At 30.1% G+C, this 244,547-nt stretch overlaps 5 protein-coding genes across 7 annotated transcripts; 1 reads left to right on the forward strand and 4 right to left on the reverse strand.

Annotated features, from left to right (window-relative positions):
• Positions 1-4,059: 4,059 nt before the first annotated feature.
• sip1 (septin interacting protein 1) lies at positions 4,060-7,810 on the reverse strand. The gene is made up of 5 exons (XM_065501121.1): positions 7,630-7,810; positions 6,975-7,573; positions 6,732-6,913; positions 4,834-5,921; positions 4,060-4,769 (listed from the first exon to the last, which is right to left on the reverse strand). The coding sequence occupies exons 1-5, from the start codon at positions 7,736-7,738 to the stop codon at positions 4,156-4,158; spliced, it is 2,592 nt and encodes an 863-aa protein (XP_065357193.1). The 5' UTR covers positions 7,739-7,810; the 3' UTR covers positions 4,060-4,155.
• Positions 7,811-13,365: 5,555 nt separating this feature from the next.
• LOC135950918 (neuroguidin) lies at positions 13,366-208,395 on the forward strand. Of its 2 annotated transcripts, none has more exons than XM_065500443.1 (5): positions 13,366-13,514; positions 206,381-206,782; positions 206,852-207,108; positions 207,170-207,357; positions 207,498-208,395. In XM_065500443.1, the coding sequence occupies exons 1-5, from the start codon at positions 13,506-13,508 to the stop codon at positions 207,638-207,640; spliced, it is 999 nt and encodes a 332-aa protein (XP_065356515.1). In that variant the 5' UTR covers positions 13,366-13,505; the 3' UTR covers positions 207,641-208,395. The 2 variants fall into 2 exon arrangements, with proteins under 2 accessions (XP_065356515.1, XP_065356514.1); XM_065500442.1 differs by lacking the exon at positions 13,366-13,514 and adding an exon at positions 110,116-110,276.
• On the reverse strand, positions 68,014-109,721 carry LOC135951903 (ABC transporter G family member 20). Its single transcript, XM_065501650.1, has 12 exons — positions 109,614-109,721; positions 75,077-75,640; positions 74,751-74,910; positions 74,423-74,685; positions 74,137-74,230; positions 73,675-74,066; positions 73,383-73,617; positions 73,141-73,318; positions 69,521-69,707; positions 69,181-69,446; positions 68,997-69,083; positions 68,014-68,931 (listed from the first exon to the last, which is right to left on the reverse strand). Exons 2-12 carry the CDS (start codon positions 75,181-75,183, stop codon positions 68,720-68,722), a joined length of 2,181 nt encoding a protein of 726 aa, XP_065357722.1. The 5' UTR covers positions 75,184-75,640; positions 109,614-109,721; the 3' UTR covers positions 68,014-68,719.
• On the reverse strand, positions 133,901-135,217 carry LOC135952635 (phospholipase B1, membrane-associated). The gene has a single exon (XM_065502648.1). The coding sequence runs from the start codon at positions 135,215-135,217 to the stop codon at positions 133,901-133,903; it is 1,317 nt and encodes a 438-aa protein (XP_065358720.1).
• A 15,720-nt stretch (positions 208,396-224,115) lies between the features above and the next one.
• obst-E (obstructor-E) lies at positions 224,116-234,098 on the reverse strand. Of its 2 annotated transcripts, none has more exons than XM_065501100.1 (2): positions 233,878-234,098; positions 224,116-224,891 (listed from the first exon to the last, which is right to left on the reverse strand). In XM_065501100.1, exons 1-2 carry the CDS (start codon positions 233,930-233,932, stop codon positions 224,239-224,241), a joined length of 708 nt encoding a protein of 235 aa, XP_065357172.1. In that variant the 5' UTR covers positions 233,933-234,098; the 3' UTR covers positions 224,116-224,238. The 2 variants fall into 2 exon arrangements, with proteins under 2 accessions (XP_065357172.1, XP_065357171.1); XM_065501099.1 differs by lacking the exon at positions 224,116-224,891 and adding an exon at positions 225,058-225,946.
• Positions 234,099-244,547: the final 10,449 nt, after the last annotated feature.

The raw sequence follows: 244,547 nt of genomic DNA on the forward strand, positions 1-244,547 counted from the left end.
AATTTGGTGAAGGGTATATAAGATTCGGCACAGCCGAATAGAGCTCTCTTACTTGTTTTTTTATTAGTTTTTTCCATTTTTTTTAAAAATGTTTATAATTTTTTTTTTGTAAAAAGAATTTATGACCAAAAAAATTTTTTGATGAAATATTCTTCCCGATTTTGACCTATTGTAGGTCCAACTTACTATAACCATATATACATTGTTGCAATGGACTTTGAAATATCTATCATTAGATATCCATATTGTCTAAATTAATGAGTTAGTAATCCAGATATATGTAGATCAAAAATAGGCCAAAAATCTAGGTTGTTCTGGTTTTTTCCTTATATCTCAGCTATTTGTGGGCCGATTTTCCCGGCAACCGTGCCGGGCACCTTAATGAACCAATTCATTGCAAAAGCTAATAGTTTTTGCAGACAAAAATAAAGCTTGGAAGCAGAAAATTGTGGGTTTTAACCGACAAACCCGATTTTTATCAATATCTCGACTTGAGCGACCTCTAAACATCTTCCGAAAAACTTAAAAAAAAAATCTCAAAAATACTTTAACCTATAAGCTTTGAAATTAAGTCATAATATATTTCTGATTTTATGATGATTATTATGTTTTTGAAGAATTTCTCTCCAAAAAAACCAACATCGAAAGCCCATCTTTTTATTGACTAATTAACATCCATATTCATATAAAATCAACATTTCCATACAATATTTGTTTTATAAATACATACATATTTGATAAATTTAAAAACTGTTTACGAATATAAGGGTAAATATTTGAACTTATTAGTTAAATATTCTAAAAAAAATTTAGTTTGACACGGATTAGTTTTAAGATTAAATTAGCATAATGTTAAGAATGTCAATACATAATACATATGTATGTATAATAGGGTGGCACTTATTTTGAACTTTTGGTTTTTCGATACTCACAAGAACTAAACTGGTTCTTTGTCATTTGTGCCGAATCTTGTATAAAACCATCAACATGTGAAAATATAGGGGTTATGTTTTTTCATCACGATTTAGGAAAAAAAAAATCCCACAATTCGAAAAAATTTAACAAACAAAATTTTCACCTTTTTTCATGTTCTCCAAAATCTTACCAAAATTAGTTTTTTTACTAAATTATTTTTTCACCAAAATTCGTTTTATACTAAATTATTTTTTTCACCAAAAATTTATTTCATCACGATTTATTAAAAAAAAATATGCAAGAATTTAAAAAAAAATATTAATTTTGTTATTTTTGTGAATTTTATCCATAAAATCCACATTCGGACTGGTAAAAAAAAGAATAATATGGTTGATTTCACAGGAGAAACAATTTTCTAGACGGTTTAATTTCAAATATTTATCAGATATTCAACTAGTTTTAATCATGATGTAATAAGTAAGGTGAGATCGTTTCGACAACAAACACAATATTTCTTGCTGACAAGTGCATAGGTTTTGTCAAATAAAAAATAAACGAATTTTATTCTGGCATCTTTCAGATTTTTTTAATGGGATGTTTATTTTTTAAGTTCAATTTTATTGATACTCACCTGATTATTTTGTATCTTTTATTTATTATTTTTATTAACGTTGATTTTAGCAAAATTTTGCTTCAAAATGTTGCTTTTCAGAATTAAAGAGATTTTAATTTTTGTTAGAATTTTTTAATTTATTATTTTTTATGTCAACACACAATGTAAATAATCTTTAACAAAACCAATGTAAACACAAAGCTTTTGTTATTTTTGGCATATTAACTACAAAACGGTCGTTAAATTTAAATTATATTTGAAAAAGAACAACGGTTTAATAGTGCTTTATCCAAATTTCATTATATGAAATCTTTTTATTCACATTTTCATTCATGTTTTTTGATTTAAACATTTTTTTCTTTGAAAATAAAATTTATTTATTTTTCAAAATAAATTCAGTTTGACAAAACTCAAGCACTTTCAATAAAGATAAATAAAAATCAGCTGTGTTGTTGATTTCACCTTACTTAATGTATCCTGAGTTTTAATAATTTCGTAATGGAATCAACTAAATTTTCTACTAAAATTTGAATATTGAATTTGATAATTCAAAGTATATTTATAAATATACTTTGATATAATTGACAAAACGACAGTGAGGCTTACTGTAGATTTACTTACAAAATCAATTCAAATTTCAATCAATTCAAATGAGTTGGAAATGAATTCAATTCAAATGAATTGCTAATTCTTTTTTTTAATTCATTTGAATTAATTCAAAATCAATTCAATTCTATTCAAATGAATTGGAAACGAATTGCAATTCATTTTTACCAAATTCATTTGAATTGATTCAAATTTCATTCAATTAATTTTTTTGTGTGAATAATTCGCGAATTAATTCAAAAATGAATGATTCATTTACAGCTCTGTTGAATGTACAATTTTCGTTATTGGTTAATCTTTAATAAACATTACGAAAACTGTATTTTCAATAACTTTTTTACGAAACTGTCGTTGTCGTAAAACGACTAATAATATGTAATAAATATTTAAATTGCAACATTTTAGGAAATAGTTTTTTCTGTGAACGGAAGAAATTTCAATGAAATAGGCATAAATTGTATCTGATATTTTTTTGAAAAGTCCGAGTTGGTAAAATTTTGTAATTTGATTTGATCTTCAAAATATTAGCAAATTTTTACTAATTTAATATTTATTATCTCGAGATCACCTCATGGTCTCACTCTGAATTTGAGAATACCAATTTTTATACAGTAATTTTGCACAATCAACTTTGCACGATATTTTGTGCAGGTAAGTTAAAAATGCAGTTAACCTCAATGCACTTACCTGCTCATTGATGCTGGTAAGTGCATTTATAGTTTACTGCCCAAAAAAGCAGCTAACGGCAAATAATTTACATGAAGCCTTGTGATTTTTCCGTCTAAAAATAATGTCAAATTGATATTTTAGCTACTTTTAGAATTATTAAGAAGTGTACAACATATTTTTTCATTCAAAATCGTATTTTTCTTATTTGTTTTGATTTAATTTTGTATTAGGCAGCTAAATTAAATTTTCATGAAAACCAGTTGTAGCTTCCAAAAGTATTATGCACTTATCTTAAATGTGCAGGTATGAACAATGCACTTAAATTAACGAATTTATATGGAGTTTGGTAAATAAATATACAAAACACAAGTTTTGTGCACTTATATGCAAAATACTCTTAAGTGAAAGGCAGGTAAGTCAAAACTACTGTATAAAATTTGAACTTTGAACCTCTATAAAAGACAAACCAAAACGTTTGGAAAATGTTTGAACAATTTCAAATTTTACATTTTTGTTTCCTCCCATATACAAATATGACTAATCAATTTAATCACTTGCACAAACATTATGGCGAAATTTACATAATTCTGCAGTATGTTGTAAAAAACAATTAACAGAATGATAAACAAAACTAAAAGTAATTCTAAAATTGTGACCTAAACCTGAGCATTTAAGAACAACTAGAAAAATCACAAAAACTTTACAACGCAAGGTTGTTAAAAAAGACCTTTAAATGGTTAATTTGTCAGCAAACTTCAACATAATTATGATTTATGAGGAAAACTATTGATTTATGACTAGCAATATTAATAATGCAGCTGAAAAATATTTGATTATTATGAAGATTTTTGCTGTTTGCATAATCTGTAAGTTAAAGGTATTTATATTTTGCAAATTAATCCTAAAAAGTTTAAGTTGGGGTCACATAAATCATTAAAATTTAGGATCTGCTGCTTGACCTACCTAATTTTGAGAAGTTAAATGACGTTACTGACTGGATGATTTATCATCGCACAGCATTTGATATCGAGTAAAATTGATCGTAATTTTCTTATTACGATTATTATAGATAGAAATTTAGTACGTTTCATCATAATTTCGATATCGGAAGCCTTTTCTCATTCGATCACGAATGCGGTAATTTGGCCCCTGAAGTTATAGTCATTAAATTAGGACTGTAGCTCCAAATTTGGAAATTCGAACCTTAGTGGTATTAAAATTTTGCTACCAATCAATTATTCAAATTGCAATAAATCTTTTGGTAATTGTTTCTTTAAGAAATATTAATTTATTATTCAATTTTTATTAACATAATGCATTTTCGTCGATTAATCCTTTTGCTTTTAACCCGCTTAATTTAAAATTCCAGTTATAGCTCTCTCTATCATTGGCTGCAACGGTGTGGGTACCCAATTCTTAAACGTTCCATCACTTAACATGCAAACATTGCGATCAATGTAACAATACAATTTGCCCACGCGATAGATTTGTTTGCCCAGCTCTCGCCGCCCGGGTAGAGGAGCAAACAGCACACCTCTGTCGGCACATTTACGTGAGACCAACTCTTTGAATTCCATTTGAGTGGGAGCTGGTACTTGTAGATCCATAAGCGAGGGAGGAGGTGGTGGTGGCTGAGGCGGTGGTGGCACAGGTGTAGCCTTTATGTGAGCTCCTATACTGCTGGCACTTGTTAGTGTGGGTGTAGATGCTAGCTGATCCGTAGCACGATGCATAATCTCTAGAGCTCTGCGTAAGTGTTCTTTTATGTTGGGCTCTCTTAAAATCTCCTCAGAGAACATACTCTTCCAGCCGGAATACCAACGTGAAATTTCGCCATAGTCTGGCGATTGATTGAGCCACAGAACCAGTACTTGCATCCATTTGGGAAAGAAATATTTATCTAAAATTTGAGCCATTTGTATGGAGGGTATTAGTTCATGCCATTCCCAAACTTGATTCCAGGGTTCTGTAAAATAAATAGACAATTTTTTTTTATAATTCACAATTTCCCCCTAAAACAATTCACTTACCCAAATCCTGTTGCAAAGGATTGATAACAAATTCCGTCAAAACCATTTGCAGTTTTGGTATAATATGCTGCAACAAGAAAACCTGCATTTCACTGTTATCAAAGGCTCCTTTCCAAGGTGTTAACATGGCACGGGCCGAACGATCCTGTGGCATCCAGGCTTGTAAAGCATTGCCCAATTTCTCACGTATAGTGGGGAATATAAATTCCTCCATTTTATGACCCAATATAGTATTCCAGGGTAAAATCCATATATGTATGGGCACGGTATCGGTGAGAGGATCCCAATTACGCACCGCTGTACTCAAACGCGGCAATATTAATTGTTCTAGCACCGAATCTAGAATCCATGTGGGAAATAGGGGAGCCCAACAGTCCAGCAAAGCAGCCATAGACTGATACTGTTTAGGATCCCAAAATTCAGCACAAGAACGGAAACTGGGTATTACTCCAGCCCACACCAGCGAAGAATAGGGATCAAAGATATTGGAACGTGTCTCTGTTTGTATATCGTTTTGATTTTCCAATATAGAACGCCATTTCTTAATTAACTCCACATACATGGTGGGATTCTCCAGAGGTTTCCAATCGCACAGATGATTTTTCAGCAAGGGAGCTATAATGCCCGCTGCCAAATCTCCCAAACCAAATTGTTTATACTCGGACGCGTAATCATGCTGCAATTGCAGAAATATTTTTTCTGCCCGCTCTAAATCCACATCTGATTCATTGCTGGTCAACTCATCTACCAGACAGAAGACTTTATCCAAAGTACTAATGTGATTACTTTCTAAACTGACAATTTCTTGCAGTTGCTTCTTTTCCTGTTCGAGCGACAGTTGTCTTTCACAGGCAGCATTTTGCGCTGAATCCAACGATATAATGTCCTGTTCACACATGTTTACTATTAGTGTGAGATTGTGCATGAGTTCGGGTAGAGCAAATGAGGTAGCCGACTTTTTCGGCTGTTCATTGAGGTCATATAAATCTTCGTCGGTAACTTTCGATTGGGCAATGGCATGATAGCCACTTAGGACACGTTTTTCAGGGCCGGTCATATCAATGACGGGGACATTGCCGAGTTTTTTACTACAATTGGGAATAATTGAAAGGTGAAATTAATTGCTAAAATAGGTACAAAGTAGAAAATTTCTGGATTCGCTTTTACAATTTACAAGTATGTGATGAAAATCGTCAAATTCAAAATTAACGATTTGGAAAGGTGTGTTGAAGAAATGGCTCATTGAAAGTAACATAAAAGGATTCATTAAATTTGTTTGATCAAATTAATTAAAAGGTGTCTAAATAAAAGTTTAAATAATTTACAAAACGAAAGCAACTTCAGCTCATTAATTTTCGTATTCAAATCGTTTCGAAATTAAGCCTATGAAGTAATTCATAATGAATTCATTAACGGAATGGTTAAGAGATAATCAGGCCTGTCACAGAATTTCATTCCGATCGAAAGTGGAATTAATTCCGTATTTTGCTTCTTCAGAAAAAGTAAAACGAAAATTTCTTTCAGTTTTCAAAGTGGAATTGATATTTGATTGTAATTATTTGGTTTTCTAAAATTTTTAATCAATTTCTGTACCAAAACCTTCACATTTCTTTTAATATGAAAAACGCTGTCAAATTAAAATCAGAAATACAGAATTATGAAATATAAAAACTACGGAATTGAAACCATTCCGAACAAAATGTGTGACAGGCCTAAATATTTAATTTGATTTCGAAATTTGAATTAAGAATCATGGTACAATCATGATTATGAATTAATTTGTTCAAAACTTTTGTTTCATTTTATAAATACATATTCTAGCTTTTGCTAAATTAGCACTAAATTGTGCTTGAGACACATGAAATTTATTGAGCACAAGAATTGCCTTACTCACCCACCTTATTTTATCGCTGATAATATAATTGGAATTTTTGCCTTTTTCCAACACCTCCTCTACGGATTTGTAATAATAACGCTTTGAAGCTTTTTCCTGCTTAGGATCACCTGCTTTTTTCCATTTGTTTAGCTTTTCCTTAAACTCCTTAGCCTCGCGAACATCTTCGTCTATTTTAGGTGTATGCTAAAATAAAATCAATTCAAAATTTAAATTCCAGACAATATCAAAGCATATAACAACTTACCCCTTTACCACCCACACTAGCAGCCGTCTCCGGGCCATATGCTCCAATGGCACCTCTACCCTTACGTACATGAGCCTCTACAGGCTGCGAAATACCCTGCAAATCTTTACCCAACCCCATGCCTGGCTTATATCCCATCTGCAACAGCAATTTAGCTCCTATGCCACGAGTGTGTTGTTCCCAGGCCCCTACATTAGAATTGCCTGACTGGTTATGCTTAAAATATGAAGGTTTCTGTTGAGCTGGTGGAGGTTTTCTAGTCTCTGGTTCTTCCTCTGACTCTTCACTTGTGTGAGCGGAATCAACATCCATTAGAGTAGGCCTGCCGCCCGTACCAAAACCGGGACGAGGATTTATTTCATCTTCTTCATCTGTTATCGGATTTTCGTCATCATCTTCTTCATTGCTGGCATCATCTTCCTTCTTTTTATCCTTTTTCTTGCCCGACTGTTGTATGCCACCGGCCACAAAACTAACCGGAGCCGTGTAATCTTTACTGCGACTGCCGGAGGAACCTAAGCCCATGCGGCCTTTGCGTCCTCCACGACGACGTCCGGAAGATTCTTCTTCTTCATTTTCGCTATCATCAGCCCAAATACCTTTAAAAATATTGGATATTTATTAAAAAAATACAAAAATTTACATTTTGACTCACCATATATTTGCTGCTGTTTGGTATGTTTTTTCCTGGTCCTATTCGGATTGAATTCATTTTCCAAATCATAGTCGGTTATTTCAAAACGTTCATATTCATTATCGGACATATCTTTAATAGGTTTTTAATCAATTTTATTAATATTTTCTATAAATTTGCTATATTTTTGCGATTTTATTGAGACCGGTGTAAACAAAACGTTTGACAGTTGCTAAAAACAGTTGACAGAAGCAGTAATCCTCAAACTGTAAGATTCTCTAACTATATTTGAGGGGGTTGCCATATGAGCAGTATGCCATTCGCCATGAGGTGAATTAATTTGTTATATTTGTGTTATTATTAAAATTACAAAACCGTTAAATTTAAAATAATTTAACCAGGTTTAATATAATAATATATTTAATTAATGTTATACTGTTCTAGTGGTTTTATTTGTCAACTTTCTGTCAAGACACGCCATATTTGTGTATATTATGTGGACTTCGCACTTGCCGGAGATTTTTCCAGAAAAAACATGATTTGTGAAAATTTAGAAACCAAAATAAACGATTTTAAAGCTGGATTGGAACCAAAAACTATCTGAGAAAAATATTTGATTAATAAATCATCAGTTTTAAAAAATACAAACAACTTTTGTGAGACAGGTACTGCAAAAATTCGTATATAGGTCATTTTAAACGATGTATCCATGCGTTGAGGAAAATATGCCTCTAGTTTTCTGATTCCAGCTCGACAATGACTCCCAACTCACTTCTAGGCTTGTTGTAACGGAGAGTTTACAATCCAATGCGTAAATACTTTTGAAATGGCCTGCCAAATTGCCAGATCTCAATATCATGGAAAATTGTAGATAACAAAATACGGACTCAAGATTATACTCAGAAGGAAGCTTTATCAGATGCGGTTATAAGGGAATGAAAAATATTTCAAAGAAACAATTGAACCTTTAATTTGTTAATTGGTTCAATGTATCGACGCTGAGAAGCAGTAATAAAAAAACATAAAATTTTTTTAAAAATTAAAATCCGGAAGAATTCCGGAGATATTGATGTATGAAACGTATATGTAAGTTATTTGGGGACTTCGGAAAATTGATTGATACCATTAGAATAAAAGTACCATGAAGTATCCCTTTGAATTTTCACTCACATTGCAATGTGAGTGAAAATTGGACCATGCATTGGACCATATACGCTTAATTTTATTTTCTATTTCCATTATTACAGAAAATTAAAATAACACCATTAGAATATAGAAAAAGTACCAAAAAGCCGCTATTTGTGGTTTACCATTCACTCGGGTCCGTTTATCCTTTATGTTCCTAGGTTCAAAAAGACTCCCCCTAGAATTCTCACTCACTTAGGACCATTTTTGCTTAATTTCATGTTTTTAAGTCCATTGTCATATAAAATTCAAAAAGTACCATTAAATGAATAAAAAAGTACCTATAGTTCAGTTCTTACATTTTGGTACCTAAATATTATACCCTATTCCTAAAACGAACTTCACTCAGATACATATCAGCTAACTTTAATGTCGATAAGTGAAATAATTTAAAATATTAAAAAAGTACCATTAGAAGAAAAGTACCAATTTCCCTTTTCCTCCTTGAACACCCCAAAGCTTGAAATTTAAAAATACTCCATTTTGCCAAAATTGTTTATGCTAAAGACATGTTTCAAACGATTAAAATCTGTGTTAAATAACCCAAGAAAAATTGTGTTTTAAAAAAGTACCAAACTGTTTACCCGGATTTGGCCCAATATTCACCTGTGCACTCGAGTTCCAAAAAACAACATGTTAGTTAATTTTTGTATGAATCCAGGAACCAATGTTAAAAAGTTTATCAAAATTGGCTTAATAATAAAATGTATTGAAATAAAATGTATTTTCCCGTTTTTACCCCTATTTTGGTACTTTTTTTTATCCCCATTGCGGTGGTATAATTTTATTCAAATAAATTTCTGTATCGTGGGGGGAACTCATAATGAAATATTCGTATGTCTATGTCAAATTATAGAAAACCATATTTTATGAAAAAAGTACCAAAAATAAACACAATTTTTATCCCTTAACTGTTCGAATTTCCAAAAAGTACCAAATTTATAATTTTTTATTTTTCCGATTGGTTTAAAAATACATGGGGTGCCAAAAAAGTACCAAAATATAGTTTTTACCCGTTTTCTCCACTAATGTAAATGGAGTAACATGCAACTTTAAGTTTTTTTTGTATCTTTATTAGCCTTTAACTTCATTTTTTTAAAGTTTTATCAAAAAGGCTTTCGAAATAAAGTGCCTGGATTTTTGTTTCAAATAAAATTTTGCTTTCTTTTTTTAATTTTTTTAAATTAAAATTGTTGTATCTTATTTTTAAAAAGCAAATATTAAAGAAAAAGTGTATTTTAAAGTAAAATTGTTTGCAAAAATTACAAGGTGTAAAATTTACACCACATCTGTGACTATGGCAAAAATTTTCACGTCATAAGTTAAAGGTTAGCTTTAAAGATATAAGGTTACCGAATTTACCCGTTTTTACCCTTTTTTACCCCATAAACGTTCGAATTTCCAAAAATCCAGGATAGTCTTGGGGAGGGAGGAACCCACGGTCATTTTCATTCTAGCTTCACCCGTTTGGGCTGTGCGATGATGAATCAGTCAGTCAGTAACATTACTCTTTTATATGAATATGGGGGATTTTACGTCTCGCATCCCACTAAAAGACCAAAAAGCTTTTAAAGGAATGGACCTAAGCTGTCTTTTGAGGAAAAAAATTTAAAAAAAGGGCCCATTTTAAAAAAAGTTAGATTTTGCAAAAAAAGTCAAAAATTGTATGTTTTGAGTTACAAAACATTCCACTAAGCAACTAAATAGGTCTTCAAGGAAAATATCTGGGCATTCTGTTGAGCAAAAAAAATTAAAAAGAGAACCCATTTCCAAAAAAAAATCAACAAAGTTTTTGATTTTGCAAAAAAAAGTAAAAAATTGCATGTCTTTAGTTACAAAAACATTTTTTTTGATATATAGCGAACTCGCATCCCACTAAGCGACCAAATAGGTCCTCAAGAAAAATATCTAAGCTTTATTTTAAGAAAAAAGGTCCCATTTTGAAAAAAGTCAAAAAAGTTTTTGATTGATTTCGGAAAAAATATTTAAAAAAATTTTTATTTTTTTTTTAAATATTTTTTTTCGAATAGGTAATAAGTCACATGTTTGCCCAAAATGTCAAATTTTGACCCCCAGAGAGTTCTGGACCGATCTTGTTGAAAATTGTGTCTGAATTTCTATCCAATAGGTCTAACCTTGGTGCAAATTTCATCCCGATCGGAAGACATCGATTTTAAAAGTTGGTTCACTTGACGTGAAATCCCCCATATGTATATAGGGTATGAGTTTTATTTCGTACTTGAACCATTTTCTTATATAAACAACCTATATTGAGGTAAAACGATAGCCATGTGTATATAGGTATGAGTTTTATATCGTACTTGAACCATTTTCTTATATAAACAACCTATATTTGAGGTAAAACGATAGCATTTGGGTAAGATTTATTGTTTTATCATAAAAACGCTTAAATTCACATTTTATATTCCTAACAAACGGAAAACATCGATTTTAAAAGTTGGTTCACTTGACGTGAAATCCCCATATGTATATAGGTATGAGTTTTATTTCGTACTTGAACCATTTTCTTATATAAACAACCTATATTGAGGTAAAACGATAGCCATGTGTATATAGGTATGAGTTTTATATCGTACTTGAACCATTTTCTTATATAAACAACATATATTTGAGGTAAAACGATAGCTTTTGGGTAAGTTTTATTGTTTTACCATAAAAACGCTTAAATTCACATTTTATATTCCTAACAAACGGAAAACATCGATTTTAAAAGTTGGTTCACTTGACGTGAAATCCCCATATGTATATAGGTATGAGTTTTATTTCGTACTTGAACCATTTTCTTATATAAACAACCTATATTGAGGTAAAACGATAGCCATGTGTATATAGGTATGAGTTTTATTTCGTACTTGAACCATTTTCTTATATAAACAACCTATATTAAGGTAAAACGATAGCCATATGTATTACGTATGAGTTTTATTTCGTACTTCAACCATTTTCTTATATAAACAACCGATATTGAGGTAAAACGATAGCCATATGTATATAGATATGAGTTTTATTTCGTACTTGAACCATTTTCTTATATAAACAACCTTTATTGAGGTAAAACGATAGCTTTTGGGTGTTTTATTGTTTTACCATAAAAACGCCTAAATTCACATTTTATATTCCTAACAAACGGAAAACATCGATTTTAAAAGTTGGTTCACTTGACGTGAAATCCCCCGTATATAGGTATGATTTTTATTTCGTACTTGAACCATTTCCTTATATAAACAACCGATATTGAGGTAAAACGATAGCTTTTGGGTAAGTTTTATTGTTTTACCATAAAAACGCCTAAATTCACATTTTATATTCCTAACAAACGGATGACATCGATTTTAAAAATTGGTTCACTTGACGTGCAATCCCCCATATGTATATATGTATGTATGAGTTTTATTTCTTATTGAACCATTTTATTATAAACAACCTATATTGAGGTAAAACGATAGCCATATGTATTAGGTATGAGTTTTATTTGGTACTTCAACAATTTTCTTATATAAACAACCGATATTGAGGTAAAACGATAGCTTTTGGCTAAGTTTTATTGTTTTACCATAAAAACGCTTAAATTCACATTTATATTCCTAACAAACCATCTGGCCACCTATTTTTACAATCTGGCAACAGTGTGTGTACTTTTCTGACATTATCTTTTGCCCCCTATTCGTACAGAGTTGTATTTTGTATTTGTTTTTCACACTTTCCACGACTGCGCTGCTAGCGCAGCAAAATCATGTTTGTCAGTCCGACCCTTCAAACATCCCCATCTAATTTACATGGCGTGTTTGTCAGTCATGGTGAAGCAGGGAAAAGTCAAACTGTCAGTCAGGTAAGGTTTACATGTGTTCGTGTGAGGTGACTGTTTGAAGAGGTTTTCTGTCGCAGAATTTGTTTTTGTGGAAATCAAAGACAGAGCAGAATTTTACATTTTCTCCATTTTTGTGGAATTATTTTTAGTTCTTAAAAGTACGTCGAAGGAAGAAGTGCGAATTTTAGACGTGCGTTGTTAATGTTGTGCGATTAATATTTTATGAATACAAAAATAACATTGTATTCTAATAAAAACGAAGCAAATATAACAAAACTACAATCACTTAAAATTAATACAAAACAAAAAATAATCTATGTAAATATTAAAAATACAACAAACCTAAGCAAATAATTAGAAAAATAGTGAAGAAAAAATTAGCACGTGTTTTTTAAGAACAATTTTTGTTTTGCAACAATAATAATAAAGAAGTTTATTTTTTTCCGTTTACTCTTTGTGCTTCGCATTCTTTACAAAAACAAACAACCACAACTAAATAATAAAAGATTAAGAAGAAAACGTAAATAATAAGAAAAGAATATTTTGTAAATACAAGTGAATTTTTGATTTATAAAATTTTGTAAAATAAACAAGTCTTCTACTACATATTAATAAAAAGTGTAAAATTTATGATATTAATAAAGATTTGTGTATAATTGTATAGAATTGAAGAAATTTTTAAGATAAATTTCTTACAAATTGTGATTTTGTGGCTCTTGAAGAATTATTATTGTATTATTGAGCAACATTTGTTTAGATACAAATTCTTGTGATTGTTTATAAACATAGCACGTGTGTGTGTGAAGAAAAGGTTTTCATCTCAGCAGTTTTTCATTAACATTTATAAATTTTTGCAGAATTTTATTAAAAATTAAATAACAAAATGGTGCAGGTAAGTGCAGAAATGTTTAATTTTAAAAAGATATTAAAGATTTTATTAAAAGCTTAAACATCTTCGTTTTAATGTTATAGACTACAAATTAATTTGGAATTTCGAATTTCCAGCCACCCCTCATATTTTTAATACATTTTTAAATTTATTAAAGATTTACAATTGGAATTTTCATACAAAATTAGTCTTAAGAAATTTAGAATTGATTATAAAACCTAAGTTTTTGATAAGAAATTGGTCTTACAAAACTTTTTTTCAGGTACCACCCACCAACCTGTTTTTTTTAAATTTTTGAATTTTTATTTAGACTTATTTTTATATAAAAAAAAATTTAAAATGAAATCTTTCTAGGTAAACTAAATTTAAAATCATATAAAAACTTTAAATCCACCGAAATTGAGGCCACTCTAACCGAAAGTAATAAAATTAATAATAACACTATGAGACAAAAAGAACTAAAGTAGATATACCTGGAAAGTAATACTATTTTTCTGATAGGTTTTATCGAGTACAATAAGAATATGATCTTGAAATTTGCAAAACATCTTCAAAATCTTCAGTTACGGGTAAAAAACCGGGTTTTCATACCTTTAAGCACTTATAAGCCATTAACTAAATAGATTCTCAATAGATTTTAATTTTTTAAACGGATTTAAAAAGAAGAAACTCTGGCCTTTCCAATGGTTTTATATATTATTTAAGCATTTTGACAAAATTTGTGTGCATTTCTTCAGCAAACATATTTTTGTTTTTATTTTTTCACCATTTTCAAACTTTGAAGAAGATTTTACATAGTATTTTATATTTATGCATTGATTTAAGAAATAAGTTTATTTTTGCGAAAAACGCAATATTGCTTTAAAAAATCCATTGGAAATTGACAAAGTTATTAAAGATTGTACTAAAACAAAATTTTTTAAAAAATATAATTTCTAGGCATTTTACTTAGAAATGTTTGCTTAACCGCATTCTTTTTAACGCGTTAATTAAAATTTAAAAATTAGACCTATTTTTTTAAAAATTATTGAAATAAAATCTTTCTAGGTAAACTAAATTAAAAATCATATAAAAAACTTTAAATCCACCGAAATTGAGGGTACTCTAAGCAAAAGTAATAAAATTAATAATAATTCAAAAGTATTGTTTTCAAATCATTTTGAAATTAAATATAACCTAAATTATAAATCATATAAAAACTTTAAATCCACCGAAATTGAGGCTACACTAAGCAAAAGTAATAAAATTAATAATAATTCTAAAGTATTGTTTTCAAATCATTTTCTATCTTATCCGATTTTAATTAAACTCCATTGATGCAAAAAATATTTATGTAATTGAATATTCATTGTAATTTTGAGGACTATGAAATAGAGTAAAATGTGTCCTAATCTCCCGGACTTTTTCCTTTCCCGGGAGGGAACTTTTGATTTCCGGGAATTCCCGGTAAATTTTTAAAACTAAATCAAACCAAAAACCCGTAATTTTTTTTAAATACATAAATTGTCTTATAATTTCACCAGATCTTTAAATGAAATATAAAATTACTGTATTTGGTTGCAAAATGTTAGTCCAACCTTTTAAATGGTTTCTGATTTTATAGTTGCATTTAATCGGTATTATAATTTCACCAGAGTTTTAAATGAAGTATAAAATTACTGTATTTGGTTGCAAAATGTTGGTACTACGTTTTTAATGGTTTCTAATTTTATAGTTGCATTTAATCGGTATTGTTACACTCGTAATTTGAATAAATTCTATTGTTACATTTAAAAAAATTTAGAATTTCGACTATGTTAAATCTGTAAAATATGCGCAATATAAATTTTTCAAATCAGACTGTAGATAAACAAATTTAGACCACTATTATTGCTATTATTTTCTCTAGATATGAATATCCTAAAAAGTTGTAATATTAAAGTATCTAATTCCTTTAAGAATATAAAATTTAAATTTAATTCACTCTTAAAAACCGAATTTTGTACTGTGGCTTGAGTTGAGTGAAAAGAATTCGGTTATTTAAACCGTAATGTTTCTTTGCCAACTGACTATTTGTAGAACCGAAAAAATTAATGGATATTAGAGTGACAATCAGTTGTATGGAAAAAATGCTTGTTAAATTTTTGAATAGTGCCGGCCGGTTGGAATGAAACTTGAGGAAAATATTCTTTGGGGTCTAACATTTACAGCAACAGTGCAAAAATGGATTTTAACCCTTAAGAACACAGTTCTGCTAAGGGTTAATTTACATTTTTGTGCTGTTATTTTAAATTCTGGACCATTTTCCTCAAGTTTCATTTAAATCGGCTCAAAATATATCACATTTCGCTATCTTTTCATTAGAAATTCCAAATATTGAAAAATTTGACCTTTGACCTTCGTGATTTAAAGGTTAACGTTTTCCGATTTTAGTAAAACTTTCAGAATATATTTAAAATTACCCGGACTATAATATTATGAATAGGTTTTACTTAAAATTTATAACAGTAAGGAAATTGGGTTCTTTCGCCGAAATATGGACAAAAAATTATTTTTTCTTGAAAATCACAAAATTTAAATCGCAGGTACAGGAAAAAATGTAAGAGGTATTGACATAATTTTTTCATATTTTTATTCCCTATTATGTTGTCAATAAATACTAGGGTATTCAATCGATTAACCGTTAATCGGTTAACCGATTAATTTTGGACGGTTAACTGTTCGAATAATTTGAAATTGCCGATTTTCAAATAACAAATAAACCGATTAATTTGTGTCGATTAACCGATTAACCGAAATTCCTTTTTTTTGCACTTTAAATTTTTTTTTGTATTTATTTTCCAATTTCAATTCAAATACAAATTTCAAATTAAAATTAGATATTTTTTGAACATCTAATTTAGTGAGTATGTATAACAACTGACATATTTAATTTACATGTATTTGAAACTTTGTATTTACATGTATTGACGAAACTTTTTTTTTGAAATGAGTCTTTTATCATAACTGAACGAAACTATTAAATTAATCAATATCTAAAACAATCCAAAAAGGAATATTCTTGATTTCTCCAAAATATACAATCAGCGAGAGAGTTTTTTCCAAGAAAAGTTTTATTAAATCTAAAGAAAAAAATCGTTTAAATTATATTCTTTTTATAAAAGATTATTTCAGAAGATCTCACTAAAACTATAAAAAACTCACACATCGCTCATTTGCTGCAACAACGTCATAATTCAAAAAAAGTAGTTTCGAGAAAAATATCTTTGAATATTTTATGACATTTTACTATTTCTTAAATAAATTTTCAACAAGTCATGCGATTTCAGAAATTTAAATAGGAGATTTTAATATCTTTCTAACCTGTATTTAACCCAAATTTTTACTTATCGAATATACGAGAAAACATGAATTTTTACAATGTTTACAACAAAAAAACAACACAAAAAATAATTTATTTTTTTGAAAACTGATAAAACTATATGAAAGATTATAGAACAGCGCATATTTTGTATTACTCAGTTCAATAAACACGGATTTTGAGTAATGATGTTGTTGCAGCAAATAGGTGATATGTTTACAAAAATGATCTCAAATACCTTATTTGCCATTTTTTATGTTTTTCTATACAAAATTCGTTGTTGTATTTTCAATTTGAAATGAAAATATAAATTATTCGGTTAATCGAATAATTTTAAATTAACCGATTATTAACCGATTAAATCTAAACCTCGATTAATTATTTGCTCGATTAACCGATTAAACCAGAAACCCGATTAATTGAATACCCTAATAAATACGCATGTGATGATCAAAAAATTCTGAAATTTGTTTAACAAAATTTTTAAAATTTTGAAAATGGAGTTTTGAAACTGCCGTTTAATAAAATATTTTGTTTTGGTTAAACCTGCGAATAGGTTAACGGTATCCTATGTAGACAAAAACTCATACAAAAGTAAATAGGGATATATTTTAAATAAATTTAATATAAATTTTTCTCGAAAAATTTAATTTTTTCTCCTAAATTTCGTTAATTTATATTTTTATCCAAATTTTGTCATTTATTTCTCGTTATAATGATAATTACGTACACATTTCGATTCTTTTAAATTAAATTGCAAAAGTTATTAATTAATGGCAAATATTAAAAAAAACAAAAAAATGCATTTTTCCCCTTGTAAATGCACCTTAAAACTAAATTGAAAGTCGGCACGGGTTGCCCTTCCTAGAACAAGCTAAAAAATGTTTTGGTGGTATTTTAGGTCATTACGAAAGTTCTCAGCCCAGTCCCTCGATATAATATTTACTAGATTTTAAGGAAATAGTTTGGAATAATGCCGTCTTAAATCAATGTTTAGATATTTTGAAATAATTTTGCGATGGTATCATTATTCTCAACTTATTTACATGGACCCAAGTGAGCTGCAATGTAAATAAAATGAATATACTACATAAATATATCATAAATTCTACCGAAGAATACAGAAAAAATACAAGTTTATGAGATTTAGAAAATTTTGACCATATTCACTAACACATACACTTTGGAGTCCTTCAAACATTTCCATTTTTAATATTCTTAATTTGGAAAAAAATCGCGATATAATTCATGATTTTTTTTTTAAATCAAGAAAATTGACATGTGTTCTAATATTAAATACTCTTAATTTTTGATCATGATATCGGATTTTATTGATTTAAGATCTATTTCAAAAATAAGTATGTCGCTTTTAGACTGCATAATTAAAGAAAATAATTATTTTAACAAAGCATTCATGATTCATAATTCAATTTTCTGATTTAATTTTGGAAATGCTCTCCCTTTAAAATTTAATTTTCTTTTCGAATAATCTTAAAAGGTGTTGAATTGACTAAACTAAACCAAATTAAAAATTGTATTTTTTTATATTTAACCCCAATATTTTTTTCAAATTTTCTTTTGTATGTTTTTGTACAATTTTAAATATATGTATGTATTAGCAATTACCAATGTAAATTTCTGAAATACAAATACATAGAACATTTTTAAATATAAATAGAACTTTCTCAAATTTAATTGGAATTTTCTTGTTTATTATTTATTTACAAAACCTTATTAAGGTATGCACTTTAAAATAAGTATGTAACTCAAAAATCAATATTTTATTAAAAATGTACTAATAATACAATTGCATTTTTAAATGCATTTTTATTAAATTTCTCTTTAAGGAAATCATAAGATTTATTATATTATTAGAATTTGTAATTTTTTCTAATTAATTCAATATAATATTTTTTGTGACATTAACATTAGCAGAAAAGTGTTGGTGTTGAATATAAAGAAATACTAAAAATAGCAGGACTTCTTGTCACAAAAAATTTTTATTTAGCTGTTGAAAAAATTTTATATTTTACGCGGAGAAGATTTTCAAAATAGCATTTGAAAATTGCATTATGAATGTATATTTTGAAAGTAAATATATTTTTATACGCTCCACCATGAGCGTTCTGGGAATTCGGCAAAATTTTCTATCCCGAAATCCCAGAAATTTGTGCGAGAATTCTCGGGAATTATTTTCCTTAGTTTTATGTGATGTTTTTTGAAATTGGCTCTTTCTCTAAAAGATGTTTAAAGCACCAAAACAAATGCAGAAGAATCTTGCAAGAAAAAAGATTTAACTCAAATAGACCAATAACAGGTTCATTATTCAAATTACTCCAGAAGCTTTTAAATGTTCAGGACTATCACAGAATTCTATTCCAATCGAAATTGGAATTGTTTCTTTTTGGAATAAAACCACCATCCGTAGAATTGAATTTTGTTTAATATTATTATGTTTTCTTTCAGTTTTAATTAATATCTTAATTTATGATTTAATAAGCAAAATATTGCCATTTCAAAATTAAAAAAAAAATAAAATATTTATGTTTTGCTGAATCTAACAAAGGAAGAACAAAATCTAATGGAAATTGAAGACATTCCTATACAAATGTCAAATGCATATAACCAAAATTAGAAATCGAGTCAGTTTATCTCTTTATATTAATTTTTTTGGGAATTTTTTTATTTGTAGCCAATTAGATTTTAAAACCAAACATTTTTTTAGCTTTTTAACGAACGAAGTCTACATTCTTAAATTTGAATAATTTTTTCTAGGCGGGAATTACCGGGATTCCGGGAAATTTCAAAATTAATCATGATTGCCCGGGAAATGAAAAAGTGCGGGAAAAGAACAACTCTAGAGGGTTTATATAAGTTTGTCATTCCGTGTTTAACATTGCGAAATATTCATTTGAGATACAAGAAATTATATTATGTTATTGATGCTTATGAAATTTGAAGTCCATTGAATTTCGATCCATTTTGAAAATAATAAAGACTTTCATAAAAAAACATATATAAACTTTGAAATAATTCTATATTAACTTAGAAATGATAAACATAGCGTTATATGCGACTAGAAGAGCCCTTTCAAATACAAAAAATGTTTACTATTTTGAAAGATGCTGTTTCTTAAATGCAATTTATTGCAGCTTTATTTATAACTTCACCATGAGTTGCAAGGTGAATGAAAAATGTAGACATTTTTCACAATGTATATATATTCTGGATCATTATAGATAGCGTAGCCCCCAAATAACTTACATATGTATATGATTCATACATCAATATATCCGCCATAGCCCCGGTTCGGCCCACAAATGGTTGAGATATAAGGAATAAAACCAAGACAATCTATTGGCCTTTTTATACCCTTCACCATGAGTTGCAAGGGTATAGTTTGTCATTCCGTTTCTAATTTCTACATTTTTCATTTGCGACCCCACAAAGTATATATATTCTGAATCGTTATAGATAGCGGAGTCGATATAGCCATGTCCATTTGCCCGTCTGTCCGTCTGTGTGTGAAATCAACTTTCTGAAGCCGCCAAATAACTTACATACATGAATGATACATCAATATCTCCGAAATTCTTCCGGCTCGGTAGCTATTTAAAATCGAGAAAATCGGTCCACAAATGGCTGAGATATAAGGAAAAAAACCAGGACAACCTCGATTTTTGACCTATTTTTGACCCATATCTGGATTACTAAATCATTAATATAGACAATATGGATATCTAATGATAGATATTTCAAAGACCTGTGCAACGACGTATATAAGACCATAGTAAGTTGGACCTACAATGGGTCAAAATCGGAAAAAATATTTTTTAACCCGAATTTTTTCACCAACATTTTTTTTCACTAAATTAAAAAAAAAAAAATTTAAAAATTAAAAACAAAAAAATATTAAATTTAAAAAAAAAATTATAAAACAATTTCGAAAAAACAACTGGAAAAAAAATTAAATTTTGTTTACCTAAAAATATTTAAAATTTTTATTTTAAAGTATATTTTGGTGAAGGGTATATAAAATTCGACACAGCCGAATATAGCTCTCTTACTTGTTTATCTATATCTGGTCATAAATTTTTTATTAAAAAAAATGTTTACAAAATTTTAAAAAATTAATTTTTTAAAAATATAATTTTGGAAAAAAAATTAAAATTTTCTTTTCTGAGGGGGGTGGAATAGAAATTCAGAGGGGGTGAAATAGGAAATAAGAAATCAAAGAAAAATTTAGAACAAATTTAAATTTTCAAATCGTTGACCTGGATCCTCGCCTGGCTCATGATGAATATACAAGATAGAATTGAGAAAAAGTTCTGTATGTAAAGCAGGTGATGTGGGCCCACCCTAATGTATATATAGATAGAATAAAACATAATATAAACATTTTTACTATAGAATAAAAGCTATGCTATTTTTTATTATGGAAAAAATTATTTTATTTGTTTCAAAAATTTCCTTTTTTCAAAGTTTAATTTTTCCACACCAACTCTCTCTTTACGAAATGACTACACATACATTATACTACTCCTATTAGTCCATTTGTTTAATTAGTTTCCAAAACCAAAAAGCAATAACAAACAACTTTCTGCCTTTATCAACACCTAATTAAAGTGAGGAGGAAAAGAGACAAAAAATAATCACAACGAAATATGAAAATTAAAAACTCCATTTTGTTAATACAATAAAGAGTTAAAATAAAACAAACAGCAACAACGAAAAATCAAATATGTACAACAACATTTTAATGTTCATTTTCTAAATTATTTAATACCAAAAACAACAACAACAACAAAATGCATATTGTATAAAATTACCGTTTTTATTTTCAATTATTGGGCCTGATCAGGCTGTTGTCAATTTCCATAATGTTGAAAAGTTGTTGGGTGGCGATGAGGATGGTGGGGAACTAAACGTTAGGATGGCATCATGATGAGGTCGGTGGTTATGTGGTGGTTTTATTCGCTGATAATTAGATAAAAGGTATTGCAAGACCACACCTAAAAATTGTTTTTCACGCACTCAACAAAAAATGCAATTTAGTTAATTTTTGCATAAAATATATGCGGCGTATAGAATAATGTGCTGTGCTGCATTCAATAATGCGACACATTTTAAAGGAGTTGTTTTTTTTTTCTCCCCTTTTTTGGACAGCAAGGTGGAGAGACAGTTTAATATTGAATTTTTATGGGTGCTATTTTGGATGTGGGAAATATCAAATATGTATAGAAAAAAGTTTTAAGAGAAAATTTTTTTTAGATTGTTAGAAATTTTCTATAGATTAAGATAAATTTTCTTTAAAAAAGTTTGAGAAATTTTTCTATAGAAAAAAGTTTCTCTCAAATTGACACAAAATTTTTCTATAGAAAAAAGTTTTTTCTCAAATTGAGACAAATTTTTCTATAGAAAAAAGTTTTTCTCAAAAGTTGAGACAAATTTTTCTATAGAAAAAAGTTTTTCTCAAATTGAGACAAATTTTTCTATAAAAAAAAGTTTTTCTCAAAAGTTGAGACAAATTTTTCTATAGAAAAAACTCTCTCAAATTGAGACAAATTTTTCTATAGAAAAAACTCTCTCAAATTGAGACAAATTTTTCTATAGAAAAAACTCTCTCAAATTGAGACAAATTTTTCTATAGAAAAAACTCTCTAAAATTGAGACAAATTTTTCTATAGAAAAAACTCTCTCAAATTGAGACAAATTTTTCTATAGAAAAAACTCTCTCAAATTGAGACAAATTTTTCTATAGAAAAAACTCTCTCAAATTGAGACAAATTTTTCTATAGAAAAAACTCTCTCAAATTGAGACAAATTTTTCTATAGAAAAAACTCTCTCAAATTGAGACAAATCTTTCTATAGAAAAAACTCTCTCAAATTGAGACAAATTTTTCTATAGAAAAAACTCTCTCAAATTGAGACAAATTTTTCTATAGAAAATAGCTTCTCTCAAATAAATACAAATTTTCTATAGAAAAAAGCTTCTCCCTATAGAAAAATTTATCTCTTTGAAAAAGTTTCTTTCAGAAATTTTCTACAGAAAAAGATCTCTCAGATTGTGAGAATTTCCCCATAGACAAAATTTCTTTAACCTTACAAGAAATTTCTCTATAGAAAAATTATATCAGAATGAGAAAAAAATTATCTCTCAAATTGAGAGAAAATTTCTATAGAGAAATGTTTCTCCGAGATTGAGAAACTATTTTGAGTAGTAGAAAGATTCTCTCAAATTGACAGAAATTTTTCTACAGAAAAAGATTTCTCTTAGACTGATAAACTTTTTATAGAAACATTTTTTACTCTTTAGGCAAAGTAATATTTTTACTACTATTTAAAAAAATTAAGGAACAAAAAGTAGTAGATTTAATATTTTTTTAAATTGTTTCAAATTCATCAAATATCCACATCAAATAAGAAAAATATGTTGAATTAACGAAAAATATATAAATTTAATAATTTTAGGCATATTATGAAAAAGTAGTATATTTACTACTATTTTAATATATAATGAATATACGAAATTATTACCAAAAATTTGTATGACAAGCTTGAATTAACTATAAATATGAATATTGGCTGTTTTTATAAGACTTTAAAAAAGTAGTAGATTTACTACTATTTTAAAAATTAATGGCTATGTTAAATTATTACCAAAAATTACTAGTATAAGCTTAAATAAACTATAAATACAAGTTTTTGACATTTTGCATACATTTTTAAAAAAGTAGTAGATTTACTACTTTTTAAAATATTAAAAAATATATAAAATTATAGTTAAAATATAGCATTAGGAGCATGAATTGACTTAAAATATATAAGTTTGCAGTTTTCCTATCATTTTAAAATAAGTAGTAGATTTACTACTATTTTAAAAATTAATAACTATGTTAAATTATTACCAAAAAATACTAGTACAAACTTAAATTAACTATAAATACAAATTTTTGACATTTTGCTTACATTTTTAAAAAAGTAGTAGATTTACTACTTTTTAAAATATTAAAAAATACATATAATTATAGCTAAAATATAACATTATGAGCAAGAATTAACAAAATATATATAAATTTGCAGTTTCCCTATTATTTTGAAAAAGTAGTAGATTTACTACTTATTTACAAAATAATAACTATGTAAAATTATTACCAAAAAATACTAGTACTAACCTAAATTAACTATAAGTACAAGTTTTTAACATTTTACTTACATTTTTAAAAAAGTAGTAGATTTACTACTTTTTAAAATATTAAAAAATATATAAAATTACAGCCAAAATATAGCATTATTAGCAAGTATTAACTAAAAATATATAAATTTTCAGTTTCCCTATCATTTTGAAAAAGTAGTAGATTTACTACTATTTTAAAAATGAATGACTATATTAAATTATTACCAAAAAATACTAGTACAAACATAAATTAACTATAAATACAAGTTTTTGACATTTTGTTTACATTTTTAAAAAAGTAGTAGATTTACTCCTTTTTTACAAATTAATAACTATGTAAAATTATTACCACAAAATACTAGTACAAGTAGTAGATTTAATACTTTTTAAAATATTAAAAAATATATAAAATTATAGCCAATAAATTGCAATAAGAGCATGAATTAACTAAAAATATATAAATTTGCAGTTTCCCTATCATTTTGAAAAAGTAGTAGATTTACTACTATTTTAAAAATTAATGACTATGTTAAATTATTACCAAAAAATACTAGACAAACTCAAATTAATTATAAATACAAGTTTTTGACATTTTGCTTACATTTTTAAAAAAGTAGTAGATTTACTACTTTTTCAAATATTAAAAGATATATAAAGTTATAGCCAAAAATGCTATATTCTGAGCAAGATTAACTAAAAATAAATAAATTTGCAGTATTCCTATCATTTTGAAAAAAAGTAGTAGATTTACTACTATTTTAATAAATATGGAATATATAAAATTATGGGCAGAAATTGTTATTATAAGCTTGAGTTACTATTAATTCAAATTCATTTTACTTACGTTTTAAAAAAGTAGTAGATTTACTACTTTTAAAAAATGATGGATAATATAAAATTATAGTCAAAGAATAGCATTATTTGCATGAATTAACTAAAAATATATAAATTTGGAGTTTTCCAATCATTTTGAAAAAGTAGTAGATCTACTACTATTTTAATAAATATGGAATATATAAAATTATGGGCAGAAATTGTTATTACAAGCTTGATTTACTATTAATTTAAATTTGGTTAATTCTACTAACATTTTAAAAAAGTAGTAGATTTAATACTTTTTTAAAAATTATGGAAAATATAAAATTATAGCCAAGGAATTTATATAAGCTTAAAAACACTTTAGAAAATCCAGTTCTGATTTCTTACATTTTAGTCTTTTGGTCCTAGATTCTAAAAACATTTTGCTTTTATATGATTCAATTTAGTTTCATTTTTATTATTAAATTTTAAAATAAAGAATCCAAATTTAAATCTTTGTTTTACCTTATTCCACAACAATGACCACCTTTGACTTTGTCTGTTTATTTATTGTAAGCAATCCGCTTAAACCACCACCTTTAAATTCGAATACAATCATAAATATTGAAAATAAAAGTTAAAACCTACCCCAACCATACGAAACAAGGACGTTCATATGCATATAAGGAGTGAGATCGAAAAATTCTTAACACACGTTTTTCATTACATTTTTTAACCCAAGTATTATTTGAATTTTTTTTTGATCAAGTTACCTTTGAAAAACATGTCAGTTATTATGTGTAATGTCAATTATATTAATTTTTTTGTTAATCTGATTAAAATGAGTGACCAGAAAAAAGTGCGTACTGAAATTATTAAATATTTTCAACAAAACCCAACTTGGTCTTACAAAAAGTTGGCCAAGCATACAAAGGTCTGCCGTCAAACTGTTTCCAATGTTATTAAACAGTACCGGGAGAACTTGTCAGTTGATAGAAAACCTGGTTCAGGTAGAAGGAATGGTCCACATGATGTTTCTAAAGCCAAAAAAATAGAACGCATTTTCAAAAGAGCTCCCAACACATCCGGTAGGAAAGCAGCCCGGTTAGCTCAGTGCTCGGACTATTTGGTACGAAAAGTTAAAGCTAATGCAGGTTTAAAAACATACAAGGCTCAAAAAGTTCCTGACAGGAACGCTACTAAAAATTTAGAGGCCAAAAACAGAGCACGGAAATTGAAGTCAAGTTTTATAAAAAAATATTCTTGCTGCATAATGGATGACGAAACGTATGTTCTGGCAGATTTTTCGCAACTTCCAGGTCAAAAATTTTATGTTGCTGATGCTCGAGGGAATGTTGAAGAAAAGTTTAGGACCCAAAAGCAGACAAAATTTCCCAGAAAGTTCTTGGTATGGCAAGCAATATGCAGTTGCGGCAAAAGAAGCCACTCATTTGTTACAACGGGCTCTATAAATACCGAAATTTACATCAAGGAATGTTTACAAAAAAGGCTGCTTCCATTCATAAGACTTCATAATGTGTCCACTTATTTTTGGCCTGACTTGGCATCCTGTCACTATGGCAAACAAGCCCTTGAGTGGTACATGAACAATAATGTGGTATTTGTACCAAGAGAGGCAAATCCTCCAAACTGCCCGGAGCTAAGGCCAGTGGAGAGATATTGGGCTCTTGTTAAAAGAGAATTGAAGAGTACAAAAAAGGTGTCCAAAAGTGTGGTAGATTTTAAACGGAGATGGACTACATGTTCGAGCAAAGTGACAGAAAGCACTATAAAAACGTTAATGGAAGGGTTTCCGAAAAAGGTTCAAAATTTCATCACTAGTGATTAAAACTATAAAAATAATTTTTTTTGTAAATTGTAATAATAATTTCAATCAAATAAAAAAAAAATTAAAGCTGTAAGTTTAGTGGTTTCTTTTTTATAAACATATATGTATGTTAAGAATTTTTCGATCTCACTCCTTACATCCATATATACAAAATGAGTGTTTGCCAGTACGAGTCTATGACTCAATTGAATAATCACATAATCATTCATGGTTTAATGTCCCAAACTAGAATGTTTTTCTTATTCAATTTGTAGAATGCAACCCTCTACTGGGAATTAAGGACATGGACTTTGTGCTGTTGGGTTGGTTTGAGTCATTTCTTTTGTTTTGTGTGTATTTTCAAATGGGACTCTTTGGAAAACAAAACAAAAAAAAAATAGCTTTAACATTTTGATATCTATGAATAATAAATGGCTTGTTTATTTACTTTTTCCACTATATTTGTAAGTAAAACTATTTATCCTTTTTTTTTGAACAACATCCATCTAAAACAGAAAAGGGAAATGAAAACATAACTTGAAATAGGAAATGATTTTCCATTATAAATTTCTCAATATGTATTTTTTGCGTTGCAGTTGTGCTCGTTTGTACTTTACGCATTCCATCCCTCGCTAATGGTAGACACTCTCGTTGTTGTCGTCCTTGCTGCTGGTGATAGTGATGTTTGTGATGTGACTTTGTTTTTCCATTTTATGCCATTATTTGTTCATATGCCATGATGCCATACATGTTTTTAACTTCGATTTTCTTTTAGTTTGATGTTGTGTTGTGTTTTTTTTCCACTTAGAATCTAACCTAACATGCGTGTGTATCCTTTCTTTTTTTTGTTTGCCTTCCATATCCTTACGCATTTTCCTGTATTTATTTGCGTATGAGTGTACATTGCACTTTTTCAATGTTTTGCTTTTATTCCTTTTAGTTTAGTGTGTGCCTTGATTTCTAATTGAAAAAAAAGAAACGTACAAGAAACATTAGATGTCCATTTCAATATGGCCTTCGTTGTGTTTGATTATAACAAAAAAAAAAAACATGTATGTTGCCTTTTAGGTTTCTTTCTATTCGTTCATAATTTTTCTCTATTTCTCTCACATGCATTTCTAATTGCTATAACTGAATATTTCCCTTCATTCTATGACCTACCGTAAATTCTTAAAAAAAAAATACAAAACAATTATTAAAATTTTGAAAAAGAACTGTAAAAATATCAACTGAAAAGAAAAATAAAACAAATTAGCAAAAAAGCTAATATTTCAATTTCTTAAATATCAAATTAAGAAATATTTTTTTTCTAAAATTAAAGTGTCAGCTACGGATTTGTTTGCAACTATATAAATAACTATAAATGATATCGTATAATCTTAGAATAAAGTTTATTAACAGAGCTTTTTCCGTACTTTAGAAACAAAGTTCAGTAATTGAGCTTTTTCTAACGCTTTAGAAAAATCTTCAATAACTAAGCTTTTTTCTTTCTTTAGATAAAAAGTGTAGTAACTGAGCATTTTTTCTTCCTTAAAAAAAAACAGTTTTTTCTTTATATAAATAGAGCTTTTTCCTTACTTTAGAAACAAAGTTCACTAATTAAGCTTTTTTATTTTTTAGAAAAAAGTTCAGTAATTGTGCTGTTTTCTTAAATAGAAAAAACTTCAATAAAGGAGCTTTTTTCTTACTCCAGGGTAACTGTGCTTTTTTCTTACTTAAAAAAACTGTATTTTTCTTTATATAAATAGAGCTTTTTTAGCTTTCAAGACTGGACTTTTTTCTTATTTTAGAAAAATTTAAAGAAATTGAGCTTCTTCCCTTACTTAAAAAAGTTCAATACATGAGCTTTTTTCTTTAGTAAAAAGTTTATAGAGAGCTTTCTATAAAAAAAATTAAAGCTCTGTAAACCTTAAAAAAAATTAGTAGATCAACCATAATTTTAATGAGGAAAATTATCTCAACATGTTTAAAATGTTTTAATCTAATAGAATTTTAAATTTTTTAAAATTTTATTTAACTTTTAAAATGGTAGTAGATTAACTACTTTTTTTAAAATGTGTTAAATATCAAGAATCTTGGAAATAAATAAGAAAAAAGTCTTTAACGATATTCATACAATGAAGTAAATGAAATTATATCCAAAAATTATCAAAAATTTTGCAGTTTTGCTAATATGTAGTTTGAAAAAGTAGTAGATTAACTACTATTTTTAAATTATGCAGTATAAATTAGAAAATTTTTATTAAATAACTGAAATGAAAAAAAAAATGTTTTTTTTTAAAGTAACTACTTTTTTGAAATTTAAGAAATACATAAAATGTTTGATATTGATTTAATGAATAACTAACATTGATTTAACGAAAAATATACAAATTTAGCAAATTTTCATACATTTAGAAAAAGTAGTATTTTTACTACTATTTTAATTAATAAGAAATATAAAAATTATGGTCAAAAATTACACTTATAAGCATAAATTAACCATAATTAACAATTTTTGCAGTTTGGCTAAAATTTTTAAATAGTAGTAGATTAACTACTATTTTATAAAATGTGGTATAATTAAAATAAAATTGTCTCAATGGATTTAAAATAACTAAACTGTTTTTTTTGCATTATTTTTTTTAACTTTTAAACTTTTTCAAAAAAGGAGTAGATTAAATACTTTTTTAAAATGTTTGAAATTAGTCACATGTTAATTTTTCATAGCTTTAAAATAACTAAAATAAAAAAAATTGGTAGTTTTTTTTAACTTTATTTTTTTTGAAAAAAAAGTAGTAGTTTAACTACTTTTTTGAAATTTAAGAAATACATAAAACGTTTGTTTTAAATGTAGTAACTAATCTTGAGTAGACGAAAAATATAAAAATTTCATACATTTAGAAAAAGTAGTATTTTTACTACTATTTTCATTAATAAGGTATATAAAAAATTATGATCAAAAATTAATCTTAGAAGCATAAATTAACCATAATTAACAACTTTTGCAGTTTTGCTAAAATTTTAAAATAGTAGTAGATTAACTACTATTTTATAAACTGTGGAATATTTAAAATAAAATAGTCTCAATTAATTTAAAATAACTAAACGGTTATTTTGCATTACTTTTTTTTTTCTTTTTTTTTTAAATGTTTGAAATTTATCAAATTGTAATTTTTTCTTTCTTAAGAAAAAATTCAATAACTGAGCTTATTTTCTTAATTAAAGAAGTAATAAAACTTAGCTTTTTTTCCTATTTGAGAAAAAGTTACAAAATCTGAAAAAAAATTCTGTTGAAAAAGTAGTAGTTTAACTACTTTTTTGAAATTAAAGAAATACATAAAACGTTTGTTTTAAATGTAGTAACTAATCTTGAGTAGACGAAAAATATACAAATTTAGCAAATTTTCATACATTTAGAAAATGTAGTATTTTTACTACTATTTTAATAACTAAGGAATATAGAAAATATGGCCCAAAAATACTCGTTAAGCATAAATTAAACAATTTTTGAATTTTGGCTAACATTTTAAAATAGTAGTAGATTAACTACTATTTTATAAAATGTGGAATATTTCAAATTAAATAGTCTCAATGGACTTTAAATAACGAAACTGTTTTTTTTTGCATTATTTTTAACTTTTTTTAAGTTTTTTTTGTACTATAGACAAAAGTTAAGCAATTGAGCTTTTACTTACCAAAGAAAAAAACAAGCGAAATTATCTCCTATATCTATATTTGAAGTTCTTGTGAAATATTATTCATTATAAATGTTCACTTACATCCTGCATTTATCAATTGTTCTCCCCAAAAATGATGCATTAAAATTTTTTGGTTTTCAAAAAAAAAAAAACATCAGCAACGAAAAAAAAAGAATTTACATAAAAATTATATAGAAAACCTCATGAAAATTATACAACCTTTTACTGCAAAAAAAAAATACTAACCACATTTTACATTTCAAAATTATATTTGCATTCGTATGCACAACATCATCATCATCGGCAACCTATCCAGAAAAAAAAATCACTCAAGGAAAAAAAAAGTATAAATTTTCAACAAAAATTGAACACATTGATTATTTTTGTTGTTGCTGCTGCGTTTCATTTTCAGAATATCACGGATACGTTGCACAGATACACACCGCACACACACACAGAGAGATGAATATGAAAATAAAATGCGTAAAGGTAGCAATGAAATAAAGTGATGGGTTTTGGATTGGGTGGCTCTGGCTGGCTGTGTATCCATCCAACCCAGTTCATATAAATCCTGAGTACAGGAAAATGCGTGAGTATAAATGCAAACAAACAACATTTAACACAGGCCGCCGACAACAGCAACAACAACTGCAAACAACATGTTGGAAAGAGAGAAAAACGTCAACGACACACAAATGAATTGTATACTAAAAATCGTAAAAATAGAGGAAAAGCACAGGCAAAATGTCGAAGTTCTATGAGTAAGAACTCTATACCAGATACAAATGTACACAGGATACTTCTGTTGTAGTTTTTTTTCTGGTCTTTTTTGGTTTTGTTTCAGTTTTTTTTTTTATATATTGCAACATGATTATTGTGCAGGCATTCATAATACGAGCTACGTACCACAGTGAGACTATGGTGCTGCATGTGGTATGTAGGGGGGCGAGTAGGAAATATTTTTAGTTTTACTCCATTTGTTTCAGCTATTTTTTTTACTATAGAAAAAAGCTCATTCGAAAAAAGCTCTATGGCAGAGCTTTCTTTATACTAAGGAAAACAGATCTGTGCTAGAGCTTTATTTCTACTATAGATAAAAGCTCTGTGACAGATCATTCTTTCTACTATAAAAAGCTCTATGACAAAGCTTTATTTCTACTTTCTTTCTTGTATGGACACAGCTTTCTATCTAATATATTAAAAAGTATATATAAATATAGGTCTAAAATTGGCCGAGTAGGAAATATTTTCGTTTTACTCCATTTGTTTCAGCTATTTTCCTATAGAAAACAAGTCTGTGCCAGAGCTTTCTTTCTTCAATAGGAAAATGCTATGTGACAATGCAAGCATTATTTGAACTAAAGAAAAATGATATGTGCTTGAGCTTTATTTCTACTAAAGAAAAAAGCTCTGTGCTAGATCTTTCTTTCTACTATAAAAAGCTCTACGACATAGCTTTCTTTCTTCTATAGACAGAGCTTTCTTTCTATAATAGTAAAAAGCTCAGTTATTGAGCTACCCTTTACTACAAAAACAAGCTCAGTTCTTGAGCTTTCGTTCATTTCCCACTGACCTTTTATACCTACAGTCTAGGCTCTCAAAAATCCAAATGAAAATTCGATATATGATGGAAACATCAACTACAATACACTACACAATTCATGCACATTTATGTATGTACTATATATATGTATGTATATTAGGATGGCCCTTATTTTGCACTTCAATGCTCATGTGCTTCATGTGCTCTGCTGAAATTAGGGAACTTGTTCCCGAAACCCTTAGTTTTTTACGCAACACACGTTCTTCGGCAAGGGCATATTAATTCGTTGACGACTGGACAGTGGATCGCACAACACATTACAGGGAAAATTCTTTAATTGTTCGAACTGTCCGTATGAGGAATAATCTTCCTCCTGAAGTCTTTCCTGTCACTATCAATATATGAAAATTCAAATCAACTCTCCACAAACACTAAAAAATATCGCCCAGGCCAGTCAAAAAAGTTTAAAGACCAAGAATTGGAGGCATTACACCATGAAGATTGTTGTCAAACTCAACAAAAGCTTGCAAAATTATTGAAGCTACTCAAGCAGCAATTTCAAAACGTTTGCGAGCAGCAGGATTCATCCAAAAGCAGGGAAATTGGGTACCATACGAATTGATGGCGAGATACCTTGAAAGACGATTTTGCATGTGTGAAATGCTGCTTGAACGCTATAAAAGAAATTTTGTTTGTACCGGATCAATACCTGCGATGAAAAACGGATTCATTACAATAAACCGTAGCTCGAATCGACACCAACGCCAAATATAAATGGCAACAAGGCAATTTTCTGTATTTGATGGCACCAAAAGGGTCCTACTATGATCCATTATGAGCTGCTGAAATCTGACCAGACTATCACAGGGGACCTTTACCGAACACAACTAATTCCTTTGAAGCGAACAGACATGCTTTCGAGAAGTATCCTATTTAAAATCAGCAAAATCGGTCCACAAATGTCTGAGATATGAGGAAAAAACCAGGACAACCTTGATTTTTGACCTATATCTGGATTAATAAGTCATTAATATACAGCCCAACTATGAATAAAAAATTCCCGTGGAGTTTGTTCACCGGGAGTTTTTTCCCATTGAATTTGAATAGGAACAAGTAAGAGAGCTACATATATTCGGCTGTGCCGAATCTTATATACCCTTCACCAAATTATACTTTAAAATAAAAATTTTAAATATTTTTAGGTAAACAAAATTTAAATTTTTTTCCAGTTGTTTTTTAAATTTTTTTTTTTAATTTAAAAAATTTTTTTTTTTTAATTTTAAAAATTCTTTTTTTTATTTTTAATATTTAGTGAAAAAAAATTTTGGTGAAAAAAAAAAATTCGGGTTAATAAATATTTTTTCCGATTTGGACCCATTGTAGGTCCAAATTACTATGGTCTTATATACGTCGTTGCACAGGTCTTTGAAATATCTATCATTAGATCCAGATATGGGTCAAAAATAGAGGTTGTCCTGGTTTTTTCCTTATATCTCAGCCATTTGTGGACCGATTTTCTCGATTTTAAATAGCAACCGAGCCGGAAGAATTTCGGAGATATTGATGTATCATTCGTGTATGTAAGTTATTTGGGGGCTTCAGAAAGTTGATTTCAACACACAGACGGACAGACGGACATGGCTATATTGACTTCGCTATCTATAACGATCGGGAATATATATACTTTGTGGGGTCGCAAATGAAAAATGTAGAAATTACAAACGGAATGACAAACTTATATATACCCTTGCCACTCATGGTAAAGGGTATAAAAATGAGAAAAAGGAAAAAACTACCGGGGAATTTTTATTCATAATTGGGCTGATAGACAATATGGATATCTATCTAATGATAGATATTTCAAAGACCTTTGCAACGACGTATATAAGACCATACGTAGTAAGTTGGACCTAAAATAAGTCAAAATCGGAAAAAATATTTTTTTACTCGAATTTTTTTTCACCAAAAAAAAAAAAAAATTTAAAAACAAAAATATTTTTTATAATTTAAAAAAAAATTTTAAATTAAAAAAAAAATTTTAAAATATAAAAAATTAAAAAAAAAAATTTAAAATATAAAAAATTAAAAAAAATTTCCAAAAAATTTAAAAAATAACTGGAAAAAAATAAATTTTGTTTACCTAAAAATCTTTAAGAGAGCTCTCTTACTTGTTTTTATTATAAAATTTGACTTCAATTTCCGTGCTCTGTCTTTGGCTTCTAAATTTTGAGCAGATTTACTGTCGGGAACTTTTGAGTCTTGTATTTTTTTAAACCTGCATTGACTTTAATAACTTTTCGTACCAAATAGTCCGAGTACTGAGCTAACCGGACTGCTTTCCTACCGAATGTGTTGGGAGCTCTTTTGAAAATGATTTCTATTTATTGGCTTTAGAAACATCATATGGACCATTCCTTCTACCTAAAACAGGTTTTCTATCAAATATATGATCTTAATTAACATTAAACATAATAACTGACATAATTTTCAAACATGACATGGTCAAAAAAGAAAAAGTCAAATAATAATTGGGTTAAAAGTTTTAAGGAACAACGTGTGTTAAGGTTTTTTCGATCTTACTTCACCTTCGTGAGACGGGTATATATAAGTTTGTCATTCCGTTTGTAATTTCCACAATATAATTTTCCGATCCTATGAAGTATATATATTCTGGATCCTTATAGATAGCGGAGTCGATTAAGCCATGTCCGGCTGTCTGTGTTCAGACAGGAGGAAATAAAAAATCTGTTGAAATCAAAAATCGAGAAAATCGGTCCACAAATGGCTGAGATATACCAGGACAATCTCGATTTTTTACCTATATCTAGATTACTAAGTCATTAATATAGAAAATATGGATATCTAATGATAGATATTTCAAAGATCTTTGCATATAAGACCATAGTAAGTTGGACCTACAATGGGTCAAAATCGGAAAAAATATTTTTTAACCCAAATTTTTTTTTCACTAAATATTAAAAAAAAACCAAAAAAAAAATTTTAAATTTAAAAAAAAAAATTTTAATTTAAAAAAAAAAAAAATTAAAACAAAAACAATTCGAAAAAATTTTTTTTACAAAAAATTAAAACTTTGGAAAAAAAATTAATTTTGTTTATCTAAAAATATTTAAAATTTTTATTTTAAGGTATAATTTGGTGAAGGGTACATAAGATTCGGTACAGACGAATATAATTCTCTTAATTGTTTTTTTAAATTATTTCTAAAATGTGCAACCTCTAAACGTTTTCTAGTTTTGTAAAATGTTCAGCATTGCAGATTTAAACAGTGTTTAAAAAACTAGACTACAAGTAGCAGTAGCAACGAAAAAAAAGTAGTCTAGTTAAAAAATTAATAAAAACTCGGAGTCAATAATTACTACTACTACTGCTACCTTCACATTTTGGTAGCAGTAGTTGTAGTAGTACTAATAAAAGAAACATTTAAAAGTAGCAGAGTAATTTATTTTCTATTGCTACCTTAAAAAAGAAAAAGTTTTGATGTACCAGTTATTAGTTTTTTATTAATTCTGCTACTTTTAAAATTTAGTAGTAATAGAAGTAGCAGTTGAGGTAGTAGAAGAAGTAGCAGTTAAGTAGCAGTTGAAGTAGCAGCTAAGTAGCAGTTGAGGTAGCAATAAAATAAGTCAAAAATAAAAATCTTCAGCCAAAAAAGTATATTATGTGTTGTTGTTGTGAATGTATATTTGTGTAAGTTGGTCGTGTTGTAAACAAAAGTTCGGCTTTTTTGTTATACACACAGAAAACACGATCTTTCTGTTAGCAACACGAACATCTGAGACGAATAAAAATGAATAATTCTTTCAAACTCTCTCAAAACAAAAACAACACACAGTGTTTAATTCTGTCAATTTTAGTGTTATGACTGAAGATTTTCTTTTTTGACTACTTTTATTGCTACCTTAACTGCTACTTTACTGCTACCTTAAAAATTAAAACTCGATATAGAGCAGTAGCAATGATTTGTATTTTTATGCTACTACTCCATTTACAATTCATGTTTTATTACTACTGCTCTGTTAAGAGTTTTATATTTTGAAGGTAGCAGTAGTTTTAAAAAAACAAGAAAACGAAAAAAGACAAATGCTACTGCTACCGCTACATAATACACTTTTTTGAAGCAGTAGTTGTAGCAACAGTTAAAAATTTGTTAGTTATCGTAGCTTTTTAAACACTGGAACACTTTTAGACCTTAAGAACATTGAAAATCACTAAATCACAAAATAAGGGCCACCTTAATATACATCTCTTGTACTAAATATGGATGGATATGTATATGGCTGGATGTACATATGTATGTGTAACGACCCACTCAGCAGTATTGAACTCGATTTTTATGAATTGTACGTGTAACTACCAACTTTGCCATTGTATTTTGTTGTAGATGCTTAACAACAACAACATCTAACAGGCAATAGAGTAGGAGCTGTTGTGTATTAGAGAGGGGAGCTGAAAGGGGAGAGAGTAAATAATAAAATTGCATTTGTGAATGTATGTCCATGTGTATTTTAAAATGTGGGTGTTTGTAGCAGCCATTTGGGGGCAAAAAAGCGTTCATGTGTATGTGTTGCAAGTACAACTAACATGCATCATTCTATTTGTTGTTGCTGCTGTTGTTGTTTTGTTGCCTTCCATTTCTGCGAAAAATATCAACTTTTATTTATGCTGCCAGCGTTATTTTGCGTTATTTTTACGTTTTGCATAACCACTGTTTTTCAACATATATACACGTCGTACATACATACAAACATTCACATAAAATCCTATATGACTGTGTGTATGTGTGTGTGTACCCTGTAAATTATGCAACGATGCGCAACGATTTTTGTATTGAATTTTGAACGTTCGATTGGGTTTTTATATCATCATACCAACCAGGCCATGAAGAATTGAACAAACCAAAATGCAAAAACATGGAAAAAAAATATATAACGAACTCAATAACGACCCCACACACTCAACTTATACTTCAACCCATTCATACATACGGTGTCCACTGCCCACCAAAATGTTGTGGAAAAAAAGGAAGCTATAAAAAATAACATGGCGTATGTATGTGTTCTAGTGTTTCTCTCTATATGTGTTGGTTTTTAGTCCCATCGTTGGTTCGTACATTATTTCATTTTTATTTCTGGATTTTTGTTTTTTTTTTTCTTCAACTATTGGATCCACTCAAATAATGTTTTGGATTTTGGGTATTTTGTTGCCACTACAACTATGGCTACCACTACTACTTTTACAATAGTATTATTTAATATGTATTTTTCTTCTGCCTGTAGTGATCTCTATATGTATGTTTGAATATTCGCGTAAGTTTGTATTTTTTTTGTATATATTGTATGTGGTTGGTATATTTTTATATCCTTTAATGTTAAGTTTGATCGCGGTTTAGTAGAATTAGTTTGTTGTTTAATTTGTAACATTTAAACCAAACAAAATATTCAGCTTGTGTTTTAGAATTTTAAATAATCAGCTTCCCGGGAAGTAGTAAAGTAAGGTGATCTCTATTTGTTGCATAATTTTGTTTGGAATTTATAAATCAACTTGAAAATGTTCACAGGTCCTATCATTATTGTGCTTCTTTTATCACAAAACTAAATGGAATTTAAATTTTCTTAACTGAAAAATTTTCTTAACGAAAACAACGTTTAGGAAAACTTATAAGAATTTATATTTAATTTTTCCTTTAGGAAACGCAAAATATATATTTTATTAACAAAAGTACTTTTTTGATACTTTTTAAAAAATTATAACAAAAGTACTTTTTTGGTACTTTTTAAAAATTCTTAAAATAGTATATATTTTTTTTTTAAATTTTCTTAGGTGAATGGTGAAAGTGAGAACAGGAATAGCCCTGAATATGTATGAAGTACCAAAAGTTTTAATTTAATTTTCTTTCAAATACATTTATTTTAATATTTAGTATGACATAATAGTTTTGTCATACTAAAAATTAAAATTTTTAGTAATTTTTTTTACTTTTTAAAAAATTATTAGTACCATAACAAGATATAGTAAGAGTACATTTTCAATAACTTCTAAAAACACTATTTTGTTACTTTTTTGAAAAGTTTTATTTTCATTATATTTAAAAAAATAAAAATACTTAATATAATTTATGAATCTTTTTGATATTTTTTGACAAATATGACTTTTTGATAACTTAATAATTAGGAAATATTACAAATAGTAACTTTTTGGTACTTTTTTGAAAAGTTCTATTTTTTTTCTCGAATATAAAATCTGTCTAAAACAAGTAAGAGAGCTATATTCGGCTGTGCCGAATCTTATATACCCTTCATCAAATTATACTTCAAATTACAAATTTTAAATATTTTTAGGTAAACAAAATTATTTTTTTTAATTTTTTGGAAAAAAAAATTTTCGAATTGTTATTTTAAATTTAATATTTTTTTTTTTAAATTTTTTTTTTAAATTCAAAAACTTTTTTTAAATTTTAAAAAAAAATTTTGTTTTTTAAATGTTTTTTTTTTGGAGAAAAAAAATTCGGGGTAAAAATTTTTGTTTTTAGGTAAACAAAATTATTTTTTTTTCCAAAGTTGTTTTTTTTAATTTTTTGGAAAAATTATTTTTGGAATTAAAAAATTTTTGTTTTTAATATATTTTTTTTTCTGAGAAAAAAAATTCTGGTTAAAATTTTTTTCCGATTTTGACCGATTGTAGGTCCAACTTACTATGGTCTTATATACGTCGTTGCAAAGGTCTTTGAAATATCTATCATTGGATATCCATATTGTCTATATTAATGACTTAGTAATCCAGATATAGGTCAAAAATCGAGGTTGTCCTGGTTTTTCCTCATATCTCAGCCATTTGTGGACCGATTTTGCTGATTTTAAATAGGAAACTTCTCGAAAGCATGTCTGACAGAATTATTGAAGATTTGGATCTCGAAGATATCTGGAGTCTACCGAAAATTGTTTTCAACAGACAGACAGACGGACATGTCTTAATCGACTCCGCTATCTATAAGGATCCAGAATGACAAACTTTTATACATATACCCTTCTCACGAAGGTGAAGGGTATAATAATACTACTAAAATATTGATTACTTAACAAAAGACTTTATTTCAAGACAAATTTATACATTTATGAAATAATAATATTGATGAGTTTACTTTTTTTTTACGAAAAGTACTTTTCGTTGTTATAGTACCAAAAAAAAGTGCATTTTTGAAGTCATGAACAAATTTATTTTCTTTCATGAAAAAATCCATTAAAAAATATTGGTAAAATTTATTTTTTAAAAAAAGTTTATTTTTAGTACTTTTTAAAAAAATTGTGAAGTTGTTATAGTACTAAAAAAAGTAAATTTTTTAAGTCATGAACAAATTTATTTTCTTTCATGAAAAAACCTTTGAAGAAGAAAATATTGGTAAAATTTATTTTTTAACAAAAGTCCCTTTTTAGTACTTTTTTCAAAATTGTGAAATAAAAGTACTTTGACTTGTTATGGTACCAAACCATGCTATGCTCAATAAAAAAACAAAAGTCCCCTTTTAGTACTTTTTTCAAAATTGTGAAATAAAAGTAATTTTACTTGTTATAGTACTCAATAAAATTAAATAAAAGTACCATTTTAAAATTTATTTTCTTTCATGAAAAAAATCATTTAAGAACAAAATATTGGTAAAATTAATTTTTTAACAAAAGTCCCTTTTTAGTACTTTTTTTTATTGAATGTATTGAATAATCAATAATTTTGGAAATATTCTTAATATTTTTCTTAAAGAAAAGTACATTTTGGTAAAATATTACAATAAAACTTTGTTTTGGTACTTTTTTTGAAAAGTCATAAAAAGTTTTAACATAATTTTCTTTCAAGAAAAAAACTTTATAATGTTAAAATATGATCCTTATTTTTTTTTTTTGCAAACATCATGAAAAGTTGTAAAGAATTTTTTTAAGAAAAAATATATATTTTTTTGTTGTAATAATGTAGAAGCTTATTTTTTAACAAAAGTACCCTTATTGAAACTATTTGAAAAAGTTCCAAAATATGGAAATCTTAAAGAATCTTAAAGAAAAGTATATGTTTGAAACATTTTTAAAAAAGTGCAAAAATATGGAAATCTTAAAGAAAAGAAAATTTTTAGAGCTTTGTGAAAAAGTATATGGAAATCTGTAAGAATCTTAATGAAAAATAAATTTTTGGAACTTTTTGAAAAAGTGTCAAAATATTGAAATTTAAAAAAGTACATTTTTATAACTATTAGGAAAAGCCTCAAAAAGTTTTAAATTAATTTACTAAAAAATTTAAAAATAATTAAAAAATCGTAATGTTAAAATATGATTCTTTAACAAAAGTACCTATTTTGGTACGTTTTGAAAAATATTTAAAAAATACCAAAATAGGCAAGAGTCAATAATAATTGGTTAGTATTTTCAACGAGTTTCTTAAAGAAAAGTACTTTATGGTCAAATAGTACCAAAATACTTTTAGGTACTTTTTTGCAGAATCATGAAAAATTCTATCTAAATTTGATTTTAAGTAAAAATACCTTTATATCATAAAAATGATAATGAAAATGAATGAAAAGGTAACAAACTCATAATTGTATTCCAAAATCTAAAAACAATAGTCAAATATCGAGTTTTTAGTCAGGTATTTTTTAAGAAAAGTACTTTATGGGTAAATTGTACCAAAAACAGATTAATAATAAAAGTACATTTTTTAAAATGATGCCTTACAAAATAATAGAAAAGCTATAAAAAACATTTAATAAATAATAAAAGTACCTTTTTGTTTCTCTGTCGTAAAGTTTTAAATTAATTTTCTTATAAGAAAAAATACCTATCATAAATGATAATATTTAAAAAGGGTTTGATTTAAGAAAGTAAATTTTTGATACTTTTTGAAAGTTTATGAAAAAGTATCAAAAGAGTATGTTTTTGGTTCCTTTTAAAAAATATTAAAATAAATAGTACTAAAAACTTGTTTAAGTCAATCAAATTATATATATTTGGTACATTATGTATGAAAATTCGTGAAAATTCGTTAATTAAATTTATAAAATATTACTAAAAACTGGTATCTTAAAAAAAGTACTTTTTTTGGTACTTTTTGATAAATTATGAAAAAGTACCAAAACTGGTCATAGTCAATAATTTAACCAGCTTTCAATTGGTAATAACGTTCTTTTATTATTGACACTAAACATTTGACTGCTTCATCAAATCTTTTTTTACTAATTTTTTTGGCCAAATGTTTTTTACCAATTTTTTTTTTACAAAATGTATTTTAGAAAATAAATTTGACTTAACGAAATTGTAAGTTATAAAAGGAATTACTGTGTCGTTTAACATTACAACTTCTAATACCTTTTTTCGAACGTCCTGCAACATTGCAATAATCTTTGATAAAGTAGGATTTTCCAAAATGATCTAAATAGAAGTGTATTCGATATGAGTTTATCAATCATTTAAACTATTTTTCCTGAAACTAAAAGCCAGATCTCAGGAATACATTAACAACACATTTGTCATAGGTCGGACCTTTGTGTCCAACACTGGTTTTTTTAAAATATGTCACACATTTAGTGTCCTTACAAATCGTTGATGCCTGCATAGTTTTGGCTACAGATTTCCTTCATACGCTTCAAATGATTTTTTCGCCAATTTTGTTCATCATACATACAATTCATACATATGTATATAAAAAATATACATACATCTATATGTATTTATGTATAAATATGATTTTGTTTTTTTTTTGGGTGCTACAATTCATAACTATACAACAAGGACACTATGACAACCATCATAATATATCCTGCAGGTTTTGTTTATATATGAATTTAATACTTTGTTTTCATTTTTTTTTCATTGTTGTTTGTTACTCCCTTCTCTCCATATACATATATATTTTTGCATTTAATTCACATATTCCTACATACATATGGATTTATATGTATGAGTAAATGTGTTGTTTGGTCCTTGTTTGCAGCAGTATGTGTGATGCATGAGTCCTTTTTTTTATTATTACGTTGCTGTTGCAGTCTCTTGTTTATGTGTATAAATATTTAATTATAATTTGAATGTATTTTTTTTTCCGCGGAGGCATGGTTGGTTGGCGTATGATTGCAACACTGTACGCGAATATGCAAAATAGAAGAGAGAGAGAAGTAGCAAGAACAAAAAAAACATGTTGTGGTATTTGAAAGCGGCGGTTGGGGAATAATTGCAAATATAAGCGGTGGTTGGAATGGTTGAAAATGGTTTCGCGAAATTGGTTAAAGATTTTTTTTTGTACCAGCAAAAAATTTAAACCAGACTGAGATCGAAATAGTTGCACTAGAGGCATTATTTTGTATAGTCTGAAATGTTTTATTAATAAGTCAGAGGAAACTAAAGACAGTAGTTAGGTTATACATTTTACCAACACATTTGAGGTGAACATTTAGCCATAGAGAAAACTAAATCATTGAATCAGCAATTGGGGTTCTTTTAAACAAAATCGTGATTCTTTTATAAACAAAATTTAAGACTGTAATCGTGGTCTTTTATATAAAACAATACAGTCGGAAATCGTAGTTCTTTTGAACAGCAATGAACATTTAAGTCGGAAATCGTGGTTCATTTAAACACAGATCGTGGGTCGTTTATAAACAAAATTTAAGACAGATCGTGGGTCATTTATAAACAAAATTTAAGACAGATCGTGGGTCATTTATAAACAAAATTTAAGACAGATCGTGGGTCATTTATAAACAAAATTTAAGACTGTAATCGTGGTTCTTTTAGATACAGATAGTGGGTCATTTATAAACAAAATTTAAGACAGATCGTGGGTCATTTATAAACAAAATTTAAGACTGTAATCGTGGTTCTTTTAAACACAGATCGTGGGTCCTTTATAAACAAAATTTAAGACAGATCGTGGGTCATTTATAAACAAAATTTAAGACTGTAATCGTGGTTCTTTTAAACACAGATCGTGGGTCATTAATAAACAAAATTTAGGACTGTAATCGTGGTTATTTTATACACAGATCGTGGGTCATTTATGAACAAAATTTAAGACGGTAATCGTGGTTATTTTAAACACAGATCCTGGGGCATTTATAAAAAAATTCAAGACTTTAATCGTGGTTCTTTTAAGCACAGATCGTGGGGCATTTATAAAAAAATTCAAGACTTTAATCGTGGTTCTTTTAAGCACAGATCGTGGGGCATTTATAAACAAAATGTCAGACTTTTGAACAGTATTCATCGTCTTTTACGGCGAACATTTAAGTCCCAATTCGTAAATGTTTTCAACATCAATTCTGGGTCTTTCATAATGAAAATTTAAGCCGGAAATCGTGAATCTTGTGAACAGCAATCTATTTTATAAAGAACATTTATTAACACTTGCAAAAATTGTTTTAATTGCCACAAATTTTGTTAAGTAAAATTCTTCTACATTGCTTTTTAAAATCATCAAGAGAATACAATTAATTTGTATTCCTCTGAAATGTTATGCTTTTGTTTTTCCTACTGTTTTATTCAAATTTCTATGTTACTGACCCACTGCCTAAAAACTTCTTTCTCTGTTTTCTTTTGACAATATATTTGCCCATGACCACCAACAACTTACCCTCCATTTCTGTTGCACATCTTGCTTTTTGTTGATGCAACAAATTTTTTAGCACACACACACACTAGAGATTCTATGTCTGCCTTAAAATAGGCCTATATTTTCCATTAAGCTTTTGCTATTTAACAATTCTTCTTTCTTGTATTTCACTTTATTTCCTGTTTCTCTTTTAATGTTTTCTATTGTTTCTTGTTGATTTTTCTGTTATCCTTCTATCATTTCGTTATTCAAAATTTCTACATTTGTTTAGTGTTTGGACAATTTCCTATTTGCATACACACGTTCATCATCAACTTTGAAAAAAACAGAAAATTATCGAACAAATACGCACTTTTTTTTTGTTGCCGTCGTCGAAAGAAATGATAAAACAAAATGGAAAAAAAAATCCGGAATAAATGGAAACCTTGGTCTGTAGTTGTAGTCATCATAAACAACATGAAAAGTATTTGTATGTATCTCTAACAACGTACACAAATGCATGCACACGCATGTTTACAAATTCAAATAGTACGTTTGACTGTATGCGAGTTGAAATAGAGAACATTAAGGTTTAGATATGAGTCTGTAGTCAATATTCCTGGTACGTATACACATACAGACGGGGTAAAATAAATAGTAGCTAACATAAATAATAAATTATCCTACAACTATTCAAAATCGTATCCAATTCACAAAATAAATTTCCTAATTATCTATTACATTAAACCAGCAAACGTGGATCTTCTATACAAAATTTAAGACACTGATCGTGGTTCTTTTAAAACAAAAATTTAAGGAATGATTTTGATCGTGGCTCTTTTAACACAAAAATTTAAGAAATGACATTGATCGTGGTTCTTTTGTAAAGAAAATTTAAGGAATGACATTGATCGTGGTTCTTTTGTAAACGAAAATTTAAGAAACTGATCGTGGTTCTTTTAAAACGAATATTTAAGAAACTGATCGTGGTTCCTATTTAAGGCACTGATCGTGGTACTTTGAAACTGCAATCGTGGTTCTTTTATAAATACAATTTAAGGTACTGATCGTGGTTCTTTTAAAATGCAATCGTTGTTCTTTTATAAAGACAATTTAAGGCACTGATCGTGCTTCTTTTAAACTGCAATCGTGGTTCTTTTATAAAGACAATTTAAGGCACTGATCGTGGTTCTTTAAAACTGCAATCGTGGTTATTTTATAAAGACAATTTAAGGCACTGATCGTGGTTCTTTAAAACTGCAATCGTGGTTATTTTATAAAGACAATTTAAGGCACTGATCGTGGTTCTTTAAAACTGCAATCGTGGTTATTTTATAAAGACAATTTAAGGCACTGATCGTGGTTCTTTAAAACTGCAATCGTGGTTATTTTATAAAGACAATTTAAGGCACTGATCGTGCTTCTTTTAAACTGCAATCGTGGTTCTTTTATAAAGACAATTTAAGGCACTGATCGTGGTTCTTTAAAACTGCAATCGTGGTTATTTTATAAAGACAATTTAAGGCACTGATCGTGGTTCTTTAAAACTGCAATCGTGGTTATTTTATAAAGACAATTTAAGGCACTGATCGTGGTTCTTTAAAACTGCAATCGTGGTTATTTTATAAAGACAATTTAAGGCACTGATCGTGGTTCTTTAAAACTGCAATCGTGGTTCTTTTATAAAGACAATTTAAGGCATTGATCGTGGTTCTTTAAAACTGCAATCGTGGTTCTTTTATAAAGACAATTTAAGGCACTGATCGTGGTTCTTTAAAACTGCAATCGTGGTTCTTTTATAAAGACAATTTAACAAACTGATCGTGGTTCTTTTATAAAGACAATTTAACAAACTGATCGTGGTTCTTTTATAAAGACAATTTAACAAACTGATCGTGGTTCTTTTATAAAGACAATTTAACAAACTGATCGTGGTTCTTTTATAAAGACAATTTAACAAACTGATCGTGTTTCTTTTATAAGGAAAATTTCTTTTAAAAATAAAATATATGACACTGATTTTTTCTAAACAGCAATTGTGGTGCTTTTGCTTCTTTTCTTTTCTTAAACAGAAATTGTGGCTTTTATATAGAAAATTTAAGACACTGACCAAGGTTCTTTCAATATTTAGGACACTGATCGTAATTGTAATTGTTGTTATTTTATATAGAGAATTTAAGAAACTGATTTTCTTTTTTTAAAATCAATCGTGTAATTTGCTAGTTTTATAACATCTTATGTCCTGCAACATTTATTCATTCACATGTAAGTATGTATAGCTATAATTCGAACAAACTTAGGACTGATACAATGAAATTTTGTAGTACATTTCTGCCTCAGCTATCAGGCAGGATTCAAATGAGTGGGTAAAATGTAGATATGTATAGATAGATGCCTGTGTATGTAAAATACTAATGATATCACTTGCAGTTTTCCATTTATACTTACTTGCTTGCTTCATTTCAATTGTTCATATGCTGTGTATACGAAACGTAACGTTCGTTCGTTATTGTCATTGACCACTATTGACCACCACTAGCACCATCATCACCCTTCTTTTCTCTCTTGCTACCTTTTTGTTAGTTTCTCTAGATGCCAGCAACGTACACTGTATTCGCAAGACCCACAAAATATGGTTATGTTTAAAATTTTTTTCGGGGAGTTGGGGGTTTATCGTTTTTTTTTCAATTTTCCCTGTACATTTCATTGTTTAGTGTTTGTAGTGAACTCACGGTTTTTAGTTTAGCTTTTTTGGGGTATTGCTAACATTTAATGTCTAATTCATTTCAGTTCGTTTCTGTTTTGTTGCTCAACGTCATCATTGGGGACTATTTAATACAGTTTACCGAAAAATATTTCGTTTATTGTGTGTTACACAATTAAAAGAGGCCCTCAGCAAATTAGTGAAGGGTTTTTATTCGGGATGAGAGTGAGAGAGGGTGCCTTGTAGCTTTCAAATTATGATGTTTGATATTTTGTCAATAATCATTTTATAAGATGCCTGCCACATCATATGTTTGTTCTTGTATCCCACAATCTCTCAATATATATTGAGAGAGAGAGAATCAATGATTGGGGTTGTAATTCCTTGGGATTTGGGACGAAGGAGAAATTGTTTAGGTAGTTTTTGTAAGTGGCAATAAAAATGAAATTTGTTTTCAATTGTAAGTGTTTAAGAATTAAACATTTTTGGGTTGTAATATAATTTGCACTAAAATAAAAGGAATTTTCTTTTTATGTATGGCAATATTCAAATACTCAAATATTTCTCTACTAACCAATAGTTAATTTTTAAAAATTGTCTAAAAACTCTTTGACACATTAAACCTATAATATATAAACAGCTTCTGCTGTTACATGATCTTGTAAAATAATACACCTCGCTTTTTAATATAGGGAATATTTTATACTCTTTCCAGTATCCTTAATGTTTGTAACTTTTTCCCTTAATTTATTTTTCATATTTTCATGTAAAAATTGTGGCTTTATAGCTACATCACCACAAATATTGCAAACATGTTTAATTTAAATAGCTTTAACACATTTTTTAACTTGTATATGACGTTTTATTTTACCCCCCATAAATTGAAAAATAATAATAAAAAAAAACTTGCAAAAATCCGCTAAAAATTAATGCAAACAAAAAAGCACAGGAAGCCGTGCGAAAAAACCAATACCAAAGGGAAACATGGCGTATAAAAATGCAAAAAAAAAAACGAGTAACCATATATGTTAACAATTTCATTAACAACATGGGAGTAAAACAGGAGGACCCAAAAGAATTAAAACAAAATTTGAAAAGGAAAACAATTTGAAAAGACATACAGTAAAGTAAAACTGGAAGGTCAGCTTGAAAATGATTTGCTAAGGGAATGATTTAAAATCAGTATAAATCTTTTATAGACTACTTGAGACTTTAGAGGTCAAAGGTCATTTAGTCGTAGTTCTTTCTACACAGTACTTGTGGGTATTTTAGAACGAAACTTTAAGACTTTGATAGTGGATTTTTAAACTACAATCTTGTGTCATTTATAGAACAAACTTAAGACAGTAATCGAGGTTATTTTTAAGGATAATTAGGGGGTCTCTTATAAAAAAGGTTTAACCCTTAAATGCATGATTTTTACTTTTATTTTTCTATATAGTATCAAATATTAGTTGATTTTTATTTATTATATTTAATTTAGCTTTAGTTTGATTTAGAATTTCGTTAGCTGAAACTATTCGTACTCCATTTGATTTTTCTGAATAAGAATCTGAATTAGTATCAAGCTTATATTCGTCTAAAATTAAGTGGAACTGGAATGTAGACAATTGGCAACAATATGCATTAAAGGGTTAAGATGTTATTCGTGGTCCTTTTAAACTGCACAATTTTATGCACTGATCGCGTTTTGTGGTTCTTTGATCAACAAAATTTAAGAAACTGATTCTTTTAAACTACAATCGTGGTTATTGTAACCTGGAATTTGTACTGATCGTGGTTCTTATAATCTACAATTGTGGTTCTTTTATAAAGAAAATTGATAGCACTGATCGTGGTTCTTGTAAACTGGAATTTTGGTTATTTTTTAAAGAAAATTTAGGAAGGCACTGATCGTGATTCTTGTAACGGCAATCGTAGTTCTTTTATTGAGAAAATTTAAGGCACTGATCGTGATTACTGTAACGGCAATTGTTGTTCTTTTGTTACGAAAATTTAAGGCACTGATCGCGATACTATTGAACTGGATCTTGGTTATTTTATAAATAATATCAAGGACAATGATCGTGATTCTTTTAACTGCGATTTGGTTTATTTTATAACTAATATTAAGGACACTGATCGTGGTACTTTTAAATTTGTATTGCGGTTACGTTATTTAAGTTACGAAAATTTAAGGCACTGATCGCAATACTATTGAACCGGATCTTGGTTATTTTATAAATAATATCAAGGACAATGATCGTGATTCTATTAACTGCGATTTTGTTTATTTTATAACTAATATTAAGGACACTGATCGTGGTTCTTTTAAAGTTGTATTGTGGTTCTTTTATTACAACAATTTAAGGATCTGATCGTGATTCTATTACACTGCTATCTTGTTTATTTTTTTAACTAATATTAAGGACACTGACCGTGTTTCTTTTAAAGTTGTATTGTGGTTCTTTTATTACAAAAATTTAAGGATCTGATCGTGATTCTATTACACTGCGATATTGGTTATTTTATAACTAATATTAAGGACACTGATCGTGGTTATTTTAAAGTTGTGTTTTGGTTCTGTTACTGATTTAGTTCTTATAAACTCCTATTGTGGTTCTTTTATCAAGATTATTTAAGGCACTTATTATGGTTGTGTGACACTGCAATCGAGATTCTTTTGTCAACAACATTTTAGGCACTGATCGTGGTTCTTTAAAACTTCTATTGTGATTCATTTAAGGCACTGATCATGATTCTTTGAAATTCCAATCGTGGATCATTTATCAATAACATGTAAGGCACTGATCCTTGATATTTTAAATTACTATCGTGGTTCGTTTATCAAGAACATTTAAGGCACTGATCGCTGTTTATATAAACTGTAATTCTGATTATTTTATAATGAATATTTAAAGCAGTGGTTCGTGGTTTTTGAAAAATGCAATTGATGTTCTTTTATTATGCTAATTTATGGCACTGATCGTGATTCTTGTAAACCGCATTTGTAGTTCTTTATCAAGAAAATTTAAGGCACTGATCGTAGATCATTTGAACTGCCATCGTATTTTTATTGTCAAGAAAATGTAAAGCACTGATTTCAGTCACTGACTGCGGTTTCTAAAAACTGTAATTTTGATTCTTTTATAATGAACATTTAAGGAAGTGATCGTGATTCTTGAAAAATGCAATTGAAGTTATTTTATCAAGCGAATTTAAGGCACTGATCGTAGATCTTTTGAACTACCATGGTATTTTTTATCAGGAAAATGTAAGACACTGATCTTGTTACTTTTATGCCGTTATCGTGGAGGTCTTAAACATCAAATTTGTAACTGTGATCGTGGATGTTTGAAGCAGCAATCATTGGTCTTTTATAAAGAAAATTTAAAGCACTGATCATGGAAAACTTAAGACTCTGGTCGTAGATCATTTGAACTGCCATCGTTTTTTTATTGTCAAGAAAATGTAAAGCACTGATTTAAGTCACTGATTGCGGTTTCTATAAACTGTAATTTTGATTCTTTTATAATGAACATTTAAGGTAATGATCGTGGTTCTTGAAAAATGAAATTGAAGTTATTTTATCAAGCTGATTTAAGGCACTAATCATGATGCTTGTAACCTGCAATTGTAGTTCTTTATCAAGCAAATTTATGGCACTGATCGTAGATATTTTGAATTATAATCGTATTTTTTATCAAGCAAGTTTAAGACACTGATCTTGTTACTTTTATGCTGTTATCGTGGTGGTCTTAATCAACAAATTTGTAACTGTGGTCGTGGTTCTTTTAAGCAGCAATCATTGGTATTTTACGAAGAAAATTTAAAGCACTGATCGTGGAAAGCTTAAGACACGGATTGTAATTTTTTTAAACTTCAATGAAGAGACAAGTTTTAGAAAATTTAAGAAAATAATTGGGGCTGTTACGCGAATGATATTCGGGCAATGTTAAAAATGTCAAGTCAGGTTACGTGGGCTGCAGGTTGTGAAACATCATCATAAGACGTCTAAACGAGTTCCTACTGAGATTCAAGAGAGTTCTGGTCTTCCACGATATCACTTATCGTTGGTTGACTTTTTCCTTTATTTTGTGCTCCATATGTTACAATTTTGGAATGTAACTACCTTTGTTTTACGATCATGCAGCGAAAAGAAGATTTTAGATGATCTTTAAAGTTATATTAACTTCAGAGCTTTAAAATATCAGACAGCGGACATGATTTTCAGAAAATTTCAAGGCGTTAATGACATTTTGGCCTTTAGTATCTAACTTTCAAAATCATTTTGGAAACTTGAGGATGACCGTGACCGTGACCTTTAATATCTAAAAACAGATCAAAGGCCGAATATCAACACCTTGCCTATACCAATTTTTTCTGGAATTTCAATCATTTCGACATGTCAAGATGTTGACATTGTCAACATCTTGACATTTGATCTTTAATGTCTCACTTTTGAAACTGAAAGGCAATTATGAACTTTTAATATTCAATATCTAAAACAGCTACCAGATTGCAGCTAAATTTAAACATCTAGCCTGGTCTAGTCAATTTCCTATCTACTTTCTTTTATTTCGAGATTATTTTAGTTAATTAAAAAATGATTCTCAAACAAATTTAAGTCTGAATTATTAACGTTCTCACTGTATTCAAAAAAATAAATATATTTTGTTTACTCTAGATGGGTGTCTGCATAAAAGTGGTCTGCTGCATAAGCTTTTGACACAGACAACCAGAAAATATAAACAAAAAAAATATATAACAAAAATAAACCTTAAAAAAATATTTATAGTTTTTCCGTTTTATATTTTATATTAAAAAAAAACAAAGGGGCGTTTTCCCACAAAAGCAACTGAAATGAACAATATTTGTTTGTTAAACTTAAACAAAAATTGTTTTTCTTTATTAAAGACACTTGCCTCAAATGGCTTTTAAAAAAATATACAATATTTGCGATATTTGTATTTTAGATTTTAACATAAAACCTCATTTTCTCTTTGCTAAAGTCATCTTACTTTTCCTCATACTCCAACAGAAAATTCTCCTATTGTACATAAAAGTTCATTAGTTTCTCCTTACTCTTTTCAGCAAGTACTTGCCTTCCTGCCTGCCTGTCTTTTAAAATGCTTTACTATTTGTGTTTTGCAAAACTCTTAAACTCCCTGATTCTGTTTCCTGTTTCTTTCAATTTGTTAGTTTTTTTTTCGTTGTTCTTCTTCGTCTATATATTGTTGCTGTTGCTATTTAGGCCCACCATGTTAATCCATTTAACTCAATCTTTCCTCAAATAGTCCTGTATACCTCCGTCCGTCCTCTACTTGTTACATTGTAAAGTATTTTTTTTTTCTGCCTATTTTGTAGTTTGTTTCCTTCTCCTCGCTCAGTTTCTTCTTCTGGTGCATTTGGCTGGCATTTGTTACCACAAAGAAAATGATAATATGTTCCACTTGTACTCCGTATATATCCATCTATCTAACAAAGTAATGTTACAATTTGCTTTCAAAACAACAACTGCAAAAAAAAGTATATTTTTATCATTCATACGGTTACACGTCCCTACAAACTTTTGTATCTTGATATGAGTATGTGTGTGAATCTGTGTGTATGAATTTCAAATTGTGCAATTTTGTTTGAGAGTGTTTTTTTTTTGTTTCATATAGAGATGTTGCTGTTGTGGCTACAATGCCTTGGTTTTTAGTGATTTCTACTTATTGAGTCCTTTAAGTTTCCGGTTTCTTTTGCGAAATACGTGGGTTAGACAATGAGCGTTTTATTGACAATGCGATACATATTATATTTTTGGGGTGGTGCAAAATTTCATCTCCTTGTAGTTACAAATGTTGGAATATATTGTGGTTATTATAAATTCCGTTGCTCTTAGACCAACGTATGTTTAATTAGAAGGACTTTTCCTTAAGGTCCAAGTGAAGACATTCCAGAGAAAGATATATAGAAGTTCTAAGTAAATTTCTTTCCTAATGTATCTACGAGGTGGTCCAATACTTTTAACCCTATTGCAAGAGGCTATCACGTTTGTTTTAATGTTTCTAGTATACAGATACAATACACTATGTTAAACCATGGAACACTATAGTCCTGAAAAACGTACCGACGTGGCCCATTTTCTGATGACTCAAAGTCACTGACATGGGTAGAGTTTCTTTCTGGTAGGACATATGATTCCAACAGGATGGTCGAATTGCACAAACAACTCTCGCAACAATAGGCATTTTGAAGGATGCCTTTTCATATCGTCTATTTTTTCTTTTTGGCAATTTGCAGTGCTCCAAATATCGTTCTTCTGGACTACTGAGAATCAACGTATCGTTTTCGAAAAGCCATTAGATTAAAATCAGTCTCCATATGATTAGCCTAGATGTCATCTGACGTTATTTTTCGATAACAGAGTAAATCCTGCTGTGTAGGATGATCGATACAGAACCATTATCTACAAGTTTTTACTGACGGATATTGATAAACTGGAACTGTAAGACATTTGGTTCCAAAACGAATTTGCAACTACAAACATAACTAGTGTGACAATAGACATTTTGAAGGATGCATTTCTGAGTTGTTTAATGTTTTGTTTTGAAGATTTTAAGTGGTCAGTAAGATCATCTGATTTGCAAGCTCCAGACATATTACTTTTGGGTTTTAGGATAAAAGTTATCAAGTAGATGACCGCAAAGATTTTATAATTCGGGTTTCTGCATTGAGGTCAAGTCAAATTGTGATACTTCTAACGGTTTAGTCCACAAATCCTTTGGATGCAGGGAATATTCCCAGCCTAGGATGTTGAAAATAAGGGAGGAGGACTATCTAGGGGACCTTGATAAACGGCTGGTCAACAAGTAATGACTGTTGCTTCATTCCAAAGTCTAATGCATGAGAGAGACCTTCAAATAGGATATTCATGCGCTATCCTGTGGCTTCGGAATTGATGCCATGTTCGAGCAGATACAATTCGTTCTCGAACATATGAAGGTGTTTTCTGAAATATCTGAGGAGGGACTCCAACTGTTTAATGTTTTCAGAGGTTGTCAAAGATGATCCTGATACAATTCGTTTTCGAACGTGCGACAGGGTTTTCTGAAATGTCTGAGGAGAGACTCCAACATTTTAATATTTTCAGAGGTTGTCAAAAATTATCCTCAACATTTTCGAGTCGTTCAAAGTTCAGATTGTTAGTGTGTTGACGACATCTTCATTATGTCTTGTTCAAAGCTGTCATGTTCGAGCTGAGATGCAATGAAGCATCTTGCACATATCTCTTATAAGACACTCCAACTGTATAATGTTTTTGAAGTAGACTATTTCCGAGGGGTACATAGTCGGAATTTGGACTTCATTGATTACTACTCCTGGTAGTTAATTCTGTTGCAGTTTTTTTATGCATATCGTTCAAATCTCTCATGTTTGCGCTGTGATGCAATGGAGGACCCTGCGCTCATGGTCTTCTCGTACATATAAATATCTTTCTTGACATGTCTCAGTAAGACTTCAACTGTATAATGTCCCCAAAGGCTGACACATTTGCGGTTCATAGCCTGAATTTCGGCTACATGGAATTTTTATCTAAACTATGCCATGGAATTGTGTGTTTGTCTACATCTCTATGATTGTCATGCCAAATTCGAGGTTGAAGTAGGATCCTGCGCATATGTACTTATCGTACACACGAAGTATTTACTGACATATCTGACATATCCAACTGAATTTGGACTCCATCGATTACGATGCCAATAATCGCTTAAATGGTTTAATGTGTTTCCGAAATCTTTAGAAATGTCGTTTAAAGTTCTCAAGTTTGAGTGGTGATGCAATGAAGATCCTGCGCAAATGTTCTCCTCGTACATACGAAAGTCTCTCGTGAGTCATCAACTCGAGTGGTTAACAGTCGGAAATTCTACTTTATAACTACAATGCTACGATTCGTCCAGGTGGTTTAGAAAGTTGTCGACATCTCTATGAATATCATGCCCTATTCCAGCTGTGATACATATATTCTCCTCGTACATATGAAGGTCTTTCCTGACATGTCTTCGGATGTACTCCAACTGACAATTTACAGTTACAATTTGGACTTCATCTAATAATCATCGGAGACTGTCAAATTTTGATCCTACAATGTTGATTCTTACGAGTGTTTTGGGGGAGACTCCCAATGTATACAGTATACAGAGGCTGTCAAAGGTGACCACCAAATTTGGGGTGATCCTCAGTCGGAATTTGGTGGTTAAGTGTGTTGCAATCTATATAAATATCGTTCAAAAATGCGATGCAATGGATCATGCACATATGTTGTCCACGTTTTACGAAGGTGTTTCATGACATGTCAAAGATAGCCACTACAATTTTCGGATGATTCAAAGTCCGAATGTGGACTTCGGAAACTACAATGGTTTGCTTCGTGTTTGCATGTAGCGTGCTGTGAATATATTGTGTATTTCGTTGAGCTAACCATTCAACAGACCTCATAGGTTGCTATAATAGTGCCTGTCCAGTCATTCGAGTATAAAAAAAGATAAGACCTCACAATAAGGAACTTCTTAATTAAAGTTGGGTTTCCGCATACACCGTAATCGGCGCCGATAACGAAAACTGAAAAACGTTGGTGTTCGCCACCGTCTCGTTTCTGAATTGTTTTCGTTTCAGTTGGGTGCGTTGCGGCATAAAACAGAAACGAAATTATTTTTTAATTTTGAATGTCGCACATTAAATAGAATTTCATTATTTTTGACAAAAGCTATTATTTTTCCTCTACCAAAAAAGAAATTTTTTTTTTTTATTCATTTCGATTTTCTTTAAATTTGAAATAAAAAAATAATTAAAATAATTTCGTTCCTACAACACCGAAAACAATCTACTTGAAGTTGTTTTCGTTCCGCCCCCAAATGAAGGTATTTCGTTACTGATCGGTGCCGTTTCGTTCCCAATTTTCGTTGCCGATTTCTGAAACGAACTTTTTTTCGGTGTAAATGTATGGAATTTCGTTTTCGGTGCCGATTACGGTGTATGCGGAAACTTAGTTTAACTCTAACTCGAACGACTGGAAGCAACTCAGATAATTCAAGATCCATTACTTACCGTTGTTTGCCATAGTGGACTGTAGGATGTTCCGGAAGCGTAAAATGAGTCTGATAGTGTCGAAAAGTTCTTGTCTTTCAATTGTTTGGTGGTACTGTGTCACGCAAAAAAAAGCAGGAGATCACTCGAAGTTCTTTCTATGCGATTAGCTTTTGTGTGATTTGGTAGGTAAAGCAAGATCTTAATGTAGCCGATTGCATTTCAGTTGTATACCATCATGTAGATCCATGTCTCGTTGCTGGTCATGATGATAAAGCTCTTTAGAAGGCATATTTGATGTATTGACACCTCTGTTGCTATATTCCTCTAACAAGGAGTGCAAATTAGAATCAAAACGAATCTGTTATTAATTCAATTAGGACCTTTGCTGTTGGTAAAATAATTATTCCTTTGAACTATAAATAATTTAAAAACATTTGAATTTAAATACCAACTCTATTTTCAAATTATTACTTTTTACTCTCTCTCTCTATTGTATAACTAATCCTGTAAATAATAAATTTCCTTTTTAACTTTAAATATATAGCAAATGTCAGTAACTCTTTCTTACTTTTACTCTACATTATTTTATTCCAACTAAAACTAATTCTCACACACTCTAGAATTTCATGAATTTCAACAATTTCTAGGTCATCTAATAATATATTTTTTGTTTGTTTTTTTATGTTGTATAGTTGTGCAAATAATAAAGTTTTATAAATTATATTTAAACTTGACCTTCATTTATATATTTATGCACTTAGACACACACACACACAACATAAATATGGAAATAGAAAAACCAAACTCATACTCGTAGAACAGACAAAAGGTCTTCAACGTTCACCTAAAAAGAGCAAAATTTTTAGTACTAGACATTAAAGCAGACATAAACATTTGACTTTAGAATAATTTCTATAAAAACTCACACTCACTCATAGATGAAAGAGTTGATATACATATATATTTTTATAGGAATATGTGTAAATGTTTGTGTAGACAAGAACTTTTGAAAGTTGTACTTGGCCAGGACATATGAGATTTTATATATGCATATATAAGTATAAATATACAAGAGTTTAGAAACGTATGTATGTGAAGTACACTGAAAGAAAATTTTGGGAATATTTGTGGTTGATTGGAAGATTTTTGTCTCATTTAAAAAAAATTAATGACAAAAGCAGGGAAATTGGGGAGAGTCCTTGAAAGACAATTTTGCATGTCCGAAATGATGCTGGAACGCTATAAAAGAAAAGTATCATTTCTGTGATGAAAAATGGATCCATTACGATAACCCGAAGCGTACACAGAGAAAACAGATTCGAGTTGGCAACCGAATTTGTTGCCAATCGAATGATTCTATCTTCGTGACCGAATTTTACAGTTGTGACTATAAAATTTTAGAAGTGGTAACAAAAGTTTGGTTACTTCAACCGAAATTCTTCTTTATCAACTGACTTTCTGTTGATAGAATCGTAAAATTCTATGTGTGCAACCGAATCATTCGATTGGCAACAAATTCGGTTGCAATCACGAATCTGTTTTCTCTGTGTAAGAGCTCGTATGTGAAGCCCGACCAACCAGCCGATTCGACACCAAATCCAAAATATCCATGGCGTTAAGGTAATTTTCTGTATTTGGTAAGAGCAAAAGGGTCATATCAGCTGAAATCTGACCAGACCATCATAGGAAACCTGTACAGAACATAACTGATTAGTTTGAAGCGAGCATTGGCCGAAAAACGACGAGAATATGCGGCCAGACATGAATCCGTAATATTCCATCATGACAACGCTAGTCCACATGTTGCAATACCTCTTAAAAACTATTTAGAATTAAGTGGTTGGGAAGTTTTGCTTCACCCGCTTTATAGTCCAGACCGTGCACCGCCCGACTACTATTTGTATCGATCGATGCAGAACTCTCTCTCTGGGATACGTTTCACTTTGGAACAGAGTATCCAATATTAAGGCCTTTCCGATCAATTTCGCTCTGCTCGATGCCAACATTGGACTGCCACAAAGAACTTGCTCAAAAGGTCTTAGCTGCTCTGTTTTGTCCCAATTTGGTGGAATCTAAGACCAAAATATCCGGTAAATAATTCAGCAAAAATTCTAAAATCGTTTTTCCGAGCATAACAACTTTGGGGTTCTACGTTTGGCCCTCATGGCCAAATATCGTTAGTTATTTCTGGGTTAGTAAACCACGTTAGACTAGAAATTTGTGAACAAAGAAAACAGATTCGTGTACAGATGTGTGCTTCAGTTTGACAAGTCAGCAAACCATTTTATGAAAGTTTAACTACTCTATCATCATGGTTTTCGAGTGTTTTAAAAATTAACCCCCTTTAAACAATCCATACAAGAAGCGTCCTGACCTCCCCTCCTCCTGGAGAAAAGGATAACATCATGTTAAAGCTGAGGCAGCCCGCCACCAGCCCCTGGGAAAAAAGAAGGTAGGAATCAAAGATTAGCGAGGTTCCCCACCACTACACCAAATACACACAGTGCATTGTTTGTAGGCAACGACAGATGGCAGCCACATTATCATAGACCAGCTATAGCAGACCAATCATCTACTAAGCTGGAACAACAACCGATTAACGAAACTGATACAAAATAACAATAGACTGGATCTAATGGCAACATCGTACATGGATATCCACGACTAGGAGTGCAATCTTACATGGGGAATATGCGAGGGGTAATGGAGAAAAAAAATCCTTGAAAGAAACTGTTTGAAAGTTAATCCATAAAACAGGTTATGGATGTTTGGAAAGTGTTGAATATGGCCCGTTATGGTAAGCTGTTGGTCATCTTGCTTTATATAAATTGGATTAGAATCCAAATTGGATTGGATCCAAGTCAGATAAGCAGTTCTATTAGTTTTTAATGAAAATTTTATTGGATACAAGTCAGATCAACAGTTAAGATGTTCTTTTATTCATTAAACTTATGAAATTGTTTGAAAGTTCCTTTTTTAATCTTTAAAATTGGTTCTTATTCATTATATAATTTACTATCCAAATCAGATCAACGGAAGTACTTTAATTTTTTAAATCTTAAAACTCGGCCGATTGAAAACGGCACACAATTTGGATCAGGTCAGCAGTAAGGAAGTTCTTTATTTTTTTTTAATTTTTAAAGAGAAGCTGGATTAGAAGTTATTTTATTAACATTATAAGTATTTCATTTCTTTCACTGTATTTTATAAGCACAAAATCATTTGGTTTGTTTCTGGTAATTAAACCAAAAATTTACGTACAATAAAACCAACAAAAAATAAACTTTTGAACTAGATTTTATTCAAGGATTCTAAAATTTACACTTAAACTCTCACACACACACCCACACCACACACAGACATACACCTACTACTACTATTACAGCATTCAACAGAAAAGTTTAAACAAAAGTTTTATTAAGCATCACAAATACAGACACCCAAATATAGATTCATACATACACAATTTCAGTATCTCTGGCCCCAAAAGGTATAGAAAAATCTCTTCTGTTTGTATTTTAAAATGGGTGTCTGTCTATCTATGTGTGTTGAGAAATGGAAATTATACAAGGATGTTTTAAAACCTATGTGCTGGTGTTGGTATTGTTTTCAAAGTTTTGCAAAATGTACATGTATAAAGAGTGAGCAAGAGAGAGGAAGGAAGCAAGGGAAGCTCTTTCTTTGTTTTTTAGTAGAATTTTTGTTGCCTTTTTTATATTTAAAGCATTTCATGAAGGTGAAAGTCAGCAGCTGCAGCAACATTAGTTCTATTGGGTGAATGGACTTATTCCAACAGATTTAATAATATTGTCTACACATACAACTTACAATATACATATTAATATGTATATTATTTTAAATGTTCCCTAGCATTGTGGCTGGTTCTTTGAGGATGTGCTAAAGTTCAAAGACCTAAGAATACAAGTTAGTAATATGTGTGTGTCTTTGGAGAGAGACACAAAAGGGTCAAGGTTATTTAAATAATTTTATGGTGTTAAATGTGGTATTTAAATAGAAAAAGGTATTTGAAAGTTTAATGTTGAAAAGGAAATAAAATATGGAAAGTGTTTAGATATAAATAATCTTGCTAAGGGTCAGAGTTCATAGAACTGATTATGGCTACAAGTTCAAGGTTGTTTAGTGATTTCTTTATGTTTTTAACTGGCTGCGAATGCTTATAAAACAAAAAATTAAGGTGTCACTTAATCGAAGTAGTAATGATAAAATTTGAATATATATAGAGCAGTATTTAAGCCTTGAAAATATTTTGTATATAAGAAATTTAAACACAAAAGTGAACTACTTTCAGGAGCTAGCTTATCTTATAAATTTCAATCGCTTCAATTTTGTTACACAAAAAACTATCGTACTAAAACTTGATCATTAAAAAGTGCTTCTTTTTATAATACAATTAATATTTGTTCTCAATAAAAAAAGCAATAGATTATAAAAAATGGAGCCATTACGATAACGTAAGAGATCGTATGTGAAAGCGGTCAAGCAGCCCAATCGACACCAAAGCCAAATATCCATGGCGCTAACGTAATGCTCTGTATTTGGTGAGACAAAAGGGTTCCTATCTATTGTGAGCTGCTGAAGTCTGACCAGACCATCACCTGTACCGAACGCAACTGATTCGTTTGAAGCGTCCATACATGAAACCGTAATATTCCATCATGACAAAACTCGTCACATGTTGTAATCCTATTAAAAAGTATTTAGAAGGAACTGGTTGGGAAGTTTTGCCTCACCCGCTTTATAGTCCAGACCGTGCACCTTCCGACTACTATTTGTTTCGATCGATGCAGAACGCTCTCTCTGGGATACGCTTCACTGTGGAACAGAATATACGATATTGGCTTGATTCGTTCTTGGCCTCAAAAGATAAGCAGTCCTTTCGGCTCGGAATCCATATGTTGCCAGATATATAGGAAAAGGTCATAGCTAACAATGGCCAATACTTTGAATAAGTTTATATTGTACAAATATCACAAAATCCTGCATTTTTAACCGGTGATATTCCAAAGTTTATAAACTTGGAGCATTATAAACACTAATGAGACGATCACCTGAAAACTTTTAAAAGACAATTTCTGAAATTTCTGTTAAACAATTAAGTTTTGTTCTCAATATTTAATTCCAGGAAAATATCGTGTAACATTAATTCTAATCTGAGTTAGGTTAGGTTACGTGGGTTTCTCGCAAATTAGCGAGTTCACTCGAAGGCTTTGTGGCCCATTGTGGTACCCTATGAATAGTTTCCCTTCCAAATTTCGTTGGATATGTGATTCCTGTGGTCCCCGTGAGAACCAACCGGCACTTCTAATAAATCTGATCATACTAGTGACACATCTCTGAGACAGTCCAGATAATTATACCCATAGGAAGCCTAATCGAATTCCTACCAAGAGATAAAAGAGTCCCGGTCCTATCCTCTGTCAGAGTGGGCCAGAGCATTCTGGATATTCTACAAGTCATGATATTTGACCGCCAGAGTTTCGTCTCTCAAAGCCCAAGAGTTACGTCCTGGGGCGAACGGTTGGTTGCGCATTCATCAGCTAATTAATTTTCTCATGACCTGGAACCCCTATCAACTCGACGTAATGTTGTGTCAGTTGTGCCATTGAGTGGATAGAATTTCGACGTAATAACATTGGAGTTAAGAGCCTTGATTGATGCAAGGCTGTCCAAGTAGATATGTATAGTCGAATTTTCGAGATTCTTCTCGCGGCTGTGTCGATGGCATAGATCATGTAGATCCATGTCTCGTTGCTGGTCATGATGATAAAGCTCTTTAGAAGGCATATTTGATGTATTGACACCTCTGTTGCTATATTCCTCTAACAAGGAGTGCAAATTAGAATCAAAACGAATCTGTTATTAATTCAATTAGGACCTTTGCTGTTGGTAAAATAATTATTCCTTTGAACTATAAATAATTTAAAAACATTTGAATTTAAATACCAACTCTATTTTCAAATTATTACTTTTTACTCTCTCTCTCTATTGTATAACTAATCCTGTAAATAATAAATTTCCTTTTTAACTTTAAATATATAGCAAATGTCAGTAACTCTTTCTTACTTTTACTCTACATTATTTTATTCCAACTAAAACTAATTCTCACACACTCTAGAATTTCATGAATTTCAACAATTTCTAGGTCATCTAATAATATATTTTTTGTTTGTTTTTTTATGTTGTATAGTTGTGCAAATAATAAAGTTTTATAAATTATATTTAAACTTGACCTTCATTTATATATTTATGCACTTAGACACACACACACACAACATAAATATGGAAATAGAAAAACCAAACTCATACTCGTAGAACAGACAAAAGGTCTTCAACGTTCACCTAAAAAGAGCAAAATTTTTAGTACTAGACATTAAAGCAGACATAAACATTTGACTTTAGAATAATTTCTATAAAAACTCACACTCACTCATAGATGAAAGAGTTGATATACATATATATTTTTATAGGAATATGTGTAAATGTTTGTGTAGACAAGAACTTTTGAAAGTTGTACTTGGCCAGGACATATGAGATTTTATATATGCATATATAAGTATAAATATACAAGAGTTTAGAAACGTATGTATGTGAAGTACACTGAAAGAAAATTTTGGGAATATTTGTGGTTGATTGGAAGATTTTTGTCTCATTTAAAAAAAATTAATGACAAAAGCAGGGAAATTGGGGAGAGTCCTTGAAAGACAATTTTGCATGTCCGAAATGATGCTGGAACGCTATAAAAGAAAAGTATCATTTCTGTGATGAAAAATGGATCCATTACGATAACCCGAAGCGTACACAGAGAAAACAGATTCGAGTTGGCAACCGAATTTGTTGCCAATCGAATGATTCTATCTTCGTGACCGAATTTTACAGTTGTGACTATAAAATTTTAGAAGTGGTAACAAAAGTTTGGTTACTTCAACCGAAATTCTTCTTTATCAACTGACTTTCTGTTGATAGAATCGTAAAATTCTATGTGTGCAACCGAATCATTCGATTGGCAACAAATTCGGTTGCAATCACGAATCTGTTTTCTCTGTGTAAGAGCTCGTATGTGAAGCCCGACCAACCAGCCGATTCGACACCAAATCCAAAATATCCATGGCGTTAAGGTAATTTTCTGTATTTGGTAAGAGCAAAAGGGTCATATCAGCTGAAATCTGACCAGACCATCATAGGAAACCTGTACAGAACATAACTGATTAGTTTGAAGCGAGCATTGGCCGAAAAACGACGAGAATATGCGGCCAGACATGAATCCGTAATATTCCATCATGACAACGCTAGTCCACATGTTGCAATACCTCTTAAAAACTATTTAGAATTAAGTGGTTGGGAAGTTTTGCTTCACCCGCTTTATAGTCCAGACCGTGCACCGCCCGACTACTATTTGTATCGATCGATGCAGAACTCTCTCTCTGGGATACGTTTCACTTTGGAACAGAGTATCCAATATTAAGGCCTTTCCGATCAATTTCGCTCTGCTCGATGCCAACATTGGACTGCCACAAAGAACTTGCTCAAAAGGTCTTAGCTGCTCTGTTTTGTCCCAATTTGGTGGAATCTAAGACCAAAATATCCGGTAAATAATTCAGCAAAAATTCTAAAATCGTTTTTCCGAGCATAACAACTTTGGGGTTCTACGTTTGGCCCTCATGGCCAAATATCGTTAGTTATTTCTGGGTTAGTAAACCACGTTAGACTAGAAATTTGTGAACAAAGAAAACAGATTCGTGTACAGATGTGTGCTTCAGTTTGACAAGTCAGCAAACCATTTTATGAAAGTTTAACTACTCTATCATCATGGTTTTCGAGTGTTTTAAAAATTAACCCCCTTTAAACAATCCATACAAGAAGCGTCCTGACCTCCCCTCCTCCTGGAGAAAAGGATAACATCATGTTAAAGCTGAGGCAGCCCGCCACCAGCCCCTGGGAAAAAAGAAGGTAGGAATCAAAGATTAGCGAGGTTCCCCACCACTACACCAAATACACACAGTGCATTGTTTGTAGGCAACGACAGATGGCAGCCACATTATCATAGACCAGCTATAGCAGACCAATCATCTACTAAGCTGGAACAACAACCGATTAACGAAACTGATACAAAATAACAATAGACTGGATCTAATGGCAACATCGTACATGGATATCCACGACTAGGAGTGCAATCTTACATGGGGAATATGCGAGGGGTAATGGAGAAAAAAAATCCTTGAAAGAAACTGTTTGAAAGTTAATCCATAAAACAGGTTATGGATGTTTGGAAAGTGTTGAATATGGCCCGTTATGGTAAGCTGTTGGTCATCTTGCTTTATATAAATTGGATTAGAATCCAAATTGGATTGGATCCAAGTCAGATAAGCAGTTCTATTAGTTTTTAATGAAAATTTTATTGGATACAAGTCAGATCAACAGTTAAGATGTTCTTTTATTCATTAAACTTATGAAATTGTTTGAAAGTTCCTTTTTTAATCTTTAAAATTGGTTCTTATTCATTATATAATTTACTATCCAAATCAGATCAACGGAAGTACTTTAATTTTTTAAATCTTAAAACTCGGCCGATTGAAAACGGCACACAATTTGGATCAGGTCAGCAGTAAGGAAGTTCTTTATTTTTTTTTAATTTTTAAAGAGAAGCTGGATTAGAAGTTATTTTATTAACATTATAAGTATTTCATTTCTTTCACTGTATTTTATAAGCACAAAATCATTTGGTTTGTTTCTGGTAATTAAACCAAAAATTTACGTACAATAAAACCAACAAAAAATAAACTTTTGAACTAGATTTTATTCAAGGATTCTAAAATTTACACTTAAACTCTCACACACACACCCACACCACACACAGACATACACCTACTACTACTATTACAGCATTCAACAGAAAAGTTTAAACAAAAGTTTTATTAAGCATCACAAATACAGACACCCAAATATAGATTCATACATACACAATTTCAGTATCTCTGGCCCCAAAAGGTATAGAAAAATCTCTTCTGTTTGTATTTTAAAATGGGTGTCTGTCTATCTATGTGTGTTGAGAAATGGAAATTATACAAGGATGTTTTAAAACCTATGTGCTGGTGTTGGTATTGTTTTCAAAGTTTTGCAAAATGTACATGTATAAAGAGTGAGCAAGAGAGAGGAAGGAAGCAAGGGAAGCTCTTTCTTTGTTTTTTAGTAGAATTTTTGTTGCCTTTTTTATATTTAAAGCATTTCATGAAGGTGAAAGTCAGCAGCTGCAGCAACATTAGTTCTATTGGGTGAATGGACTTATTCCAACAGATTTAATAATATTGTCTACACATACAACTTACAATATACATATTAATATGTATATTATTTTAAATGTTCCCTAGCATTGTGGCTGGTTCTTTGAGGATGTGCTAAAGTTCAAAGACCTAAGAATACAAGTTAGTAATATGTGTGTGTCTTTGGAGAGAGACACAAAAGGGTCAAGGTTATTTAAATAATTTTATGGTGTTAAATGTGGTATTTAAATAGAAAAAGGTATTTGAAAGTTTAATGTTGAAAAGGAAATAAAATATGGAAAGTGTTTAGATATAAATAATCTTGCTAAGGGTCAGAGTTCATAGAACTGATTATGGCTACAAGTTCAAGGTTGTTTAGTGATTTCTTTATGTTTTTAACTGGCTGCGAATGCTTATAAAACAAAAAATTAAGGTGTCACTTAATCGAAGTAGTAATGATAAAATTTGAATATATATAGAGCAGTATTTAAGCCTTGAAAATATTTTGTATATAAGAAATTTAAACACAAAAGTGAACTACTTTCAGGAGCTAGCTTATCTTATAAATTTCAATCGCTTCAATTTTGTTACACAAAAAACTATCGTACTAAAACTTGATCATTAAAAAGTGCTTCTTTTTATAATACAATTAATATTTGTTCTCAATAAAAAAAGCAATAGATTATAAAAAATGGAGCCATTACGATAACGTAAGAGATCGTATGTGAAAGCGGTCAAGCAGCCCAATCGACACCAAAGCCAAATATCCATGGCGCTAACGTAATGCTCTGTATTTGGTGAGACAAAAGGGTTCCTATCTATTGTGAGCTGCTGAAGTCTGACCAGACCATCACCTGTACCGAACGCAACTGATTCGTTTGAAGCGTCCATACATGAAACCGTAATATTCCATCATGACAAAACTCGTCACATGTTGTAATCCTATTAAAAAGTATTTAGAAGGAACTGGTTGGGAAGTTTTGCCTCACCCGCTTTATAGTCCAGACCGTGCACCTTCCGACTACTATTTGTTTCGATCGATGCAGAACGCTCTCTCTGGGATACGCTTCACTGTGGAACAGAATATACGATATTGGCTTGATTCGTTCTTGGCCTCAAAAGATAAGCAGTCCTTTCGGCTCGGAATCCATATGTTGCCAGATATATAGGAAAAGGTCATAGCTAACAATGGCCAATACTTTGAATAAGTTTATATTGTACAAATATCACAAAATCCTGCATTTTTAACCGGTGATATTCCAAAGTTTATAAACTTGGAGCATTATAAACACTAATGAGACGATCACCTGAAAACTTTTAAAAGACAATTTCTGAAATTTCTGTTAAACAATTAAGTTTTGTTCTCAATATTTAATTCCAGGAAAATATCGTGTAACATTAATTCTAATCTGAGTTAGGTTAGGTTACGTGGGTTTCTCGCAAATTAGCGAGTTCACTCGAAGGCTTTGTGGCCCATTGTGGTACCCTATGAATAGTTTCCCTTCCAAATTTCGTTGGATATGTGATTCCTGTGGTCCCCGTGAGAACCAACCGGCACTTCTAATAAATCTGATCATACTAGTGACACATCTCTGAGACAGTCCAGATAATTATACCCATAGGAAGCCTAATCGAATTCCTACCAAGAGATAAAAGAGTCCCGGTCCTATCCTCTGTCAGAGTGGGCCAGAGCATTCTGGATATTCTACAAGTCATGATATTTGACCGCCAGAGTTTCGTCTCTCAAAGCCCAAGAGTTACGTCCTGGGGCGAACGGTTGGTTGCGCATTCATCAGCTAATTAATTTTCTCATGACCTGGAACCCCTATCAACTCGACGTAATGTTGTGTCAGTTGTGCCATTGAGTGGATAGAATTTCGACGTAATAACATTGGAGTTAAGAGCCTTGATTGATGCAAGGCTGTCCAAGTAGATATGTATAGTCGAATTTTCGAGATTCTTCTCGCGGCTGTGTCGATGGCATAGATCACTGCCTGGAGAACCGTGCAGGTATCGGGCAATCGAAGAGATACCAAGAGGTCCAGTTCATCGGAGAAAATTCCCGAGCCTCTTTCTGTCTTTGAATCATCAGTTTAGAGATTGGGCTGAATTCTGAAAAAAAAAGATTTAAGATAATGATTTTTATGATTTAAAAAAAAATCCAAAAATTCACTAGTTTTTACTTACTTTTGAGGCGTACATATATTCATCATCCTTGGTAGGCGTTCATATTGTTCAGGTTACGATGATTTTCGTCAAACAACCCGAATGTTTTTGTTCACATTCGGGCGTAATAGAGCGTAAAAATACACACAATTCATTCAGTTTCTTGATGTTGTTGTTGTTTTTTACCCAAAAGATCACACAAATTAAATGCCTCTTTGGTAGGCACCAATGTTCATCATCGTCTCTAGACTGGCCTGAAGGGTGGAATTCATAGAGCCAGTAATTACAAGACATGTTAGTCTTTGTACCTTGTTTAGAATAAAAAGGTGAGTTTTAATGTCCACCGCTCTCCACCAAACAAGAGCACCATAGATCAAAATAGGTCTTATGACCGCGGTGCTCATCCAGTATACAATATATGGTTTAAGACTTCATCTCTTCCCGAAGGTTTTGTTACATATATAGAAGACACATTATGGCTTCTTCATTCGAATCTCAGCATTACGTTTCCACGCCAGCTTAGACTCCAAAATTACGCCAAGATATTTGTCTTCATTCGAAATCTTCAGAAAAGTAACATTCTGTCGTGGAGGCCTGAATTCTGGAATTTTATATCTTCTCGTAAAAAGAACCAATTCGGTTTTAACAGGGTTGAGAGGAATTTGGTAGCCGCCCTAACTAAGGAAACAGACTCTACCAAGTTGGGGTCGTGATCGCTAGTCGACCGAAAAAGGTCATTTAACCCACAGTCGCTCATAACATAGAGAACAGACGCTTTGAGGTATGTGAGTGGTTAGTTCTTAGATCACATCCTTAGGATGCTTTAGCACCTGCATCATGTCTGAAGACTCAAAGTGGCTAACCGCAGCAGGGGAATTTCTCCAAAGGCTAATTAGACTGGAAGTTCATAAAATCGGATCAGAAAATCTTTAATGCTGAATACTTTAGGAATAAGGATTATATTGCAATTAAAAACAATGTAAAATCGCATCAGATATTAATTGCGTCAGTTATAAAGCAGATTTATAAATCAATTAAACTTTGTTCTCAATAAAAAATTCTAAAAAAAAATGAAATTTTAAACTGGATTATTCCAAAGTTAATTGAAAAGATTTTAATATAGGATGATGAGAAAAAATAAACTTCCAATACTGCTAATGTTTAAAATAAATACTTGTTGTTTTATTTTATTCCATAATTCTAGTAAATAAATCACAAGTAAAGCATTTTGTACTTTTCTGTAGCAAATTGCATCAAAAAATACCCTCACTTATCATCCCTGATTCATAGTACCCCAGTTTCAATACTGCTAATTTCTGTTGCCTACTTTTAGGCTTAAATAAATATTATCATCTGTTTTTCATATAGATTTATTAGCAAAAAATTTATTTTATAAGATTTTTTTTGGCTTTCGCATTATACACTTGATTTGTTTACTAAAGCTACACTACTACGCTACTACTTAACTACAATTACCTTTTTTTTACTTTATAAAATACAAATAATGTTTTTGTTGTTGTTTGTATACATGTTTTACATATTAAATTATAAATAATATAATAAAATTATACATAATATATATATAAAAAAAACTGTTCAATATACACTTTAATACATAAATACAATTAAATTATACTTGTTACCTTTTTTGTTGTTGAGTTTGGATTTGTTGGGGAAAAAAATGAAATTTTTTTTTCGTATAAAAAAATATATGTGTGTTTAAAAATGATATTGAAGACAAATTGTTTGTTATAAATGATTTTAAATTGTACATACATAATTTATAAACTTATTTATGATAATTTGTGGAAAATTTGTTTTTTTTAACATAAATAATTTATTTGATTTTTGATTTTTTCAATATGATTGTGGGAATTTTTTGAAGTTTTTATGCAAATTTTTAAATAGAGAGGAATTGATGTAAATGTTTAAATGAATGAATAACTATGCGAGAATTGGTATAAAAAATACTTTAAATTAATTTAATAAAATAATAAGAATAAAAAAAGAATAATTAGAAAAAAAACTACTTAATAATTCTCTATCATAGGGGAAAAAGCAACTATGTTTTTCTTTTGAGACCGATCATACATAATGTAAAGAATATAACAATCCAGGCGGACATAACTAGGAAACCATTGTACACCTTAACATTGGTAATGCTCCAACCTTTCTCCAAAATATTACGAGCCGATATAGAAGGCAAAGTAAAGGGGAAATAAACCACTATGTCTTGTAAGAATTTCGGCATGCCCTCCAAGGGCCATAAAAGACCTTTTAATTAAAAAACAAAATGAATTTTTAATAATTATTTTATAAAATTCTAAAGAAAAACTTACCACACAATATGATCATGGGATAAAATGCTCCAGTGGCCACAAAATTCGCCTCCGTATGAGATTTACAATACACCGAGATGAGTAAACCTTTAATTATATTTATTTAAATTAACATTATTATTCATTCATAATTTAGTTTGTTTATTTATTTATTTTTCTTATTTATAATGATTATTAAACTTACCAAATAACATGCCACAAAATGAGGTCAATGTCAGTAGAAATATTAATGTAGCTGTATCGCCTCTATTATAAGTGTTAAACACTATGCCAATATACATAATTACTTCGAAACTTTGTATAACCATGATAATAAATTGTGTCAAAAGATGAGCCCACAGCATTTGCATGGCCGAAACACCAGCTACTAAAGTACGATCCCATACCCCATCCATGCGTTCTTCAATGAAAACCGCAGCTGTCATTAAGGTGGCCAAAAAGAATACCATTCTAACAAATTTATAATAATAATAATAATTATGTTATTAAATGATAATAATGAGATGAATAAATATTTTACTTACGTCATTACTACACCGGGCGCTACATATTGTTGAAATTCCATATCTTCTGAGCCATAAATGGGTTCTTGCATATTTACTGGTATGGATGCCAATGATTGGGGTAAATTACAATCCGTTAAGATGTCCTTAATGAAGGTGTGATAATGTTCACGTAGTTTTCTTTCCACGAAATAAGCAATTTGACGATCTTGAAAAAAGAAAGATATATATTTTTATGTTTACGTGTCAATCAAATTTTGTTCTCAATATATAATTTTGAAACCAGATTAAAGTTAAAGACTATCAGTAATTGATTTATCATTTAACGAGCACTCATGTTGGACATTGCAGCGGCAATAACAACTTTAGTTTTAGTTTAGGTTAAGATTTGAATACTTATTGTAAATTTCTAAAAAGAAAGATTCAATAAAGATAAAAAGATAAAAAAAAATAATTGATTTTTAAATTCCCGATTTTTTTATACAAAGGAATTAATATTTGTTTTAAATTTAAATATTTCAACAGTAATCTAATCAATGTAGAGTTAATTCAAAACCAGACTTCAAAAAAAGTATTTTAAAAGAACAATGACGATAAGGAATTTTCCAATTTCAATATGCAATTTTAGTCACTCTGGTCAGATTTCAGCAGATCATAATTGCTCCCACCAAATGGATGTTTGGCTTTGGGATATTGAACGGATCAAGTCAATTTCGAATATTCTCTTCTGATGTGAAGCGTATCCCAGAGATCGAAACAAATAGTAGTCGGAGGGGGCAAGGTCTAGACTATGCTGATGCAAAACTTCCCAACCACTTATTTATACATGGTTATCAATTGGTATTGCAACACCTGGTCATGATGGAATATTACGGTTTCATGTCTGACGAATATTTTGCGTTTGGTACAGTTTCCCTGTGATGGTCTGGCTAGATTTCAGCAGCTCATAATAGATAGGACCCTTTTGTTTCAACCAAATACAGATCATTACCTTAGCGCCATCGATATTTGGCTTTGGTGTCAATTCGGCTGGTTTTCCGAGCTTCACGTACGATCTCTTGCGCATCGTGTTATTGTAATGGATCCATTTTTCATCGCAAGTAATGATTCAGTGAAAAAATTAGTCAAGCATCATTTCGGACTTGCAAAATAGTCTTTCAAGGTTTTTCGGCTTCAATTCGCATGGTACTCAATTTCCCAGCTTTTGAATGAATCCTGCTACTCGCAAAAGTTTTGAAATTGCTACTGGAGTAGCTCCCAATGATTTTCCAAGCTCTTGTTGAGTTTTACAGCAATCTTCATGGAATAATGCTCAAATCTTGGTCTTCAAACATTTTGGTATGTCCTTGGCGATCTTCGTGTCAAATTACCAATTCCGAAACACACGTTGAAACCGATGGAACGCATTCACCATAAGCTTTGGTGAACAATCGGTGTACCAGCATCTTAGAACTACCAGATGCCAGAAATCTTTGGAATAATATGAAAAAATCCAGAAATTTTTCAGCACGAGGATCTCTTGATCATCTGGATATGTATATGCTCATATAGTTCGCAGTCTAAACAAGCTGGTGATGTGTTTTACTAAATCCATAGTTGAGAATACGAAGAACACATCCAGTACTGACACATGTAATAATGATTTTTTTTATCATGGAAGCGACCATGTTCTGGAGCAATTTAGATTCATAGAATGATGATTTAAAGACGTAAATTGCAAAATCGAGAAGAACATCAAGTGATTGGAGCTAAACTTTTAAATCTAACGAATATATTTGAGGGGACCAGAACTATTTACTAAACGAATTGCGGATTTAAAGGTCCAGCTCGTAACAAGACAGCGGCCATGTTCAGGAGCAAGTCCGCGAAATTGGCCCATTCTAGAAAGTTAGCTACAATTTAGATTCATCTGAAGTATAAATGATAATGAAATGACCCCGTTCTTCGGAAATATTCATCCTCAAAACGGATCTAAACTAACGAAATTATTTGAGGGGGACAGAACTATTTACTGAATGTATTGCGGACTTGTAGTCCCAGCCTAGAATTTGGTGATTAGTCTGTCTTTCTTTATACTTAATTCTCCAAAGCTAATACTTGATGACCACATAAGAAGCAGAATTCAAAAAATTATTTTTGTTTCCTAATCAACATGTCTACATCAAAAGTAAATCAGTAGAAGCAACACTTCGTGATCTATCATGAAAAAATGAGACATCTTTGGAGAATTTGCTGTGGCATGTTGTCTTCAAGTGGTTTCAAAGGAATACATGATAATCACAAATAATTAATCTCTCCTATGCAACATGCCTACACCGAATCGGTTCACTACATGATCTAGAGGCATATTTGCATCATAGAGAATATGCACGCGTATATTCTCCTGGATATAGAGATGCTTTTTAACAACATATAGCATAAAGTAATGGAAACAGCACTCAACAATACTGGCAGTTATCAAATAGTGAACCAAAAACGGAAAATTCATACATCAATAACCTTGTGGATTCTGATAATAAATGAAATCATCCTGGATCTTGACATCGTGGAGCGTTCGTATTCTCATATGCTGATGATGTCGTTTTGTTAGTTAATCGCAAATTTCACGATAATCTATCTGACGTAATGAAATGTTCTCTCAGAGAATTACATAAGTAAGTCGACCACGAGTTGGCCTTAGCGTTAATCCTAAAAAAATGGAGATGGTTCAATTACCAAAGAGGATAATATCAAATTTTATCACTGAACTTGAGAGAAAATCTCTAATGATGTCCATGGAAGTGAAGTTTTTAAATGTGATAGTCGATTGGATACTCAAAGGTACTCCTGATTAGATGGAAAGAGTTACCAAGGCATACGCGACAACATATTCCTATAAGACATTAATGGAATATGGAAACGTGGGGACTAAAACCAAGATTCATTTATTGGATATATACGGTGATCAATTCAGTTTGAGGAAAACAAAATCTGATTACCCAACTACAGTTACTCTAAGGTCTACAGTGTATAAAACAGGAAATCGATGAGTTGTATTCCCATATCAAAGTATATGTTTTTGGAAGTCAATTCAGATTGAGGAGATTAGAACATCCGGAGGATCACCTTGGAAATGCAAATAAGACTTAGAGAAAACAAAATCTGATAACCCAACGGCAAGACTTTTCTGAAAGAATCTAAGGATGTTTAATCTCTACCTATGAAGGCCTTTGATGATAAAGATGCTATCAATATCTGCGGGTCACATGGATCAACGATAATGATCAATAGAGGTTAACTCATGATCGTCTTTAAAGTTACTACGATCGAAGTATAAAAACTTCCTTAAATATACTTCTTCGATTCAAAATTATATAACAATAAACTTTAAATTTGTTCATAGAGGGAAATAAGCATTAATCAATTAATATCGCCTTATTGACATTGAATATTATTATTAATCCTGCCATTTATATGAGAGCATGTCACGTTACTGTTCTGTACTGATCAAGCAGAAGGAATCCGCGTTCTATATATGCTTTTTGATTAAATAGAAATACTTTTTGAAGGACCCAGAATGTGTGATTTAAACTACAGTTAAGGAGTTTATCGATCGCAAACGTTTGATTGGTTAGATCGTTTTTTTTTTTTATAAAACTCACCAGTCATATCGATATGTACCGACAGCTCTGCATTATTAACCGCATAATCATCCGCAAAACGACCATCTTCCATTAGTGATTGCATAGATGTAGAGAAATTACCAGGAAAGAATATATAACCCAAAATATCGGTGGCCTTTGAATCACGATGAGCATCTTCTACATTGTCATAGAAAACCTAAAAAGAAATTTACCATTTAAATATAAAATCAAAACAATTGTTTAAATAAAGAATACGATACCTTTTTTATATGATCACTATCCTCCAGACTGGTTACAAATCGACATGATATCGTACTAAAGTTACAGGTATCATTATGCATCGATACTGTTATCAAATCTGGATCGTAACAAGTGTCCCAGGTTGTTATTTCATTGCTGACCATGCCTATTCTCATGTTATTGGGCGTTTTACCAATGGCCATATAAAAACAGGATAATTGTATTAGGGGAAACATTAACATGAAAATAATGCCACTGAAAACAGAAAATATTTGAAATATTTTCTAAAAATTTTTGAGGAATAGATTATACCTGGGTTGTCGAAATAATTGCACAAAATTTTTGGTCATTAACGCTTTGATTCTGCCCTTGGTGGTAAAGAAACATTTCCTTTGATTTTCATTCTCCTCTGGTGCCACAATATTCTCTAGTGATGGTTTTTGTATGTTGGTTTCCAAATTCGCCTTCTCAGCTGTTTGTGTTATGCTGGAGGCATCGATAACTTCAACGCCATTGCAGATAGCATTCGAGGCATGTTGTTGATTGGAGGGCAGTTGGGCCAATGAGGCCTCGATAACATCATTATCACCTTGTTTTTGACTCAATATAAGAAAGGCATCTTCTATGGAATTTACCTCAAATCTTATTCTAATATTTTCGGGTGTATCTTCAGCCAATAAAACACCTTTGCGCATTAAGCCAATCTGGTAGACAAGAAGAATTAGATTTTTATTTGAATCTTAAAAATTAAAGTTTAAATTTGAGTTTACTTACACAATTGGCCTGTTTAGCTTCTTCTATATAATGGGTCGTTATAATCACAGCCATTTTACTATTTCTGGTTGATTCTACTAAAAAATCCCAGATTCTAAGAAGTTTAAAATAAAATTAATTGATTTTTATTGAAATTTGTTTGAAACTAATTTTGAATTTCTTTCTTTTCGTTACAGGTAAATTATAATCATTACTTTTGCTTTAATAAATTATGGTTAATTGAATTTGGAAACCTCTAAGTAAGTTAAACAAGATCTTTTAATAATTTTTTTTCTGTTATACTCACTTCTCTCTCAACATTGGATCCAAGCCCACCGTGGGCTCATCCAATATCAACAGCTCCGGATCATGTATCATGGCACAGGCGAACGATACACGTCTCTGTTGGCCACCACTGCATTTCTTGACCAATTGTTTGGCGGGTGGCAGCTGTAGCAGATCACGTAAAATTTTAAATTTTTCACGGATCTTTTCATCTCTCATGCCATAAATACGGCCAAAATAATACACTGTCTCCTTGACGGTCATTTCCTCCACCAAAGCAATTTCCTTAAAATGAGAAAATATCATAAAATGAGTAACTAAAGATAAAGATATTGTCCGCATCTTCATACCTGAGGCATATAGCCAATACGTGAGCCGGGTATGCCACTTCCAGGAGCACCCGGCTTTATACCCAACACTCTAACATCTCCAGTATTGAATTCTCTTTGACCCACTATGCAGGATAGCAAAGTGGTCTTTCCACAGCCTGAGGCACCCAACAAACCATATCTGTTTTAAAAAAAGTTAGAAAATTGTTAATTTTGTTAAATTTTCTATAGTTTTATACATTCTAAACACAATTTGTTTAATAATAATCTTCTTTTTCTATTTAAAGTCACAATCATTTCAATTTCATTTTCGTTTATCATAATCACTTTGATTTTATTCTACTCACATGGATCCTCGTTGTACATTCATATTCAGATAGTTGAGTATAATTTTTGGTTTCGATTTGCTGCCATAATATTTATAACCATTTCGTACTTCTACTGCTGCCGCCATTGTAAATTATATTAACAAAAAATATCGCCCGCGACTCCGTTTTTGTTTCTTTTTTATTTTAACACACCGCCAACGTCCAACGTCTATTACTTTGCTAGACTTTTAAGCCTCTGGGTTTTTATTTTTACACCCTTTCAGTTTAATGGTGATGATGTGATATATTTGATTGATATTTGTTGCTTCTTTTGGATACTTTTGTTTTTGTCAAAGTTTTGCCCCTTTTAGTAACAACATGTGTCTGTGTTTTTCTATACGATATTTCGATATTTCTTTGTCTCTTAATCAGTCCGTCCGCCGTCTTTTTGTGCTCTGCTGCTGTTTGTATTTTTAGATCTCAGTCTGGTTTTTATTTTTTAGCTGGAAATACGAAAAAAACTTTATGCCAAGTTTATCGTTGTTCTCTGCTCTCTTAGTTGTTTTGTAATTTAATTATTTTTTGCGTTTAATTCTCGAGTAGCTAGTTGTAGGAAAAACAAAAAAAAAAGTAGAAATAAAATTAAAATTCATGATTGCTTTTTATAGATTTATCTATAATATTTGTTATGGCAAAACAATGACAACTTGTTACGTTTAAGTATGTATAGCGCAGCTTTTAGAAATAAAAGGAAAAGGATTTAGATTCTTGCTGAGTCGCCATTAATAATACTTAATATTTTAAATATACAAATTGATTTTTTGTTTAAATTATAGTGGACGTTTCTTTTTGGCTGCTTAATTTGTTTAGGTAATTTTTATTTTAATTATGAGTAACTTATGTTTGCTGGAGAATTTTAAAAATAAAATGATGTCATTTTGCTGATTCCTTCTAGTAGATCTACGCATAAGAAAATTATTTAAGAATTGTTCATTTTTGGAATACAATAAACCTGAACTACAACCTGAATTAAAACCTGAACTAGAACTGAACTAGAACTGAACTAGAACTGAACTAGAACTGAACTAGAACTGAACTAGAACTGAACTAGAACTGAACTAGAACTGAACTAGAACTGAACTAGAACTGAACTAGAACTGAACTAGAACTGAACTAGAACTGAACTAGAACTGAACTAGAACTGAACTAGAACTGAACTAGAACTGAACTAGAACTGAACTAGAACTGAACTAGAACTGAACTAGAACTGAACTAGAACTGAACTAGAACTGAACTAGAACTGAACTAGAACTGAACTAGAACTGAACTAGAACTGAACTAGAACTGAACTAGAACTGAACTAGAACTGAACTAGAACTGAACTAGAACTGAACTAGAACTGAACTAGAACTGAACTAGAACTGAACTAGAACTGAACTAGAACTGAACTAGAACTGAACTAGAACTGAACTAGAACTGAACTAGAACTGAACTAGAACTGAACTAGAACTGAACTAGAACTGAACTAGAACTGAACTAGAACTGAACTAGAACTGAACTAGAACTGAACTAGAACTGAACTAGAACTGAACTAGAACTGAACTAGAACTGAACTAGAACTGAACTAGAACTGAACTAGAACTGAACTAGAACTGAACTAGAACTGAACTAGAACTGAACTAGAACTGAACTAGAACTGAACTAGAACTGAACTAGAACTGAACTAGAACTGAACTAGAACTGAACTAGAACTGAACTAGAACTGAACTAGAACTGAACTAGAACTGAACTAGAACTGAACTAGAACTGAACTAGAACTGAACTAGAACTGAACTAGAACTGAACTAGAACTGAACTAGAACTGAACTAGAACTGAACTAGAACTGAACTAGAACTGAACTAGAACTGAACTAGAACTGAACTAGAACTGAACTAGAACTGAACTAGAACTGAACTAGAACTGAACTAGAACTGAACTAGAACTGAACTAGAACTGAACTAGAACTGAACTAGAACTGAACTAGAACTGAACTAGAACTGAACTAGAACTGAACTAGAACTGAACTAGAACTGAACTAGAACTGAACTAGAACTGAACTAGAACTGAACTAGAACTGAACTAGAACTGAACTAGAACTGAACTAGAACTGAACTAGAACTGAACTAGAACTGAACTAGAACTGAACTAGAACTGAACTAGAACTGAACTAGAACTGAACTAGAACTGAACTAGAACTGAACTAGAACTGAACTAGAACTGAACTAGAACTGAACTAGAACTGAACTAGAACTGAACTAGAACTGTACTAGAACTGAACTAGAACTGAACTAGAACTAGAACTGAACTAGAACTGAACTAGAACTGAACTAGAACCTGAACTAGAACCTGAACTAGAACCTGAACTAGAACTGAAATAGAACCTGAACTAGAATTGATTTAACTTAAACCAAATTAATAATATTACATGCAAATGTCGCTCATTAATTACAAAAAAATGCAAAATCGGTGTAAATGATCCTCCACAGAAAAAAATTAATTTCAAATTCGTTTTTTTCTTTGTTAAACAATGTCTAATATGTAGTTTTTTCCAATTTAATTAATTGTTATTTTTACAACCCATTAAATTGTTATTTGATTTAATTAACTTAACACGAATATCGCATGAGTAAAATAAACTACTTTATTTTGAAAACTAAATTGCACAAAATTTCAAACAGTATATTGCACAATTCTCAATTCACTGGCGGAAAATTGAATGTAAATAAGTTAAATAAATAGAAAATAATATAGGAATCACACTACATAGTCTCTAGAAAACAAATATTTATTACTTGCTATTTTATGATTAACGAGAAAAGCTAAACAAAAGTTAAAATTAATAAATTTGCACTTAATATTAGAAGTCGCACATTAATTTACTTTGTTATTAACAACTGAAAGCAGTTAATTGGAAGAGAAATAATTAATCATATGTAGGGGTTTCTGAGAAAATATACTTGAGAAATTATTGTTTTGGAAAGTACAGTGTGATATGATTGAACACAATATTGGAGTGCTTTCAATACAGAATACATTATTTGAACTAAAAATCAAAGAATTATAAAATTCTGATATAAAAATGCTGAATTTTTTCAAAATTTTATTTTGAAATATTTGTAGAATATAAATTTATTCAAAGTATTGGCCATTGTTGGCTATGACCTTTTCCCATCTTTCTGGCGACATAAGGATTCCGAGCCAACTTAACTGCTCATCATTTGAGGCCAAGAACGAATCAAGCCAATATCGGATACTCTGTTCCAAAGTGAAGCGTATCCCAGAGAGAGCGTTCTGCATCGATCGAAACAAATAGTAGTTGGACAGGACAGTCTGAACTATAAAGTGGATGTGGCAAAACTTTCCAACCACTTCATTCTAAATACTTTTTAACAGATATTACAACATGTGGCAGAGCGTTGTCATGATGGAGTATCACAGTTTCATGTCCGGCCGCATATTATGGGCGTTTTTCGTCCAATGCTCACTTCAAACGAATCAGTTGCATTCGGTACATGTTCCCTGTGATGGTCTGGTAATATTTCAGTAGCTCATAACAGATAGGACACTTTTGCTCCCACACAAATACAGATAATTACCTTAGCGCCACGGATATTTGGGCTTCACAGAAGATCTCTTACGCTTCGGGTTATCGTAATGGATCCGGTGATTCGGTGCATTTGATTTCCTTTTATAGCGTTCATTTCGGACATCCAAAATCGTCGTTCAAGGTTTCTCGTCTTTAATTCGAATGGTACCCAATTTTTTGAAATTGTTGATTGAGTAACTCCCAATAATTTTGAAAGCTCTTGTTGAGTTTTACAACAATCTTCATGGAGTAATGCCTCCAATTCTTGGTCTTAAAACATTTTTGGCTGGTCTAAATCACCACTTTTAATCTTCAGAAACCATCTCTCGTACATTGAAACCCATGGGACACATTCACCACAAGCTTTGCAGAGCAGTCGGTGTGCTTCAGATGCACTTTGTTCAAGTTAAAGAATGAAAGCAGAACATCCAGCATGTGACGCTTTGTTGGCACAAAATTCGACATTTTCATATTTACACTATAGTGTTTATTAACTATTCAACTGATATGAGAATTTAAGTTCCAGTTCAGTTCTAGTTCAGTTCTAGTTCAGTTCTAGTTCAGTTCTAGTTCAGTTCTAGTTCAGTTCTAGTTCAGTTCTAGTTCAGTTCTAGTTCAGTTCTAGTTCAGTTCTAGTTCAGTTCTAGTTCAGTTCTAGTTCAGTTCTAGTTCAGTTCTAGTTCAGTTCTAGTTCAGTTCTAGTTCAGTTCTAGTTCAGTTCTAGTTCAGTTCTAGTTCAGTTCTAGTTCAGTTCTAGTTCAGTTCTAGTTCAGTTCTAGTTCAGTTCTAGTTCAGTTCTAGTTCAGTTCTAGTTCAGTTCTAGTTCAGTTCTAGTTCAGTTCTAGTTCAGTTCTAGTTCAGTTCTAGTTCAGTTCTAGTTCAGTTCTAGTTCAGTTCTAGTTCAGTTCTAGTTCAGTTCTAGTTCAGTTCTAGTTCAGTTCTAGTTCAGTTCTAGTTCAGTTCTAGTTCAGTTCTAGTTCAGTTCTAGTTCAGTTCTAGTTCAGTTCTAGTTCAGTTCTAGTTCAGTTCTAGTTCAGTTCTAGTTCAGTTCTAGTTCAGTTCTAGTTCAGTTCTAGTTCAGTTCTAGTTCAGTTCTAGTTCAGTTCTAGTTCAGTTCTAGTTCAGTTCTAGTTCAGTTCTAGTTCAGTTCTAGTTCAGTTCTAGTTCAGTTCTAGTTCAGTTCTAGTTCAGTTCTAGTTCAGTTCTAGTTCAGTTCTAGTTCAGTTCTAGTTCAGTTCTAGTTCAGTTCTAGTTCAGTTCTAGTTCAGTTCTAGTTCAGTTCTAGTTCAGTTCTAGTTCAGTTCTAGTTCAGTTCTAGTTCAGTTCTAGTTCAGTTCTAGTTCAGTTCTAGTTCTAGTTCAGTTCTAGTTCAGTTCTAGTTCAGTTCTAGTTCAGTTCTAGTTCAGTTCTAGTTCAGTTCTAGTTCAGTTCTAGTTCAGTTCTAGTTCAGTTCTAGTTCAGTTCATAATTCTGGTTCTTCTTCAGGTTCTAGCAGCAAGTTTCTCAATTTTTCGTTTGACTGACTTTAGTTTTTTTTTCTTGAAATATTTTTGTAGTTTTATTTCGCAATAAAACCATTAAACACTTAAATTTAATTGGCATGTTTTTGTTGGTAATCATTTGGCTTGATGAGTAGGCAATTCTTTTAATAATTTTATTTCTTTGTTTACTGTCATACCTTTTATTAACGATAATTGTTATTATTAAATATTATTGTTAAACCAAGACAATAAAAATATATTTGTATTTATTTATATGTACGTGCATTTAACTTTTTTTTAGCCATGAATGACAAATCATAAATTGTTACATTAAATCATTAATAATGTCTTTTTTTGTGACTTGAAGGCTTTATTTATTTTCCTTAAATAAAATAAGACTTGTTCTTTTGTTTGAATGTTTGTTAAGAAAATAAAATTTAAATTTATATGCAGAACGTTTAAAAATTCGTCAGTATTAAACTCACTGTCAGACTGTGTGCATTTGCATAAATGCTTCTGTGGTACGCGCGTCTAGAACTCGTTAACTCAGGTTTTTAGATTTATTTTCGATTAAATTGAAATTTTTATTTGTTTTTTTGAAATAAAACAATTTTTTTGTTAATAAAAATTTCGCGTGCATTGATCTCAATCTTGTATTTCGTATGCATTGTACTAGTTTTTTTTTTGTATAAAAACAAAAACTTATTTCAAAAACATGTTGTAGAGAAACAGTTTTGAAAATTCTTTATTTTATTTTATTTGTATTGATATTGAGTTTCCAAAGTGAAGAGGGGGGCCTGGTTTGGGGCAAACTGTGCGGCTGTTTAAGGTGAAACAAGTTTACAAGAATAACAACTATTCAGTTTTTATGTGTAAAATTATTAATTCTTGTAATTGCTACTGATCTTTGAACTAAGAAGGAGGAGCTTAAACGAGTTAGTTGTTGATATTAATTTACAAATTATGTTCAAGTCCTTGCAGAGAGTAAAACAGTAGTTTGTTAAATGAATTCATAAATATAAAATTACAAATAATTTTTTGTAAAATCTGCAGATAATTTTTCAAAAAATTTCAAAAATTTACTTGAATAATTTTGATTCTTTTTGACATAAACTTTTAGTATCTTTAAGTTGTTATAGCAATTAAATGCAATAAGCAATTTTTGTTCAAATTGTTTATGTCTTTAATTAACCTTCAATTTGTTGTTAAGGTTTTTCTTGACAGCTGTAATTTATTGAATATATTCCTCTTCCTTTTAAAGTTAAAAATACACTAATTTGTTTCTTTTATTTTGGTTTTTTTCGGCATTTTATTATCGTCTCTCTGTTTTTTTCTTTCTGGGAACAACTTAAACCGTTAACTGTGCTCCAAAACCAGTTGGTGGCAACCTTGGAGTTTTAATAGCGGCAAAGACAACAACAAATTCAAACTGTTTTTTTTCTTCTACTACAATTAAACAATAATTACTACAACTACACAAACAAATTTAACATCAAATGTTGTAACAACAACAGGTTGTAGTTGTTTTAATTTTGGGGTCTGAACAACAAAATCAAAAGAAACAAACAACAAACTATCATAAACACTCATGCAAACTATACAGTACTTACTTGGGTACTGTATATTTATTTATACAGTGAGTACTGTTGTAGGCCTGTTTTAAATGTTGTTGTTCTACTGCAGGTTTGTGTCAGTGTTGCTGCATCGAAAACGAGCCAAATTATTTGTCCTTCTCACTGCAATTAATGTTTGTTTTGTATGGTTTTTATGGCTAAAATTTGAATTTATTGCGAGCAATTTATTCAAATCAATCAAAATTCTCAAATAAATTTTGTTTCTTAATAAAATTGTTTGTATTAATTAAAAGGCAATATTTTATTTTAATAGTTAAAAGACCTCTAGATGGTGTAATAAAAACTGTTAAAAATAATTCATTATTTTCCTAGATATTTTGTTTTAACTTTGGATTTAAAACATAAAATTCAAAAAAACTACATTTTGAAAGGCATTGCTTTCAATGTGTGAGATATGGTTTGTACGATTCAGAAATAGTGATTTTGAACTGGAAGACAAAGATCACCCAGGTAAACAAAAAAATTTTGAAGGACAAGTATTGGAGGCATTACTCCATGACTCAACAGGAGCTTGTAAATTCATTGGAAGCTACTTAAGCAGCAATTTCAAAATGATTGCGAGATGATGGATTCACCGAAAAGCTGGGAAATTGGGTAGGGTAGAAAGGGACCATATGCCACTTTTTTTGAGGCGTTTTTTTCTATATTTTATCAACATTTTGCTCTACATCACAGGGATTCCTTGTATCTGGCACATACGCCAGGGAGAGTTTTGAGGTTTAATATAAATTTGTTTAGTTTTTCAAAATAAATATTTTCACAGCTTTATGAAAAACAATTAGTCTGCCTCACATTAAACTTTCCAACTTTCTGGGATGGTAAATGATCGATAAACGAAAACATAACTTGATAATGTAACAAAATCGATTACTCGGTTCTTATGTTTTTCTTTATTGGTAGATGTGCCCCTATAGCGAATGATCCCCCTTCTATCCTACCATATGAATTGAAACTGAGATACCTTTAAAGATGATTTTTCATGTCAGAAATAATGCTTGAACGTTATAAAAAATGGATCCATTGAGATATTAAGAGATATGTGAAGCCCTGTCAACCAGCCGAATCGACACCAAAGCCAAATATCCATGACGCTAAGGTAATTCTCTGTATCTGCATCGAACGCAACTGATTCGTTTAAAGCGAGCATTAGCCGAAAACTGTCCACAATATGCGGCCAGACATGAAACCGTAATATTCCATCATGACAACGATCGGCCACATGTTGCAATACCTGTTAAAAAGTTGTTAGAATGAAGTGGTTGAGAAGTTTTGCTTCACCCGCTTTATAGTCCAGACCATAATCTGTCCGACTACTATTTGTTTCTTGATTCGTTATTATCCTCAAAATATGAGCAGTTCTTTTGGCTCGGAATCCATATCAAACGTGGGTCTTTATTTAGTCTTAATTTAGCTTCAATCGTGGATCTTTATATAGTCTTAATTTAGCTTCAATCGTGGATCTTTATATAGTCTTAATTTAGCTTCAAACGTGGTTCTTTATATAGCCTTAATTTAGCTTCAATCTGGGATCTTTATATAGTCTTAATTTAGCTTCAATCGTCGATCATTATATAGTCTTAATTTAGCTTCAATCGTGGATCTTTATATAGTCTTAATTTAGCTTCAATCGTGGATCTCTTCAATTCTCTTTTAACAAGAGCCCAATATCTCTCCACTGGCCTTAGCTCCAGGCAGTTTGGAGAATTTGCATCTTTTGGTACAAATACCACATTATTGTTCTAGTACCTCCATAGGATGCCGAATCAGGCCAAAAATAAGTGAACTCATTAAGAAGTCTTATGAATGGAAGTATTTATAGAGCCCTTTGTAACAAATGTTTGGCTTCTTTTGCCGCAGCTGCATATTGCTTTCCATACTAAGAACTTCTTGGGAAAATTGTCTGCTTTTGAGTCCTAAACTTTTCTACAACATTCCCTCGAGCATCAGCAACATAAAAATATTGACCCGGAAGCTGCGAAAAAATGACCGATTGGCACACTCTTCTTAACAATTCACTATTAAATTCAATAGTATGTACTAGTTTTACTGCATTTGAGAAAGAAATAAAAAAGAAATTTATCAGAAACCCGGGTTGAACTCATCATAACCTCTCTTTTTATAGTCAAATTTGCTAATCACTAAGCTACAGAGCTGTTGTCTGTACAACTCTCTATTAACCTTGCAGTTCATTGAACTAGTTCCGAATTAGTAAGCCACTGAGAACTACAACTAGTGAATTTTAAAACCACTCGTAATGTTAATGATTGCTTAACTTAACACGGGGATGTCATTGCAGGCGGCTGATTGGCACACTCTGCATTACACTTCACTATTAAATTCAATAGTACTAGTTCTACTGCATTTGAGAAAGAAAGAAAAAAATAAATTTATCAGAGAGCGGTGTTGAACTCATATACTCTCGTTTTCTAGTCAAATGCTCTAACCACAACAGTCACAGAGCTCTGCTCTCTATTTGTTATTAAGAATTGCATGTGAGTCAACTCACAATGTTTTGCACTTTCTGCATCATCGAAGTGATATATTTTCCTTGAATTTCTTTTCAAAATCACTTTAGCATCCACAGCAAACTAGTTTGTTGTACAAGTTGTAATGTAGCTAGTGCAAGGTTTCCAATTGTCAATTTTCAAACTGCTGGGGAGCTACTGATATATCTGAAGGCTACATGTTGAATTTAGTAGCTTCTCATATCTTGCGAGTGGTGTGGTTTTGTCAAAACCTGTTGCTTTTGACTCTACTTGATTGTTTGCACGTAGTGGGAGTTTATTTCACGCTTGACTATCCTGTAATCAGCCTGAAAGAGAGTATTATAATCTGAGAGACGAATCTGAGAAATGTTGGGTATACTTTCTAATTGATTCAAGATTTTTACTAAGTTTTTAAAGCATTTTTAAAGTCATCTTCAAAAATAGTTAAAGAACTTAATAACCCCCATCGCTGCTGGGGAGCTACTGATATATCTGAAGGCTACATGTTGAATTTAGTAGCTTCTCATATCTTGCGAGTGGTGTGGTTTTGTCAAAACCTGTTGCTTTTGACTCTACTTGATTGTTTGCACGTAGTGGGAGTTTATTTCACGCTTGACTATCCTGTAATCAGCCTGAAAGAGAGTATTATAATCTGAGAGACGAATCTGAGAAATGTTGGGTGTACTTTCTAATTGATTCAAGATTTTTACTAAGTTTTTAAAGCATTTTTAAAGTCATCTTCAAAAATAGTTAAAGAACTTAATAACCCCCATCGCTAAGCAATATTTCACATGGAATATGTTTCCTATTCCCATTTTTCGTTCATCAACATTGTTTACGTGAAAAAATTCTCCATGTTGTGAAATTTGTAGATGGAATTTTGTAAACAATAAACAGCTGTTACGAACAAAATCGACTATTGTGAATGAAAAGTTTACGGGAATATCACAATTTTTCCTTAGAGGGAAATGGATATTTCATGGGAACATAAATTTCACATGTTATTGGCGATAGGGGTGAATGTCAATATTTCCATTCATTTTATAATAGAGCAAAGCATAAGCTATTAAATACCAGAAAAAATTAATTAAATCTGTTAATATATATAATTTTAATATTGCTCCAAAGTTTGACAGTTTCTGCATTATCCAAAAAAGCTCTTAACTTATTAAGACTCTAAAAGAACTTAAGGGAGATAAGGGGACAATGTTTATTTATTTTATAATAGACCATGGCATAAGCTATTAAAAGCTGGAACAAAGAATTAAATCTGTTAATGTATATTTTTCTAACAAGGCTTTAAAGTTTGTCACTTTTTGGATTCCCCCAAGTATCAACCTTTCCAATCAGCAGCTCAAAAAACTTATCATGTTTCTATTTAAACTTAATTTAAGAACAATTACGTTGTTTATAAATATTTTTCCCCGAAAAATTATTAATAATTTTTAATATTTTTTAAGAAAAGGTTTCGGTTTTCTTTGTTGATATGTTTGTTCATTGTAGGAACATGATTTAAATGATTTAAAATGAGGTTAACTATATTTACAATATATGTTAATGTAAATTAATTTTTTTTTATTAATTTTTTTTCCACATACGAGTATTATTGTTGTTTATTTACACACAGTCAGTTTGTGTGTTAAATTTTTATGTAGTTAAGTTGTGAATGAATGTTTAAAATGTATGGCTGGCTGGGAAAGGTCATACGCCTTAAAGTAAATTTCAATGATGATGATGATGAATCGTATTAAATCAAACATATTTGTATTTGTTGTTGTCAGTGGTTTTTTTGTTGTATTATTTAAAAATAATTTGAGTTTTTTTTGTTTTCTAATAAAATTGTTTGAAAAACCTAAAACACTGTGTTTTGTTATTGTTATTGTTACTGTTTATGTTACAGTGTTTAAAAAGGTGTTTGGCTTGCAAGTTTGTTTCATTGTTAACGTTGGCAGTGCTGACACGTACTAGTGACATTTTTTGTAAATGACTGTTAAACTGGCAGGCCAAACAACTGTATATTTTGTTGATTTTATTATATATTGTAAATTTAACTATATTTTTTTAACCTTCCTGTTTTTGAATATTTATAAGAAAATCATTGAGATTTTTTTTATTTTATTTCCATTTAAGCGGGTTAAGAGTGAATTTATTTATTTATTTTTTAAATTAAAATATATCTTATATTGTATTATTACAATGTAAATTTTTGTTTAACTATTGTAAATATACTAAATCAATCAGCAGCATCAGCGTGCATCGAGATGACATTAACATTGTCAAGTCAGAATTTGTTGTTAAAATTTTAAATTATTTTGAAGGTTTTTGTGAAGGAATTTCAAAATAAAATGTAAATAAATATTTTATTGTTTGTAATAAATATTAAAGATAACCAGGTTTACATTGCAAGTCTTTACAAACATGCAATTTTTCTGGTTTTCATAATTGTAAGAATTTTCTTAAGAAATTTGTAAAAATTATAAAATTTTAGTATCAAAAATTTTAGTAACATATGGCTTCCGAACCAAAATAACTTGGGACGAAGAAGTAATTAAGCCAATATCGGATACTCTGTTCCAAAGTGAATCTTATCCCAGAGAGAGCGTTCTGCATCGATCGAAACAAATAGTAGTCGGACAGAGAACGGTCTGGACTCTAAAGCGGGTGAGGCAAAACTTCCCAATCACTTTATTCTAAATACTTTTTAACAGTTATTGCAACATGTGGCCGAGCGTTTTCATGATGGAATATTACGTTTTCAAGTCTGGCAGCAGATTCTGGGTGTTTTTCGGACAATGTTCTCTTCAAACGAATCAGTTGTGTTCGGTATATGTTCCCTGTGATGGTCTGGTTAGATTTCAGCAGCTCATAATATATAGGACCCTTTTGCTCCCACCAATTATAAGGAATTACCTTAGCGCCATGGATATTCGGCTTTGGTGTTGACATGGCTGGTTGGCCAGGCTTCACATAAATCTCTTACGCTTCGGGTTATTGTAATAGATAAATTTTAAAGGTCCCTCGGCTTCAATTCGTATGGTACCCAATTGCCCTGATGCTTGATGAATCCTGCTGCTAGCAAACGTTTTGAAATTGCTGATTGAGTAGCTGCCAATGATTTAGCAAGCTCTTGTTGAGTCTTCAAACTTTTTTTTCTACTTTGAAACCGATGGAACTCATTCACCATAAGCTTTGGTGAGCAATCGGTGTGCTTCAGTGGAAATTTTTTTCTAAGCAAAACTTACCGCATATGACGCTTTGTTTTCACAAAATCCGACATTTTTGAAGCAACCCAGGCCTCAGAGTATTTTATTTTTTGTTGTAGACTATTTTCATTTAATCACTTGTTATTAGAAGCGCTTCTTGAACACCTTCTAAGAGCATGCAGAGTGGAATGAGTATCGGATGTGTAAGTATGACTTTTAGATGGCCTACAAGCTGAAGTCCTATCCCGCTGGCAATAACTAAGTTAGAATAAATGACAGATATATACCCTTCAAAATTGTCCACTATATTGTTTTCTTCCTTATAGGCTTTAAAGATCGGATTGTCGGATAGACCAATACGAGCCAAATGAAGCTTCAACTCTGTAAGTTCAGTTAGCATATTAATTAGTCTTCTGAGTGTTGGCGAATTTAGATTCAGAATTTCATTTGTTCTCTTACAGTTTGGATTTCCCACGACAGATACGTTCTTCCAGTTTCTGGCATGCTCATTCAGGATGTCGGTAGCTGTAGATGATTCAATTCTGGACAGATTATAAAGCTTCTCCTTTTCCATAATGTCATCTGAAGAATTTCGAAATTGGATGAAGAGTTTATGTCATTCAAATTTACTTGCGCAAGTCTTGAGTTTGTAGATGAGAGACGAGAGAAGATTGGAAAGATTTGCCTCTTTTTCTTCCTTTTTTCTTCTTTTCTTTTAGTGCTGGTTCACACATGTCAAATTTACTTGCGCAAGTCTTGAGTTTGTAGATGAGAGACGAGAGGATATTGGAAAGATTTGCCTCTTTTTCTTCCTTTTTTCTTCTTTTCTTTTAGTGCTGGTTCACACAACTCAAATTTACTTGCGCAAGTCTTGAGTTTGTAGATGAGAGACGAGAGGAGATTAGAAAGATTTGCCTCTTTTTCTTCCTTTTTTCTTATTTTCTATAAACTCAAGACTTGCTGAAGTAAACTTGACGTGTGAGAACCAGCACTTACATTGTAAAACGTTCAAAGACTTAACAGCTTCATTAGGATTTCAATAATACTAATCCTAAAAATACGAGTTGTTGTTTTGTCAATCTCAGATCTCAGCCTGAAAGACAGAATAATGATGAGGTTCAGAATCTCATTTGTTCTATCGACAGTTGAGTTCTGACAAACTCATTCTTTAAAATTCATTCTAAAACTTTGGCTAGTTATTGACATTTTCAATTTTCCTGTATAGTTTGTCAGCCTTCTCGTTTCACATAATACCATGGTCTCAAGATTTTCGGAATTGGAGTAAGAGTTTATTTCTTTCATCAACGTTTCGAGATTTAACACTATCTTTGCTTAAGGTATAAATAACCGCTTGACTATCTTTAAAAATTCGAGTTCAAGTTTTGTTATTAATCCTCTTTTAACGACTTAATATTCAACCGTGTCCGCAATAATCTAAGCCTGAAAGACAGTATTATGATCTTTAAGTTTTGTTATCAATCCTCTTTAACCACTTAATATTTAGACGTGTCCGCCATAATCCCAACCTGAAAGAGAGTATTGTGATATGGGACCACGAAGATATGGGACCATGAAGATATGGGACCACGAGTTCATAGAAACTCTTTCCCATTCTTAATTGGAGTAAGAGTTTATTTCTTTCATACATTAGAAAATGTTCCGAGATTTAACACTATCGTTCTTTATAGTTTCAATAACCGTCTGACTATCCGTAAAATTACGAGTTGGAGTTTTGTTTTTCAATCCTTTTCAGTCGTTTAATACCTGCGTGACAGCCTGAATACCAGTATTATGATCTAGGAGACGACTATCCGTATAAATAGCAGCTGGAGTTTGGTTAGCAGTCCTCTTCAATCATTTAATACCCTCCATAATCGTAATGATCTCAGCATGAAAGACAGTATATTATGATCTGGGAGAAGAAAGTATTGATTCAACTATATTACGTTTTAGTTCATAGAAGTCGGTGAATTATTTTAAAACCATCTGTATAAAGATCGGTTTCTGAGTTATTCCTTCTTGTTCTTGTTGCATCCCTTTCTTTCCCTTCTGATATTATGGTGATGCAGTTAATGTTAATATATTTGGTTTGAATTCTGTCACAGTGGCAATCTTAATGTCTGGAAAGATATTTATTAGCTTTTGGGTGAATATTGGTGGCTTGGTAATTGTTTAGCCTTTCTGCCATTAACAATATCAAACTAGTGGCAGCTAATTTACCCGTATTTCGATCGGTGATATTGTTAATATAGTTTCAATAACTTTATTCAATGTAGTTCTCATGCACCACAGATGACAACGCAGCACAGTACATTAGGGGAGGTAAAAAACACATTTTTGGATTCATCTACCTACTTGTTTTGAAAGTCTAGAAATTCATTATTCGGAATTTTTCGCTTTTGAGTTCACATTGAGTCCTCCATCTCACTCTCTCTGGTCGCAGTAGTAAGATATGTTGAGATCTTGTAGGGTTATCTCTAGATACTCTGTCTTTTATGTTTGTGTTATTTTCCTGGCAATTTACCCATCAAGCCGCATTCGGATTTACAATGAGTCCTCCCTCTCTCTATATCTCTTGTTGCAGTTATCAGAAAAGTTGAGAGCTTGATTTGCTCTTTAACATAAAATTTTGACATCCTTTACTCTGATCAATATCGCAACGTCATCTGCATAATAGGCGGAATTTGAAACCTTCATAGGATAAAATCCCTAATGGTTGTTACCCATAGTAGAGGAGATAAAATACCACAAAAATAGTAGGGTACCTCTACACACTATATCTCTTATTTTCCTCGCCATTAAGTCCTCTCTCTGGCCCAGTTAAAAGATATGGGAGCTTTCATTGCTCTTTCATATAAAATGTGGACAACCTGGTAAATACCGCGACTTCATAACATACGAGTTCGAAACTCTTACGGATAGAATCCTTAATAGAGTATTTAAAGTAGGGGAGATTAAATGCCACTTTGTGTGGTTATCCCTAGATACTCTGTATCCTTTTTTGTGTGTTTTTCCTGGAAATTTATCCATCTATTTCTCAACACGACGCACGTTGGGTTGAATCATGGTCAAAGTGGCGCTTAATTGATTTTTTAGAATTAATATTTATTTATTAAATTTGGTACCGGGTAAAAGTAAACAAAATTCTACATCACTAATAGCTAAAATCGTTATTCTAGGTTGCATACTTTTTCTGCAGTATTCTGTCAAAGTGGAAAAATTTTTCGTATTTTTAGATAAAGTAATAAAAATGGAAATTAAACACAAGTAAAATAATTTTTTTTTATTTAAAACATTTAGATGCAAACATTTTATGATGGAACCATCAAGTTCAGATATTTGGGTATATGAATAAGAATCTTTTATTTAGATTGTTTTTGGAAAAGTATTTTTAATTTTTTTTTTCTAAATGTTCCAAATTTAGAGTTTTTTAATTTTTGATGGATAATAACTAAATATGTTTGTATTTGTTTGTTTTTAAACTATATAATAAAAAAAACTACAACATTTAGGCTTTTATTTTAACAAAAAAACTTTGCGCATTTTTGCGCGCCTTTCTTTAAATTAAGATTTTATTAAAAGACTCGAGCTGCACTGTGGCGGAAATGAAAAATTGGAAATAAATGAAAAAAATGGAAATAAATCTGTAAATTCTAAACTTATTGTCCGATTTTAATAAAATTACCCATGGCTATAGAGGAGGTGTAGCTAAGTTTAAGTTTTAAATTTGGAGTTATATCACTAATACGAGCCGAAGCCTCAATGCCTCAAAGTGAGGTAATTCGGGATGAGAAAAAACACCTGTTTGGTCAAAGTGTCAAATTTGGAATCCCTCTAACTCAGAGAGTTCATGACCGATCTTGTTGAAAAATTGTGTCTAAATTACTATCCGATAGGACTATCTTTGGTGCAAATTTCGTCCCGATCGGAAGACATCAGTTTTAAATTTTTTTTCAATGGACTTGAAAATTTGTTCTTTTGTGAAAATTTTTTTTATAAAATTTTTTATTTAAAAGTTTTTCTATTTTTTTTACTTAATAAGGCATAATCTTTAAAAAAAAATATATAGAAAAAATCTAACATTATTGCCTGAGTTAAGCGTCACTTTGGATGCGATTCAACCCAATGTGCGACGCTTTCGGATTTACATCGATTTCTCCCTCTCTCTATTTCTCTGAACGCAGTTATAAGAGAAGTTGAGAGCTTGATTTGTTTTTTCACATAAAATGTTGGCATGCTTTTCTCTGATCAATATCGCCACTTCATCTGCGTAATAGGCGGAGTTTGAAACCTTCATGGGATAGCAACTCTAATAGACTACGGATGGTATTTATCCATAGTAGAGGAGACAAAGATAGCGGAATTATTTTCCTCACAATTAAGTGCTCTCTCTCTCACTCTCTCTGGCCCAGTTATAAGATATGTTGAGAGCTTCCTTTGCTCTTTAATATTGTGTAAGTTTCATGGAGCTGCATCATTAAATCGACAATTGCCCCAGTGTTTTAGACGAGAATAACTTTAAGCTGATGGGTCTTCTGGAAAAATTACTAAATACTAGAATATGCACGCAGAGAAAAAATATAGTTGTGCATGTTTACTGTAACCATTTCAATATTGTTACAAGTTTTTTTTAACAATGGTATAGTCACTGTAACTATTTACTTGACTGTGGTAACCATATTATGGTTAATATACGATTCACATGATTGTATCAACCATAGTAAACAAGTATGTGTTTGCGACAACCATTTATGTGATGAAGGACTTACCATATTATGTTGCTCTCGGCATATGGGTATCATAATCTGAAAACATCATATTATAATAAAATTATTCATCATAAATATGGTTGTCACAAACATATACTTGTTTACTGTAACCATATATGTATATGGTTGATACAATCATGCGAATCGTAAATTATGGTTACCACAGTCTTGTAAATAGTTACTGTGACTATAATATTGTTAAAAAAACTTGTAATCTAATATTGAAATGGTTACAGTAAACATGCACAAGTATATTTTTTATCTGCGTGTGTGTAAAAAAATGTATAGTTTTTGGAAACTACTTTACTTTGTATTTCACAAGACCTTTCACCTCTTGCTCCAGCTCTAAATGGGTTAATTTAATTTTCACATATGATTACTAATGATTTTTCCTTCTCTAAATCACAAAACCGAATAAAAGTAACAGAAAAATTACTGTTGCAACATACAACAACATACTGATGGCGTCATTATATGGTTTAAAGTTTATGCATGACTAGTTACAATTTTTTGTATTTGTTAATAAAAAAAGAAATACAAAAAAAACTACTACTCATAGTTTATTTTTTTTAAGAAAATTTTATAAGAAAACCAAAGAAAAGAAAATAAAAGTGGGCTTTTTTTTCAAGAGTTTTCTTTCCTCTTCATTGAAAAAGACACATATAAAACAAGAAATAAAACTGGGTATTTGGTATACATTTTTTTAATTCACTTTGTTTTTTTTTTTGTAACACTTCCTCTAAAATTGGTTAAAAACATTAAAAACTACAATAAAATGTATGTAGAGATACAAAGAAACTAAAAAGAAATAAACCAACAACAATTTATTTATTTATATTTGTGTAATAAAAAGTTGTGGTATGTGGCATAAGGTAGTAGAGTAAGTTTGTAATACATGTTGCACGTTTATTTAACAAGTCAATATAAACAAAACAAAACTAAAAAAACAGAAAAATGATGAAAAAAACCAAACTGAAAATTAATTTTCTGTTAAAACAAAAATTAAAAAAATAAAAAAATTGTATGTGTGCAAACAAAGAGTTTTGCAAAAAAATGTTTAAGAGATTTTGCAACAGGTTCCACAGTTTAACAGACAATTGTGTCCAGTTTGGTTTTATGTTGTATTTGTATTTAGCTTTGTTAACTGCGTCATAGTGGTCATTTGCTATTTGGTTATATAATACCGGCCACGGCACTGCTAAGGAGCCATAATTTTATTAATATTATACAAAATTTAACCAACAAATTATAATTATTATTATAAATTATTTATATTATGTTAAGTTAAGATATGAAATAAATATTGGTCACGTACATAGCTTTAATAGCTTTAATAGAAAATAAGAATGGAATTATTTTGCATTAATTAGGCATAGACATAGAGGAATTTTAAGAATTTTAAAAATAAATCTTGAATTTATTGACAAATTTTGGATTTCCCATAAAAATGTGATAACAAAAAATGTTAATAATACCTCCCCTACTATGGGTAACTACCATTTTGTAGTCTACTAGGGATTCTATCTGATGATGGTTTCAAACCCGTCTCTTATGCCCATGACAAGGCGATATTGATCAGAGGAAAGAAGGCCAATATTGTTTATGATAGATTCAAGGCTGCTCTCAAAATATCTTATTACTAGGAGACAGGGATATAAAACCTAAGACCGATATTTTTATGTTCACTGGAAATTTGTGAATGTTTTGACTTTCAATAAAAGTCAGAGAGCGTGAAATTCTATGTAAACCCGGCTAAGGCGGAATTTTGCATGTTCACTAAAAAGCGTTTTCGAAATTATGACAGACTGTCAATACAAATAACCAGACAAGTCAAATATCTAGAAGTAGTACTCAATTGGGGACTATCCTGGAAGAACCACATTTCTAGCACATATTATATGGAATTTATGCAGAAGAGTAATAGGCTCGGAATACGGCATAATACCTGAAGATCATAAACAAGCTATTCACGATGGTACTTGGAATAATTCTAATGTATTCCTTGATATTATAATGGACATCCTTATAGAAGATGGTTAATATTAAATCTCTTCAGAAAATAGAGAGACTGTGCTGCATATGAATCTATGATGCAAAGAGAATCCCATCGATAAAATCTATTAAAAATATTCTATTCTACTAATAATCGAAATATAGATAAAAATAAGGCAGTCTAGGTTGATAATTGTAAAAATAGAATAGCTAACAATTGACCATGTAAACAGACCCAAAAGTTTATTCAACATCTTAGGAAAGGCTAAAATTACTAAAGAATATACAGAATATGGAAGAACAGGATGAAGTAACAAGAGTAAGGAATAACCAGGAAACCGATCTATATGCAGAAGGTTCAAAAATAGCTACCCGAGCGAGAATGGGCTTCTACGAACTAAGTCAAAATATAGATAAAAATCTTCGTCTGTCATATACTAATATTGGGTTTCAGGATGTGATCAATGCCCATACGGAAGGTATTAAGTGGTAGAAAAGGATTGATAACAAAACTCCATCTTGTATTTTGAGAGATAGTCAAGTGGTTATTTAAACCCTTAGTAATGATAGTGTTTAATACCGACACACTTTACAAGGCACGTGTTTAATAATGTTACATGGCGAAGGTACCCTACTTTGAACCCCCGTAGCAACGACCCTGGAGCATTTGTAGCATCAATTTTAATAACTTAAACTCGAATACTCCTCGTTTATGCCCAACTCAAATTTTATCCCGATAGGACCAGTCGTTTAGAAATGACAGATTTATTTCCAAAAAAATTTGCTCCACTGTGCAATGTAAGATTGAAATAAACTCTTGATCCAAATCATGAAATAATATGGGTCCCATTAGAAGAGGGGGACGAATGGAATGAAGTAACAAGAGTAAGAAATAACTAATAAACGATCTATATATAGATAGTTGAAGAATAGCCGACATAACGGGAATGGGAATGCTACGAACCAAGCGGAAATATTGGGAAATACTATGGTCTCCCAGATTATAATTGCAGATTTTCAGGCTGAGATCATAACGATTACTGAGGGTACTAAGTGTTTAGAGAGGATTGATAACAGAACTCCAAATCGTTTTTAGGGATTGTCAAGCAATTAAAAAAAAACTCTGAAGAACGAAAATGTTAAACGTTTTGCATTGTAAGTAAACTTTTACTAAAGTAGTCATATCTACAGCTAGAATGGTGGAATTGCTAATAAATGACCATGAAAAAGATAATAGATATCCAACCAGAGGGTAATATTAATACTGAAGGTTGTGAATTAAAATCTAAAATGTTAACATTGACATCAGGACCATAATACCAGAAGGAGAAGAATGGAATGAAGTAACTCGAGTAGGCAATAATCATGGTTCGAAAATAGGTGACCTAACAGGAATGGGTTTCTACGAACTTAGCCGGAATATACAGAAATATATTGATTGGTTGTCCTGATCGTAATTGCAGCTTTCTAGTCTAAGGTCAAGGCACTTACGGAGGGTATTAAGTGGTTGAAGAGGATTAATAACAAAGCTCCTCCCATATTTTTATGCCGAGTCAAGCGGTTATTAAAACCTTAAGGAAGGATAGTGTTAAATATCGAAACATAATGAAATAAACTCTTTTTACCAATTGAGAAAATCTTGAAAAAACTCAATCTCATATTTTAACTGCGTGTCATGGGTTATTAAATACCTTACGAAGGATATTGTTGAATATCGAAACGTAAAGAATATGGATCCCAAATCAGCATTGCATTTTCGGCAACGAGAAGGCGGACAAGCAGTTCTGTATGGGATCATGTATGGATAGCGTCACCCCGTAAAATTTCCAACTCTTCCCGAAGTTTTAGAATGAATGAATTTGGAATGAAAGGAGACCAAACTAGAATAAGCTTCTATGAACTTAGTCGATGCCCAGGTAAATACTTACGTCTCCCAGAATTACAATACTGTCATTCAGTCTAACAAAACTTCAACTCGTATTATTACGGATAGTCGAGGGAATATTAAAACCCTAAGAAACGAGTTTAAACTCTTACTTCAATTGCGAAAATATCAAGATAATATGGGTAAAAATCCACGAAAAAGTGGTTAATGACAGCCTGGAAAATGCCAAACCTTTCACAAACTTTAAGCAAGCATTAACTTCAATAATGGGTTATGGAAGAACGTGTCAGCAACTGACAGATCTCCACAGTCTCCAGAAAAACCTACATCCTATGGGGAAACCTAAACAGAACAAAGGAGATTCTTAAACACTCTGGAGACTCTAGCTCTAGCTGACAATTAAAGCTGCAGATCATTTGAGGAACTCAAACCTAAAGAGAACAAAGGAAATTCTTAAGGAGATTCCTAAAGTTTAAGAAAGAACTTAAAGAACTCTACAGCCGAAAGAACGACTATGTAGGGAAGTCTAAACCTAAAGAGAACTAAGGAGATTCTGAAACTAAATAGAATACCAGTTCATTAATGTCTTAACAGAATATACACAGCCCAATTATGAATAAAAAATTCGCCGGGAGTTTGTTCCCAGGGAGTTTTTTCCCATTGAATTTGAATAGGAAAAATGGGAAAAGGGAAAAAAACTCCCGGGGAATTGTTATTCATAATTGGGCTGACAGAGTTGAGGGCTCAATTGGCTCGTAAAGGTCTATCAGACAATACAATCTGTAGAGTGTGCGAGGAAGAGACGTTGGAATAACGTTGGATTTAGAGTCAAAAACTTCTATGAGGACATCCTGCAACGCTTGGAATTATTTAGCGACATTCTATGAGGAAACCTAAATAGAACAAAGAATATTAGAATACTAGTTAGTGTGTTAACTTGACATACAGAGTTGAAGGATCATCTGGCTCATAGTGATCTGCTCGTTAATACTGTCTATAGAGTGTGTGAGTAAGAGCACGAGATGCAGGAACATTACGTGTGCCAATGTTTTGTACTAGAGACGAAAACTTGTATATGAACACCATGTATAAGTTGGAATATCAAGCCATATCCTAAAGGGAAACCCAAACCTAAAGAGAACAAAGAAGTTTCTTAACCTAAATAGGCCAACACTCAGAAGACTATAGAATGTGTTAACAGGACTGATTAAAGGATAATTTTGCTCATATTGATCAAGCCGTTAATACGGAGGATGAGAGGAAATATTACGATTGCCAATGTACTGCATTTCTTATGTTGGAATATCAAGCGATATCCTATGGAAAAACCCAAATCTAAAAAGAGATTCTTAATCTAAATAGACCAACACTCAGAAGCCTAGTTAATGTGTTAAAAGGAAGGCACATGGTCTATAGAGTGTGTGAGGAAAAGGACGAGATGCTTTGGCATTACATGTGCCAATGTCCCGTATTTAGTCGAAATAGAGACAAAAACTTGTATATGGATACCTTGCCTGAGTTGGAATATCAGGCAACATCCTAGGGGGGAAAGCCAAACCTAAAGAAAACAAAGGAGATTTTGGAAATAAATAGATCAACAATAGGAAGAGTAGTTAATGTGTTAATTTGGACATGTAGAGTTGAAGGCTAATCTATTGTTATATCCGACAACAAGATCTATAGGGCGTGTGAGGTATGTAGGTGACGCCAAGATGGATTATATCAAAATTTTAGGGTTTTAACAAAGTTGGTGTTTTATATAATTATTTAATAGCAAGATCTTTTAAAATCTATGAAAACAAATATGCAATTAAATCGCTTAATTAAATTTTTTTATTTGCAAATAAAATTTTACTGTTTTTTTAATTTTATTTAATTTTTTAATAGACCATTCAAGGACTATTTAAAATTCAAACAACTAAAAAAATCACTTAAAAAATAAAATTTTTCAATTTCCCAATGTAATAATATTTTTGTCAATTTTGAAAATATTTTTCAAATAGCTGAAGCCAATATTTTATTATTGAATAGACCTTCGCATGAACTACTAAAAACTGGAGGAAGTATTAGCATTTTACAAAATACACTTTTTTAATCTGCCACTAAATTTTGCTAGTTTTTGGATATTTCAAAAATATAAAAATATATAAATTATTTGAATGTCTCTATATAATGTTGCTGCTAAAAACTTTTATGTTTAAATATAGTTTTAAAACAAATGAAAAACTTACAATCAGTTTTAAACACTTTATAAAAAACTGCTCTTTAAGACAAAGTCAATATTTTATTAAACTATTTAATAGATCTCCATACAAGCTACTAGAAACTAATAAATTTAACCACAAACTAAAGTATATATAATTTTAAATTGAAACTAAACTTTGTAACTTTTTCATGAAATTTTGCAAAAAAGTATATTTCAAATAACTTAATAACAACATTTAAAATTCCCATATAAGTAATGCTTTTAGTTTTTAATGTGTTAAATTAAAAATTATTCAACTTTCATTAGAAATTCTTGCATAAATGAATTGTCAACAAGTGTTTGATAAATTAATAAGTTTAACTACTGCTAATTTTATTAAACTATTATTGAATAAATTAGTTTGGTGAATAAATTTACTGATAAAAAAAATTGAAAATAATTGCTGGGGGGTTTAAGTAAATATTCAAACAAGTTCAAAGTTTATATATAACAAAACCAATATAATGTAAAAGTACTAAGACAAAGTCTAATTGTATGACGAAAAGCTGGACTACGTAGCAATCTAACCTTTTGTAAGAATTTAATATAATTATATTTGTGTTAAAGTGTTTAATATTTATAATAAGTTTTTTTTAAAAATTATCACAACTTTTTTGCATTAATTTATATTTTTAATTAATAATTCTTGGTATATGAATTGCATTTTCAGCTGGTTATAATTGTGTTTAATTAAACTAAATGGCTAAATGATCTTATAAATGTAGAAGTACTTAAGACCTGTATTAAATAAAGTGAAATGTCAATAGTAACCAGATCAATTCATTTTCATTTAGCAAGATCATTAAGATCTATTAAGATCGTTAAATTGTAATAAAGTTATATCTTTATTGTTACATGGCATTTCGATTGGAAATTAGAAAGCTCGGTCTTGAGTAAAATAAATATATTAATGTCAAGGGTAAAATAGGACAAACTTCCTACATTTACATTAAAAAAAGTTCTGGTTTTAAAAATGTGCGACAATTTTTAAAGTTGTTTGAAGAGCTTGTCGCCCTATTCGAAAGTCTAAATTGTATTCTATTATTTTGTGATCTACTTAACGGCTAAATCTAATTAAATTCTTTAGTATATATTTGTTTAATATGCCTTTAAAACTAGACAGTTTTGAAAATCTGTTTCCTTTGTACCTACATATCTTCTATATATATAAAAATGAAATGATCCATGTATGTAATGTCATCACGTGAGAACGGCTGGAGCGATTTGGCAGATTTGATTGGAAATTTTCAGGAGATGGTTTGTAAAGAAAAAAAAATTCAAAAATTCCGGCTAAAACACCGAATTTTTTTTTTAGTCCAGTCAACTGTAATAAAAAAGCTCCCTAAAGTATGCAGTACAAATTTAGATATTTTATTTGCAAATAAATAAGAACAGGCAGGTTTATTTGAGTTGGCGAAACTTGAAGAACTAACATAATAAATGCTAAGGGGCGAAGCTGGGGTGGTCAACTAGTTTATATTAAATAGGTAACACATTACCTTTTAAGGCATTCATTTATTCGTAACCATAAATTTTCATATTTAAAACAAGCTGTGCCGAATTTTATATACTCTTCAGCAAGGTAAACTTTAAGAAAAATATTAAAAATTATTTTTGGGAAAAAAAAATTGGTGAACAAATTTTCGTCTTGGTTTTTTACTTATATCTCAGCCATTTGTGGAACGATTTTCTCGATATTAAATAGCAATCTATGCTGGACTATAGCGAATATATTGATGTATCAATCATGTATATAAGTTATTTGGTGGCTTCGGAAAGTTGATTTCAACATACATAAGCCTAGGCTACATAATGATTCTATATTTGCAAAAATATGGAAATTACAAACGTGTGAAGGGTATAAAAACAGTAATAAATTCAATTCTTTACTATCTTTGTTTTAGATTTATATTTTTTATAATTTATTTAAAGGGCTATAAGCTGGCTAATTATTAATTGCACAATTCTATTAATATTCATACAACTCTATAATTAATGCAATTAGCCTTTAAAGAAATGTGCTGGTAACGTGCAGTTATAATAGCCATTAGATATAGAAATTTATTAATATGGAAATATGAAATATAATTACACAAATATTGTGTGTTTTCATAATGTTTTTACTATAGAAAATTATGAATTAATTAGAATAAATTAAGAGCAAAGTAGATTAGTAAGATAAAAAAAGCAAAATTATTTTTTTTTCTTTGTGCTAATCTACCTATATTAGGAGTATTGTATCAGTATCCCCAATACAATATAATGAATTTTTAATTAAATCATTCAGTTATTCAACGAAGGCATTATCGTTCTGAGGTCCATTTATGATCGATATATCAGGTCGTGCAAACTTAAGAGCAGCAATATTTTCAAGAAAAATCAAAAATTTGTTTGGTTTGGTGAAAAAATGATTTTCTTTTAAATCATTTTTCAAGGTCTCTCAGTGAATCTTTTGAAATTGCTGCTTGAGTAGCTCCCAATGATTTTGCAAGCTCTTGTTGTATTTGACAACAATTTCCATGGGGTAATGCCTCCAATTCTTGGTCTTCACACATTTTTGGTTGGCCATTTGTCTTCCGTGTCAAAATCACCACCCGCACAAACCATCTCTCTCACGTTGAAACTGATGGAACACATTCAAGTTCAGAAGTAAAGCTAAATTTGACGCATATAACGCTTCGTTGGCATAAAATTGTGGCTGTTTTTATACTAAATTCTTCTAAACAATCGTGGCTCCTTTTATACAAAATTCTTCTAAACAATCCTGACTCCTTTTATACTAAATTCTTCTGAACAATCATGGCTCTTTTTATACTAAATTCTGGCTCTTTTTATACTAAATTTTAGAAAACAATCGTGACTAATTTTATACTGAATTTTACAAAACAATCGTGACTCTTTTTATACTAAATTTTATAAAACAATCGTGGCTCCTTTTATACTAAATTTTATAAAACAATCGTGGCTCCTTTTATACTAAATTCTTCTATACAATCGTGGCTCCTTTTATACTAACTTTTATAAAACAATCGTGGATTCTTTTATACTAAATTCTTCTAAGCAATTTATACTAAATTCTTCTAAACAATCGTGGCTTCCTTGATACTAAATTTTAGAAAACAATCGTGGCTTCTTATGTACTACATTTTAGAAAACAATCGTGGCTGCTTTTATACTAAATTTTAGAAAACAATCGTGGCTCCTTTTATACTAAATTTTAGAAAACAATCGTGGCTCTTTTTATACTAAATTCTCCTAAACAATCGTGGCTCCTTTTATACAAAATTCTTCTAAACAACCGTGGCTCCTTTTATAGTAAATTCTTCTGAACAATCATGGCTCTTTTTATATTAAATTCTGGCTCTTTTTATACTAAATTTTATAAAACTATCGTTGCTTCTTTTATACTAAATTTTATAAAACAATCGTGACTCTTTTTATACTAAATTTTATAAAACAATCGTGGATGCTTTTATACTAAATTTTAGAAAACAATCGTGGCTCCTTTTATACTAAATTTTAGAAAACAATCGTGGCTCTTTTTATACTAAATTCTCCTAAACAATCGTGGCTCCTTTTATACTAAATTCTTCTAAATAATCGTGGCTCCTTTTATACTAAATTCTTCTAAACAATCGTGGCTCCTTTTATACTAAATTCTTCTAAATAATCGTGGCTCCTTTTATACTAAATTCTTCTATACAATCGTGGCTCCTTTTATACTAACTTTTATAAAACAATCGTGGATTCTTTTATACTAAATTCTTCTAAGCAATTTATACTAAATTCTTCTAAACAATCGTGGCTCCCTTTATACTAAATTCTTCTGAACAATCATGGCTCTTTTTATATTAAATTCTGGCTCTTTTTATACTAAATTTTATAAAACTATCGTGGCTTCTTTTATACTAAATTTTATAAAACAATCGTGACTCTTTTTATACTAAATTTTATAAAACAATCGTGGCTCCTTTTATACTAAATTTTAGAAAACAATCGTGGCTCTTTTTATACTAAATTCTTCTAAACAATCGTGGATATTTTTATACAAAATTTTATAAAACAATCGTGGTTCCTTTTATACTAAATTCTTCTAAACAATCGTAGCTCCTTTAATACTAAATTTTATAAAACAATCGTCGCTCCTTTAATACTAAATTTTAGAAAACAATCGTGGCTCTTTTTATACTAAATTTTATAAAACAATTGTGGCTCCTTATTTCTAATTTCTACTAAATTTTATAAAACATTTGTGGCTCCTTTTATACTAAATTTTATAAAACAGTCGTGGCTGCTTTTATACTAAATTCTTCTAAACAATCGTGGCTCTTTTTATACTAAATTCCCCTAAACAATCGTGGCTCTTTTTATACTAAATTCCCCTAAACAATCGTGGCTCTTTTTATATAAAATTTTACAAAACAATCGTGGCTCCTTTTATACTAAATTTTGTAAAACCATCGTGGCTTCTTTTATACTAAACTTTATAAAACAGTCGTGGCTTCTTTTATACTAAATTCTCCTAAACAATCGTGGCTATTTTTATACTAAATTCTCCTAAACAATCGTGGCTGTTTTTATACTAAATTCTCCTAAACAATCGTGGCTATTTTTATACTAAATTCTCCTAAACAATCGTGGCTATTTTTATAATAAATTTTATAAAACAATTGTGGCTCCTTTTATACTGAATTCTTCTAAACTATCGTGGCTCATTTTATACTAAATTTTAGAAAAAATTTTGGTTTCTTTTATTCTAAATTTTATAAAACAATCGTGGCTTCTTTTATACAAAATTTTATAAAACAATCGCGGCTCCTTTTATACTAAATTTTAGAAAATAATCGTGGCTCCTTTCCAATAAAACATTTTCCCGTTTTGTTCAAATTTTTTAGAATTTGGTTTTATGATAAAGATGAACCATTTTAGACCTTCATTTATCAAATTTTCAAACTGTTTTCTATACTTCATTCATATTTATTTATTTGTTTATTGTAATATATTTTAAATTGTAATGCTCCACAGTTCAGTTGTCTCTCTCTATTACTTTGACTTTAAACTCCTACCAGATTTTAATGTTATGTTTTGAGTGACTGCTTTTTTCCAAAAAAAAACAAAAATAATAAAATAAAAAATATTGTTTATGCCAGTAAAAAATACTAGTTGCTTAATTCATTAACACTTGAACCAAACGTCCCTCAGTCTGAATGGGTAATGGTGGAAAACGAAAAAAAAGCTTTTTTACAATTCATTTTTTGATTTCTTGATTTTTTCACAACTATTTGTTACATATTTTGAAAAAGAACTCAACGTGTTGCGTTAATATTTGCTTGAAACAAATAAAGACATTTAGTATTCTAGTTTGGTAAAACAAATTTTGCACTTGTTTTTTGTTTCTTTTTCTTAATTGAATTCGCTTTTGAAGGTTTTTGTTGCTTTAAATTAACTCAAGTTCGTTTTGGAACTCTTTTGTTTTCGGCCAACTTTTTTTGTTTTTTTTTTTTTGTATGTGTTCATGCAAATTTTGTGTAATATTTATGTTATGGTGGTAATTTTTGCTTAAATATTTAACACTTTGTTGATTTTTCTATTATATTTTTGTAAGTTTTTGAGATTTATGGTTTTTGTTTTTGAAAAAAGCTGCGTCACTAAGTTTTTTGTTTAATTATTAAATTTTGCAATTTTTGTTCAAGTTTTTTATTTGTTTTTATTATTATTTTGCTTTATAATTGTTTAAGTTGTTGCAGGTTTATTTTTATTATTATTTTTTTTAATTTTATAAATATTTTTAATTGTGTGCTTTTTTTAATGCAGTTTTTTGTTTGGTTTTGTTTTGTTATTTTTTGCGTAATCGCCATAAAAAGTTTTCAAATTAATTGCATATTCTTTACGAAATATATATTTTTTTCTTTTTGCAATTAGCTAAAAATATAATTGTTTATAAGCTCATAAAAACTAGAGATTAAAATGACAAATTGCCCAGACCATGTGTGTAATGTTTTGTTTACAAAACTCTTAACAAAAAAATTATAATAAATCTTTTAAATAAGATAAATGACAATTGTTTTAAATAAATAATTAAATTTGTCAATTTTGTATGTTGTGATTGGGAATTCTCAATTGTAAAGTCACACCGAAATCGAAATCATTTTCTGCCAGAAATTCAATATTCGGCTTAAAAGGAAAGGAACCGAAACTTTAACAATGAATTAGCAATGATATAATGCGTATATGACTTAAAAATGCGGGATTCACATTATGCAATTCCTGTTGAAAAGTATTTAGAATGAAGTGTTTGGGAAGTTTTGCCTCGCCCTCCTTATAGTCCAGACCATGCCCCCCCCCGTTCGACTACAATTTGTTTTGCTCTCTCGCTCTTTGTGGGATACGCATCACTTCAGAGCAGAGTATCCGATATTGGCTTGATTCGTTCTTGGCCTCAAAAGATGAGCAGTTCTTTTACCCCGAGAAAACCCGGCTGAGAAAACCCGCCTTATAGTCCAGACCATGCCCCGTTTGACTACAATTTGTTTTGCTCTCTAGCTGTTTCTGGGATACGAATCACTTCACAGCAGAGTATGCGATATTGACTTGATTCGTTCTTGACCTCAAAAGATGAGCAGTTCCTTTGCCCTAAGAAAACCCGACCAAAAATATCTGTGATCTGAATAAATTTGAAGAAAATTTATGATTTTTTTTTAAATTCTGGGCCATTTTTGTATGAAATTTCCACCTATTTTTTTAATTAATTTAATTTTTGCTGAATTTCGTATTTGTTTTAATTTTATAATTTAATGCTGGAAATACCTATTTTTTTGTTTTAATGTCTTGTGCATACAAATAGTTAGAAATCAGTCAAGTGCTGAAATAAAAATTAAAGAAATAAGTCTAAAAAACTACACTTTCTTTTTATTTGTTACTTCATGGCTACAGAATTTTGTGAGTTAGTGGTGAAAATATATAAGTTTTAATGAAATTTAGTTTGAATACAAATAGTCCGTGCTTTGTCTTTGAAAACTACAAAAATATATAAATTGAATTCATATTTTGGCAATTTTAAAAAATTATTAAGCATTTTTCATTATTAGAAATCATGGTTCAGACGATTTGTCCCTTGAAAGTATTTTGCCACTCTGTTTGTTTCTAATGTTTATGAAAAATAAATTGTATATTCTACAAGAATTCTAAGCAAATTTGCCCTACAAAACAAAGGTCTGAAATGGATTCCTCGTATAAGATTTTTTGTGAAAATTTATTTAGATATAGGCAAATATATGTGAAAATTTAACGCCACGCCCACTCCAATGTAGGCAGCGCAATATGAAAAGTTTCACTACAAACGATATGAAAAACTTCTCCAAAGAACCGTAAAAATATTTTTCCAAATATTTTATTTAAAATTTTTTTAGAAAAAAATGCAGCAAATTATTCAAAAAGTACTATTTGGGAAAAGTACTTTTTTTTGTTTAAAAAGTTCTTAGGCTTATTTTAATTAAATTAAATGTTGTGTTGATTCAAATTGTTTGTAATCATAAAAAATAGTACCAAAATTTTCAAAAAGTACTATTTGGAAAACTTACTTTAAATGATAGGTTTTCGGCAGTAGGTATTTTTTATATTTTATTGACAAAGATTAAGCTTACAAAAAAAGTACTTTTGTGAAATTGTTCCTTTTTCAAATAGTACTTTTATTAACATTTATATTATTAACTTTTTTTTCCAAAAAGTACTATTTGGAAAATTATTTTAATAATTTTTTAAACTTTAAAGTTATGTTGATTCAAATTATTGGCCTAAAAATTAGATTATAAAAAATAGTACCAAATTTTTCAAAAAAATACTATTTTGAGAAAATACTTTTAATGATACTTTTTCTGGAGTAGGTATTTTATATATTATAGTGACAAAGTGTTAGCTTACATACATGGAAAAGTACTTTTTTGATATAGTAAATTTTTAAATTAAAAAGTACTTTTATTAATTTTTATAAAAATTTAATTTTTTTTCCAAATATTTTGTGTAAACATTTATTTTAAGCAAAAAAGCAGCAAATTATTCAAAAAGTACTATTTGGAAATAGTACTTTTTTTTGGTTAAAAAGTACTTTATTTAATAAATTTTTAAACCTAAAAGTTGTGTTGATTCCAATTGTTTGTTTAAAAATTAAATTATAAAAAATAGTACCAAATTTTTCAAAAAAGTACTTTTAATTATACATTTTCTGTGACAAAGTTTAAGCTTACATGGAAAAGTACTTTTTGGAAATAGTACTTTTTATTTTAAAAAGTATTTTTTTATTAATGTTTAGGCTTATTTCCAAATCGTTTATGCAAACATTTGTCAAAGGCTTTAATTTTAATATATTAATTTTTTGGGTTATTTTTAATAAATTTTTGAATCTTAAAAAAGTGCTATTTTTAGTAAATATTCCAACAATTTATATTAAATAGTACTTAATTATGTTATAAAGTACTTTTGTACACTTATTAGTTTTAAAATGAAAAAAATATTTTAAAGTTTTTACATAAAAATAATAATTCTAATAAAAAATTCCCTTAAATTCTACAAAAAGTACTTTTTTGTTTAAAAGTACTTTGTGTTGATTTTTAAATAAATTTTTGATTTAAACCTAAAAACTATGTTTATTCTACTATTTCACAAAAAATAAAAAATTTTATTTAAAGGTACCAAATTATATCAAAAAGTACTACTTAGAAATAGCTCTTTTTTATATTTTTAAAAAATTTTAAATAAATCTTAAAAAAAAACAAGTTGATTTCCAGTTTTTTATATAAATAAAAGTACTATTTTTAATAAAAATTCCAAAATTTTATATTAAATAGTACTTTATTATGTTAAAAAGTACTTTCATACAATTATTAGGCTTAAAATAAGAAAAATATCTTATTTTATTTTACATAAAAATAATCATTCTAGTAAAAAAAAATCAACAAATTATATAAAAAAAACTACTATTTTGAAATACTACTTTTTTTTTGTTTAAAATTACTTTATGTTGATTTTTAACAAATTTTTGATTTCAACTTAAAAATTATATAGATTCTATTATCGTACATAAGATTAAATATTTTAGTAAAAAAGGTACTAAATTATACAAAAAGTACTATTTTGAAAAAGTACTTTATATTGATTTTTACATAATTTTTTGATTTAACCCTAAAAATTATGTTGATTTTATTATAGTACATACAATTAAAATTTTTAACTCAAAAAATAAAATAAATTATACAAAAAGTACTATTTTGAAATAGTACTTTTTTGTTTAAAAGTAATTTATATTGATTTTTAAATAAATTTTTGATTTAGACTTAAAAATTATGTCGATTATAATAAAAAAGTATCAAATTATACAAACAAGTCCTATTTTGAAATAGTACTTTTTTGTTTAAAAGTACTTTATGTTGATTTTTACAAAAATTTTTGATTTAAACCTAACAATTATGTTGATTCTATTATAGTATATAAAATTTAAATTTTTAATTCAAAAAATTTAATAAAAAAAAGTACTATTTTGAAATAGTACTTTTTTGTTTAAAATTACTTTATATTGATTTTTACATATATTTTTGATTTAGACTAAAAATTATGTCGATTATAATAAAAAACAGTACCAAATTATACAAACAAGTGCTATTTTGAAATAGTACTTTTTTGTTTAAAAGTACTTTATGTTGATTTTTACAAAAATTTTTGATTTAAACCTAACAATTATGTTAATTCTATTATAGTATATAAAATTTAAATTTTTAATTCAAAAAATGTAATAAAAAAAGTACTATTTTGAAATAGTACTTTTTTGTTTAAAAGTACTTTATATTGATTTTTACATAAATTTTTGATTTAGACTTAAAAATTATATCGATTATAATAAAAAATGTATCAAATTATACAAACAAGTACTATTTTGAAATATTACTTTTTTGTTTAAAAGTACTTTATATTGATTTTTACTTAAATTTTTTATTTAAACCTAACAATTATGTTGATTCTATTATAGTATATAAAATTTAAATTTTTAATTCAAAAAATTTAATAAAAAAAAGTACTATTTTGAAATAGTACTTTTTTGTTTAAAAGTACTTTATATTGATTTTTACATAAATTTTTGATTTAGACTTAAAAATTATGTCGATTATAATAAAAAAAGTAACAAATTATACAAACAAGTACTATTTTGAAATAGTACTTTTTTGTTTAAAAGTACTTTATGTTGATTTTTACATAAATTTTTAATTTAAACCTAAAAATTATGTTGATTCTATTATAATATATAAAATTTAAATTTTTAATTCAAAAAATGTAATAAAAAAGTACTATTTTGAAATAGTACTTTTTTGTTTAAAAGTACTTTATGTTGTTTTTTAAATAAATTTTTGATTTCAACATAAATATTATGTTGATTCTATTAAAGTTTTTAGTAAAAAATGTACAAAATTATATCAAAAAGTTTTATTAGGAAATAGTACTTTTTTTGGTATATTTTTGCTGGTAACTTGTTTAGATTTTTTTTCACTAGGAATGTCCTTGTATTACAAAATAAATATATTTGGCAGTTTAAAAGCATATTTTGGCATAAAAAAGCTTAATTATGAAAAAAAATTCTTTAGGAATTTTTGGAAATTCAATTTCAAAATTGTGAATTAAAATTGATAGATTTGTGCTAAACTTTATAAAAAAAATATTACAAAAGGCTGGAAAACAGTTTTATTTCTCAACATTTTCAGAAACAGCTAAATTTCGTTTTATATAGAAAATCTTGTTTAATCATGTCTGCAAAAAAAATTAGTTTAAAAAATAATAAATATTTATATCCTTTTTTGGAGTCCTTGTATATCCTTAAATGATCTTAAGAATTTATTTTAATTTACTTGCAGCTGGGGTTTTTGTTTTCAATAAACTTCCGTATTCAGAAAATAATTTATTTCTTTAATTTCCAAAAAATTTACTTCCTTTTGTGGCATGTTATCGAAAACTTATATTAATCAAATTCACGCTTCACTATTTTTTTTGTTTGTTTTCAACATACCACTTCCTTTTATATAATTTTTGGAGGTTTTCAAATTAAAGTTTTTTTTTCATAAATTTTCTATTATTTTTACACTCATTGGAATCCAAAACTTAATTCCTTTTATTTTCATTAATTTAAACAAGAATTATTATCTTTGTTTTGCTTTATATTATAAATTTTCTTTGAATATATTTTATTTTTTTGTAATTTTTCTTTTCAATCGTACCACAAAAAACCAGATGATTTAAATAAATTTTACTCCACTACCAAAACAGAAATTAGCGGCTTTCGCACCGTTTATACCAAATACTCAAGTGACGCGACCAAGTTAAATTAACAAACTGAATTTAGCTTTTCAACAAACTTGGCTTACAAGCTTCGAATCCAACAAATATCAAAAAAAAAAACTATTCAATACAAGTACTTTACTTTACACACACTCTAAAACTAAAACTAAAACATGTATAATATTTCGTAAATGAAATAAATACACAGACACACACCAGCAATCACATCAATGCTCCTCCACTCAATTGAGATTTTGGCCAAGAGTTTCAAAGCTCGTCTAGAGCGTCATAGTTGTTTGGTGTTGCTGCTGCTTTGGCCAGAGTCTAACTTTGTATTTCAAAAAGCCCAAAAAATCTTTTTCAAAACGCTCTTCTGAGCACGTTTGAGGGGCTAAACAGTGAGCAACATTAATGTACGCTTTTTAGTGGTAGATTTGCTGTTGCTTTGGCATTGCACGAGCAATCAAATCAGTTCAATTAAAGTCCAAACCATTACTTTTTATGTTGGTTTTAGTTTTATTTACTTTATAACAAAATAAAATAAGAAAAATATTCAAATGTCACCTGAAGTCACAGATGTTAAAAAGCTAAACAAACTACAGGTATCAAAATAGTTCTTTTTTTATTGTATTTCTAAATTATTTTTTATTACAAAATATTTAATTGCATAGAATTTTGTGTTTCTTAAAATTGGCCATAAAAAAGATTAATTTCCAAATCAAAAAACACGTTTAAAGGAAGTATCCATAACAGCTTTAACATGTCGTAGAAGTTGATTTTAATTGCAATTGTTTTATTATTTTTACAGTTTTATTTAATTACAAAATGGTGTTAGAATTGGAATCTGATTTGAAAAGTTTAAAATACATATTGCACATGACTTAAGGAATTTATAAAAAAGTATTCAACAAATCTTCAAGAACATCTATAGAATTTGTTTACGATTTTAAGTTGAACATAATAAATATTAAAAAAAAATAACACAAATTTGTCAATATTTTTTGGTTCCAAGCATAGAGAATAGACATAGAGCGGAAACTCTCCTGTCAAAGACCTAACTCAGTTGTCAGAATCCAAAGTGGTGAGAATGTATTAGTAGAAAAAAATATTATTTTGAGTAATTTTTTTGTTTGATTTTTTTTCTTGTTTCCGCTCTAGGTTTCTCTATGATTCCCAATATAACTTTGAAATTTATTCAATTATTATTGAAATTAGTGTTTATCTAGGTATTAATATTCAATGTTGCCTGATTTCTGCCTGCTTTACAGTATAATTTCAGAGTACTTACAACTAATTTGTGCAAAATTTTATCAGGATTCCTGCATAATCAACATATTTATGACTGCTCAAACAGTATTCCGGGGCGACATTTGTGTGGGGCTAGTTGAAATCATGGACCAATATTGGCCATTTTCAATAACAAACGAACTTTATCAACAGAGAGTATTTGTAAAAGTATTTTCAGCCAGATAGCTCCTTCAGTTTCGGACCTATAGTGTTTTCAACAGACAGACAGACGGAGGACTTAGCTAGATCGTCTTAAAATCTTATGAAGACCCAGAATATATATACTTTTTGGTTGTACGACAAATATTTTGATATGTTACAAACAGAATGACAAAAGCTTTTTTTTAGGTCCATCCGTCTGATGAAATAAACTTTCCGTAGTCCCATGAATATTAGACTAGTGTTTTCAATAGAGACACAAATCAGCCACGAATATTTTGTAGAATAAGTTCACCGGTCCATAAACCCCATTAAAAATACGTTCAAAATTCACAAAATTGTTCCTATAACAAAAACTATTTTGACCATAAAACTTATTTAAAACAATTAAGAATGTCAAGCCCGACCATATAATACCCTACACTGAGTAAATAAGCAAAAACCTTATTCTTTTAAAATTTCAATATTTGATTTTAAGTGATTTTCGGAAGTGGGCCTTATATGGGGGCTATGTTCAATTATGGATCGATCGCCATGAAATTAGGTCGCGTTATTTCTTTGTATATGAAACATATTTCTGTTGAATTTTTTTCTTGATAAACACTTTTAAAAGTTTTATTATGCTCGTTAAAATAATTTTCGGAATGGTCCGTATATGTGAGCTAAGATCAATTATGAATCGATCCTCACAAAATTTAGATGTGATTTTTTTTTTGCATATAAAATGTATTCCTGGTAAAATTTATGTGGCTGTTTATATACAGTTAGCATTAGTTAGGGACTAAGTGAAATAATGGACCGAGTTTTCAGCAAAAATTCTTAAAAAACGATTTTTTTGCCCAGAATTTTATTTTTCACTTAAAAAACAAATTTTTGACCAGATATACTAAAAATCGATTTTTTTCAAAATTCGAAAAAACCGTCTTTCAACAAAAAATGTATTTATCATTAAAAAAATAAAATTTTTCACCATAAAAACTGAGTACCACGAAAATTTTTTTTATTTATTTTCACCAAAAATTCTAATTTTCACTAAAAACCCAATTTTTTATGAACATTTTTTTTCTAAAAAAATCGAGGTTTCACTAAAAATATTATCGAAACATCGCTTTTTAAATTTTTTTTTAAATTCAAATGCATATAACTTTGGACTTAGTCATTATTTTTAAACAGCTCTTTTTTTCCATTTGACACAGACATGTGTTGTTAATCCAATAAAGGAAAACTGGAGAAAATCGGGAAATATTTGGGTAAAAATGTTGAAAATTTAATTTTCAAATGCGAATATCTCCTAAGCTATAATAGATAATTGATAGCTACTATGTATAATGTTTTTGAAATCAGAACTCAAACCAAGAAATAATATCGTTTTAAAAATGTAACATACCCGAGGTGTCCTACTTTGAGGGCCATTGGTCGCGCCCCTGGTGAGCCAATGAGGCCCACGTTCAAAACTTAAACTCGACAACACTTCTTCTTGGCGCATGTGAAATTTCATTCAAACCAATCTAACCATTTAGAAGTTACAGATTTATACCCTTCACCTTCGTGAGAAGGGTATATATAAGTTTGTCATTCCGTTTGTAATTTCTACATTTTTCATTTCCGACCCTATAAAGTATATATGTATATTCTGGATCCTTATAGATAGCGGAGTCGATTAAGCCATGTCCGTCTGTCTGTTGAAATCAATTTTCTGAAGACCCCAGATATCTTCGGGATCCAAATCTTCAATAATTCTGTCAGACATTCTTTCGAGAAGTTTGTTATTTAAAATCCGCAAAATCGGTCCATAAATAACGGAGATATAAGCAAAAAACCGGGACAACCTCGATTTTTGACCTATTTTTGATCTATATCTGGATTACTAAGTCATTCATATAGACAATATGGATATCTAATGATAGATATTTCAAAGTCCATTGCAACGATGTAGATAAGGCTATAGTAAGTTGGACCTACAATGGGTCAAAATCGGGAAAAATATTTTTTAACCCGAATTTTTTTTTCATCAAAAAATATTTTTTTTCATAAATTTTTTTTTAAAAAAAAAAATTTAAAAAAAATTTTATTTAAAAATTTGAGATAAATATTTTTTTAAAAAAAATTAAAAAAACAAATTTGAAAAACAATTAAAAAAAAAATTAAATTTTGTTTACCTAAAAATATTTAAACAAATTTATTTTAAAGTATAAATTGGTGAAGGGTATATAAGATAAAAACCAAATTTTTTTTTTCAAAAAAAAAAAATTTTGCCAAAAAATTAAAAAAAAAAAATAAATTTTGTTTACCTTAAAATATTGAAAATTTGTATTTTGAAGTATAATTTGATGAAGGGTATATAAGATTCGGCACAGCCTAATATATATAGCTCTCTTACTTGTTTTCTTATTGATTTGTTAATTTGGTTATATGCATTAACAAATAATAAATATATTTTTATTTCGAACCATTAAAAATATTTTAGAATTTTCAAACATATTAGAATAAATACCTCTAACATTTACTAAGCGCATGACCGCCATTTTATTAATTTATTTTGATATTTTTTCGCAAATAACAAATGTGGCATATTTTATTTATTATTTATTTTGTTACAAGTATTTATTTATTTAGTGTTATTTAATTAAATATTGTTTTCCTTAACAATTAGCTAACAATTGTTTAAGTAATGTTGATTAAATGTAAAAAAAACGAAAACTTAGATATATAAATATTAAGATACCCGCCCCAACACACGATCTTCTAATATCTAGGTACTATCTATTATTAACAAATATTTGCTTAAACGATATGATATGTGTTTAATTTAGCTGAAATTTACAAGAGTTGATGGTTGTTTTACGCCTTTTAAATATACTTTAAGAGATATGATTTGAAAATAAAGTGTGAGTCTGAGGTTTTTGCGAAATAATTGCAACATAATATCATAATTATAACAACAGACATTTAAATGTTTAAACAAAAACAAAAAAAAACTATGATGGTAATATAAAACAAAGTTATTAAAAAACAAAACCACCATGATCATAAAAAAAACAAAAACACTGAAAAATGATCCAATAACCAGTAAAATGATTATTTTTTTTTTTTTGATAACTGACTGAAGAAACTGGCTGACTTGGCTGGCTGGCTAATTTCAACAATATTTTTACCAGCAACAATAACAAAATATGCGAAATTTTAACAAAAATCCAAATAAAACCATTTTAAACTTTGATCTCAATCATTGTAATGCTGCGACTGAAAACATGCATATCAAGAAAAAAAAAACAACAGCATTTAATGCATGAGAAGAAATGAATCAAGTGGATTGGATTGGATGATGGTTTGTTGGGCTGGTTGCTTGATTGTATGATGATGCCGCAGAAAAAAACTTTAAATCGCATAAAAATCCCACTGACATACACACACTCAGCCTGGCATTCAGTCAGTCTGTCTGTCATTCAGTGAGTAACTCTGACTAGCTAAATGTCTATACTAGAGTTTGTTGATGCTGTCGATGATGATGTTGATGGTTGTTTAGATATTGCTGCTGTTGTTTGTTTTATCAGCGTAATAACGCAACTCTTTACTATTTTATTTTTTTCTTTTTCTTTTTAAATGGGTTAATATCGCTACAAGAGATTGGCCGTTTATCATTACATTAATTTGGTTTACTTTAAGCTTAAACTGTTTTAAGTACAAATATTAGACTTACGTTGTTTCAACTGCTGCTATTGCAATCTAAACAACAGCTAGACAATCAACCATCCCAGTCATTTTAGTCACTCACTCACTCACTCTGGGGTCTTTTAAATTCACTTTCGCATGAATTATGTGTGTGTGTTTAAGTATTTTTTAGATTGAATCTCGAGAGGCCAGCCAGCCAGCAGCTAACAAGTCCAGCTTAAAAAAAACAATGGCCAAAAATCACTTTTAGTTACAATCGATACGATGTCGCTGCAACCACACCACTTATTTAGTCATTCATCTGCAAATGATGCGTGTGTATGTCTGTGTATTATTGCTCTTATGCAAAGAATTTAAATATTCAAGGTCATGTTTGCTTATTTTGTAAAATAAATTTAAAAACTAAAAAAATAAAACAATCTCATGAAATATGTAATAAAAATTAAACAAGAAAATATAACAAAAAAAAATAAAACCTAAATAAATATTGTATTTCAACTTTTATGAGAGTTTTGAGACAGCGATCGATCGCTTTGAAATGTTTCTATTACAGCAGCAGGGGTAGGCATAAAGAGATTTTGCAGCATAGATTATAATAATATAATAAGCATTTTCTTTCTCTGTTTTAAACTGACCAGCTAAGTATAGATTTGTTTACAGTTAAATCACCGATAATTTTCGTTCTGTGGTGGCTATGAGTGGCGATCACTGGTTTAGAGCTAGATGATGATGCAGCTTAATGTTGTAGGAAGCAAGATTTATAGCCATAGATAAATAAACAAAACACTTAAAATTCACTTCAATTCAGAATACTACATACAATTTTATTTATATTTATTTTAACAAACTATTAAGCAATTGTCAATAAACCGAAATTTAATTAAAAACTAGGAAGAATGCTATATTCGGCTGTGTCGAATCTTATATACCCTTCAGCAAATTATACTTCAAAATAAAAATTTGAAATATTTAAACAAATTTTTTTTTTTTCAAAGATGGTTTTTTCGTTTTTTGGAAAAAAAAAATTTTCGAATTGCTTTTGATTTTTTTTTTAATTATTTTTTTTTAAATTTAAAATTTTTTTTTTTTAAATTTTGCGAAAAAAACTTTTGGTAAAAAAAAATCGGGTTAAAAAATATTTTTTCCGATTTTGACCCATGGTCTTATATACATCGTTGCAAAGGTCTTTGAAATATCTATCATTAGATATCCATATTGTCTATATTAATAACTTAGTAATCCAGATATAGGTCGAAAATCGAGGTTGTCCTGTTTTTTTTTCCGATTTTCTCGATTTTAAATAGGACCGTGCCGGAAGAATTCCGGAGATATTCATGTATGAATCGTGTTGTAAGTTATTTGGGGGCTTCAGAAAGTTGATTTCAACAGACAGACAAACGGACATGGCTTAATCGACACCGCTATCTATAAGGATCCAGAATATATATACTTTATAGGGTCGGAAAATTATATTGTGGAAATTACAAACGGAATGACAAACTTATATATAACCTTCTCACGAAGGTGAAGCGTATAACTAGAAAGAGTGCTGATATTTACGGCAACGAATTTTATATTTCCTTCACTTTTGAAGTAATAAACAAAAAAAATCATTGAAAAATTTGCACTTTCACTGTATCACTTTTAAAATATCGTCCCTAACCTCACTAAATGTTAAAATTTTATAGCCTACACCACCATAGTGGGTAGGGTATATTGGTTTAGTGCTGATGTTTGTAACATGCAGAAATATTTTCCCAACCTTAAAGTACACCAATCTGCACAGGATCACTTTCTGAGTCGATTAAGCGATGTCCGTCCGTCCATGTAAACCTTGTAATTAAACTACAGATCGTAATTTCAAATATAATTCGAAAAAATTTTGCAAAAAATGTTCCATTGCCCCTATTGAACAGAAAGAGCAACACTGTTCCTGCCAACAGATATATGTCAGTTGCTCCTGCCAAAATTTAAACAAGCAAAGGACTGAGACCGAAAAATTCTTAACCATAGAGAACATAGAGCGGAAACTCGAAAAAAACTCAAACAAAAAAGTTACACATACGAGTGTTGTTTTTGTTTTCACAAAGTTTTTTTTTTACTAATACATTCTCACCACTTCTTCTATTAACGATTAACGGCAGACCTTTTGACAATTTTTGTAGGACCAAGTTGGGTTTTGTTGAAAATATTTAATAATTTTATTACGCACATTTTTCTGGTCACTCATTTTAATCAGATTAACAACAAATGAATGAAAGGTAACATGATCAAAAAAAATCTAATAATACTCGGGTTAAATGCTTTAATGAAAAACGTGTGTTAAGGTGTTTTCGATCTCAGTCCTTAAGTCATTTAGTTTGTGTTTGACAGCCATTGAAGAATTGGAAAAAAAATTAATTTCGTCTACTCATTAAGCATTATTTTCTGCGGAAAACCCATCACTCAAATAAAGGCTAAGTTTGATAAATACTATAGGAACTCTGCACCATCAATTTCAATGGTAAAAAAGTGGTTTACTGAATTTCTATGTGGACGTACAAGCATGGAAGATGTCGAACTTTCAGGACGCCCAGTTGAGGTAGCTACACCCAAAACAATTGAAATAAATCACGAGATGGTTGTGGCCGATCGTAGATTGAAAATGCGAGAGATTGTGGAAGGCACAATTGATATTTCCCAGCTCCGATGAAATTTTCCAGCTAAAACTTTCAGCTTATTTGTAAAAAAAAGGACAGCCTTGATATCGATATCGAATCAAGATATTTCAAAAACCTTTGCGTATATAAGGCCAAAGTAAGTCGGACCTACATGGGGTCTAAATCGAGAAAAAAATGTTTTACCCTAATTTTTGTTTTCACTAAAAACTTTTTTTCACTACTTTTAACTTTTAATTCTTACATATTTCGGTCATCTTGAACTATTACATTACATATTTACATTTAACGACGCACTGCTCCGCACTCGACCACTCAATTTATAAAATCAAATGATGCAGTTTTGTATTTTATTTTCAAAAAAATGTATTCAGTGGTTTATATATGAGGGAATTCATGTCAAGTGACCAACCATCTTTTAAAATCGATAACTTACGAGGTTAGTTCTATTGGATGGTAATTCAGACACATTTTTTCAACAAGATCGGTCGAGAGCTCTCTGAGTTAGAGGGTGTCAAAATTTGACATTTTGTCAAGTAGGTGTTTTTTCACATCCATATAACTTATAACCTAATGTTCTTAGCAATATGTGTCCCAAATAGTTTAGATAGCTATTTCTTCAATCTTTAGAAAAAAAAATTAAAAAATAAAAATAAAAAATTTTTGAAATTTTTTTTCCGAAATAAAAAACTTTTTTTCTCAAAAAAAAAAGCTTAGATATTTTCCTTGAAGACCTTTTTGGTCGCTTAGTGGGATGCGAGTGGGATATCTATCGAAATAAATATTTTGTAACTGTATCCCCCTTTTCCCTCAAGCTGTTGTTTTAATAAAATTAAAGGTTGGAGTGTATTTTTTCGATTCTAGGAAGTTTTCGGAACAGGATGAAAACTTAAATATTTGTGTCGAATGTATGTATGGATTTCAAGGGCGGTGGGTGAACGATTTTATTGAAAATCGACATGCGTTTTTTTTTTGTTCCAAATTTCTAGACTTTTGTTTGAATAGGATTGTATGGGCAGTGGGCGTAAACGATTTTGATCAAATTTTTGTTTCTATAATTCACGGTGCCAAATATCAATGCTCTACGACCACTTCTTATAATTTTTGCACAAAAATATATGAAGCCATCTCTCTGTGCTCCGCGAGGATATTGAGGAACTAGAAACAGTGGGACATATTCTGTGTAACTGTCCTAGACTACAGGGTCTCAGGCAAAAATTGTTAGGTAAAAGATTCCATGAACGGGGGATATTGCTAGATATGATCTAGGAAGTCTATAAGGCTTTATCAGGGAAATAGGATGGATATTTTTTTTGGTAACGGGACTATATGAATCCTAGTTTATACTTATATCCTGTCCTTTTTTCTTATTTTTTTTTAGACTGGGTTTTTCACATTAATTATAAATCTATTTATCTAATGACGCACTCCTTATGTTTTAATCTTTCTTATTTTGAAGTGAAAGGTTTTTGAGCAAAAATTCAAAATTTTTTTTCATCTATAATAAATCAAAGAAACTTAGTTAAAATTTGTCTTGTAGTCAGCCAATTAAATAAACTTACTATCTATTTAGAAACAAATTTAACATAAACTTTGAATATATTTCAAAATATATACCTACCCAAAACATTTATGTTTCATCTCTTTGCCAAATTTATTTAAATTTCAAAAATTTGTTTAAATAATTTTTTTGTAAATGGGTCATTACAGCTATGTTGGTTTATTTTTGTTGTAAAATGTTAATGTCTTAAAACCACTGTGCAACATACTAAATTTTTGACTGACCGACCTTGATGTTTAAATATTATTATTATTTTTTTTTTGGTTTTTGTCTTTTACATGCATGTTAGTAGTAGTTTTAGTTTAGTATTTAATCGTATGTTTTTTTTGTTGGTTTTGTTTTTGAATTTTCAATAAAAGCCAAAAAAACATACATACTTTTAAACAAACCCCAGCTAAGAGGGCAAATGTAAGGGGGATAAGTAAAAAAAACAACTTTGAACGGTCGTTGTACGATAAACGTTTTGATTTGGGTAAAATATTGCATAATTTCTCTCTGCTGGCGTTTGGTTCGATGGTTGACTGTTTTGTTAACAGACACATGAAAAAGTTTTTTTTTTCAGTTTCTTGAATCTGCAAAATACAGCTTTTGCACATGCTCATACATTGAGCGGGCTGTGGCTGATCAACTTGTTTAATTTTTTTTTGTTTAACTTGTAAGCGCCTTTAAAGAGTTTGTGTTAATAAACCGCATAAATATTTAAAGAAGCCGTTTAGATTTTCTATGCTGTTTTCAATATTTATTTTTGGTTATTATTTTTATTTTATTTTATATTTTCATTTCGTTTTCGTTCAAGGCACGTGCGTGCTTGGTGATTGTTTGTTATTCTAAATACTAATTTTAATTTACCAAAAAGCGCGCGCGTCACTCATACGTTTTAACAAAAAGCTTTGGTTTTGTTTGGTTTTCTTTGCTTCTTGGGTATTTCCTTTTATTAATTGATTTAAAATTTATGTTGTTTTACTGGCTTTTTTTTATTTAACATTGTTGTCGTTCATTTTACAACTGCTGAATTATGTAATAAAGAATAATTATATATTTATGCTTTGAATTCAAAGTTTTTTTTCTATAAGGTTACCTTTTTTGACGATTGGGAAATTATAAATTCCAAATAAGTATTTCGGCTGTAACTGAATATTTATTGATTTTATTTGTTTTTGTTTAACAACAAACAAAAATTGTATCAAGGCTCTTAAAGAAGTAGAAAATAAAGGTTATTTTTGATAACATTAAATTGTGTTAGACGAAATAATACAATGTAAATTAAAATTTGAGTAGATATTTTTTTTTAAATTAAAAAAAAATTTAACACTGCTTCTTCAAGAGAAAGACTGAAAACATTTCTTTTCTTTTTTTCAAAAAAATTTTTATTTTTTGAAAATAATTTTACGATATTTGAAAATTAGACTATAAGTACATATGTATGTATTTGAATCAATATTTGACAATTTTACGATTGAGAAATTTTATTTGGACAATTTTACGATATGTATGTACTTTTATTTGACAATTTACAATATTTGACAATTTACGATATTTAACAATTTTACAATATTTTACGACAATCAGACAATCTTACAATACTAGAAAATATTACGATATTTTATTTTTTTTTAATATTTCAATGATATTTGAAATTTTTACAATATTTGACAATTTTACAATATTTCGAAATTTTACGATATTAAAAAATTTACGATTTTAAAAAATTTAACTGTATTTCAATGATATTTATTTGAAAAATTTTACTACATTTGAAAATTGTTTCTATATTGAAAATTTCACGATATACGATATAAGGCATTACTATTTTTTAAATCTTACGATATATGAAAATTTTCCAATATTTCGACAATATTTGAGTACTATACATATTTCGAAATTTTACTTTATCAGACAATTTTACAATATTTGAAAATTCTTCTTACATAATTACAATATTTCGATGTTTTATGATATTTTACGATACTTAAAAATATAACGATATTTGAAAATTTTACAATACATTTTCAATATGTGAAAAATTTTACTAATACATATTTGAAATTTTTACGATATTTGACTATTTCACGATATTTGAAAATTTTACGATATACGAAAATTATGCAATATTTCTACAATATTTGAGTTACTAATTTCGAAATTTTACGATATAAGACAATTTTACAATTAGAGGCTTCGAAGGGTCTGCTATTAAATCATATTGTCCTAATGTCCTAATTTATTATGATAGTTTAAACACTTTTTGACAATATGAATTTATAGCATACCGTTTGAATCCTCCAAATATTTCAACAATATTTTAAAATTTTTACGATATTTTAAAACATTTGAATATATATTTGCAATTTTACAATATTTCAAAATTTTATGATACTAAAAAATATTACGATATTTCAAAATTTTACAATCAGTGTTATTTGAAAAATTAAAATTTTTTCTGTTATTGATATTTTTTTTAATATTTGACAATTTCACGACATTTGGGATATTTTAAAATTTTACAATATATCAACGATATTTTAATATTTAACGATATTTCACAATTTTACGATATTTTAATTTTTTAAATTTTTTTATATTTTTTATATTTTAAAATATTACAATATATGAAAATTTTACAATATTTAAATTTGAAAAATTTTACTATATATTTAAACGATATTTAAAAAATTCACATATTTATGAAATTATTGAAAAAATTTACGATATTTGAACATTTTAAAATTTGGATGGGCACGATCTGGACTATTTTCGGCCAATGCTCGCTTCAAATGAATCAGTTGACTTTCAACGATCTTTAAAAATTGTACGATATTTTAAATTTTTTATGATATTTCGAAATTTTAAGTTATTTGAAAAATGTTTGACATTTCAAAATCTACGATATTAAAAATGTCTGATATTGGTGAAAAAAGCTTTACGAAATTTTACAATATTTCAACTGCGAAAATTTTTTGACGATATCAAAATTTTAAGATATTTCAAATGTTTTTTTTTGGTTAAAAAATTATCTCAACAAGTTATCCCTTTTCGTCCACGCCTACACAAATGTGTAGGTTTGTACGGTTTTTATACCCTTCACCATGAGTGGCAAGGGTATATATAAGTTTGTCATTCCGTTTGTAATTTCCACATTTTTCATTTGCGACCCCATAAAGTATATATATTCTGGATCGTTATAGATAGCGGAATCGATATAGCCATGTCCGTCTGTCCGTCTGTGTGTTGAAATCAACTTTCTGAAGCCCCCAAATAACTTACATACATATTCATACATCAGTATCTCCGAAATTCTTCCGGCTCGGTCGCTATTTAAAATCGAGAAAATCGGTCCACAAATGGCTGAGATATAAGGAAAAAACTAGGACAACCTCGATTTTTGACCTATGTACAGTGAGCCTCAAAAGTTAGTAAACACCAAAAATTATTTGATTTTTTTTAAGATATTGAAAATCCTAAAATCTATCCATCGATTCAAATTAAAAAGTTTCGGTATGTTGGAGATTGAGTTGAATAATAGATTCGGTTCTCAAAAAAAAAAAGATTTAAGTCGGATATATAATGATTTTTATGATCTTAAAAAAATCAAAAAATCACTGGTGTATACTCACTTCTGAGGCTGTGTGTATATCTGGATTACTAAGTCATTAATATAGACAATATGGATATCTAATGATAGATATTTCAAAGACCTTTGCAACGACGTATATAAGACCATAGTAAGTTGGACATACAATGGGTCAAAATCGGAAAAAAATATTTTTTAACCCGAATTTTTTTTTCATTAAAAATTTTTTTTTCATAAATTCTTTTTCAAAAAAAAAATAATTAAAGAAATTTAAAAAAAAAAAATTTGAAAAACTTTTTTAAAAAAAATTTAAAAAACAATTTGGAAACAAAAAAAATTGTAAAACATTAAATAAAAAATTTTGATTTTGTTTAAATAAAAATATTTAAAAAAAAATTTTTTTTAAGTATAATTTGGTGGGGTATATAAAATTCGGCACAGCCGAATATAGCTCTCTTACTTGTTTCTTACTCTTTTTGTCTCAATATTAGGTGTTAATTCTTTTTATACCCTTCACCTTCGTGAGAAGGGTATATAAGTTTTTCATTCCGTTTGTAATTTTCACAATATAATTTTCCGACCCTATATTCTGGATCCTTATAGATAGCGGAGTCGATTAAGCCGTGTCCATCTGTCTGTCTGTTGAAATCAATTTTCTGAAGACCCCAGATATCTTCGGGTTCCAAATCTTCAATAATTCTGTCAGACATGCTTTCGAGAAGTTTCCTATTTTAAACCAGCAAAATCGGTCCACAAATGGCTGAGATATGATTAAAAAACCAGGACAACCTCGATTTTTGATCCATTTTTTACCTACATATATCTGGATTACTAAGTCATTAATATAGACAATATGGATATTTAATGATAGATATTTCAAAGACCTTTGCAACGACGTGTATAAGACCATAGTAAGTTGGACCTACAATGGGTCAAAATCGGAAAAAAATATTTGTTAACCCAAATTTTTTTTTCACCAAAAAAATAAAAAACCAAAAAAAAATTTAAAATTAAAAAAAAAACATTTTAAAAATTTAGAAAAAAAAATTTTAAAATAATTCGAAAAAAAATTAAAAAAACCAACTTTGGAAAAATAAATAAATTTTGTTTACCTAAAAATATTTAAATTTTGTATTTTGAAGTATAACATTTTGTAATATGTTTTTACTTTAGTATATTGTGTACGAGTGCAAGAAATGTGATCGAAAAGTTCACTGAAGTCCTTCAATTTTGAAATTGCTTGGGACGGAAAGGGTTATTATATTGATGATTTTCTCAAAATTCTCCAATTTGTATTTGATATGTTAATACAAAATTTGGCTCAGAAGCCAAAAAGCGGGGTATGAATAATGAAAATGCGGCATTTAGAAATAAATATTATCAAAAACAGTATATTCCCGCCAAATGTGGGATGTATAGTCACGTTATTTATATAGTTCATATATAAACGACAGTAAATAGAAATTTCAAAAGGAATTACAAATAATCTCCACGACTTTGCTGGGACGTTAGCTATCTTATGTTAAAATTTTCTATTAACATTTTATATGAATTTCCTCCTTCAATAATAGGTTGAGCTCTTTCACTTTTCCAGTCCATTTGTTTATAAGATCACAATAAATATTTTTGAAAGTATTTCAAGTTCTCTTTAAAGCATTTTCTTGAGTCATTCCGACACAAAACTGATTTTTTCCTTAGTCTTTGTAAACTCGCTCAATACACTTTACTCACGATTCGTTACTTTCTTAATATGTATATCAATTCTATCAATTCTTGCTCTTCAGGCTTTAGGGAAGGATGTCTAATTTTATTTAGGATTTTCCTTTTAATTTAGTATTAAAGTTTTTTAATTGGTATTAAAAAACTTTAATACCAATATTGTGTCTTTATAACTTAAATTATTTAGATTCTTCCAAAAAGTTAGATTTTGTTCAGATTCAGTTTTTTCAATCATGAACATCTGGCATCTATGTTTAACTAATAAAAGCTTACCCATAAAAGCTTTTATTTGTTTGATAAAGTTTGACAACTTTTAATTTAAACTTTTTCTACAAGATCGTAAACAAAGCTTTGTATACACAATGTCTAAGCCAAGCATGGTGAATATTTTAGTTTGGCAACATTTAACAGCAACATTGTTTATAAACATATGACTCTACAACAACAATTCGAAACTATGTATCCAACCCATCCATACATTCTAGTATGATTCAATTTTGTATATAAAAACACATTTTTATGATATTTGAACTCCTCACACATTAAATTATTTAATGACTTTAATGCTGAAGTTGTTGAGTTTAATTTTTAATGGGTATTTTTTTGTATGTCTATATTTTGAAAACAATAATAATGTCATCATATTAAATAAATTTAATTCGCACACTTAAGGGGTCTGCTGAGAAAAACAATTTTAAAAATAGACCCTCCTATAAGTTTAGTTTAAAATAAAGGTCAATTAAAGTTAATTGAAAAGAATTTGCTAAATTATTTTACACAATTGAAATTTATACAAAATTCAATGTAATTTTATAAATAAACTTTGGAATTGTTGATTTTTAGACTTGACTTGTTTAAAAAAAAAACATTTTTTAAATACCACCCAACAAAAAGTTACCTATTTTTGTTTAAATTTTGTTGCTTTTAAATTTTGCTCTCTTTCTCATGCGTATTCGTATTTGAGACGAATTATGTTAACAAAGCAGAAACCACAAAAAACACCCTCTAACATGCAATTGCAACTGCCTCCAAAATTTTGAGCATACTCGCCTCACGTTGCACAATACATACTGCTGCATTAAAGGTCTCCTCTGCTTAATTTCTCTGTGCATGTTTTCTATTTGTTTCCATTGTACTCATCATTATGCATGCATATTGCAACAAATTGCAGCATCGAAAAAGAGGAATACGTAGAAATGCAAGATGATGATGATGATGAAATTGTATAAAATTGCAGGCTTTAAATGGTTTTGCTCGTGTCGCCTGCATTTGTTCTCCACAAACTGCAGCAGTAGCACAATTGACCACAACATTTTGTATGTATCTGTAAAAGTATCCAGGAAAATGCAATTTTTGGAAGTTGCCAAAAAAAAAAGAACACGAATGAAATGTTGAAATGTTCACACAAACACTGAAATATTAAATTATAGAGGTTTCCATAAGACAGGCAAAATATTTTTATACTATAGTAAACAACTTTTAACTAACAATTTTTTTTTTATTTCTTTCTCTTTTAGGTAAGTGAACTATTTCTAAGAGGTTTTTAAGGTATTTATATTCATAAATTAAACAAAAAATTTAAATTAATTTTGTACAAAAATTCTTTGAATTACATTTCACGCAACATTTTCTTATAGAAAATAGAGTGAAATTTAAAATTTTCTTAAAGAAAATTGTGTGAATTGTAATTCACGCAAAATTTTCTTAATGAAAATTGAGTGAATTGCAATTCACGCAAAATTGTCTTAAATAAAATTTAGTGAATTTCAATTCACGTAAAATTTTCTTAAAGAAAATTTAGTGAATTACAATTCACGTAAAATTTTCTTAAAGAAAATTTAGTGAATTACAATTCACGTAAAATTTTCTTAAAGAAAATTTAGTGAATTACAATTCACGTAAAATTTTCTTAAAGAAAATTTAGTGAATTACAATTCACGTAAAATTTTCTTAAAGAAAATTTAGTGAATTACAATTCACGTAAAATTTTCTTAAAGAAAATTTAGTGAATTACAATTCACGTAAAATTTTCTTAAAGAAAATTTAGTGAATTACAATTCACGTAAAATTTTCTTAAAGAAAATTTAGTGAATTACAATTCACGTAAAATTTTCTTAAAGAAAATTTAGTGAATTACAATTCACGTAAAATTTTCTTAAAGAAAATTGATCAAATTACTATTCACGCAAAATTTTCTTAAAGAAAATTGAGTGAATTACTATTCACACAAAATTTTCTTAAAGAAAATTGAGTGAATTACAATTCACCAAACATTTTCTTAAAGAAAATTCAGTGAATTACAATTCACCAAACATTTTCTTAAAGAAAATTCAGTGAATTTCAATTCACCAAACATTTTGTTAAAGAAAATTGAGTGAATTTCAGTTCACGCAAAAATTTCTTAAAGAAAATTGTGTGAAATATGATTTCACTAAAAATTTTCTATAGAAAATTGTGTGAAATATGATTTCACTAAAAATTTTCTATAGAAAATTGTGTGAAATATGATTTCACTGAAAATATTCTATAGAAAATTGTGTGAAATTTCATTTCACTGAAAATATTCTATAGAAAATTGTGTGAAATTTCATTTCACTGAAAATTTTCTATAGAAGAAAATTGTGTAAAATTTCATTTCACTGAAAATTTCCTATAGAAGAAAATTGTGTGAAATTTCATTTCACTGAAAATTTTCTATAGAAAATTGTGTGAAATTTCATTTCACTGAAAATTTTCTATAGAAGAAAATTGTGCGAAATTTAATTTCACTGAAACTTTTCTTAAAGAGAAAATTGTGTGAAAATTAAATTTTTTATATAAAATAGTAAGAAATTTAATTTCACTTTAAATTTTCTTTAGAAAATTGTGTGAAATTTTAATTCAGTTTACATTGTCTATAAAAAATTGTTTGAAATTTGAATTTACTTCTAATTTCCTTTTCAAAAAATTGTTAAATATTTAATTTCACTGAAAATTGTCTATAAAAAATTGTGTGAATTTTCAATTTACTTAAAATTTGTATAAAAATTTAAAGAATTTATATTAAAAATCTTATTGAGATTATATTTCTGATCATCATGTTGATAAGAATTCCATAATTTTCTTAAATATAAAATGTCCTTGCTTTGTATTTAACACACTTTCACTTTATTATATGTACATACAAATAACATAGACTTGACCTTTCTTAACAAATAAAACAAAAAGAAAATAAAATTCATTCAACTCAAAAAATATGCTGCTCCTTTAACTTAAACAACCATGAAATAACACAACCAAACACTCAGCACATTTATACATATGTATGTACTCATACAATGCATTAATTTATACATACAAATACTTTCCGGCATACCAAAGTTTATTTTGGAGAATTTATATAGAGAAAATCACCTTAACCTAGAATACTCTCATACTCTAACACATTTAAATATGTAGTTTAAAACACCCAGAATCAAAGAAACTGCAGCATCTGGTTTCAGTTAACATACACTATGATGGAACCAAACATTTTTCTCTCCCTTTCAATACAAAATAATGCAACATCCCTCAACACTCCCACTCAAACTAAGAGAAATTCAAACAGTTTCCCTGCTCTATGCCAACAACATAAAAACAAAATATATAAATATGCACGTGAGTGTTTGTTTTTGTCTATAGATATGTTTATATATGTATTTGTGTTAAATCCCGCAAGGAAACTTGGCAGACATTTTAATATAAACTTACACTCTCTCACACACCTCCATACACAACACAAATAATGTTGCAAACAACAACAACAACAATCAACTAAACTAAATTGCTTGGAGAATATTTCCTTTAACGAAAAACAAAAACGAAAGAACGAACGAACGACAAACGAACCAACGAATAGACGAAAGAGCGAACTAATGTGTTTGTGTGTCAGATCATTGAGGCAAAAACATATAAACAAACGAATGCATTTTGTGTAAACAAAAATGGAGGAGCAAGCAGGAGGAAATGAAAATAGTGTTACCATATCAAAAGAGTTTTAAAGATTTTACAGTTGAAATTGTAAAAGCTCCACATACAACAATTTCTAATGGTAAATAGTAAAATATTTTATGAAATTGTGGAATTTTTATATTCATTCACTTTTTCTGGCATCTCTGCACCCTCATTTAGTATACACAGACCGACACAGTCGGATAAAGATAAAATATACTCAAACTGTTTGTAGGTCTGTCTGTCTGACTTAACTTGTTCTTTTTATTATTATAAAATCTATAGACAAAGTTGAATGGCATGAAATCGTAGTAGAATGCAATACTTTAGCAGCAGCAGCAACAACACACAACGAACGTCAGTGGTGTTAGTAACTGAAAATATCTATTTACTTGTTAGGGAAGCTGCTGGCAACAGCTCCCCAACTCCTCTGCTTTTAAAATTCAAGGTTAAAAACCGCATTTGTCTGCATAAAATAACAAGACATATAAAAAGGAAGACAATTTCGTAGATGTGTGCATGTACATTTTAAATGCAGTTGCTATTTTACAAAAAAAAAGATGTGATGCGGTCCAAAGGGGATGGCTGTGCCGGTATGTGAGTTTGTCTGTAAATGGGGTGTATTTTTATAACTTGACTTGTGTCTGGTATTGTAAGTTTGTACGAGTTTATTTTAAAATCTTTAACCTAATGCTCTACTTTTTCTTGTGAAAGACAAACAGAGCAAAAAAACAGGGCAGACAAAGTTTAATTAAAATGTATTTAATACATAGATGCAAATATTATATAAAGAGTATAAGCAGAAAGTGCAAGCATTTAAAAAGGAAAATTAAGTGGTATAAAAAGAAATGAATATTTAAATGGTTTTCACAGTATTATGGAGATTTAAGGAATTATAAAAATAAAACTGTTTAAGACTGTAACGAATAAATTAGAGATAAAATTGTGAAATATAGAAAGTGTTTAAAATAATGAAACTGAACAGAACTAGAACAGAACTAGAACAGAACTAGAACAGAACTAGAACAGAACTAGAACAGAACTAGAACAGAACTAGAACAGAACTAGAACAGAACTAGAACAGAACTAGAACAGAACTAGAACAGAACTAGAACAGAACTAGAACAGAACTAGAACTAGAACAGAACTAGAACAGAACTAGAACAGAACTAGAACAGAACTAGAACAGAACTAGAACAGAACTAGAACAGAACTAGAACAGAACTAGAACAGAACTAGAACAGAACTAGAACAGAACTAGAACAGAACTAGAACAGAACTAGAACAGAACAGAACTAGAACAGAACTAGAACAGAACTAGAACAGAACTAGAACAGAACTAGAACAGAACTAGAACAGAACTAGAACAGAACTAGAACAGAACTAGAACAGAACTAGAACAGAACTAGAACAGAACTAGAACAGAACTAGAACAGAACTAGAACAGAACTAGAACAGAACTAGAACAGAACTAGAACAGAACTAGAACAGAACTAGAACAGAACTAGAACAGAACTAGAACAGAACTAGAACAGAACTAGAACAGAACAGAACAGAACAGAACAGAACTAGAACAGAACTAGAACAGAACTAGAACAGAACTAGAACAGAACTAGAACAGAACTAGAACAGAACTAGAACAGAACTAGAACAGAACTAGAACAGAACTAGAACAGAACTAGAACAGAACTAGAACAGAACTAGAACAGAACTAGAACAGAACTAGAACAGAACTAGAACAGAACTAGAACAGAACTAGAACTAGAACAGAACTAGAACAGAACTAGAACAGAACTAGAACAGAACTAGAACAGAACTAGAACAGAACTAGAACAGAACTAGAACAGAACTAGAACAGAACTAGAACAGAACTAGAACAGAACTAGAACAGAACTAGAACAGAACTAGAACAGAACTAGAACAGAACTAGAACAGAACTAGAACAGAACTAGAACAGAACTAGAACAGAACTAGAACAGAACTAGAACAGAACTAGAACAGAACTAGAACAGAACTAGAACAGAACTAGAACAGAACTAGAACAGAACTAGAACAGAACTAGAACAGAACTAGAACAGAACTAGAACAGAACTAGAACAGAACTAGAACAGAACTAGAACAGAACTAGAACAGAACTAGAACAGAACTAGAACAGAACTAGAACAGAACTAGAACAGAACTAGAACAGAACTAGAACAGAACTAGAACAGAACTAGAACAGAACTAGAACAGAACTAGAACAGAACTAGAACAGAACTAGAACAGAACTAGAACAGAACTAGAACAGAACTAGAACAGAACTAGAACAGAACTAGAACAGAACTAGAACAGAACTAGAACAGAACTAGAACAGAAATAGAACAGAACTAGAACAGAACTAGAACAGAACTAGAACAGAACTAGAACAGAACTAGAACAGAACTAGAACAGAACTAGAACAGAACTAGAACAGAACTAGAACAGAACTAGAACAGAACTAGAACTAGAACAGAACTAGAACAGAACTAGAACAGAACTAGAACTAGAACAGAACTAGAACAGAACTAGAACAGAACTAGAACAGAACTAGAACAGAACTAGAACAGAACTAGAACAGAACTAGAACAGAACTAGAACAGAACTAGAACAGAACTAGAACAGAACTAGAACAGAACTAGAACAGAACTAGAACAGAACTAGAACAGAACTAGAACAGAACTAGAACAGAACTAGAACAGAACTAGAACAGAACTAGAACAGAACTAGAACAGAACTAGAACAGAACTAGAACAGAACTAGAACAGAACTAGAACAGAACTAGAACAGAACTAGAACAGAACTAGAACAGAACTAGAACAGAACTAGAACAGAACTAGAACAGAACTAGAACAGAACTAGAACAGAACTAGAACAGAACTAGAACAGAACTAGAACAGAACTAGAACAGAACTAGAACAGAACTAGAACAGAACTAGAACAGAACTAGAACAGAACTAGAACAGAACTAGAACAGAACTAGAACAGAACTAGAACAGAACTAGAACAGAACTAGAACAGAACTAGAACAGAACTAGAACAGAACTAGAACAGAACTAGAACAGAACTAGAACAGAACTAGAACAGAACTAGAACAGAACTAGAACAGAACTAGAACAGAACTAGAACAGAACTAGAACAGAACTAGAACAGAACTAGAACAGAACTAGAACAGAACTAGAACAGAACTAGAACAGAACTAGAACAGAACTAGAACAGAACTAGAACAGAACTAGAACAGAACTAGAACAGAACTAGAACAGAACTAGAACAGAACTAGAACAGAACTAGAACAGAACTAGAACAGAACTAGAACAGAACTAGAACAGAACTAGAACAGAACTAGAACAGAACTAGAACAGAACTAGAACAGAACTAGAACAGAACTAGAACAGAACTAGAACAGAACTAGAACAGAACTAGAACAGAACTAGAACAGAACTAGAACAGAACTAGAACAGAACTAGAACAGAACTAGAACAGAACTAGAACAGAACTAGAACAGAACTAGAACAGAACTAGAACAGAACTAGAACAGAACTAGAACAGAACTAGAACAGAACTAGAACAGAACTAGAACAGAACTAGAACAGAACTAGAACAGAACTAGAACAGAACTAGAACAGAACTAGAACAGAACTTGAATTGATTTTTTCTAACTTCCGGAACATAAAATATATTAAATATTATTGCAAACATATGCTGGAGCTCTATTTGTTGTATGTAGTTAAAAAAATACACTTCATAAACATTTCTTTAACAGCAAAATCTGAAAATGGCTAAAATGTTTTCCATATTTTTTGTTTGTTTTCCTGTTGTTGAGTATTTGTTTGCAATCATATTATATTTTTATGTCGTATACATCACATACAATACTCCTCCTCTATACACAAACGTATTAACTCATATCGTATGTACATATGTATGCAGTTAGCTAGATTCAGTTTGGATTAATTCAAAACAAAAAAAAAAAAAATACAAAAATACAATTCTTGAAAATGGGAAAAAAATTCAATGATATGAGGTAATGGAAAAATCTGAAAATTGAAATTTGTATCCTCTAAAACAAAGCAAAAAAAAAGGATTGAAAAAAGTGGATGTAGTCCATCCACCTTTAGCACTTCTGTGTACATTCATTGTTATTGCACTTGTACATCATACAAAAATCACCTCACTGACGCTCATACTTTCTCCTTTTAAAAGGATTCTAAAAAAAATATTTCTACGAATGTTAGACTCACATTTGTAGCTGAACACGAGTTATCATGGTTTATCCAGCTGCAGCGAAACTAAGGATACCTTTTTTTAAGGCTGTTGGTTTTCAAGGTTGTACAACTGAAAATTCTTATTAGCAGAACTAATTTTTTGGACCAGTGATTATTAAATATTGAAAAACATTGCTTGTATCCCAAAAATTCAGCGTTTTCTTTAGGTCTATGAAACCCATATTTTGAATGGTTACAAACGCTTTGACGAAAATATAATATATCCTAGTTTTTGATATAGTGCATGGTATTTCTTTTTTTACTGACGATGATGTTGATTTTGTTGTGATTTGTGATGAAATTTTTAGCAAAAATATTTGTTGGATTTATTTGAACGTCTGTGCATATTTTTTAAACTCAAATATATGGGTGCGAATATTTGTTATTTGAGAGTGTTTGTATTTTAAGTTTATATGAAAAATAGCGGATGTTGAAATTCAAACCCCTTTGTTTTATAGACACGAAGCTGTCAACTTTAAGATTAAAAATATTAATTTCATGTTCAGTTCTAGTTCTACTTCTGGTTTAGTTCCAGTTCCAGTTCTAGTTCAGTTCTAGTTCAGTTCTAGTTCAGTTCTAGTTCAGTTCTAGTTCAGTTCTAGTTCAGTTCTAGTTCAGTTCTAGTTCAGTTCTAGTTCAGTTCTAGTTCAGTTCTAGTTCAGTTCTAGTTCAGTTCTAGTTCAGTTCTAGTTCAGTTCTAGTTCAGTTCTAGTTCAGTTCTAGTTCAGTTCTAGTTCAGTTCTAGTTCAGTTCTAGTTCAGTTCTAGTTCAGTTCTAGTTCAGTTCTAGTTCAGTTCTAGTTCAGTTCTAGTTCAGTTCTAGTTCAGTTCTAGTTCAGTTCTAGTTCAGTTCTAGTTCAGTTCTAGTTCAGTTCTAGTTCAGTTCTAGTTCAGTTCTAGTTCAGTTCTAGTTCAGTTCTAGTTCAGTTCTAGTTCAGTTCTAGTTCAGTTCTAGTTCAGTTCTAGTTCAGTTCTAGTTCAGTTCTAGTTCAGTTCTAGTTCAGTTCTAGTTCAGTTCTAGTTCAGTTCTAGTTCAGTTCTAGTTCAGTTCTAGTTCAGTTCTAGTTCAGTTCTAGTTCAGTTCTAGTTCAGTTCTAGTTCAGTTCTAGTTCAGTTCTAGTTCAGTTCTAGTTCAGTTCTAGTTCAGTTCTAGTTCAGTTCTAGTTCAGTTCTAGTTCAGTTCTAGTTCAGTTCTAGTTCAGTTCTAGTTCAGTTCTAGTTCAGTTCTAGTTCAGTTCTAGTTCAGTTCTAGTTCAGTTCTAGTTGTGTTATTATTTGTAATTTAATAACGTATGTTTTTAATTAAAACAACCTTGTAGTATTATTTACATAAAGATTTTTATTATTAATGACTAACTGTTTTGTAAAGTAGCTATATAGGGTTTCTCCTCACTGGGACAGGCAATAAATTCAAATGGCTTCGGAATGATGGTAATCGGTTTGGTCTCCACTTGCAACATATCATTCCACAACATATTCGAAAAGGCCGCATTGCCGTATTGGCTAAAATGAAAACAATCGATGGCGAAATATCTTAAATCAGTGCGGCCACTTTTTAAAGTCCTCAAAGTCTTGTTTACCGCAACAGTTCGGGGCACAGCAGCAAATTCTTTCAATTGAAATTCTGGAAGAGATGCAACTTCCACATCAATTCGTTGGAAACGTTGTATGATCTTGCGTATATCCTGAAGTTGTTTTGTATTATGGGAATCATTGATTACACAGCGGCAACTGGCTTTATGTAGAACATCACATTGGTCCGGTATACTTTTCATTACACGTATGGTTTTGTCAATATCGGGTATGGAGATGACATTTACCAGTAAGCGAGGTATGTTTTCCTTAAGAATTGTTAGAGTTCTGTGTAAATCCTTGCGATGATTTTCAAGAAAATCGTCTATCTTGTCATAATAGCACATGTCACTGCAGATATCGTTCGCTCCTATAAACATGGAAATCATTTTCCAGTGTTTGCGCATGTCCACCTTGGGATCACTTTGCATACGTTTGACTAAAACTTCAGCCATATAGGGCATATCCTGAGTGGTGGCAAATGCTTCGGCAGGATTAAAACGAGCTTCTCGAGACTTGGCCAACGTATTGGCCACTGCAAAACCATACAAATTGGGATTGAAAACTTTAAAGATATTGGGTAAAGTTAAAATTGTGCGCCAATCTTTTAAACCTCCACCCAGCACCGTTTGTCCTCGAAATTCTATAAATATTTGCAGCACATTCTTAGACATCATGGCTGTACCGGCTGTTATAGAATCGCCCAGGGCTCCAATAATATCAATGTCACCGGGTCTTAGGCTATGAACACTGGTGGGTGTTGTTAAGGAGCGGGTGTTATTTAAGTCACAGGGAAACGGTATGTTAGGATTTATTGGTCGCTGCACCTTTCCTTCATCAACCATATATTTATAGTTGGTTTTGAAGTCACGATAATATTGCTGCGTCAGGAAATATTTGTAGGATGCATATAAATCACGAAATTGTTCCATGTTAGAGGTGAGTAATTGACCATTGCGGGCCGTTTGTAAAGAAAATGGTTTTACTTGAATTTGTGTTTTTTCCAGAAAATATTTTGTAGCTTTGGTTTGTTGGCCCACCGAAATGGAGAGTAGAGATAGGAGAAGGAATAACGGCAGTAATTGCAGGGAAGACATTGTGTAAAATTTTAATTTTAAGTTCCACGTTTTGATAACGAATTAACTTCCACAAATATTTTTTAAAATTTTCTTCTCCTTTTATGAAATAATTTTTATTTATTTTCCAAACAAATTTTTCACTTCGAATTAGTTTTAACTATTTTTTTTAATTCCGTTTATCAAACACTTTTGTTTTAAACTTTCTAACGTTTTGTAAGCAACTGAATTAATAAAATAAAACATTACTCAGACAGCATTTCATTACAAATTTATCGAAGCCTCGCTTTATTCTAATTAAAATTCGAATTCTATTAGTTCTTAATGTAATTAATACTAGTGTGCAACATTACAGCGGTTGTAAACTTGTAAAAACAAGTTTTTTTTTCTTCTCAATTTCATTCGAGAAGTTCAAGTTTAAATGAAAATTTATCAAATGATGTGATGTGTAGTTTGAAATACATTTAATTGAGTAGTAATTGAGAGAGATAAATAAATTATTTAGAAAACCAACTAATGATTATAATCGTTACTGCATAATAATTTATGTTCAATTATTTATAAAGATTTGTTCCGACATAACTGTCGTGCCAGTAATTCAGTGGGTCAATATTTTCATTGAGATTTTGTAAAGTATGTACGCGAAGTTGTTTAAAAAAAAAAAAATAACTTAATAATCTACAATTTGTTAAAGAAATGTTTTGATAATAGACTGCGTTTAGTTGTTCTTTTAATTTCAAGTTCTGTTCTAGTTGTAATTCAAGTTCATTCTAGTTAAGCTTTAGTTCAGTTCTAATTTAGGTTGTAGAGTTCAGGTTGTAGATTTTTGTGCTAGAGTTCTATTTTAGAGTTATATTCTAGAGTTCTATTCTCTGTTCTAGTTCTGTTCTAGAGTTCTATTCTCTGTTCTAGTTCTGTTCTAGAGTTCTATTCTAGAGTTCTATTCTAGAGTTCTATTCTAGAGTTCTATTCTAGAGTTCTATTCTAGAGTTCTATTCTAGAGTTCTATTCTAGAGTTCTATTCTAGAGTTCTATTCTCTGTTCTAGTTCTGTTCTAGTTCTGTTCTAGTTCTGTTCTAGTTCTGTTCTAGTTCTGTTCTAGTTCTGTTCTAGTTCTGTTCTAGTTCTGTTCTAGTTCTGTTCTAGTTCTGTTCTAGTTCTGTTCTAGTTCTGTTCTAGTTCTGTTCTAGTTCTGTTCTAGTTCTGTTCTAGTTCTGTTCTAGTTCTGTTCTAGTTCTGTTCTAGTTCTGTTCTAGTTCTGTTCTAGTTCTGTTCTAGTTCTGTTCTAGTTCTGTTCTAGTTCTGTTCTAGTTCTGTTCTAGTTCTGTTCTAGTTCTGTTCTAGTTCTGTTCTAGTTCTGTTCTAGTTCTGTTCTAGTTCTGTTCTAGTTCTGTTCTAGTTCTGTTCTAGTTCTGTTCTAGTTCTGTTCTAGTTCTGTTCTAGTTCTGTTCTAGTTCTGTTCTAGTTCTGTTCTAGTTCTGTTCTAGTTCTGTTCTAGTTCTGTTCTAGTTCTGTTCTAGTTCTGTTCTAGTTCTGTTCTAGTTCTGTTCTAGTTCTGTTCTAGTTCTGTTCTAGTTCTGTTCTAGTTCTGTTCTAGTTCTGTTCTAGTTCTGTTCTAGTTCTGTTCTAGTTCTGTTCTAGTTCTGTTCTAGTTCTGTTCTAGTTCTGTTCTAGTTCTGTTCTAGTTCTGTTCTAGTTCTGTTCTAGTTCTGTTCTAGTTCTGTTCTAGTTCTGTTCTGTTCTAGTTCTGTTCTGTTCTAGTTCTGTTCTAGTTCTGTTCTAGTTCTGTTCTAGTTCTGTTCTAATTCTGTTCTAGTTCTGTTCTAGTTCTGTTCTAGTTCTGTTCTAGTTCTGTTCTAGTTCTGTTCTAGTTCTGTTCTAGTTCTGTTCTAGTTCTGTTCTAGTTCTGTTCTAGTTCTGTTCTAGTTCTGTTCTAGTTCTGTTCTAGTTCTGTTCTAGTTCTGTTCTAGTTCTGTTCTAGTTCTGTTCTAGTTCTGTTCTAGTTCTGTTCTAGTTCTGTTCTAGTTCTGTTCTAGTTCTGTTCTAGTTCTGTTCTAGTTCTGTTCTAGTTCTGTTCTAGTTCTGTTCTAGTTCTGTTCTAGTTCTGTTCTAGTTCTGTTCTAGTTCTGTTCTAGTTCTGTTCTAGTTCTGTTCTAGTTCTGTTCTAGTTCTGTTCTAGTTCTGTTCTAGTTCTGTTCTAGTTCTGTTCTAGTTCTGTTCTAGTTCTGTTCTAGTTCTGTTCTAGTTCTGTTCTAGTTCTGTTCTAGTTCTGTTCTAGTTCTGTTCTGTTCTAGTTCTGTTCTAGTTCTGTTCTAGTTCTGTTCTAGTTCTGTTCTAGTTCTGTTCTAGTTCTGTTCTAGTTCTGTTCTAGTTCTGTTCTAGTTCTGTTCTAGTTCTGTTCTAGTTCTGTTCTAGTTCTGTTCTAGTTCTGTTCTAGTTCTGTTCTAGTTCTGTTCTAGTTCTGTTCTAGTTCTGTTCTAGTTCTGTTCTAGTTCTGTTCTAGTTCTGTTCTAGTTCTGTTCTAGTTCTGTTCTAGTTCTGTTCTAGTTCTGTTCTAGTTCTGTTCTAGTTCTGTTCTAGTTCTGTTCTAGTTCTGTTCTAGTTCTGTTCTAGTTCTGTTCTAGTTCTGTTCTAGTTCTGTTCTAGTTCTGTTCTAGTTCTGTTCTAGTTCTGTTCTAGTTCTGTTCTAGTTCTGTTCTAGTTCTGTTCTAGTTCTGTTCTAGTTCTGTTCTAGTTCTGTTCTAGTTCTGTTCTAGTTCTGTTCTAGTTCTGTTCTAGTTCTGTTCTAGTTCTGTTCTAGTTCTGTTCTAGTTCTGTTCTAGTTCTGTTCTAGTTCTGTTCTAGTTCTGTTCTAGTTCTGTTCTAGTTCTGTTCTAGTTCTGTTCTAGTTCTGTTCTAGTTCTGTTCTAGTTCTGTTCTAGTTCTGTTCTAGTTCTGTTCTAGTTCTGTTCTAGTTCTGTTCTAGTTCTGTTCTAGTTCTGTTCTAGTTCTGTTCTAGTTCTGTTCTAGTTCTGTTCTAGTTCTGTTCTAGTTCTGTTCTAGTTCTGTTCTAGTTCTGTTCTAGTTCTAGTTCTAGTTCTGTTCTAGTTCTGTTCTAGTTCTGTTCTAGTTCTGTTCTAGTTCTGTTCTAGTTCTGTTCTAGTTCTGTTCTAGTTCTAGTTCTAGTTCTGTTCTAGTTCTGTTCTAGTTCTAGTTCTGTTCTAGTTCTAGTTCTGTTCTAGTTCTGTTCTAGTTCTGTTCTAGTTCTGTTCTAGTTCTGTTCTAGTTCTGTTCTAGTTCTGTTCTAGTTCTGTTCTAGTTCTGTTCTAGTTCTGTTCTAGTTCTGTTCTAGTTCTGTTCTAGTTCTGTTCTAGTTCTGTTCTAGTTCTGTTCTAGTTCTGTTCTAGTTCTGTTCTAGTTCTGTTCTAGTTCTGTTCTAGTTCTGTTCTAGTTCTGTTCTAGTTCTGTTCTAGTTCTGTTCTAGTTCTGTTCTAGTTCTGTTCTAGTTCTGTTCTAGTTCTGTTCTAGTTCTGTTCTAGTTCTGTTCTAGTTCTGTTCTAGTTCTGTTCTAGTTCTGTTCTAGTTGTGTTCTAGTTGTGTTCTAGTTGTGTTCTAGTTGTGTTCTAGTTGTGTTCTAGTTGTGTTCTAGTTCTGTTCTAGTTCTGTTCTAGTTCTGTTCTAGTTCTAGTTCTGTTCTAGTTCTGTTCTAGTTCTGTTCTAGTTCTGTTCTAGTTCTGTTCTAGTTCTGTTCTGTTCTAGTTCTAGTTCTGTTCTAGTTCTGTTCTAGTTCTGTTCTAGTTCTGTTCTAGTTCTGTTCTAGTTCTGTTCTAGTTCTGTTCTAGTTCTGTTCTAGTTCTGTTCTAGTTCTGTTCTAGTTCTGTTCTAGTTCTGTTCTAGTTCTGTTCTAGTTCTGTTCTAGTTCTGTTCTAGTTCTGTTCTAGTTCTGTTCTAGTTCTGTTCTAGTTCTGTTCTAGTTCTGTTCTAGTTCTGTTCTAGTTCTGTTCTAGTTCTGTTCTAGTTCTGTTCTAGTTCTGTTCTAGTTCTGTTCTAGTTCTGTTCTAGTTCTGTTCTAGTTCTGTTCTAGTTCTGTTCTAGTTCTGTTCTAGTTCTGTTCTAGTTCTGTTCTAGTTCTGTTCTAGTTCTGTTCTAGTTCTGTTCTAGTTCTGTTCTAGTTCTGTTCTAGTTCTGTTCTAGTTCTGTTCTAGTTCTGTTCTAGTTCTGTTCTAGTTCTGTTCTAGTTCTGTTCTAGTTCTGTTCTAGTTCTGTTCTAGTTCTGTTCTAGTTCTGTTCTAGTTCTGTTCTAGTTCTGTTCTAGTTCTGTTCTAGTTCTGTTCACGCTCTGTAGTTATGGTTCGTGTTTAAGTCACTTCGTCCATGTTTATTTCTCAATTCAAATCTAAATGTATTTAAAATTTATCGAAATAGTGATCATGTTAACTGCATCCTGTTTGAAATTGTATGAAAGCTCTATTCATCCAGTTTCAATTTATTGTCATTTAGTTACAATTCTTTTTCAATAACAGTTAAGTTTTATTTCCGGTTAAAGTTTTCTATCCTTTTTCCGCTTTTAAACCATTGTTGCTCTTAACACTCTTTTATGATGGGACATTTCCCCCCAATTCTCGTCTGCCTCTCATGCTACTTTTCGCATTTAATCATGCTGTTTAACAAGCGCGTAAAAATGCACCCTTTTAGCTTTATTATTTGTCTATCGGGAAAGGGTTGGGGGTGTGGAAGAGATAAAATTATTTTAATTCAGTTTTTTTTAATCCTTATATGGTTGGGTTAATGTAGTTTTTATTAAAAACACCGCCCTTTTTTCGGACACTTTTTTTTATGAATTTTATATGTTTGCGATTCCCCACCATGCGCATTCTTTATGCCGCACGATAAAAAAATATTCATTTTATTTTTTTTGTTTGTTTTATTTTTTCGGCATATCATTGCATTTTTAATATGGGGTATTTTTTGCAGTTGCTGTTGTTTTATTTGAAGTAGCTTTAAACCTGGTTAAACAGAGTAAGAAAAAAAAAGAATGAACAAATTTGGTGGGGGCATGCAGCCATATATGTATGTGTTTGCATGTGTGGCAAATTTAAGCTAGCTGCCTCTGTTTTTTTAAAGCCGTTGCTGGGCTGTCCCACGGAATAAATTGTTGTTTATGAAATGTGGGTGGTAAATTGGATGAGCCATAAGCGTATTTAAAATGATGCAGGCACATCATTATGTATGCAATCAAATGTGAAGTTGAGTCTTTTAATTTTTGTTTGCCATGGTTGATATTTATCACGAGTGTGTATTTTTATATAAAAATGTTTTTGTTTTTTGTATTTGTGTCCGGTAGCGGAAAATTCTTTTATTTTTTTTTTTTGGAGCTGGATTTTTATTTTAAATCCCTGTATGATGAATTGAAACCTCTTGCTTCTCTAACCATGTAGGAAGATAGACATTTTTGAGGCGTATTGTGTATTATTTAAATTTTTTTGGGACCTTGCTTATCTCTTAACAAAAAAAAATTGTTAAAAATGTTTGTCTCCATCCGTTTTGCATTATGTGCAATTTTTAATTTATTTTTATTAATTAATAAATTGTACAAAAATGTTAACTTTATCAGGGAGTTTTTTTTTTCTAGTTTTTAGAGCACTCCGCCTTGTTTAATCAAATCAAGGAAACCCTTGGAATTTTTATTTTTAATTAAAATAATTTTATTGCTTTGTAAGTGTTTAAGGTTATTTTTGGAATAATATTATAAAATTTGTATAAAATAATTTGTATTTGTTTTATTGAATTAATTTATTTTTACTCTCTTACTTTCATTTTAGGTGAGTGTGTGGAAAAATTCCTTGAATTTTATAAAACTGAAATGAAATACAGGTATTTTATTAAGTCTTTTTTAATAAATAATGCCAATATTAAACGAGACAATTAGACTCATGGTAAACTAAAACAATATCGTTGAAGCTAAAACTGATCCTGCCTCTTCTTAACGAGAGAACTGATCAGTTGATATCATAGCTTAGTGAAATTAGACACAGACATATCAAAATTTGCGGAAAGAAAAGAGATTGAAAATAAAAAACAGATGCACCATATAAAAACGTGTACGCTACTCGATATATTGGAGGTCAAAGGTCACAAAAATCTATGACTTGAATCCGCATACAATTATCTGAAACAAAATGTAGGAAATGTTATTCTTTATAAATATTAAACCGCTGAGATTGCAGGACGATTAACAACCGAGTTATATGCAAAGAAAAGTTTGACCTTTGAATTGCAATTTCTGAGGTAATGGACAGTGCTTTTGTTAGAACATAAAAGCGGGGGATATCTCAATTTTTATTTCTAGTATCTTGCATTACACAGTCAAATGCTTATAAAATATTAGCTTAAGGATATTCTGCGTATTACTTCAATACATTCGATATCCAGGTATTTCTGTATTATCCATATTTCTGTATTAATAAACTCGTAGAACGAATAATAACCGATATATATGCAAATGAAGAGATTTGTGTGACCTTTGACCTCCATAGCTATATAGCACCATATCAATAACATAAACACAAAGATGTATATCAATTTTTATTTTACTATCTTTTTGATGGAAATATTGGGATATTATATTTATTACTTCAATATTTTCGATGACACGAGATATATTTCTGTGTTATTGTTTGTGACATACGCAGCGATCGTTGAATTAAAGAATATCTTACAGAATAGTGGATATAAGTTAGACTAAAACAGAGGATCACTCAGTATACACTGTGTGTTTTCAAGACTAATATTGATCATCGATAGGAAATCTTCAGATAGTGGCATCGTGTCTAGCGAAGTATAAGACACGTCCTTTTTATTCCCCCAAATTATTCTAGTTTGTTGCTATTCATACCTTTAATTCCTCTATGTTCTGAACGAAATAATCATCAATATATTAAAAAGGATATCGTCATACTTCACGCTTGGAGAAACATAAAAGTATCCTTCTCCTCGTAGCAAGATCTGCAAATCATATCTTAACTTACTCACCTCTTAGGTTTATGTCTGAGCTATCCCCGATATAATGGTGTGTCTTTGCAGGAGGGATGTTTCTTTTGAGAAACAGTTTGATGGATCTCCACCTGACTCTGCTTTTGAGTGGTGAAGGTTAATTATGATAACCTTCACTGTATTTGGTCGCTGTTTAGGAGGCGTCCTAATCTTCTACCACTTCCATCTTACTGAAGAATTCACCCATTAGTTTGGAGACCGATTAAGTGTCATAATTGTCAGATGAAAAAGCAGATTCGTCGTCATAGCTCATTGTCTGGTCGATTTCATTATTCTCCGGAGCTTGAGGCTTTTCTTATAGTTCCCTAAAACCATAGAACACTCTGAGATTTTCGAAGTGATCCCCTGAGTTTTTCGAAATGATGACAGAGAGTAACTCCTGTCTATGAAGTCCTTTATATATAACTTCATAGGCATCATAGGCGTAATAATCCAAAACAAAATTATTCAAATTTTGGACAACGCCATGTTAAATTTATAGAACAAAATGCGATCCCTAACACCAAGTTAACGGTCACCGAACTATTGCAGTGTCTTCAAATGTTGTTTTTGATCCTCTATAGCTTGTAAATTGTGATATCACTCGTTCAATATTGGTCTCATAGATGTGAGACTAGAAAGTTCAGATCGCGTCCTTCAATCTGGAACTCCACTCCACTTCCCTTTCCATTTTCTCCTTCATTACCCCATCCACAAATACCACAATAATTTCTATAAAACGATTTTTATTTACCAGTTTTATCCCGGTGGTATGTTGGCTTTAACCTCCTCTCCCAACACTTGTGAGCTACCAAATAGTCTCTCCTAATGTCATTATAATGAAAATTGCTATTTAAATGAAGATCAAATTCCATTGATTCGAAGTTGGGACCGTATTTCGGTAGATGAAGCGGATACATTTTCTGAATCTTAAGGCTTGACTTCAGACTGTGATCTTCAATCTGGAATTGTGTATAATGGCTTCTTACAAAACATTCCACTTTTCGTGTCATTCTCTCCTTCGTTATTATGAATTTTGATTCCGAAGTTTTCTCTTGGTGGAATGGTCGCTTTAATCTTCCTATTCCAACACATTTGAGATACCAATTTGCTTGCTAAGTAACAATGAAGATCAAATTGCTCTGATTCAAAGTTTAGACTATTTTGCCTTAGTCTAATGAAGCGAATACATTCTCTGAATTTTGAACATTGTCTCAGTATCTGTGGACCCATGAGCTTCTGTGACGGTCAGCGAAACTAAACTATCTAACAAAGATGAAGCATGAATACTAGGGTTCAAAATAAATACCATGTTGCAAAACTGGTTTGTTTCCCAAAATCACTCATTTGTCAAAATTGAATTTCCGTTGAACTTCCTCTCCATCTTGTGAGAACTTTTCATACACAAATACCTCCATAAAACTCCAAACAATCCAATGGTATTAAATCACACGATCTAGGGGGTCAATTTTAATCACTGAAAAGAGAGAGTACACGACCAGGAAATAATTGAATTGTTTCATGGCCACCGTCTTATTGAAACCACTGGTCGTCCACAAAAGTATCATCTTCTTTAAGGAGAAAGAACTCCGATATTGTGTCGCGATATCGAGCACCACTTCAGTCACTGTTAGACCAGTATAATTTTGGAAGAAGTATGGTTCAATGATGGCTCCAGCCCAAAATTAAAGACCAGGGTCCATCAGTGACTGGTACTGGTGCCCGATTAAACACCAGCAACAAGATGCTGATTTTTGAAGCTCCAAAAAGGAATTGAAAGAAACTCTAAATGGGAAAATTTTGAAATTAACAAATTCATCAAGGTGAAAATTAAATTGCTCCAAAAATCAACATCTAGTTGTTGCTGTTAATAAGCCATTCGACAAACTCTCTTCGCTGGTCATTAGGCTTCAGTTCTTGTGTTAATTGAACTTTGTAAGTAGGAAGGTTCAATGATGGCTCCAGCTCCAAATACCAGACCATGGTCCATCAGTGACTGGTGCCCGATTAAACACCAGCAACAGGATGCAATGATGGCTCCAGCTCAAAATTCCAGACCATGGTCCATCAGTGACTGCTACTGGTGCCCGATTAAACACCAGCAACAGGATGCTGATTTTTGAAGCTCCAAAAAAGAATTGAAAGAAACTCTAAATGGGGAAATTCTGAAATTAACAAATTCATCAAGGTGAAAAATAAATTGCTCCAAAAATCAACCTCTAGTTGTTGGTGTTTAATAAGCTTCAGTTCTTGAGTTAATTGAACTTTGTAAGTAGGAAGGTTTAGATTGTCAGTGAGTATATGCTGTAGAGAACATCGGGAAATTGCAATTCTTTGATGTTCCTGCTCTCTCACGCACTGCTTCGATATTGACATTTGAACGGCTGGGTTTTCGACGACTGAGAAATATTTCGCATCACCAATAAATACAATTTCCTTGAATTTTTCAATTACTCTCTTCACATTTGACAAAGTTGAATAAATATTTCGTACATGTTTCGTTATAAATTTTCGTACTGTGACCACCAACTGTTATGCTTTTGTAAACATAATAAAGGATTAGGGAAACAAATCTTAGCATATCAAATGCATTTTGAAAATATGTACCTACAACACATACAATCATTTCATTTGAAATTGCAGTTTATATTTTAGTCTTGTAGCTCTAACCCTTTAAAACCTCTCAAAAACTGGAGCCATGTATTTTATGTCAACAAAATATAAGCAAAACAAAAAAAAAACATCTGAAAAAAAGCCAAAACATTTTTATGTTCTTAAATTTCATAGTAAAAGGAATTTCGCGATTTTATTTTTTTTGTAGCCAGCAGTTTTTGCTGCTAACAAAGTAAAAGTTGGCAATTTTTTTTTTGGCGCGCGAAAGTGAGTAGATTTCGCTGACCTCTAGTTTAAAGTGGTGGAATGATGGGACAAAAACTTCCTCTAAGCAGCACTTCCTCTTAGTAAAAACAAAAAACACTCATAGTACCAAGAGTTGTACTAATGCTAGACAAATGTTGTTAACTGGCAAAAAGCAATGAAAGCAACCAACAAAAAATAAAATCATATCATTCGATTTTTACCCCCTTTTTTATAAACAAACTACAGCAGCAAAAAGCGAAAAATATAAAAAAAAAAACTAAGAGGTTGCCAAACATTTGACACAGAGTTGCTGGTCACATGGTTTAAATAGAAAAATATCGCGTATTTTCAGCTACAAATTCTAAAACACTTTTTCTGCTGCTATTTTTTATAAAGGCAATTTTAAAACTGAACTTTGTACAACAACTTAAAATAAAAAAGAAAAATATATAAAAAAAATTTTTTTTTTTTTAAATATGACTGACTATATGGTATATAATGGCAATGGAATGTGGCATTATTGGCAGCAGTCAAATGTTTGTATTTTAAAACAAAAAATACCTTATGCCAAAAACAAAGTAGACATGATGCTTTTTTGTTTTTTGTTAGATGTATTCGTGAAACTTATAGAACTCATACTTGAAATTTTGTCAGATTGGTATTATGTTTGACAAAATGGGTTAGTAACGATGTACGCGACTTGGTAACGTTTAAAATGTATTTTTTTTTATTCGCTAATTTTTGCTTGCATGAGGTCATTAAGACGTTTAAAAGGCGCTACAGCGCCTGCACAAAGCATTTTAAAGGGAATGGTTTCCTGTTGTTACAAAGTGAAGTATCGCAGAATTCAGTTTGAAATAGTATAGCACCTTTTGTTTCTTTGAAGTCGAGGAAACAAAATACGAATGTTATTGTATTGAAAAATACCTTGAGAACTGACGGTTCTCTTGTCGCTTGATCTGTCAATATCCTTTGATTTTGTCAGTCACGCACCACTCTTCCACAACATCCTACACTTCATTTTGTCCAACAATACGAAAAGATTGATTGTGAATTATTTGGCGGTCCTCGTGCCTCTCAATCTGTCAAAATCCTTTGATACTATCAGCCAAGCAATACTCTTCCACAACATCCTAACCTCCATTTTGTCCAACAATCCGAAGAAATCGATATTATTTAAAGTGGATGTCAGTCGCTCGTTGAGCTTCAAAGCAATCTGTCTTTGAATCTGTTTAACATCCACGTCTCTAAATTTCCTGTGTCCACAAGGAGTGGAGGTGATCTTGAGAATGGACGGTCCTCGTTTCGCTCGATCTCTCCATATACTGCGATACTGTCAGCCACACATCACTCTTCCATAACATCATACACTCCACTTTATCCAACAATACGAAAAAATCGATTGTGTATTATTTAAAGTGGATGTCAGTCGCTCGTTGAGATTTGGAGACAATCGCTTAAAACAAGATAGTATTAAACAGCCTGTCTTCGAATGTGTTTAACTTCTATGTCTCCAAAATTCCTATGTCCATAAGGAGTGGGGGTGTTCTTGAGAACAGACGGTCCTCGTATCGCTGGATCGAAATGTTTCGATACTGTCAGCCATGCAACACTCTTCCACAACATCCTACACTCCACTTTGTCCAACAATACGAAAATATCGATCGTGAATTATTTGAAGTGGATGTTTCGACTGACATTCACACGATCGTGTATTATTTAAAGTGGATGTCAGTCGCTCGTTGAGCTTTGGAGACAATCGCTTAAAACAAGGTAGTATTAAACAATCTGTCTTCGATTGTGTTTAACTTCTACGTCTCTAAAATTCCTATATCCACAAGGAGTGAGGGTGATCTCATATGAGGAGAACTGCCATTATTTCTTTACCTGCAACTGATGAAGTTATCGGTGACCATAATCATTTGAACGAAAGCTTAAATTCCTATCATAAATCATCGGGACACTTTTGGGAGGTCAGCCTTTTTGTTTACTCCAGAAGAAACCTTTTGGGTTGTCATTTCTACGTTTCTAAAATTCCTATGTCCACAAGGAGTAGAGATGATCTCATATTAGAAGTAATGCCATTAATTATTCACCTGCAACTGACCATAACCATTTGAGTGAAAGTTTAAATTCCTATCATAAATCACCGGACAATTTTTGGAGAACAGCCTTTTTATCTAATCCAGAAGAAACCTTTTGCGCTGTCATCGTTTGATGTCGAAGTTTAAAGGACCCATATTCTAACTTCTACATAAGTACGAGCAGTGCATTCAACAGCGTTACACATGAGTCGTTCTGACATAATTAAGGTCTGGATTATGTATCTGTACTGAACAGACGGCCAAAGTCTCTGTATTGAACAGTCGGCCGAAGACTCTCTCTTGAACAGAAGACCAAAGTCTGTATTGAACAGTGGTGCGATACTGTCAGCCACGCATCACTCTTCCATAACATCCACACTCTACTTTATCCAACAATACGAAAAAATCGATAGTGTATTATTTAAAGTGGATGTCAGTCGCTCGTTGAACTTTGGAGACAATCGCTTAAAAGACAGCCTGTCATCGAATGTGTTTAACTTCTACGTCTCTAAAATTCCTATGTCCACAAGGAGTGGGGGTGATCTTGAGAACAGAAGGTGCTCGTATGGCTGGATCGAAATGTTTCGATACTGTCAGCCATGCAACACTCTTCCACAACATCCTACACTCCACTCAATTATTTGGAGTGGATGTCAGTCGTTCGTAGAGCTTAGAGACAAACACTTAAAACAACGTAGTATAAAGCAACCTGTCTTCGAATCTGTTTAACTTGTACGTCTCTAAAATTCCTATATCCACAAGGAGTGGGGATGATCTCATATGAGGAGGACTGCCACTATTTCTTTATCGATGACCATAACCATTTGAACGAAAGTTTAAATTCCGATCATAAATCTCCGGACAAGGTTGGTAGGACAGCCTTTTTAAGGCATAATTAAGGCCTGGATTATGTCTCTTTACTGAACAGACTGCCAAAGTCTCTGTATTGAACAGTTGGCCGAAGCCTCTACCTTGAAAAGAATACCAAAGTCTCAGTATTGAACCGTGTTCCAAAGCCTCTATACTGAACATTTGGCTCAGGCGTCTGTCTTGAAAAAACGACCGAAGTCTCTGTATTGAACCGTTGGCCGAAGCGTCTGTCTTTGCAAAGACGACCGAAGCCTCTTTATTGAACAGCTAGCCGAAGACCCTGTACTGAAGTCTGTCTGGAAAATAAGACCGAGGTATCTGTATTGAACAGTTGGCCAAATCCTCTGTATTGAACAGTTGGCCGAAGCCTCTTTATTCATCAATTAGCCGAAGCTTCTGTCTTGAACAGACGACCGAAGTCTCTGTATTGAACAGACGACCGAAGTCTCTAAGTTGTACAGTTGGCCGAAGCCTCTGTATTGAACAATTGGCCAAAGCCTCTTTATTGAACAGTTGGCTGGAGCTTCTGTCTTAAACAGACGACCAAAGCCTCTGTATTGAGCAGTGGTTCAAAGCGTATATACTGAACAGTTGGCCGAAGCGTCAGTCTTGAAATGACAACCGAAGTCTATGTACTGAAGAGATGACTGAAGACTCTGTATTGAACAGTTGGCCAAATCCTCTGTATTGAACAGTTGGCCGAAGCCTCTTTATTGATAATTAGCCGAAGCTTCTGTCTTGAACAGACGACCGAAGTCTCTGTATTGAACAGACGACCAAAGTCTCTAAGTTGTACAGTTGGCCGAAGCCTCTGTATTGAACAATTGGCAGTGGTTCAAAGCGTATATACTGAACAATTGGCCGAAGCGTCTGTCTTGAAAAGACAACCGAAGTCTATGTACTGAAGAGATGACTGAAGACTCTGTATTGAACAGTTGGCCGAAGCCTCTTTATTGATCAATTAGCCGAAGCTTCTGTCTTGAACAGACGACCGAAGTCTCTGTATTGAACAGACGACCAAAGTCTCTAAGTTGTACAGTTGGCCGAAGCCTCTGTATTGAACAATTGGCAATGGTTCAAAGCGTATATACTGAACAATTGGCCGAAGCGTCTGTCTTGAAAAGACAACCGAAGTCTATGTACTGAACATACGACTGAAGCCTCTGTATTGAACAGTTGGCCGAAGCCTCTTTATTGAACAGTAAGCCGAATCTTCTGTCACGAACAGACTACCGAAGTCGCTGTATTGAACAGTTGACCAAAGAGTCTGTCTTGAAAATACGACCGTAATATCTGTATTGAACAGTTGGCCAAAGCCTCTGTATGAACAGTTGGTCGAAGCCTCTTTATAGAACAGTTAGCCCAAGCTTTTGTCTTGAACAGACGTCCGAAGTAGCTGTATTGAGTAGTCATCGAAAGCCCTTATACTGAACAGTTGGCCGAAATATCTGTATGGAACAGTTGACAGAAGCCTCTGTATGGAACAGTAGGCCGATGTCTTTGTATTGAACAAAGGCTTCGGACCGAAATATCTGTATTGAACAGACGACCGAATTCTCTATATTGAACAGTTGGCCAAAGCCTCTGTATGGAACAGTTGGCCGAAGCCTTTGTATTGAACGGTTGGCCGAAGCGTCTATACTGAACAGAAGACCGAAGTCTCTGTTTTGAACAGTAAACTTGAATCTTAAGTCTTTATGTTGTTTAGATTTTGTTCATTGGTCTTTTTTAAGTCTAAATTTAGCTGAGGTCATCCAGTTTTAGTAACTCAACTCCTTGGACTTGACCTCCTTGCAAAAATCCTCCCATTTAAAATTGTATAGTTCCAACTGTTACAATACAAATTCTAACATGTCGGCTCAAATAAGTAACATTTGCAACCTTAAAGGACTGGCTTCAAGGATAATACGTGCAGTCCCGATTCAACTGCTTCTTAGGAATCTGAATGGAAGCAGAGTGCGTTTTACAATATTCCTGTGAACTTGTACTTTTAATAACGTAATAAAATTATCATTAATCCAAAATCGTTGCTAAAAGTCCGCCAACATTCTCTCTCTCAAGCTAAAATATTCCATAATACTTTTGCTAAAAACTTCAGCATTCACAATACTCTGACTACAGACAGCAGCATTGCCAATGATGAAGGTGTAGAATTTTGATGTATGTTTAGTAGAGAAATTGCAACGAAAAGTGGTTGTGGCGTTGGCAGTGGCGATACCGCCATTTGCCACTTTAATGTTAGGCTTCTTAAAACTCCCCCTCTCCCCTCGCTATCGCTCTAAAACAAAACACTCGTACTCGTGTTTTTTTCGGTGTATAAATGTTTAATGGAAATGTATTTGACGGCTGGTTTATACAATTGTTGTTCTCGAGTTGTTGCAGTAGTAATACAAACATTTTTATTGTTGTCTTTGGCCATGTTTTTGTGTTGTTGTTGTTATTTTTGCAAGTAACATTCATATTTATTCCCCAGTTTTTCTGATGTTGTTATTGTTGCTTTTGCTGTCATTGTTTTTAACCAATTTTTCCGTTGTTGGTGGTGCCCTATAGAATGAGAATGAGTTACAACAATCTATTCATTCATTTACTTACTTACATAGATATACAACCCATCGACACATCATGGTATTGCTACCAAAAACAACAACAACAACATGTCCATGCGAAATTGTCAATATTGGTTACAAAACAACAAAAACAAAAAAAGAAAAACAACATCAACAAACACAAATGTAAAATTGTAAAAAGGAAGAGCTGGAAAATAAAAATTTTAGTGTAACATACATATAGGCTGACATGATGGTACTGGCTGCTTTAGCTAACTGGCTGGCAGAGTACTAGTACTCTTCGTATGTTGTATAAGTATCATTAAAAAATCAAAAGGTTTTTTAATAGGAAAACTAACTTTATTTCAATGTAATTGTAGAATTGGTTGCATCTGAATTCATTGTTTTCTAAACAAACAACGTGTGCTATTTGTTTTTTCTTTTATTGTTGAAAAATTTAAAGTGGACAATTGTTTTTTTTTTAAGTTTTTGCATCCGAAAACTAAAATATATTGTATAAATGGAGAAATTGTCTAATAAATATTTTAGGTGTTTTTTTTTAAAAAAATAAAATGCTACAATTTTAATAATTGTATAGTTGTAGGAATAAATTGATTTAATAGTTACAAGAGATTTAAATTTCTTAAAGAATATATTGAATACTAATGATGTCAAATACAAAATTTCAAAAGCGCTTGAAATTATAATTGCAACTGTTATTACAATTACAATTGGACTATAACTGGAACTACGATTAAAACTTGAATTGGAACTAGGCTTAAAATTTAATTGGAACTACTATTGAATCTAGAATTGGCCTATAACTGGAACTACAAATCAAACTAGAATTGAACTATAACTGGAACTACGATTAAAACTTGAATTGGAACTAGGCTTAAAACAATTGGAACCGCGATTGAATCTAGAATTAGACTATAAATAGAACTACGATTGCAACTAGAAGTGAATTAAGTCCACTAAAAAATACAAAATACGTAATTGAAAATGTGCTAAGTCCCAAAAAAGGACTTATAGGAAATTATTGAAAGTCCTATATGTATGTCTTGAATTTCAAAACACTTTAATAGATATCCCACTCCCATCCCATTAAGGCTCTTAAAGGAAAAGACCTAAGAGTTCTTTTGAGAAAAAAAATACATATAAAAGGGTCCATTTTGAAAAAAATAAACAAGTAAGAGAGCTATATCCGAATAACCCTTCACCTAATTATACTTTAAAATAAATTTTTTAAATATTTTTCGGTAAACAAAATTTAATTTTTATTTTTTTTATTTTCGAAATTGTTTTTTTTTAATTTATTTTAAAAAAGTTTTTCCATTTTTTTTTTAAATTTAAAAAAATTAAATTAAGAGATAAACAAGTAAGAGAGCTATATTCGGCTGTGCCGAATCTTATATACCCAAATTATACTTTAAAATAAAAATTTTTAATATTTTTAGGTAAACAAAATTTAATTTTTTTTCCAGTTGTTTTTTAAATTTTTTTTTAATTTTATAATTTTTTTTTTTTAAAAAAAAAATTTTTTTTTAGTTTTTAAATTTTTTTAATTTAGTGAAAAAAAATTTTGGTGAAAAAAAATTAGGGTTAAAAAATATTTTTTCCGATTTTGACCCATTGTAGGTCCAACTTACTATGGTCTTATATACGTCGTTGCAAAGGTTTTTGAAATATCTATCATTAGATATCCATATTGTCTATTACTACGTTTATACGTAGCCTATTCGCAAATAAAAATTATTTGCAATTAACTAACTCACTGTTTATAAGTCGGAAAATTTATGTTTTTATGTGATGCCGGATGGTAAACTTTAATAAATTGGTAGTAATATTTTTGAACAAAATATGATAAATTTTTTATTTTTTAAATGCAAAAATGATAGAATCTAAAATTCATATTTGTCTCGCAATCCAATTAATGCAAAAACACAATGAAATATTTAAAAAAAGTCTTAATAAACTAAAAATGTTAAAACATATGGCATTGCTTAAAATCTTATTTGCAAATAGTGTCGTTAATCAGGAATTGTTTTCGTGAGTTAGCTATTCGCAAATAAAAAATTAATTCACTGTTTATGCGGCAAATTTTTCTAAATGCAATATTTTTATTTGCGAATAAGCCGTGCGTATAAACGTAGTATATATTAATGATTTAGTAATCCAGATATGGGTCAAAAATAGGTCAAAAATCAATGTTGTCCTGGTTTTTTCCTTATATCTCAGCCATTTGTGGACCGATTTTCTCGATTTTAAATAGCAACCGAGCCGGAAGAATTTCGGAGATATTGATGTATAATTCGTGTATGTAAGTTATTTGGGGGCTTCAGAAAGTTGATCTCAACACACAGACGGACAGACGGACATGACTATATCGACTCCGCTATCTATAACGATTCAGAATATACATATATACTTTGTGGGGTCGCAAATGAAAAATGTAGAAATTACAAACGGAATGACAAAATTATATATACCCTTGCCACTCATGGCGAAGGGTATAACTAGAATTGGACTATAAATAGAACTAGATTTAAAACTAGAATTGGACTTTAAACAAAACTACTATTGCAACAGGAATTGGACTGTGAAATGCCCATAAATGGCTGAGTTATAAGGAAAAACCCGGGAAAACCTAGATTTTTGGCCTATTTTTGATCTATATCTGGATTACTAAGTCATTGATATAGACAATATGGATATCTAAGGATAGATATTTCAAAGTCCATTGCAACAATGTATATAAGTTGGACCTACATTGGGTCAAAATCGGGAAAAATATTTTTTAACCCGAATATTTTTTCATCAAAAAATTTTTTTTTGTCTTAAATTATTTTTCCAAAAATATTTTTTTTAAAAAAAAAAAAAATTTGGAATAAACTTTTTTAAAAAAAATTAAAAAACAATTTGAAAAAAAAAAAATTTAAAGAAACTTTAAAAAAAAAAAAATGTAAGTATAATTTGATGAAGGGTAGCTCTCTTACTTGTTTTCTATTTGATTGAAATTATTATTGCAACATACAAAATATTATTTTTATAGTTCTAATCAATAGTGATGAATTCCCTCGAGCATCAGCATCATACAAATATTAACCCAGAAGCTGCGAAAAATTTTCCAAAACATACGTTTCTTCATCCATTATGTTGCTGGTATATTTTTTGTATAAAATTTGACTTCAATTTCCGTGCTCTGTCTTTAACCTCTAAATTTTTAGCAGAATTTTTTGGGCCTAGTACTGAGCTATTCTGAGTTCCCTCCTGAGTACCGGATATGTTGGGAGCTCTTTGAAAATGTTTTCTATTTATGGGCTTTAGGAACATCATGTGGACCATTATTTCTCCCTGAACCAGGTTTTCTATTAACGGCCAGTTCTCCCAATACTGTTTAATAACATTGAAATCAGTTCGATGGCAGACCTTTGATTGTTTGACCAACTTTTTGTAGGACCAAGTTGGGGTTTGTTGAAAATATTTAATAACTTTTGCATGCACTTTTTTTATCGTCACTCATTTTAATGAGATTAACAACAAATGAACATAATTGACATTAAACATAATAACTGACATGCATTACAAAGGTAACTTGATAAAAAAAAAATCAAATAATATTTGGTTTAAAAGTTTTAATGAAAATCGTGTGTTAAGAATTTTTCGATCTCAGTCCCTAAATATCAATTATTTTATTCCTTTCATTTTCATTGGTTCAAGTCCTAAATTAAACATTTAGAAAAACTTGTTTTTAGAATTGTAACTTCTTGCTGTAATATTTATATATTTATAAAAGGAGCTATCGGACCACTCATTATTTATCTTTAGTTAATTGTCAAATTTCACAAACAATACAATTTTTGCAAGTCATTATTACATACTTATTTAAATTTGGAATGATGAACAATTTATTCGTTTTATTCGATTATTCTCCATAAAATTTTTCGAATTATGCGTTATTCGAAAATGGTAATTTTTAAATTATTCGAATATTATTCGTAAGAAATTCGAATATTATTCGTATCCCAGAGATAGCGTTCTACAACGATCGAAACAAATAGTAGTCCGACGGCACAAGGGAAATACTTTATAACAGGTTTTTCGGCAAATGATCGCTTCAAACGAATAAGTTGCCTTCGGTATAGATCCCCTGTGATGGTCTGGTCAGATTTCAGCAGCTCATAATAGATATGGCTATTTTGCTCCCACCAAATACAGAGCATTACCTTAGCGCCATGAATTTGGGCTTTGGTTTCGATTCGGCTTGTTGACCGGGCTTCACATACGATCTCTTTCGCTTCGGGTTATCATAATGGATCCATTTTTCATCACAAGTAATGATTCGCTGCAAAAACAATTTTCTTTTATACCGTTCCAGCAGCATTTCATGAAAAATCATCTTTCAAGATGTATCGGCTTGAATTCAATTCGTATGGTACCCAATTTCCCTGCTTTTGGTTGAATCCTACTACTCCCAAACGTTTAGAAATTGCTGCTTGAGTAGTTCCCAATGATTTTGCAATCTCTTGTTGAGTTTTACAACAATCTTCATGGAGTAATGCCGCCAATTATTGGTCTTCAAATTTTTTTGGCTGGTCTGGGCAATCTTTAGGACGTTGAAACCGAAGGAACACATTCACCATAAGCTTCGGTGAGCAATTGGTGTGCTTCAGCACTTTTTTCAAATTAAAGAAGTAAAGCACTATAAGGTTCAATAACTTAGTGAGAATAAAGGACAGAAATGTGACCTTCAAAATGACATATAAGTTATTAAAAACACAAACCGCGTTCAAAAGATACGCCATCTATTGTAAATCCCACATTTTGAAGTCATACACCCAATAAATAAACTTGATATAAAATCTAAATCAGACCGAATCCAAAGTTGACAGACTCTTGACTAACCTCTTGTTGGAATGAGGAGCAGGCAGAATAAACGATTAGACTCTAAAACTGAAACGAACTTAGTAGATCGGAGATTCGAGCTGCTGGATTAATGAACGGTTAGTCACTAACTCTGAACCGAACCTAGCGGATTGGATTCATCATACACCCAATAGAATAACAATTAACTGGAATTGAACAATACTTATATTTTTAGTGTGGGATTGGTTTACCCAATAGTATTGGATTAATCGAGTCCAATAGATTGTAAATACTGAGAGGCTAAAGCACTTTGCTTTAGCTTCTCCTCCTTTACTTTAAACTTTCTTGAATAAGTTTTAATAACCACCACTTTAATAAATTAAACCCCAAATAATAATGAATTGAACATGTTCAAAACCTTTTATTTACGCATTTGCCAAAAACATTTATGTATATTCACTTTCAATTTTGCAAACAAATTTAACCAAGAGGAATTTTTAATCTTTTATGCAACAACCGAAGAAGAAAAAAAAAACACCACAAAATAACATATTCTCTGTAACAATTGTAATAATTTATTAATCAAATTTTTGTTTATTAATACGGGACATGAAACAAAAAAGGATTTTTATCCTGGTTGATAATACTTTTTTTTAATATTGTACTTCATTGTTGTGTTAAGTTGCAGGATAGCCATTTTTGTTGTTGTTAAAGTCTAGAGAAAAAGACTGATCTGCTGATTAGAATGATATAAATTTCATAAATTAAATACACACATTAACTTTATGAAAAACAATATTACCGGAAAATTACGGTTGGTTTTTTTTTCTACATAATTTTGGTTTTATTTCATTAACATTAACAAAATTCTTTCTACAAATCCGCAACTGTCCCATACAAGACTTAACACAAAATAAACTTCATTACAATTTCATTGCTTACAAAACAAACCCTTGATAAAGGATTTTTTTTTGTTAAATATCCAAAAACAGGATAGACTTTAAATATGATGCAAAAAAAATATAGAAATGAACAGGAAAAAAAATATATTTTTGCTGAAAACACATTTTATAACAAACGTCAACAGGATTTCATTTTTATTTCCTAGTCCATCACGTTTTTTTGTTTGTAGAACATGCGAGTGTTTTTTATTTGGGGAGAAAAAAAATATTTAAGGAATCACTGCATCCAACAGGGCAAACAAAAAATTTATATATTTTCCCTTTTTGTTACGAGTAGCACTTATGAAATCCCTAGTCAAAGCTTTAGACAAACGGAAATTGTCCTAAAAGTACAAAAAATTGCAGAAAAAAATCAACTATACGCACTACGGGACACAAATAGATTTTTTTACATTTTACTTTTAGTAAAATGGTGGTGGGGAAAATGGAATTTATTAAAATATGGAGTTTGATTTCAAATGAAAACAACAAATTTGCGTTACTTAATCCAACTTCAAAATAAATGTGGATTTTTGTTTTTAGCAATACATATTTTATTAAAGAAGAGAGGAAATTTATAGAATCCTATGGTTCATATAATCGCTCTCATAATTTGGCAAGATCAAGCAGAGAGCAGTAACCTAGCATCTCAAATCTGTGATCAGCTAGGTCCATTTTTTCTTTATCCTACTCATTGTAGCAAGATATCAGCCAGAGACAGTCAGGAAAGGATAAAGCTTTTGGATTAGTTGAGACAATATATTGTGATATAAAATCTATCGATTAAATAAGACCTAGTCGATTTTGACAGACTCTGGCTGATCTCTTGTTGGCATGAGTAAGAGGAAAAATAAATGGTAAGACATTAACTCTGCCATGAATCGGATCGGAGATTCGAGATGCTAGATAACTGCTCTCTGCTTGATCTTTCGGCTGTAGACGTCAGACGGATAAATATTTACGTTCCACATAGGGGCAGAATCTAAATTTTTTGGAAATAAATCTGGCATTTCTAAACGGCTTATCCGATCAGGATAAAATTTGAAGTGGGCGTAGACAAGGAGTATTCGAGTTCAAGTTATTAAAATGGGTCCTGAAAATGCTCCAGGGACAGCGATATGGGGGCTCAAAGTAAGGTACCTTCGACATGTAAAATTGCAATTTTTTGTTTCCCATCCGATTTCAAAGATTTTTATATTTTTAGAGAGCGCTAGGCCAGGTCAAAACATGCTTGCGTGTGCTATTTATCTCTTATAATTTTCGAGTTATAGACAGTTTAAAATTGAAAGTTTAAAATTTTGCCATACCTAGGTCCGCTTTTTTAAAAATATAGGTCGTCTTTTTGGACCGAATGGACTTGAATTTTTGTTGTTAGTTAGACAACTAAATTACGAATAATATACAAAAGATTTCAGACTAATATCGATTATGGATCCAAAAATACACGATTTTCAATTTAAATATTCAAAAAATAGTTAATTTTTGCTGTGTTTTGTGCGAAAATGTGACTTAACTCTTTTTTTTTATTAAAAATAAACTTTCTTTAAGAACATATAACAAATTTATATTTTGCTGTAAGCTATCTTTACGGAGAACATTCTGGTATGAAAGAAATGTCCTATTTTTCGAATACTTCGCCCCTACGCCCTTCAGAATGTGACCTATTTTTTTTATTAAAATTTCAACATTGGGCCATATGCCCTAAAATCCCAAAGCTGGAATCAAAAAACGGAAAGCAGCTTTGCAAACCCTGATGTGTTCCCTATTTATCTCCAAAGTATTTTCCTAGCCCCGAAGGAAATGTCCATAAGCAAAATTTTAAAAAAAATAACATTTTTGGGATTTTCGCTTAAATTTTTAGGAATTGCGGGATTCCCTTTGACCTTTTGACAAATTTGTTTACGCTTTATTATTTACAATGACAATTTTAAAAAACGTTGAAAATTTCATCGAGTTTTGATCGCCCCACTATGCGATCGTGCAACTTCATTGTTTTTTTGAATACTCAAAATTTCAATATTCCAGCTTCTTCTAAATCCTTTGGTATTCTCTACTTTCTTTATTAAATAAAACCTCTATTATTCATCATTATTTAATAAACAAATATAAAGTTATAAAGCTTTTAAAAACTGCATAAATTCCATATAGTTTTCCAATATTAAATAACAATTTTAAAACCCTCATTTATTGTCGTTAAAAAAATCAAAATTTATAATAAAACATTTTTAAACTCATACCTACTACATACATACATATTTGGGTTTTTATTTTTCGCAGCTGATATATATTGCCAATCAGAAATGAATGTGAAAATGAATCAATCGTAAAATAATACAAACAAAATACATATAAATCCAAAAAATTAACAAAATAAAAATAATAAAAAAAATCCCCCCCAAAAAAATATTCCAACCCCACAGTTGGGAAACAAAAGACGTGCAGAAACCAATCCCACTTTTTGGAGAGTGTTTGGGTATACAAAAAAAAACAAGTGGCAAAATTGCTAAACGAGTGGCAAGAGAGATTTCATACAAATGTGTGGAAACTAAGGGAAAGATCACTAAATATTTGTTACAATTAGAAAGAAAATAGGAAATTTTTAAAACCAAAATCAAAGTGTATGTTTTGCCGATTAATCCAGATTCAAATTAATTTATTTAGTAAAATTAAGGGTGCTTTTTAAGTCCGATAGAACTGAATTTTTTTTTTAAAAAAATCACAAAAAAGTTAATTTTAATCAAGAAAATAGTTTTATTCCAAAGATCGATACATCATTTGAAAATAATTTCGGACACCACGGCTGTTCTTGACGAAGCTCATTCCTGACTCCCAATGTTGGGCCACTTTTTCGTGCATTGTTGACCGTATGTCCCGAATAATACGAAGACCAATTGCAGGTTTGGCTACCAGTGACTTCACGTAGTCAAACAGGATATAATCGAGGGGTGTTTCCTGTGCGATTTACCTTGGAGGTCAGGTCCTTTTCTTGAAATCAAATTATCGCCAAATTTTGATTTCAATGAATAGATGGTTGCGGTCGCCGTATGGCACGTAGCCAATGCCAATATTTTCAAACAAAAATTCATTGATCGTGGTGCGGTAACGATCTCCACTTACAGTCACGAGAGCTCGCGCTTTATTTTTGAAGAAATAAGGTCCTATGGCGGGACTAGTGTGTTTATCGTAGTTTGGTTTTGTTTAGAAGAGCAATTAACTTTGTATATTTCCACTCGGATTATCCTGATATCTGTCATAAAGCCACTTTATTCCCCTGATCTGGCTTACAACTACCGATATATTAGAAAATATCGTGGAATTGTTTCTAACTTCTCTTTGTCCTCACGCGTTATACAATAGTCTGTAGTGCTAAAAGTACCTGATTATTCCTCTGATTCATCGGAGAATTGTTTACCCAAACACTTACTTCTGTATATCCTACAATTGGTAGCTTCTATTTGTCATCACATGTGCTACAATTAGTCCTGCCTCTAATTGAAAAATGACCAGCAACCATACCAATGATTACCCTAATATTACCTCTGTCCAGATCCAGTTGCAGTCAGTAACCTAGCATGTTCCACCTGGGCATCAAGGACCTTGAGACTTTACAGTCCATTCCGCCTATACAGATTTGGTTTTCTCCAAACCAGCAAGAATAATAGTCTCACCTATTCCTTCCGCACTTCCAAGGAGAGCACGAGCTTTGCTTTACAAGCTCATGCATAATATAGTTGCCCTTAATGTTTTAGTGTCTTGGTACACAATACAGTCTTACTTCAAAGTGTTCCATCAACTCGTTCAAATCTCTCTTGCAGTCATGCACGAGCTAGGATTAAACCCTGTGACCCTCCAAAACTTTTAACTCCAACCTGAATGTTAACATAAAAATTCACTATATTAATCTAAATAGGTGATATTTCCCAATACATGATCTGATGGTTTTACTGATTCCTTCCTGATTTTCAAGTATAGACAGAGCCTTGCCTTGAAATCTCATTCGGAATATTGTTGCGCTCAATATTCCAGTGCCATGGTATCACTTAATAGCATTTCATCGCCAACTTGAATTTAACCCTATGATCCCCACATAGCCTTTAACGCGCCTCAATATCAACATAGAAAGTCACCTTAATACCGCAAGGTGATATTTCCCAACACAAAATCAGATGGTTTTAAACCACCAGAATTTCTGCCTGAAAGATACTATATCTACTTACTCACCTAGATTCCGTCTCCATTATGTAGGCCTTTGACTTTTTCCATCTAAAATACATCAGTAAAGTTTCGTGTAGCTTAACTCCGAACCGAACTATTCCACACATATCCTATCCGGAATCTCTACTGAAGTTGATTTCCGAGATAGTTGACTGAAGTTGATTTCCGTGATAATGTAGTTTGAGGTACCAGGATTTCTGATAATCCATTTGCGGAAACCAAATTCGTATAAAATCGTCATATGGAGCATTTAGCTTGGTCTCAGGTGGGCTGACTCGCGGAGTCTTTTTATACCCTACACCACCATAGTGCGTTTGTGCAGATGTTTATAACGACCAAAAATATTAGTCTAACACCTACCTTAAGGTATACCGATCGACTTAGAATTACTTCCTTAGTCGATTAAACAGATCGCAATTTTGGTACATATTATTTTTTCAAGGACCAAGTCTATTGAAACTGGCTGAAATTGGTCCATTATTTCACCTAGCCCCCATACAAATATCCTTCCGAAATTGGACTTTATCGGTCATAAATGTTTAATTTATAAATGTATCTCCACAAATTCCGCTCCAAATAAGTTTTATATATACAAAATTCATGTCACCAATTTTTGTTACGATTAGTCATAGTTCACATATAGACCCGCTTCCGAAAATCACTTTAACGTGCTTAAATCGCTTAAAAATGTTGGTATACACACACAATTCAATATAGTTAACTTTAATATAGACATAAATAACACGACCTAATTTCATGGTGATCGGTCCATAATTGGCCATAGCCCCCATATAAGGCCCACTTCCGAAAATCACTCAAAAATATAAATTATTGAAATTTTAAAAGAAAAATGTTTTGCTCTTTTACTTAGTGTAGGGTATTATATGGTCGGGCTTGACCGACCCTACTTTCTTACTTGTTTTTATTTGAAATAAAACACTTAAAATATAATTGGATGACAGAATCTTTATTATGACCCGAAAGGACTTTTTAAATATAATTTCATTAAAATATTTGTCGCCTCTGCAATGTAGGTGGTCCATTTGGAAAGTTCAATTTTCGATCACTTTTTCCAGCATTTCTACCGGTATCTCAGGAAATACGCGGGTAATGTTTGCTTCCAAGATTTGAATTAATCGTAGCTAGCTATCGATCACTCTTTCCAGCATTTCTACCGGTATCTCGCGATTTATGCATGTAATATTGGCTTCCAAGTCTTGAAAGGATCATAGCTGGCTTATCGACGAAGTAGTTTGACATCACAAAACCCAAAAATCCAGGACCGGAACTCGAAATTAGCTGCTCACCGAAATGATCGATGATGCAAACCATATGTTGCACGAAAAAACATTTCTCACAGAACGTAATGCAGCTGAATAATTTAGAGACGTTGCGTTGTGAGTGTTTCCATGATGAATTGTCAAAAATCTATATATAAAAATTAAATGTTCCATGTATGTAATGGCATCACGTGAGAACGGCTGGAGCGATTTGGCTGATTTTTTTTTATTCGATTCAAAATTTTCAGGAGATGGTCTGTAAAGAAAAAAAAATTCAAAAATTTTTTTTTCGAGTCCAGTCAACGGTAATAAAAAAAGCTCCATAAAGTATGCAGTACAAATTTAGATATTTTATTTGCAAATAAATAAGAACAGGCAGGTGTATTTGGGTTGGAGAAACTTGACGAACTAACATTAGTAAATGCTACCGGGCGAAGCCGGGGCGGTCAACTAGTATCGAATAAAAATAAGATGACAATCAAAAGGATGTGTAAAGTCACGCGTGATGTGTTAATAAAACACAAATGGAAAAAACCTCTAATCACCCTTTAGAGTAATGTCCAAGGTTCCCTATTGTGTGCTTATTATGGCTCTGAATTTCAGCAGCTATAGTTTTGTTAATTTGTCCGAGAAAACTCCTAAATACTTCGTATCGCCAGCTAGTTTAAGTTCAACTCATACGAGTTTCGGTGATGTGAAACGTTTCACTTAATTCTGGTGAAGAGAACAAGTTCTGTATTTTCAGTGTTCATCCCCGAAATTTGTTTTTGCTTGATATCACAACAGGTGGGGAGAAATTTGTGCCTGACTACATCCTCGTAAGGAACTATCTTTCGGCTGCGGTCCTCAATAAGTTTCAGTATTACATTAACCGGCAGCAATCATATTAGGCCCTGTAATACCCTTGATATGTTTCATCACTCTCATCCTAAAACTTTCCTGGGCTAGAATAGATTTAATAATTATGCTGCTGAGCAACATTACTAGCCATTCTACTGAGAACTCCCTTCAGTGTATTCCTGATCGCCCAGTTTCAATATTATTGAAATGTCGCCAGCGTTTATCATATCCATTGAACAATATTTTAAAATTAGTCCTAGTTCAGAGTATTCTTAATAACGCATGCCTTAGTCCCCTTTTACAATGCAGAAATTGAAAGGCAGACATTTTTCTCATTCTCTTTTGAACTAACCTGTGTAAAGCACACTCTACCTCTTCAACTCCTCGCCCACAAACTTCGTCTGTCTGCCTTTCAATTTCTGCATTGTAAAAGGGGACTTAGTTTCTATTTTTTGTTTATCTAGATTTTTTTCCATAACTTTCGACATTCTATAGTTCAGGGGTGAGCATGTTCGGTCAACAGTCCTTCTACCAATTTAAAAATAACTAGGAAACATTTGACGTCTTGTTGGTCTTTTGAATTAATATCCTGTCATTTTCATCCTAAGGACATTTTTTCAAAATATTTAAAATTCAGAGGCCCGATTGCAATCGTTTTTTCTTTGCACTAAAACCTTTTCTAGCTGTTCTACATTGATTATTAGTAGTCAAGGAATCCTTTTTTGTGGCTATATGAAATGTATGTAGTATTTGTAATGCAAAGGGAAGTCGATTGTTTACTTTATATCTCGCTGGTAATCTAGCGTAAAGCTAATTGTCACTTTAGTGTCTCTAAGTAATCTAGGCTGTAGTCACTTGCAATTTTTTGTTTTGTACTGTAATTCTTCTGGCCAGCTAGCCATAACTGCTGGTTTTTCTTTCTTGTTTTAACTCATAACTGTCACACTGTCTAGATTTATATACAAATATGTAAAAATACGAGTATATCGACATAAAACCCACTTAACTATAGCAATGTTTTACTGTTTTATGGCCAATTTTTTTGAAATGTACAATTTTTTTTGTTTAACAGATGAAATATTTTTTTTATTTTTTTTGGATTTGTATTTTTATCATGCATATGTCTCGTTATATATACAACAGCTGTATATATATACAGAATACTCCATTTTTATTTTTTGGTGTTGCATATTGGTGTGACCGAATATTGTGTATTCACACATTCATACTCATCCATGAGTATGGATACTACTACTACATATGCAGACACATTTTTATATGATTGTATTAAAATGTTTAACTCAAAAATCACTACTCATACAAAATACACACTCACTCTCACATTTGTACCCAGCAGTCAGCACAAAAATGGGTGGTCAATAATATTTATTGTGGGCCTTGATGGTTCGGAATTAAAATTAAACCAGGGTTTGAGTGCGCATACGCTGCACAAGGAGAAACTGCAGCAGAAAAAATAAAAACACCAGAAAAAAAATAATAAATAAACTGATCAGAGGACACAATTTAAATGCATGTGCACAGTGTTGCGAAAAAAAAGTGAATGTCGTTTTGTAAATATGTATGTGTGAGTAGGTATGTGTATGTGTTGGTATCAGTTATTATAAAAAAAATATTATTAAACTAAAGCTTTCATTCCCTCTTACTCAGTGTTGCATTAAAAATCTGTTTTAAAAATTGTATTTTATTAGTGTAATTGTTGTGAGTATGTACATTTGTATTGATGGTTTTAAAATATTTATTTATAAATACATTTATGTTATTGGGATTTTCATGAAATTCGTTTATTAAAAGCTGAAATTTGTTTAAATACATATGTTTTTTTTTCTTTACCAATAGATAGAGGTGATAAACAGGGATAAAGTTAAAGTACAGTTGTGTTAAAATTAACTATAGATATACAAAAACGTGTAAAAATATGAAAATTTTTACTGATGTCCAGTTTTTACAAACTCCATTACCATTCATGGAAAACAGATTTTCATTTTGTGAGAAAACACTAAAACTATTCATTTAAGACTCCAAATATTATATATATTCTTTATTCTAAGTATATTTAGCTATGTTCAAAATATATAATTAAAATTTATGAGATCTACTTACAATATTCATTGTTGTCCTATGCAGTTTGGTTTTGAAAATTAGCGAAATCGGTTCAGTCAGAAAAATGTTATAAACCATAATGTAAGATAACCTCAAATTTTCAAATTTCAAATTTAGGACACTAATAGGGGTTTACTTAAACCCTAATCGTGGGTCTTTTATAAACAAAATTTAAGACTTTAATCGTGGTTTATTTAATTCTCAAACGTGGGCCTTTTATAAGCCAAATTTAAGACTTTAATCGTGGTTTATTTAATTCTCAAAAGTGGGCCTTTTATAAGCCAAATTTAAGACTTTAATCGTGGTTTATTTAAGCCTTAATCGTGGGTCTTTTGTAAATAAAATTTAAGACTTTAATCGTGGTTTATTTAAACCTTAATCGTGGGTCTTTTATAAATAAAATTTAAGACTTTAATCGTGGTTTATTTAATTCTCAAACGTGGGTCTTTTGTAAACAAAATTTAAGACTTTAATCTTGGTTTATTTAAACCTTATTCGTGGATATTTTATAAACAAAATTTAAGACTTTAATCGTGGTTTATTTAAACCTTAATCATGTGTCTTTTATAAACAAAATTTTAGACTTTAATCGTGGTTTATTTAATTCTCAAACGTGGGTCTTTTATAAACAAAATTTAAGACTAATCGTGGTTTATTTAATTCTCAAACGTGCGTCTTTTATAAACAAAATTTAAGACTTTAATCGTGTTTTATTTAATTCTCAATTTATAAACAAAATTTAAGACTTTAATCTTGGTTTATTTAAACCTTAATCGTGGGTCTTTTATAAACAAAATTTAAGACTTTAATCGTCGTTTATTTAATTCTCAAACATGGGTCTTTTATAAACAAAATTTAAGACTTTAATCGTGGTTTATTTAATTCTCAAACGTGAGTCTTTTATAAACAAAATTTAAAACTTTAATCGTGGTTTATTTAATTCTCAAACGTGGGTATTTTATAAACTAAATTTAAGACTTTAATCGTGGTTTATTTAAACCTTAATCATGGGTCTTTTATAAACAAAATTTAAGACTTTAATCGTGGTTTATTTAAACCTTAATCATGGGTCTTTTATAAACAAAATTTAAGACTTTAATCGTGGTTTATTTAAACCTTAATCATGGGTCTTTTATAAACAAAATTTAAGACTTTAATCGTGGTTTATTTAAACCTTAATTGTAGTAATTTCCAATTTCATATTAAATTCTTTTTGCTTAACTTTGCTTAATTCTTTAAAGTGATTTAAATTATTCCAACTTTAAATAATGTTTATGTTGATTAATATTGTACATTTCACAAAATTTATATACAAAAAAGTTTTTGCTAACTGTACATGAAACTGCACATATTTACAAATAACTGTCATAATGGGTATGATAGTGATAGACAGGATGGTATGAATATTGAAAAAAAACACTCAGCCTTTAATTATAAATAATAAAAAAAGTAATATTTATATAAAATTCATCTATAATTGCGCGATATACATACAAATACACAAATATATTTTTACATAAATGTTTGTTTTTTTTTTGTTTTGTTATTATATAAAATATACAGTTACAGTTTATATAACACTCATACATACAGCTGTTATATACAAATTTATATTTTAAAATATTGTAATATGATTTCATTTCAATATTCAGTGGTGTGTTGAAATTTTTGTTGGGGTTTTGGTTAAAAAGGAGAATTTTTATCCTGCCCTTAACTACTTTGTGGGCATTGTAAATATGAATTGTACTTATATATCTTGTTTTTTATACAATACGCCAGCAAAAAAGTGTTAATATTGGTTTTGTTTTTTACAATGAGAGTTTTGTAAACGTATATAAACAAAAATTTATTCAACAAAAAAAAAAAAGTAATAATATTCGCATCAATACATACATGATTGTTAAATTTATATTGTAAATATTTTATGTTCAATTAAAATCAGAAGAAGTGGCAACATAGATGATGTTGTTATTTAATTTTATTTAAACATTGTTCAAAATAAATATGTTTGAAAAAGGTGGCTAGATTGAAGAGGGTAAGAGAAAACGTCTGAGTTTTGTGATATATGAATGTATTAAAATCAAAATGGCATGATTTTTTTTAATTTTAAGCTGCTGTTTTAATCCTTATTTTTAGAAACTTAAATTTTAATATTTTTTATGCTAGGACTATTTCATAAACAAAATTAAAGACAATAATCGTGGTTTAATTAAACCTTAATCTTGGCTGTTTCATAAACAAAATTTAAGACAATAATCGTGGTTTTTTTAAACCTTAATCGTGGATGTTTTATAAAGATATTTTAAGACATTAATCGTGGTTTATTTAAACCTTAATCATGACTTTTTCATAAAGATAATTTAAGGCTCTAATCACGGTTTATTTAAACCTTAATCTTGGCTGTTTCATAAAGATAATTTAAGGCTCTAATCACGGTTTATTTAAACCTTAATCTTGGCTGTTTCATAAACACAATTTAAGACGTTAATCGTGGTTTATTTAAACCTGTTTCATAAAGACAATCTAAGGCAATAATCATGGTTTATTTAAACCTGTTTCATGAAGACAATTTAAGACGTTAATCGTGGTTTATTTAAACCTGTTTCATGAAGACAATTTAAGACGTTAATCGTGGTTTATTTAAACCTGTTTCATGAAGACAATTTAAGACGTTAATCGTGGTTTATTTAAACCTGTTTCATGAAGACAATTTAAGACGTTAATCGTGGTTTATTTAAACCTGTTTCATGAAGACAATTTAAGACGTTAATCGTGGTTTATTTAAACCTGTTTCATGAAGACAATTTAAGACGTTAATCGTGGTTTATTTAAACCTGTTTCATGAAGACAATTTAAGACGTTAATCGTGGTTTATTTAAACCTGTTTCATGAAGACAATTTAAGACGTTAATCGTGGTTTATTTAAACCTGTTTCATGAAGACAATTTAAGACGTTAATCGTGGTTTATTTAAACCTGTTTCATGAAGACAATTTAAGACGTTAATCGTGGTTTATTTAAACCTGTTTCATGAAGACAATTTAAGACGTTAATCGTGGTTTGTTTAAACCTTAATCGTGGCTGCTTGACAAAGACAACTTAAGTCGCTAATCTTGGTTTATTTAAATTTTATGGTGTTTGTTTCATAAAGACAATTTAGGACACTAATAATGGTTTATTTAAACCTTAATCGTCACTGTTTCATAAAGACAATTTAGGACACTAATCGTGGTTTATTTAAACCTTAATATTGGCTGTTTCATAAAGATAATTTAGGACACTAATCGTGGTTTATTTAAACGTTAATCTTGGCTGTTTCATAAAGACAATTTAAGACACTAATCGTGGTTTATTTAATACTTAATCGTGGCTGTTTCATAAACACAATTTAAAACACTAATCGTGGTTTATTTAAACCTGTTTCATGAAGACAATTTAAGACTGTAATCGTGGATTATTTAAAACTTAATTTTGGCTGTTTCATAAAGAAAATTTAACATACTAATCGTGGTTTATTTAAACCTTAATCGTGGCTGTTTCATAAAGAAAATTTAACACACTAATCGTGGTTTATTTAAAACTTAATCGTGGCTGTTTCATAAAGAAAATTTAAGACACTATTCGTGTTTTATTTAAAACTTAATCGTGGCTGTGTCATTAACAAAATTTAAGACACTATTCGTGTTTTATTTAAAACTTAATCGTGGCTGTGTCATTAACAAAATTTAAGACACGAATCGTTGTTTAAACCTTAATCGTGAATATTTTTAAAGACAATTTAAGACGGTAATCGTGGTTTATTTATATCTTAGTCGTGGTTTAGTTAAACCTTAGTCGTGGTTTATTTAAACCACAATCGTGGTTTATTTAAATCTTAATCGTGGTTTATTTAAATCTTAATCGAAGTTTATTTAATTCATAATCAAAGTTTATTTAAACCTTAACCGTTGTTTATTTAAACCTAAATCGATGTTTATTTACACCTTAATCGAAGTTTATTTAAAACTTAATTGTGGTTTATTTAAACCTTAGTCAAAGTTTATTTAAACTTTAATCTTATTTTATTTAAACCTTAATCGAAGTTTATTTAAAACTTGATTGTGGTTTATTTAAACCTTAGTCAAAGTTTATTTAAACTTTAATCTTAGTTTATTTAAACCTTAATTGTAGTTTATTTAAACCTTAATCGAAGTTTATTTAAACCTTAATAGAAGTTTTTTTAAACCTTAATCGAAGTTTATTTAAACCTAAATCGAAGTTAATTTAAGCCTTAATCGTGGTTTATTTAAACCTTAATCTAAGTTTATTTAATTCTTAATCGAAGTTTATGTAAACCTTAATCTTGATTTATTTAAATCTTAATCGTGGTTTATTTAAACCTTAATCGTTTCTATTTCATAAAGACAATTTAAGACTCTAAAATTTTAGTCTGAAATCCTGAAAACATGCTTAATTTTTTTTTAGTTCATTTAAGTTTAACAAACACTTCAAATCAATTGTCATATATTGACAACAATTATACATAAAGTAAACAGACATCTTAAACTTTTTTTCGTCCTTATTTTTTTTTGCGCAAATTTACTTTATTTTGCAAATGTTTTGTTTTCAAACAAACTCTGCCCCAAACCCCGCATAACATAAACAGACAAACAAACTGTCAACTGGACATCAAACGGAACCTATAGACGGATGTTAAATGACATTACGAGGAATCAAAACAACAAAAAACAAAGAAGCATGTCTGCTATCGAGAGAAAAAGCAAAAAAAAAAAAAAGAAGACTCCATTACAACCATTACAGAAACGTGTAAAACATTGTAAACAAACAAAGGCAAATAAATGCAAAATAAAAAGGAAATAAAACTTTTTACACACACAGTTATTGACAATCATATGTTGCGTATAAGTGTTGTCTGAACACTGGAACCTGTATAAACGCTTTTACAATATAAAATAGGAATTATGTAAAAGACTTTACTGATACTGTCATTGCAGGGTCAGTTGTGTAGAGGCCTGTTTAAAAACTTTTGTTCTATACAACAAACTCCAACATCTAGCTCTCTCAGTTATGAATAATTTAAAAAAAAGAACTTTAAAAACAAGAAACAGTGAAAGCTAAGGAAAAAAAGTATCATAAAAAATAGTTTATGCTGATACACTTGTTGTCCGGAGCAAAACAAAAAACTATATTCCACAATTTAAAATTTACAGACAAAAAACTAAAACATTTGACTTCAAACTCTATTGACCAAGCGAAGGACCTGACCAGTCCCACCATTTATGTAGCTACATATGGACATATGTGAAATGACATAAAACACCAGAGCTTTATGTTTAACTACAGCAGCAGCAGCCTGAGCAGTAGCCGGATGTAAAGTATGAGTTATTAAAACATACAATAAAAAGAAATTGGATTTTTTTCCCTTTCAAAACCAAGTGTAAAAGTTAGTTTTTTTTATTGTAGATTGTTACAAACATCTTTTACTTATTGTGAAATAATGCGTAAATTTAGTTTCTTCTCCATTTTTTTCTTGATGTTCTACCATAGATGTCAAAGATAAATAGTGCTAGTGGAAAAAATATGCTGTAAATATTTTCCTTGCGTTTTTATTTTTTTGAGCTGGACATGTAAAACACAATAAACAAAATCTAATTAGCTTTTGTTGATGCTGAGAAATGTTACTTTGTTTTCTTTTTTTCGCAGGCATATTTTTCCAAAAGGAAATCATAAATTCAAACAAGAGAAAAGCTTTTTTAATACGAAGGATATGAGAGAAATAATTAAAATTGTTATATTTTTGTACATCATCATGGTAAAAGTTAAAAATATTGAAAATATTGGTTTGAAATTTCTACAATATTCAGGATTCTGGGTATTTATGTATGTTGAAATCAATATGGACCTATATTTGGCACCAATACTTCGGGTATAGTTTAGAGAATTATGCGTATTAATGCCTGCGTTATGAGTCTCAAAAATATACACTTTTTGAAGCTTTTTATATCCTACACCATGAATTATCATCATAGATAACGGAATCGATATAGCTATGTCCGTCTGTCTGTCCGCCTATATGTTGAAATCAACTCTTCGAATCCCCCAAATAACTTACAAACAAATCGTGGTTTATTTAAACCTTAATAGTGGCTGGTTGATACAGAAAATTTAAGACAATTTTCGTGGATTATTTAAACCTTAATCTTGGCTGTTTCATAAAGACAATTTATGAAACTAATCGTTTTTATTTAAACCTTAGTCGTGGCTGTTTCATAAAGACAATTTAACGCACTAATCGTGGTTTATTTAAACCTTAATCGTGGCTGTTTCATAAAGACAATTTAAGACAGTAATCGAGGTTTATTTAAAGCTTCATCATGGCTGTTTCATAAAGACAATTTAGACACTAATCGCGGTTTATTCAAACCTTAATCGTGGCTGCTTCATAAAGACAATTTAACACATTAATCGTGATTTATTTAAACCTTGGTTGTGGCTGTTTCATAAAGACCATTTAAGACACTAATCGAGGTTTATTTAATCCTTAATCTTGGCTGCTTCATAAAGACAATTTAACACATTAATCGTGATTTATTTAAACCTTAGTCGTGGCTATTTCATAAAGACCATATAACCCACTAATCGAGGTTTATTTAATACTTAATCGTGGCTGTTTCACAAAGACAATTTAACACACTAATCGTGGTTTATTTAAACCTTAATCGTGGCTGTTTCATAAAGATAATTTAGACACTAATCTTGGTTTATTTAAACCTTAATAGTGGCTGTTTCATAAAGACAATTTTATTTAATCCTTAATCGTGGCTGTTTCATAAAGACAATTTAAGACAGTAATCGAGGTTTCTTTAATCCTTAATCGTGGCTGTTTCATAAAGACAATTTAAGACAGTAATCGAGGTTTCTTTAATCCTTAATCGTGGCTGTTTCTTAAAGACAATTTAAGGCACTAATCGTGATTTATTTAAAGCTTCATCATGGCTGTTTCATAAATCAAATTTAAGACACTTATCTTAATTTATTAAAATCTTAATCTTGGCTGTATAAAAGCGAAATTTACATCAAGGAATGCTTACAAAAGAGGATGCTTCCATTCATAAGACTTCTATGTGTCCTCTTATTTTTGCACTGATTTGGCATCCTGTCATTATGGTAAGCAAGGTCTTAAGTGGTACAAGAGAGGCAAATCCTCCAAACTGTCAGGAGCTAAGGCCAGTGGAGAGATATCATGTTAAAAGAGATTTGAAGAGCACAAAAAAAGTTACCAAAAGTGTGGTAGATTCTAAACGGTTTAGTGTTTGCAGTTCCAACAAAGTGAATGGTTTGGTTGCACACATAAAATTTTTTGGTTCTATCGACAGAAAATCAGTAGTTAAAGGAGAAGAATGGTTGAAGCAACCAAACTTTTGTTATCCCTTCCAACATTTTATAGCCACAACTGTGAAATTGGGTCACCAAGGTAGAATCATTCGATTGGCAACAAATTCGGTTGCTATCACGAATCTGTTTTCTGTGTATTGATTAGAACTATAATAATCCCCCTTATCGCGGTTGGCGTAAACGTCATACGCCTACGACAGTTTCGTACTAGATTAAAGAAACAGTTTGCATTTTAATCTAGTACGAAACAGTCGTAGGCGTATGACGTTTACGCCAACCACGATAAGAGTGAATATGTTAAGATTTTTTCGATTTCACTCCATATTAGTTGTTGGGGAGTTTTGCCTCACCCGCCTTATAGTTCAGATCTTGCCCCATCCGACTATTTCCGAGTATTTGCTTGATCGATGCAAAACGCTCTTTCTGGGATACGCTTCACTTAAGAAAAGAGTAGCCGAAATTGGCTTGATTCGTTTTTGGCCTGAGAAGAGGAGCAGTTCTTTTGGCTTGCAATGAAAAATTTCGTCCAACATTTTATACTAACTTGTAGCAATTTATAAGGAATTATAGACATTTGCAATGTAAACAATTGAGATTTTTAATAACGATGATTTGGAGTTTCAGATCGGCATTTGGAAATTACCGAAACATTATTTTTCACATACAAATACATTTGATGGATAATTAATGGAACAAACATTTGCTTAATTTTTCAAGTTTCTCATGAACAAAGGTATTTTTCCTTTCTCTATCATGAAAAAAAAAATTTTTTCTGCTCTCAGTAGTAGTTGTATTTTTCTCAAGAACCATCTATGCGTATGAGTAATTTTGATCAATCATATCAAGTATACTCAAGAGTAATACAAAATGAGAGAAAGACTATATTAGCTACAAATAGAAACTAAGGGATATTAAGTGGTAATCGATTCTGCAATACTTTACTTATAATGACTAAAATAATATCTTTGATTACACCCTTGATTACATAGGGAAATGGTTCGTTTTAAATAATAATTGCACAACATAAAATTCACTTGCGAATGTTTTCATAACCAACATTTTTCATACCTTTTCTATCACTTATAATGTTATAAAAAAAAGCAACACCCATTGCAATTCACCTTTTTTAAAGTATAAAATACACAAAAATTTTGTCAACATCACTAATTGAATTATGTATCAACAACGAACCAAAAAAAATATAAAAATCAATCAATATTTTCAAACTCCCCCATTTCTTTAACAGCCATACTCTGGCAAAAACAGAAAAACTAAGAGTTGCACTCACTATTATCTCGCCACCATTTTTTCAATTTTATTTTACTTTAATACATGATTTTTTTTTCTGCAGATTGGTTTTAGTGTTTGCAATATGAGCATGATGTTGTTGTTGTTTTTTTTATTAATAGAACACAAATTAATACATTTACAATTTTGAGTGTGTAAATGCATGCGTTAATTGTTAACAAGAGTGACTAGAAAATAAAATAGGGGAAAATTACGCTAAAAATGTACAGACATATGTACATATACAATAACTACAAAATACATTTACGCACTGGCCCTACTACACTGCTGCTGCTACATACACTTTTCATATCCTGCCGCCATAATGAAAAAAAATTGGGTGGATGCGTGCGTGTTTGTATGTAAAGTACCAGCTAGTTGTTGTAGTAGTTAACAAGCATATGCACATCCGGTTGACCACCTACGTATGCAATTTTCTATGACAGTGTATGTATGTTTGTTTTTGTGTGTATCTGTATATTATTGCGTTGGTTTTGCATTAAGGGAATTTTAAAACATGTTTTGTATTTTTGTTCTAAAATTTTCTACACACCCAGCATGAAAATTTTAAAACACTATCGTATTACGCACATTTTCGTATGTATTTTTGCAAACTATGTGCAGTTATGTTTATTAGGGTGCTACATTACCTGCTTTTTTTTCTTCTCTAATTTGAAATAGCAATAATTTTCTAACCATTGAATACCCCCTTCCCTGTGCTATTATTTATTTATTTTTACGCTGCTTTAAAGCTTAACTTATTATCAAGGGAAATAGTTATATATTTATGTTTCTCTATATACATTTAATTCTGTAGGTATTTATATTATGAAAAACAAATTAATTTTAAAATAATTAAGGACTGAGATCGAAAAAATCTTAACAAACATAAATGTACCAGTAAGAGAGCTATATTCAAAATAAAAATTTTAAATATTTTTAGGTAAACAAAATTAATTTTTTTAATTTTTTGGAAAAAAAATTTTCGAAATGATTTTTTAATTTTTTTTTAAAAAAAAATTTTCTGTTTTTTAATTTTTTTTTTAATATTTATCGAAAAAAAAGTTTTGGTAAATTTTTTATCTATTTTTTAATATTTAGCGAAAAAAAACTTTTGGTGAAAAAAAATTCGGGTTAAAAAATACTTTTTCCGATTTTGACCCATTGTAGGTCCAACTTACTATGGTCTTATATACGTCGTTGCAAATGTCTTTGAAATATCTATCATTAGATATCCATATTGTCTATATTCATGACTTAGTAATCCAGATATTGGTCAAAAATCGAGGTTGTCCTTATATCTCAGCCATTTGTGGACCGATTTTCTCGATTTTAAATAACAACCGAGCCGGAAGAATTCTGGAGATAATGATGTATGAATCATGTATGTAAGTTATTTGTGACTTCGAAAAGTTGATTTCAACAGACAGACAGATGGACATGGCTTAATCGACTTCGCTATATATAAGGATTCAGAATATATATACTTTCTAGGGTCGGAAAATTATATTTTGGAAATTACAAACCTTCTCACGAAGGTGAAGGATATAAAAAGAAACCACTAAACTTATAGTTTTGATTTTTTGTTTATTTGATTGAAATTATTATTACAATTTACAAAAAATATTATTTTTATAGTTCTAATCAATATTGATAAATTTATGAACCTTTCCCGGAAACCCTTCCATTAAGGTTTTTATTGAGCTTTTGGACACCTATTTTGTGCACTTCCATTCTCTTTCAACAAGAGCCCAATATCTCTCCACTGGCCTTAGCTTCTGGTAGTTTAGAGGATTTGCCTCTCTTAGTACAAATAACACATTATTTTTCTTGCACCACTCAAGATCTTGATTACCATAGTGAAAGTCCAAAAATAAGTGGACACATTATTTTATTAATGGAAGCATCCTCTTTTGTCAACATTCCTTGATGTAAATTTCGGTATTTATAGAGCCCTTTGTAACAAATGTTTGGCTTCTTTTGCCGCAACTGCATATTGCTTGCATTGGCAAGAACTTTTTCGGACAATTTTCTAATTTTGGGTCCTAAACTTTTCTACAACATTCTTTCGAGCATCAGCAACATAAAAATATTGACCCGGAAGCCGCGAAAATTTTTCCAGAACATACGTTTTGTCATCCATTAAGCAGCAGGTTTATTTTTTGTATAAAATTTGTCTTCAATTTCCGTGCTCTGTCTTTGGCCTCTAAATTTTTAGCAGAGTTCCTGTCAGAAACTTTTTGAGCCTTGAATGTTTTTAAAACTGCATTGGCTTTAACTTTTCGTACCAAATAGTCCGAGTACTGAGCTAACCAGACTACTTTCCTAACGGATGTGTTGGGAGCTTTTTTGAAAATGCTTTGTATTTATTTGCTTTAGAAACATCATGTAGACCATTCCTTCTACATGAACCAGGTTTTCTATCAACGGACAAGATCTCCCGTTACTGTTTACTAACATTGGAATGAGTTTGACGGCAGAGCTTTGATTGTTTTGCCAACTTTTTGTAGGACCAAGTTGGGTTTTGTTGAAAATATTTAATAATTTTAGTGCTCACTTTTTTCTAGTCACTCATTTTAATCAGATTAACAACAAATGAACATAATTGATATGCTTTACAAATGCAACTTGAGCATAAAAAAAAACAAGTAAGAAAGTATGGTCGGTCAAGTCCGACCATATAATACCCTAAGTAAAAGAGCAAAAAAAATTTTCTTTTAAAATTTCAATAATTTATATTTTTGAGTGATTTTCGGAAGTGGGCCTTATATGGGGGCTATGACCAATTATGGACTGATCACCATGAAATTAGCTAGTGTGATTTATGTCTATATTAAAGTTAACTATGTTGAATTTTGTGTGTTTACCAACATTTTTAAGCGATTTATGCACGTTAAAGTGATTTTCGGAAGCGGGTCTATATGGGAGCTATGACTAATTATGGACCGATCGTAACAAAATTTGGTGACATGAATTTTGTGTATATAAAACTTATTTGGAGCGGAATTTGTGGTGGTACATATATAAATTAAACATTTATGACCGATAAAGTCCAATTTCGGGAGGACATTTGTATGGGGGCTAGGTGAAATAGTGGACCGATTTCAGCCAGTTTCAATAGGCTTGGTCCTTGAGCCGAAAAAATAATATGTACCAAATTTGATCGAAATATCTTCAAAATTGCGACCTGTATTCTGCGCACAAGGTTTACATGGACAGCCAGCCGACCAGACGGACGGACGGACATCGCTTAATCGACTCAGAAAGTGATTCTAAGTCGATCGGTATACTTTAAGGTGGGTGTTAGACTAATATTTTTGGGTGTAGGGTATAATAAAATCAAACTTGGGTTAAAGTTTTAAGGAAAAACGTGTGTTAAGGTTTGTTCAACAGTTTACTTTACATTGTATTGTAGCATATCAACATGAGATAAATATCTTGTAACTTAACGGGACTTTCATGGAGGATGAGTTGGATTCGGCTATCAAAGAACAATATCGGGCGAAACCACCCCACCAGGCATCTGGCGCATGAGCCCCAGGAGAAGTTCTGTATTAATATGATTTTTTTCACACCTCCAATTATGTTATTAAAACAACTATTGTATCTTTTTGTGCACGATTATTGATGTTCTTCTAACACCAACGAATATATTTTTTGAATAACAAAAAAATTTCGCGAATTTTAGAAAAACCATTAATTATGAATTTCTCTGATCATATGCTACTGTCAAACTTTGAGGGATGGTACATGATCGAGAAAGGAAAACAAAATCGATTGTTCTGTTTTCAAGTTAATCGATGTTGGTAGATGTGCCCCTATGGCGAATGGTCCCCTCCTACCCTATTTGGTTTTCAACAGATGAGCAATTTATTTCATAGCTTTCTTTTTATACCCTTCACCTTCGTTAGAAGGGTATATATAAGTTTGTCTTTCCGTTTGTAATTTCCACAATATAATTTTCCGACCCTATAAAGTATATTTATTCTGAATCCTTATAGAAAGTGGAATCAATTAAGCCATGTCCGTCTGTCTGTTGAAATCAATTTTCTGAAGACACCAGATATCTTCGGGATCCAAATCTTCAATAATTCTGCCAGACATGCTTACGAGAAGTTTCCTATTTAAAATCAGCAAAATTGGTCCACAAATGGCTAAGATATAAGGAAAAAACCAGGACAACCTGGATTTTTGACCTATATCTGGATTACTAAGCCATTAATATAGACAATATGTATATCTAATGATAGATATTTGAAAGACCTTTGCAACGACGTATATAAGACCATCATAGTAAGTTGGACCTACAATGGGTCAAAATCGGAAAAAAATATTTTTTAACCCAATTTTTGTTTTCACCAAAAAAAAAAAAAAAAAAAAACCCCAAAAACCTTAAAAAAAATTTAAAGTTTAAAAAAATAAGATTTTAAAATAACAATTGGAAAAATTTTTTTTTCCAAAAAATTAGAAAGAACAACTTTGGAAAAAAAATTTAGTTTACCTAAAAATATTGAAAATTTTTATTTTGAAGTATAATTTGGTGAAGGGTATATAAGATTCGACACAGCCGAATATAGCTCTCTTACTTATTATATTATCAAATGATTCTATTTATTTCCCTCAGTTATCCTTTATAGTTTAGAAGATGTTAGAATTTAAATTTAGAAATTTTTATTTCTTACCTTGACTTTCAAATACAAATATTTTTGCAATTATCTTCGGTAATGGTTGTATCTTCGGTACAAAGTTATTTGGCATTATCCCAATCCACCTAGTCGTAAAAATAATCAAATTCAATATTTTGAAATCAGTTTGAAAGATTTTGTCTCTAGTCCCCATACAAGGTCCCTCAGAAATGTTCGCTTACTTAACAGTATAATTTCAGAGTACTTAGAACTAATTTGTGCAAAATTTTATCTGGATATCAGAGTATTTGTGGAAAATTTCAGTCATATCTTGCTCGTTTGGGCCCTATCGTGTTTTCGGGCATAGCTAGATCGACTTATAATCCTATGAGGACCCTGAATACTTCAAGGTTCTAAGACCAATATTTCCATATGTTACAAATGGAATATACCTCCATTTGGGTGGGTAAAAAAAACTAAATTTCTACAACATATTTGTCAAGTATTACGATTTTCGGTATTTAAATAAAGACAATGGCAAAAGTCATTCAGCCATTGATTAAAAGATCTTTCGATATGTGTCTATAAGTTCCAGATTTTATTACGATATCTTCCGTTACAAAGATTTCGAATCTCAGGCAACGCTAAATTAAGAAATAAATTGTTTTACTCCTTGTTATTATGAAACTCTAAGATATGCCTAAAAGACTTTGAACCTATTCATATTGGGGTCCCCCTTATTGTCGGTACAAGTGCGTGTGGCACGAATAACTATTTTGACGTTGCATACACACTTTTCGCAACGAAAAATTTTAATTTTTTCTCATTTTTTTTCAAAATACAAATGTCGTTTTGTGGTAAACACAAAAGCTGGATGGAAGAACAAAAAACATTTGCTCAACCACACTAATACTTCAATTGTAGTTGTGTAGAAATACATGCGTCGTATTTAACTCATACACATATAGAACCCAGCAGTTCTTGGTAACTGTACCGAAGTAGTGATTTTACATATCACTTAGGGGGACAATTAGTTACATAAGTAGTTACTTAACTAGTTTAACAGGTGTATGTTCTAATCAAGGAGTCAATTGACTTTTTTGATTACAATGAGACAGATAGCTGGTCCAAAGTAGTCAACGCATTGGATTCACAAACCGGTTGCATAGAGTCAGTTACCTTACTAGCTACCTAACTGGTTACTTGATGAGCAGTTAAAAAGACATCTTATAGAACAGGCGCGGATCCAGAGGGGGTGAAATAGGAATTGCGCCCCCAAAACCGAAAAGTTTTCATTGAAAAATAAAAAAATAAAAAAAATAAGAAAGATCAAATTTTAATTTACCCCCACCCCTCCCCAATCTTTGACCTGGATCCGCGCCTGTTATAGACAGTCCAATAACCGATTGTTTGTAAACAAACCTTCCACCGACAACTCTAACATAGAATACTTCTGGTGTATAAAATTACTACTTTCTAAAGTGCAGTACAAAATAAGCGATTAAAGTGACTACTCTCCAGATTACTTAGAGACACTTAAGTGACAGTTGTCTCCATGGTTGATTACATGGGATGTATAAAGTAACCACTCAACTTCTCTTGACCCAGAATATATAAATTGGTGTCAGCCAAGTGATAAGACATTTGTGACAATTATTGTTTATAAGGGATACATTGACTACTTGCTTAACAGCTGGTACGTTTCTATTTTGCTAACGTTTTTAACTGATGAGCTCGTTTCTTTTTTTTTCGTTCATCTTCTTTAGGTGGCACTGGAGTATGGGGGATTGATTCATTTTGTATTTGGTTTAGAAATGAAATCATATGTATGCAAGTACATGGACTCCCAAAATACTCTGTTGAATTTTGGCTTATAATCTCTAATCAATATTTTCGGTTATTGGCATACAGAGACCGGGATAGAGAGAATGAGAAAAGCATTTCTATGAGCCTATATAATTTTGAAGTTTGGTTTGTAGTTATGTAATTGTTGGTAGTAAAATGTGACTATACCGCGAAATTTTAAATGCATGAAACTATTATACATAGATAGATATACTAAATACAGATACATACTAGTATTTTGACTTTAGGTAGAGTTGTTTACTTATATCATAACCTCATACATATTTTGCTCTAGATTTATCGATTTAGTGTAGCTTTTGTTATGTTTTTGAAACAAAAATTGACAGATACCCCTGATGTCATAGTTATGTGTTGTTGCATTTAGTGTAGTGTATATTTTGTGTTGCATATGTGTGTGTTTAATGTTGCATATCTTGAGGCGTTTTTGTAAAGTAGCTTTTTCCAGTTTGTTTTATAAAATGTAGGATAATTTTTGCCTTAAGTTAATGAAAAGTAGAAGATTTGTATGAAACTAATAGTTAGTGATAATTGATATACAATTGATTTTAAAGAAGCAGAAGGTTGGAGTATTTAAATGTGAACAATATTGGCCTCCAAAGCATCAATTGTTGCTGGTTTATCAGCATAAACAAGTAACTTCACTTGGTCCCAAAGGAAATATTCTAGAGGTGTCAAATCGCACGACCTTGGAGGCTAACTCACAGACCCATTTCTCGAAATCAAGTTTTTGCCAAATATTGATTTCAATAAATCGCCACGTGACATAGCTCCATCCTGTTGAAACCACATCTAGCTCGGATCAATGTCATCCATATTTTCAAACAAACATTGAGCGTAACGCGAGCTCTGGCTTCATTTTTGATGTAATCAGTACCGATGATGCCACCAGAGTGTAAACAGCACTAAACGTTGCCATGGATGTAATGGATTGTGGAGGGTCTGTTTGTGATGCAGTTTTTGTTTCCAGCCGGGGTACGCTTAGTCTTTCCAGGTTCTTCAAAGGTATGCTTTGAAATCATTACCACAGAGCTGTCTTGGATCTTTGGAATATGTTTGTTAATGGGCAAAGCTTCTAATAGAGAATTCGACAAGATAAACGCTTCGGCTCTCGGTCGGCTAACGAGTTATTGTTTGTAAATACTGTCTATGGATGCAATGCTTCGGCTCTCGGTCGACTAACGCCTAATTATTCGTAAACACAGCTTATGGATGCAATCCTAGGAGATAAATTTTTCGAATGAGCCTCATCTTTGAACACAATTTCGCGATAAAACAGTCGTCTATAATTTGCACGAATCAAAGACTGATTTTCATAGTAAATTTGGAGAATTTGGTTGCTTTGATGAAGCTACAATCTATTCATGATGATTTGCCAGAGTTTACTGATCATAAATCTCAAAAAGTGAGCGCGCAATATCTCTCCACTAGCTTTAGCTCCATTCAGTTTGAAGGATTTACCTCTCATGGTACAAATACCACATTATTGTTCTTGCACCACTCAATACCTTGCTGACAGGATGCCAAATCAGGACAAAAATAAGTAGACACATTAAGAAGTCTTATGAATGGAAGCATACATTCCTTGATGTAAATTTCGGTATTTATACAGCTCTTTGTAACAAATGTTTGGCTTCTTTTGCCGCAACTGCATATTGCTTGTCATACCAAGAACTTTTGGGGAAATTTTTTGCTTTTGGATCCTAAACTTTTCTACAACATTCCATCGAGCATAAGCAACATAAAAATATTGACCCGAAAGCTGCGAAATTTTCCAGAACATACGTTTCCTCATCCATTATGCAGCAGCTATATTTTTTTTGTATAAAATTTGACTTCAATTTCCGTGTTCTGTCTCTAAATTTTTAGCAGAGTTCCTGCCAGGAACTTTTTGGCTTTGGCTTTAACTTTTCGTACCAAATAGTCCGAGTACTGAGCTAACCGGCTTTCCTACCGGTTGTGTTGGGAGCTCTTTTGAAAATGCTTTCTATTTATTGGCTTTAGAAACATCATATGGACCATTCCTTCTACCTGAACCTGGTTTTCTATCAACGTACATGTTCTCCCGATACTGTTTAATAACATTGGAATCAGTTTGACGACAGACCTTTGATGGTTTGGCCAACATTTTGTAGGACCAAGTTGGGTTTTGTTGAAAGTATTTAATAATTTTAGTGTGCACTTTTTTTCTCGTCACTCTTTTTAATCAGTTTAACAACAAATGAACATAATTGACATTAAACATAATAACTGTCATACGTTTCAAAGGTAACTTGATCAAAAAAAGAAAAAAGAAATCAAATAATTCTTGGGTTAAAAGTTTTAAGGAAAAACGTGTGTAAAACTATGCCTGTGTGTGTAAAACACGCTCACAATTAAATTACTGAAGCGAATTTAATAAGATTTACCTTAAATATTTATTACTGTCTTAGGCAGTTTGGTATTGAAAATCAGCAAAATTGGTTTAATAGAAAAAAAGTTGTGAATTAAAATAGTCAGTCCAAAAGCAATATGGAAATGTAACAGCATTATTTTTGAGATTTATAAAGATTTTAAAGTTTATAAAAACTTTTTATTTAAATTTGAAACTGTACTTTTTTAAACATTGACATTTTTTTCCTCCAACCACAAGAACATTAACCAGACATTTAATTATATGTTTATATATATTTTTTTTATAAAACCTATACCATCTGTTATATTTTTATAATTAAAATAGAATTTATTTATTTTTTAATTTCTTTCTGTTTTTATTTAATAAAAAAAAATCCAATTAAATAATTTTAATTATTAAAATTGCTTTGTCAAAAACAACAACAACAACCAAAGCAAATAAAGCAATAGACAAATGTAATGTGGGAAGCAGGTACTGCAGCAGCATTAAGCAATGAGGTGAAAATTGCAACGATTTTAAAACAACTTGCAAAAAAAAATTGACTGCATTTAAACAATATTTGAAAAACCGCGCATTATAAAAAAGTATATAAAGTATTAATGTATTAAATTGAGAAAAAGAGAGAGAGAAATATACACACACATCCATATATACTATATATAAAATTTGATTAAAAAACAACAAATAATAATAGAATACAATAAATTCCAAGGGGTTTGGTAGGGCTGTTGTGGGTGAAAGGATTTTATAAACAACAAACACCCTGCATATTTAACTAGTTTTTTAGGTATGCATGCATAACCATGTTTGTGCATGACTGCGAATGTGTTTTTAAAATTAAACAAGTGCATATTTTATCAACCAAAATGCAATGGAATATACATACATACAAACATATGTATTCCATGAATGTATAAATGTGTATGTCTCTACATAAACATTCAAATATAAACACAATGTACAACAGCAACACCATCATCAATAACAACATCTACAATTAAAAACATAACAACAAAAACAACGACAATATTGAACATTGGCGGAAATCGAAAAAAAAAATACATACCTAGAAATAAAACTAAACTTTATACAAAATTTATACACACATTGAAAAGCAGACAACACAGGCAACTTCCTGAACCAATCCTCTATTCATGACATTATCTACTATTCGTATTCACACACATCGTATTCATTTGGTGGACTAAATAAAATCTGATTTAGAATTCGTTATAAGCTCTCTAGCAGGGATTGAGTTAAACAGGGAACTGAGATTTACTACTTATATTTTTGGAGATATGGCAACATTGGTGGGGATAATTTGAATTTCAAAACTTTTTGTCGTATGAGAAAAATGTTAAAAAAAATAAATAAATTTTATTTATTTTAATTATAAAAATATAACAGACGGTATAGAGTTTGTAAAAAATATCTACAAATATAATTAAATGTCTGGTTAAATATGTTATGGTGGGAGAAAAGTGTCAACCTTTAAAAAAAGTACAGTTTAAAGTTGCAATACAAAGTTTTTGAAAACTTTAAGAGCTCATATATAAATCTGTTAATTTTTCAAATTTCTGGTAACTCATAATTAGGTGCATAACTTTTTTTCTATTAAGCCAATTTTCCTGATTTTCAATACCAAACTGCTTAAGACAATAATAAATATACTGGGTAAATCTTTTTAATTTCGATTTACTATTTTGGATGTGAGAGTGTTTTACACACACAAACATAGCCAATTCAGCGACTATTCTAATTTCATATGAATCCAAAAAAATACAGGTATGCATTCTTACACCTTACACAGGATCATTTATTTAAAATATCGTCGCTATGGTCTCATTTTATTTAGATTTAAATCATATTTTTCGTGTTAGGCTCCTTGAATTCATATTAATATATTGGGGGTATGACTTAAAAGTCCGGGATTTATAATAGATGGCATATCTTTCGAACGCGGTTTTTGTTTTTAATACCTTATACGTCATTTTGAAGGGTACATATCTGTCATATATTCTCACTTAGTTCTTGAACATTATAGTGTAAACAACAAATTTTTTTTTATATTTTCTTCGAAATTTTGTGCCAACAAAACGTCATATGCGGGAAGTTTTGCTTTACTTCTTTAATTTGAAAAAAAAGTGTCACTGAAGCACATCGATTGCTCACCGAAGGTCATGGTGAATGTGTTCCATCGATTTTAACAACCCATCTGTTCGGTTCAGAAGTGACACGGAAGACAAAGATCGCCGAGGCCAGCCAAAAAAGTTTGAAGACCAAGAAATGGGGACATTACTCCATGAAAATTGTTGTAAAATTCAGCAAGAGCTTGCAAAATCATTGGGATCTACTCAAGCAGCAATTTCAAAACGTTCTCGAGCAGCTGGATTCATCCAAAATCAGGGAAATTTGGTACCATACGAATTGAAGCCGAGATACCTTGAATGTCCGAACTGATGCTTGAACGCTATAAAAGAAAATCATTTTTGCAACGAAGCATTAATTGCAATGCTAACTGTAGCCATTACGATAACCCTATGCATAAGAGATCGTATGTGAAGCCCGGCCAACCAGCCGAATCGACACCAAACCCAAATATTCATCTCGCTAAGGTAATGCATATGTATTAGGTGGTACCAAAAGCTGCTGAAATCTGGCCAGACCATCACAGGGTACCTGTACCGAACCCAACTGATTCATTTGAAGCGAGCATTGGCCTTAAAATGCGGCCTGAAATGAAACTATAATATTCCATCATTACAACTCTAGGTCATGCAATACCCGTTAAACAACTATTTCTATCGAAGTGGTTTGGAAGTTTTGCATCACCCTGCTTATAGTCCAGACCTTGCTCTCACAAACTACTATTTGCTTGAATCGATGCAGAATTCTTTCTCTGGATTACGATTGGTTTGATTCATTATTGGCCTCAAAAGATGAGCAGTTTAAAAATTGTACAAATGTTTAAAAATAAAAGCTTAAAATTTTAAAAAATACTTCAGAACACCTTTTCGCCCGGCAATACAAGAAATCTTCACTAAGCGAAGCCGGTTTTTGATACACTCTAGAGCCATGGTAGGCGTTCATATTGTTCAGGTTACGATGATTTTCGTCAAACAACCCGAATGTGAACAAAAGAACGTAATAGAGCGTAAAAATACACACATTTCATTCAGTTTCTTGATGTTGTTGTGGATATTTTATTTTTTACCCAAAAGAGCACACAAATTAAATGCCTCTATTTGCCTAACACTGCTCTAGAGCATAGTTACTCGCTAGTATTGTCCAGAATACCAAGATTTTCGTCAATTTACACGTACACAACCCGAATGTAAACAATAGAGAGTAAAAATACAAATATTTCAATCAGTTGCTTGATGTTGTTGCGGATATTTTATTGTTTACCCATACATGCACACAAATTTAATGCCTCTATTTGCGGGACTATGCTCTAGAGAAGAAAACCTTTGAGACCGGCCGAAGAAAGGCAATGCAAGATATCTTTACTTAGCGATGCCCTTTTTGGATACATCCGAAGGGAGAAAATCTTTTAGACAGGCCAAAGGCCGGAAATTCAAACAAATTTTTATTGGGCAAAGCTTTAGATGAAATAACTCCCAACAAAATTGAAATGACCCCCAACAAAAATTTCGGGGGTAGTTGTTTCCTTAGGAGGTATTTCATAATGGAAAATGAATGAAAAATATGAAAAATATGAAAAAAGTCTAAATGCATTAATTTTTTTTCTGGGGAGTTATATGACCTTTGAACTATAAGGTCATAGGTCAAATTTTGATGTATTCAGAATTCTTAATAAAGTAACAAAATACATATTATGTATTTATTGGCGGATTTTCATGAAAATTCAAACAAATTTTTCCTGATCATTTGATCCCATTAAAATTGCGCAAAAGCTTTAATTTCCATATTTTTCGTTTCATAACATTTTCAAAGACTTGACCTTTGACCTTCATTTTGTTAAAATGTTCTGTATATATTGATTAACAGTTAATGTGGCAACAAGTTTAGGAAAAGATTCTAAATTAGATTTAAAATTTTCAATATTGGATTTAAGTATTGATATTCCAAAATCTATAGAAACATGATTTTTCATAACTTTAATTCTGTACTTTTAGCTTGTTCTGGGCATATATGTTGAACATGTATTAGATGTTATGTTTACCGCAGAATTTGCAATAAAAATATAACTTTGTGGTTTAATGTAACTACAAGTTAGTGTTAGCAATTGTAGTGTAAAATTTGTGTGTGAAAATTTTGATCATAATTATTTTTAATGCCAACTGCCATGGTGGTTAGTAAACTAACCACCCCTCTTCACAAAAAACCTTGGAATGGGTTGGTTTTTACATGTGTTAATTTATTTTTTCTTACTTTTTATAATAAACTAACCTTGATTAAAGTAAAAATGAAGTTGTTTTGAGCCACAAAAAAGCTTGACTGAAAGAGTTAATATGAATCTTAAAATGTTAAAAATATAGCTTTAAAAAATTTCCCAAAACTAATTAAAATGCTTTCCGCAATTCCTTTACCAATTAGCCTCAGAAACTGGGAGAAATTGTATTCCAATATTTTCCAATCGATTTTTGTTTTTATTGTTAGAAAGCTCATGCAGTAAACATATAACCTAACCGTAGACCGAAAATTTGCTTGAATTTAATACATGTTTGTGTTCTATTCTACTCATTTTAAACACCACATCCATAATATGAACCATTACTGTTTTATTATAGAAACAAAAATATATCGATCTTGTTATTTTGCATAAATTTTTCAATGTTTTTCTAAATTGATTTATACTCGTATGTAGAGTCCTTCATATGCATTTTTTTTCGTATTCTACTCTATTCTCTTTAGAGTTGTTGAAGTGTATGCAAAGTATCAATATGGTCGTTTCAATTATAATTTTATGTCGTTGGTGTTTTTTTTTTTTTTTTTTGTTCCAATAATTTTGCAATACGCGAAAAACTGTTAAAATGTAAATATGTTTGTTATTGTAGTATGTAGTTGTATTGTGTATGTATAAAAAGGGGGAAACTCAAACTAGTACAACATCATGGAATAGAGCCATGCCAGGGACCACGAATTTCAAACATACGAAAATATTATTATACGAACTCGTCATATACATACAGTCTTTTGAACGTTGAAGTACTAGTTACACACATGCCAATAACAAACAACAAATGATTTAAAATTCTAATGTGATATTGTGTTGGTAATTTCAATATAGAAAACGATGAACAAATATTGCGAACCCAGCTGTTCCGAAATATATAAAACCAGTTTGTACAAATTACTCACAAAACGTTTAACGTGACTACTCTGTAGATTACTTAGAGACACTTAAGTGACAATTGACTTCACGCTAGATTTCCTGGGATGTATAAAGTAACCAATTGACTACTCTATGCACTACAAAGAGAACATACATGTCAAATAAACCAAAATACATAAATTGGAGTCTGCCAAGTGATCAGACATTAGTGGCAATTACTGTCTATAAGGGATACATTGACTACTTGCTTAACTGCTGGGCTTTTTTATATACCTACATATGAAAAAGTACAGTGAGTAGATAAAAAAGAAAATTTTTATATATCTATCATCAAATCAGCAAAATCGGTCTATATAAGGACTGAGATCGAAAAAACCTTAACACATGTTATTCATTAAAACTTTTAACCAAAGTATTATTATATTTTTTTATCAAGTTACCTTTGTAAAGCATTTTCGTTATTATGCTAATGTCAATTATGTTTATTTGTTGTTAATCTGATTAAAATGAGTGACGAGAAAAAAGTGCGCACTAAAAAGTTGGCCAAACAATCAAAGGTTTGCCGTCAAACTGATTCCAATTTTATTAAACAGTATCGGGAGAACTTGTCCGTTGATAGAAAATCTTGTTCAGGAAGAAGGAATGGTCCTCATGATGTTTCTAAAGCCAATAAATAGAAAGCATTTTCAAAAGATCTCCCAACACATCCGGTAGAGAAGCAGTCCGGTTGACTCAGTACTCAGACTATTTGTTAAGAAAAGTTAAAGCCAATGCAGATTTAAAATCATAGAAGGCTCAAAAAGTTCCTGACAGGAAATCTGCTAAAAATGTAGAGTCAAAAGACAGAGCACGGAAATTGAAGTCAAATTTAATAAAAAAAACAAGTAAAATACCCTTCATCAAATTACACTTCAAAATAAATTTATTTTTTTCCAAAGTTGTTTTTTTTTCATTTTTTTGCAAAAAAAAAATTATTAATTTTTTTTTTTAAATTTTAAAAACTATAAGTCAAAACTGTAAGTTTAGTGATTTCTTTTTATACCCTTCACCTTCGTGAGAAGGGTATATATGTATATGTTTGTCATTCCGTTTGTAATTTCTACATTTTTCATTTCCGACCCTATAAAGTATGTATATTCTGGATCCTTATAGATAGCGGAGTCGATTAAGCCATGTCTGTCTGTCTGTTGAAATCAATTTTCTGAAGACCCCTGATATCTTCGGGATCCAAATCTTCAATAATTCTGTCAGACATACTTTCTAGAAGTTTGCTATTTAAAATCAGCAAAATCGGTCCATAAATAACGGAGATATGAGCAAAAAACCGGGACAACCTCGATTTTTGACCTATTTTTGATCTATATCTGGATTACTAACTCATTAATATAGACAATATGAATATCTAATGATAGATATTTCAAAGTCCATTGCAACGATGTAGATAAAGCTATAATAAGTTGGATTTTTTTTTTTATTTTTTTTTAATTTTTTTTTTTTGAAATTGTTTTTTATTTTTTTTTAAAAAGTTTTTTCCAAATTTTTTTAAAATATTTTTTTTTTTTTGAAAAAAATTGTATGACAAAAAAAATTTTTTGAATAAAAAAAAATTCAGGTTGAAAAAAATCAAAATCGGGAAAAATATTTTTCAACCTAAATTTTTTTTTCATAAAAAAATTTTTTGTTATACAATTTTTTTCAAAAAAAAAAATTTAAAAAAATTTGGAAAAAACTTTTTAAAAAAAAATTAAAAAACAATTTCAAAAAAAAATTTAAAAACAATTAAAAAAAATTAAGTTTTGTTTGCCTAAAAATATTTAAAAAAAATGATTTTAAAGTATAATTTGTTGAAGGGTATATAAGATTCGGCACAGCCGAATATAGCTCTCTTACTTGTTTATTAACATACTAGTTGATCACCCCGGCTTCGCCCGGTAGCATTTACTAATGTTAGTTCTTCAAGTTTCTCCAACCCACTCACACCAGCCTGTTCTTATTTATTTGCAAATAAAATATCTAAATTTGTACTGCATATTTTAGGGAGCTTTTTTATTACAGTTGACTGGACTCACAAAAAAAAGAATTTCACAAAAACATGAAATCGAATACAAAAACAAATCAGCCAAATCGCTCCAGCCGTTCTCACGTGATGACATTACATACATGGACCATTTAATTTTTATATATATAGATATGTATGTTAAAATCTCGATCTCAGTCCTTATAAGTTTGTCATTCCTTTTGTAATTTCTACATTTTTCATTTGCGACCCCACAAAGTATATTTTCTGGATCTTTAGATAACAGAGTCTATATAGTTATATCCGTCTGACCGACTGTATGTTGAAATGAACTTTCCGTAGCCACCAAATAACTTATTTCAAAGTCCTTTTCAACTACGTATATAAGGCCATAAAGTGTTGACTTATACAATGGGTAAGACCCCTTTCACACTAGGCAATTTAGTTGCGCAAGTCTCTTGTGTTTGCAGATGGCAGAGGTAATGTCGGGTTAAGGAGAAGAAAATTTTACATGCTGTTTTGTTGTTGGGCAAGATACTTGCGCAACTAAATTGCCTAGTGTGAAAGGGGTCTTAGAACCGGGAAGAATTGTGCTAAATTTCCCAATTATTGATAAATTCACTGACATTTATTTTTTTTCTCTTAAATTTTTGTTAACTAATAAATTCAAAAAACAATTTTGAAAAAAAAAATTAGAAAAAAAATTTTTTTTGGGAAAGGTTCAAATCGGGAAAAATATTTTTTAACCCGAATTTTTTTTTAAAAAATTCTCTTAAATTTTGGTTCACTAATAATTTAAAAAAAAACAATTTTGAAAGAAAAAATTAAACTTTAAAAAAAACATTTCTTTTTTAAATTTTGTTGAAGTAAAAATATTAAAAAATTTTCTTTAAATGTATAGTTTTCTGACACTGTTTTGTCAATTTGAAGAATTTATCTTGAAACTGAAGATTTTTTTTGTTAGATAAATGACATTAAACATTAAATTATGGCCACTTTTTTAATTTTACCTAAAAATTATTAAAATCGAAATCGATTTTAGTACAATAACCTTAAATTCTTTAAGTTTTACTTTATTTGCTCTACACTGCTAACAATCGTATGTATACATATGCACCCGCATATAATCAAGCCTCCGCTCCACACTTATTTATGCCACACATAAAAGTTACTAACCAAACCCAGTGATAACTGCCTGACTATGCAAACTAACTTCCGACTGTATCGAATGCAAACGCGTTGTACAGCGATTTACAAATACACACAATCATTCTAACACAGATACACAAACACATACACACATAAATAATAACATTAGTAGACACATTTTTAAGTTGGCAACTGCATTTTGTGTTGCATTTGCGAAATCGTTATAAACATGTACCATAAAAGTGTATTAGAGTGTAGAATATGTTGACTTCGTTTTAGCCTAAAATACTGTTAGTATAAAATTTTAACTCATACTGCGCCTAAATGTAGGCTATACAATATATTAACACGTTTTGTAATTTCTACAAAAAAAAGTGTATGATGTGTGCTTTAACACAAAACTCCATACACATGTCGACAATTCTAATGTTTTGTTATACAGTTTTTTTTTGTAGAAGAACTTTTGTTCGTTGCTATTGTATATTTAGCATATGTCACTGATTGTTCACATTAAAAAGGCACATTAGTTTTTCTTATAGCCGTTTCCTTAGTTTCATTTATTTTCAAGTGTTTTATTATTTTATTTGTTTTTGTTTTCCAAAATCTTAAATGTTCAAACATTCAAACATTTTTAGCACTCTTTAGAATGCAATTGTATTGCTAAATAAATCTCCCCTTATTTTTGTATTGCATACTTTTAGTTGCTGCTGCTGCGGCTGCAATTAATTGCATATTTATTGGTCATCAAAAGTTTGTTGTTTAATTTTGCTACAGTGGTATCGTTATAATTAAATAATTTATTTTGTAGCCTTTTCGTTTATTAAACGCCCAACAACAAACTTTAAAAGGCCTTTCATTTGATGTTTGTTTCTATGGCTATTTTTGTTGTTGCTGTTTTTTTCTTCTTTATTGTTGCTATTATTCGTTTTATTATGTGACACATCTGTTTTGCATGTATCGATAATTAGTTTTTGCATAATAAATCCCGAATGCATAATTAACAATACTAAATTTAACGCGAAATTTTACTATGATGCTTTTGAAATGTATTGACAATAATTTAACTAAATTTTGCTTCCTTTAAATTTAACTAGATTTCTAAGATAGAGATAATCGAAATACTAATCTTGAAGACAGAAGTGAAGTATTAAAACAGATTTCCTATATTTCTTTAGTATAGCATGAGCTAGCGATAGATTTTCTTTAGTAAAACTTGAGCTAGCGATAGATTTTCTTTAGTAAAACTTGAGCTAGCGATAGATTTTCTTTAGTAAAACTTGAGCTAGCGATAGATTTTCTTTAGTAAAACTTGAGCTAGCGATAGATTTTCTTTAGTAAAACTTGAGCTAGCGATAGATTTTCTTTAGTAAAACTTGAGCTAGCGATAGATTTTCTTTAGTAAAACTTGAGCTAGCGATAGATTTTCTTTAGTAAAACTTGAGCTAGCGATAGATTTTCTTTAGTAAAACTTGAGCTAGCGATAGATTTTCTTTAGTAAAACTTGAGCTAGCGATAGATTTTCTTTAGTAAAACTTGAGCTAGCGATAGATTTTCTTTAGTAAAACTTGAGCTAGCGATAGATTTTCTTTAGTAAAGCTTGAGCTAGCGATAGATTTTCTTTAGTAAAGCTTGAGCTAACGACAGACTTATTAAGCAAATATTGAACTAGTGACAGACTTATTTAGTATAGCTTGAGCTAGCGATAGACAAGTTTCTGTAAAAAGATACATTTGTTTCAGCAATGATCAGGAAATATTTGCAGGGGTCTACAAAGTTTAAAATATTCTTCTCTCAAGATAATCAATGGAATTTTCTGACCCATATATGTTGAACTTCTTAGGCGACAAACCAATCTCATCCTTTTTCGAACACGATCTGACTGCTCAATCCCCGATTTCATTGATTCCTTATATTTGATGCATCATTTTTCATCACGCATTCATAGCCACCAGAGGCCGAACATGTTCGGTTAGTAACTTGTTAATAACACGATTATTAACGATAGAATACAGATCACAATAAATTGCTGGTCAAAATGCAACAGAGAAATGAAAGTGCATGTTCCATGATCTATTTATGCCGACCAGTGATTTACCAAATACCGCGAAATTTCATTTGAAATAATAAAAAATATTTTCAAGCTGCCTCTTCAAAGTGTCACGTGCAGAATAATCCCAACAGATTTATTATCTAAACCTCACCACAAACAACTTTAGTCGTGGATCATTTAAAGAATGTACTACATTGATTTGAGGCCTTTCATTATTGTCCCTTTTAAATCAAAGTTTCTTTTAACTATCGAACTACTAGTTTGATTGAATCTATTATTTTGATTTTGAAAACACAAGCTAAGCATTATTTTTTATATAAATTTAAATGTTTTTTAACTGTACTTTTTTAAACTGTCTGGATATTATGTTGCAATACTGGGCCTCCAATTCTGCCCTTTTTATTTTGCAAAATATAATAACATTTATTATGCAATTCTGTTGTTAACTGTTATATCTTTTTCCTACTACATACAATATGTATTTTTATTTATTTATTACACTTTTTTTTCTGCCATTTAAATATTTAATTAGTTTCCTATTAACAACTATACAATAGAATTTGTTTTGAGTGCATTTCATATGCAATAATTACATTTTGAGTGGTCATTTTAAATATATTATTCACATCGACACAAAAAAAAAATAGAAATAAATAAAAGGAAGTACAGAATAGAACTGCCTAGAAGGCAGCCAATAAACCTGTACACCCACATCCAGGGGGAAGAGAGAGAGAGAGAACTAGAGACAAAGTAGGACTGGAGTGTCCTGACCAGTATGAAATACTTGTAATTAAATGCAAACATTTGTAGTCTTTCATACATAAAAAGCTAATGCATTTACAATATAAATTGTATATAACAAATCAACATACATTTAACAAACTAATTACGCATGTAGTAAGTATGTGTGTCTGCGGGCATACACACACTCTCATCCACCCACCCCTGCCCCTAAATATATGCAATATTTATTTCAATGTGCATTGTATTTGCTGATCAGTGTGTTTGTGTGTATAAGTAGGCTGGTTGATTAAAAAAAAAATGTAATAAAACGAGAACACACGCATTTATACATGTGCAAATAAATAAGGCCCCGCTAAATATGCAACGATAGTTAACATAACAGTTGCTTAACGGTTGGGTTGTGAGCGAGTGAGAGAGAGTGCTGTAGTGGGAGAAATGAAGAGGCGACTAACATGAAGGGAAATAAACACTCAGGCATTTTTTAAATGTATTTATCTGAACTGTACATGTGTTTGTATTTATAGAACATGCGTATGTTTGAGTGTGTGTGAATATGATTTGTGCAACAAAAGCGCAGAAATTATTATTGTGGTTTTTATTAGATGTCGATTGTGTACACATACACAAAAGTTCACGTAGTACATATAACAATACATTAGGGTGGATCTTATTAAGCACTTTTTAAATTTTCGATGATCCCAAGGTCTTAAATTGAGTTTGTTAAGTTTTAGAGGTTACAGATTTCATTTCACCTAAATGAAAAATGGCAACAAAATCGAAAAAATTTTAAAGGCTTTTTAAAACACTACATAATTTTTATGTATTGTGGTTCTAGTAGTACAAATATGGTCCAAATTTTAAAGTCTAGGGATAGGTTTTTAAAAAAAAAAAAATTAAATTAAATTTTTTACCTTTCTCCACGTAATTAATGATAAATCAAAAAGGATTAGTTCGATTTTATTAAAATAAACTTAGAAATGTTGATATTTACTTAACCTTTAATCCGTTTATAAATTGCGTTTCAATCGGCTCAGTAGTTTCGGAGTTATAATAACAAATTGAAGCAAAAAATATATTTTTTGCGTGAAAATATCCAATTTTTTTTGTTTTAAAAAATCATGAAAAATCGAAAACGGCAAACATTTATCAGATTTATAGCTTTATCGCAAAGCCACATATAATAGGAACAAAATAAGATATCGATCATAAAAATCGATGCATTCTTTTCGAATTTATTCACAATTAAGTGAATTCGCTCATTTTCACAAAATTTTAGTTTTTTGTTTGATATACATTAAATTGAGAAGTTCATGTTCTTTATTCGATTATTTGAATTTTGAAACCATTTTCCCGATGCTATGTACAAATTTGCACATATATATTGCGTTTCAATCGGCTCAGCAGTTTGGGAGTTACACAACAAATTGAAGCAAAAAATATATTTTTTTATATGAAAATAGCCAATTTTTTTTGTTTTAAAAAATCATGAAAAATTTAAAACGGTAGAAATTGTTTAGATTTAATACTTTATCGTAAAGCCACATGTAATAGGAACAAAATGCGATATCGATCATAAAAATCGGTGAATTCTTTTCGAATTTATTCACACTTAATTGAATTCGCTCATTTTCTCAAAATTTTAGTTTTTTGTTTAAAATACATAAAATTGAGCAGTTAATGTTCTTCTTTCAATTGATTGAATTTTAAAAACATTTTCCCAATGCTATGTACTAATTTTCACATATATATTGCGTTTGAATCGGCTCAGTAGTTTCGGAGTTATAATAACAAATTGAAGCAAAAAATATATTTTTTACGTGAAAATATCAAAAAAATTTTGTTTTAAAAAAATGATGAAAATTCGAAAACGGCAAACAATTTTTAGATTTATTACTTTATCGCAATGCCACATGTAATAGCAACAAAATAAGATATCGATCATGAAAATCGATAAATTATTTTCGAATTTATGCACAATTAAGTTAATTCCCTCATTTTCACAAAATTTTAGTTTTTTTTTTAAATATACATTAAATTGAGTAATTAATGTTCTTCTTTCAATTGATTGAATTTTAAAAACATTTTCCCAATGCTATGTACAAATTTTCACATATATATTGCGTTTGAATCGGCTCAGTAGTTTCGGAGTTATAATAACAAATTGAAGCAAAAAATATATTTTTTATGTGAAAATACCAAATTTTTTATTTTATTTTGAAAATTGAAAACGCCAAAAAATTTGCAGATTTATTACTTTATCGCAAAGCCACATGTAATAGAAATAAAATGAGATATTGATCATAAAAATCGATGAATTATTTTCGAATTTATTCTCAATTAAGTGAATTCGCTCATTTTAGCAAAATTTTAGTTAATAAATTTTTTCAATGTAATTTCAAAAAAAATAATAAAATTATGTTCAAATCTAATAACTATGTTGACTTTTAACAATTTTGGCCATGGATATAAAAGGGTTAGCAATGTCCCAGAAAAACTTGAATCTTCAAATGAAATTTGCAACCTCTAATCTTTATCCGATTTAAATTTTCAGAATTTGGCGTTTAGTTGACGGTGAACAATTTTATATTTTGGGATATTCAAAAATCGAAAAATTACAAAATAAGTGCCACCTCAATGTACATTAATGCACATATTCGTATTTACCAGTTTTTACCATATGTATGTGCATTTGAATGTTGCATGTATAAAGTAGATATTTGAAAATTTGCTACATTTTATGCCCAGGAAATTAAATTTTCTATGCAAAATGCATAAATAAATATGTTGTTTTTTTCATTATTTTTCTTTTTTTTTTTTGTTGTAAATGCATAGAATTTATAATATACAGAAATATAATAAATATGTATGTGAGTGCTTGTCCTGCCATGAGTTTGTTTTTGTTGTTTTTGCTGCTGTTATTTCTAACCAATACAATTTATAATCAGCATAAAAACGAACATTCATGATTGGTGGCTTTTAATTATTTATTTATAAATACATTTTATTATTTTCCTAACAAAAATTAACAAACAAATAACAAAAAAAAAATGAAGAGAAAATAATAATTGTTGAGGTTTTTATAGGCTTAATTCGTATTTTTAATTTTATTGGTAGGTTATAATTTTTATATGTGAAAAAAGCAAACTTACACCACAGGAAGTGCTAACAAGAGTTATATTATTATTATTATTTATTTGAAAATTATAACACCAGAGTTGCCATGGTGAGTTTATGTTTATATAACTAAGCAAAATTCAGTAAGCTAGAGGCTTAAATTAATAATAATGTATATTTTTTTTCAAATTCAAAATTGATTTTGAATTTTCGAACTTGTAGCAAAAGGTTTAAAATATCTTTGTAGATGAAAAATAAGTTGGGAAGGAAAAAATGTCTGAAAATTCTATACACATAAATGTGATGTTCAAAATTAAAAATCTTAGATAGTTGAATTTTTATAAACAATTAAAAATATTCGAAATTAACCTAGAAGTTTAAATAAGAATTCAATAAACAAAATTTACTTTAATTAATTTTTTTTGTTATTTAACTTGCTTTTTATTTGAATTTTAAAATTTTGCTAAAATTTGAAAAACTAAATAATCGGTCCAGAATATTAAAATGTTAAGTTTTTTTTAACAAAAATAATTTTAAATTTCACTTAAATTAGTCATGTTCGAATTTTTCAAATATTCAGCCGATTAATGTTCTTTGGAAATTTTGGAATTAAGCGAATCATTTGTACTGTATTTAAGAATTAAAAATAAACCGGAGGTTAAAACTATAGCTAACGTAATAATGTTCGAAAATAAAATGTAAATAAAATTTACGGAATTTTCAAATTTAAAATTTCTTAACCCTTCCCATTTTAATTTTTCAGTACATTATTCACATTTAACAAGCGATTTTAGGCAAAGAAAATTTATTCGATAGCATATGGGCAATTCCATATCATCGTACGTGACATTTGTACGCCTATAGAGTAGAATAGATTTTGCAAAAATAAGAGTATCTGAAAAATAATTTGGTATTTATGTTCCATTCAGAGGGTACTATATTTTGAAATAATAAAAAGTTCTTTCGAAATATTGTTGTCCAAAATCGTACGTGACATAAAACGGAACTCATTTTGAGGTACATATAGAAATATGCGAAAATATTCGAATCGTGAGAGGCGTTATGTTTTCTTTTAATTTCTTACACTAAACGAAATATTTTTCCTTTACAATCCGTCATATTTAAATAAAAACAATCTTTGGATGATTTTATAATAAATAAAATTTAATATCGTACGTGACATACCGTACGTGACAGATTTTTCTCTTATAATAAAACAATATATATTCTGTAAATATATGTATACAAATTCTAAAAAAATGAATAGAAAATATACGTTCGGTTTCAATAAACAATTTGACAATAGCAAAAAAACAATCGGAGTCAAATTCATTTCATACTACAAGCTAATTGTGAGCCTAGTTTTCGTCGCAATTTTAGCCTAAAACATAACTAAAACATTAAAAAAATAAATATAATAGATTTAAGCTATTTAAGCTATTTTTGTCTTTAAAATGTTGTAATATGATCTAAATACTTTAACATAGTAACATTTTATTATTTTCTTCTATTCAAATCATCTTGAAAAAAAGTTTCAAAGGTTTTTGTGTTTTCAGTCGTGGTAGCGATTCTCGTGGAATTGCCCATATATTTATGCCTTTCTAAACATACCGGTCAATTGGAGTTTTGTTATCTGTGGTACTTGACAAAAAATTTAGAAAATAATTTTTTTTATTTGACTACTTAGTAATGCAGATGTCATGTAGAAGTCATTGAAAAGTATGTTATTATGTAAAGGGAAGACATTTTCTGGGTAATTCAATACCCTTGTTTTCAAGTCCTGCAGCCATTTTTGCCGATAAAGTAAAGTAAAACGAAAACCAACGAATAATATCAACAAAAAAGATTTATTGTTTCTTGTGCATATTAAAATTTAAAATTCTAACGGTTCAAGTTTGATCGTCAAATGGTTAATGTAGTTTTCAGACATTCGAAATGAAGTTCGAACTTTCGAAACAGAAAAAACATTTTGAGCATAGGTTTATAACTCGAAATTTTCTTCGTTTAGGGAAGAGAAAAAGCTGCACTTATTTGAAAATAATAAATTATACTCGTATTCTTACAGAATTTATTAAACATTTAAATATTTTTTTGGGAAAATGATTTTGGTTTTAAGCTGGAAGTTAACTAAAAATTTTAAATTTTCGAAAATCAATTTTTTTAAGTAAAGTGTATTTTTTTAAAGACGATAGATAGATGAAATCGTAAAAAATAGCTCAAAAAAGTAAATTTTAATACAAAAAAAAATTTATGCGAAATATCAATAAATGGCATTAACATTTGATAATTATTTCGGGCATATGGCAATTCTGGCCGTATGTCATTTGTTTCTGGTTTATCAGCATAAACTGGTGACTTCAAGTGGCCCCACAGGAAATAATCGCAAGACCTTGGTGGCCAATTGACGACCGTTTTCGTCAAATTTTGACTTCAATAAATCGATTGTTGCGGTGTTAGTGTGCTGGACTATTAATCTGAGGGTTGCGGGTTCGATTCCCGCCAGAGACTCTTCGTGTATCTGCAGAAAAAATAAAATATGGCACCTAGCGCCTTTCTTTTGAAGTAACACCTCGCACGGATCAATGTGATCCACAGTTTCAAAGAAATAACCATTGAACATGGTGCGGTAACGATCTCCATTGACGTAACACGAGCTCCGGCTTTAATTTTGAAGAAATACGATCCAATGATGCCACCAGCGTGTAAACCGCACCAAACGTTGCACTTTTCTGGATGTAATGAAGTCTGTAGGGTCTGCTGGGATTGTTCTCACTCCATATGCGGCAATTTTGCTTACTACAAACCCATTAAGTGAGCCTCATCGCTGAACACAATCTTTGCGATAAAGCAGTGGTCTATAAGTTGCGCAAATCTATGAGTGGTTTTCAAAGTACATTTGGATAATTTGGTAGCGTTATTCAAGCGTCAATCTGATTTGCCAGAGTATACTGATCAAAAATGTCAAAAAGTGAGCGAAGTATGGCAGTTGGTTTGAAAGTTAAGCCTTTCGTAAGTTCTATCGGGCTAAAAAAAAACACCCTTTACCTCACAAAATGAGCGAATTTATCAAAAAACTTTAAGTGTTCTATTTGCAGATTAAAAATAATGATTTTGGACATAGATGTAAGAAATTTGAAATTAAGTTCGATTTATTGAACATGAAGCAAAAGCTCAGAATAAAAATTAAAAATATTACTGCTAAAAAAATAGTTTTTATTGTTTAAAAATTCAGAAATTATATTTAAATTGAATTGAAAATAGTCATGTTCGAATCATGTTAAAATTCTAGGGTTTCCTCTAGCTCGTCGGCTAGAAGAGGACATTTCACAAAACTTTGCAAAGAATCGTCAATGCGCGCCGAATTTTATAATTCAGACCATCAGCTGTTTGTAGCCCTCAGAGGAATGAATGGTCAATTGACATCACCAAATCAAAGTTCAAACACATACTGGCTCAGTAATTTTCTCTCTTAGTTTTTCTTAAGTCATCCGTTTTCCAGGCGATACAGTAGTGATAGGAATTCGATCTCGGTCTGGCTTAGTAATTTTCTCTCTTAGTTTTTCTTAAATCATCCGTTTTCCAGGCGAAAATTTATGCTTTCGATACAGTAGTAAGAGGAATTTGATCTCGTTCCACACTTACGGTTCAAAAACATACAGGTACTTGCTCTGTTTTTTTGTATCTTAGTTTTTTTTTCTCAAGTCACCCGTTTTCCAGGCGAAAATTTATACTTTCGATACAGTCGAAAGAAAAATTCGATCTCGGTCTACACTAACGTTTCAAAGACATACAGGCTCTGTTTTTTATCTCTTAGTTTTTTCTCAAGTTACCCGTTTTCCAGGCGAAAATTTATGCTTTCGATACAGTCGAGAGAACTTTGATGTCTGCAGTCATTTACCAATCAAAACTTTATCTTGATAAGTCGAAACGTCTTCTCAACTGCATTTAATCCCTGGCCCAGTTTGGTTAACATCTATTCGAGTTTATATGGGCTCCAGGACATGATTAATAATACTTGTTTTTGATTGACTACTGATTTAGGAAACTTTGAAAATAAATTGTTCTAAAAGAGTTAAAAGTAAATATTTAGCAATTTTCAACAAATTAAATTTTTAAACACTGAAAAATTTATGGAAAATATATTAACAAAACTAAAAAATAATCATAATTAGCTGGGTGTGGCAAGATAAAAATTTATATTTATATATAAATGTATCCGTAAATGCTATTTATTTTGTGGTTAAAATATAACAGCCTCTTAATCAAGCTTTTGTTATAAATTATTTATTTTACATAAACACATTTTTAGGAAAAAAAACCCAAGTATTTTTTTTTGTTTAAATAAAATTATCACAAACACAAATCATTTGTTTGTGTCACTCCTACTTCCGTTTGTGCCAAAGCTAGACACAAGTACTTGCAAACAAATGCAGACATGCTTGAAATTATTCCACCAATAATACGCTTTTTTCCATGGCTTTTTTTATTTGGTTTTATTATAATTTATATTTAAATATAATAAATAAAGTATATATATTTTTTTATTATTATGGTTTCCAATTAAAAACCCATTTGAAAAAATTAAGAAAAAATGTAAATACGAGTAAAAATTTTAAATTAATTTTTCAATAAATATTAATAATATTTACAAACATTTGTTATTGTAGCTGCTGGCTAACTATACACATGCATAGTTTTTAGCTATTTGGCATTTTATGCTAAATATAAGAGAAAAAATTAAATTACAATACATAAATATTTTTTATATCCTTCCTGCATAAAATTTTACATACGTGGTGGTTTTTGTGGTTTGAAATTACGCTTACACCAACACAAACATATATTTAATATGTAAATACAAAAAAAAAGAGCATTTACAACATCACAACAACATCTTCTGTAATAATAAAATATTTGAAAACAATAAAAACATAAACATATTTTATAATTGTCAAATGGAATGCTGTTGTTGTTGTATTTGTTGTAGTTGTGTTATAATTAAAATTATTGTTATATTATTATGGTTTTACTGTTAAACATACATTCGCACTCTGTCGTCATAGGCTTCTAAATATGCCTGAGTGTGTGCTTGTGTTTATGACATCCATTTGCCCCTGTGGTATATGCTTTAATTTTTATTTCATTTTAGTTTTTCACAAAGGAAAAAAAAAAACGTATGCGTTATTTGCATTAATATCTGTGTATTTGTGGTTTCATTTGATTTTTTTTTGTTTCGTTGTAGTTTTATAAAATTTTATTGCCCACCAGGGCTATTATTGAGTTTCTACCATATTTGTTTATAATTTAGTAAAACAAATTTTTTTTTTTGGAAAATTTATTATGCAATTTTCATGCATAAATAATTTATTTTATTGTTAATAGGGAGACAGGAAATAAATTACACAAAATTATACAAAAGAACAGTAGTATGAAGTACAGATTGGTTCAGTAGTTAATAAGTTTACAGTAGGTGCATTTCCCGATATGTCTGACAGTTCATTGAAGACAACCGATCCCATTTGGCGACAGTACCATACGAAATGTTTCCCGTTTTCCTCTTCGTTGCAATCATTCCTCCTGATCCATCTCATATTCAAAGTTATTTAGTCCAACGATGAAGACTAGGTTTTGAAGATTGTAGAGGTATGTTTACATATGGGGGATTTCAAGTGAACCAACTTTTGAAATCGATGTCTTCTATTTTGTAAAAAAAAGTCAAAAAAGTTTTTGATTTCGGGAAAAAAAATTCAAAATTTTTTATTTTTTTTTAATTTACATGGATGAGAAAAAACACCTGTTTGTCCTCTAACTCAGAGAGTTCTTGATCGATCTTGTTGGAAAACCTTGATCTTCCCTATCGGAAGACATCGATTTCAAAAGTTAACTTGACATGAAATCCCTCATATTCAAAATATGAGGTAATGTTTATCTGCTCAATCAAGCTCAATCGCCCTAACATTCCCGGTATCCAAATGAACCTTAAATTGTTCAGTCATATCGTTAACCCATTAACACCGGATGGGTAGAAAATTACCCAAAAATAAAGCTCTTTTAGAAATATTCAAACTAGGGCCAGTTGAGAGTAGGACTATGCAAGAAAAATTGATTGTGATATTTGGTCATGTTGTGGTGGGGAATCAGCGGATCAGATAAAAATATAAAAAAATAACCATATTAATATAAATACCTTAAATACTGGTTGTGAGAAATTTTGTCTTTGCTCTAGCAAAGAGAACTACTGAGCTGTCATGGCTGGGCCGCAACAGCGGTTTAATCGTAGTCATCACATACATTCATGGTAGTTGTGAGGTACTACTTTTAATCCCAGACAATTCATAACATAGAATGATGCACTGCGAGATATCCAAAAGCTGCAATTGTTTGTGAACCAATGCCTCCGCAGAATCATACGTATCTTCAACTGCCACTTGCAACAGAAATGAATAAACGCAAGTGGAACTGGATTGACAACATTCAACGTAGAATTGGAAGACCACGACACATGGAGGCGACAAATTAACATCGAAGCTGTCATGAACAAAAGTTGTGGAGAAATAAAATTACTTGCCCACGAGAAATCACATTCGAACATGTTTGTCGAGAACCTGTGCTCCTTCTGCTCTGCTTGAAAAAATCTGCAATGATCCGAGAGCCAAAATGATGTTTACCAACCAATGTTCATCTCATTACAATCATCTTTTGATTCACGAAGCCGACAAGAGATTCTGCGAGACAGACACATCATTGGAAGCAACAGCTGGTCAACTATCCTTAGTACAACCACACTTCTAGCTGAATCAACTTGAATAAAGAACCCTTGTTAAGTACATAAATACACGACGATTGGGTTTGCAGAGGTCAACTATTCAAAGCTGCCAAAATGCAGCATTTAAAGCCATTACTGGCTCATTGAAATGATCAGAAAACCTTCCACTCGAGGAAACTAATGTTGTGCCGGTGATGGAATGTTTATTCTGGGATGTCATCAGAGGAATCACTCTAACTACTTGTCAGGAAATTCCTACGTATGTACGAGGAGAACAAATTGAGAAATGTGCAGAATCCGTTGAATCACAGCTCGATCATGACAATTTTGAGCAACCTTTATAGAGAGGCCATTCATATTTAAGTTGCAGGTTATCGCATGAGACACAAGGAAATGTTCTACCGGTGATTAAACTTTTCTTCTGGGAGGCCAACAGAGAAGTCGTCCTAACTATATGTCAGGAAATGCCTAAGTATGTACGATCCGTTAAATCACAGCACGTTCATTACAACTTAAAGCAACATTTATAGAGAGCCCATTTATTTCGCGGTTGCAGGATACCGCATGAGATACAGGAAAACAAGAGTAGTTCTGAATATTAATGCCTAATTGTCTCACATAGACCCTGACTCCAACTTATGCCCAGCATGTGGTCAGGGTTCTCAAGACCCATATTCAACGACCCAACAAATCTTAACTTTTCCCAGTGGAGTTATTGCTTTAATCGATTGAAGCATAAGAAGCATCGGGCTTGATTTTAACCTTCGCTTTACCAAAGGTTTTTTATGTACGAGGTTTACCAATACCCACCCGGGTGATACTGCACTTCTATACATATATCCGACGAACAAAATTTTAAAAAATCGAAAAATCTTATAAAAAGTTTAAAATGTTTTTATTAAATAATATAGAACTCTAAAATTTGTTCATTGAGTCTAAATTTTATTTAAATCGAAACAAAATGAAAAAAATTATTAAGCTAACAAAAACCGAGTGGTCACCCGGGTGGGTATTGGTAAAGCGAAGGTTAATACAGATCATTCGGGGTTGTCATAGAATTCAATCATTGTCGGAATCGGTTGAAAACGACAAAAAAATGTACATTTGAAATCGATAAAGATATTAATTCTAGATCGAATATAAAACGGATAACTTTCGATTTCACGAGACCAATGTACTTTTTCTGTCGTTTTCAAAACCGATTCCGACAATGATTGGATTCTATGACAACCCCGAATTATCTTATAGAGACTGTCGTACATCACTATCTATCGTTCTTTTTAAATTTGCGGTACCCAGAATCCTACAATCCAAAAAAGTCTAAGTTGTCCAATTCCTTTCCTATGAATTGAAATACAGCTGCAGCTTTAGGAGAATATCTAGAGCTTTTGAGGTTGTAATGGGAATAGCACTGGTAACACATATTGAAGTCATTCTCAGTACCTTTTTTAGCATTCTAGATCCTTTAGATCCTTTTCTCCAGAGCAGGCCACCAAACTATAAACCAATACTTAGGAAACGGATGAACAATTGCAGTGTAGAACACATCAAGGATCTTTTGAGACAGTCCCACTTTTTGCAATGAACTTCGCTTACTATCTAACTTACTATCCAGTATATCAAGATAGATCCTTTGAATGATCTTTTAGACAGCCACCAACTCTTTCTAAATGTGTTCGTCTATTTCACCTTTCTTCAGTTATAAGTTTAACTTACTATCCAGTATGATACCAAAGTACACCTTTTGAAAGATCTTTGGAGGCTGCTCCTTACTATTTCCAAATGTCTTCTCCTTCCCCACACTTCTTCAGTTAAAAGAACGACTTATTATAAAGTATGCTATCAGGATGTTTGGATTTGTTGATTAAATTGGTTCAAAGTAATGGGTAATTTCCCGTAACGAGGTCCCCTAGCCCATTTGCAAAGATGGAATTAATAGTCCTTTAGAATATACCACACAATCTATAAGAACCCAAAACAGAGATAATTCGCCTATGGAGTACCATAATAAGAACAACTTATACTGTGATATCAATATATTTGGATCTGGTAGGTAAATTGATTCACAACGATGGGTATCTTACACTTCTTCATAAAGAGAATTGAGGTCCGTTTGGGTGGAATTAATTCGAGCGTTTTAAAATGAGCTAGAAGTTCCATAAAAGAGATGAGAACACACGAACTTTTCCTCTCTTGATAAAGTGTATGATCTATAAGAATCCAAAACAGAGAAAATTTAAAATATCATAAATTAATAGATCGAAGTTTGCTAATGAACTTCAAAACCGACCCAGTCTGTCAGTAATATCAAAATATTTGTATGAAAAGCACGAAATTATATCAAATTAGAGATTTTATCCCGAAGAGAAACGGGTTAAATTGACATAAATTTGGTTAAATGTTCCTTTAAATCTGGGTCGTAATAATTTTGAATTGTTTGAGGAATATATAAAATGAGGGAAGCAAATAAAATGAGAAATGGTTTCTCTGTGTTTTGTATGAACCCTTCTCTGTCCAACTGTTTACGTATATAATTTTTTTCAACTTAATTTAAATTCAAATATTTTACTTTTTGTGGCTGTTAGTTTTTCATTAATTTATGCAAAAATTTCATAAAAGGATGTTTAATTTTTTTTCCTGTAAGATTATAAAGCCAACATAATAATAGCATTTGTTATAATATTAATTAATTTCAGTTTCAATTTATTTTAGTAATAATTAGAGAATTATTTATGGTATTTTGTGGTGAAAAAAAAGCATTTTTTCACAAAACTTTTTTTAATTTATATTGCATTATAATTGAAATTTTAATTAATAAAATATCATTATTTAAATCTTTTTGCAGGCTCTCGATTACGACTGTGAGGTACAGGAACAACAGGATATACCCCAGGCCATACAATTGCTGGGCGAAATGAACAGTAATGTGAAACAAGTAACAGACCTAGTCGAAGGTATGCTGCAACGTGTTAAACGCGGCGAATTGACCACAGAATATGGTTTGAGTTTTTTGGAAGTTAAATATCACATGCTGCTCGACTACCTTATCAATTTGACCTATGTGGTGTTGCGTAAATGTTCCGGCGAAACAATTGAAGGTGATCCATCCATAGAACGTTTAATAGAGATACGCACAGTGCTGGAGAAAATACGACCAATTGATTATAAATTGCGCTATCAAATAGATAAATTGGTGAAGACAGCCACAACGGGTGTATCCTCGGCCTCGGATCCTATTTTGTATAAGGTAAAGCAAATTAAATTTACCATTTGTTATAGAAAAATAATTTTTTTAATTTTTGTTTTAATATTTTAGCCTAATCCTGAAAACATGTTAACTAATGCTAATGGAGGAGAGGATGATGAAGATGAGGATTCAGAGGACGATTCTGAGGAGGAAGACGATGAAGATGATGGGGAAAAGGGTGTTAAGAAACCTAAAAAGGCCGCCACAGCGGGCAAACCTGGTATTTATGTGCCGCCCAAGATTAAGCCTGTCTATTATGATGGCGACGACAAGGCTGAGGATAAGGAAAAGAAATTAATAGAAAGAGCCAAAAAACGTGCCATAACGTAAGTTTATTTTTCTAAGGTTTCTAGTAAAAACTCTAAACTAAAATTGAATTTGTTACAGTTCATCCATGTTGCAAGATTTGAAAGAAGAATATCTAGATGCTCCCACTGAAATCTCTTCGGGCTCCAGGGCCCAACAAATATTGTCCAAGGCTCAAAAGGAAAAACAAGAATATGAAGAAACCTACCTAACACGTCTGCCCATAACCAAAGCAGAAAAACATCGTCAACGTAAACTCACCACATTGGGTAAGTCACACGCAATACATTTCTCATATTTAGAACTCATTTTAAGCCCCACTGCACCCATTAAACTGCTTTACATATATTCCATACAAAAAGTCCCAAAACCTCTAAGACTCTAAAACCAACAAATTTTCCGCTTTTAGGTACCTTGGGCGATGAAATTTTGGGTGAAATTAACCGTGATGCCTCCCTACGTGGTGACTCTTTAGGAGGCTCGAGCAAAAAACGCAAAGCCAAGGGTGGTAAGGGCAAAAAGAAAGCTGCCAAGAAACGTAAATTCCATTAAACCTTTTCTTTGCGTCCTAAACACCTAATATAACCCCCGGGATATTACCACTGAAACACAAAATTCATATAAGATTTTTTAATGATTAATTCATTTTAAAAGAATTTTAAAATGAAACCACATAAAACCAAGAAAAAAAATAAGAAACTTTTAAGACAACCAACAAATAGCAGCATAATTCAGTAAATATTTCAGCAAATTTTTATTTTCAATTTAAAAAAAAACAAACAGTTCTTGTAAAAACATTTTTGAAAATAGGGATTTAAAGCTCTCATGAATGTTTAAATTGGCATATAAATAAGATTTTTGATAAATTTTAAAATGTTAAAGAAAAATTGTTAACTTAGGTTTAGAATATAACAAATATTTATCTTACTTTGAAGTTATTATTACCTCAAAGCCTTAAAGGTATGCTAAACATTTGTTGTAGCCTTAAAATATGCTAACAATTTTTTTATGTAATGATTTCTTTAAAATCTTTTTTAAAATGTAGCTTTCTTATTAATTTCATGAGAGTTTTTAAATTCTTTTAAAAAATCCTTTATTTTTTTTTTTTGGTTAAATCCATTTTTCCTTTTTTACTCGTCCCTACCATTTGTTTTTATTAAGTTTAATCACCGTTTTTCCCTTTTTTAATACGTTATTTTTTCTATTTTTTTTTTAATAAACATCATTTCGTTTAAGTTTGTTTTTATATATTTTAGTGAATACATTATAATTTTGTTTAATAAAGGAAACCTATTAATTGAAAATAATTTTTTGATATATATTTTTTTTTTAATTTTTAAGCGTACAATAATCCTATGAAACTTTAAAGGATTTAAAGTTTTATAATATTTTTTTTATATATAATAAAGGTGGCCCTTTACTAACCGCAAGATTCTTGAATCAGCTAAATATAAACGTAGTTTGTATACATTAAGACAGTTCCATTTATTCGCGTCATACTCTATAGAATAGTTAGTCCAATGGGTTAAGTTACGTATACATATATGATTGCCAGAACCATGTTCAACTTATTTATTGGTTCATTGTAATACCAAGTAAGTTTCTCAAGCATAATCCTTATCGAAAAACTAACTGGAGCTCCCTAAAATATTAATAATATGCTCCGATTTCATGTAAAAAAAAACTGTTAATTGTTCTCCCTCGATCTCATCTTCTCTAATCCGAAATAAATCATTGTACACACAAAGTACTATTCGTTATCATTTCCACAGGTCGGATATACATAAATCAATGAATACAACATTTACTCACTGCGTATTCAGCCCAAAAAGGCAGTGTCTAGTTGTCACAGGAAACACCTTAGATATATTTCAACTATTCGGGGCTGTCATAGAATCCAATCGTTGTCGGAATCGGTTTTGAAAACGATAGAAATCTATATTGGTCTCGTGAAATCAAAAGTTATAGGTTTTATATTCGATCTAGAATTAAATTCTTTATCGTTTAAACACAAAATTAAATTGGATTTCATAAGTCATCTGGTGCTCCTGTAATACGTAGAGCCTCAATTATATTCTCCAGTTTCGCAAATTATGCATAGCTACTTAAGTTTTTTATTGGTCACCATACAATTGATCCATGTGCCAAAATCGAGCTAGATATCAACGTATATTGCCAATAAAGTATTCGTAGTTTCAGTTCCCGTTTCACCTATTTATAAGGAATACATTACTGCATACGCCTTTCTAACACTTTCCTTCAAATAAGAAGTCCATTGAAGTTTTTAATTGAAAATCACATCAATCAGAAACTTCGTTTCCTTTGAGAGCATTAGCTATTATTCCTCCAAGTTTAGACTCCCTGAAGTTAGGCATTCTTCTCCATGTGAATAGAACCATCTCTAAGGCCACAATTGGCTGACAGCTTATTCCTTTACTCCAGAGAGAGTATCCAGAAATTATCTAAGACCTATTTGAAATGGCGACAATAGCAGATTTGCTGCATGTATATCTATATCCTGGAAACATGCTAAATTCAAATGTCCATGCTAAATTCAAAGGAGTTTTTCATAGGTCCTACTTTCTTTTTATAAATATACCCAGGCGGATATTATGACTCTTCACAATATTCTACACGACCAAACACATGAAATACAAAAATACGACTCTACGGAGAGGCCAAAAGTACAATATGAGTTGTATTTTTGGTGTAACAACATGAAAACCTGAAGTCAGGAGACGATTATTTTTTGGTATTATTGGAAGTTGTAACAATGTTGGAATACCTTTGCTAACTTTGGTACGACGTCACACAGTATACAGAGATGTCAAATTTGACGTTTCAAAAATTCAAAATCTGATGATAGGGCAGTTCTCTTAAAATGGGATAGCAAATATTTTGTACTACAATATCAGTGATGAGTTAAAGCAAAACGCTATACACAACGCGAATATGGTAGACAAAGTAATGTAATCAAAACAAAGAAATAAACAAAACAAAACGATGAAAAGGGCAGTTTATAAAGAGAGAGACAAATAGAAAACGAGATTATTTTCTGTCTCGTGACGCCTCTGTATACTTTGTGACGACGTTGTAGTCACTTTTACTGCCCGACTATATTTGAGCTACGAAAATTTGGAACTGGATGTTTCGTAATTGATAACACAGTGATACAAAGATGAACGAAAAAGATATGTAGGGGTTCTCATTTAGATCGAGAAAAACTAAAATGTATTTCGGAACTATGAAAGGGCCATAAATAAAATATATATTTATTTTTATAAATTTTGATGTATATTTAAAAAAATTTTCTTTTCTTCCCTTTTTAGTTAATTTATTTTTATAATTTTATATAAAAAATTATATATATACTCGCAATAAACTGCATTACATTTCGGCAGCAAAATTATTAATGAAAATTTTGAAATATTAAGAAAAAAAAATCTGAATAAATTTGGTTTGTTTGAAAAAACTATTTTAATAATTTTATTCAAAAAGAAAAATTTAAATAAATTTTGTAACAAAAAAAATGTATATTATTAATAAAAACTTAAAAAAAGGAAAACATTTCGATAAAAAATTAAAAATAAATTATAAATATATTACGTTGTTTTTAGGAGTCAAAAAAGAAAATTGTATTATTAAAATTAAAATTGTAAAACAAAAAAAACTTTTGTTTGAATTTAAACACTTTGGCAGCAAAAACAAAAAATCTAAATACAAACAACAATGCAGTTTACAACAAAAAACAAACAAAACAATTTTAAAGAAAATTTTAAAATACCTACAACAAAACAAAAACCAAGCACAAAATGTAAAATTTACAAAATTTTTACAAAACAAAGGAAAAGTAAAAAAAGAAAATTTTTCGAAAAATAAAACAAAATCACTACAAGTATACAAAAACCAAAAAAACAAATAAAATAAAAACATAAATTGCAGTTGCCTTATTATACAAGAAAAAAAAAACAAAAACAAATAAATTTAAAACAAATTCAACAAAAGAAGAAAAAAACAATTTATAATAAAAACCAAGTAATAATAAATTATATTAAAAACAAAACACAAATATTTTTAAATAAAACAAAAAGAAATTTAACAAACTAAAACCAAAAAATATTTAACAAAATAAACTGGTATACAAAGAAATACAACAAGAAATTTATTTATTATATAAAGAATTTATAATTTCAATTAATTTAAATAATTTCTATTGTTTTTGTTTTCAACTAAAAAAAATGACAAGAAAAAAATCCCCACCCAAAAAACACAAAAGAATAAATGAAACAAAAATTGTATAAAAGAAAATTATTTAAAACTCGAACAAATATTTTGAAACAGGGGTTTAAATTTTATAACTCAAAGTTTAAACAAAGTTTAATTTCAAATAATTTATACATTTTTTTATAATAAAATAAAAATATTTAAGTGTTTTTGAAGACAAACAAACAAACAAAAAAAACTCCTAAAAACAACTGAAACTTTTAGATGTAATAAATAACTTAAAATACTATACTTTTGAATTAAATACAAGAGAAAATCTAACAAAAAAAACATTAATTTAGAAATTAAAATTTATGGAAATTAAAAGAAAAACAAGTTGGATAATAATGTTCGGCTAAAAGCCGAAATTTATGTAACCTCCACCACTAATATTTTAAAATTAACTTCAAGAAAAGAAATTTTATTTGAAATTTATTTTAAGTTTAAAGAAATGTACTAGATGTTTCTAAAATTTAAGAGAATCCTAATTTTTATTTTAATAACTTTGAATTTAAAATGAAATAAAATTGTTCCTAACAATCCAATGAGAAATTGTACGTATGTTTAGCCATAGCAAAAATATAGTTGTACATGATCACCGCAATCATTTCAATATGGATGCATGTTTTTATACCCTACACCACTATAGAGCGGATATAGTGGTTGAAAAAGGAAAATCCCCACCCCCAAAACCGAAAAGTTTTAATATGAAAAAGAAAAATGTAACATAAATTTTACTTAATTTCCACTCTGGAACCTTAAAGTATACCAGTCTGCTCAGGATCACTTTCTGAGTCGGTTAAGCGATGTCCGTCCTTCCGTCTGACCGTCCGTCCCTGTAAACCTTGTAATCAAACTATAGGTCGCAATTTCAATGATAATTCGGCAAAATTTGGCACAAACTTTTCTATTACCTCTTGAATTTGGTTAAAATTGGTCCAGTATTTCTGTTAGCCTCCATGCAATTGCCCCATCTATTGGGTGTATGACTTAAAAATGCGGGGTTTTATTTCAAATTTTTATATTGAAACATTTATACAATTGCCCAATTGATGTTGTAGTGTTGTTGCGTTGTATGTCGTAAATATTTTTCAAACTAATTTTTCGAAACAAAAACAAAACAAAAAATTGCAACGTACAACGATACAACGCTACAACACCAATTGTGAATTGAGCAAATATAAATTTATTCAAAGTACTGGCCATTAATACCTATGACCATTTCCGATCTTTCTGGCAACATATGAATTCCGAGCCAATAGAACTGCTCATATTTTGAGGCCAAAAACGTATCAAGCCAATTTAGGATACTCTGTTCTGAAGTGAAACGTATCCCAGAGAGAGCGTTCTGCATCGATCGAAACAAATAATAGTCGGACGATGCAAGGTCTGGACTATTAGGAGGGTGTGGCAAAACTTCCCAATCACTTCATTCTAAATAGTTTTTAACTATGTGGCCGATATGTTTGTGGCAATCATGTCCATGATTACTTCAATCATATATGTAATATTGTTAAATAACTTGTAATCATATACAACTATAATTATTCTTTGGATGTATCATTTGATTTTTCTACCTGACATTCTCATTCATGTGATCAAAAATCTCAGCATTTTTCATTTCATTTTCAGTACTATTGCAAATCTGATACTTTCGTTCTGTCAACATTTAACAAAAAGCATGAGAAATATTTTTTAGAATTTTTATTTTTGAAATTATTTTTTTTTTTGTTATATGGTGGAGGTCATAACAAAATTTATTCTTTAATTAATAAAGAGCAAAATACTACAAAAAAAAAACTATTATTACAAATTATTAATTTCTCGATTTTATAAAAAAAAAAATTATACCAACTTTCGTATAAATTTACATGAAATTTTGCTCTTTATTGTAAATCAGTTGTATATTATGGCACAATCTAGCAAAACAAAATGTAAACTATTTCGAACGTCCAGATAATATATTTCAGATTAAAACAAAAACAATATATGTTAGAACAGATTATTCGGTCTGACCGAATTTTATACACTCTCCACCTAACTAAAAGTAACCGATTGTACCATGAAGAGATTTTTCTTCACCGGCAACGATATAGAGCAATTCTGTATATTTTGAATTGTTGTCTATTAACCGACACGTAAAGAAAATGCGACCGTTGTACCGACAAAATAAAAAGATGATGATGCTTGATCGAATTCAATTATGACAATGTTTTCTTTATTTTAAAATTAATGTATCATGTAAATAAGGGCTACACTGTTGTTGTATTATTATTAGTTTCTCACTTCCAATATATTATTGAACTTGACAGTGGTTAGTATGAACAAAAATGCTAACTAATTACTGTGACAACAGTGAGATAAAAATATGAACAAATTTATAACAACAAAAAATTTAAAATAAAACAAATAAATTAAATGAATAATAACAATAAATAATAACAATAAAGACTATTAGTAAATATGATACGGGTACCTAACACTCATTAAAAACCAAATAGATTTTTACAAGTATCGGATTATTATGGCCCAAATATACTTACGTATCAGCCTTACTGGAAAGCATTGAAAGAAATTAATGAAGTACCAATAACCTTTAAATGGTACACAGAGAAAACTGATTCGTGATAGCAACCGAATTTGTTGCCAATCGAATGATTCTATCTTAGTGACCGAATTTTACAGTTGCGACTACAATATTTTGTGAGGGATAACTAAAGTTTTGTTTCCTCAACTGAAATTCTTCTTTATCAACTGACTTTCTGTTGTTAGAACTGAAAAATTCTATGTGTGCAACCGAATCATTCGATTGGCAACAAATTCGGTTGCTATCACGAATCTGTTTTCTCTGTGTAACTGTATTTTTCTGTTTAATAAACCCGAATTATATGTATTCAAAAATAAATTCAATTAAACCGAAAATCAATTAAACAGTGAATGTTTTCGTGAGATGATTTCCTATTTTCTTGAATTTTGGTGATGAATCACTGTTCAATTGGCCAATTTGCCAATTTATGTAAAACTAGCAAAGTACACAAATCGAAAGTCTTATTAAAATCCTAAAATCTTTTCCAGCTTTTAATAATTTTTCTTTAGAAATTATTCCTTCCTAGACATTCTGAATTAATTCCTCTGCTTTGTAAAACTGAAACATAAAAACAAATTAAGTTAAAGTTTGGAAATTTTTGATAATTGTGAAAAAATGTTTGATGATAAAAAATTTCGGGTTTTTAAGTGAATAATAATGTTGAACTAAATATTCATAGGTCAATTTGGAATAAATTTTATTTGAAGTTAGAAAGAAAAATTGTTCAACATTTAAATGAACATTAGCATTTGTCACAAAGAAAGATTTCTGTACAATCGCTCAAAAATAAAAATGTAAAAAAAAACGATCGCGCAGCCTTTAAATTTGTCTACAAGATCGTCACTGGGCCTGAAACAAAACAGTTGACAATTATATACATTAGTCCCTAATACGTTAGCATACGGATATTAAGGTTCTGCTCTACGACAATCGATCTTCCTGATTTGGCAACCAATGAATTAAAGTGGTCAACGTTTTTTGTTGAATGCCTTGTTCAAAAGCATTTTTAAGCTGATCCGAAAGTGCAGAATTAAAATGTTAAAAATTAAACCTTATTTTCAAATGTTTGGCCGATATCAAGCAAAAAGTTCGTTTGGAATGGGAACTACACTGACGGTCTACGTCGTCGCACATCGCGTATCAATATTCTGTAGATGAGAGTAGGAGATTCCATCTATTTGGATCAAAGGTGAGCGCTGGAATGCGAATTTTATCAACTATATGTGAGCTCAAATTTTATGAACTGTTCTTGGACGAACTTTTGTTTAAGTAGGATGCTGCACTCTTTCATAGTCACACAATCGATTTTTTTTCACAATAAAATTGACCTGATCGGTGCTGCGATTTTACCCTACTAAATAGTATCTTTTTGTGCAATTCTATTAAATATCAATGCTATACAGAAATCTAAAAACGATCTAGACCTTTAAGTGAGACATCTTTATTTTGTAAATTTTTTTTTCTTAAATTTTTGTCGTCAACCGTCATTATGTTGGAACAATTTTGTTTCGAATTTCTGTTTTAAAGTCTGTAGATTTATACTAAGAGATCAAAAGAATTAGTTCTTAATTTAATTTTCAAAATCTAATTATCTCTTAACTATTCCCTTAAAGTATGCATTAAGAATTGATTACATAGGCGTAATTGCTTATTACTTCAAACGTATTGAATTTATTCCTTAAGAATTCATACACCAAAACCAAATTGAATGAAGAATGTTTAGATTTCAATTATCAAAAATTTAATTATTCAAGTTTGAATTAATTCAACAATGGATGAGAAGACTTTGAATAAAGCTAATGGAAAATAGTCGAATGATTTCTAACATCAATTTCACATTTACGTGAGCTAAATTTTATGTCCAATTACCCTAGCTTGGAATTATGGACGCAGCGAAAATATTTTTACGAAATTGCATTATCAATTTTAATTTTACGGTCTGTAACGGCTACTGGCTACATTTCCATCAGAAACAATGTTGATAATACACTGTTATTAACATTATTTATAAGTATGACAACATTAATTTTAAAGCAGCTTTAAAAGCTGGAAATATAATAGATAATTCATGAAACTGCTAGAAGATGGCGCTGTGTATATAAATAGTAACAGCGATTTGCTGAGCAGCTATTAGAAATTACTTCAACTATATTTACCAGTAAATTATAAAGTGTATGTGTTAAAAAGTGACTAAATAAAAATTTGTTAAAATTTTTAAACAACTGATCGCTTTTCTTTGAAAGAAAAGAATCCGGTTTATTTAAAGGAAATAATCCACCTTTTTTAAATGGTAAAAACGAAACAAAATATTTTGAAATAGTTAACGATCTCAAACGTAATATATTTAATAGATGATGCATTTATTTGAGCCGATTTTCAAAATATTTTGAAACCAAGTTTTAGGCTACATACAAATAAACTTTATGATCCAAGGGTTTATAATTTGTCGCGAATTTTTAAAATAATTCAAACGAATATTTTAAAAATTTTGATTTGGTCAAATATTATCTAATGGGCTTTTAGTTAACCTAAGCTTACAATGAAAGTCTTTTTCAATTATGGTGGAGGGTGTTATATCTTTTAACTAAAAATTAAAATAATAATAATAAATATTTTTTAATAAACATTTATTTCTCTTTATTTGCTTTAAGCAATATTAACATTTTACTTTAAGTTAAGTAACTAATATATGTCTAATTAATATAAAAACAAATATAACCAAATATTATATAAAAAAAAAGAATATTTTGGTATGGCAACGCAAACTTTTCGGCATACAACATACATACTACAACGAGATTTTTTAAAAAAAAAAACTCAAAAAATTTTGGTATTGAAAAAAATTAAAAAAAAACAAACAAATTTGTCTAAATTCAAAATTTATTTATTAACAATTTTTTGGCTTAAATTATTTCGGCATATAAGTAAATAATAAGATTTATAAACGATGAAAAAAAAACCTAACTTTTTGGCTATAAAACATTAAGAAAACTAACCACATAAACAGCAATAGTTTTCAAAATTTTACAGTGCAGTAATGAAACCAAAAAGAATAAATGGCTGAGTATATTTGTATATATAAAACCATTTTTCTTACAACCAAACCAACCAAAAATAAACTTTTTTTTTGTTGAGTTAAATTAAGGTTTTAGTTTAAAGAAATTTTTAATAAATTAATTAAATTAATTTATTAAAAACAAAATGAAAAAAAATAAAAAGTACTGAAAGACTGAATCTGTTATTTATTGTAAAACAAAGAATTTTTCTTTTTTTTATTAAAAAAAAAGATATATAAAAAATAATGATTTTTTTATTTTAAAAAGATTTTTATTTTATGACAAGAAAAAAATGTAGCTGAATTTTTAATTTTTTGAGTTCTTTTAAGTTAAATTTTATATAAAAATGAAAAAATAATCATTAAAAACATAGAAAAATTTTATTTCTTTAAACAAAAAAATAAAAGAAAAAAAAACAGGAATTTATAAAAGTTTCCACTTTTATGGTTTATTTCTGTTTAAATATAAATTTGATTTTAAGGAAATAAAAGTATTTTTTTATTATAATTTTTTTTTAATATTTTTTAAATAAAATTAAATTTTTTAAAGAAATATAAAAATCACATGAATTGATATGCAAAAAATAGTTCAAACTTTTAAACAAAAAAATAAACATCTTCATAAAAAAGAAAGAAGAAAAGATGTCAAAAATATATTAAAGAAAATCTTAAATAACCTAAATTAATTCTTTAATTTTTATAGCCAAAAAAATATAAATTTCTTAATTTTAAGTTTTAAATAATTTAAGTATAAATATTAACAATTACTATTTATATATATATATATATTACTAATCAATATATAATATTATAACAAAAAGCTAAAAGTTTCTATAATTTTCTATCAAATTAAAACTAAATTATTTTTATAAAACTAAAAATTATATTTCAAAATAACTTAAAATTTCACTCCAGCAAAAAAACAGTGATCGCCAACCACTGACACTAGGGTGTGATTACAATCGTTTTCTTTTCTTAAGTTTACCAAGTGATAATTTATTCTAAAAAAAATCTATAAAATTTGCTGGGGTTTATTATAATTTTATTGCAGTATGACTTAAAAATGTGGTAATTTTTGAAATTTGTAGCTTCATTTTCATATTGGCCATTTTTGCCATCTTTCTGCAAATCAAAATTTCACATGAAATATGTTTCCTCTTCCCATTTTTCGTTTATCAACTTTGTTCACGTGAAACAATTGCCTTGTTGTGAAATTTTAGATTTAATATTGTAAACAATAAACAGCTGTTACGAACAAAATCAACTATTGTGAATGAAAAATTTCACATGTTATCGCCGATAGTGGTGATGGATTCCGCGCCAAAATAACTGCTCATATTTTGCTCATACAGTGAAGCGTATCCCAGAGAGATCGCTCTGCACCGATCGTAATAAAGAGTAGTAGGACGGCGCAATGTCTGTACTATAATAAGAGTGAAGCAAACCTTTCCAATCACTTTCATGTCTGGCCGCGTATTCTAGGCGTTTTTCGGCCAATGCTCGCTACAAACGAATCAGTTGCTTTCGGTACAGGTTCCCTATGATAGGTTAGGTTATAAAGTCAGCAAGTATTACCAGCTCACTTGGGTCCATAAATTGGTACCTTTGTGATACCCTAAAGAATCATGTTCAGGTCCTCTAGAACTCATTCACATGTCGGAAAGGGTTCCGGTGCCGAACCAACCCGACGCATGAATAATCGAATCCACCTTGCTAACATACATTCTCGATAGATCTGCTAGGACGTGTCGCAAGGACAGACGGATGTTCAACCATTTATTCCTCGTCTTCGGAGTGTAAGGAGTGTTCAGTCTCCTAGCATGCGCACCAATTAAGCAGTGCCCTGTAAGCCCGGCTATCTAAGTAAAATTCGTTCACTGTGATGGTCTCGTCAGATTTCAGCTGCTCATAATAGATAGGATGCTACTACTCGCACCAAATACAGAGCATTACCTAAGCGTCTTGGATATTTGGCTTTGATGGCTTTGAGGTTGGTCGGTATTCACATACGTCATCGCAAGTAATAATTCTGTGCAAAAACGATTTTCTTCTATAGCATTCAAGCAGCATTTCGGATATACGAAATCGTCTTTCAAGGTCTCTTAGCTTCAATTCGTATGCTATCCAATTTCCCTGATTTTCAATGAATCCTACTGCTCGAAAACTTTTTGAAATTGCTAATTGAATAGCTCCCAATGATTTTGCAAGCTTTTGTTGAGTTTGACAACAATTTACATGGAGTAATGCCTCCAATTCGTATCCTTCAAATAGATTGGACCCTTTTGCTTCAACCGAATACAGAGCCTTACCTTAGTGCCATGGATATTTGGCTTGGGTGACGATTCGTCTAGTTCGCCAGGCTTCAAATAAGACCTCCGTAAAGGATCCGTTTTTCATTATTTTCTTTTATAGCGTTCAAGAAGCATTTCAGACTAACGAAATTGTCTTTCAAGGTCTCTCAGCTTCAATTCGTATGATTTTGCAAGCTTTTGTTGAGTTTAACAACAATTTTCATGGAGTAATGCCTCCAATTCGTGTCCTTCAAATTGATTGGACCATTTTGCTCCCACCAAATACAGAGCCGGCTGGCTGTCCGACCTTCACATACGATCTCTTCTGCTTCGAGTTATTGTAATGGGTCCATTTTTCATCGCAACTAAGGATTCGGTGCAAAAATGATTTTCTTTTATACCGTTCAAGCAGCATTTCGGACAAAATCTCCTTTCAAGGTCCCTCAGCTTCAATTCGTATGTTATCCAATTTCCCTGCTTTTCAATTAATCTTGCTGCTCGCAAACTTTTTGAAATTGATGCTTTTGTAGCTCCCAATGACCCAATGATTGCTCTTGTTGAGTTCGACAACAATTTTCACAGAGTAATGCCTCCTATTCTTGGTCTTCAAACATTTTTTGGCTTGTCTGGGCAATCTTTGTCTTCCATGTGAAACCGATGAAACACATTCACCTTAAGCTTCGTTGAGCAATAGCTGTGCTTCAGAAGTAAAGCAAAACTTCCCGCATATGACGCTTTGCTGGCACAAAATTCGACATTTTCGAAGCAAAAAAAACTTTGTTGTTTACACTATAATGTTCAATAGCTAAGTGAGTATAAATGACAGATATGTATCCTTCAAAATGATATATAAGTTATTAAAAATAACCGCATTCAAAAGATAAGCTATCTATTGTAAATCCCTCATTTTTAAGTCATACACCCAATATTAAAATATTTTTCTTCCCAAAAATAATAAAAAAAACTTTCGAGCTTAAAACTTTATTACTTACTTAATTACAAAATTTATATTTTGAATTCTATGATTTCAAAATTGTAATTAAAAGCAAACAAAATTGAAAAGAAAAAAAATATGTATAAAAACAAAACTACTCCATTTTAAGAACAAACCAATTAATATATAGAACATAAATTTTTAATAATGAAAATACAATTACAAGCCTCAATTAACAAATAGATTAACTACCAAACAAAGTTTAAGGATCCATCCAAAGCTTTAAAATTCACTTTTAAAATACAATTTTCAAAAATCGCAGTTAATCTATTTGTCAACTGAGGCCTTCCCTTACTATAATTTCCCCCCAAAAAAAAAAAGAAACTACAAATTATATATTAAAAGTAAAACCAAAAAAAAATCGAAACAAAAATCTTATCACTGAACATAAAATACATGTGTAAAAAAAATCAACCAACAACCAAATTTATTGAAATACGAGTATATGATTAAATATTCATTATTCTATATAAAAATAATAATAAAAAACAAAAAACAAAATTATAACAACTAATATTAATAAATATAAAACCGAAACAAGAAAACCCAAATGAAATGATAAACAAAAATAAAATTAAGATAAAACCAAAAAAAAAAAGATATTATGCATATAAAAAGAATAATAATTGAAAAAAAAAATTAACAACTGGTTTTTATTTATGGATCTATCACTCCACTAGCGCATGGGTTTGAATTGCAAATTATTATTGATATACCGGGTGGTCCAAATACTCTGACATTATATTTGAAATATTTAATTTCTTTCATTGAATTATGAATTTATTAGAAAGAACAATTTATGTGACTGCCATAATAAGTAGTCATTAGAAAGGAATGATATACTTTGTAATGGCTACTACATACCCTCTGCATTACTTAGAAGTAGATTAGTAACGCCTGGCTGTTATCTAATTAAAAACTACTTATTTATTAGTTGATTCCTATTGAAAACGACTTTTTCAAGCTGATACCGAAACAAATCAAATATTACACCAACAAATTTAAATTTTATATATTTTTAAGGTTCCCTATTTATATGTGGGATTTTGTTCAATTCCATCTTGTCGAGACGAATGTTTTTTTAAGGGGACTGGTTGTTCTACACAACCTATTATAATCAGGCCTGTCACAAATGTTGTTCGGAATGGTTTCAATTCCGTAGTTTTTATTCCGATCGATTTCGTTTTAGGTTCTTCAGATTCCGTGTAACTTATTAATTCCAAAAATATTTAATAATACTGTATTTATAATATTAATGTTAAAACATAATTGAAGTTTTTGGTACAGAAATTGATTAAACATTTTAGAAAAACAAATAATTACATTGAAATATCAATTCTACTTTGAAAACTGAAAGTGGTTTTATTCCGAAAGAAATTTTCGTTTTACTTTTTCTGAAGAAGCGAAATACGGAATTAATTCCACTTTCGATCTTAATTGAATTTGACAGGTCTGAATAACATACAATTCTTCGGGTTTGAGTTATTAGTTTCATTCATGTTTCTCTTTCAAAATTATAAAAGGGGTACCAAAATGCTGATTACCGAGACGACAGTATACGTGACCAGGAAATGTCTCCTGTAATAATTAAATTGCTTCACGGACTGTATCAATCAATATCATTCAATTTAAGTAGAATGAACTCTGTTATCATGTTGCAATCACTGCTGGATTGCTTGAAATGTGATGACTTCTCCAGCCCAAAATTCGCATCAATCTGTGAAATGTTGAATTTATTTTCAGTTGGGTTTTCTGAACCTAACAACATTGACTACTATTTATGATCTTTATTGGCATTTCGAAGTCATAGGTTCGAATTGGAGGGAGATTTCATATAGCATGTACTGGAAAACATCTTTCGGACTATAGCTCCAGTGTTCTTCAGACTGAGATTTCAGTCGTGAAAAGCTTTTCGAACTGGCTAAAATTTGATGGAATATACACAGAGGATATTCGAATATACCCCGACAGTCAAGTAGCCTTAAAATCTCTTATGGATGTCAACACAACATCTAATCTGGACCTAGAATTTCGGGCATCTCTAAGTGAGACAGTCTGCAGTTGAATTATTTTGGATATCGCAGCACAAAACATCACACTGGTCAATAGTGTGGTTTCGACTTGGATGACGAGGTCGTCGGATTGTTCGGTGTAATACTCTGGTCGTGAATACTTATGGTCCTGAAGATTGTGCGCAAATCATTTTAAACTTCCTGTACGATGGCAAAGGTCATATAACACTATCCAACAAATGAAGATTTTTGAAAAAACACAAGATCAAGTGTTTCAATTTTCAAAAACTTTGGGGGCCCATAAAAAAAATCTTTCACCAAAATAGACAAACTGAGTATAGGGTTTTACTACCCTTTGGTAGTAGAGTCGAACCTATATAGTTTGTTTTTTTCACTGTTGCACTGTGTAATCGGCGTATAACTCACACTGATAGTCATTTTGCATGATCAATTATAAAATGTGGAAACGATTAGACACCTTCCCTGATATTGTAGGTCCTGATGATTGAAGACGTCGTATCTATCTTAGACGGTCGAGAGAAGTCTAAACACCTTTAATTGCCCAGATGAACGTCTGAAATGGTTGTTCCCATTTCTCTCTATTCTCTACGATGCAGTACCCAAGTGTTTCACTCTATTATGAAAAGGGAAAAGGTCTTTAGATCATCCAAAGATCTTAAAATAGATTGCAGTAGAAATGTGTTGATGTTTATTGGTCCAATGAGATGGATAGCTATTTAACCTAACCTATATAAATAAAGTGGAATTTCGATCATGTTCTAAACTGCACAGAGAAAACAGATTCGTGCTAGCAACCGAATTTGTTGCCAATCGAATGGTTCTATCTTAGTGACAGAATTTTACAGTTATGGCTACAATATTTTGGAAGGGGTAACTAAAGTTTGGTTGCTTCAACTGAAATTCTTCTTTATCAACTGACTTTCTGTGGTTAGAACTGAAAATTCTATGTGTGCAACCGAATCATTCGATTGGCAACAAATTCGGTTGCTATCACGAATCTGTTTTCTCTGTGTGTGATGTCGTACTTTCAAAGATATTTTTACTGAACAGTCAAAGAGAAATGAACGTGAACTTCATAAATTTGTTTAATACTTCATAGGATCAATGAATGTATCAACATATTGGCGCATTAGTCCTTCAAAAACGATGTCATCAAACCTCAATTTCTCACATTTCCTATGAAACATGTTAGGAGAGATATTAGTATGAAGGAGGAGAGTATGTCGGTGTATGTGGTGGAAACTATAAACTAAATACATTAATAGAAATACTCATTCGCCTGACCATCGCCAATATAAAACCGAATAATGCTAAATTCATACTTGTTCGACATTGTGCAACATGTGATTCTCCTCTTCTTTTCACACACAGAGAAAACATATTCGTGGTAACAACCGAATTTGTTGCCAATCGAATGATTCTATGTCAGTGACCGAATTTTACAGATGTGGCTACAAAATTTTGGAAGAGGTAACAAAAGTTTGGTTGCTTCAACCGAAATTCCTCTTTATCAACTGACTCTCTGTTGATAGAACCGAAAAATTCGATGTGTGCAACCGAAGCATTCGATTGGCAACAAATTCGGTTGCTATCACGAATCTGTTTTCTCTGTGTACTTGTTCGACATTGAGCAACATGTGATTCTCCTCATATTTAGTCCCACGAAGGGACTAAATATGAGGAGAATCACATTTTGCTGCACTCCGTTTTGACATTAACCACTAGGTTGGTTTGATGAATCTATAAATTTTACTTTAAAAAGTTAACTCTTTACACAACTCTTCTACTTGCAATTGAAAACATCTTATATATTTTGGTTATTTTTATTTACTTTTTTTAATTTTTATTAAAAAAATTCATATTTACAACAAATTTATAAACAAATATATTTAACTTCGCCTCTTCAAAAGCCCAACAACTTACAAACTTAGTTCTTTCTTTCCTTCTTCTCCTTCAAACGAGAATAGCAGTCAGGAATATTACGATAGAAATCACACAATTTGGTATCGGGATTGAAAGCCAAATAACGGCCACAATTATACAAACGAGGATGACCATTGACACACACGAAGTATTTCTTACAGCTGTTGGGATGAGGGAAATATTGCAATTCACCTTCGGGTGTAACATCCACATTCACTTGAACACCATCGACAAGCTCTGGAGGAGGGCAAGTGAAACCTAAGAAAGCTTCAGCATTACAATCCTGGACTAGATCGGGCCAATCACATTGGTAGCTGTCAACATTGAAAGCTAAACCTTCGGGACATTTGGTGAGTGTAGAGACACCATGAGCACAGTTACGATAAACACCACAGTTGGCGTTATTCTCAGTGGGATAGAAACCGAATTGGCGGGGGCATTCTTCGGTGGCATTGGCAGGTTGAAGGCGTGCTCTCTCCTTGCAGGAGGCAAAGGGAGCATAGGTACAATCACCGGCAGTTTTGGAACGTTGTTGGAAGACCAAACCATCGGGGCAGAGTTTTTCTTCGGCTACACCTTGCGTGCATTGGATGTAGGCATCACATTGTTCCTCTGAGGCAAAACGGCCATCTTTATCGGGGCAGGTAAAGGCTAAAGCTAAATAAATGAAATTTAAATAAAAATTATAATTTGAAATAACAAGCAGTTATAAAAGTGTTAAAAACAAAAGACTTTCGAGATCATTTTAGTTTTAGGGTTAACAAAAGAAAACGTTTGTCCACAAACTGAAAACTTTTCTTATTGCTGAAGGCTGCCAATAAAATTCTTTAATTTATTTTTTCGTTTATTTCTATTAAACTGTATTTATTGCCCGTGTTTCTTTACATTTTCGTTTGAGCCAATTTTTTTTATTTACAAAATAAAAACAGATTTATTACACATTTTCACTAAGGACTAGAAAAATATTATATAAAAAAAAATATCAACAAAGTTTTATATTTTAATGTCCGTGTTCACTTAAAGACGCTTCTTTTGGGCAGCTCTAGCTTGGGCAGAAGCCAAACGGGCATTCTTAATCTCAACACCACGTTGCTTGATATCAGCACTACAGGTGCTAACTTCTTCAATATCGCCACATTGTTTCAATTCTTCATTGAAAGCTTGATCTTCGCCGCAGGAAATACGCCTGGGACGTCCTTCAATGCACAAGTAGTATTGTTGGCAATTGTTGGGATTGGGATAGAATATGTACTCTTCTTCGGGTTCACCCAAATCAGCAGATCTGGCTGGCAAAGCGGGACACTTGAAACCCAAGAAAGCTTCAGCATCACAATCTTCAACCTGATCGGGCCAGTCACATCTGTAGGTCTCTGGGTTATAAGCCAAACCATCGGGACAATCGAGGACATAACCACGACCAGAAGCACAGTTCTTGAATTGACCACAGTTCTTAGAATCACCCATACGATAGTAGCCAAATTGATGAGGGCACTCCTCAGTAGCTTGGGCTGATTGCAAACGGGCCTGGCCTTGAGAGCACTCTACTTCGATGGGATAGCCACAGGGATAACCACTTGATTTTTCATTGTACAATAAACCATCGGGACACGCTTGTTGTGTGGCCACTCCATTACGACATTCAATGTATTCATCACAAGATCCGGAAACAGGATAAGTGCCATTAGCTTGGGGGCAAGGACCGGCGGCCAAGGCTGCAAGTAAATTCAACAGAAAAGAGAAATAAAAAGGAAAAATTAATAAATTTGATAATGATAAGCTTACCTACAGAAAGAGTGTGAATGAAGTTTTGTTAATTAGAAAAGCACTTTAAAAATTTTGAATTCAAATTCATATTTTTTCACTAAAAAAAATGTTTTTTTTAACAGTCATCTAAAACCAGTAAATATTCCTTATTTGTAAAGCCTTCATAATGAGTGGATAGTTTTCAATTTATAATTACTAAAATATTCACGTGCGACTGTATAAAGCAATGGTCGGCACCCAAAGCTACCAGAGAACGATCATGATCGGTGAATTAACAAGACGAATGTCCACGAAGTTTATAAAAAAAAATAAAATCAATAACACGTTAGATGCAACACAGAAAGTAAAATAGCATGTTTTAATAATTCATATTCCAACGTTCTCTCTATGGCGACCACTAGTATAAAGTATATAAAGTTAAAACGATTGATCGATGATGAAAGGTAAAACGATTTAACGTCTGTAGGTTGAAATCGACTTCTCGAAGCCTCCATATAACTCAAGAACATTAATTATGTATTTATAAATTTGTTGCCATAATTTTCTTACTTATCAAATTGTTTCTTTGTTACGACCCACTGTAAAACTCCTCCATTGAAGTAGCACTGACCTTTTACAAAACCAAATGTGTAAAATAAAACAATAGATCAATGATTCACAGACAATAGTCTATAGAAATTTAATATCATGTTTTAGCCCTGAGAATTACTTCGATGATCTACCGGTTTATTATTATTTATTTTATGTGGAAATAGAAAAACAAATTAAAAACAGCTCAATTACAAAGTAAATAATTACTGAGTTTTACACTACAAGCTAAATTATCTATTAAATTTTATTCATTTTGTATATGAAGGTGTCAAGCAATTAGTGTTGTTTATTATTTAACCCCGGCTAATTGTTTACAAACCGATTAATTAGTCGGAATTGATTTGTAGGAAGTGATTTGCAAAGCTCATCGTCATTCATTTGATTAAGAAAAATTAGACTTAAAAAATGTACTAAACAGTTTAAACCTTTTTGACGCCTAAACTTTAGAATTTCCCAAAAATCCATCTTTGTGGATCAGTTTACCTATTATACACACATTTTTATGGAAAAAAACTGTTATACACGCATTTTTCTATAGAAAAAACTGTTATACACGCAATTTTTCTGTTGGAAAAACTTTTATATAAACATATTTCTATATAGAAAAAAATGTTATACAGAAATATTTCTACAGAAAAACTGTTATACACAAAATGTTACTATAGAAAAATCCGTCATACATCAATTATTTCATAGAAAAAACTTGTATACACAAATTATTCGATAGAAAAAACTGTTAAACAAAAATTTTTCCATAGAAAAAACCGTTATACAGAATTTTTTCTATAGAAAACATTGTAATACACGAAATTTTCTGTAGAAAAAACTGTTATACAGACATTTTTCTATTGAAAAATCTGTTATACGCAAAATGTTACTATAGAAAAAACTGTTATACACAAATTATTATAGAAAATTATAGAAAAACTCTTATACCGAAATTATTCGATAGAAAAAAACTGTTATACAGAATTTTTTCTATAGAAAATACACGTAATTTTCTGTAGAAAAAAACTGTTATACACAAAATGTTACTATAGAAAAAACTGTTATAAACAAATTATTCCATAGAAAAAACTGTTATACATAAATTATTCGCTAGTATTTCAAATGTGTTTCTATTCTGTTATTCAAAAATGTTTCTATAGATAAAACTGTTATACAAAAATTTGTCTATAGACAAAACTGTTATACAGAATTATTTATATAGAAAAGACTGTTATACATGAAATTTTCTGTAGAAAAAACTGTTATACAGACATTTTTCTATTTAAAAAACTGTTATACACAAATTGTTCCATAGAAAAAACTGTTATATACAAATTATTTTTTTAGAAAAAACTGTTATACTCAATTTATTCGGTAGAAAAAACTATTATACAGACATTTTTCTATAGAAAATCTGTTATACATATTTTTTTTTTGTAAAAAAAACTGTTAAACGGAAATATTTCTATAGAAAAAACTGTTATACATAAACTATTTGATTTAAAAAACTGTTATACACTAATTATTCGACAGAAAAAACTGTTATACACAAATTTTTCTGTAGAAAAAACTGTTATACAGATATTTTTCTATAGAAAAACTGGTTATACTCAAAATTTTCCTTAGAAATAACTGTTATACAAAAAATTGTTTGTAAAATAAACGTTATACTAAAATTTTTCTATAGAAAAAACTGTTATACTCAAAATTTTCCATAGAAATAACTGTTATACAAACAATTTTCTATTGCAAAAAACTGTTATACACAAATTTGTTTAACTGTTATGCACAAAATTTACGCGATATCACAGTGAAGCAGAAATCAAATATCAGATTACTTCGAATATAAATATTTTTGAATGACTTGAGCTTACTTTGGATTAGGATAAATAATTTTTAATCTTGAAAAAGAAATAAATTAATTTTTGATACGATTGATTATAGAATTTTATTAAACTACATATCGTCCCCTCAATAAAACAATAGTGTATAAGCATATACACCATTATTTTTTCATTGCATAATAAGAATCTATATAACTGATTCTAAATGTTGTCAAAATTTGGTGAAATTCCACTTCCATAAAATGGGTCATGAAAGGTCAATTGAAATATTATTTTTGTTCCAGATGTCTACTAACACAAACATTTTAAACTCAATTATTTCGAAATGGCAAAAAATTATACACTAAATTTATAAAACAACAGTTCAAACTCGGTGTGGTAATTTTTTTTTATTAATATTTTGGTCTGAAAACTTTTTTTTAAAAATATTTATGACATACAACGATACAACTCTACGACACCGATTGTGAATTGGACAAATATGTGTTATAAACCTTTGATAAATTTAAAAATTTGATAAATTTTAAATTTAAAAAAATTAATGAATAAGGCTTTAGAAGGTGTTTTTTTTAATTTTTTTCCTACAATTTCAAATACAATAACATTGAAAGTGATTAAAGCAATCAACTAAACAAATAATTTAAACAGAAATCAAAACCGGCTTAAAGTATTGATATTTATCTCAATAAATTTTGAATTTAGTAATAATTAATCAATTTTATAAACATCAATTTTAACAAATGACCTTTAAGAACGAATAAAAATGACACTTGAAGTGACAACAAAAAACAAATCGAAAGATTTAAATATTGATACGACAAGTATTCATTTCAATAAAAATTCCACATGCTTTTAAAGTTATCAAAATAACAACAATTTGTATACATAAGTTATTAAATTGATGTGGCTTTATTTTCAATTGTTTAATACCAGCCGGTGCATTAGTTCCATTTTTTTTTTTTGAAATTCTAATGCAAACAAAAGATTCGAACAAGAAACTTGTTTGGTATTTGTGATTTTTTTTTAATTTTTTATTTCTGTGTCTTCTTTATCTCGTTTTTTATACATTTTATTTCTACCTCAAGGTCATTTAGCATCTTTATTTATTTTATTAGTTTTTTTATTATTATTGTTTGTTATTTATTTTTTATTTGTTATTTTAGTTTATTTATAAAACGTTGTTGCTGTTTTGTTTGCATACAAGTTGGTTAAATAAAAACAAATCGTAGCATTTAAATGTTAATTTGGATTGCATAATTTATAGACACGTTGTGGTCAAACGCGTTTATTTATTAAACAAATTGTTGTTGTTTTTGTTGGGTTTTATTGATTCTGCAATTTTTTTTTTGGGAATTTTTCAGATTTTTCGCTTTAAGTTTGCAAGCCGGTTTTTTAGGATTTCTAGAAATGTATGATGCGTTTTTTTTAAATGTTAATGTATTTAAATATATACATATGTAGGTATTTGTTTTGCTTATTTGCTGTTAAGTATTTCACCATAAATTTAGTTTGAGGTAAATGATAGTTGCCTGGTTTGTTATTGGGGAGTGGGTAAGTGCATGGTAAGATTGATTGATGTACATATTACATGTGTAATATTGAGGTCAGAAACTGTGGTTTTTTCCTATTGGATTTTAGAAATTAGTGTTTAAGATAATGTTATTAATTTTGTTTAGATTCTTGCTAAATTTATAAGTTTAGTCATGGCAAACAAATCTTAAAACAAGACTACTTGTGACCGGAAAAGCTCAGACATTTTTAGCGATGAATATAAAAATCATCAAAATATATAAATAAAATATCCTAAACCAAAAGAGTGTTCAACTTAAAAATTTATACAAATTTACAAAAGACTTAAAATTTCTGGTTCGGATTCGGATTTGGCTATATCGAGGTTAATTTTACTTACTTACTATATTCGGCTGTGCCGAAACTTATACAATTCACCAAAGATTGAAAATATAGTTTGGTTAATTTTTTTTTTCGGTAAAAAAAAACTGGTTAGCAAATATTTGCATTGTATTTCCGCGTTATATAGGTCGGAAAGGTCTTTGAAATATCTATCATCAGATATCCATATTGTCTTTATTAATGACTGAGTAATCCAAATATGGTTAAAAAAATATGTGAAATCGAGGTAGTCGTGGTTTTTTGCTTATATCTCAGCCATTTGTAACAAAAACAAAACACATGTAAAATTTATACTCAAAGTACACGCTGAGCGAATTCACTTAATTGTGAATAAATTCGAAAAGAATCCATCGATTTTTATGAACAATATTTCATTTTCTTGCTATTATATGTGGCTTTGCGATAAAGTAATAAATCCGAACAATTTCTGCCGTTTTCGATTTTTCCTGATTTTTTTAAAACAAAAAATTTGCTATTTTCACATAAAAAATATATTTTTTGCTTCAATTTGTTATTTTAACTCCGAAACTACTGAGCCGATTAAAACTCAATATATAGGTGAAAATTTGTACATAGCATGGGGAAAATGTTTTCAAAATTCAATCATTCAAAAGAAGAACATCAACTACTCAATTTTATGTATATCAAACCAAAAACTAAAATTTTGTGAAAATAAGCGAATTCACTTAATTGTGAATAAATTCGAAAAGAATCCATCGATTTTTATGAACGATATTTCATTTTGTTGCTATTATATGTGGCTTTGCGATAAAGTAATAAAACTGGAAAATTTTTCCCGTTTTCGATTTTTCATGATTTTTTTAAAACAAAAAAATTGGCTATTTTCACGTAAAAAATATATTTTTGGCTTCAATTTGTTATTATAACTCCGAAACTATTAAGCCGATTAAAACGCAATATATAGGTGAAAATTTGTACATAGCATGGGGAAAATGTTTTCAAAATTCAATCATTCAAAAAAAGAACATAAATTACTCAATTTTATGTATATCAAACAAAAAACTAAAATTTTGTGAAAATGAGCGAATTCACTTAATTGTGAATAAATTCGAAAAGTATTAATCGATTTTTATGAACGATATTTCATTTTCTTGCTATTATATGTGGCTTTGCGATAAAGTAATAAAACTGAAAAATTTTTCCCGTTTTAGATTTTTCATGATTTTTTTAAACAGAAAAAATTAGCTATTTTCACATAAAAAATATATTTTTTGCTTCAATTTGTTATTATAACTCCGAAACTACTGAGCCGATTAAAATGTAATATATAGGTGAAAATTTGTACATAGCATGGGGAAAATGTTTTTAAAATTCAATCATTCAAAAGAATAACATTAACTACTCAATTTTATTATATCAAACAAAAAAACTAAAATTTTGTGAAAATGAGCGAATTCACTTCATTGTGAATGAATTCGAAAAGAATCCATCGATTTTTATGAACGATCTTTCATTTTGTTGCTATTATATGTGGCTTTGCGATAAAGTAATAAACCGGAACAGTTTCTGCCATTTTCGATTTTTCCTTTTTTTTAAACAAAAAAATTTGCTATTTTCACATAAAAAATATATTTTTGCTTAAATTTTTTATTATAACTCCGAAACTACTGAGCCGATTAAAACGCAATATATACGTGAAAATTTGTACATAGCATGGGGAAAATGTTTTCAAAATTCAATCATGCAATATATAGGTGAAAATTTGTACATAGCATGGGAAAAATGTTTTCAAAATTCAATCATTCAAAAGAACTCAATTTTATGTATATCAAACAAAAAACTAAAATTTTGTGAAAATGAGCGAATTCACTTAATTGTGAATAAATTTGAAAAGAATCCATTGATTTTTATGATCGATATTTCATTTTGTTGCTATTATATGTGGCATAGCGATAAAATAATAAATCTGAACAATTTCTGCCGTTTTCGATTTTTCATGATTTTTTTAAAACAAAAAAATTTGCTATTTTCACATAAAAAATATATTTTGTGCTTCAATTTGTTATTATAACTCCGAAACTACTGAGCTGATTAAAACGCAATATATAGGTGAAAATTAGTGCATAGCATGGGGAAAATGTTTTCAGAATTCAATCATTCAAAAGAATAACATTAACTACTCAATTTTATATATATCACACAAAATACTAAAATTTTGTGAAAATGAGCGAATTCACTTAATTGTGAATAAATTCGATAAGAATCCATCGATTTTTATGATCGATATTTTAATTTGTTGCTATTATATGTGGCTTTGCGATAATGTAATAAACCTGCCGTTTTCGATTTTTCCTGATTTTTTTAAAACAAAAAAATTTGCTATTTTCACATAAAAAAAATATATTTTGCTTAAATTTGTTATTATAACTTCGAAACTAATGAGCCGATTAAAACGCAATATAAAAACGGATTAAAGGATATGTAAATTTAAACTTTTTTAAGTTTACCTTAATAATATCGGACTAACCGTTTTTGAGTAATCATTAATTATTTGGAGAAATGTCTAAAAATATCATAATTTTACTTAAAATTTTTTGTTTAAAAAAAATTAAATTTTCGACCATTTTTGTACTACTGGAACCACAATACTTCAAAATTGTGATTTTGATGTATTGTGTAAAAAAAAATAACTCCAGAAGAATAAAACTTTTCAATATTTTTGCGATGTTTTCATGCTAATAGAAGAATATTTAACTGTCGAAAGAAAAGCACTTAACAGGAGCGGAAAACAATTTATTTGAAAACTGAGTGATTTTCATATAAATTAGCTTTTTAAGCTTCTGAATCAGGCCCTTAGTCATAGAGAACATAGAGCGGAAACTCGAAAAAACTCAAACAAAAAAATTACTCAAGAAAGTTATACATACGAGTGTTGTTTTTGTTTTCACATAGTTTTTTTACTAATACATTCTCACCACTTAGGTTTTTGACAACTGAGTTAGGTCTTTGACAGGAGAGTTTCCGCTCTATGTTTATTCTCTATGCCCTTAGTATTAATAATATTTTCGAATGATTTCCTATTACAAATTTTATAAACTTAGGGCTTAATCGAAAAACACGACTGAAAATTTATTTTGAAATTTTTCTTTGAAAAACTTTAAATTTTTTTTTTTAAATTGCTTGATTTTCATGCAACATTTTGAAATTTTTTTCTTATTATATTTTTGAATCAGACCCTTATTTTAAAAAAAAAAATTATGAAAATTACCCAGTTTTTATATAATTTTGGAAAATTTTTCATAAAAATTTTGGAAAAGTGTTTTCTGTTCGTGTTTCTGACACGAAGAACTGTTAGTAAATTGTGTTTAACATAGCCATATTTTCAAATATTTTAATAATTCTTTTTTATAAAAAAACACTTTAAATTCCGTTTAAGTTTAAAAACATTTAAAATTTCACTTTCATACACCAGCAATTTGTTTTGTTTATTCTTAAAACATTATAATTTGTTGCACAGTTGCTTCTCAAGTCTTTTGTTTCTTAACATAATAATTTTTATAATAAATTTTATTTAAAATACTAACCCATTGAGCCAAACATGGCTAAACACACAACAGCACTAATAATAATTTTTGCCATTTTAATTTTTTTTCACTCTTGTTAATATATTTTCTAAAGTTATTTCTTAAAAAAATAACTAAAAATATATAATAAATCCTTAAATATCCTTTGGTACTTTTTGTTGAATAAACTAGCGCTTTTTTTAAAAACGTTGTTTATGTGACGAGTTTACGAATAAAACTGATGCTAAGAAAGAAACGCCCGCTATAAGAGGGCTGCAAAAAAATAAAACTCAAGCTGAATTATTCACAAAATAAAGAAGAAGATTTGTTAACTACACAGGTTTTGTAGACATTTTGCGTTATTTTTTTTTCGAAATAACTAAGATGAAGCTTAAGTCAAGTAAATGCGTAACTAAACATGTTTTTTTGGATATGTTTGACGTTATTTTATTTATTTTTTTTTGTTCTTTATTTTTAAATTATTGTTTATGTGCTAATGTAAACCTAAACTAATATTTATTAATGTTACCAGTTTTGTTTAATGTATTCAACATAAAATTTGTAAATTAAATGATTGATTTTAACACACATATGACAAGCTTGATTTTATCTTGATGTTTTTGTTTAATATTTCAAAACTAATAAATTCATTAATACAAAAAAATGAATATAATTAACAAATGACTTTGAAAAAACATTTCTTTTTCAAGGAGTTTTTAAACCAATAAATTTGAATTTTATGGCAACTAAACTAAACAAAAGTTTAGTTATAAGCTAAGCTTAAGACAAACCTAAATCTATTTAAAAAAGACCTAAATTTCATTTCAAGCTCTTAAATGTTTCCCTTTATTATTTTTTGCTTGTTTTGTTTCACATTTCAGCAAATGTCAAGGCTTTTGTGCGTCTTTTCTTTCTTTTGATGCCCTACACCATGAGTGGTAAGGGTATAGGTTTGTCATTCCGTTTGTAATTTCTACATTTTTCATTTGCGATCACTTAAATTATATATATTCTGGATCGTCATAGACAGTGAAGTCGATATAGCCATGTCCGTTTGTATGTTGAAATCAATTTTTCGAAGACCCAAAATAACTTATATACATGATTTGTACATTAATATATCCGTTATAGTCCCATTTCGGTTGTTATTTAAATTCTGGAAAAAACGGCCCACAAATGGCTAAGCTATTAACAAAAAACCACGACTACCTCCAAACCAATTGTTTATGTATATCTATAGTTCTAAGCCATTAATATAGACAATAAGGATAGCTAATGATAGACATTTCAAAGACCTTCCCAATTCGGACCGACAATGGTTCAAAATTGTGAAAAATATTTTTAAAGCCGAGTTTTTTTTTTCACCAAAACAATTATTATAGACAATATGAATAGCTAATGATACACATTTCAAAGACGTATTTATATAATGCCATAGAATTCGGACCGATAATAGGTCTAAATCGGGAAAATAATTTTTTAAACCGATTTTTTTTACCCTACAATTTTTGTTCATCCATATTTTATATTCAATAATAACTTATGTGAAAAAAATGTTCAATCTTTTTCTTAAAGTATACTTTCGTGAAGGGTATATAAGATTTTACCTATATCTGGATTACTAAGTCATTAATATAGACAATATGAATGATATCTAATGATAGATATTTCAAAGACCTTTGCAATGACGTATATAAGACCATAGTAAGTTGGACCTACAATGGGTCAAAATCGGAAAAATATTTTTTAACCCGAATTTTTTATTTTTTCACAAAATGTTTTTTTTCGCTAAATATTAAAAAAAAATTGAAAAAATAAAAAAAAAAATTTAAATTCAAAAAAAAAATTGAAAATTTAAAAAAAAAACAATTCGAACATTTTTTTCCAAAAAATTAAAAAACTACTTTGGATAAAAAAAATAAATTTTGTTTACCTAAAAATATTAAAAATTTTTATTTTGAAGTATAATTTGGTGAAGGGTATATAAGATTCCGCACAGCCGCTTATAGCTCTCTTACTTGTTTTTTTTATTTGTTATTATTTATTTTTGTCACCAGGCGGTACCAAGCCTTTAAACAAATATTTGCTTGGTGTTTAATGTTTTAAGTTGAAGTTTTGTTTGATTTTTATCTCTGGGTGTAACTGGTTAATCAAATATTTTTTCTTGAAATCTAAACCGTATAAACGTGTTAAAAATATTTTTAAAAATCTTAATGTCTATGAATCATAGAACATGTTGTTATCAAATAACCAAGAATTATATAAACTCATCAAAGTATTTTAAGAATTTTGTAGAAAAAAAAAAACATCTTTTGAAAGTGAAATGTATAAGAATAAAATAGCAAAATTTTAGCAATTCATATTGACGCAAGAAATCTTACGAAATTTTTAACATGAACAATAGAATAAGAACAAAAAAGAACAATTAGAAGAGAAAAATTAGCATATTAATACATTTGTATAGGTTTTAATTTTAGTAACAAATATGCAAAATTATAGTTATTAGCATTTGTTGTTTATACTTAATCCGGTTAACTGACAAACTGGGTTTTCTTAGTTAATCGGTGTTTTTATATCAAACATTTGGTCTGATTTAAAATATATTTTATTTCGATAGACAATTTCAGGAATTACAATAATTCTAATTAGTAGAGGAGAATCAAACCACACATCGCTTATTTGCTGCAATGTCGTCACAACTCAAAAATGGTAATTATTCAGGAGTCACAATGTATTAAAACATCTTATTTACCATGCAATGGTGCTATTAACTCGAAATTTGTTTTTTTTAATTATGACGTTGTTGCAGCAAACGAGCGACATCCAAAATTATTCGGGCTCCGATGTATTGAAATTCCATATAATTCAAGCAGTTTAGCCTAAATCTTACTAATGATTCATTCTTTCAATGAATTTCACTTGGTTAGCGTTTTTGTTTTTTAAATTTAATTTTATTAGTCATTTTAAAAATATAATATTTTTTCCTGACTACAAAATGCGATAAATGATATAAAGATTTAAAATATTTGCTTTCAATGTCGGTTAACCGGTTTTATCAAACTGGGCTAACCGAAAAATTGGTTTTCTAACAAGTAAGAGATCTATATTCGGCTATGATTAATCTTATATACCCTTCACCAAATTATACTTCAAAATAAAAATTTTAAATATTTTTATTTCATTTTTTGGAAAAAAAAATTTTCAAATTGTTTTTTTGAATTTAAAATAATTAATATTTCGAAAAAAACTTTTGGTGAAAAAAAAATTCGGGTTAAAAATATGTTTTTCCGATTTTGACCCATTGTAGGTCCAACTTACTATGATGGTCTTTAAAATATCTATCATTAGATATCGATATTGTCTATATTAATGACTTAGTAATCCAGATATAGGACAAAAATCGAGGTTGTCCTGGTTTTTTCCTTATATCTCAGCCATTTGTGGACCGATTTTCTCGAGCCGGAAGAATTCCGGAGATATAGATGTATGAATCGTGTATTTATTGGGATTATTTTTGGGCTTCGGAAAGTTGATTTCAACAGACAGACAGCCAGACGGACATGGCTTAATCGACTCCGCTATCTATAAGGATCCAGAATATATATACTTTATAGGGTCGGAAAATTATATTGTGAAAATTACAAAAATGACAAACTTATATTTATATACCCTTCTCACGAAGGTAAAGGGTATAAAAAGGGACAATTAAAAAAAGTTTGAAGACCAAGAATTGGAGGCATTACTCCATGAAGATTGTTGTCAAACTCATCAAGAGCTTGCAAAATTATTGGGAGCAGCAGGATTCATCCAAAAGCAGGGAAATTGAGTATCATACGAATTGAAGCCGATAGACTTTAAAAAACGTTTTGCATGTCCGAAATAATGTTTGAACGATATAAAAGAAAATCATTTTTACACCGAGTCAGTACTTGCCCAGAAAAATGTATCCATTACGATAACCCGAAGCGTAAGAGATCGTAGATGAAACCCGACCAATCAGCCGGTTCGACACCAAAGACAAATATCCATGGGACTAAGGTAATGCCCTGTATTTGGTGGGAAGCTATTTAAGATGCCTTTCAAAAAATATAAAATCTTTATAAGGAAGCAAGAAAATAAGAAAATTCAACAATTTCTCAATTTTGAAATTCAAAATCGATTATTTTTGGACTCGTAAAATATGTATTTATTAATAGTTTAACTACCAACAAATTTAAATCTGCCCGATATTATAAAAAAAAGATTTGTTGTTATTTTGAAATGTGATTTTTCAAATGCGTATAACCATAGAGAAAACACATAGAGCGGAAACTCTCCTGTCAAAGACCTAACTCAGTTGTCAAAAACCTAAGTGGTGAGAATGTATTAGTAAAAAAACTATGTGAAAACAAAAACAACACTCGTATGTGTGATTATTTTGAGTAACTTTTTTGTTTGAGTTTTTTTCGAGTTTCCGCTCTATGTTCTCTATGCGTATAACTCAATTCATAGAATCCAATCATTGTGGGAATCGGTTTTGATAACGACAGAAAAAGTACATTGGTCTCGAGAAATTAAATTCTTTATCGATTATCAAAAAATTGCATTGGATGTTATAAGTCAAATGTACTTTTTTAACGTTTTCAAAACCGATTCCGACAATGATCGGATTCTATGACAACCCCGAATATCTTTAAGAGACATATAGCACGCGACATTATATTTTTATAGACCTAATAAATAGCTTTAATTATACAATAAAATCTTTGATTTTAGACAAACCGCAAAAAATTAAAATGAATGTCTGAGGTTTTCTATTTTGGGAATAGCGCCGCTCCTCAGGGGTTTTTGTATCAAAAATAAACTCGAATACTCCTCTGCTACGTCTATGTGAAATTCCATGTCAATCAAGTTAGAAATGGCAGATTTATTTCAAAAATAGAAATCGCAGGAAATAAATTATTGACAAGTTTAAATTAAATATTTAAAACAAACTATTCTAGAAAGTTGTTTGTCTCTTCTCTCTAAAATGTATAAAAGAAGCACTTAGCACCTAGCAAAAAAAGGGCTAACGATATATAGATAAAATATTTAGGTATGTAGAAATATTTCAAATGATCGTTTGCAAAATAATTGTTGAGCTCAGGTGACAATAGAATTAATTTATAAGAAATGTTAAGCTCAAATAAATAATAAAAGGAAAATAATAAATATGTACATCACATTTTGGTTCTCGAATCGATCACTAGCACAGTTCTTTACCAAACATTTAACGTCCTCAACTTGTATAATTTGTATTTATTTTTTTCACGCAATTTATTATATTTCTTAAACTTGTTATATAAAACATAATTAGTTTGTATCAAAATTATTAATTAATCGACATTCATCACTTTGCTATTTTGTAGTAGAAAAATTAATTATTTTAAAAATTCTATTAATTGTTTTTAGCTGTTTACTAATTTAGTACCCTGAATATTATTTTCAATAGGTGCATATGAGTGAAAAGGAAACATTATACATTGCAAGTAATCATAACAACACACAACAATATCTCAAGGCTTAGATATTGTTGTATACTGCTATTTGAACATGAGGTGATGAGTCAATCAGTAACGTCTCTATATAGATAAAAGTTATGTTGTATTATTAACAATAAAAAGATATTAAAAAGTTTTCTGTTGAGTATTTTATTTTTAAAACTTACGGTAAGTAGATGATATATATTTTATTTTACAACGAGTTATAGAATAATCATATAATATAAAAGATCGTTTTTACAATTAAGTATAAAAATCAAATTTGTTTATTCTTAAAATTATTTTTAATACCAATTCCTAAAGTTATAAATTTAAAAATATAAGTATTCATTTTATTCAAAAAATTCCTCGTGTTTAAATTAAACATAGGCTCACAGGTTATGTAAATGGTGGCTTAGTTAGAGTTAGTTTTCAGTTTAATCCTTGAACTAGTTTCTGGAAAAGGATGCAGCATATAAATTTATGAAATAAAAATCAAATATTTAGATACTAACCATCAAATTTTTACTCACGCCAACTTAAAGTATGCTTTATTTTTATCAACAGATGTTAGCATATTTTATTCATTTTATTGAGCACAAAAAAAAATTCACTTCAATTCACATAAAAATCTTTAAAAATTTGAATTTTTCTTTACAATTTATTTTTCAACGAGTTATAGAATAATCATATAATATAAAAGATCGTTTTTACAATTAAGTATAAAAATCAAATTTGTTTATTCTTAAAATTATTTTTAATACCAATTCCTAAAGTTATAAATTTAAAAATATAAGTATTCATTTTATTCAAAAAATTCCTCGTGTTTAAATTAAACATACCAGAAAAAAAACTAACTAATTACGCACTTTTAATCCATTTGTTTAGTTTAAGTCATATAATATACACTGCCTTAAAGTATGCTACAATATTTCGGCGAATAATTAAGTAATCATACATAAAAATATATTTCAAAAAGTATTGCAGACTTCAGGCGCTTTACACACAGGGTTGTATGGAATGGTTTCCAAAAAAATGAAAAAAAAGTTCATCCAATCAAAATTTAAATATGATTTTCGGATTCAGCGTATCGAGTTACGGTAAGTAGGGTTTTCCAGCCAAATTCGCCCAGTAGTTTGGGAGAAAAAAGCAAAAAACATAAAATCGGAAAACATGAAAAAATACAATTGAGTTTTTTTATAGCAGGGTCCACATGACGTATGAGTGTTAAAAAACTTACTGAACTTAATTTAAATGGTAATAATTATTGCAAATATAATAATTGTCAGATCTTTTAGTAAATTGCTCTTGATCGTACATATTAGTTTTTACTTATTAATAATAAATTAATTAACGAATCTACGCAAGCTTATGGTTTAAATACAATTTCATAGATACATATTTGATTATAACAAAACTGACGTACAGGTTTGAAATGCTTTAGCACACTCTTTTAAAAATGTTCTTGAATAAAATATTAATTGTAATTTTCAGGTTGAATCACAGTAAATAAGATTTTTCAGCCAAAATCGAATAGTAGTTTTAGAGTAAACTGTAAAAAACCTAAAATCGTGAAATTTTTAAAATGTCAATATTAGTTTTCAAAGCAACCTACAGTATGCATTAGATTTAAAACAGGATCTCTATGAACTAACAACATTTGCTGCAAGCATAAACATTTAAGACCTTATTCAAAAACAGCTTGTAAATTTATTAAGTTTTATAAATCCTATTTTGTTTTATAAACCTTTGATAAAGAATAAAATTAGCTAACTATGCTTATGTCTTTCCCATTGTTTAGTTTAAGTTAAATAATATACAATGCCTTAAAGTATGCTACAATATTTGGGGAACAATTAAGTATTCATACATTAAAATAAATTCCAAAAAGTATTGCAGACATCAGGCGCTTTACAAACAGAGTTGTATGGAAACCAATTTCCAAAAAAAAATCAAAAAAAAAATCATCCAATTAAAATTTCAGTATGATTTTCGGATTCAGCGTGTTGAGTTACGGTAAATAGGGGTTTCCAGCCAAATTCGCCCAGTAGTTTGGGAGAAAAAAGCAAAAAACATAAAATCGGAAAACTTGAAAAATTACAATTGGGTTTTTTTATGGCAGGGTCCACATGACGTATGAGTTTTAAACAATTTACTGAACTGATAATATTGTAGCATACTTTAAGGCATTGTATATTATATGACTAAACACGTTTTACTGAACTGAAAATATTTTCACGTGAAGATGATTTAATTTAAATGTTTATAATAATGGTAAATTTAATGATAATTGTCAGATCTTTTAGTAAATTGCTATAGATCTAACTACCATAAGTAAAAAACAGAACGGAGCAGAACGCAACATATTTGATTAAAACAAAACTGACATTCTTAAAGTATGCTGTAATATATTTTAAAAGTATTGCTGGGCCGTTACACCCTAATTCGATTCGAATGGATATTTTTTCGAATTACTATCATCTCTATCGGCAATAACATGTGAAATTTATATTCCATGAAATATCGATTTCCCTCGAAGGGTTTTCCCTAGCTATCGTGATATTCCCATGAACTTTTCATTCATAATAGTTAATTTTGTTTTAGCAACTTGATTTAGACGCTTTAGCACAATTTTAATAAAAATTCATGGTGATTTTCAAAAAACATTTTTAAGATGTTCTTGAATAAAATTTTATAAGTTCAGCATGTTGAGCTACTGTAAATAGAATTTTTCATATCTAGTTACGGTAAATAGGCTCACAGGTTATGTAAATGGTGGCTTAGTTAGAGTTAGTTTTCAGTTTAATCCTTGAACTAGTTTCTGGAAAAGGATGCAGCATATAAATTTATGAAATAAAAATCAAATATTTAGATACTAACCATCAAATTTTTACTCACGCCAACTTAAAGTATGCTTTATTTTTATCAACAGATGTTAGCATATTTTATTCATTTTATTGAGCACAAAAAAAAATTCACTTCAATTCACATAAAAATCTTTAAAAATTTGAATTTTTCTTTACAATTTATTTTCTTTTCATTAAGTTTTAAAATGTTTTTGTTATTTTTGGATTTGCATTTCAATCTATATACAATTTTTTATCATTTCTATCTCGTTATATTGAAAATACTATTTTTTAATTGTTTTGAAATTTATATAAAAAAAAAGAAAATTAAATAAAGAAAATTATTTTGCAGTATTGTTTTATTTTAATTAAATTAATAGGAATAGAAGTACTTTATTTTATAACTATTTTTTTTATTGTTTATTACTTGCTAAAGTTTTATGAAAGACAAGTTTTTATTTTATATATAAAAAAAAACTATTTTAAAATGAAAGCTTAATTAAATGACTTAAATGGTTTACTCAAAAAAATAAAATATTTGTATGTATTTACTATATAAATATATTACACAAAATCAAATACAAATAATTATAATATAAATGATATTTATATCATTTTTTTTTTTTGCTTTTGTATAATGAAGACTTGCAGGATTTCATGTTTCAGTCATAAAATTATGTATTGTAATTGAAATAAATGTATTATGTTATTTTTTCATAATGTTTTAAGTGGAAAGTTTTTTTGTTTTCAAAGAATTTGTTATATTACTAATTTTTTATTATTATTAATTTTTAATATTTAACTATTTTTTAAATTGTTTGTGTGTTTGTTAGAAATTCTTTAAGAATTTTGGTTTTTATTAGTTTTATCATACTTTTTGGATTTTATTTTCTTTTTAATTTAAATATTAAATTTAATTTCTTTTATCTAAGGCACTTTTAAAATAATTTATGTTTATTTTTTTCTTTTTAATTAAATATTAAATGTTTCATTAAACAGCCCCATTTGGGTTGGTTTGATTTATTTTTATTATTATTTTGTTTATATTAATTGAATATTAATTATTTGCGCGTGATTTTTTGTTGTATATTTATTAAAACTGTCATAGGCTATTTTTATTTGTTTAAACTTGAAATTGTAATCGTTGCTTTAAAATGAACTCATAATCAGAGAATTTAATTTGTTGGCCATTTTTTTAGATGCAAAAAAGTGTCAGCTTTAAAATGTTACTTTGGAAAGCTGGTTTGAAACGAAAGCTGTTTTATATGACAAATATATTAGTCACTGGCTAATTTATTGAAATTTCTAAATGTTTGTAATGTAGACATTTTAAAAATTGTCCTGAGTTGTTCAGAGTTATAATTTATTACAATAGTGCATTGCAGTGTATTATAAAACAATATATACAATGCATTATAACTGTTATAAAAGATTATAACACATTAAAATGTTTTATATCAGAAGTATAACAGTATTGCAACGTATTATAAAATATTTAATTTATTATAACTGTGTTATAATAGATTATAATACTGTTATAATATTTTATAACTATGCTATAACACCTTATGTTTTATATCTGTATTATAATGTGTTATAATTGTATTAGAGTGTAATAATAGCAGTATTATAATGTACCAAAACATATTTAATCCATCATAACGTTGTTTAATGGATTATAATAGTGTTATAAAAGATTATAACAGTTTTATAATAGATTATACCATCGTTATAATAGTTTACAACAGTGTTATAAAAAATTACAACAGTGCTGTGATAGATTATAACAGTTTTAAAATATATTATAACAGTGTTATAAAATATTATAATATTATTATAAACGATGGAGTATTATAAAAGTTTTTATTCATTATAACAAAGTTATAAAAGATTATGACAGTGTTATAAACGATAATAAGAGTATTATAATAGATTCTAACTGTGTTAAAATAAATTATAATAGTGTTATAAAATATAATAATATTATAAACGATTATAATAGATTATAACAGTGTTATAAACAATAATAAGAGTATTATAATAGCTTTTTACAGTGTTACAATAGATTATAATAGTCCTATAATAGATTTTAACAGTGTTATAAAATATAATAATATTATAAAGGATTATAATAAATTACAACACTGTTGGTCTATTATAACACAGTGTTGTAATGGATTATAACAGTGTTCTAATATATTATCACACTGTTATAATCTATTATACCAGTGTTAAAATGTTTATAACAAGGTTATACTAAATTATAACAGTTTTATAATATATTATAAGTGTTTTACTAAATTGTAACAGTGTTATACTAGATTATTACAGTTTTATACTAGATTAT

Source organism: Calliphora vicina, chromosome 2 (genome assembly GCF_958450345.1).
Source record: "Calliphora vicina chromosome 2, idCalVici1.1, whole genome shotgun sequence".
NCBI lineage: Eukaryota > Metazoa > Arthropoda > Insecta > Diptera > Calliphoridae > Calliphora > Calliphora vicina.

Bases quoted from the DNA above. Each gene is read 5' to 3' on its own strand.
- sip1 (XM_065501121.1), bottom strand. From the start codon at position 7,738: ATGTCCGATAATGAATATGAACGTTTTGAAATAACCGACTATGATTTG. The intron at 7,574-7,629 runs GTGAGTCAAAAT...ATATTTTTAAAG, and splicing joins CAAACAGCAGCAAATATATG to GTATTTGGGCTGATGATAGC. The intron at 4,770-4,833 runs GTAAGTGAATTG...TTTATTTTACAG, and splicing joins TCCTTTGCAACAGGATTTGG to AACCCTGGAATCAAGTTTGG.
- LOC135951903 (XM_065501650.1), bottom strand. From the start codon at position 75,183: ATGGCGGCAGCAGTAGAAGTACGAAATGGTTATAAATATTATGGCAGC. The intron at 69,708-73,140 runs GTGAGTTTTATA...TCTTTTTTCAAG, and splicing joins GGTACATATCGATATGACTG to ATCGTCAAATTGCTTATTTC. The intron at 69,447-69,520 runs GTAAGTAAAATA...TAAATTTGTTAG, and splicing joins GCGCCCGGTGTAGTAATGAC to AATGGTATTCTTTTTGGCCA.
- LOC135950918 (XM_065500442.1), top strand. From the start codon at position 110,232: ATGTCACCTGAAGTCACAGATGTTAAAAAGCTAAACAAACTACAG. The intron at 207,109-207,169 runs GTAAGTTTATTT...AATTTGTTACAG, and splicing joins GCCAAAAAACGTGCCATAAC to TTCATCCATGTTGCAAGATT. The intron at 207,358-207,497 runs GTAAGTCACACG...TTCCGCTTTTAG, and splicing joins ACGTAAACTCACCACATTGG to GTACCTTGGGCGATGAAATT.
- LOC135952635 (XM_065502648.1), bottom strand. From the start codon at position 135,217: ATGTCTTCCCTGCAATTACTGCCGTTATTCCTTCTCCTATCTCTACTC.
- obst-E (XM_065501099.1), bottom strand. From the start codon at position 233,932: ATGGCAAAAATTATTATTAGTGCTGTTGTGTGTTTAGCCATGTTTGGC. The intron at 225,947-233,877 runs GTTAGTATTTTA...ATTTACTTGCAG, and splicing joins AGCCATGTTTGGCTCAATGG to CCTTGGCCGCCGGTCCTTGC.